The 268893-nt window shown below is 49.3% G+C and overlaps 11 protein-coding genes, 1 long non-coding RNA gene, 1 other non-coding gene and 1 pseudogene across 109 annotated transcripts, besides 47 other annotated features; 8 read left to right on the top strand and 6 right to left on the bottom strand.

Annotated features, from left to right (window-relative positions):
- The first annotated feature begins 4408 nt into the window (after window positions 1-4408).
- On the top strand, window positions 4409-120407 carry DNAH2 (dynein axonemal heavy chain 2). Of its 11 annotated transcripts, XM_047435424.1 has the most exons (89): window positions 4409-4496; window positions 5329-5464; window positions 6386-6565; window positions 10293-10354; window positions 13787-13957; window positions 19752-19980; window positions 20848-20958; window positions 21135-21373; window positions 23732-23923; window positions 24628-24785; window positions 25592-25679; window positions 26398-26603; window positions 27085-27214; window positions 27475-27657; window positions 29593-29807; window positions 43756-43902; window positions 45160-45316; window positions 45550-45789; window positions 46087-46275; window positions 46456-46603; window positions 47405-47597; window positions 50496-50696; window positions 50782-50938; window positions 52056-52230; window positions 52983-53146; window positions 54565-54726; window positions 54829-54932; window positions 56917-57073; window positions 57222-57304; window positions 57418-57598; window positions 57995-58133; window positions 61424-61641; window positions 61906-62007; window positions 62689-62814; window positions 63444-63554; window positions 64111-64299; window positions 64742-64845; window positions 64945-65134; window positions 65908-66088; window positions 66822-66949; window positions 67295-67447; window positions 67707-67832; window positions 72789-73007; window positions 73235-73352; window positions 73562-73698; window positions 74525-74662; window positions 74751-74909; window positions 78582-78734; window positions 78917-79008; window positions 79322-79520; window positions 79646-79870; window positions 80919-81023; window positions 83129-83317; window positions 83841-83926; window positions 84065-84195; window positions 84345-84494; window positions 84822-84989; window positions 85223-85383; window positions 85768-85907; window positions 88243-88375; window positions 88543-88682; window positions 90921-91131; window positions 91623-91739; window positions 91917-92058; window positions 93815-93984; window positions 94135-94251; window positions 103236-103400; window positions 103955-104080; window positions 104226-104374; window positions 104455-104521; window positions 104611-104761; window positions 104977-105125; window positions 105308-105441; window positions 105584-105728; window positions 105874-106073; window positions 107908-108034; window positions 110107-110293; window positions 110499-110647; window positions 110786-110969; window positions 111202-111392; window positions 116965-117156; window positions 117323-117507; window positions 117751-117979; window positions 118055-118206; window positions 118326-118440; window positions 119244-119420; window positions 119519-119593; window positions 119736-119886; window positions 120044-120407. In XM_047435424.1, exons 3-89 carry the CDS (start codon window positions 6400-6402, stop codon window positions 120196-120198), a joined length of 13530 nt encoding a protein of 4509 aa, XP_047291380.1. In that variant the 5' UTR covers window positions 4409-4496; window positions 5329-5464; window positions 6386-6399; the 3' UTR covers window positions 120199-120407. The 11 variants fall into 11 exon arrangements, with proteins under 11 accessions (XP_047291380.1, XP_011521965.1, XP_011521969.1 ...); XM_011523663.2 differs by lacking the exon at window positions 5329-5464; XM_011523667.3 differs by lacking the exons at window positions 24628-24785; window positions 25592-25679.
- RPL29P2 (ribosomal protein L29 pseudogene 2) lies at window positions 40985-41641 on the top strand (annotated as a pseudogene). The gene has a single exon (NR_002778.1). The product of NR_002778.1 is annotated as a ribosomal protein L29 pseudogene 2 (transcript).
- Window positions 109475-109524: a silencer, noted in NCBI's record as "silent region_8137". NCBI's record gives its function as "represses an Ori minimal core promoter by ATAC-STARR-seq in GM12878 lymphoblastoid cells {active_cell/tissue: GM12878}" and the evidence as "EXISTENCE:reporter gene assay evidence [ECO:0000049][PMID:35858748]".
- Window positions 109535-109584: a silencer, noted in NCBI's record as "silent region_8138". NCBI's record gives its function as "represses an Ori minimal core promoter by ATAC-STARR-seq in GM12878 lymphoblastoid cells {active_cell/tissue: GM12878}" and the evidence as "EXISTENCE:reporter gene assay evidence [ECO:0000049][PMID:35858748]".
- Window positions 119974-120585: an enhancer, noted in NCBI's record as "H3K4me1 hESC enhancer chr17:7736627-7737238 (GRCh37/hg19 assembly coordinates)". NCBI's record gives its function as "activates a minimal SCP1, AML or CMV promoter by ChIP-STARR-seq in naive H9 embryonic stem cells {active_cell/tissue: H9 hESC(naive)}" and the evidence as "EXISTENCE:reporter gene assay evidence [ECO:0000049][PMID:30033119]".
- Window positions 120854-121013: a silencer, noted in NCBI's record as "silent region_8139". NCBI's record gives its function as "represses an Ori minimal core promoter by ATAC-STARR-seq in GM12878 lymphoblastoid cells {active_cell/tissue: GM12878}" and the evidence as "EXISTENCE:reporter gene assay evidence [ECO:0000049][PMID:35858748]".
- Window positions 120882-141461, top strand: KDM6B (lysine demethylase 6B). 2 transcript variants are annotated; one of them, NM_001348716.2, is made up of 24 exons: window positions 120882-121015; window positions 126571-126689; window positions 131566-131685; window positions 131979-132121; window positions 132215-132356; window positions 132537-132635; window positions 132743-132962; window positions 133065-133157; window positions 133244-133405; window positions 133484-133681; window positions 133770-134117; window positions 134211-136393; window positions 136486-136612; window positions 136737-136842; window positions 137686-137891; window positions 137995-138059; window positions 138143-138214; window positions 138313-138461; window positions 138616-138730; window positions 138814-139001; window positions 139160-139301; window positions 139665-139791; window positions 139875-140045; window positions 140163-141461. In NM_001348716.2, exons 5-24 carry the CDS (start codon window positions 132220-132222, stop codon window positions 140184-140186), a joined length of 4932 nt encoding a protein of 1643 aa, NP_001335645.1. In that variant the 5' UTR covers window positions 120882-121015; window positions 126571-126689; window positions 131566-131685; window positions 131979-132121; window positions 132215-132219; the 3' UTR covers window positions 140187-141461. The 2 variants fall into 2 exon arrangements, with proteins under 2 accessions (NP_001335645.1, NP_001073893.1); NM_001080424.2 differs by lacking the exon at window positions 120882-121015 and having other exon boundaries at window positions 126582-126689; window positions 139875-141461.
- Window positions 121216-121715: an enhancer, noted in NCBI's record as "H3K4me1 hESC enhancer chr17:7737869-7738368 (GRCh37/hg19 assembly coordinates)". NCBI's record gives its function as "activates a minimal SCP1, AML or CMV promoter by ChIP-STARR-seq in naive H9 embryonic stem cells {active_cell/tissue: H9 hESC(naive)}" and the evidence as "EXISTENCE:reporter gene assay evidence [ECO:0000049][PMID:30033119]".
- LOC124904106 (translation initiation factor IF-2) lies at window positions 122073-132193 on the bottom strand. Its single transcript, XM_047437265.1, has 4 exons — window positions 132119-132193; window positions 131542-131604; window positions 130304-130529; window positions 122073-123309 (listed from the first exon to the last, which is right to left on the bottom strand). Exons 1-4 carry the CDS (start codon window positions 132191-132193, stop codon window positions 122282-122284), a joined length of 1392 nt encoding a protein of 463 aa, XP_047293221.1. The 3' UTR covers window positions 122073-122281.
- Window positions 122264-122683: a silencer, noted in NCBI's record as "silent region_8140". NCBI's record gives its function as "represses an Ori minimal core promoter by ATAC-STARR-seq in GM12878 lymphoblastoid cells {active_cell/tissue: GM12878}" and the evidence as "EXISTENCE:reporter gene assay evidence [ECO:0000049][PMID:35858748]".
- Window positions 122704-122763: a silencer, noted in NCBI's record as "silent region_8141". NCBI's record gives its function as "represses an Ori minimal core promoter by ATAC-STARR-seq in GM12878 lymphoblastoid cells {active_cell/tissue: GM12878}" and the evidence as "EXISTENCE:reporter gene assay evidence [ECO:0000049][PMID:35858748]".
- Window positions 123384-123433: an enhancer, noted in NCBI's record as "active region_11645". NCBI's record gives its function as "activates an Ori minimal core promoter by ATAC-STARR-seq in GM12878 lymphoblastoid cells {active_cell/tissue: GM12878}" and the evidence as "EXISTENCE:reporter gene assay evidence [ECO:0000049][PMID:35858748]".
- Window positions 124304-124453: a silencer, noted in NCBI's record as "silent region_8142". NCBI's record gives its function as "represses an Ori minimal core promoter by ATAC-STARR-seq in GM12878 lymphoblastoid cells {active_cell/tissue: GM12878}" and the evidence as "EXISTENCE:reporter gene assay evidence [ECO:0000049][PMID:35858748]".
- Window positions 126104-126604: an enhancer, noted in NCBI's record as "H3K4me1 hESC enhancer chr17:7742757-7743257 (GRCh37/hg19 assembly coordinates)". NCBI's record gives its function as "activates a minimal SCP1, AML or CMV promoter by ChIP-STARR-seq in primed H9 embryonic stem cells {active_cell/tissue: H9 hESC(primed)}" and the evidence as "EXISTENCE:reporter gene assay evidence [ECO:0000049][PMID:30033119]".
- Window positions 128358-128517: a silencer, noted in NCBI's record as "silent region_8143". NCBI's record gives its function as "represses an Ori minimal core promoter by ATAC-STARR-seq in GM12878 lymphoblastoid cells {active_cell/tissue: GM12878}" and the evidence as "EXISTENCE:reporter gene assay evidence [ECO:0000049][PMID:35858748]".
- Window positions 129048-129357: an enhancer, noted in NCBI's record as "active region_11646". NCBI's record gives its function as "activates an Ori minimal core promoter by ATAC-STARR-seq in GM12878 lymphoblastoid cells {active_cell/tissue: GM12878}" and the evidence as "EXISTENCE:reporter gene assay evidence [ECO:0000049][PMID:35858748]".
- Window positions 130668-130857: a silencer, noted in NCBI's record as "silent region_8144". NCBI's record gives its function as "represses an Ori minimal core promoter by ATAC-STARR-seq in GM12878 lymphoblastoid cells {active_cell/tissue: GM12878}" and the evidence as "EXISTENCE:reporter gene assay evidence [ECO:0000049][PMID:35858748]".
- Window positions 131398-131617: a silencer, noted in NCBI's record as "silent region_8145". NCBI's record gives its function as "represses an Ori minimal core promoter by ATAC-STARR-seq in GM12878 lymphoblastoid cells {active_cell/tissue: GM12878}" and the evidence as "EXISTENCE:reporter gene assay evidence [ECO:0000049][PMID:35858748]".
- Window positions 131768-131887: an enhancer, noted in NCBI's record as "active region_11647". NCBI's record gives its function as "activates an Ori minimal core promoter by ATAC-STARR-seq in GM12878 lymphoblastoid cells {active_cell/tissue: GM12878}" and the evidence as "EXISTENCE:reporter gene assay evidence [ECO:0000049][PMID:35858748]".
- LOC107987244 (uncharacterized) lies at window positions 137123-138461 on the bottom strand. The gene is made up of 2 exons (XR_001752777.2): window positions 138122-138461; window positions 137123-137986 (listed from the first exon to the last, which is right to left on the bottom strand). It is a non-coding gene; the product is annotated as an uncharacterized LOC107987244 (long non-coding RNA).
- Window positions 137524-138488: an enhancer, noted in NCBI's record as "H3K4me1 hESC enhancer chr17:7754177-7755141 (GRCh37/hg19 assembly coordinates)". NCBI's record gives its function as "activates a minimal SCP1, AML or CMV promoter by ChIP-STARR-seq in naive H9 embryonic stem cells {active_cell/tissue: H9 hESC(naive)}" and the evidence as "EXISTENCE:reporter gene assay evidence [ECO:0000049][PMID:30033119]".
- Window positions 137524-139452: a biological region, named in NCBI's record as "H3K4me1 hESC enhancers GRCh37_chr17:7754177-7755141 and GRCh37_chr17:7755142-7756105".
- Window positions 138210-138319: an enhancer, noted in NCBI's record as "active region_11648". NCBI's record gives its function as "activates an Ori minimal core promoter by ATAC-STARR-seq in GM12878 lymphoblastoid cells {active_cell/tissue: GM12878}" and the evidence as "EXISTENCE:reporter gene assay evidence [ECO:0000049][PMID:35858748]".
- Window positions 138376-138670: an enhancer, noted in NCBI's record as "tiled region #3930; HepG2 Activating DNase matched - State 25:Art". NCBI's record gives its function as "activates a minimal TATA promoter and a strong SV40 promoter by Sharpr-MPRA in HepG2 cells {active_cell/tissue: HepG2}" and the evidence as "EXISTENCE:reporter gene assay evidence [ECO:0000049][PMID:27701403]".
- Window positions 138489-139452: an enhancer, noted in NCBI's record as "H3K4me1 hESC enhancer chr17:7755142-7756105 (GRCh37/hg19 assembly coordinates)". NCBI's record gives its function as "activates a minimal SCP1, AML or CMV promoter by ChIP-STARR-seq in naive H9 embryonic stem cells {active_cell/tissue: H9 hESC(naive)}" and the evidence as "EXISTENCE:reporter gene assay evidence [ECO:0000049][PMID:30033119]".
- Window positions 138650-138879: an enhancer, noted in NCBI's record as "active region_11649". NCBI's record gives its function as "activates an Ori minimal core promoter by ATAC-STARR-seq in GM12878 lymphoblastoid cells {active_cell/tissue: GM12878}" and the evidence as "EXISTENCE:reporter gene assay evidence [ECO:0000049][PMID:35858748]".
- Window positions 139453-140417: an enhancer, noted in NCBI's record as "H3K27ac-H3K4me1 hESC enhancer chr17:7756106-7757070 (GRCh37/hg19 assembly coordinates)". NCBI's record gives its function as "activates a minimal SCP1, AML or CMV promoter by ChIP-STARR-seq in primed H9 embryonic stem cells {active_cell/tissue: H9 hESC(primed)}" and the evidence as "EXISTENCE:reporter gene assay evidence [ECO:0000049][PMID:30033119]".
- On the top strand, window positions 141731-142764 carry TMEM88 (transmembrane protein 88). 3 transcript variants are annotated; one of them, XM_005256856.4, is made up of 2 exons: window positions 141731-141949; window positions 142068-142764. In XM_005256856.4, exons 1-2 carry the CDS (start codon window positions 141740-141742, stop codon window positions 142377-142379), a joined length of 522 nt encoding a protein of 173 aa, XP_005256913.1. In that variant the 5' UTR covers window positions 141731-141739; the 3' UTR covers window positions 142380-142764. The 3 variants fall into 3 exon arrangements, with proteins under 3 accessions (XP_005256913.1, NP_981956.1, NP_001306870.1); NM_203411.2 differs by having other exon boundaries at window positions 142110-142764; NM_001319941.1 differs by having other exon boundaries at window positions 142436-142764.
- Window positions 142650-143187: an enhancer, noted in NCBI's record as "H3K4me1 hESC enhancer chr17:7759303-7759840 (GRCh37/hg19 assembly coordinates)". NCBI's record gives its function as "activates a minimal SCP1, AML or CMV promoter by ChIP-STARR-seq in primed H9 embryonic stem cells {active_cell/tissue: H9 hESC(primed)}" and the evidence as "EXISTENCE:reporter gene assay evidence [ECO:0000049][PMID:30033119]".
- Window positions 143309-143388: an enhancer, noted in NCBI's record as "active region_11650". NCBI's record gives its function as "activates an Ori minimal core promoter by ATAC-STARR-seq in GM12878 lymphoblastoid cells {active_cell/tissue: GM12878}" and the evidence as "EXISTENCE:reporter gene assay evidence [ECO:0000049][PMID:35858748]".
- Window positions 143350-172085, bottom strand: NAA38 (N-alpha-acetyltransferase 38, NatC auxiliary subunit). Of its 4 annotated transcripts, NM_001330111.2 has the most exons (5): window positions 171830-172085; window positions 169900-170000; window positions 153156-153223; window positions 143680-143863; window positions 143350-143508 (listed from the first exon to the last, which is right to left on the bottom strand). In NM_001330111.2, the coding sequence occupies exons 3-5, from the start codon at window positions 153156-153158 to the stop codon at window positions 143396-143398; spliced, it is 300 nt and encodes a 99-aa protein (NP_001317040.1). In that variant the 5' UTR covers window positions 153159-153223; window positions 169900-170000; window positions 171830-172085; the 3' UTR covers window positions 143350-143395. The 4 variants fall into 4 exon arrangements, with proteins under 4 accessions (NP_001317040.1, NP_001307854.1, NP_001307853.1 ...); NM_001320925.4 differs by lacking the exons at window positions 153156-153223; window positions 169900-170000; window positions 171830-172085 and adding an exon at window positions 144048-144224; NM_001320924.3 differs by lacking the exons at window positions 153156-153223; window positions 169900-170000; window positions 171830-172085 and adding an exon at window positions 144048-144224 and having other exon boundaries at window positions 143650-143863.
- Window positions 143921-144783: an enhancer, noted in NCBI's record as "H3K27ac hESC enhancer chr17:7760574-7761436 (GRCh37/hg19 assembly coordinates)". NCBI's record gives its function as "activates a minimal SCP1, AML or CMV promoter by ChIP-STARR-seq in naive H9 embryonic stem cells {active_cell/tissue: H9 hESC(naive)}" and the evidence as "EXISTENCE:reporter gene assay evidence [ECO:0000049][PMID:30033119]".
- Window positions 144039-144408: an enhancer, noted in NCBI's record as "active region_11651". NCBI's record gives its function as "activates an Ori minimal core promoter by ATAC-STARR-seq in GM12878 lymphoblastoid cells {active_cell/tissue: GM12878}" and the evidence as "EXISTENCE:reporter gene assay evidence [ECO:0000049][PMID:35858748]".
- Window positions 144136-144430: an enhancer, noted in NCBI's record as "tiled region #4002; HepG2 Activating DNase unmatched - State 1:Tss, and K562 Activating DNase matched - State 1:Tss". NCBI's record gives its function as "activates a minimal TATA promoter and a strong SV40 promoter by Sharpr-MPRA in HepG2 and K562 cells {active_cell/tissue: HepG2 | K562}" and the evidence as "EXISTENCE:reporter gene assay evidence [ECO:0000049][PMID:27701403]".
- Window positions 144668-148947, top strand: CYB5D1 (cytochrome b5 domain containing 1). 2 transcript variants are annotated; one of them, NM_144607.6, is made up of 4 exons: window positions 144668-144959; window positions 145068-145144; window positions 145271-145489; window positions 146047-148947. In NM_144607.6, exons 1-4 carry the CDS (start codon window positions 144800-144802, stop codon window positions 146275-146277), a joined length of 687 nt encoding a protein of 228 aa, NP_653208.2. In that variant the 5' UTR covers window positions 144668-144799; the 3' UTR covers window positions 146278-148947. The 2 variants fall into 2 exon arrangements, with proteins under 2 accessions (NP_653208.2, NP_001317039.1); NM_001330110.2 differs by having other exon boundaries at window positions 146115-148947.
- Window positions 144759-144978: an enhancer, noted in NCBI's record as "active region_11652". NCBI's record gives its function as "activates an Ori minimal core promoter by ATAC-STARR-seq in GM12878 lymphoblastoid cells {active_cell/tissue: GM12878}" and the evidence as "EXISTENCE:reporter gene assay evidence [ECO:0000049][PMID:35858748]".
- Window positions 144759-145645: a biological region, named in NCBI's record as "H3K27ac hESC enhancer GRCh37_chr17:7761437-7762298".
- Window positions 144784-145645: an enhancer, noted in NCBI's record as "H3K27ac hESC enhancer chr17:7761437-7762298 (GRCh37/hg19 assembly coordinates)". NCBI's record gives its function as "activates a minimal SCP1, AML or CMV promoter by ChIP-STARR-seq in naive H9 embryonic stem cells {active_cell/tissue: H9 hESC(naive)}" and the evidence as "EXISTENCE:reporter gene assay evidence [ECO:0000049][PMID:30033119]".
- CHD3 (chromodomain helicase DNA binding protein 3) lies at window positions 171461-199420 on the top strand. 44 transcript variants are annotated; one of them, XM_017024067.3, is made up of 42 exons: window positions 172851-172998; window positions 173601-173746; window positions 175739-175765; window positions 176329-176441; window positions 177236-177406; window positions 177605-177729; window positions 179951-180234; window positions 180470-180600; window positions 180780-180930; window positions 181080-181273; window positions 181582-181815; window positions 182004-182207; window positions 183748-183959; window positions 184636-184767; window positions 185161-185260; window positions 185676-185867; window positions 186008-186208; window positions 186561-186698; window positions 186955-187076; window positions 187223-187396; window positions 187517-187658; window positions 187909-188040; window positions 189275-189392; window positions 189602-189726; window positions 189937-190168; window positions 190490-190656; window positions 191107-191284; window positions 191765-191830; window positions 192286-192371; window positions 192521-192654; window positions 193218-193362; window positions 193534-193696; window positions 193791-193912; window positions 194018-194153; window positions 194266-194367; window positions 194556-194684; window positions 195067-195175; window positions 195362-195494; window positions 195808-196049; window positions 197093-197256; window positions 197512-197638; window positions 198129-199420. In XM_017024067.3, exons 2-42 carry the CDS (start codon window positions 173707-173709, stop codon window positions 198367-198369), a joined length of 6138 nt encoding a protein of 2045 aa, XP_016879556.1. In that variant the 5' UTR covers window positions 172851-172998; window positions 173601-173706; the 3' UTR covers window positions 198370-199420. The 44 variants fall into 44 exon arrangements, with proteins under 44 accessions (XP_005256484.1, XP_005256486.1, NP_001424433.1 ...); XM_047435197.1 differs by having other exon boundaries at window positions 173694-173746; XM_047435210.1 differs by lacking the exons at window positions 172851-172998; window positions 175739-175765 and adding an exon at window positions 172007-172094 and having other exon boundaries at window positions 180792-180930; window positions 195808-196003.
- Window positions 172187-172266: a silencer, noted in NCBI's record as "silent region_8146". NCBI's record gives its function as "represses an Ori minimal core promoter by ATAC-STARR-seq in GM12878 lymphoblastoid cells {active_cell/tissue: GM12878}" and the evidence as "EXISTENCE:reporter gene assay evidence [ECO:0000049][PMID:35858748]".
- Window positions 172517-172566: an enhancer, noted in NCBI's record as "active region_11653". NCBI's record gives its function as "activates an Ori minimal core promoter by ATAC-STARR-seq in GM12878 lymphoblastoid cells {active_cell/tissue: GM12878}" and the evidence as "EXISTENCE:reporter gene assay evidence [ECO:0000049][PMID:35858748]".
- Window positions 174317-174476: a silencer, noted in NCBI's record as "silent region_8147". NCBI's record gives its function as "represses an Ori minimal core promoter by ATAC-STARR-seq in GM12878 lymphoblastoid cells {active_cell/tissue: GM12878}" and the evidence as "EXISTENCE:reporter gene assay evidence [ECO:0000049][PMID:35858748]".
- Window positions 175886-176455: an enhancer, noted in NCBI's record as "H3K4me1 hESC enhancer chr17:7792539-7793108 (GRCh37/hg19 assembly coordinates)". NCBI's record gives its function as "activates a minimal SCP1, AML or CMV promoter by ChIP-STARR-seq in primed H9 embryonic stem cells {active_cell/tissue: H9 hESC(primed)}" and the evidence as "EXISTENCE:reporter gene assay evidence [ECO:0000049][PMID:30033119]".
- Window positions 180413-181612: an enhancer, noted in NCBI's record as "CDK7 strongly-dependent group 2 enhancer chr17:7797066-7798265 (GRCh37/hg19 assembly coordinates)". NCBI's record gives its function as "activates an origin of replication core promoter dependent on BRD2, BRD4, P300/CBP, MED14 and CDK7 cofactors, with strong dependence on CDK7, by STARR-seq in HCT116 cells {active_cell/tissue: HCT116}" and the evidence as "EXISTENCE:reporter gene assay evidence [ECO:0000049][PMID:35650434]".
- Window positions 189356-189963: an enhancer, noted in NCBI's record as "NANOG-H3K4me1 hESC enhancer chr17:7806009-7806616 (GRCh37/hg19 assembly coordinates)". NCBI's record gives its function as "activates a minimal SCP1, AML or CMV promoter by ChIP-STARR-seq in primed H9 embryonic stem cells {active_cell/tissue: H9 hESC(primed)}" and the evidence as "EXISTENCE:reporter gene assay evidence [ECO:0000049][PMID:30033119]".
- Window positions 189964-190570: an enhancer, noted in NCBI's record as "NANOG-H3K4me1 hESC enhancer chr17:7806617-7807223 (GRCh37/hg19 assembly coordinates)". NCBI's record gives its function as "activates a minimal SCP1, AML or CMV promoter by ChIP-STARR-seq in naive and primed H9 embryonic stem cells {active_cell/tissue: H9 hESC(naive and primed)}" and the evidence as "EXISTENCE:reporter gene assay evidence [ECO:0000049][PMID:30033119]".
- Window positions 192788-192925, top strand: SCARNA21 (small Cajal body-specific RNA 21). Its single transcript, NR_003000.1, has one exon.
- A 568-nt stretch (window positions 199421-199988) lies between the features above and the next one.
- RNF227 (ring finger protein 227) lies at window positions 199989-202983 on the bottom strand. 2 transcript variants are annotated; one of them, NR_152444.1, is made up of 2 exons: window positions 202849-202983; window positions 199989-202242 (listed from the first exon to the last, which is right to left on the bottom strand). NR_152444.1 is itself a non-coding variant. In NM_001358699.2 (2 exons), exons 1-2 carry the CDS (start codon window positions 202858-202860, stop codon window positions 202187-202189), a joined length of 573 nt encoding a protein of 190 aa, NP_001345628.1. In that variant the 5' UTR covers window positions 202861-202954; the 3' UTR covers window positions 200004-202186. The 2 variants fall into 2 exon arrangements, 1 of the variants encoding a protein (NP_001345628.1); NM_001358699.2 differs by having other exon boundaries at window positions 200004-202242; window positions 202344-202954.
- Window positions 201672-202605: an enhancer, noted in NCBI's record as "H3K27ac-H3K4me1 hESC enhancer chr17:7818325-7819258 (GRCh37/hg19 assembly coordinates)". NCBI's record gives its function as "activates a minimal SCP1, AML or CMV promoter by ChIP-STARR-seq in primed H9 embryonic stem cells {active_cell/tissue: H9 hESC(primed)}" and the evidence as "EXISTENCE:reporter gene assay evidence [ECO:0000049][PMID:30033119]".
- Window positions 202584-202893: a silencer, noted in NCBI's record as "silent region_8148". NCBI's record gives its function as "represses an Ori minimal core promoter by ATAC-STARR-seq in GM12878 lymphoblastoid cells {active_cell/tissue: GM12878}" and the evidence as "EXISTENCE:reporter gene assay evidence [ECO:0000049][PMID:35858748]".
- KCNAB3 (potassium voltage-gated channel subfamily A regulatory beta subunit 3) lies at window positions 208524-216521 on the bottom strand. Of its 9 annotated transcripts, none has more exons than NM_004732.4 (14): window positions 215859-216521; window positions 214448-214491; window positions 214322-214359; window positions 214009-214088; window positions 212724-212768; window positions 212596-212640; window positions 212348-212391; window positions 211762-211848; window positions 211080-211165; window positions 210810-210930; window positions 210633-210727; window positions 210376-210496; window positions 210121-210209; window positions 208524-209844 (listed from the first exon to the last, which is right to left on the bottom strand). In NM_004732.4, the coding sequence occupies exons 1-14, from the start codon at window positions 216098-216100 to the stop codon at window positions 209767-209769; spliced, it is 1215 nt and encodes a 404-aa protein (NP_004723.2). In that variant the 5' UTR covers window positions 216101-216521; the 3' UTR covers window positions 208524-209766. The 9 variants fall into 9 exon arrangements, 8 of the variants coding, with proteins under 8 accessions (NP_004723.2, XP_047293001.1, XP_047293005.1 ...); XM_047437045.1 differs by having other exon boundaries at window positions 210121-210296; XM_047437049.1 differs by having other exon boundaries at window positions 215762-216521.
- On the bottom strand, window positions 217010-218664 carry TRAPPC1 (trafficking protein particle complex subunit 1). 4 transcript variants are annotated; one of them, NM_001166621.1, is made up of 5 exons: window positions 218605-218664; window positions 218396-218494; window positions 218171-218241; window positions 217676-217814; window positions 217010-217399 (listed from the first exon to the last, which is right to left on the bottom strand). In NM_001166621.1, the coding sequence occupies exons 2-5, from the start codon at window positions 218492-218494 to the stop codon at window positions 217271-217273; spliced, it is 438 nt and encodes a 145-aa protein (NP_001160093.1). In that variant the 5' UTR covers window positions 218605-218664; the 3' UTR covers window positions 217010-217270. The 4 variants fall into 4 exon arrangements, 2 of the variants coding, with proteins under 2 accessions (NP_001160093.1, NP_067033.1); NR_030697.1 differs by lacking the exon at window positions 218171-218241; NM_021210.5 differs by having other exon boundaries at window positions 217014-217399; window positions 218396-218611.
- Window positions 218325-218564: an enhancer, noted in NCBI's record as "active region_11654". NCBI's record gives its function as "activates an Ori minimal core promoter by ATAC-STARR-seq in GM12878 lymphoblastoid cells {active_cell/tissue: GM12878}" and the evidence as "EXISTENCE:reporter gene assay evidence [ECO:0000049][PMID:35858748]".
- On the top strand, window positions 218746-236585 carry CNTROB (centrobin, centriole duplication and spindle assembly protein). 24 transcript variants are annotated; one of them, XM_017024129.2, is made up of 20 exons: window positions 218746-218803; window positions 219593-220014; window positions 220803-220887; window positions 221130-221211; window positions 221654-221810; window positions 223031-223147; window positions 223366-223482; window positions 223829-223927; window positions 226178-226414; window positions 226761-226907; window positions 230056-230189; window positions 230788-230913; window positions 231141-231303; window positions 232393-232651; window positions 234236-234387; window positions 234581-234644; window positions 234822-234992; window positions 235152-235350; window positions 235750-235822; window positions 236050-236585. In XM_017024129.2, the coding sequence occupies exons 2-20, from the start codon at window positions 219745-219747 to the stop codon at window positions 236173-236175; spliced, it is 2778 nt and encodes a 925-aa protein (XP_016879618.1). In that variant the 5' UTR covers window positions 218746-218803; window positions 219593-219744; the 3' UTR covers window positions 236176-236585. The 24 variants fall into 24 exon arrangements, with proteins under 24 accessions (XP_016879618.1, XP_047291260.1, NP_001340138.1 ...); XM_047435304.1 differs by having other exon boundaries at window positions 235152-235284; window positions 235750-235802; NM_001353209.1 differs by having other exon boundaries at window positions 235152-235284; window positions 235747-235822; window positions 236050-236584.
- Window positions 218905-218954: an enhancer, noted in NCBI's record as "active region_11655". NCBI's record gives its function as "activates an Ori minimal core promoter by ATAC-STARR-seq in GM12878 lymphoblastoid cells {active_cell/tissue: GM12878}" and the evidence as "EXISTENCE:reporter gene assay evidence [ECO:0000049][PMID:35858748]".
- Window positions 219175-219234: an enhancer, noted in NCBI's record as "active region_11656". NCBI's record gives its function as "activates an Ori minimal core promoter by ATAC-STARR-seq in GM12878 lymphoblastoid cells {active_cell/tissue: GM12878}" and the evidence as "EXISTENCE:reporter gene assay evidence [ECO:0000049][PMID:35858748]".
- Window positions 219265-219554: an enhancer, noted in NCBI's record as "active region_11657". NCBI's record gives its function as "activates an Ori minimal core promoter by ATAC-STARR-seq in GM12878 lymphoblastoid cells {active_cell/tissue: GM12878}" and the evidence as "EXISTENCE:reporter gene assay evidence [ECO:0000049][PMID:35858748]".
- Window positions 219685-219814: an enhancer, noted in NCBI's record as "active region_11658". NCBI's record gives its function as "activates an Ori minimal core promoter by ATAC-STARR-seq in GM12878 lymphoblastoid cells {active_cell/tissue: GM12878}" and the evidence as "EXISTENCE:reporter gene assay evidence [ECO:0000049][PMID:35858748]".
- Window positions 219685-219919: a biological region, named in NCBI's record as "ReSE screen-validated silencer GRCh37_chr17:7836395-7836572".
- Window positions 219742-219919: a silencer, noted in NCBI's record as "fragment chr17:7836395-7836572 (GRCh37/hg19 assembly coordinates)". NCBI's record gives its function as "represses an EF-1alpha promoter that drives an FKBP-Casp9 reporter gene in an ReSE screen in K562 erythroleukemia cells {active_cell/tissue: K562}" and the evidence as "EXISTENCE:reporter gene assay evidence [ECO:0000049][PMID:32094911]".
- Window positions 254503-254703: a silencer, noted in NCBI's record as "peak2715 fragment used in MPRA reporter construct". NCBI's record gives its function as "represses an SCP1 promoter by STARR-seq MPRAs in K562 erythroleukemia cells {active_cell/tissue: K562}" and the evidence as "EXISTENCE:reporter gene assay evidence [ECO:0000049][PMID:32103011]".

The raw sequence follows: 268893 nt of genomic DNA on the forward strand, positions 1-268893 counted from the left end.
TAGGATTAACAGGTGCCCGCCACCTTGCCCAGCTAAGTTTTGTATTTTTAGTAGGGTCGGGGTTTCAACATGTTGGCCAGGCTGGTCTCGAACTCCTGACCTTAGGTGCTCAGCCCACCTTGGCCTCCCAAAGTGCTGGGATGACAGGCATGAGCCACCGCACCCGGCCTGGAGCTGCTTTAGATGAGGAGGTCAGGAAGGTCCCTTTGAAAGAGATGCCCTTGATCAGGACCTTAAGTCATGAGACAGGAGTAAGCCATGCACACTGGGGACGGGCATGCTAGACAGAGGAACAGCAAGTGCACGGGCACAGAGGTGAGATTGTGGTGTGTTTGGGAACAGTAAGAAGGACATCACCACCACATGCATGTTTCGGATGTGTCCTGTTCTTCCCTAGCCTCGGCCTGGAGGGGAGTAAGTCACTTAGGGTCTTGGATCCACATTAAGGAAGTTGATCTCACTCAGTCTCCCATCCCCTTGCCTTTTGTTTCTTGTGTGTCTGTGACTTGTGTTTTCCTCGTCTAAATTTTAAGCTCTGGGAGGGCAAGGATGATGCTCTGAGCTTTTTTGGGGGCTGTGGCACAGCTGCTGGCAGAGTCCAGAGCAGGAAGGCAGAGCGGAAGTAAAGGAACCGAGAGGGCTGGGACCACAGAAGCTAGAGCTGTCGCCCTGCCATCCCCAAACCGCATAGGATTGAGGCTGTCTTGGGGCTGAGCTGTAGAGTGAAGCTCAGGCTTTGCCCTCCTTCCAAATAACGGCAGCTGAGGGATACTATTCAGCCCGAGGTGCGTGTGTGTGTGCGTGTGTGTGTGTGTGTGTGTGTGTGTGTGTTGGGGGTTTTTAGGGAAAGGGGAATGGGGCAAGGAGTGGCAGTGGGAATTTCTTTTCTTTTTCTTTTCTTTTTTTTTTTTTTTGAGACAGTCTCGCTCTGTGGCCCAGGCTGGAGTGCAGTGGTGCAATTCTCGTGCCTCAGCCTCCCGAGTAGCTGGGACTACAGGCATGTGCCACCACGCCCGGCTAATTTTTTGTATTTTTAGTAGAGATGGGGTTTCACCACATTGGCCAGGCTGGTCTTGAACTCCCGACCTCAGGTGATCCACCCACCTCAGCTTCCCAAAGTGCTGGAATTACAGATGTGAGCCACTGTGCCTGGCCTTGCAGTGGGAATTTCTGATGCGGAATGGTTGACATCATATCTGGAATTTTAATTAGAATGAAAAATGGCCCTTCCTAAGGGGCTATATGGGCCACCGTGGACATGGGGCTTGGGAGAGTTTTGAGACCTGGGAGAAATGTCACACGGTGGTTTGGAGGCAGGAGGCTGTCTGGCATAGGCTCAGAGTTGGGTGGGGGAAGGAAAAGGGACACAGAATGAATGGGAATGACAACTGGGCAGCCAGAGAGCTACTTGAAAGGTAGCAGGGAAAGTGGAGTTCTGAAGGGAGTTCTGAGGGGACCAGGCCCCAGGTACCCCAATTCCCACAGGGAATCGAAGTGTTCAGTTTTCTGGTTCTCCCTCTTCCTCCAGTTGCCATCAGAAACTCAGGCACCGCAACCCCAGTGGCTGGCGGGGTGATGTCGGGGGGAGACTGAGCTGCTTCAGGGGGTAGCAGCTGGTGAGTTGGGAGGAATCTGTGTGCTCAGCAAACAGCAGCCTCAGTGCCCGGTGGCTGCCTCCTCCCTCATCAATCAGCCCCAGCCAAATGTCCTTGCATTCCCACCACCCCAAGGGGACTGGGGCTGGGCCAGGGTCCCCAGGGGAGATGGGGATGGGTGGGGGGAGGTGAAGGGGGGTGCTTGGCTTCCTTTCCCTTGGCCTCTGTTCTCTTCTGTCCTGGAAGCTCTCAGTTCTTCATGTCATGGAATGACTATCCTGGCCCCTACCATCGTGGGGGCATCAGCTACAAATCACCTGTGGGGGGCTGCTGGGGGAGAAGGATGAGTCAGGCTGTAGAGTAATCTACTCTGGTTCTCACGGGACCAGCCCAGGGCACAGCCGGCAGGGAGGCTGCTGGCATAGAGGCCCTGTCTCCCCTGGCCTCTGTCTCTGATGAATGATCCGGACAGCAGGCCGAGACCCTGACCCCTGGAATGGACCTCTCTTTCCACCTTCTCCTAGCCCCCAGTCCTCATCCCCTGCTTCCAGCCAAGATCCAGAGGTCTGGCCCCCAGCTCACCCCAAATCTGCTGTTCCCCACTAGGGACTGGGGTCTCTAGACCTTAGCCTCTGGCTCCCTTTCCCCCTCCTCAGCCTTTGCTCCCCTCCGGGACCCAGGCGTCCTGCCCACTCCCTTCACCATAACAACCATTCTTTTGGAGTTGCTTAAGACTTTAATATCATTTCATTAAGTCAGCAAGTTCAGAGAAGGTTGGGGGCACAAAGAGACTGGGGGTGGGCAAAAGAGGGCCAAAGTAGGGGGGAGGCAAGGAAAGATCCCCCACCCCCCTCTCCGTGGAGATGGCTCTGAGAAATCAAATATTGACAATGAGGGAACAGAACTTATTAAATCTGGGACAGGGATGTGTGTGGGGAGCTGTGGGAATGGCCGGATGCCTGGGTTCGGAGGGTAATGAAGGTTCTGGGAGGAGGAAAAGGGCCGTGGCTGGGAGGTGCAGCAAGGCTGAGGCTCGAGGTCACAACTCTTCTGCCCTTTCCTTTGGGATGTACACGGTCTTGCAACCCTGGCTGTTTCTCTAGCCCCGAAGAGCCCCTGGGGAAAAGACCCCCATCATAGCTAGCTGTGGTTGCCCCGCCTTCGTCCCTTCCCCCTACCTCCACCTCTGTTGATGAGCTTCAGCAGCGTTTAATCGGATTGAGCAGTAATTAGCAAAGCGAGATGTTTGATTACCTATTTAGCATAATGTGGGGGGCTGGGATCCGTAGGCACAGCCACAGTTGGGGAGGGGGGTTTAAGAAAAGAAATGGGGTCTGTGCAAAGTTCCTTTCCCCGAGGGACCCATGAACCTTGCCCCTGAGGCTCCCCACCCCACGCCTCCAGCAAATTTTCACTCCTTTGGGACTTTTCCCTAGGGGTTCTGGCCAACCACATCACCTCTGTCTGCCACCCATGGCCTATCTGGCTAGAGGAACACCTCCACGTTCCATCTTAGCTGTGCTAGCTGTGCAGCTGGTTTTGGGGTGGGCGGTACTCCTCTCCTTCCATTCCTGCTGTCAGCAACAGGAGTCTGGCTGGGCAGGAGGAATTATTGGGGGTCGGGGGGAGGGAAAGGGTTGACACTTCTGGGAATAAAGATACGGTAGGTGGGAGGGTGAGGTCAGCGCTGGGATAGGGTGTGGTTAATCCACTTGCTCTTCAGGAGTACCAGGGACTGCCACTCCTGGTAGTGCCAGGCTGGCATAATGAGATCTGTTAGGTGTGAACGCCAAACAGAAAATGGGGGAACTGAGGTGCCAGCTTCTCTTCTCCTCATCCAGCAAAGAAAATGTCATAAATTTCGCTCCTCATGGAAATGTAATCAGTGGGCTCGCTGCTGGCTTTGTCTTAATTAGGCACTATTGATGGAAACAGGGAGGGCGCCTTCCCATCCCCCCACTCGGCTTCCTCCCTGTATTTCCCAGGTCTCCCCAAAGCTCCTCCCGGCACCAGGTACAGCGGTCTTCCAGGCGCCTTCTAGCAGCCCCGGCCCGCAGCGCCCCCTGGCACCCTCGGAGATGTACCCCGGCCCTCATAGCCCTCCCCTCTCGCCTCCTCTCTCACGACGCAGCCTTTGTTCCTATGGAGAGCGAAGCCCCTCCCAGGCCCGGTCACCTTCCCCAGGGAGTCCCCGCCTCTCATCCCCCCCAAAAACCAGCGATGCCTTCGAAAGCCAATCCTCAGATTCCCAAAACTCCAGTTCCCGTCTTCCCTCCCTTTCCCCGCCCCGCGCCGCCCCCCCGCAATCCTAGACCCCAATCCGAACTAAGAAGGGGGAAGGAGCAGGAGGGCAAGGGTGCTCCAGGCCCGGTTTTTCCCCCGGATCCAGCTGCACCCACGGCTGCCTGGAAATCCTGGAACGCCTTCTACATCGCGAATATCCCTCGCCGGCCTGGCGCCCGGCGCCATCTGCTGGACCCGTTCCGGCTGGGGCGCACAGACCTGGGCGCGGGGTCGGGCGATTGGGTTCTCCCTGCCTTTTCAATGTCCTGCGGGGCGGTGGCTCACTGTCTCTCGCCCCAGCCCTTCCAGCTGGGTCCTGACACCAGGCCCCCCGCACCCTTCGGCTCGCCAGATGTGGCTACTTTCCTTTAGTCCCGGAGCCTTCAAGCCCTGGGTCCCTGAGGGGTAGACCTGGGCGGGGTGGGGCCGCGAAGCAGGGATCCAGGGCGCCTGCGCGGAGGAGGCGGGCTCCGAGGGGCCGCACACCGGCCACTCGCCCCTCCCTGCCCGGGGTTGCCATGGGGACGCGTGCAGACGCCGGCCCGAGAGGGCTGCGAGGGGCAACTTCTTAGAGTGGCCCATCGGTCGGTCTAGGGAGGGGAGGGTCAGCGTGGCAAGGTGTGTGTCGGGGGCAGAGGGAAGGAGGGAAGGAGTGCTGGGGAGAAGGGGCAGTAGTGTCGGGGTAGGAAGGGACAGTTGTTGGGGAGAAGAGGCAGTTGTGGAGGGAGAGGGAGCAAGGAATATTTGTGTGGGGGAGGGGGAGGAGAAGGGGCAGTTGTGACAGCTGGGGGGGAAGAGCCATTCTGAGGGGAAATTTGCCTGCTGGTAACCAGTTTAAGGATACCAGCTGCTGGTATAAATACTGCTGGATAAATACTGCTGGATTTATACTGCAGGATAAATACTGCTGGCCCCTGCGGTATTTCCTAGTACTAGAGTGAGCCCCGACTTAGCAGAGCAGTTCCTCCTGGGGCCTGCGGTGTGGGATCGCGTGGTGAACCCCACGGTGCATGCGCCTCAGGCTCTAGTTTGAGGCAGGAAAGCGCAGCTTGATGCTTCTCTGGAGACTGATGGAGGAAGCCTCCTTGCTGTAGTTGGTTTTATTGATTTGCTGGCCTAACAGAACGTTTTTCCTTGGAGCAAAGTACAAATCCTTCAAGTTTGAAATTCATAACCTGAGATCAATGCCTGTGGCAGCCTGTGGGGATGAGGAAGGAGAGCCACAGGTGCCGTTAGGCTGCAGCCTAATGAAAAGAGAGTGCCCAGCGCCTCAGACTTTGCGCCTGGGATTCTGAGCACCTGTCCGAGATCCCCGCTTCCTGCCATCCTACCTTTCTGAGAGAGGCACCACTGTGACCTTCCTCGTGCCCCAATTGCTTTTTCCTCATGACACAATTTGAAATTTATGATTGGATGACTTTTGTCCTTCTTTCTTCCAATCTGTTCTCAGGGCATTTTGAGTCAAATAAATGATCCTGACTGATCTTAACCATTAGCACAGAGTTCCTCAGCCAACTCTGCTAAGAGACCTCAGTACACACAAAACAGTGTTCCTGCCCCTCAGGACTTCAAAGCGATAGACCCAGGTGGCAAATACTGTTTTTCTCTGTTTACAGATGTTGCAGATTTTAGTGGGATTGGGAGGAGCATATTTCCATTTAACTTGGGAGGAAAAGAGGTACATAGGAAAATCATCTTGGTTTGCTTGAATGATTGAACAGTGACAAAGGATGGGGGATGTGCACCCCTTCCTTGATCCTCTCTCACTCACTCATGGTCCTGGAGGGTAGAGTGGATGAGGGTTTGGGCAACCACACTTCAGCTTGATAGATCTTTTCCTGATTATCTTATGTTCTCATACCCCGGGGCAGAGATAGAGGTTCTAAATCCTCATTAGTGGGGTGTCTGGCCATCTTTTTTTTTTTTTTTTTTGAGATAGAGTCTCACTCTGTCAGCCAGGCTGGAGTATAGTAGCATGATCTTGGCTCACTGCAGCCTCTACCTCTCGGGTTCAAGAGATTCTCCTGCCTCAGCCTCCCGAGTAGCTGGAATTACAGGCACGCACCACCACTCCTGGCTAATTTTTTGTATTTTTAGTAGAGACGGGGTTTTGCCATGTTGGCCAGGCTGGTCTCGAACTCCTGACCTCAGGTGATCCACCCGGCTCGGCCTCCCAAAATGCTGGGATTACAAGCATGAGCCACCGCACCCAGCCTGGCCATCATCTTTAACTCCCATTTGTTCCTAGTGCCTTGAGGGACTGACTTTGATTTTTAGCCCAGTGCCCCGAAGACAGTAGGATATCCTAGGGAAAAACAGCAAGGCCTCCCAGGCCCCTGTGGAGTACAGAGCCCTTGTGGTTAATGGAGCAGGGTGTGGGTACCACCAGAAAAGATGATCATATTGAGTTTCAGTCAATTTATGAATTCAAAAGGGACTGCTTGTATCAGGGGGCTGGTTCAGGGGTGGTATCTGCTTGTAGACTCTCCACTCCTGTATACCTGTAGGTTTTGCCTGCACGATGTCCAGCAAAGCTGAGAAGAAGCAGCGATTGAGTGGCCGAGGAAGCTCCCAGGCAAGCTGGTCAGGGCGGGCCACTCGGGCTGCTGTGGCCACACAGGAGCAGGGGAATGCCCCGGCTGTCAGTGAGCCAGAGCTGCAGGCTGAGCTCCCCAAGGAGGAGCCTGGTGGGTACTTGCTGGGGCAGAGGATGCTTAGCAATGGAGGGTGGGGAAAGTCAGAGGGGCTTGGAGGCATTTTAGGGCTGGGGAGCAGGCGCTGTTGCTTCTGGGCAGGAAACGGGCTAAGTGACGCCCCCAGCCATGGAGGTTCAGCAGCCCTGCCACTGAGTCCTTTTTTTGTATGTCTTCCTCCTGGCCAGCCTCATCCTTGTTCTTTCTGTCTTAAAATTTCCCACAATATACCAGGAGTTCACCAACCAGTCCTTTCTCTAGCCTCTTCCTCCTTATTTCAAGTGTTCCTGGTTGCTCCTACCCCACTGAAGAGGGTTTGATCTCTTCCTTTTTCCCATTTTCACCCTGGGTGGCAAAACAAATAATGTTTTTCTCCCATTAAGCCCATCACCATGGAGACTCAGCCTGTTTTGCCACCCTTTGAATCCAAAGCCCGGCTGATGCTTTCTACCATCTGTTGAGGGCTGTTCTATCTCCGCCCTCATTTTGGCAGGGACTTGGTAGACTGCGGAGGTTCAGGTTCAGGATGACAGGAAAGAAGTCTAGATCTAGGGAGGAAAGAGTTTAACGAGGCAGCCTCTTGTGGCTTTGACCTGAGGGATTCCTTTCCTGTGGGTGAGCCGGAGCCAGTAAGGTTGGAAGGTTTTTGGTAGTTGTTGCTATTGCTGGGATCTCCCTGAGAGCACTGGTCAGTGTAGACAGGACTATGAGCTAAGTGTAGACCTCCTTCTTTACCTGGAGCTCCTTTACACTGATAGTAGCTTGTGAAATAGAATCCCCTTCTAAAATTAAAGGTTGAGAGGTTAAGCGTGGGCATGGGAGAAAAGTCCCTGGGCCATAAGAACTTGCATTAGGTTCCAGGATCTTAGAAATGTGCAGAATGTATCCTTCTGAGTTCTGAAGTGCTCAGGTGAAAGCAGTTAAAATGGGATTGCTCGCTGCTAGGAGGAGTAGGGGAAGATGGGAGGGAAGACAGTGAGGTTCAGTATGGAGAATCCTCTGGGGAGGTAAGGGAAGGAGCTTTAAAATGAATGTGTTGGCCTTCGAACAGCAAGGATTTCTGCCTCTCCCAGCTCCAAGCTTTCTTTTCTTTCTTTCTTTTTTTTTTTTTTTTTTTTTTGAGACAAATTCTCACTCTGTCTCCCAGCCTGGAGTGCATTGGCATAATCTCAGCTCACTGCAACCTCTGCCTCCCGGGCTCAAGTGATTCTTGTGCCTCAGCCTCCCAAGTAGCTGGGATTACAGGCATACACCACCATGCCCAGCTTATTTTTTTTATTTTTTTGAGACAGAGTCTCTCTCAGTTGCCAAGGCTAGAGTGCAGTGGTGCGATCTCAGTTCACTGCAACCTCCACCTCCTGGGTTCAAGCGATTCTCCTGCCTCAGCCTCCTGAGTAGCTGGGATTACAGGCGTGTGCCACCACACCCGGCTAATTTTTGTATTTTTAGTAGAGATGGGGTTTCACCATGTTGCCCAGGCTGGTCTCGAACTCCTGTCCTCGAGTGATCCACCTGCCTCGGCCTCCCAAAGTGCTGGGATTACAGGCGTGAGCCACCGCACCCAGTCTCCCCTGGCCTAGTTCTTGCCTGGAACCTGAATGCCAGCAGTTTTCCCAAGGGAGTTGGATCATCTCACCTACTCACCTACTACTAAGCTCCGGAATCGCCTGTTCCATCTTTTCACGCCTTCCTGCCTCGGCCTCTGTGCCTCATTCCCCTCTTAGTTTTCCTTTCTGGAAGCCAGAGGGAGTTTCCTGTTCCTCATGGTCTTTTGGTTATATCTCATTTGTTCCTTCCTCCTTTCAGCCCCTGGGGAATGGGAAAGCCACCAGTTTTACTCCAATCTCCTGTGTGACTAGTAGATCAGGAGGCAGAGAAACAGAGCCGCTGGGTTTTATGGGAGTCAGAGTGGGTGTGGCAGAACTGAATGCTCAGCAGGCCAGTGGTTTGGAGAAGGGCTGATTCCTATGAGCCCCAACTTCTCCATGTGGGAAGAGGAGTGGGGGAAGATGGAGGGCCAGAAGCTGTATGCCTGGAATAACCTCAGTACTAACCGCCTTCATTCCCTCACCCCTACCCCAGTTAGTGTTTGTTTTATTTTTATTTTTTGGAGACAGAATCTTGCCCTGTCACCCAGGCTGGAGTGCAATGGCGTGATCTCGGCTCACTGCGACCTCTGCCTCCCGGATTCAAGCAATCCTCCTGCCTCAGCCTCCCGAGTAGCTGGAATTACAGGCACCCGCCACCATGCCTGGCTAATTTTTTGTATTTTTATAGAGACGGGGGGGGGGGTTCACCATCTTGGCCAGGCTGGTCTCGAACGCCTGACTTCGGGCGATCCACCAGCCTCAGCCTCCCAAAGTGCTGGGATTACAGGTATGAGCCATCGTGCCCGGCCCCCAGTCAGCTTTTTACATTAAATTGACAGAGAATTCACTGACTCTAAAATTTACCTTTTTAAAGTCTACAGTTCAGTGGTTTTTGGTATATTCACAAAGCTGTGCAACGTTCCCACTATCTAATTTTAGAACATTTTTATCCCGCCAAAAGAAAGCCACTTTAAGCACCTTGAGAAATTGGCACCAGGTGACTCCTATATCTTTACTTGTAAGTTGCATCAGAGCCTCGTCTTTTAGCAGTCACTCCTGATTCCCCCTTCCCCCGCAGATCCCAGGAACCGCTCATCTATTTTCTGTCTTTATGGATTTGCCTATGCTGGACATTTCATCGAGTGGTCTCTCATGACTGGCTTTTTTCACTTGGCACTGTGTTTTCGAGGATCATCCATGTTGTAGCATGAACCACACCGCCATGCCTTCTGATGGCTGAATAATAGCCCACTGCATGTTTATATCACCTTTTGTTTATCCATTCCTCTGTTAGAAGACACTGAGCTGTTGCCACCTTTTGCCTATTGTGAATAATGCTGCTACGAATGCTGTAATGCAAATCTCTCTTTGAGTCCTTGCTTTCAAGGTCTCTACCTAGAAGTGGAATTGCTGGGTCATTGGGTGGCTGTGTTTAGCTTTCTTTCTTTTCTTTCTTTTCTTTTCTTTCCTTTTTTTTTTTTTTTTTTTTTTGAGACAGAGTCTTCGCTCTGTTGCCCAGGCTGGAGTGCAGTGGCGCAATCTCGGCTCACTACAAGCTCCGCCTCCCAGGTTCACGCCATTCTCCTGCCTCAGCCTCCAGAGTAGCTGGGACTACAGGCTCCCACCAGCACATCTGGCTAATTTTTTGTATTTTTTAGTAGAGACGGGGTTTCACCGTATTAGTCAGGATGGTCTTGATCTCCTGACCTCATGATCCGCCCGCCTTGGCCTCCCAAAGTGCTGGGATTACAGGTGTGAGCCACTGTACCCGGCTTTTTTTTTTTTTTTTTTTTTTGAGACAGGGTCTCACTCTGTCACTCAGGCTGGAGGGCAGTGGCACGATTATGGCTCACTGCAACCTCTGCCTCCTGGGTTCAGGTGATTCTCCTGCCTCAGCCTCCCAAGTAGCTGGAATTACAGACACCCGCCACCACACCTGGCTAATTTTGTATTTTTAGTAGAGACGGGGTTTCACTATATTGGCCAGGCTGGTCTCAAACTCCTGACCTCAGGTGATCCTCCCGCCTAGTACTCCCAAAGTGCTAGGACTACAGGTGTGAGCCACCGCGCCCAGCTGACTGTGTTTAACTTTCCAAGAAATGCCTTCCTTTTTGTATGTTTATTCTTCCTAGAGCCACGGTTGGAGGGACCTCAAGCACAGAGTGAAGAATCAGTGGAGCCCGAGGCAGATGTGGTAGGCTTGGGTCTTCCCTGTGGCAGATATTCCTCCCCCAAAACTGGTGAATCAAAGGATCAGTTGTGGATGGCACATGAGGAATTCTCTCTTGTCTGCCACTTCTTCTACTTGCTCTCTGCTGTTAGCCTACTCACCACAAATCCAGTTCACTGAGTAAAAGACAAAGTCATCTGTGCCTTCGCCAGGACAGAGGAGGGCTTTAAGTAAGGCGCAGGTCTCTCTTGTCTCCCCACCTTGGGTCAAACTGTGATGAGCTTATTCATCATGCGGGTGAACACCTGAACAAGTTGAATGAGCTGGGAAGATATTGTCCTAATTGGATACTAATTTCTAAGACATGCTCTTTCCACCTTTCCTTCAGTTCTTTCCTTTGGCTGAAGAATTTACAGAAGCTGCTTCAGTCACTTTGAGAAATGGCACTAAATGACCTCTGCTTCTTTATTTCCAAGTTGCATCAAAGCCTAGTCATGACCATAGTTACCTGGGTGAGAAGAATAGAGTGATGACCTTGACATTTTTCAAAAAGGGAAAGAAAAGTAATAACTATCGAAGAAAAAAATGGCAAGAGACAGAAAAGTAAAATAGAGAAAATAAGACTCATGGTGTTACTGCCCAAACACATTTAATATTAATATTTGATATGTCTGGCCAGACACGGTGGCTCAAGCCTGTAATCCCGCACTTTAGGATGCCGAGGTGGGTGGATCACCTGAGGTCAGGATTTGAGACCAGCCTGGCCAACATAGTGAAACCCCATCTTTACTAAAAATACAAAAATTAGCAGGGTGTGGTGGCGGATGCCTGTAATCCCAGCTACTCGCCAGGCTGAGACAGGAGAATTGCTTGAACCCGAGGGCAGAGGTTGCAGTGAGCCAAGATCGTGCCACTGTACTCCAGTCTGGGCAATAAGAGCAAAACTCTGTCTCAAAACAAACGAACAAACAAAACCCAAAAAAACAAAAAAACAATATTTTGATATATCTTTTACTTTTGTGCACAGGTTTGTAAGTTTGTTTGTTTTTGTATAATCCTAACTTTATCATATGTTACTTTTTTTTTTTTTTTCTGAGATGGAGTCTTGCTTCCGTCGAGCAGGCTGGAGTGCAGTGGCATGATCTTGGCTTACTGCAGTCTCCACCTCTGGGGTTCAAGTGATTCTCCCTCCTTAGCCTCCCAAGTAGCTGGGATTACAGGCATGCACCACCACGCCCAGCTAATTTTTGTATTTTTAGTAGAGGCGGGGTTTTGTCATATCGGCCAGGCTGGCCTCAAACTCCTGACTTCAGCTGATCCACCTGCCTCGGCCTCCCAAAGTGCTAGGATTACAGGTGTCAGCCACCGTGCCTAGCCCATATGTTATGATTTTGTATTAAACCTTTTCACAAAACATTTTATTTGTATTATTATTATTTTTTGAGACAGAGTCTTGGTCTGTTGCCCAGGCTGGAGTGCAGTGGCACGATCTGGGCTCACTGCAATCTCCGCCTCCCAGGCTCAAGTGATTCTCATGTCTCGGCCTCCTGAGTAGCTGGGATTACAGGCACACGCCACCATGCTGGGGTCATTTTTGTATTTTTAGTAGAGACGGGGTTTCATCATGTTGGCCAGGCTGGTCTTGAACTCCTGACCTCTGGTGATCCGCCTACCTCGGCCTCCCAAAGTGCTGGGATTACAGGTGTGAGCCACTGTGCCTGGCCTTCTTTGTTATTTTATTTGTATTTGACTTCAAGTGAATATATATATATATATTTTCTTTTTGAGACAGAGTCTTGCTCTGTTACCCAGGTTGGAGTGCAGTGGCGCGATCTCAGCTCACTGCAACCTCCGCCTCCCGGGCTCAAGCAATTCTCCTGCCTCAGCCTCCCGAGTAGCTGGGATTACAGGTGCATGCCACCATGCCCGGCTGATTTTTGTATTTTTTTTAGTAGAGGCAGGGTTTCACCATGTTGGCCAGGCTGGTCTTGAACTCCTGACCCTGTGATTCGCCCCCACCCCCCACCCCCACTCCGGCCTCCTGAAATGTTGGGATTACAGGCATGAGCCACCACGCCTGGCCAATTTTTTTTTATATTTGCATTTTTAAAAATGACATATCTATGCAGGTCCTTTTGTCTATTTGTTTATTGAGTTTTTAGTGTTTTTCTTATTGGTTCATCCTGTCTATATGTATTATAGGAAAGATTTTAGATCACTATTAATTTTTCTTGACCTGGAAACTTTAAGAGAGATTCCTTCTTCCAGGAGGAAAGATGAAAAGACTTCGCAAGTTCACTGATCTGTATCTTCATATCTTCTGATTTCCTTTATTTATTTGTTTGTTTATTTATTTTTGAGACGGAGTCTTGCTCTGTCGCCCAGGCTGGAGGGCAGTGGTGCAATCTCGGGTCACTGCAACCTCTGCCTCCCGGGTTCAAGAAATTGTCCTACCTCAGCCTCCCAAGTAGCTGGGATTACAGGAACCCACCACCATGCCTGGCTGATTTTTGTATTTTTAGTAGAGATGGGGTTTCACCATGTTGGCCAGGCTGGTCTTGAATGCCTGACCTCAGGTGATCCACCCGCCTTGGCCTCCCAAAGCGCTAGGATTACAGGCATGAGCCACCATACCCAGCTAATTTTTTTTTTTTTTGAGACAGATTCTCACTCTGTTACCCAGGCTGGAGTGCAGGGGTGTGATCTCGGCTCACTGCAATCTCTGACTCCTGGGTTCAAGCGATTCTCCTGCCGCAGCTTCCCGAGTAGCTGGGATTACAGGCATGCACCACCACGCCCGGCTAATTTTGTATTTTTAGTAGAGACAAGGTTTCTCCATGTTGGTCAGGCTGGTCTCGAACTCCCGACCTCAGGTGATCCACTTGCCTCGGCCTCCCAAAGTGCTGGGATTATAGATGTGAGCCACCGCGCCCAGCCCTCTTTGGTGTTTTTGTGTCTTTTTCCCTCCTCACTTTTTCCTTAATGTTGTACCAATTGACTTTTACCTAGTATTTTACACTTCTTTTGGACTCCATCGTGAAGAAATTGCTCCTATACCCTCTCCCTTTTCCAGCTTGTGGTCTCCCTGCTCCTAATTGCTTGATCTAGGCTAATATCCTACACATTCCCTTAATTCACCTTTACCTTTGAGATCGAGGGCTGACATTTTTAAAAACTACAGGCATAAAGATAATCTCTTGCATTGGGTGGATAATATCCCAGTTTTCCTCTGTGATCTGTTTGTTTGTTTGTTTGTTTGTTTTATTACTCTTAGAGGCAAGAAATCTTATTTTTCTGTTTCTTCCAAAGCTGGAAAGCTATCTTTCAGTTTCTCCTAACCATTCTGAACCTGTCTGGCTTCTCTCATCTCCCATGTCCTCACTTGTGATTGTGGATGGGAGGAATGACTCATCCTGGCAGTTGTAGTTACTTTGGCCCTCTGCTCTCCTTCTGTAGAAGCCCCTCTTCCTTTCCCGAGCTGCGCTGACAGGACTGGCGGATGCAGTGTGGACACAGGAGCATGATGCCATTCTGGAACACTTTGCCCAGGACCCTACAGAATCCATCCTCACCATCTTCATTGACCCTTGTTTTGGGCTGAAGCTAGAGCTGGGCATGCCTGTACAGGTGCGTACCCTACATTCCCAGATCAAAGGTGGTCCTACAGAGAGCCGAGGGCTCTCAGTTCCTTCATCATCCTTAAGTCTTGTCATCTCCTGTGCCCACGGCCTATTGAGCCCCACTGTGTCAGGCACCCTACTTGGTGGCAAGGATAGGAAGAAGGATGACGCAAGAACGCTGTCATGGGCTGGGCGCGGTGGCTCACGCCTGTAATCCCATCACTTTGGGAGGCCGAGGCGGGTGGGCGGATCATGAGGTCAGGAGATCGGGAACATCCTGGCCAACATGGTGAAACCCCATCTCTACTAAAAATACAAAAATTAGCCAGACGTGGTGGTGCACACCTGTAATCCCAGCTACTTGGGAGGCTGAGGCAGAAGAATCGCTTGAACCTGGGAGGCGGAGGTTTCAGTGAGCCAAGATCATGCCACTGCACTCCAGCCTGGTGACAGAGAAAGACTCTGTCTCAAAAAAAAAAAAAAAAAAAAAAAAGAATGTTGTCCTGGTCTAGTGGGGAAGACAGACATATAAGCAAATATTTACTATAGTTTGTGATCATGGGCAAAGCTTTATAGGAGCGTTATGGGAGCAACTAATGGAGCCAGTGGAATTCTGGGAAGCCTTGATGGTGGAGGTGCTATTTGAGCTGGGATGAAGGGTAAGTGGGATTCCATCAAGACTAGGTAAGAGCTATTCAGCAAAGACCACTCTACGTACAAAGAAAAGAGAAGTAGTGGGAAGTGATACTGAAAGGGGCTTGGGGTCAGCTTATGAAGGGCCTTGTATATTATACTCGAGAATTTGGCCGCTATCCCAGAGAGTGCTATTGAAGTCTTTTATAGTTTAGATAGATAACTATTTCAACAGTGTGGAGAATACATTAGACAAGGGTAGACCTAGGGTAGGGAGACAGTTAAAAGACAGATGGATAGTAAAATGTTGCTGGTAGAATCTGGGTGGTGGTCATACAGGTCATCACTGTAAAATTCTTTGAACTTTTCTGTATATATCTTTGAAAATTTTGGAAAAAAAATGTTGGAAAACTTAAAAGGCTGTTGCTTTGCTCATATTGGCGGCACATATACAAAAGTGGAAAGGATGAGATTGATTGGCATGGCCCTGTGAAACAATGACGCAATTTGTGAAGCATTCTGCGTTGAACATGGGCAGAAGAACTTTTGCCCTGTGCACTGGCAGTAATCAGCCACAAAACAATGAAAAAAGATTTCATTCGCAAAAGGAACCACAATTTGCAAAATATATTTATATTTGAATATACATTTTAATATAAAAGTATGATTTATATGAAGGAAAACAACTTTGTTGCAGGCCGTGAAAAACGATTTGAAGAAATGAGGAGCCACAGCTTGTTTCGGAGTAGGAATCTTAATATCATAAAGATCATTTTATATAAAAAAGTATCATATTTGGCTCATGCCTGTAATCCTAGCACTTCGGGAGGCCGAGGCAGGCTGATCGCTTGAGCCTAGGAGTTCGAGACCAGCCTGGGTAACATAGTGCAACCCCATCTCTACAAAAAACACAAAAATTAGCCAGGCATGATGGTGCACACCTGTAGTCCCAGCTACTTGGGAGGCTGAGGTGGGAGGATCACTTGAGCCTGGGAGGTGGAGGTTGCAGTGAGGTGTGATCACTTCACTGCACTCCAGCCTGGGTGACAGAGTGAGACCCTGTCTCAAAAAAAAATACAAAAACAAAAAACAAAAGGGCCAGTTGAAACTTCCTTTAAAAATTATTACCCTTGAATACCTGATAAAATGAGCAAAAAGTAAAACTACCGAAAAATTAAAAAAACCAAACCAACCAAAAAAACACAAAAAAACCCTGAGAGTAAGCAAATTTAATCTAATACACTTTAAAAATGGGAGACCAATGAAAAACATATGCACTGAGTCAAAGAATGGTGCTCCCCTGGTTACATGGAGTGAACTTGAGAGGGTGTAATAAAATCTTAGTAAAGAGAAAGACAGGCCTGTGCCTTTAGTCCCAGCTACTGTGGAGGCTGAAGCCAAAGGATTACTTGAGCCCAGGAGTTCGAATCAATCCTGGGCAACATAGCAAGACCGCCATCTCCAAAAAGAAAAAAAAAAAAAGAGAGAGAGAGAGAGGAGGAGCCTAGGTTTGTTTGTTTGTTTGTTTTGAGACGGAGTTTTGCTCTTGTTGCCCAGCCTGGAGTGCAATGGCGCAATCTCGGCTCACTGCAACCTCTGCCTTCTGGGTTCAAGCGATTCTCCTGCCTCAGCCTCCCGAGTATATGGGATTACAGGCATGTACCACCACACCAGGCTAATTTTGTATTTTTAGTAGAGATGGGGTTTCTCCATGTTGGTCAGGCTGGTCTCAAACTCCCAACCTCAGGTGATCCACCTGCCTCGGCCTCCGAAAGTGCTGGGATTACAGGTGTGAGCCACCACACCCGGCTTGAGCCGAGGTGTTTTAACAAAGATTTTTCACTGCCTTAAATGAGCACTAACCACCTGTCCATTTCCCTGAGGCAATTCTCTTAGGCCAAAGAAAAGTGAATAAAACATAAAACACCCAACCCTTTCACTTTAACTTCCAGGGGCAAAAATAAACTGGTCTCTCACAGTGGGAGGTCAAATCACCCACAGTACATTAGAGCAAAAAGAATGAGTTCACATGCTTGCTGCCCAAGCACGAGCAAAATGAAAAGAAATTGCATGGTAACTGCAAGTGCATTACATCAAAGAAAAAAGAGGAACAAAGCATGCAAAAGAGGAAAACATAACTGAATGAACAGGAGGAGATTCCTCACAACAGTACCATGTTCTACCACAACTTAATAAGACCAGGGATTCAATTAAAAAAAAAAAAAAAAGCTGAGCCCTGAAATGATAAAATGTGAGAATAAGATAAAAGGGAGACTGCAGATTTTAGGAAATGAATAAAGCAGCATGTTATAAAACCAGTAGATTGGAAATAGCAAGGAACTGAATAGCTAACCCAGAAAATCCTATCACTGACAGAGGAGAGGCTTGAGGTAATCACCGTGTATGCAGAAGAAAAAGCCAAGGACATTAACACAATTAGAGAAGCTAACAGATACGAAAGACTAACATAGATGATCTTGTATAGAGAGCCAACAAATGAAACAATATAAATGTAAAGATAAAATACAAGTAATTTCCCTGAAATGCAGAAGGAACTGAATCTGGGAATCAAAAAGGACACACTGTATTCCACAAAATTTGTTGCACATCTTGGCTAAGCTACTCAATTGTAGGAAAAATTAATTCCTTAGGAATATCCCCTATGCGGTAATCCTGCTAAGAATATTTAACTTGAATCTGGCAATAAGGAGACAATCCAATAAATCCAAATTAAGAGACATATTGGGAAAAGAAAACTGGCCTGGACTATTAGAAATATCAATGCCATGAGACAATCGCTTGAACCCGGGAGGCGGAGATTGCAGCAAGCCAAGATTGTGCCACTGCACTCCAGCCTGGGTGACAGAGCGAGAGTCTGTCTCAAAAAAAAAAAATTTAAAATTTAAAAAGCATGAGCTGGGCACGGTGGCTCACGCCTGTAATCCTAGCACTTTGGGAGGCCAAGGCGGGTGGATTGCCTGAGCTCAGGAGTTTAAGACCAGCCTGGGCAACATAGTGAAACCCTGTCTCTACTAAAAATACAAAAAAAATTAGCTGGGCGTGGCGGTGTGCACCTGTAATCCCAGCTACTTGGGAGGCTGAGGCAGGAGAATCGCTTGAACCAGGGAGGCAGAGGTTGCAGTGAGCCAAGATCACGCCATTGCACTCAAGCCTGGGCAACAGAGTGAGACTGTGTCTCAGATAAATAAATAAATTAATTAAATTAAATTAAATTAAATTAAAAAGAAAAAGAAAATCAATGCCATGAAAGAAAAAGGTTGGGGAGTGCTTTAAAATTAAAGGATACTAAGAGACATGACCATGTGTGATCTTGGATTAGATTCTGGATTGGGTCTTTCAAAGCAGTGAGCTAATAGAACTCAAAATTGAAAGTTAGTGAGAAAACTCATAATATTTTTCATAATCTTTTTTTCTTACCACCATAGAAAGGGATCCTTTGGGAAGAAACCTCTCTTCTGGATGAAGAAACATTTATTTGAAGCTCAGGAATTCCTTTATAGCTACTTCTATTTCTTTTTATTTGCTTAAATTCAAGTAAAATTAAATTTAATAGTTTTAATTAAAAACAGCTTGCTCCTATTTAAAAATAATGATTTTAATTTAATTTTCTATATGTATATAGCTATAGAAAAATATGTAGAATAATGTTTTCTCTAATATTAACAATATTAATTTTTAGGTGGTGGAATTTTAGATGACATTTTAACTTTTATCTTTGTAGTTTTCTGCATTGTTTCAATTATTTATATTTAACGTATGTCATCTTCACAAAAATAATAGTTGTTAAACTTTTAAAAAAATGGACATGGCCGGGCACAGTGGCTCACGCCTATAATCCTAGCACTTTGGGAGGCCGAGGCAGGCGGATCACCTAAGGTCAGGAGTTTGAGACCAGCCTGACCAACATGGAGAAACCCTGTTTCTACTAAAAATACAAAAATTAGCCGGGCGTGGTGGCACATGCTTGTAATCCTAGCTACTCGGGAGGCTGAGGCAGGAGAATCGCTTGAACCCGGGAGGCGGAAGTTGTGGTGAGCTGAGATCATGCCATCGCGTTCCAGCCTGGGCAACAACAGCGAAACTTCGTCTCAAAAAAAAAAAAAAAAAGGACACAAAATGCCAATATTTATTTTATTTCTGGGTAGTAAGAAGACAGATGATTATTAATTTCTTCCTTGTGCTTTACTTTGTTTTTAAAATTAAATAAATTGTCAGCCGGGTATGGTGGCTCGCGCTTGTAATCCCAGCGCTTTGGGAGGCCGAGGCAGATGGATCATCTGAGGTCAGGAGTTTGAGACCAGCCTGGCCAACCTGGTGAAACCCCGTCTCTACTAAAAATATATAAATTAGCCAGGTGTGGTGGTACGGGCCTGTAATCCCAGATACTCGGGAGGCTGAGGCAGAAGAATCGCTTGAACCCGGGGGGCGGAGATTGCAGTGAGCTGAGATTGCACCATTGCACTCCAGCCTGAGTGACAAAGCAAGACTCCATCTCAAAAAAAAAAAAAAAAAAAAAAAATTGCCAAGACTAGTCAAAAAAGCACTAAAAAACCCAAACGAAACAGGTGAGTCTGATATTAGGGTGGAAATGGCCTTTCTAAATATGTAGCAGTCAGAACTTTAAGGAATTTTATATTTAATTACATGAAAGATATATGCTTTTGTACGTAAACCACAAAAGCCATAAGCAAAATTGAAGCATATGTGTAAAATTTTGGGAGAAATATATGCAACCAAAATGGAAAACCCTAGACAATTGTCTCTTCCTTCCAGTCCTTCTCCTTTCTGCTTTTTCCATTGGCTGAAGTGCTTCCTCCATTCCATCCTTTCTTTCTATCGATCCGTTCATCCATCCAACAAACATTATTGAGCATCTACTCTATGCCAGGCAGTGTACTAGGTTCTGGAGCCTAGTTGGACAAAATGTACAGTCCCTACTCTCAAGGCATACTCTCTGCATTTCCTCCCCACATCTCTGGATATGGAATCATATCCGTGAAAAGAACAGGAAGCACTTCATGGCACTTCCATTTAGAGAAGGATCAGGATACCCTGAGGGACGTGAGAAAGAACTCAGCCGGGCTTTTGTGACTGGGTGTCATGGCTGGGCCTGGAGACTGAACTCTGATCTGCTGTCTTCCATGCAGACCCAGAACCAGCTTGTCTACTTCATTCGCCAAGCACCAGTTCCCATCACCTGGGAGAACTTCGAGGCAACTGTGCAGTTTGGGACGGTGCGGGGCCCCTATATCCCGGCCCTGCTTCGGCTGCTCGGTGGAGTCTTTGCCCCTCAGATCTTTGCAAACACAGGCTGGCCTGAGAGCATTAGAAATCATTTTGCTTCTCATCTGCACAAGTTCTTGGCCTGCCTGACAGGTAAGTGGGAAGACCGGAGTGACTAGTTTCTCCTTAGTGTCCCCCAACTGTACAACTAGTGAAGTGGTGGGTCCTTCGTCTGAGCACCTGTGTGGAGGAGGAAGTATTCAGCATGCTTATCGAATTGGTAGAATAGGGTACAAGATCCGCCTTCTTCTTCTTTTTTTTTTTTTTTTTTTTGAGATGGAGTCTCACCCTGTTGCCCAGGCTGGAGTGCAATGGCGCGATCTTGGCTCACTGCAACCTCTGCCTCCTGGGTTCAAGCAATTCTCCTGCCTCAGACTCTCGAGTAGCTGGGATTACAGGCACATGCCACCACGCCTGGCTAATTTTTTGTATCTTTAGTAGAGATGGGGTTTCACCATGTTGGCCAGGCTGGTCTCGAACTCCTGACCTCATGATCCACCCGCCTTGGCCGCCCAAAGTGCTGGGATTACAGGTGTGAGCCACCACACCCTGCCAAGATCCGCTTTCTAATCCAGACACACTTTTCTGTTGTGGAACTTGTTGGCCAGACCTGCTTCAACTTAGACTTGGAAATTTCTAAAAGCACATGTGGGGGAAAGGGAAATATAGGTGCTGTGGGGACACTGGGAGGACTCACATGTCTCGTGGTAGAGAGTGTTGAAGGCGCGATACAGATCTTTGACCTTATTTTATGGCAATTTCTTGTTATAACTCCATGAGGTTTCCCTCTTGCCTTTGGTCATTTCTTGATATCAAAAAAGCATGAGTCACCATTTCTTCTACCTGCTCTCCTGAAATGCATATGCTTCCTGGTCCCCTACCGATCATCAACCGTGATTCCTACGGGGCCAGCAAGAACTCATCCCCTCTGTCCACTTCCACAAACTTTCCTTTCCTTAGACACTCGGTACAAACTGGAGGGGCACACGGTCCTCTACATCCCTGCAGAGGCCATGAACATGAAGCCTGAGATGGTGATAAAGGACAAAGAGCTGGTGCAACGGCTAGAGAGTGAGTGGCTGGCACTGCTAGCATCACCTGGCGATCACAGGGGAGAGGGAAAGGGGAGGCTCGGATGCTGACAATGGAGTTGGGTTAGGAGGTCTCTGTCGGGGTTGCGGGGAGTGAAGGATGCTGTTGGGAAGCAGTGTGAAGAAACGAAGGAGATTTTGTACTCTCCCCTGCAGCCTCCATGATCCACTGGACCCGGCAGATAAAGGAGATGCTCAGTGCCCAGGAGACTGTGGAGACAGGAGAAAATTTAGGTCCTCTGGAGGAGATTGAGTTCTGGCGCAACCGATGCATGGACCTGTCTGGCATCAGTAAGCAGCTGGTGAAGAAGGGAGTGAAGCACGTTGAATCCATCCTGCACCTTGCCAAGTCGTCCTACTTGGCGCCCTTTATGAAACTGGCACAGCAGATCCAGGTTTGTGAGCGAATCAAAGGATTCAGGCTCAGCAAGAAGTGGGCAATGGTTGGGATGATACAGGGAGCTAAGTAAGGAGAGGGAGCCAAGGCAATCTTCGATAGCACAGACTGACCCACCCAGGGTTCGGCCTTGTACTTGCAGGAGAGTATAAAATAGTAGAATAGAGGGTCCCTAAGGAGAGAGACATCAAGTTAACCAATAAATATACATCAAGTACCTTCTGTGAGCACAACCCCTGCCACCCAGCTGGGAAAATAAGATTACCCAAAACAGGATTACTAGACAGCGTGGGAGCCAAAGATGAGCTCATGTGGTTCAGTCCAGGAATTACAAGATAAATACCTTTTTTCTTTGTTTGAATCTGCCTTCCAAGGAAAATCCAAGGAAAAGGGATAAATACTTTTTTTCTTTTTCTTTTCTTTTTTATTATTATTTTTGAGACAGAGTCTGGCTCTGTTGCCCAGGCTGGAGTGCAGTGGTGCGATCTCAGCTCACTGCAACCTCTGCCTCCCAGGTTCAAGGGATTCTCCTGCCTCAGCCTCCTGAGTAGCTGAGATTACAGGTGCCCGCCACCAAGCCTGGCTAATTTTTGTGTTTTTAGTAGAGACGGGGTTTCACCGTGTTAGTCAGGCTGGTCTCAAATGCCTGACCTCGGTGATCCACCCACCTTGGCCTCCCAAAGTGCTGGGATTATAGGCGTGAGCCACCGCACCTGGCTCTTTTTCTTTTCTTTTCATTTCTTTTTTTTTCCTTTTGAGACAGGGTGCTGGAGGCTGAAGTGCAGTGGCACGATCTCGGCTCACTGCAACCTCTACCTCCTGGGCTCAAGGGATCCTCCCACATCAGCCTCCTGAGTAGCTGGGACTACAGGTGTGCACCAGCATGCCCGGCTAACTGTTGTATTTTTTGTAGAGACAGGATTTTGCTATGTTGCCCAGGCTGGTCTCAAACTCCTGAGCTCAAGTGATCCACCCACTTCAGCCTCCTAAAGTGTTGGGATTACAGGCGTGAGCTACCTCACCCAGCTCAATTGTTAATTTTTTTTATTATTATAATTTTGAGACAGAGTCTTGCTCTGTCGACCAGGCTGGAGTGCAGTAGCGCGATCTCGGCTCACTGCAACCTCTGCCTCCTGGGTTCAAGCGATTCTCCTGCCTCAGCCTCCCGAGTAGCTGAGATTACAGGTGCCCACCACCATGCCTGGCTAGTTTTTGTATTTTTAGTAAAGACGGAGTTTCATCATGTTGGCCAGGCTGGTCTCGAACTCCTGACCTCAGGTGATCCACCCGCCTCGGCCTCACAAAGTGCTGGGATTACAGGTGTCAGCCACCTCGCCCGGCCTAATTTTTAAATTTTTTGTAGAGACAGGATCTCACTATGTTGTCCAGGCTGGTCTCAAACTCCTGGTGATCCTCGGCCTCCCAAAGTGTTGAGATTATAGGTGTGAGCCACCACACCTGGGCAATAAACATTAAAAAAAAATTTGATATGATGTGACAGGCTGATTATGTTAGTGCTAGGTCACACAGGAGGTAAGAGTGGCCTGTAGAATACAGATAGAAGACCTGTCTTCCTAGGTGAAAATTTCAGCTGGGCATTAAGGGAATTGAGCCAGAACTAACTGGAGGAGCCTAAAGCCCTGGCTGAGAACAGGGCAGTGAAAGGGAACTGGGTGACAACTATGGGGACGAATGAGAGTGATATGCGGCCAGTTGATCCGACAGCAACAGAGTATCCACTTAGTGCGGAGTCCTGAATTCAACTGGAGAAAACAGACACAAAATCTAGAAAAATCTAGACTCGAGGGAATTCTTAGTCTGGTAGGGGAGCTAGGGCACACACATGAGAAAAGAAAAGTTGACATGTGCTAACTCTGGTCCGAAGGCTCACAGAGACCTGAAATGATCGCTACTGTGTAGGGCTGATGGGAGGGATTCCTCTTAGAGGCAAGTCAGAATGGGGTTGAAGATGGTTAAAAAGCACTTGTGGGCTGGGCGTGGTGGCTCACGCCTGTAATCCCAGCACTTTGGGAGGCTGAGGCAGGTGGATTACTCAAAGTCAGGAGTTCGAGACCAGTCTGGCCAACATGGTGAAACCCCATCTCTACTAAAAATACAAAAATTAGCTGGGCGTTGTGGTGGGCACCTGTAATCCCAGCTACTTGGGAGGCTGAGGCAGGAGAATTGCTTGAACCTGGCAGGCGGAGGTTGCAGTGAGCTGAGATCGCGCCATTGCACTCCAGCCCGGGTGACAAGAGTAAAACTCCATCTAAAATAAATAAATAAATAAAAGCACTTGTGTTGAATCAGTGCTTTCTAGTGCATAAATCTATTTCTCATCTCTCTTTACTGCCAGGATGGCTCTCGTCAAGCACAGTCAAACCTGACCTTTTTGTCAATCCTGAAGGAACCTTACCAGGAGTTGGCTTTCATGAAGCCCAAGGACATCTCTAGCAAGCTCCCTAAGCTGATCAGTCTCATCCGCATCATCTGGGTCAACTCTCCCCACTACAACACTCGGGAGAGACTGACCTCGCTCTTCCGAAAGGTGTGCATATGCTGAGGGTGGGATGGAGGGGTTTATGAGGGTGGCCGGGTTTTCTGAAGCAGGGGGAATGCATTCGGCAGAGGATCTGTGGTTGAAAAGGTAGTGAAGATTGCCCTTCTGCTCAGAGACTGAGCTCAGAAGGCTTCTACCGGCATGATCTGCTTTAGGGTTGCTCAGCATTGGAGCCTGGGCTGGACTTTCTGTTTCTAGGTGGAGGTGGCTTAGGCAGGAAGAGGGGCTTCAGAAGAGGAGTTGGTGGAAGACGGGGAAGCAGCAGGAAGAACAGACCCCCAAGCTGAGCTGTGTGGAAGGAAAAGCTCTTCTTCCCATTCCTCAAGATGGAGATTGCAGTGGGGGAGAGGGGATTTAGGAAGGAGCACCGGCTCTTGAGGAGCAGGGCCTGGTGCATTCACTGGGGGTGAAAAAGCCAAAGAGTGGGAGAAGGGACACTGAGCTGAGACCTTGCTGGGCAGGGTGGCTGCAGAGCTGGGCTGAGGCAGAGTAAGGGGCCACCTAGGACAAGGAGTGGGCATGGAACCCAGAGGTGTCGGCCTGGCCAGGGGTGGAGAACCAGGGGTGGGATGAGTTTCAGGAGTCAAATTAAGGAGTAGGGGGCTGAGACATGAAGCACGGGCAGGGGGATGCAGAGAAGGAGTTGGGTGTCAAGGAGGTGGGGACAGAGGCTGTGGGGACTCCTTCTGCAGATGAGCAATGAGATCATCCGCTTATGCTGCCACGCCATCTCCCTGGACCGGATCTTTGAGGGATATGTCTCTTCCAGCAAGGAGGACCTGCAAGGCTGCATTCTCTGTTGTCACGCTTGGAAAGATCACTACGTACAGGCTGTGCAGATGCACATCCAGTATGATACGCCTCCCCTAACATCCCATGTCTCAACTCCCTTGTCAGCCCTGTAAGAGGGTAGATTCTGACTTCTTTCCTGTACACTTTGTTTAGCCTCTTGGTTGTATTTTCCGAGACCCAGGAGTTTCTACATCTGGCCAAATTTTCTGTCTGGATACAGATACTGTATCTCATTGCCCTGGCTTCTCCTTTTTTGTTTTTTAATTTTAATTTTAATTTTTTTTTGAGACAGAGTCTTGGTCTGCCACCCAGGCTGGAGTGCAGTGGCGCGATCTCAGCTCACTGCAAGCTCAGCCTCCGAGGTTCATGCCATTCTCCTGCCTCAGCCTCCCCAGTAGCTGGGACTACAGGTGCCCGCCACCATGCCAGGCTAATTTTTTGTATTTTTAGTAGAGACAGGGTTTCACCGTGTTAGCCAGGGTGGTCTCGATCTCCTGACCTTGTGATCTGCTCGCCTTGGCCTCTCAAAGTGCTGGGATTACAGGCGTGAGCCACCACGCCCTGCCTGGCTTCTTATTTTAATAATCTCTCCTCCCTGATCCCAGGAACCCTACCTGGTCTTTTCCTCCTATCTTGACCCCATCGTCTAAAATTCTATTATGTATGAATCTGCTCCTAGAACTTAGATGCTCTGTCTCCTGTCTGGTTCTTCTCACCTTGAGTCTTGTCCTTTGGGATTCAGGAGGGTTGTTTCTCGGGGTCTGATTTTTCTAGGGCTTTCCCTGAATGCAGGGCTCCTGGTCTAGGTTTGCATAGCCAGACTGCTCTTGCCTTCCAATTCAGTCGGCCTTTCTCCTGACACAGGTTCTCCAGTCGGGGCTGGGTCCTAGATCAGACCAGCATCTTTGCTCAGGTTGATGCCTTTGTGCAGCGCTGCAAGGACCTTATTGAGGTGGGAAGACTGAAGAACCAAAAGCTAACAGCAGACCCTCCAGAATCCCTCCCCACCTCCCACCCCAGGAACCAGGGCAAACGGGGCAGAGGCTAAATATTGAACTTATGGCCAGGCGCGGTGGCTCACGCCTGTAATCCCAGCACTTTGGGAGGCTGAGGCGGGCAGATCACCTGCGATCAGCAGTTCGAGACCAGCCTGGCCAACATGGTGAAACCCCGTCTCTACTAAAAATACAAAAATTAGCCGGGCCTGGTGGTGCATACCTGTAATCCTAGCTGCTTGGGAGGCTGAGGCAGGAGAATCTCTTGAACCCGGGAAGCGGAGGTTGCAGTGAGCCGAGATCATGCCACTGCACTCCAGCCTGGGCAACAGAGAGAGACTCTGTCTCAAAAAAATAAAAGAAAAGAAAATTGCACTTACCACATTGGCTTTTCCTGCACAATTGTGTGTCCTACTACCACACCGCTTTTTCTGGCATTTGCCTCTTATCGCTGCCCTACTATTTCATATTTCATTCTGTGGCCAAAGTTCATCCCAGCAGCCCCCTGCAGCTGGTTGGCCCTCCCTGGTTTTTAGATATTTTCTTCTTCTTTTTTTTTTTTTCACTTGCCATCACTCACAGTGATGTTTTTAGACATTTGAAGCTAAACCAAATAGCTTAGGACTTTGGAGTTTGGAAGGAAAGCAGGAACCCTCATGCTGTCTTCTTTTTTAGGTATGTGACTGTCAGTATCACTTCGCCCGCTGGGAAGATGGCAAGCAGGGTCCCCTTCCTTGCTTCTTTGGTGCCCAGGGGCCACAGATAACACGGAACTTGCTGGAGATTGAGGACATCTTTCATAAAAATCTGCACACGCTGCGAGCCGTTCGCGGGGGTATCCTGGATGTCAAGAACACCTGTTGGCATGAAGACTACAATAAGTGAGGGAACCACAGGCTGATGCCAGGCGTGGGCAGGGAAGGCAGATCAGGCAGCCAAGAGTGGGAGGAGTGGCGAGAGTATGCAAAGGAAATGGTGGAAGGACAGATCGGGATCAGGGCGGTGGCCCGGGGGGGGGGACAGGAGAGAGTGCAGGGGAGGGGGGTGGCAGCTTGGGTTGAGGGTTCCAGAGTGAGCCTTTCCGGACTTGGATCTTGGTTCTGCCACATACCAGATATATGACATTGGGCAAATTACTCCACCAGCTGTCTCCACTTCCTCCTCTATGCAATACGGTTAGAGATAGAGCCCATCTCACAGCATTGTTTTGAGGATTAAATGGATTCATGTAGGTAAAGTACTTGGAGTGCCTGGCACACAGGAAGCCCTCTGTCCTCAGCAATGCATGGGATTCTTCCTCAGGGGTTGGAGTTGGGGGCAGGCGAGGGCACTCAGCTGCCACATGCCTCTCCACCGGTGCAGGTTCCGTGCCGGAATCAAGGACCTGGAGGTGATGACCCAGAACCTGATCACCTCAGCCTTCGAGTTGGTGCGGGACGTGCCGCACGGCGTGCTTCTGCTGGACACCTTCCACAGGCTTGCCTCCCGCGAGGTGCGGCTGCCCCGCGGCTTCCTCGGCTTCCCGTCCCGCGTGCTTTCCTGGAGTCCCTCCTTCCGGAGGCCCTCCTGCCTCCACGTGTGCCCTTCTCCATGTCCAGCATTCGGGCGCCTCTTGTCTTTCTTCTGTTCCCTGGCTTCGGCGTCCCCGGGAGTGTGACTCCCGCAGCGGGGTGCAGCTTTCCTCTGGGATGAGTGACCGGAGGGAACCCGCCTTCCCGGGCACGTCGCCAGCCTCTTCCTCTTCTTCCCTAGGCTATCAAGCGGACTTATGACAAGAAGGCGGTGGATCTCTACATGCTGTTCAATAGCGAGCTGGCCCTGGTGAACCGTGAACGGAACAAGAAATGGCCAGACCTGGAGCCCTACGTGGCCCAGTATTCCGGAAAGGCGCGCTGGGTGCACATCCTCCGGCGTCGCATCGACAGAGTCATGACCGTAAGTGCCTGGCCTTCTCCATATTCTGTCGTCAGTGAGACCGCCAGGAGGGATGGGGGATGGCTCCTGAGAGGTTCCCCAAAGAGTCTTCAGGACCAGCACCTATGTCGGTGAGGGGAGTGGCAGGTCCAGTTCAGTGAGGTCAGTCGTGGGTTAAGATCTGCAGAGGTGGTGTGTGAGGCTGGTAGAACATGCGCCATTTTAGGAATTTCTTTTCTTCCTTCCTTTCTTTTTTTTCTCTCTCTCTTTCTTTCTTTCTTTCTTTCTTTCTTTCTTTCTTTCTTTCTTTCTTTCTTTCTTTCTTCCTTCCTTCCCTCCCTCCCTCCCTCCCTCCTTCCTTCCTTCCTTCCTTCCTTCCTTCCTTCCTTTCTTTTTGTTTTTTTGAGACGGAGTCTCACACTGTCGCCCAGGCTGGAGTGCAATGGCTCGATCTCAGCTCACTGCAAGCTCTGCCTCCCGGGTTCACACCATTCTCCTGCCTCAGCCTCCCGAGTAGCTGGGACTACAGGTGCCCGCCACCGCACCCAGCTAATTTTTTTGTATTTTTAGTAGAGATGGGGTTTCACCGTGTTAGCCAGGATGGTCTGAGTCTCCTGACCTCATGATCCACCCACCTGGGCCTCCCAAAGTGCTGGGATTACAGGCGTGAGCCACCGCGCCCGGCTTCTTTTTCTTTTTTCTTTTTTTCTGAGATGGAGTTTTGCTCTTGTTGCCCAGGCTGGAGTGCAGTGGTGTGATCTCGGCTCACCGCAACCTTCGCCTCCCAGGTCCAAGCGATTCTCCTGCCTTAGCCTCTCAGGAGCTGGGATTACAGGCATGCACCACCACGCCCGGCTAATTTTGTATTTTTAGTAGAGAAGAGGTTTCTCCATGTTGGTCAGGCTGGTCTCGAACTCCCGACCTCAGGTGATCCACCCACCTTGGCCTCCCAAATTGCTGGGATTACAGGCATGAGCCACTGCGCCCGGCCTCATTTTAGGAATTTCATATCAGGCTGCAGAGGAGGAATAGGGCCGGTATCTGGGGTGTTGGGTCAGTAGAAGATACAGCCTCATGATCCAGAGACCTGGACAGGTGACACCCTTACAGAGCCTGGTCTCTCTGGAAAGACAGCACAAAGAAACAACAGAAAAACATTGTTTTAAAACTTTCTGGGGCCAGGTGCGGTGGCTCACACCTGTAATCCCAGCACTTTGGGAGGCCAAGGTGGGTGGATCATTTGAAGTTAGGAGTTCATGACCAGTTTGGCCAACATGGTGAGACCCTGTCTCTACTAAAAATACAAAAAGTTAGCCAGGTGTGGTGGCGGGCACCTGTAATCCCAGCTATTTGGGAGGCTAAGGCAGGACAATTGCTTGAACCCTGGAGGCAGAAGTTGCAGTGAGCCGAGATCGCGCCACTGTACTCCAGCCTGGGTGGTGGAGAGAGACTCTGTCACAAACAAACAAAACAAACAAATGAACACACACACCCTTTGGGAATAAAGGTTGAAAGCTGTTGAGGTAGTGACCTGCCATCATGCAGCTGGTGCTGGTAGAGAGTTAGGCAGCCTGCAGATAGCTGGAGGCTGGTTTGGGCCTGGTGGACTACGCCCAGGCTAGGAAGGGCTGATACTGGTTTTCAACCTTGTGCCTCATATCCTGCTCCTTCTGTGACTGACCTTTTTCTCCCAGCTTTTTTTCCTAAACAAATTCTCTGTGCTTCTCTTTCCTCATTTTGACTCCTTTTCTCATTGCGCCTTGGTCTCTTCCTATCACCTTCCTTTTTGACTCTACCTTCCTTCTAAGTTATCAAAACTCAATCCATCTCCATAGCAAGCCTTATGCATATTGTTGGGGTATGTGCGCATGCGCGCATGTGTAGGTCTCAGGGAGATGGTGGCCCCTGGAGGAAGGTGGCAGGCCGACTCCACCCACCTGTTCTTCTTCCCCTCAGTGCCTTGCTGGTGCTCATTTCCTGCCCCGTATTGGGACTGGAAAGGAGAGTGTGCACACCTATCAGCAGATGGTCCAGGCCATTGATGAGCTGGTTCGAAAAACCTTCCAAGAGTGGACATCAAGTCTGGACAAGGATTGCATTCGGCGGTTGGATACCCCATTGCTGCGAATCAGCCAGGAGAAGGCGGGCATGCTGGATGTCAACTTTGACAAGTACAGGAGCCACCTGGCCCCTTTTCCCTATACTCCCCTTCTGCAGCTCTCCCAAGAATTTCACTCCCATCTTTTGACTCCTCTCTTCATTATTCTCTCTCTTTCTCATACAATATGTTTGCTATCGTCATTTTACTTTTTTTTTTCTTCTTTTATTTTTGTCTCTCCCCACCTCCCACCCTGCTATCAACATTTTAATTTTACAACTTATCTTAAAACACAACAAAACAAAACAATGATCGGCCAGGCACGGTGGCTCACACCTGTAATCCCAGCACTTTGGGAGGCTGAGGTGGGCGCATCGCTTGAGCCCAGGAGTTTGAGAACAGCCTGGGCAACATGGCAAAACCCAGTCTCTGCAAAAAATACAAAGATTAGCTGGGCGTGGTGGCACAAGCCTGTAGTCTCAGCTACTTGGGAGGGTGAGGTGGGAGGATCGCCTGAGCCCGGGAGGCAGAGGCTGCAGTGAGCTGAGATCACACCACTACACTCCAGCCTGGGCGACAGAGTGACCCTGCCTCAAAAACAAAAATCAAAAACCACTCCACTATCTGACTAAACCAGTGATGTCGCTGTTCTGCCACTAGATGGCCATAATGGCTCAGCTAAGTCACCCAAACCCTGTCCCTTTCCTGACTGTTGGTGGGGCTGTCAGACCATGCCTTCTTCTACAGCTTCATTGTTATGAAACTGTCATACTATAATTATTTAAAATGTAATTAATCAATTAACTAATTTATTAAAAATATATAGTGAGCACCTTCCATGTGTCAGGAACTGAAATAGGAACAGGCAGGGAATGTACACAACGGCCAAGTCCCTGCCCTCAGGGAGGTTAGGCTGCTGCTTTCTAAGTCAACAGCTCTACTCTTGGAGTGGGGCTTCCTGTCCACATAAGATGCTTTGAGGCTGTGGCTACTAGTGTTGGATTCCACTCATAAAATGTCCATGCTTGAGCCTGGCCAGCATGGCGAAACCCTGTCTCTACTAAAAATACAAAAATTAGCTGGGCATTGTGGCAGGTGCCTATAATCCTAGCTACTTGGGAGGCTGAGGCAGGAAAATCGCTTGAACCCGGGAGGCGGAGGTTGCAGTGAGCCGAGATCACGCCATTGCACTCCAGCCTGGGCGACAGAGTGAGTCTCCGTCTCAAAAAAAAAAAAAAAAAAAAAAAAATGCTTGTGGGGCCAAATGTAGGAGGGGCTTTGCCAGAGAAGTGCTGTGTGGAGACGGAGTCCCAGGGACAGATGAGACTGTGAGTGTTTGTCCTGGGCAGCAAAAGGTGGCCCAACCAGGGGAAGAGGGCACATTCTGGCTGAGAAAGGAAGCAAAAGAACCAGGATGGAGAAGCAGAGCGGAGTGTCAGGTGAGAGGGGTGAGGCAGAGGCATCAGTGAGGAGGACAGGGATGTTGGGAGCTGCAGGGATGAGGAAGCCGTTGAGGAGCAGAGTGTGCACATGGCTAGGTCGAGAGGTTTGAGAAAAGGCTTCGAGTAGTGAGAGTTGTTGGAGATTGGCTTTGCTGAGCTTCCTGGTTTTGTGAGTTATGGCCAAGCACAGCCACGTAAACATTGCCTCATAAATCAACGATAAGATTCTGAAGACTGAGAAACTAGGCCAGAGTTAGCCTAGTTACGCCATTTGCAAGCGCATAATGGGGTTGAACCTGCAAGACACATTCTCCCATCGAGCTGGGTACCCCCAAAGTTATTGTGTCAGGGGAGCCGCACAGATGCCCTTGGTGTTTATGGATATGAGGGCACACAGTTCACCAGCTGTCCTTTTTCTGTGAAATAAGGGATTGTATTCAAATAACAGGATTTCCTTAAACACTAATGATCAATCTTTACATTTCTTTTTTTTTTTTTCTTGAGACAGAGTCTCACTCTGTCGCCCAGGTTGGAGTGCAGTGGCGCAATCTTGGCTCACTGCAACCTCCGCCTCCTGAGTTCAAGCAATTCTCCTGCCTCAGCCTCCCGAGTATCTGGGATTACAGGCGCCCGCCACCACGCCCGGCTAATTTTTGTGTTTTTATTAGAGATGGTGTTTTGCCATGTTGGCCAAGCTGGTCTTAAAATCCTGACCTCAGGTGATCTGGCCACCTCGGCCTCCCAAAGTGCTGGGATTACAGGCATGAGCCACTGTGTCTGGCCAAGTATTTACATTTCAAATATGAGAGAAAACAAAAGTTGAGACAAGAGGTAAAGAAATGCTGTGTGTGTGTAGGAGGTAGGAGAGGATCAGGAAAACTAACTAATAGGTACTAGGCTTAATACCTGGGTGACAAAATCATCTGTACAACACTCTCATGACACAATTTTACCTATATAACAAACCTGCACATGTACCCCTGAACTTGAAATAAAAGTTAAATTTAAAAAAAATGCCATATGTGGCTGGCGCAGTGGCTCATGCCTAGAATCCCAACACTTTGGAAGGCCAAGGCGGGAGGATCGCTTGAGCCCAGGAGTCCAAGATCAGTGGGGGCATAAACAAAAATTAGCCGGGCATAGTGGTGCATGCCTGTAGTCCCAGCTACTCAGGAGGCTGAGGTGGAAGGATTGCTTGAGCCCAGGATATTGAGGCTGCAATGAGCTGTGATCGTGCCACTGCACTCTAGCCTGGGCGACAAAGCCAGACCCTGTCTCAAACAAAAAAAAAAAAAAAAAGAAAAGAAAAAAGAAATGCCATATGTGAGCACTGGTTGGTGGCTACCTCCTTCTACTCGCCAGGGGTCAGCCAGCGAGAGTAGATACAGCATCAACTTCAGTGCTAAACAGTCTCAAGTTCAAACCCTGGAGCATTTTGCCACGTGACCTCAGGCGGGCCATTGAATTTCTCTGAGCCTGAGTTTCCTCATCTACTTAAAAAACCCTTTCCTGGCATTATCGGGCAGCTGATGACTCACGCAAAGGTCCTCACAAAGAATGAACAACCAAGAAGCATTCTTGCCCCCTTCAAAACAATTGCCTCATAAAACTTGATGAAGATAGTATTTTCAAAACAAATGTAGCAGAGTGATGTAACAGTTTTAGTTTTTAAAACATTTTAACCTTTACAAAGGGCTAATATAGGCATACAGTGTAAAATTCAAAAGTCATTCTACAAAAGGATAGAGAATGAAAAGCCTGCTCCTCTGCTGTCCCCTAGGGGACCCAGTTTCACTCTGAAGACAGTCAGTGTTTCAGATTCTTGTATAATATTCCAGGAATAGACATATATGTCTACTTAAGTATCCTTTTTTGCATAAATAGTAGTGTACTATACATATTGTTCTATATATTCCAAGTGCTTTCAAAATGATTAATTTTTCCATTATAAAATTATTGATCATTTTAGAACATTTGCAAAATGCAGAAAAGTAGAATGAAGAAAAAAATACTCCTAAGAATAACCACTTTTAATGATTTGGTATATTTTTATCACTTCCTCCCCACCCTCCATTTCATTTGGTTGTTTTCCTTTAATCTTTTAAATCTTTACTGGGTATTTTAAAATGACAAAAACACTACATGCTCACTGTTAAGAAAAACAAAAGATTAATGCAGAAGTATGTAAAGAAATGGCTGGCATGGTGGCTCATGCCTGTAATCCTAGCACTTTGGGAGGCCAAGGTGGGCAGATCACCTGAGGTCAGGAGTTCAAGACCAGCCTGGCCAACATGGTGAAACCCCGTCTCTACTAAAAATACAAAAATTAGCCAGGCATGGTGGCGTGCGCCTGTAATCCCAGCTACTTGGGAGGCTGAGGCAGGAGAATCACTTGAACTCGGGAGGCGGAGGTTGCAGTGAGCCGAGAATGCGCCATTGCACTCCAGCCTGGGCAACAAGAGTGAAACTTTATCTCAAAATTAAAAAAAAAAAAAAAAAGAAGCTTGTAAGGGAAAAAGTGAAAATTCAGCACATATCCCCAATCCCTAGAGGTAACCATGATTATCATGTAATCAAAAATATATCCTGCATATATGAAATAGAATCACATCATGAATGGCATTTTTGCAACTTGCCTTTTTTTTTGAATGTGGAGACAGGGTCTTGCTATGTTGCCCAGACTGGTCTGGAACTTCTGGCCTCAAGTGATCCTCCCACCTTGGCCTCCCAAAGTGCTGGGAGCCACTGCACCCCGTCACACCTTGCTTTTTTTTTAAGGTTAACAATCTGTGTGGGGGATCTTTCATTCTGTATGTATAGAATTACTTAATTCTTTTTCCTGGCTTGCAGTATGAAATCATAGTATGGCTGTACTGTAATTTAATGAACCAGTCTACTATTGATGGACTTATAAATTGTACAGTTTCTGTAAGGTTCTTGACTATTCCGTGCTGGTGGATTTCAACTGTGATTCCCGCACTTTGTTCCCTTCCCTCTGCAGCACTGTGTTTACTGAAATTTGAACACAGTGTCCCTCTAGTTAGGATAAACCAGGAGACAACTTCTCTGTCTGCTATTATCATCTCTTGTCTGGAATACCTTCTGCATAATCTTGATAGTAGAGCTTATCAAGGCAACTTTGGGCCAAATATTTATGGCTTGGGTTTATCTGAAATCCAAATAATGGCGAAACACGTCTTCCAGATAGAAGAGGTGCCTGTTTCTGTCCTTTGGGGATTGTTTTCCAGAGAGATGTTATAGGATACTTTACATTTTTGTGGTTTTAAGATAAAACTGCCTCAATCCAGTAAATAATGGAAGGGAAAGAACACGATCACAGTGAAGGATTTTGAAAGTCTGGGCTCATCACCAGTAAAGAAATCCAAGTCAGTTACAGCTTCCAAAACTTATTAACACTTCAAGGAAGTGAAGATAACTTTATCAGATTTGCTCTTTGTGTTCAAGCTCCAGTTAAGATCTTGAAATAAGCAGACTGTCCAAATGTTCTGATGTTCCTCGGAATTACCTGGCTCTCTTAGTCCTGGAGCCTTCCAGTCCCTAATAGCACTGATTTAATCCCACAAGGGGTTTTGGTATCCCACCTATATCCCAAATATTTGAACTCTGAAGTCCAAATTGGCTTTTATCACGTTTTACGGACAGAACAGCTTCACAGATTGCACTTAACACAAACATATTCCAGATGTCATCCACACCCTGGCTGAAGGAGCTGTATTATCACCCTGTGTGGAGCAGAGTAGAATTTCCTGAGAGGAGGAGACGAGATACTGAGGTCTGTTTTTTGTTCCCAGAGCTTCTCTCTCTTTTTTCCCCGGTCACAGAGTGCCTTTTCCCCCCGGGTCAGCCCGCTCTGGGCTCTAACCACTCAATTCCTCTGGCTTTCCTTTCTACCTCTACTGCCTGACCACTTGTTTGGAGATAAATTATGAAGTATTTTTAAAAAGTCATCCCCCAGACAGATTTTTATTTATTTATTTTTTTGAGACAAGGTCTCACTGTGTTACCCAGGCTGGAGTGCACTGGTGCAATCTTGGCTCACTGTAGCCTCCGCCTCCCGGGCTCAAGCAACCCTCCCACCTCAGCTTCCTGAGTACTGGGAACACAGGTGCCTGCCACCATGCCCAGCTAATTTTTTCTATTTTTGGTAGAGATGGGTTTTCACCATGTTGCCCAGGCTGGTCTCGAACTCCTGAGTTCAAGCCATCCACCCACCTCAGCCTCCCAAAGCGTTGGGATTACAGGCCTAAGCTACCTTGCCCAGCCTCGCCACACAGATTTTTTTTTTTTTTTAAAGAAAAACTGATATTTGTCAATGAAATAAAATTTGCATTCTGGAAATTTCTTGACAAACTTCAGTTAAAGACTGAACATCATTCAAAGTTTCTCCCAGGATTTTCAGCTCAGCATCAGGAAGGTATTGTCTGAATTCATCCTGTTGACTGACATATTAAACTTGGATAATTTGCCTTAAAGTTATCTTGAAAATCTTGCCTTGGCCGGATGCGGTGGCTCGCATCTGTAATCCCAGCACTTTGGGAGGCCGAGGTGGGTGGATCACCTGAGGTCAGGAGTTCGAGACCAGCCTGACCAACATGGAGATACCCTGTCTCTACTAAAAATACAAAATTAGCCGGGCATGGTGGCAAGCGTCTGTAATCCCAGCTACTCAGGAGGCCGAGGCAAGAGAATTGCTTGAACCTGGGAGGCAGAGGTTGTGGTGAGCCGAGATTGCGCCATTGCACTCCAGCCTGGGCAACAAGAGCTAAACTCCCCCCCAAAAAAAAAAAAAAAAAAAAAAAAAAAAAAAAAAAAAAAAGAAAGAAAAAAGAAAATCTTGCCAAGATGAGAGAATGAAGAATTTGTTTTGGTGCAATGTTGGCCAGCATACATGCCCAAGTAGGCTTGCTCAGATGTTTATCAACAGTGACAAATCCAAGACATCCAGTTTGAAGGACATGATAATACGTTTATGCTACTAGAAATGTTTCTGTATCTATTCACACACTTCCAATCTCCCCATATCATTATAACACAACTTTTTGTTACATTGATGTTTAGGGCTTATCTTATTATGACTCTATTAGGATTGTTCACTGCTGAGTTGAGTAATTTTACATTGTTATAGTTCTTTTGCTTGTACAATGTTTTGCTCAATTTGGAATTTAAAATTGCCTCATTATTAGGCCAGGTGTGGTGGCTCATGCCTCTAATCCCAGCACTTCAGGAGGCTGAGGTGGGTGGATCACGAGGTCAGGAGTTCGAGACCAGCCTGGCCAACATGGTGAAACCCCGTCTATACTAAAAATACAAAAAATAGCTGGGCATGGTGGCGGGTGGCTGTAATCCTAGCTACTCAGGAGGCTGAGGCAGGAGAATCTCGCTTGAACCCGGGAGGCAGAGGTTGCAGTGAGCTGAGATCACGCCATTGCACTGCAGCCTGGGCGACAGAGCGAGACTCTGTCTCAAAAAAAGAAAAATTACCTCATTATTATCGTTATTACTATTATTATTATTTGAGATGGAATTTCGCTCTGTTGCCCAGGATCTCTGCTCTGCTTCCCAGGTTCAAGCGATTCTCCTACCTCAGGTGATCCACACACCTCAGCCTCCCAAAGTGCTGGGATTACAGGTGTGAGCCATTGTGCCTGGCCACCTCATTATTTTTGCTAGCGCAGCATTCACTATCACTAAGTCCTCCAAACCAACCAATAAAATCCCTTTGAGTAGTATTTTTCCTCACAATCTGACATACTGGGTATTGGTTTCAATGTTTTTCTTAGATCTGTTTTTTTCCTGTCCTCCTGCTTCTGTCCAGCTGGTGTTGTTTTCAAGGCCTGTTACAAAGCAGTTACCCCGGGACTTCCCTCAGCCTCTTTCCTTGTTTGATTTCATGTTTCCTTTGTCTTCCTCTTTTTTGGTTTACGCCTTTGTTTTGTTGGTGTGTATCCATTAGTAGCTTCCTAAGAAATGGTGCAGGGGAGGTAAATCTTTTGAGTTTTTGCATGATTGACAACTGTTTTCCTGCCCTCTGCTTGTTGTACATTTGGCTGGGTTTGGAATTCTAGCCGATTTATAGTAATTGTCTTTGGCTTTGGCCTCTCTCTTTTACTTTGGAGGCTTTCCTTAAATGCCTGGTGATTCATTGCTCATTTATACTTTCAAGAGGCTTACTCACTTTGAAGATATTTTAGCAGTTTTAAAAATACCACATACGTTAGTGGAGATCTTCAGGGTTTGAAAAAACAGCATTTCTTCTTCCACAATCTCTTAAAGCCTGTATCACAAATAAGTGAGCACTTGAAAATCATTTCATTCTTGGAGGATTCTTCTCCAATAAAGACGGTAAAAACACAATCCTTTGCAAAGTTTGAAATGTGTTATTATCTCCAATATTGTTAATTCAGTGTAGAAAAGACTAAAAAAATTCTAGAATTTTCACCTCAATATTCTTTCCAAATAACATTTCAGCAGTATTTAGAATGCAAAGTTTCTTGAGCATATCTTCAGGTCGTGGGAATGTTTATCCTTTGTGATTAAAAAGTGCAATTTTATTTTAAAAGCCCTGCAGATTAAAAAAAATCAAGTTATTTATTTATTTATTTATTTATTTATTTATTCATTTTTTTTTTGAGGGGGAGTCTTGCCCTGTTGTCCAGTCTGGAGTACAGTGGCACCATCTTGGCTGACTGCAACCTCTGCGTCCTGGGTTCAAGCGATTTCTGGCTAATTTTTGGATTTTTAGTAGGGATGGGGTTTCACCATGTTGGCCAGGCTGGTCTCAAACTCCTGACCTGAAATGATCCACCCACCTTGGCCTTCTAAAATGCTGAACTTACAGGCATGAGCCACCACACCAGGCCAAGATTTTTTTTTAATTTTATTTTAAAAAATATTCCATATTTTCTTCTGGTATTTTATGATTTTATTCTCTACATTTAGATGTTTGATCCATTTGAAATTTATTTTGGTGTAGAGAAAGAGGTGCAGATTCAAATTGAGTTTTGTATTTCATTGTTTGTTTGTTTTTTCCTGATGGCTAGAGCCATCTCATTTAGAGTTGACCCAATCTCATTTAGTGAACTACTATCTTTATAGTAACACATTCCCGAGTATATTCGTGTCTATTTTGGGATTCTCTATTCTGGTATCTGTCTATTCATGTGCAGGAACCAAACTGTTTTAATTATTGTCCTCATTACTCTTCTTTCTTCAGAGTTTTCCAGGCTATATTTAATATTTATTTCCCATAAGAATTTTAGAATCAATTTGTTTAGTTCCAAAAATAGTCTCATTCCTATTTTTATAGGAATAGAGATTTGGTTAAATTTATAGGTTAACTTTAGAAGAATATCTTTATGATTTTGAGTCTTTCCAAGAATAGTTGTGGGGTGTGTGTGTGTGTGTGTGTGTGTGTGCGTGTTTTGAGACTGAGTCTTGTTCTGTCATGCAGGCTGGAGTGCAGTGACACGATCTCAGCTCACTGCAGCTAGGACCTCCCAGGCTTATTGATCCTCTTCCGCCTCAGCCCCCCAAGTAGCTGAAACTACAGGTGTGAACCACCGGGCCTGGCCAACAGTGTTTTTTCTTTCAATTTATTTAAGTCCTGCCTTTTCCCCTTAAGTCATTTTACACACACACACACACACACACACACACACACACAATTTCTGATTAATTTTTGGTATTTTATTTTTGTTGTTTTAATTGTTATTGTCTCTTTTTCTTGATGATAATATCTACCTAGTCACAATTTTTGTATTGAGAACTTTGATTTTTATAAATTAATTTTGTACCTAGCAACTTTTACAAATATGTTTAAAATCATTTTTTCCTTTAAAAACATTTTTATTATGAAACTTGTCATAGACAGAGATATACGTAAAACTTGTATGTTCAGGCCGCGCGCGGTGGCTCACGCCTGTAATCCCAGCACTTTGGGAGGCCGAGGCGGGCGGATCACGAGGTCAGGAGATCGAGACCATCCTGGCTAACATGGTGAAACCCTGTCTCTACTAAAAATACAAAAAATTAGCGGGGCGTGGTGGCGGGCGCCTGTAGTCCCAGCTACTCAGGAGGCTGAGGCAGGAGAATGGCGTGAACCTGGGAGGCAGAGCTTGCAGTGAGCTGAGATTGCGCCACTGCACTCCAGCCTGGGTGACAGAGCAAGACTCCGTCTCAAAAAAGAAAAAAAATTGTATGTTCAGTTTAACTAACAAATCATTATAAAATAACAAAATAAAACACCCTTGCAAACTACTGCCCAAGTCAAGGATTGCCAGGAGTCCTAGAGCCTCTCCCACATGCCCACTGAATAATTATTTTTCAGGTGAATTGTTGTTAGCACTTAAAATTCAGGAGATTTTACATGAAAAACCAATTTCTGGCCTCTCTTGAAAAATCAGAAAATGCATCCACACTGGGCCCACATTTCCAGATGGCAACAATTGCCTGGAGCGTGGAGCATGGCTTTCTTCGCGGGAGCATGTCCTCTTCAGCTCAACTTTAAGGCCAAGCGTCAGTTGCCATTTATCATCACACTTGAGCCACACTTGCCTTGGAGGTAGGTGTCTGAATTTCTGAACTTTGCTTTAGCATATTAAAAACAGAAGGAGGTTGGATGTCGGAAAGTAAGGCCGAGGAAGGATGCATGGTTCTGGTGTAGGCGGTGGGATAGTACCCTTCCCTGAGGCAGGAGCGCCAAGTTTGCAGAGAAGATGATGTGCTTGTTTCTAGACACATTGAGTTTGAGGTGCTTGTGCACGAGCAAGCAGGGCAGAGCTATCTAGTAGACAGTTGCACAACGAAGCCCAGAGCTCAGGTTAGCTGTGCAGGTTTGGGGATCATCAGCTTTCGGAAGGCAGCCGAAGCCATGGGAGTGGAAGAGATGACCAAGGGGGAGTGGGCTGGATGTGAAGAACCTCGGGGAGTCCGCATTGAAGGGAGCTGCAAGGAAAGCAGATTCTTTACTGTATCCCCAGCGCCTAGCTGAATGATATTTACATGGGACACTGGAGAGAGGAGGATACTCCTACTGAAAGGAAGGGCAGAAAAGAGGACCGTGGTCCAGAAGCTAGGGAAAAGAGTGCGTTTGAAGAAAGTGGGGTGTAGTCTACCATGTTAAAACCTACAGGCTTGCTGGGTGCTGTGGCTCACGCCTGTAACCCCAGCCCTTTGGGAGGCCAAGGTGGGCGGATCACCTGAGGTCAGGAGTTCGAGACCAGCCTGGCCAACATGACGAAACCCTGTCTCTACTAAAAATACAAAAATAAGCTGGGCATGGTGGTGCGCACCTATAGTCCCAGCTACTCGGAAGGCTGAGGCAGGAGAATCACTTAAACCGGGGAGGCAGAGGTTGCAGTGAGCCGAGATCGCACCACTGCACTCCAGCCTGGGCGACGGAGCAAGACTCCATCTCAAAAACAAACAAGCAGAAAAACCTACCGGCAGATCAAGGAGGATAAGGCCTGGGAAGCATCCATGGGGTGGAGTGCTAGGGGATGCTTGGTGAGTGTGATGAGGGCATTTGATGGGTGGAGTGGGAGCCAGGTCTCAGGGATGAGGAGGGAATGGGAAGAAAAGAGTGACGGGGATCTGTGGACGACATTCTTTAAAGCAGGCAGGCCGTGAAGGGGAGGACAGGATATGGCACCTGAAGAAGGACAGGAGTTGAAGGGGCGCTGTTTTTTATCCTTTTAATATTGTAGAAACTTGGCCAAACTTAAATGATGGGAAGGAACTAGTAGATTGAAGGTATAGGAGAGCTGGAAGAGGGCATCTGAAAGGGAAAGGAAGTTATACTAGAATAGGCAGCCCAGGCTTCCGGTTCTAGGTGCTTCAGGAGCCGTGGCTTAAGGTGCAGACATGGCCAAGTCCACACCATACACCACCAGTCCCGAAAATGGCACAGAAATGGTATCAAGAAACCGCGATCACAAAGATACAAATCTCTTAAGGGGGTGGACTCCAAGTTCCTGAGGAACATGCGCTTTGCCAAGAAGCACAAAAGAAGGGCCTAAAGAAGATGCACACCAACAATGCCAAGGCCATGAGTCCACGTGCCGAGGCTCTCAAGGCCCTCGTAAAGCCCAAGGAGGTTAAGCCCAAGATCCCAAAGGGTGTCAGCCATAAACTTGATCGACTTGCCTACATTGCCCACCCCAACCTTGGGAAGCTTGCTCGTGCCCGCATGGCCAAGGGGCTCAGGCTGTGCCGGCCCAAGGCCAAGGCCAAGGATCAAACCAAGGCCCAGGCTGCAGCTCCAGCTTCAGTTTCAGCTCAGGCTCCCAAAGCTGCCCAGTGCCCTACAAAGACTTCAGAGTAGATATCTCTGTCTGCCAACGTGAGGACAGAAGGACAGGTGCCACCCACCCCGGGCTGCCGTCTGCATGGGGCTGGGGTCCTCCTGCGCTATTGGTACAAATAAGCCTGAGGCAGAAAAAAAAAAAAAAAGAATAGGCAGCCCAGGAAGAAGGGTTAGCCTTGGGTGGGAGGAGGGACTGTCCTATCATAAATGGGAGAAATTGTAGCGTGGAAACAGGTAAGTGCATACGTTTTACAGCTGGAAGTGGATGGAATTCTCACCTGATGGCCTTTTATTTCTGTGATATAGGAGGTGAGGCTTTCTGCAGAGAGGGCAACAGGGCAACAGGAAGACCAGGTTTGAGAAGAGTGGAAAGGATTTGCAGGTAGTGACTTGTGAGAACAGGAGGGAGGGCAGGTTAGGGAACAGGGATGCAGCCTGGAGAACCCAGGTGGGACAGGCTGAGTCACGGTGGTGCCAAGCTGTGTGGTCATGTGACCTTCTCCAGCCTTTCCCACAATGACCTTCTCCAGCCTTTCCCACAGGGGCTCGAGGGGAGGACAGTCGGATTTAGCCAGCACTGGCGTTTTGTCAGGAGGTTTAGACTAAAGAATGAGACAAAGTGAGTGAGGATTGGCGAGAGAGTGGCTAAAATAAAGGATACCAAGGTCTGTGGAGGAGGAAGTGAAGTAGGGAGGGGGTTAACAGGAAGAAAAACCAGGGGTCAGTGGTCTGAAAAATAAGCAGGTTGGGAGAACTTGAGGACCAATGCTGGGATGCAGGGGAGGAAGCTGGGCCCCGGGAGCAGGAGGTCTGAGTGGGTTTTCTCAGACGTGGAGCGGTTGTGAACAGCAAGCTTCAGGGCGTGGCATGGGAGTGGCAGCTGGAACAGGAAGGAGGAGGCCACTGGATATGAGGTGGCAAAGGACACTTAAGATGAAGGCTTCATATGCAATTTAAAATTGCCTGGTATCTCTTTTTTTTTTTTTGAGACAGTGTCTCTGTTGCCTAGGCTGGAGTGCAATGGCACAATCTTGGCTAACTGCAACCTCCACCTCCCAGGTTCAAGCGATTCTCCTGCCTCAGCCTCCTGACTGATATCTCATTTAATAAAGAAAAAAAGGCCAGGAGTGGTGGCTCATGCCTGTAATCCCAGCACTTTGGGTGCTGGGTGAGGTGGGTGGATCACCTGAGGTCAGGAGTTTGAGACCAGCCTGGCCAACGTGGCAAAACCCCACCTCTACTAAAGATACAAAAATTAGCTGGGTGTGGTGGTGGGCACCTATAATCCCAGCTACTCGGGAGGCTGAGGTGGGATAATTGCTTGAACCCAGGACGTAGAGGTGGCAGTGAGCTGAGATTGCGCCACTGCACTCCAGCCTGGGTGACAGAGTGGGACTCCATCTAAAAAAAATTTGAAAAAAAGAAACAAGTGAATTAACTAATTAATTTATTTATTTTGAGACAGAATCTAGCTCTGTCACCCAGGCTGGAGGGCAGTGGTGCGATCTTGGCTCACTGCAACCTCCACCTCCCGGGCTCAAGCAATCCTCCCAGCTTAGCCTCCAGAGTAGCTGGGACTATAGGCTCACACTACCATGCCTGGCTAATTTTTGATTTTTTGTAGAGATGGGGGTCTCACTATGTTGCCCAGGCTGGTCTCAAACTCCTGAGCTCAAGCGATCACCTACCTCAGCCTCCCAAAGTGCTAGGATTAGGTGTGAGCCACTGTGCCTGGCCCCAGTGAAATTCATTTTAATACTTGATCCAACATTCCCCAAATATCATTCCAACATCAATCAATATAAAAATTATTAATGGGATATTTTCTATTATTTCTATCTATTTATAATGATTATTGTTTTAGAGACAGGGTCTTGCTCTGTGGAGTGCAGTGGTGCGATCTCAGCTCACTGCAACTTCTGCCTCCCAGGCTTAAGCGATTCTTGTGCCTCATTCTCCTGAGTAGCTGGGATTACAGGCGCACGCCACTGCGCCCGGCTAATTTTTGTATTTTTTGTAGAGATGGGATTCCCCCGTGTTGGCCAGACTGGTCTCAAACTCCTGAGCTCAAGTGATCCGCCTGCCTCGGCCCCACAAAGTGCTGGGATTACAGGCGTGAGCCACCATACCAGGCCTCTGCTTCATTTCTCATCTCGACATTTCCCTGTGCTTCCCAGCCTCTCCACCTGTTCGATTGTTGCTCTAGTTTATCCCCTCGTGCGGTCCCCTCACTGCCTGGCTGCTCTCTCTCAAAGGTCCCTTCTGATTCTCTTTGCGGAAATTGACTACTGGGAGCGGCTGCTGTTTGAGACGCCCCATTACGTGGTGAACGTAGCTGAGCGAGCCGAGGACCTGCGCATTCTGCGTGAAAATCTGCTACTCGTTGCTAGAGACTACAATAGGTAGGGCTTCAGTCCTCACTGCAGCCCTTCAAGATGCTATTTTATTCCTTCTTTTTCTCTTATCTGCCCTGTAATGTTGTTCATTTTCTACAATTTCTGTCCTCTACATCTTTTCCATCTCAAAAAAAAAAAATTGTCTCCCACTCTTACGGCCCTATCATTATTCCTACCCCTTGTAGTTTTATTTTCTAGCTGCAGGGTGGAGAGTAAAGCCAACCAGGTCCCCTCCCACCCCACTGGTCACTTGTACCATATATATTGTAGCTCTGGGCCAGTTCTCTAGGAATGAGACGGGCTGGCATTAGGATTATGTGCACAGAATAACATCAGACTCATTGAACTAAGGCCCTGCTGCCCCCATCCCTGCCTCAGTTTCTGGACTGCCTTGGTATTCTCTCTGGAGTGAGGCTTTGTTCTGGGTTAGGTACTGTCTTAGTCTGTTTGGGCTTCTATAACAAAATGCCATAGACCGGGTGGCTTATAAACAACAAACATTTATTTCTCACAGTTCTGGGGGCTGGTGAGTCCAAGAGCAAGGCACCAGCAGATTTGGTGTCTGGTGAGGGCCTGCGTCCTGGTTCATAGGTGGCTATCTTCTTGCTCTGTCCTCACATAGTGGAAGGAGACAAGGGAGCTCTCTTAGGCCTCTTTTATGAAGCCACTAATTCCATTCATGAGGGCTCCACCTTCATGACCTAATCACCTCCCAGAGGTCCTAACACCATCACTGTGGGAGTGGGGATTTTAACATATAAATTTGGTGGGGACACACACATTCAGACGATAGCAGGAAATTTCTCAGCCCAGTTAAAGTCCAAGGAGGTGCAACCAGCAGTCTTGTTTGGGTGTCTAGAACTGCAGTGTCCAACATGGTGGCCTCCAGCTGCATGTGGCTATTTCCATGTAAATTAAGTAAATAAACTTAAAAATTTGATTACTCATTGGTACAGGCCACATTTCAAATGCTCCATAGCCAAATGTGATGAGTGGGTGCTATATTGGACAGCACACATCGCATTAAGTTGGTGCAAAGTGATTGCAGTTGTTGCCATTACTTAAATGGCAATCACTTTTGCACCAACCTAAGAGAACACTTCCATCATTGCAAAAAGTTCTTTTGGAAGTACTAGTCTAGAATCTAGTCTAGAATCTAGACTAGTGGTCTAGAAATGTTCACATTTCTCCACTGTTTCCTGAAGTGGAGGAAAGATCTTCAGGGCTTGTCCCCTCTGGATACCAGGCCTCTCTTATGCACAGGATTATTGCCATGCTGTCCCCAGATGAGCAGGCCCTATTCAAAGAGCGTATTCGGCTCCTGGATAAGAAGATCCACCCGGGACTCAAGAAACTGCACTGGGCCTTGAAGGGGGCCAGTGCCTTCTTCATCACGGAGTGCCGTATACATGCCAGCAAGGTGGGCCATGGTCCTTAGACCCTAAAGGTCTGCAAGGCTGATGGGTCATTTATACCTGAGTGTTGCATAGAGATTGGGAAACCTGGGGGTAGTGTAAAAAGAATTAAGTTTGCTTGGGGAAGGACTTTTTTGTGTGTCATCCAGTCTAGCTGGAGAACAAGTGGGAGGGTAGAATGAGGTCCAGATGGTCTCTTCCCGAGCTGAAACTCCCCCATGACGGGGCCTGACTCTAGGTGCAGATGATTGTGAATGAGTTCAAGGCATCCACTCTGACCATTGGCTGGCGAGCCCAAGAGATGTCAGAGAAGCTGCTGGTACGCATTAGTGGCAAACGGGTATACAGGGACCTGGAATTTGAAGAGGACCAAAGAGAGCATCGGGCAGCTGTACAGCAGAAATTGATGAACCTGCACCAGGATGTGGTGACCATCATGACCAACTCCTATGAGGTCTTCAAGAATGATGGTCCTGAGGTAGGGTTCCTGTGGCCAGGATGTTGTGGTTGGAAAAACCACAGTCCCCCAGTTCCATCAGGCCATTCTCTTGCTCCCCGACCCTTTTTTCTTTTTTACCAGTGTGTACTTCTCAAACATCGTGCTCTAGTCTTGGACTCAGCCAACCTTCAGTCCTCACACCTCTTCCTCCAGGACTCAGCGTCCTGCGTTTCCATTAAACCAACTTGTTTCCTTCCCTGTTGGCTGGTTCTCACTTCCCAGGATGTGCCCTGTCTTCCCTGAAAAGTTCTCTTTTTCCTCCCTCCATCCCATCAGATTCAGCAGCAGTGGATGCTGTACATGATTCGGCTGGACCGCATGATGGAGGATGCCCTGCGCCTGAATGTGAAGTGGTCACTGCTAGAACTATCCAAGGCTATCAACGGGGATGGAAAGACCAGCCCAAACCCACTCTTCCAAGTCCTTGTCATTTTGAAGAATGATCTGCAAGGAAGTGTGGCACAGGTAAGAACCACTTTGCCCCCAACATCTCAAAACCATTGCATCTTATTTGTCAGTTTCCCTTAATTCCTAAACTTGGTCCTTGGCCTTGACTTTATCCTATGGCCTTCAGACCTGCTGCTGAAGTGTGTGACCTTCCCAGTCCTAAGGCTTTTCTCTCCATCTCCACTGGGTTCCTCACAGGTGGAATTCTCACCCACTCTGCAGACTTTGGCAGGTGTGGTCAATGACATTGGCAACCACCTCTTTTCCACCATCTCTGTCTTCTGCCACCTCCCTGACATTCTCACCAAGCGCAAGTTACATCGTGAACCCATCCAAACAGTTGTGGGTGAGTGGGCAACGGGGAGGGCACAAGGCACAGGGTTTCAGAGGCTGTCGAGTGGGCCAGGCCAGGAGGAGAGACCAGGGCTATTTCCAGGCATACTGGGCCAGTCACCTCCCTGACCTGGGGAAAACTCAGGTCAAGGGGCCAGATCGGCTGGCACAGTGGCTTGTGCCTGTAATCCCAGCACTTTGGGAGGCTGAGGCAGGCAGGTCATTTGAGGTCAGGAGTTCGAGACTAGCCTGGCCAACATGGCAAAACCCCATCTCTACTAAAAATCCAAAAATTAGCCAGGCATGGTGGCGGGTGCCTATAATCCCAACTACTCAGGAGGCTGAGGCAAAGAATCACCCCGGAGGCGGAGGTTGCAGTGAGCGGAGATCATGCCACTGCATTCCAGCCTGGGTGACAGAGTGAGACTCCATCTAAAAAAAAAAACAAAAACAGGGGGGCCAGACTGGGGAAGGGAGCAGGGGCTTGGATGGGGGTTGAGATTAGGTGACTGATGCTCATGGGTTTTGGGATTTGGGATGGGAGATGAGGAAAGACAAGCTTGGGACTGGGACTGGGACTGGCCTGTAAGAGGCCTAGATACCAACAGACAAGACATCACATCCTATGAAGGAGACACTAAGAGTCACATTTTCACTTTCTGCCTACTCCTTTACCTTCTAATGTGCATGTTTGAGCTGTATTTCTCTGGGAAGCTGGTTTTAGAGTGGAAGGTCTGGAGCAGTGGGCAGGGCTCAGGCAGAAGTTGGGTTGGGGTGGAAGTCAGTGAGAAGCATCTTTCTTGGTCCTTTGAAGAGCAAGATGAGGACATCAAGAAGATCCAGACCCAAATCAGCAGCGGCATGACTAACAACGCAAGCCTGCTGCAGAACTACCTCAAGACCTGGGACATGTACCGGGAGATCTGGGAGATCAACAAGGACTCCTTCATTCATCGCTACCAGCGCCTCAACCCTCCTGTCTCTTCTTTTGTTGCCGACATTGCCCGGTGAGTGGTGAGGGTGGATTGAAAGTCTGTCTGTAGGAGGCACAGCACTGCAGGAGGAGCCCAGGCCTAGAGTCTTGGGAAGTGGGTAGGGGAGCTGAGGATGACATGTGTCCTCAATGACAGGAAAAGAACAGGACCTAGGACATTGGACCTTTGCTTCTCAAGGGGTAGAGATCAGGGAAGAGCTGGACAGGATTTAGGTGAAAAGCAGTTGTCTAGGGGAGGATGGCAGGGCCTGGTGAGAAAGAAGAAGTTCCAGAGATCTGGAAGATGAAAGAAGTGAGCCCTTTGATTCTAAGAAGGCAGATGGGAGTTAAATAGAAGATTATTTTGTTTGTTTTATTTTGTTTGAGACAGGATCTTGCTCTGTCATTGCCTAGGCTGGAGTGCAGTGGTGTGGTCATAGCTCACTGCGGCCTGGACCTCCTGGGCTCAAGCGATCCTCCTGGCTAACGCTCCTGAGTAGCTGGGACCACAGGCACATGCCACCATGCTTGAATAATTTTCTTTTTTTTAAAATTTTTTGTAGAGATTCTATGTTGCCCACTCAGGAAGAAAATCTTTTTTTTTTTTTCAAATATTTTTTTTTGAGACAGAGTCTCACTCTGTCATCCACGCTGGAGTGCAGTGCAACCTCTGCCTCCCGGGTTCAAGCAATTCTCCTGCCTCAGCCTCCCGAGTAGCTGGGATTACAGGCATTCACCACCACGCCTGGCTAATTTTTGTATTTTTAGTAGAGACAGGGTTTCACCATGTTGGCCAGGCTGGTCTCAAACTCCTGACCTCAAGTCATCCACCCACCTTAGCCTCCCTCAGTGCTGGGATTATAGGCGTAAGCCATTATGCCTGGCCTAGAAGAAGATCTTAATTTCTGATCTTAACTCACATCTTTTTATGGGCCTCTGGTCATTCATTCATTCATTCTGTAAACATTCATTCCATAAACATTCATTGTATGGGCCATGAGGAGTTAAGAAAAAAAAAAAAAAGAAATGAGCAAGTTCTTTCCTCCTGAGGGCTCTAGAGTAGTAAGGAAGATAAAAGTATCGCTGAAAGAGTGGTGGCCGTGGTGTCACGAGAAGACTTGGAATCGCAGCTGTGCCACTTAGTAGCTGTGTGACTTTAGGCAGGTTTTCTGTATTCTCTGGGCCTCAGTTTTCTATGAAACAGATATTACACTACCTACCTTGGAACCTTGTGAAATGATTAAAGATACATGAAGGCACTTTGTAGGCTGAAGCCCTGTGCTCGTGTACTGTGTTATTACACAGCTGCACTGTGGTAAATACTGTGATGAAGGGATATCACACGCCAGGGCAGTTCAATGGAAGGACAGAGGATTTCCAGCTGGGGATTTTAGGGAAGGCTTCCTGGAGGAAGGGACTTTGCGTAGGATTTCTTTTTTTTTTTTTTTTTTTTTTGAGACGGAGTCTCACTCTGTCGCCCATGCTGGAGTGCAATGGCGCCATCTCTGCTCACCGCAAGCTCCGCCTCCCGGATTCATGCCATTCTCCTGCCTCAGCCTCCCGAGTAGCTGGGACTACGGGTGCCCGCCACCACGCCCAGCTAATTTTTGTATTTTTAGTAGAGATGGGGTTTCATCGTGTTAGCCAGGATGGTCTCAATCTCCTGACCTCATGATCCACCTGCCTTGGCCTCCCAAAGTGCTGGGATTACGGGCCTGAGCCACCAAGCCCGGCCGACTTTGCATAGGATTTCAACAGGCAGAGATGGGCAGTGGGGAAGGCATTCCATGTGGAGGAAATAGCATGAGCAAAGGCATAAAGATGTGAGTCCATGAGCACGTTCACCCCACAGAGTGAGATCTGCAACATAGGCACAGGAAAGGAAGAACACAAAGGGGCGCTGTAGCAGCCAAGTGAATTCTCCCAACCACCTTGTGAGGCAGGCTCTGTTACTGTCACTGTATTACAGATGAGGAAACCGAGACTCAAACAGTTAAAAAAAAAAAAAAAACCTGCCTGAGGTCATAGAACTAGGAAGCAGCACAGGGCAAATTCAACCCAGATCTGTGCCACTCTAAAGCTTTTTTTTTTTATTGAGACAGAGTCTCACCCTGTCACCCAGGCTGGAGTGCAGTGGCGCCATCTTGGCTCACTGCAGCCTCCGCCTCCCGGGTTCAAGTGATTCTTCTGCCTCAGCCTCCCCAGTAGCTGGGATTACAGGTGCCCGCCACCACACCCAGCTAATTTTTGTATATTTATTTATTTATTTATTCTTTTTGAGACAGAGTCTTGCTCTGTCGCCCAGGCTGGAGTGCAGTGGCGCGATCTCGGCTTACTGCAAGCTCCGCCTCCCAGTTTCAAGCCATTCTCCTGCCTCAGCCTCCCAAGTAGCTGGGACTACAGGCGCCTGCCACCGCACTTGGCTAATTTTTTGTATTTTTAGTAGAGATGGGGTTTCACCGTGGTCTCGATCTCCTGACCTCGTGATCTGCCGGCCTCGGCCTCCCAAAGTGCTAGGATTACAGGCGTGAGCCACTGTGCCTGGCCAATTTTTGTATTTTTAGTAGAGATAAGGTTTCACCATGTTGGCTAGGCTGGTCTTGAACTCCTGACCTCGTGATTCACCTGCCTCGGCCTCCCAAAGTGCTGGGATTACAGGCGTGAGCCATCGCACCCTGCCTCACTCTAGAGCTTTGAATGCCAGAATAAGAAGTTTGACTGCTATCTTATAGCCAGTGACTGGGAAAATGACAGTCAGTCACAGCTGCATGGCTGGGGCAGATTGGAATGAGGGATGCCTGGGAGTAGAAGAACACTCTAGAACTGCTGCCCAGGTTTGGGTGGAAGGAAATGAGACCTGCAGCCCGTGTGGGGACAGAGGGTATGTCTGCAAAGAAAACAACATCCTAGCTGGGATCTGGGGCTCTTGCAGCTACACGGAAGTTGCTAATAACGTGCAGAAGGAGGAGACAGTCACCAACATCCAGTTTGTGCTGCTGGACTGTTCGCACCTCAAGTTCTCCCTGGTGCAGCACTGCAATGAATGGCAGAACAAGTTCGCGACTCTGCTCAGGGAGATGGCTGCTGGGCGCCTCCTGGAGCTGCACACCTACCTGAAGGAGAACGCAGAGAAGTGCGGGCTGGGGCGCCCCACAGGAAGGGGGCAGGGGCAGGCACTGGGCCTTCCACTCACTAGCACTCCCTTTGCCCGCCTTCAGAATCAGCCGCCCTCCGCAGACACTGGAGGAACTGGGGGTCAGCTTGCAGCTCGTGGATGCCCTGAAGCACGACTTGGCCAACGTGGAGACTCAGATCCCTCCCATACACGAGCAATTTGCCATTCTTGAAAAGTACGAGGTGCCAGTCGAGGACAGTGTGAGTTCCTTTGGTGTTTGGTTTACCTGGGACCCGTATCAGCAGCAGATTGCGGGGGAGGCCCTTGGCTGTCCTCGGGGAGAGTAGAGAAGTGACAGCAGGAGGAGACTCTAGATTTGAAAGCCAAAGCTAGCTCAAATGATACCTTTACTTAGCTTCTGGATTTCTTTTCTTTTCCTCTTCTTCTTCCTCTTTTTTTTTTTTTTAAACAGAGTCTGGCTCTGTCACCCAGGCTGGAGTGCAGTGGCACGATCTTGGCCTACTGCAACCTCTGCCTCCCAGGCTCAAGTGATTCTCCTACTTCAGCCTCCCAAGTAGCTGGGAACACAGGCACACGCCACCACGCCTTGCTGATTTTTGTATTTTTTGTAGGGATGGGGGTCTCATTTTGTTGCCCAGGCTGGTCTTAAACTCCTGAACTCAAGCAATCTGCTGACCTCGGCCTCCCAAAGTGCTGGGATTACAGGTGTGAGCCACCGCACCCAGCTGGATTTACTTACTGTATTTACTTTTTTTTTTTTTTTTTTTTTTGGTTTTGGCCTCATTCTCAGATATACAGCTTTTGGATTTTTTTTTTTTTTTTTTTTGAGACAGGGCCTCCATCCATTACCCAGGCTGGAGTGCAGTGGTGCAATCATGGCTCACTGCAGCCTCAACTTCCTGGGCTCAAGCGATCCTCCCACCTCAGCCTCCTGAGTAGCTGGGACTACAGGCACCTCAAGTGATCCTCCCACCTTGGCCTCCCAAAGTGCTGGGATCACAGGCGTGAGCCACCACACCCGGCCAGGGTTTCTTTTAGGCCTGGCAAACTCACACCTTGATTTTTTTAGCCCTTGTCACATGTGCAAAACTCGTCCCCAGACTCTGGTCTGGAGGATCAGAAAAGAGTCCTTAAAAACTTTCATGAGAGGGCAGACCTCCTGCTCCTGGTCATCCTCCACGCATGAGAGGGCAGACCTCCTGCTCCTGGTCATCCTCCACTCATGAGAGGGCAGACCTCCTGCTCCTGGTCATCCTCCACTCATGAGAGGGCAGACCTCCTGCTCCTGGTCATCCTCCACGCATGAGAGGGCAGACCTCCTGCTCCTGGTCATCCTCCACTCTCTGACTCCCCCAGGTCCTGGAGATGCTGGACAGTCTCAACGGGGAGTGGGTTGTCTTCCAACAAACTCTGCTGGACAGTAAGCAAATGCTGAAGAAACACAAGGAGAAATTCAAGACAGGCCTGATCCACTCGGCAGATGACTTCAAGAAGAAAGCACATACACTTCTGGAAGATTTCGAATTCAAAGGTACTCCTTGATCCACCTCTCCCGCTTCTTTAGCCTTTGTTTAGAGACCCCGCCTTCCAAGCCCAGGTCCTGGGAAGGCGAGAACTGGGAGGGGAGGAGGAGGGTCGGTGCTGGGGTGGGGGAAGAGCCTCCACTCAGGAGCAAAGGAGGAGGACACTCAGTGGCTCTCGTTTTGGGTAGACAGCGGCGCAGCTCACAGCATTTCTACTTTTCTTTTTTCTTTTTTTTTTTGAGATGGAATCTCGCTCTGTCACCAGGCTGGAGTGCAGTGGCTCGATCTCAGCTCACTGCAACCTCCGCCTCCCAGGTTCAAACGATTCTCCTGCCTCAGCCTCCCCGAGTAGCTGGGACTACAGGCACATGCCACCACACCCGGCTAATTTTTGTATTTTTAGTACAGACAGGGTTTTACCATGTTGGCGAGGATGGTCTTGATCTCTTGACCTTGTGATCTGCCTGCCTCGGCCTCCCAAAGTACTGGAATTACAGGTGTGAGCCACCGCGCCCGGCCCGCATTTCTACTTTTCTTATCCCGACTTCCATATTCCATCTGTTCCTGACTCTCAAGCCACATTTAGGAGTTTTTGCTAAGATTAACCGTTATTCTTTCAACGCGTTCCCTCTTACTCTCCTTCCCTTCCCTCTCTCACGTGAGGAGAGAGGTGAGATTTGCCCACAAAGAGATAGGAGAGCCATGGCTGTCCTTGCCAGACGTGAGCGGGAAGCTGAGCTTCATCCTGAATCCTCCACAGGCCATTTCACCAGCAACGTGGGATACATGTCTGCCTTAGACCAGATTACACAAGTGCGGGCCATGCTGATGGCCATGCGGGAAGAGGAAAATAGTCTCCGAGCCAACCTGGGCATCTTCAAGATCGAGCAGCCACCCTCCAAGGACCTTCAGAACCTGGAGAAGGTGGTGTGCTGAGCAAGGACCCTGTGGTCACTGTCGATAAGGGGCAGGGACAGGAGAATGGGTCCTTAGCGCCCACAAAGGCAGTGGGAAGGGAGAGGAGCTCACAAGGAGCTTTTGTTTGTTTCAGTTGAGGTAAAATTCATACAACAAAATTAATCCTTTTTTTTTTTTTTTTTTTTTTTTTGAGATAGAGTCTTGCTCTCTCACCCAGGCTGGAGTGCAGTGGCACAATCTCGGCTCACTATAACCTCTGCCTCCCGGGTTCAAGCGATTCTCATGCCTCACACTCCCGAGTAGCTGGGATTACAAGCATCCACCACTATGCATGGCTAATTTTTATATTTTTAGTATAGAGATGGGGTTTCACCATATTGTCCAGACTGGTCTCGAACTCCTGACCTCAGGTGATCCACCTGGCTCGACCTCCCAAAGTGCTAGGATTACAGGTGTGAGCCACCACGCCCTGCCAAAATTAACCATTTTGAAGTAAACAATTCGTGACGTTTAGTAATTCATACCACATCTATCTAATTCCCAAACATTTTTATTACCCTAAAGGAAACTCTGCCCATTAGCAGTCACGTGCATCCCCCGTCCCCCGCCCCAGTCCCCCGTCCCCCGCCCCAGTCTGTTATGAGCCTGTTTTCCATGTGTATGATTCCCCTATTCTGGACACTTCATACAAATGGAACCATTTGTATGATAATACGTGGCCTTTTTAATCTGGCTTCTTTCGCTTAGCATAATGTCTTCAAGGTTCATCCATGGTGTGGCATGGATCAGTACTTTTTTAAATGGCTGAATATTCATATTTGAATATCGCATGAGTTTACCACATTTTGTTTACCATTCACCAGTTGATGGACATTTGGGTTGTTTCCACCTTTTAGCTAAAGGGAGTAGTGCTGCCATGAACACGCGTGTACTTGTATTTGTCTGAACACCTGTTCCCTATTCTTGTGAGTGTAAGCCTAGGGGTGGAATTGCTAGATCATATGGAAACTCTATGTTTAACTTTTTGAGGAGCTGCCAAGCCATTTTCCACAGCAGCTGCACCGTTTCACATTCCCACTAGCAGTGTACAAGTCTCCCTATTTCTCCATATCTCCGTGCCAACACTTATTTACCTTTTTTTTTTTTTTTTTGGTTCTAGCCATCCTAGCGGGTGTGAAGTGGCATCCCACTGAGGTTTTGATTTGCATTTCCCTAATGACTCATGACATTGAGGATTTTTTCATGTGCTTGTTCCTTGATAAGCTCTTAAGGCAACAGAGTGGAGAAAAATATGTGGACTGAGGAGGCCGCTGTATTATCTAGAGGGGAAGCTTCACAGAGCGAGAGCAGCGAAGGGCCTGGGCGTCCGTCAGGGAGGAAGAGGGCAGGTGCCACTTCATGCAACGCGCCTTTCTGCCCTGTAGGAGCTCGATGCCCTCCAGCAAATCTGGGAGATCGCACGAGACTGGGAGGAGAACTGGAATGAGTGGAAGACTGGCCGGTTCCTGATCCTGCAGACGGAAACCATGGAGACCACGGCCCACGGGCTGTTTCGTCGCCTCACAAAATTAGCCAAAGAGTATAAGGTGGGGAGAAACGGCGGGGAGGCGGAAGAGAAGCTGGTGGAGGATCTGGGTCTGTTCCCAGGGAGGTCGTCGGGTCTTCTCATGCCCCCAACTTTTGCTCAGGACCGAAACTGGGAAATTATTGAAACCACTCGCTCAAAAATAGAGCAGTTCAAGAGGACCATGCCTCTCATCTCAGACCTGCGGAACCCTGCCCTTAGAGAGAGGTGAGGCTTCTCCTCTGCTCCGGGGTGTCCACTCTGCCCCGCTGGCCTGCGCCACCACTTGGTCCCTCCCATTCTCCTCTCCGCAGTGTTCACAGCCCTCTCTTCCCCTCTGTCCACAAATGTATGTCTTTTTCTCTTTCCTCTTTTTAACATTTAATTTTGATGGACGCATGAAAATTGCATACACTTTGGTGTACAGCATAATGTTTTGAAATATGTACACATTGTAGAATGGCTAAATTGAGCTAATTATCATATGCATTACCTCACATACCTATTTTTTGTAGTGAGAGTACTGAAAAGCTACTCTCAGTGATTTTCAAGTATACAATAGATTGTTATTAACCATTGTTGCCGTGATGTACAGGAGATCATCCCTCTTGTCTAACTGAAATTTTGTGTCCTTTGACCAACACCTCCCGAACTTTCCACCTACCACCCCCAGCCCCTGGTAACCAGCACTCGACTCTGCTTCTGTGAGTTCAACCTGTTCAGACTTTACATATGACATATGAGTGCGATCATGCGGTGTTTGTCTTTCTTCGCCTGGCTTATTTCGCTTAGCATAATGTCCTCCAGGTTCTTCCATGTTGTTGCAAATGACAGGATTTTCTTCTTTCCTGAGGCTGAAGAGTATTTCTTTGTATATATACACCACATTTTCATCCTCCATTCATCGCTTGATGGACACTTAGGGTGATTCCACATCTTAGCTATTGCAAATAGTGCTCAGCGAACATGTGGCGCAGACACCAAGCCTGCCACTGTCCTCTGCTTCTTGCACTGTCTCGGGTCATCCAGCCTTGCTGGCTTCTTGTTCTCTGACCCCTGCCCTGGGGCCTCCCTCTCTCTGAAAGGGAGTTGTCTATCATGACTAAGTCTTATGTCTTTTTTTTTCCTTTTTTTGTGGGGGAGACAAAGTCTCACTCTGTTGCCCTGGCTGGGGTGCAGTGCTGTGATCTCGGCTCACTGTAACCTTCACCTCGCGGGTTCAAGCAATTCTTGTGCCTCAGCCTCCCAAGTAGCTGGGATTACAGGCACCTGCCACCATGCTCTGCTAATTTTTGTATTTTTAGTAGAGATGGGGTTTTGCCATGTTGCCCAAGATGGTCTTGAACTCCTGGCCTCAAGTGATCCGCTCGCCTTGGCCTCCCAAAGTGCTGGGATTACAGGCATGAGCCACCGTGCCCGTCCCGCCTTATGTCTTTTGTTATACAAAAGATTTTATTTTGAGGTAGCCAGAAGTATAACTTTCTTTCTGTATGGTTTTTGCCTTTGTGCCTTGTTTAGGAAGACCTTTCCTATCCCAAAGTTACAAATACATCCTCTTCATTCTTTCCTCTAATGCTTTGTGTTTCTCAGGTTTAACTCTTTTAATTCATCTGGAATTTATTATATGGCAGAGGATGTATCTCAAACCATTGGGGATAGATTTATAAAAATAAAGTAATTTTTATAAATGGTGTTTCAATCATGATCTATCCATTTAAGAGAAAATAATTTTACTTCTTTGTCTTTCTTCCAGTATAACGTTTTTGGCAATGCCAAACCATTAAGTGTTATACGGTTATGTATAACCTAACCACTTTATTTGCTTACATTATTTAACCTCTCTAAGCCTCAGTTTTCTCATCTGTAAATGGAATAATAATAATTCCTAATTTATAGAGTAGCCGTGAGAATGATATGAGATGTTTCATGTAAGGCCTTTACTCAGTACAGTTCTAGAGTAAACCTGCGGTGATTCATTGTGTGTTTTGTGGGCACACCTGCCTTAACTTCCTCTCCAGAGAATCCACTCCTGGAGGGTTTCACCTCAATCTTCGTATTCCCCTGGTGCCTAAGATTGCATCTTCGAGCCTGTTTAGCAAAATGAGTTGAATCATGAATTGGTAACTATGCAGAATCATAGTGTCCCAGTGGGAGACAGCAATGGAGTGATGGTAACTCTCCTGACCTCACACCCTCCTGTTCCTGGCTGCAGGCACTGGGACCAGGTCCGGGATGAGATCCAGCGGGAGTTTGATCAGGAATCTGAAAGCTTCACCTTGGAGCAGATTGTGGAGCTTGGGATGGATCAGCATGTGGAGAAAATTGGGGAGATCTCTGCTTCAGCAACTAAAGAGCTGGCTATAGAAGTGGTACGACAGTCCCCTCCCATGCTCCCACACCTCCTGCGCCTCCTGGAGCACAGGCTCCAGCTGTTCATCATCTGATGGCGCCTCTCAGCTCCTGTTCCCCTTAGTGAAGAGATACCTGACTGCTGTGTCCCCCAATTTCTCTCCACAGGCTTTACAAAACATTGCCAAGACCTGGGATGTGACTCAGCTCGACATAGTACCCTACAAGGATAAGGGCCATCATCGGCTCAGGTCAGGGGAGCTGGGGCTCTAGGAGAATGGAGGGCTGTGTGACCCAGGCTGCAGAGTGGGACCAAGGTTGGGCAGGTGGGGATGAACTATGATTTTGACCCCTTGTGTCTCAGAGGTACAGAAGAAGTATTCCAGGCACTGGAAGATAACCAGGTAGCTCTGTCTACCATGAAGGCATCACGCTTTGTCAAGGCCTTTGAGAAGGATGTGGACCACTGGGAACGCTGCCTCTCCCTCATTTTGGAGGTTATTGAGATGATTCTCACAGTGCAGCGTCAGTGGATGTACTTAGAGGTCAGGACTCAGCGCCTGAGCTCTTCCTGCTTCCTGCTCTTACTCCTTCTTTTTCTTAAGACCTAGATTTTGCCCTGTTATCAGCCTCATTCTCCTACCTTTAAAGTCACTCTTCATCTAGGACCCAGCTGTCTGATTCTTAGTTATTACCTCTCACCTTAGATTCCCTCCGTAACAAGTTTTTGTTCTTCTCAGATTTTTCTTCCATTTTTCTTCTTAGACCCAGGTAGCTGGCCCCCTACCTCCAGCTTTCCTTGTAGAACTTGGGCATCTTGGCCTTTGACTTCTAGCACTCTGTATCTTCTACCCAACTGTCACCCACAATCTGGGAACAGGGAGCAGAGGGTGGAGAGTGTGTAAGAAGTGGCCTCTCACCCCAACTTTTGGCCCCCTCAGAATATCTTCCTAGGAGAAGACATCCGCAAGCAGCTGCCCAATGAATCGACCTTATTTGACCAGGTCAACAGCAACTGGAAAGCCATCATGGACAGGATGAACAAGGACAACAATGCTCTCCGGAGCACCCATCACCCAGGTCAGAGCTCCAGGGCTCCTGCCCTGACACAGCCTCGGCAGGCACTCTGCTTGGTCATGGTTGCGTGCTTCATTTATTAAAAAGACTGATGCCCCCAGCTCTCCTAACATTTCCCATCTCCATCACCTCTTCTAAGCATTAGATCATAATTCTGTAAATTAAACTCAACAAATATTTGAGTGGAGTATAATAATGTAGTGGTTAAGAGCATGGGATATGGAATCAGTCAGATGAGTTTATTTATTTATTAAAAAAAATTTTTTTTTTGAGACAGAGTTTTGCACATTGCCCAGGCTGGAGTGCAGTGGTGCGATCTCGGCTCACTGCAATCTCTGCCTCCCGGGTTCAAATGATTCTCCTGCTTCAGCCTCCCAAGTAGCTGGGAATACAAGCGTGTGCCACTACCTCTGGCTAATTTTTTTATTTTTAGTAGAGATGGCGTTTCACCAAGTTGGCCAGGCTGCCTTGAACTCTTGACCTCAGGTGATTCACCTCCCTCAGCCTCCCAAAGTTCTGGGATTACAGGTGTGGGACACTGAGCCCAGCCTACGTTGACTTTCTTTTAGCAGATTAACTAGCCTTCAGCCATGGGATGGGGTAGGGTATGGGGAAGAAAGGGATGAACACACGGCAAGATGAACACATAGTGAGGCCTGGTCGACTGGGGGAGACTGGGGTAGACAATCAGGGAGTCAGGTTTGACAGCGGGCACCTAGAATGGGCATCCTGTGCAGAAGAATTCTGGTGGGGGTGCAGAGGACCTCTTTATTTTACCTAGGGCTAGTCTTAACAGTGCTTCATTTTCCCAAGAGCCTTCAGTATACACATCAATAAAAATAATTTTAATTATTCTGATAAAAGATAAACATGAAAAGTTATGGTATGCAAAGTTGAATGACAACAACTGATACTATTTGAAATAATTGACAGAATTATATTCCGTAACAATTTATAAGCAAAGCCAAAAAAACAATGATCCCTTTGTTGAATGCACAGAACAAATCCATCTTGTCCACGGCTACTGAGCATGCCTGTGATCTCCAGGGGTCACTCAGGTTTGACTCAAAGGATCCAACAGCCTGTAGACCCTGTGCTTGAAGGCATGAGGGTCACCTCTGAGTTCACACTCACTAGTGTCCCTCCTTTCTTCAGAAAGCTAGGAACTGGGAAGACAAGGGGAAAATCAATCAAGGCCTGAGGTATGGGGCTGTAGGCTGGGAGGAAACTAACATTATTGAGAAGCTACTGATGTGAATACATTTCAATTACTACTCACATTGGTTTTTTGTTTGTTTGTTTGTTTGTTTGTTTGTTTGTTTTTTAAGACGGAGTTTTGCTCTCGTTGCCCAGGCTGGAGTGCAATGGAATGATCTAAGGTCACCACAACCTCCACCTCCCGGTTCAAGCAATTCTCCTGCCTCAGCCTCCCAAGTAGCTGGGACTACAGGCGTGTGCCACCACACCCAGCTAAGTTTGTATTTTTTTAGTAGAGACGGTGTTTCACCATGTTGGTCAGGCTGGTCTCGAACTCCTGACCTCAAGTGATCCACCCACCTCGGCCTCCCAAAGTGCTGGGATTATAGGCATGAGCCACCACACCCAGCCTCACGTTGGTTTTTGAGATGGATTTTATTGCCATTTTGTACACAAAAAGGTCAAAACTCAGTGAGGTGAATTGACATGACAGTAAGTGAAAGAACTACTATCTGATTGGGGGTCTTCTGCCGCCTGCTCTGGGACTCTTTCTGCTATGACATGAAGGACATTGGCAACCCCAGTCCTTGCAGATTTCTTTCACTGTGTGCACATGCCATGTATCTAAATAAAATTATTTAGCTTGCTAGATTGTGTAAGTGGAGGGTAATCTCTACTTTTCAGAAGCTCTTGGGTTGGCCAGTGGATCCCCAAGTTCTTCCTCCAGCCCTTCTTTTCTTTTTTGCCTATGGGAAATCTAGGAAGACGGACCCCCAAGTTCTTAGGTGGGTGTGTTATACAGTGTCCCCCCCACCCACTGGGGATATGTTCCAAGACCCCCCAGTAGATGCCTGACACCTCAGATAGTAGTGAACCCAATTGCCATCAATCAGAACATGTTTCTGTTCGTGTCTCCCTCCCATAAATTCAATGCTCTTTCCATCTTAACTAAGCACTTATTACGCACTGAGGCTGTAACTTTTGCAGTTTGAGGTGTGACAGCAAAACTATCATGAATTTCTTTTTCCTTCGTCGCAGTTTCACAGATAGAAGATTCATATTCTGTTTTTCTTCTTTTTTTTTTTGAGACGGAGTCTCGCTCTGTCGCCCAGGCTGGAGTGCGGTGGCACAATCTCGGCTCACTGCAACTTCTGCCTTCTGGGTTTAAGCAATTCTCCTGCCTCAGCCTCCCGAGTAGCTTGGATTACAGGCACCCGCCACCACGCCTGGCTAATTTTTGTATTTTTAGTAGAGATGGGATTTTACCATGGTGGCCAGGCTGGTCTTGAACTCCTGACCTCAAGTGATCCACCCACCTCAGCCTCCCAAAGTATTGGGATTACAGGCATGAGCCACTGTGCCAGGCCAGAAGATTCATTCTTACTGTAGATCTCAGCAAACTCAGTTGAGAACTTTCACCTTTTCACTTAAAGGAAGGAAGCTGTTTATGGAAGCACTTTACGGCTTCTCTTTGGTGTATCTGAATTGGCAGCATCACTACTCTTGCACTTTTGCTTACATTATTAAGTGACATTAGGGTCACTTGAACACAGGCACTGCTGTGATGTCGCAACAGTCGATCTGATAACCGAGAGGGCTACTAAGTGACTCACGGGCAGGGAACCTCCGCAGCATGGAGACGCTGGACAGAGGGATAATTCACATCCTGGGGGACAGAGCAGGATGGTGAGAGATTGCATCACACTACTCAGAACAGTGTGCAATTAAAACCTAGGGATTATTTCTGGAATTTTCCATTCAGTATTTTCGGACCACAGTTGTCTGCAGGTAGTTGCAACCATGGGACGTGAAACTGTGGATAAGGGGGAATTACTGTATTAATGAAATCATATATGATGTATCAATGCATAAACGGTAACATGTACAATAGTGCATAATGAATACTGTAATGAATTAACAGAGAGAATGGGTTGAGCATGTTAGACAGTCTGGGGATACTTCTCTGCGTCCAGAAACCCTCATGGCAGTCTGTGCCCCACTGTTCAAGAGCTGGCAAAGAACACAGAGTTGGGGCATCCAGATCCGCCCAGGGCAGTGGAAATGAATCAAATGTCATTCATCGCTCTTCTTCCCAGGCCTCCTGGACACATTGATAGAAATGAATACAATCCTGGAAGATATTCAGAAATCTCTGGATATGTATTTAGAGACCAAGCGACATATTTTCCCCCGCTTCTACTTCTTGTCCAATGATGACCTGCTGGAGATTCTGGGCCAGTCCCGAAACCCAGAGGCTGTGCAGCCACACCTCAAAAAATGCTTTGACAACATCAAGTTGCTGAGAATCCAGAAGGTCAGTAGAAGTGGCCACAGTGAGATGCTGGGTGGCGAAGGGAGGGTGTTGGGGTATGAAAAGCTTTGGAGGGGACCCTGCCCTCCCAAAAGGAGGGCCATGTTAATTAATGATTCTCAATTCTCAGGGGGATAGAACTTCTTAGAATTGGTAATATTGAGAGGAGGGGAGAGGAGCAGTAATTATCCTCAAAAGGCCCCAGGACTTCTAGGCGGACACCAAGGGTGGGCAGGCCAGGCTCTGAGTAGCTTCTGCTTTCTGCAGGTTGGAGGGCCCAGCAGCAAATGGGAAGCTGTGGGGATGTTCTCGGGCGACGGCGAGTACATTGACTTCCTCCACTCAGTATTTTTAGAAGGCCCTGTGGAGGTGAGTTGTGGTGAGGGTCTGAGGACCTAGCTGATTCTTCTTCCTACAGAAAGTTCACCTGGGTCGGGCGCAGTGGCTCACACTTGTAATCCCAGCACTTTGGGAGGCTGAGGTGGGCAGATCACCTGAGGTCGGGAGTTTGAGACCAGCCTGACCAACATGGAGAAACCCCGTTTCTGCTAAAAATACAAAATTAGGTGGGCGCGGTGGCGCATGCTGGTAATCCCAGCTACTCGGGAGGCTGAGGCAGGAGAATCACTTGAACCTGGGAGGCGGAGGTTGTGGTGAGCTGAGATTGCGCCATTGTACTCCAGCCTGGGGAACAAGAGTGAAACTCCGTCTCAAAACCAAAAAAAAAAAAAGAAAAAAAAAAAAAAAGAAAGTTCAACTGGCTCCATGAGGAGAGAAGACCTCTTTAAATGGCCGTTAGTCACTCTTTCCCATCTCACCTGCCATTCCTGACAATGACCATCTCTGCTCTGAACCGAAATTTCCTTCTGAAAGTCAGATCATCTGCCTCCTAGCCTCCATTTCTCTCAGGAACGCAAGCCAGCTGTTGGCCATTCCCGCTTTTCTCTGGGTACAAAGCCCTGAAGTGCTGCTCCATAAGTGCCTTCCCTGTGGAGGACCTTGGCCGTGCCCCCTCAGGCTGAGCTGCCCTATTCTCCCACCTCCCCCCAGTCCTGGCTTGGCGATGTGGAACAGACCATGAGGGTGACCCTGCGGGACCTTCTCCGGAACTGCCACCTGGCCCTCAGGAAGTTCCTCAACAAGAGGGACAAATGGGTGAAGGAGTGGGCTGGCCAGGTGAGCTGGGGTCAACAGAAGTGAGGGAACAAGGGGCTGGGCACGGTGGCTCACGCCTGTAATCCCAGCACTTTGGGAGGCCGAGGTGGGCAGATCACTTGAGGTCAGGAGTTCAAGACCAGCCTGGCCAACATGGTGAAACCCCGTCTCTACTAAAAATACAAAAAATTATCTGGTGTGGTGGTGTGCTCCTGTAGTCCCAGTTTCTCAGGAGGCCGAGGCAGAAGAATAGCTTGAACCCAGTAGGTGAAGGTTGTAGTGAGCCGAGATTGTGCCGCTGCACTCCAGCCTGGGTGACAAAGCAAGACTCTGTCTAAAAAAAGAGAAAAAAAGAAAGAAATGAAGAAATGAGGGAACGAGAAGATGGAGTTAAAAGGAGGTGGCCAGTGGAAAGACAGAATCTTGAGTCTCACACAGTGTGGTTTCTTACCCCCCTTTCTGAGCTGTGGCTCTGGTACACTCCAAGCTGGACCCTTAGCTCCTGACCTGAGGCCCATGTCCCATCCTTCAGAGCAGATTGGGTGCAGTTGGGAGAGGCACATGGTTCTTGAATTAGCTGGGACTTGGGAGCTGGGCTGTGCGTGTAGCCAAGGACAGGGCTTTGGGACGTGGCTTCTGCACATCCCCAGGTGGTGATCACTGCCAGTCAGATCCAGTGGACGGCTGATGTCACCAAGTGCCTGCTGACAGCGAAGGAGCGGGCAGACAAGAAAATCCTCAAGGTCATGAAGAAGAACCAGGTGAGAGGCTGGGCGCACTGGCTCATGCTTGTAATCCCAGCACTTTGGGAGGCAGAGGTGGTAGGAGCCCACTCGCTTGAGCCCAGGAGTTCGAGACCAGCCTGGGCAATATGGCGAAACCCCTTCTTTACCAAAAAATACAAAAATTAGCTGGTGGCACACCCAGGAGGTTGAGGCTGCAGTGAGCTAAGATCGTACCACTGCACTCCAGCCTGGGCGACAGAACAAGACTCTGTCTCAAAAAAAAAAAAAAAGAAAGAAAAGAAAAGAAAAGAAAAAAGTAGGTGGGTGCTCTGCAAGTATGGGCTAGGCCTGGAGCTAGAATTGCAGGGAGGGAGCAGTCAGAATTAGAGGTGAGCTGGTGGAAAAGGGCCAGAGCGAGGGTGCTTTATGATGGAAGTCCAGTGGGGGCAGTCCGTGGTAGAGCAGAATTACCAGGAGTTACAGCAGGTGGGGTCAGCACCGGGTTGGAAGCGGTGCTGGGTAGGGGCAAGGGTTGATCAGGCTTTGGCGGCATTGCTCTGTCTGCTCTCTTCCCTGCTGCTTCATGCCACAGGTGTCAATCCTGAATAAGTATTCAGAAGCCATCAGGGGGAACTTGACCAAGATCATGCGGCTTAAAATTGTGGCTCTGGTGACGATAGAAATTCATGCCCGGGATGTGTTGGAGAAGCTTTACAAGAGTGGCCTCATGGATGTCAATTCCTTTGACTGGCTCAGCCAACTTCGGTTCTACTGGGAGAAGGTGCCAGATGGGCCACCTCCCCACTCTCTTACCGTAAAATGGATCCTAATGCTTTTATTGCATCCATGTTCTGTAAATGCAAGGATATCCTAAGCCAACCCTTAGTCCTGTCCCACTACCCTAATCCGGTTCTTCCTTCCATCTCCTCCCCACAATCAGGAGTGGCAAGTAGTTGTCCCAGTCAGGGCTCACTATGAATGTCACTTGAACAGGACTCAGAAACACTCCAGGCAGCTGCTGCATTGGGTCGGGGTGGATGTGCAACATGAAACCCATTTTCCATCTTGCCCATAAACCGCTCCCCTTTTCAACTCTAAAAGGGAACCCCTGATCCCTTCACTGCAGCCTCCCTGACAACTCTGAGCCCCACTCTCAGTCATTGTCCCAGCTCTAACTCTCCTTCCAAGCCCACCTCTCTCTTTTTCTGCGCTGTTTTCCCCAGGATCTTGATGACTGTGTCATCCGCCAGACCAACACGCAATTTCAGTATAATTATGAGTACTTGGGTAACTCGGGCCGGCTCGTCATCACCCCCCTGACGGACAGGTCTGCCATGTGGGATGAATGAGGTGGCTGGGGTGGGGGGCAGCAGAAGCTGAGAGAGGCTTCCAGGAGTCTGACTCTAGTTCTGTCCTCAATTCTCAGGTGTTACATGACACTGACCACGGCATTGCACCTGCACCGAGGGGGCTCCCCCAAAGGCCCTGCAGGCACAGGCAAGACCGAGACCGTCAAGGACCTGGGCAAGGCCCTGGGCATATATGTCATTGTGGTCAACTGCTCTGAGGGCCTGGACTACAAGTCCATGGGCCGAATGTACTCAGGTCTGGCCCAGGTCAGTATCCTGCCACCCTGTGCCAGAAGCCCCTTAAATACCTTTTCGTCCCAGAAAATAAACTGAAACCCAAATCTGGTTCAGTGCTTTGTAGCTTCATGACATTGCATCACATGTAATTCTTATTTATTTATTTATTTATTTTTTGGAGTGCAGTGGCATGATCTCGGTTCACTGCAACCTTTGCCTGCTGGGTTCGGGCAATTCTCCTGCCTCAGCCTCCTGAGTAGCTGGGATTACAGGCGTGTGACACCAAGCCCGGAGAATTTTTGTATTTTTAGTGGAGACGGGGTTTCACCATCTTGGCCAGGCTGGTCTCGAACTCCTGACCTTAGGTGATCCACCTGTCTTGGCCTCCCAAAGTGCTGGGATTACAGGCGTGAGCCACTGCGCCCAGCCACGTATAATTCTTACAACTAGGAAAGTCCCTTCCCCTTCCTGAGCTTCATGTAGCTTATTTGCAAAATCAGAAGATTATAAAGGATTAAAGAAAATAATGTGTGTTAACTGGAGCAGAGTAGACAGTGCACACAAGTTCCCTACCCCAGTCTCTTTCCAACCCACACCTTTTCTAGCATCACCCCAGATTGGCCCCATCTGATGGAAAGTTCTGGCCAGAAGCTACAACAGTGTACTCTGGTGCCCTCCTCCCTGCCCCCTAGTCTGGAGGCCGCCTCGCCTATTGAAACATTTGAAGGAAGGGTGCGTTAATCACGCTTTCTAGCCTCTTGGGGCACCTCTCGCTCCCAGTGACTCTGCCTTGCACCCCGCAGACTGGAGCTTGGGGCTGCTTTGATGAGTTTAACCGCATCAACATCGAGGTGCTGTCAGTGGTGGCCCACCAGATCCTGTGCATCCTGTCTGCCCTGGCTGCCGGCCTCACCCATTTCCATTTTGATGGCTTTGAAATAAATCTGGTGTGGTCCTGTGGGATCTTCATTACCATGAATCCTGGTAGGTGGCAGGGAGTGGATGGGACTCCTGGGGTGGGAAGAACTGGGTGTTCAGGGGAAATAACTGCGCATCCTCCTCTTCCCCCTTCCATGCGAATGTATATAGCTAAGTGAAGTCTGGCTAAAGATAGCAAAGGGGAGAGAAGGATAAACACAACTTTCCGGGAGAAGGGGAAGCAATCTTACTGTTTTCCCCAAAGGGATTAATAACCACTTATGTGTGTATATGTAGCCCTCATCTTTTAAGATACTTAGCTTTCTTCTCCCTTTAGGCTAGCTCCAAGAGTTCTGGTCTCTCTGCCATCTCTTTTGCAGCAGGCTCTAGGGTCTCTCATTACTGTTTCCTAGGAACAACTCTGGGGGAAGGGTCTAGGACAGCACAGGGATAGGAAAGGGTTTAGGAACTGAACAAAGAGGAACAGCTGTGATTTCTATTAGGACTGATGAGAGCTATACACACAGAACCTGGAGAGATGGGAAATTGACAGCTCTGTGATTTGAGTTTGAAACAAGGCCATGCAGAAAGTAAGGAAAGGACCAGAGATAAGAGAGAAGACCAAAGTGGACTGGGAAGGGCTGGGGCTGAGATGAGAAAGGATGTGGTCTTGGAGTTGGAGAGAAAGTTAGGGATGGAGTTAGGGTGGGAGAAAATGAGACTGATTGGAAAGTGGGTTTGGGGAAGCAAATCAAGATGAGGAAATATATGATTCTAAGCAAGTGGCATTGTTTTCCAGGCTATGCTGGCCGCACAGAGCTTCCCGAAAATCTTAAATCCATGTTCCGCCCAATTGCCATGGTGGTGCCTGACTCCACCCTCATTGCAGAAATCATTCTCTTTGGAGAGGGCTTTGGCAACTGCAAGGTACTCCAATAACCCCTTTTCTCCAGTGATTTTAATTTCCTTTCATAATTATTCCCTGGACAGAGGAGCTCCCCAAGGGCCTCACAATCAGCTTATCCTCTAAGGAACTTAGACTATTGTCAGTAGGATGTGTGGGGAGAAAAATTTAGGGGAGGGAGGTGTCTCCTCCGTGATATCACTAACTGACAATGGCGTCATTCACACAATTTCCTCAGGAGAATCCATAGAGTGCCTCCTAGCTGCTTCATGTCCTGGGACCTGGCTTCTTGTCTCTGACTGTCCTGAGATGAAGCAGAGGGATTTGTGGGGAGATGGACTGTTTCCTCCTCTGTTTTGGTTCCCCAGATTCTGGCCAAGAAGGTGTACACACTCTACTCACTGGCTGTGCAGCAGCTGTCCAGACAGGACCACTATGACTTTGGCCTGCGTGCCCTCACCTCCCTTCTGCGCTATGCTGGCAAGAAGCGCCGCCTACAGCCGGATCTGACTGATGAAGAGGTAGAGCAAGGACACAGCCTTTGGACCTGACTTCCACTGTCACTGGACCTATGTCACTTCTCTCAAGTCTTTCAGACCCTTTCTTTCCTCAGATTGGGATTCTCACCTTCCCACCTCGTCCCATCCCCGTGTTGCCCGCTGCTTTGCTAATGGCTAACTGGTGTATCCATTGTTCTTGGCACGTGCCCCGAAGCCCTTTGGAGGTGAAAGGCCTAGGCCCTGCCTCCTCAAGCCTGAGTCTCTGTCTTTTCCCATTCAGGTTCTGCTGCTCTCAATGAGAGATATGAACATCGCCAAGCTCACTTCAGTTGATGCACCCCTGTTCAATGCCATCGTGCAAGATCTGTTTCCCAACATTGAGCTGCCTGTCATTGACTATGGCAAGGTATTTGTTCCTTAATACTCTCCCTGACCGGGTGCTGTGGCTCATGGTTGTAATCCCAGCACTTTGGGAGGCCGAGGTGGGCAGACTGTTTGAGTCCAGGAGTTTGAGACTAGCCTGGGCAACATGGTGAAACCCTGTATCTACAAAAAGTACAAAAATTAGCCAGGCATGGTGGTGCACACGAGTGTAGTCCCAGCTACTCGGGAGGCTGAGGTAGGAGGATTGCTTGAGCCCCAGGAGATTGAGGCTATAATGAGCTGAGATTGTGCCTCTGCACTCCAGCCTGGGTGACAGAGCAAGACCGTGTCTCAAAAAACAAAACAAAAACAAAAAAACCGCACTCTCCCTGACCACATATGTGAATATGCATCTGGGAATAGAAAACTTGGCTTCCAGTCCTTGTTCTGCCATCTACTAGCTATGACTCTGAACAAGTCAATTGACCTCTCTTTGGACTTCCTTATCTATAAAGCAATAGACTATTCAAACATTCTGCTCTCTGACCACAACTCCCTCCTCCGCTGACCTACTCAAGTGTACCTGCTCAAGTGCATCCATGCAGCAACGCTCTGACTTCATTGAAACCTCTAGTCCGTTGCCTTTGCACTTTCTCCGTGCCCATCAGTCCTCCATGCCTCTACTTCTCACCTCATCAGGGAGTTTTGAGGAGGGGCTGCTAGAAGCCATTTGGTATCAGAGAGCAGCAGAATGGAAGAGGGAGTTTTAGAAAGCATAAGAACTTTCTTCTCTGGCAGTGTGGTAGTCTAGATACCCTGAATGATCCTTTCAATTGAAACTACTAAAATGATGGATAAAAATATAATAATAACATCCTTTTTAATGCATTGCTAAGCTGGCAAGAAAGGAAGAATTCCAGGAGTTGAGGAGGGTAGGGAGTAAAAGCAGGAACCCTGGGAGGCAGGTAAGTACCAAAGCTGGCCTTCTCCCTGAAAACTGTTGTTGATCTTAAGGCAGTGAGGATAGGAGATGAAACAACCCAAGTCTGAAGATATAACAGAAGATGCAGTGCTGCATAAACCCCAGTCCCCAAGGGGCAACATCCCCAGTAGATGGAAAAACGAGAAGTCTGAGATTTAGAAGCGTATATACAGGAAAGAAACTTGCTTGTTTTGACCTCTGATGATGGAAGAAAAAGACCAAATTTTCTTTGAGATTTCCTAACCACACACCAGCTCTCACATGGTTTCCAGTCATCATTTATCCTACTGTGTAATCAGAAAAGAAATCTCAAGCTTAGATTTCAATATTAAGTAGTTCTAGGTTGTTAGTGCCCCCAGGTGACTGGAAGAAGCAAAAGCAAATTATTTCTGGAGGAATGAAATTTCAACTCACACTTCAAAGAAGTGCCACAGGTAAAAGTCCAAGAAAATGAGCAACTCATGGTCAAAAATCACAAAACACACAAGGAAACAAGAAACCATGAATGGGAGCCAGAAGAACAACAGACAGTGGAATCAGATCCATGAAAACTTACTTCAGATATTGAAACTGATAGGGGCGAGGTGCGGTGGTTCACGCCTGTCATCTCAACACTTTGGAGGCTGAGGCAACAGGATCACTTTAGGCTAGGAGTTCAAGACCAGCCTGGGTAACATAGCAAGACCTCCATCTCTTAAAAAAAAAAATAGCCACACATGGAGGTGTGCTCCTGTAGTCACAACTACTTTCTCCAAAAGCTACTAGAAAAACGTGCTCTACTTAAACACAGGAACACATCGTGAAAAGGACGATGGGAAACAAAAGATTTGGTGCAAGGGGGAGGCTACAGTAATCCTCGGGGTGTTGGTGAATGGAGGTCACAGGATGATGGTGGTGCACTGGGCAAAGAGAGAAGCCAATCCAGACTGGAGCAAACCTGAAGTCTTCAGGAGGACTGTTTTTTTGTTTTGTTTTGTTTTGTTTTTTTGAGATGGAGTTTCACTCTTGTTGCCCAGGCTGGAGTGCAATGGCACAATCTTGGCTCACCGCAACCTCCGCCTCCCAGGTTCAAGCGATTCTCCTGCCTCAGCCTCCCGAGTAGCTAGGATTACAGGCATGCACCACCACACCCAGCTAATTTTGTATTTTTGGTAGAGACGGGGTTTCTCCATGTTGGTCAGGCTGGTCTCGAACTCCCGACCTCAGGTGATCCGCCTGCCTCAGCCTCCCAAAGTGCTGGAATTACAGGCATGAGCCACTGCGCCGGGCCAGGATGACTTTTTAAAGAAGAAATTGATACCCGATGTGAAAATTGTTTGAAAGATTTAGTCAACTGGTAGAGTTTGGAATTGAGTTAGAGATAAGCACATTAAAAACTAAGCAAACATGGGGGCAAAACAAAAACAAAAACAAAAACAAAACCCTAAGCAAACAGGCTGGACATGATGGCTCACACCTGTAATCCTAGCACTTTGGGAGGCATAAGCAGGTGGATTGCTTGAGGTGAGGAGTTTGAGACCAGCGTGGGCAACATGGTGAAAATGAGCCAGGTGTAATGGCTCATGCTTGTAGTCTCAGCTATTGGGAGGGCTGAGGCAGGAGGATTGTTTGAGCCCAGGAGGTGGAGATTGCAGTGGCTGAGATTGTGAGATTGTGCCACTCCAGCCTGGGTGACAGAGTGAGACCCTGTTTCCAAAAAAAAAAAAACAAAAAACAGAACCTAAGCAAACAAAAATCACAAAAACTATTAGATCCTAGGGAAAACAAAAAAAGTTGCCCAAGAAAGGAAAAGTAACCATACATTGTTATACTGATACTTTATAATGTTTACAAGAGACCCATCTAAAGCTTAATGACAAAGGGCTGAAAGTCAAAGAATAGAAAATGATGTTTTTTCTATTATTTGATAATTATTAGTAAATAATTAGTTTTAGTAAATACGAATCAAAAGAAAGCTAGGGTAGCAATATGGGACAACAGATTTTGAGCTAAAAAGCATTGCTAGAAATAGAGGGCTATTTCATAATAATAAAAGTTTCAACTCATCAGGAAGGTATAACAATTCTAGATTTTTGTGCATCTAATAATATAGTCTCAAAATAAGTAGAGCAAATTTTGCACAATTACAAGGAGAAAGAGACAAATCTAGTATCATAGTGGAGAGCTTAATATTTCTTAATTGATAGAGCAAACAGACTAAAAATCAGGATATAGAAGATTTGAAGAACACAATCAACAATCATGATTTAATGGATATCTATAGAAACTGGACTCAATAATTGGAGAATCGGCCAGGCATGTTGGCTCATGCCTGTAGCCCCAGGACTTTGGGAGGCCAAGGTGGGAGGATTACCTGAGGTCAGGACTTCAAGGCTGCATTGAGCCATGACTGTACCACTGCACTCCAGCCTGGGTGACAGAGTGAGACCTCAACTCAACTCAATAAAATAAAATAAATAATTGAAGCATAACCATATTTTTCAAGCACACATAGAAAATTGTTGGACCATGTAGGAAAAGGAAAATTGATGACTATGTAAAGGCCATAAATTTGCCTCAAAAATGTCAAAGGAAGATATTCAGACCACAGTTTCTGATCACAGTGATAACTCTACTGCTATCAGGCAAAGCAGACTTTATGGCAAGAAGCAATCGTAAAGGTGAAGAGTGACATTTCATAATGATAAAAGGATCAATACACAGAAAGTTATAAGAGTTCTAAATCTGTATGCACTAAATAATATAGCTACAAAATCCATAAAAGAAACTGGACAGAACCATAAGGAGAAACACATAAATCCACAGCCCTGGTGGGAGATCTTGACTTACTTCTTTTAGGAACAGATAATGCAAACAGACCAAAAAATCCATAAAGAGATGCATTTGAATGCTTTTAACAGACAGTGACAAAATAGAAAAAGCCCGAGTGTTTGGAAATTTGGCAATACAATTCTAAATAACTAATGGATCAAAGAAGAAATTAGAGAATTTTTTTTTTTTTTTTTGAGATGGAGTCTCAAAAAAAAGCTCTGTTGCCCAGGCTGGAGTGCAGTGGTGAGATTTCGGCTCACTGCAACCTCCGCCTCCCAGGTTCAAGCGATTCTCGTGCCTCAGCCTCCTGAGTAGCTGGGACTACAGGCACACGCCACCACACCCGGCTAATTTTTTGTATTTTTAGTAGAGACGGGGTTTCGCCATGTTGGCCAGGCTGGTCTCGAACTCCTGACCTCAGGCGATCTGTCCGCCTCAGCCTCCCAAAGAGTTGGGATTACAGACGTGAGCCACCGCGCCTGGCTGAGAATATTTTTTAACTGAATAAGTAGAAAATGTGACATTAAACTTGTTTAGGACACTAAACACATGTGCACACAGAAAACATACTAATAAAACTACTTCTCAGATAGTGGAAGGAAGTGGAATTAGTGAGGCCTGTTAGTGCAAGTAACTATCTTGTATCTATTTGAAAATATTTGGCTACATGAGCTGTGTGTTTAAAAATGGCACACTATTCTGGGGCCCATCTGTTAGGTCATGGTTCTTCAAGCATTACTTTTTAACTTAGGTAATAATGTCTTTACTATTAAACGGGCTCTTCCACCAAACTGTGAGCTCTGCAATAGGACGAAATCTATTTTGTTCCAAGCCGTATCTGTGGCAACCAGCACAGTGCTTGGCATACATTGTACAGGCTTAATAAATATTTGCTGAATAATAACAAAAAGTGTGTAGAGCTACATGTAAGACACTGTGTCAATGAGGAAACTGAGGCGTGGAGAAGTAACTTACCCAGGATCACATAGCTGAGAGCTGGGGAACCAGGCTGGCGGACTCCAGAGCCCAATCTTTCAACTCTGCAATGGGCCAGCTTCCCAATGAGTGAACAGAGCCGGAGTGCAGAGGGCCCTGGTGCCATTTTTAACAGTTTGAACGTATTCTCTCTGGCACCGGGGAGATTTTGAAAGCCCTTTAAAGGCCTCATCCTTTTTCTTCTGCTTGCTGTGTTTTCCCTTCCCTCAGCTGCGGGAGACCGTTGAGCAGGAGATTCGAGACATGGGCCTGCAAAGCACGCCGTTCACCCTCACCAAGGTTTTCCAGTTGTATGAAACCAAGAACTCCCGCCACTCCACCATGATCGTGGGCTGCACGGGCAGCGGCAAGACTGCCTCATGGCGCATTCTACAGGCCTCCCTGTCCTCTCTGTGCCGCGCCGGAGACCCTAACTTCAACATTGTTAGAGTACGGGGCTGGGACAGTGGAGTCAGTGGGCAGAGACTTGAGTAGTAAGAAGACAATGGAGGGTGGGGGCCAGGGAGGACCTTGCAAGGCCGGGAGAGCTGTACCTGGGACCATGGTGGCCTGGAGCGATGAGAGAAGGGACAAATGCACGTACCTAAGAGGGGTCTGGAAATAAAGAGGGGTTTTTGTCCATCAGCAGCTAAAACCCCTTCCGGTGTCATTTTCAGGAGTTCCCTTTGAACCCCAAGGCATTGTCCCTAGGGGAACTGTATGGGGAATATGACCTCAGCACCAATGAATGGACAGATGGCATCTTGTCCAGTGTCATGCGGACGGCATGTGCAGGTATCCAGAGGATCGTGGGGTGTGGAGAGCAGACGCCTGAGTCTCCTAAGGGGGCAGGGAGTCTGGGGATAGGAAGTTCCAAGTTGGGAGAGAAATGCCTGGGGAATGCTGAAGTACAAGGGAGTGTAGGCTTGTGTCTCCGAGGAGCGTGAGCGGAGGGTGCAAGGTGAGCGGCTCCCCGGTTTCCTCATCACCCACCATCTACTCAGATGAGAAACCCGACGAGAAGTGGATCCTGTTCGATGGCCCCGTGGACACACTGTGGATCGAGAACATGAACTCCGTCATGGACGATAACAAGGTGTTGACCCTCATCAACGGCGAGCGCATCGCGATGCCCGAGCAGGTCAGGGACGCGGCTGACTCCTGGAGGCCTGCAGAGGCAGGCACCGGAGGGCGTGGGCCGGGGCTGGGGAGGAGAGCCAGAAATCTCAGAGCAGGGCAGGTTCTGTGGGAGAGAGCTGAAAGGTGGATGCCTGGATTCAGGGAAACCTGCAGCTGAAGAAAAATGCTTTGCTTGCCGCGGCTGTTGAGAACAATGATAAGAAAAACACCCTCTGTTGTAAGCACTGTGTAGGCTTGGGCGGCCCTCCTCGGCTCGTTCTCACGGATGCATGAGGCAGGACCCTCGTTTGTGCACCCAGAGGTATGAATTCACGGACTGGCAAGCACACCCTTTTCCACCCACTCCAACAATGCGAGCAAGAGAGTGATTTTTCAAAAGGACAACCTTGAATAAGCTCTAGTTTCTTTTAAAGCAAACTGGGCCGGGCCGGGTGGCTCACGCCTGTAATCCTAGCACTTTGGGAGGCCAAGGTGGGCAGATCACTTGAGGTCAGGAGTTCAAGACCAGCCTGGCCAACAGGGTAAAACCCCATCTCTACTAAAAAATACAAAAGTTAGCTGGGTGTGGTGTTGTGCACCTGTAGTCCCAGGTACTCTGGAGGCTGAGGTGGGAGGATTGCTTGAACCTGAGAGGCGGAGGTTGCAGTCAGCCAAGATCACGCCACTGCACTCCAGCCTGGGTGACGGAGTGAGACTTTGTCTTAAAAAAAAAAAAAAAAAAAGCAAATCGTTTGTGAACTTGTAGCATCCGAGTTCCGGGTGTTTTATTATTCCTGAAGGTGGGGGATGCAGAGAAAGATGAAGTTCTGACAAACGTATATCCTTAGGTGTCTCTCCTGTTTGAAGTGGAGGACCTGGCAATGGCCTCTCCGGCCACTGTATCCCGCTGCGGGATGGTCTACACTGACTACGCTGACCTGGGCTGGAAGCCCTATGTTCAGTCATGGCTGGAGAAGAGGCCAAAGGTATGAAGGGAACTGAGGAGAGGGAAAGTAACCAGGGTGGCTCCAGGACACAAGGGTGAATGAAGAGCCCCTTCTTATTCAACTCCAGGCTGAGGTGGAGCCCCTTCAACGCATGTTCGAAAAGCTCATCAACAAGATGCTGGCCTTTAAGAAGGACAACTGCAAGGAGCTGGTGCCCCTGCCCGAGTACAGCGGTATCACCTCCCTCTGCAAGCTGTACTCTGCCCTGGCCACGCCAGAGAATGGGGTAAGGGGAGGACACAGACCACGGGCAGGGGCAGGGGGTGCTCACAGCCTCACCAGAACAACTTCTGGGAAACGGCGTGTCTGAGACAGGTTGAACTCCAGGCTTGAGTGGAGCAGAGACTCCAGGGGGAGGCTTCAACGACCATGGAGGCAGTGAGGGGTGTGTGTGTGCATGTCTGTGTGTGTGCACGTGTGCATTGAGCTGAAAGGTCTGACTAGGGGTTCTGAATTGAATATGTACACAATGGGATCTCACTATAATTTCCCACCCATGCTTTGGGAGCTGAAAATAGCTCATTCCGCTCCTCACTTCTCCATCCCTTCAAAATATAAGTTTTGGCGTAGATGAGGCCCTGGGACACCATTTCTCCTAGAAGAAGCTCCCAGGCTATTCTGATGAGAGGACTTTTTAAACATTTCAGATTAATCTATATTTAAGAAAAACTGTGCTCAGTTTAGAAGTAAGGACCAAAATTTGATATCTTCTGTTGAGATTAAATCACTGCCTATAAATGGTTTGTATTGTTTTTAAAGATGTTGCTAGGTAATTAAACTATTAATATGTCATCAACAATTAAGATCTGTAGGAACATATGTCATTCCTGGTACAGTTAATGTAAATTAAAAATATGTAGATGGGGCTGGGCACGGTGGCTCACGCCTGTAATCCCAGCACTTTGGGAGGCCGAGGTGGGTGGATCACCTGAGGTCAGGAGTTCGAGACCAGCCTGGCCAACATGGTGAAACCCTGTCTCTACTAAAAATACAAAATTAGCCAGGTGTGGTGGCACGTGCCTGTAGTCCCAGTTACTTGGGAGGCTGAGACAGGACAATCGCTTGAACCCAGGAGGCAGAGGCTGCAGTAAGCCAAGATTGTGCCACTGCACTCCAGCCTAGGCAAGACAGAGCAAGACTCTGTCTCAAAAAACAAAAACAAAAACAAAAAACCGCAGATGGACTTGCCAGGTACTGTGTGGGCAGAGGGCAGTTACGAGTTATCAATGGCCCACAGATGTCAAGAAGGACGGGCTGGGTAGGGGAGGCTTCCCGGGTGAGCAGAGGGCAAGAGTGGCCTCTGCAGAAGTGCAGACACACAGGAGTCAGGCCTGGCAGGGCGGGCCGAGCTGGTGGTCTGTAGCCGGATGTGGTGGGTGGTGTTTTTGTGTAGATGCGCTTCAGCGTGGCAGAGACCCTGAGGAGAGGGCTGGACCATGAGGATGGTGAGATGGGTTGTGTGCTGAGAAAGGCTGGGAGCACAGACTAAGGATTCTGGACTGAAAATGGCAGACAATTGATTCTTAACATAATTTCCCACCTATAGGATTGAGGAATACTCTTTTTTTTTTTTTTTGAGATGGAGTCTCACTCCTTTGCCCAGGCTGGAGTGCAGTGGCACGATCTCAGCTCACCGCAACCTCCGCCTTGCAGGTTCAAGCGATTCTCCTGCCTCAGCCTCCTGAGTAGCTGGGACTACAGGTGCCTGCCACCACACCCAGCTAATTTTTTGTACTTTTAGTAGAGATGGGGTTTCACCTTGTTGGTCAAGCTGGTCTTGAACTCCTGACCTCAGGTGATCCACCCACCTCGGCCTCCCAAAGTGCTGGGATTACAGGCGTGAGCCACCACTCCTGGCCAGGATTGAGGATTACTCTCTAAACCCAAGATCGGTATTCTGGATTGGACGCACCAAGTGTATCACATTATCTGTGGTCCTAGGTATCTTAATTCACAACCCATCCTCAAGCGCTCTCCACCCACGGGCCTGTGTCTGCTTTGCATAGTAAAGCAGACTATCCCTTTGCCAGGGATGGTTTGAAGGATGCCGAGTTTGCTGTCTGTGGTCTCCAAGAGGCCTGAGAGAGGTGGGATGGCCCCATGTGCTCCATGCGCCCAGTCAGAAGAAAGATATCTGTCACGTGCCCTCTGGGCAGGGGGTTGAGAGCATGGGCTCTAAATATGCTCTTTCCATTATTAAGTTGGTACATTTTACATTTTATCTTTTTGGAGATAGGGTCTCACTCTGTTGCCCAAGCTGAGTGCTGTGGTGTGATCTCGGCTCACTGCAGCCTCAACTTCCTGGGCTCAAACAATTCTCCTGTCTCCTGAGTAGCTGGGACCGCAGGCGTGCGCCATCACACCCAGCTAATTTTTGATTATTTCTAGAGATGGGGTCTCACTGTGTTGCCCAGGCTGGTCTCAAACTCCTGGACTCAAGTGATCCTCCTGCCTCAGCCTCTCAAAGTGCTGGGACTAGAGGCATGAGCCACCACACCAGGCCACATTTTACATTTTAATTTTTAATTACACAGATAATTGTTGAATCAAGTTCCCTTTCTGAAAATAATAATTTTTCATATAAAGCTAAAGTCCTTTTTGTTCCCCTCTCTCCTCCCAGTCCTGATCTGCTCCTCACTCCACACAAGTAACTACTGTAGTATGTTTGTGTATGTCATTCCAGACCTCTTTTTTAATTTTTTTTTTTTTAAGAGACAGGGTCTTGCTCTGTTACCAAGGCTGGAATGGCATGATCAGGGCTCACTGCAGCCTCAACATTCTGGGCTCAAGTGATCCTCCCACCTCAGTCTCCTGAGTAGCTGAGATTACAGATGCACACCACCATGCCTGGCTTTGTTGTTGTTGTTGTTGTTGAGACAGGTTTCACTATGTTATTCAGGCTGGTCTTGAACTCCTGGCCTCAAGCAATACTCCCACCTCAGCTTCCCAAAGTGCTGGGATTACAGTCATGAGCCACCATGTCTGGCCTAGGCCTTTTTAAAGGTACACCTTTACCTATAATACCATGGGTATCCATAGAAAATATGTTTTTTGTTTTTTTTTTTGTTTTTGGAGATGGAGTTTTGCTCTTGTTGCCCAGGCTGGAGCGCAGCGGTGCCATCTCGGCTCACTGCAACCTCCACCTCCTGGGTTCAAGCGATTCTCCTGCCTCAGCCTCCTGAGTAGCTGGGATTAACAGGCACCACCACACCCGGCTAATTTTTGTATTTTTAGTAGAGATGGGGTTTCTCCATGTTGGCCAGGCTGGTCTCGAACTCGTGACCTCAGGTGATCCACGCGGCTCTGCCTCCCTAAGTGCTGGGATTACAGGCATGAGCCACCGTGCCTGACTGAAAATGTGGTATTTTTTTTTAAAACTATATCATGCTATATACTGCAACATGTCCGTTAAATTAACAATATGTTTTTGAGTTCTGTATTACTACACGTAGATTCATTTCATTGCTTTAACTGCTATATACTATTCCATGATAGAACACTACATTTTATTTTTCCACTGCTCTACTGGTGAACATTTCAGTCATCTCCAGTGTTTTGCAATTACAAACAAGTCACTATGAATGTTCCGGGACCTGTCTCCTGAGCACCCTTGGTTGCTTTTCCAGGGCAGGCCTGTTGTGGCCAGATGATGGCTGCATCTTCATGAGTTAGCAGTGAGGAAGCTCAGGGCAACTGCTGAGCTATAAGAAATTTCAGGTTTGTCTGTCTTTCAGCAGGTTGTAGATAAACATCCACATTTGGAAAACTGTGCGATTTTCCAAATAGAGCCAGGGAAGGAGGAAGACCCAGGCTTTCCACACTCTGGTGTCACGAGTCTGCCAGATGGACCCCTGGTCTCTTACAGGTGGGTTATTTCCTCTTCTCGTTCTCCATCCAGGTGAACCCAGCTGACGGCGAGAACTATGTCACCATGGTAGAGATGACATTTGTGTTCAGCATGATCTGGTCTGTGTGTGCCTCTGTGGATGAGGAGGGCCGGAAGAGGATCGACAGCTACCTCCGAGAGATCGAGGGCTCCTTTCCCAATAAGGTTGGGCGCACACCTGGCTGTCCTATTTGCCCTGTTTTTCCAGACCCCCTGGGCATCCCCCATCTCAGGCTCTGCTTGGGTTTCCCTCTCTCTTTCTTCCACCCGGTGGTCTGGGGCCCGTTCTCTGGGCTGGAGAAGGCTCAAGGAAGGCTTTGGTAACCTGACCTACATGCCCTCCTTAGGACACGGTATATGAGTATTTTGTGGACCCCAAAATACGGAGTTGGACATCATTTGAGGACAAGCTCCCTAAGAGTTGGCGCTACCCTCCAAAGTAAGAGCTGGGCCTGGGTGTGAGGAGGGCATGGGGCAGCGGTAGGTGGGGGATGTGGCAAGAGAGATGGGGCCTAGAAGCAAAAATGAGCAATAGGAAGGAGAAGGTGGGTCCCAGAGAAGGGCTGCCTCTTGAGGACAGGAAGCGGGACCTAGAGGGCTTGGGACAGGGTCTCTGAGGGGAGCACATGATCCCCAGGCCCCACAGGAGGGCAGGGTGCTGATGAGACAGTGGTGACGTAGAGGGAAAGGAAGTGGGAGTTGGAAAGGAGTGGGCGGCTGGTCCTTGAGAGCCGGCCCCTGCTCTTCCCTAGCGCCCCCTTCTATAAGATCATGGTGCCCACCGTCGACACTGTTCGCTACAACTACCTGGTGAGCAGCTTGGTGGCCAACCAGAATCCCATTCTGCTGGTGGGTCCCGTGGGGACTGGGAAGACCTCCATCGCCCAGAGCGTTCTGCAGTCCCTGCCCTCCAGCCAGTGGTCGGTGCTCGTTGTCAACATGTCCGCACAGGTGTGTCGGGGATCCAGGGGCCAGGCTGCCGGCTCCCTTGGGATCCAAGTGCCTGCCTGACCCTCCTCTCTAAGCCCGTATTTCTCTCAGGGGACCCACACATTCATTCGGTACCTTTTCACCAGACCACATCCAATAACGTGCAGAGCATCATTGAGAGCAGGGTTGAGAAGCGAACCAAGGGTGTCTACGTGCCATTCGGGGGCAAAAGCATGATCACCTTTATGGATGACCTAAATATGCCCGCTAAGGACATGTTTGGGTCCCAGCCACCCCTGGAGCTGATCCGCCTCTGGATTGACTATGGCTTCTGGTATGACCGTACGAAGCAGACCATCAAGTACATTCGAGTAAGCCTCGCTAGAGTCTGTTCTTCAGGCCTCTGCTCCTTCTGGGATAGGCTCAGTCCCCACTCCACTGGGGCCCCAGGCTATGGTCCTGTCATCTTGGATTCCTTCCCACACAGGAGCGTCCTTCTCCATGACAGCAGTTCTCGGCTCCCCACTCACGAGCCAGGCATCCTCCCTCAGTCCTGGCTCCTTCGTGGGATTCTGAGCATATTGTTTGCCTGCTTGCTTTTTCTTTCTTTCTTTTTCTTTCTTTCTTTCTTTCTTTCTTTCTTTCTTTCTTTCTTTCTTTCTTTCTTTCTTTCTTTCTTTCTTCTCTTTCTCTTTCTTTCTTTTTCTTTCTTCTCTTTCTTTCTCTTTCTTTCTTTCTTTTTTTCTTTCTTTCAGACAGCATCTTGCTATGTTGCCAAGGCTGGGGTGCCGGGTTAATTTTATGATTTTTAGTGGACACAAGGTCCCCATATGTTGGCCAGGCTGGTTTTGAACTCCTGGGCTCAAGAGATCCTCCCATCTTGGCCTCCCAAAGTGTTGGCATTACAGGCCTGAGCCATGCTCCCGGCTGCTTCTCTTTAATCAGCGGCCATCGCGGCCTGGCTCCTGGGGTTGTTTGTGTGTATATCTGGCACTCAGGGCCAAAAACTCGCCTAGTGCTATATTCATGTGTGTTTGAGAGAGAACATACACACACACGTGTATAGATAGGTACAATTTTAAAAGAAGAAAAAGAGAAAAAGAAGAAAGAGAAAGTCTAGAAGACACAAATGTTTTTTTACTTACCTGTATTTTCTCATTTGGGTACATGGATTATAAGGATGAAATACAGACAAATGCATTCCTGGTACTAAAATAAGTTTCCCATGTCCCTTCCTTCTCTTCCCCTCCCCCTGCCCTACCACTCCATGTTCCTCTCAACTCGCTGCATCCCGGTTCCTCTTCCCCTTTGTCCCTCCTCGCACTGTTTTCCTCCCACTCCTTTTCACCTGGCCTGTGTCGGCGCCTCTCTTGCCCTCTCCCCTCCTGCCTGTCTGCCCTCCTTGTCGCTGCTCTCTAGGAAATGTTCCTGATGGCTGCCATGGGCCCCCCTGGGGGTGGACGGACTGTCATCTCCCCAAGGCTACGGAGTCGCTTCAACATTATCAACATGACCTTCCCCACAGTGAGGACCTCATGGGGGCTGCAGGACGAGGGGAGGGTAGGAGGTGAAACGTGTCTGTCTCAGAGAAGCAGGGGCCAGATCCCAGGGGGCTGCGGCACCCCAAGTGGAGCTCCACGCAGGACGCTGGGACGATCCGTAAGGGCATGTGCTGGCTCCTGAGCTAGGAGAGCTACGGGTTGGAAGCGTACCTTCCTGGCTGTGGACAAGGAAGCCTTGTAGTCCCAATGGGCAGAGAACACAGTGAAGCCCAAGTAGACTAAGGAAGGTAGATCCTACAAAGCCCACGGCAGTGTCAGGATTAGAGCCAGGCCAGCAAGTCACTTGTCTCAGTGCAGAATTTAAGGGGGCACCCAAAAGACTCTGTAATCAGGAGAAATAATATGTTAACACTTCCTTTTTTTTTTTTTTTTTTTTGAGACAGGGTCTCACTCTGTTGCCCAGGCTGGAATGCAGTGGCATGATCTCAGCTCACTGCAACCTCCACTTCCCGGGTTCAAGTGATTCTCCTGCCTCAGCCTCCAGAGTAGCTGGGACTACAGGCGCCCGCCACCACGCCCAGCTAATTCTTGTATTTTCAATAGAGACAGAGTTTCGTCATGTTGCCCAGTCTGGTCTCAAACTCCTGGACTCCAGAGATCCACCAACCTCAGCCTCCCACCACACTTGGCCTCACTTTTTTTTTTCCTGTCTATGACATTTTATTGATCCTATGGAGTGGGAAGGAGAACTGGAGAAGTATGTGGGGCCAAGGGATCCCAGGGGAACAGGGAAGGTATTGAGGCTTGGCCACTAGTACTGGCGAGTCTGTAGTAATGCAATATTTTTTAAAATTAAAATTAATGCCAATAATTTATGATGAGCAAAATACCACCATTTTGAATAAATACAAAATCAGTAGAGTACAGTGCTAAGCCATATTGGAGCCTAAGGGGAAAGGAGAAATCAGTAATCCCCATCTGGTCTTTATTTTAAATGTTTGTGTTTGTTCCTCATGAATATTTTGCATTCATTTTTGTTTTTAAATACTGTGTTGGCCAGGCACGGTGGCTCCCAGCTGTAATCCCAGTACCTTAGTAGGCTGAGGCAGGTGGATCACTCGAGCCCAGGAGTTTGATATCAGCCTGAGCAACACGGGGAAACCCTGTCTCTACAAAAAAATACAAAAATTAGCCGGGTGTGGTGGTGCACACCTGTGTTCCCAGCTACTTGAGAGGCTGAGGTGGGAGGATTGCTTGAGCCCAGGAGGTCGAGCCTGCAGTGAACCATGATTGCACCATTGGACACCAGCTTGAATATATATATATATAATATTTATATATATATATTTATTTTATATACATATATATATAGTGTTAAGGCTGGGCGCAGTAGCTCTCGCCTGTAATCCCAGCACTTTGGGAGGCCAAAGCAGGTGGATCACCTGAGATTGGGAGTTTGAGATCAGCCTGACCACCATGGAGAAACCCTGTCTCTACTAAAAATACAAAAAATTAGCTGGGCGTGGTGGTGGACACCTGTAATCCCAGCTACTTGGGAGGATCAGGCAGAGAATTGCTTGAACCCGGGAGGCGGAAGTTGCAGTATAAATAAATAAATAAATAAATATAAATATGTATAAATATATAGTATATATATATATAGTGTTATATAATAGTATTTGTCAGTTGTCTTATTTCTGAGTTTAGGATTTTTTTTTTTTTTTTTTTTTTGAGACAGAGTTTCACTCATTGCCCAAGCTGGAGTGCAGTGGCACGATGTTGGCTCACCGCAACCTCCGCCTCCTGGGGTCAAGTGATTCTCCTGCCTCAGCCTCCCAAGTAGCTGGGATTAGAGGCATGTGCCACCACGCCCGGCTAATTTTATATTTTTTAGTAAAGACGGAGTTTCTCCATGTTGGTCAGGCTGGTCTCGAACTCCCGACCTCAAGTGATCTGCCCGCCTTGGCCTCCCAAAGTACTGGGATTACAGGCATGAGCCACCGTGCCCGGCCCTAGGATTTTTTTTGACACCCCCTTAAATTGTGCCCATGAGCCAAGCTCTTTATTGGCTTCCCCTCTGGCTAGAAGGCCAGCAGCCCTGGAGAGTGAGCCAGGGTCTGTTTCTAGAAGTCCCAGATCATCCGCATATTCGGCACCATGATCAATCAGAAGCTTCAGGACTTTGAGGAAGAGGTGAAGCCCATTGGGAACGTGGTGACAGAGGCCACCCTGGACATGTACAACACCGTGGTACAGCGCTTCCTGCCCACGCCCACCAAGATGCATTACCTCTTCAACCTTCGAGACATCTCCAAGGTGACTCGCGGCCTGACCTTGCCCCTTCTGCTTGGCCCAGCCTCCGCGGAGGCTTTCTCTTCTCAAACTAAGCCTTAACACTCACTAGCATGCGCACCAAAAGTCACCCCCATGCTGAAGTGCCACACTCCCTGGCCTTACCTTTAAAACTTCTGGGCCAAGTGCGGTGGCTCACACCTGTAATTCCAGCACTTTGGGAGGCCAACGCAGGCAGATCACCTGAGGTTAGGAGTTCAAGACCAGCCTGGCCAACATGGTGAAATCCTGTCTCTATTAAAAATACAAAAAAAAAAAAAAAAATTAGCTGGGCATGGTGGCACGCGCCTGTAGTCCCAGCTACATGGGAGGCTGAGGCAGGAGAATTGCTTGAACCTGGGAGGCAGAGGTTGCAGTGAGCTGAGATTGCACCACTGCAGTCCAGCCTTGGAGACAGAGTGAGACTCTGTCCCAAAAAAAAAAAAAAAAAAAACTTCTGGAGGGAATCTTTTTGCTCCCTGGTCCCAACAGTCAGTCCTCTTCCCAGGTGTTCCAGGGCATGCTTAGAGCCAACAAGGACTTCCATGATACCAAGTCCAGCATCACACGGCTCTGGATCCATGAATGTTTCAGGTGACATGCATGTGCCCTGGCCAAACGAAGGCTTCCTCAGCCTTGCTCCCACCCCTACTTTGTTCCCAGCCTGACACTGCCTTCCCCAGGCCATTCTCCTCTTTATTCCCCGATCTCACCCCAGTTCCCTGCCCACAGAGTCTTCTCTGACCGGCTGGTTGATGCGGCAGACACAGAAGCCTTCATGGGCATCATAAGCGACAAGCTCGGCTCCTTCTTTGACCTCACATTTCATCATCTCTGTCCCAGCAAGCGTCCTCCTATCTTTGGTGAGCCAGGAGCTGTGATGACCTTGGGCTTGACACTCTTAGAACATCGGGGCTAGAAGGAGTCAGGGCATGGGGTCTGAAGTGTGGAGCCCTGTGGGGGGAGGCAAACCAGGCATTTGTGACTCTGATCCCCTCTTCCCATGGCTCAGGGGATTTCCTGAAGGAGCCCAAGGTGTATGAAGACCTCACGGATCTGACAGTGCTGAAGACAGTCATGGAGACAGCTCTAAATGAGTATAACCTGTCACCCTCTGTCGTGCCCATGCAGCTAGTGCTCTTCCGAGAGGCTATTGAACACAGTGAGCACCTGCCACGCCTATCCCCTTCCCCATCATCTCAGTGATGGGGTATGTCTAAGGAAATAGGGGTCCCTTCCCAGGTCTCCCAAATCAAGTTCCAGAAGCTGCCTTTCTCCCTGGCCCCAGATGCCCTGTGGCAGTGTGTGTTTAACAGAGAAGGTGGAGGTTAAAAGTTGAATTGCCTCCTGGGCCTTGGGCACCAACTTCTTCTCATACCTCTTGGTTCCTCTGCTTCAGTTTCAGGGGCCCCAATCCCTAGCCTAGGGCCTGGAGGTCCCCTGAGTTTGCTCAGCCAACTCATTACCCTCACACCCACCCCACCCCCAGTCACACGGATCGTGCGGGTCATTGGACAGCCTCGGGGCAACATGCTCCTGGTGGGTATCGGGGGCAGCGGACGCCAGAGTCTGGCCCGCCTGGCTTCATCCATCTGCGACTACACCACCTTCCAGATCGAGGTCACCAAACATTATCGGAAGCAGGAGTTCCGAGATGGTACGGCTGGGTTTCTGAAATGCTAGGAATAAAAGATCAGATGCATACATTCCTGCAGTGACAAGAGAGGAGAGATGGCAGCCAGATGGGCAGACGTGTCTGGCCCGTGTTGGGTGTAGGATGGTGTCGCGTGTATGCTGCGGGGCGGGGAGGGTTCCTAAATCTCAGAAAAGGAATCAAGCCCAGGATGGGGAATCTGCAGTGAGTTTGTCCTCCTTCCCTCCCCCGGCCAGATATCAAGCGTCTGTATCGCCAGGCTGGGGTGGAGCTCAAGACCACGTCCTTCATTTTTGTGGACACCCAAATAGCTGATGAGTCCTTCCTAGAGGACATCAACAACATCCTCAGCTCAGGCGAGGTGCCCAATCTCTACAAGCCTGATGAATTTGAAGAGGTAGGATTCCTTCCACACCCTTGACCAGTCAGTTCTTTGGCCTGCCTAGCTGACCCCAGAAGGACCACAGCTCCCAGAATGTGCCACTGGCACACCCCCACTGCCACACCCCCACTGCCCACCTCAGCCCTGTAAGGTGGAAGGTCCCCTCCAGGGACCCTGGGCAGAGCTGCTTTAAAACCCACGCTTCAGAGCCAGGCACAGTGGCTTGAGCTTGTAGTTCCAGCTACTCGGGGGTGGGGGGTGCTGAAGTGGGAGGATGGTTTGAGGCCAGGAGTTCAAGTCCAGCCTGGGAAACACTTCGTCAGCCCCACCTGACCCGCTGCCCCCGCTGATTCTGCTATGGACACGCCAGCCCTCTGACCCTGGGTGGCTTCTGTCCAGATCCAGTCGCATATCATAGACCAGGCCCGGGTGGAGCAGGTGCCTGAGTCATCGGACAGCCTCTTCGCCTACCTCATTGAACGCGTGCAGAACAACCTGCACATCGTGCTCTGCCTCAGCCCCATGGGGGATCCCTTCAGGTGACTTCTGTGACATCCTTCTCTCAGCCCCTTCTGTGTGCTCCCTCACCCTGCTGTGGCCTCCTGTGCCTTCTGGAAATTAGTGTCAGGAATAACAGCAGGCTCCTCTGCCCGCCTCACCCATCTCCTTTCCTTAGGCTGTGCCTGATTTCAGGAAGTTCCTTTGGTGGACATGGGAGTCGTCCATCCTTTTTTGGCATAACTAGATTTTTGTTTGTTTGTTTTGGTGGGTGGCTTTTTGGTTTTGTTTTGTCATTGTAAATCTAATTGTGGTTAAAAACACACACACACAGGCCGGGCATAGTGGTTCACACCTGTAATCCCAACACTTTGGGAGGCCTAGGTGGGTGGATCACGAGATCAGGAGATCGAGACCATGCCGGCTAACATGGTGAAACCCCGTCTCTACTAAAAATACAAAAAATTAGCCAGGCATGGTGGCGGGGGCGCCTGTAGTCCCAGCTACTCAGGAGGATGAAGCAGGAGAATCGCTTGAACCCGGGAGGCAGAGGTTGCAGTGAGCCGAGATCACACCACTACACTCCAGCTTGGGTGACAGAGCGAGACTCTGTCTCAAAATACACACACACACACACACCCAAAATGTATCATCTTAATCGTTTCTGAGTGCAGTGCTCAGTCGTGTGAAGTACACTCACACTGTTGTGTAACAGCTCCAGAGCTTTCTCATGCTCCCGAGGCCGTACTCCATACCCATGAAACCATTGCTCCCCATTCCCTCCCCAGCTGCTGTCTCTTGAGTCTGACATCAGATGCCTCACATAGGTGGAACCATGCCGCACTTGTCTTTGTTTCTTTTTTTGTTTGAGACGGAGTCTCGCTGTGTTGCCCAGGCTGGAGTGCAGTGCTGTGATCTCGACTCACTGCAGCCTCTACCTCCCAGGTTCAAGTAATCTTCGTGCCTTAGCCTCCCAGTAGCTAGGATTACAGGTGCTCGCCACCATGTCCAGCTAATTTTTGTACTTTTAGTAGAGACAGGGTTTCACCATGTTGGTCTGGCTGATCTCAAACTCCTGACCTCAAGTGATCCACCCGCCTTGGCATCCCAAAGTGCTGGGATTACAGGCGTGAGCCACCGCGCCCAGCTACCATTTGTCTATCTGCGACTTGCTTATTTCACTTAGCGTATTGTCCTCAAGGTTCATCCATGTTGTAGCATGTGTCAGGATTTCCTTCTTTTTTTAAGGCTGAATAATATTATCTTGTATGTCTATACCACATTTTCTTGATATGACTAGATTTTTAAGGGAATTAGAAACTAGGAAGAGGGCGGAGAACTTGTGCAGGGAAGCAATTTGGATTACCTTAAAAATTTTTTTTTGTCTGGGCGCGGTGGCTCATGCCTGTTATCCCAGCACTTTGGGAGGCCGAGGCAGGTGGATCACAAGGTCAGGAGATCGAGACCATCCTGGCTAACACGGTGAAACCCCGTCTCTACTAAAAATACAAAAAAATTAGATGGGCATGGTGGCGGGCACCTGTAGTCCCAGCTACTCGGGAGGCTGAGGCAGGAGAATGGCGTGAACCTGGGAGGTGGAGCTTGCAGTGAGCCTAGATGGCGCTACTGCACTCCAGCCTGGGCGAGAGTGAAAGACTCCGTCTCAAAAAAAAAAAAAAATTTTTTTTTGAGACCGAGTCTTGCTCTGTTGCCCAGGCTGGAGTGCAGTGGTGCCATGTTGGCTCACTGCAACCTCCATCTCCCAGGCTCAAGTGATCCTCCTGCCTCAGCCTCTCCGGTAGCTGGGACTACAAGCGCATGCCACCACGGCCAGCTAATTTTCGTACTTTTTGTAGAGATGGGGTTTCGCCATGTTGCCTAGGATGGTTTCGAACACGTGGGCTCAAGGAAGCCACCTGCCTTGGCCTCCCAAAGTGCTGGGATTACAGGCACAAACTCCAGTGCCCGGCCTACCATTTTGTTTTTAATGTTTGTGATACACGGTGTACTTACCATAGCCAGGCGCTACGCTGAGCTTTTCACGTGTGACACCTCACTGAATCCCCCAACCATCCTAGTCAGCATGTATTATTATTCCCATTTTAGAGACGAGGAAACTGGCATTCAAAGAGCTTAGATACTTGCTGGAGATCCACACCTCGAAAGTGTAGAACCAGGTTTTTCTGATGCCAGAAGCTGTTTCTAAATGCTCTGCTGAACTAGCTCTGCAGGAACAGAATTTGGACAAGGAGATACAGGAGCAAGGGGATGGGGCATTTTAGGTTCTTAGAAAGTGAGTGGATGCGTGTTGGGAAGCCAGTACCTGGAGGCTGTGTCTGTGCACGGAATTTACAGCCTCTCCAAACCCCTTCCCAGGAACTGGATCCGCCAGTACCCAGCCTTGGTGAACTGCACAACCATCAACTGGTTCTCAGAGTGGCCCCAAGAGGCCCTGCTCGAGGTGGCTGAGAAGTGCCTCATAGGAGTAGACCTGGGAACTCAGGAGAATGTGAGCCCCTCCTCCCCACCTCTCATTGCATCCCTGGCCTCCCTCTCCCCCGCCTCTCATCTCTCATCGCACCCCCGGCCTCTCTCCTTCCCGCCTCTCATCGCACTCCCAGCCTCTCTCCCACTTCCGTTTCCATCTGCCTTTTCATCCTGTGTCACTGGCCTCAGATCCACAGGAAGGTGGCCCAGATCTTTGTCACTATGCACTGGTCAGTAGCTCAGTATTCCCAGAAGATGCTGTTGGAACTGCGGAGACACAACTATGTCACACCCACCAAATACCTGGAACTCCTGTCTGGATATAAGAAGTATGAAGGGGGGCAGGGGATGTGCAGGGCCAGGGAGGCTGGTGTCTTCTGAGGGCGATGGGTGAAATGATGCTGATGTGCAAGGGCAGAGACACAAAGGCCACAGTTCTGCCCAGGAAGTTGGGAAGAGGGAGTTGGGGCTTCCCGTGGGAGGGGCTGTCTCCAGAGCCTTCTGGCTATGTCCCCCTCAGCCGCTCTCCACACCCTCTTGGCCCTTATTTTCTGGCATGAAGTTTCTCTGTCTTTTTCTGACCATAATATAACTGGAACATTGCCATAATATACCCAGTCCTTTCCTGTCTGCCTTTAATGTCTTCTAGACTTTCTACCTGTATGAGATAGAAAAAGCAAAGTGTTTTCCCTACTCTCTCACTCAACACAGTACAGTCCCTCAGCATCCGTGGGGGATTGGTTCCAGGACCTCCCACGGATACCAAAATCCACAGATGCTCCAGTCCCTGATATAGAATGGAGTATCTGCATGTAACTTATGCACGTTCCTCCCATATACTTTGAATCCTCTCTAGATGAGTTATAATACCTAATACAATGTAAATGCTATGTAAATAGTTGTTATACTGTATTGTTTAGGGAATAATGACAAGAAGAAAAAGTCTGTACATGTTCAGTGCAGATGCAAATTTTTTTGCAATTTTTTTTTTTTTAGACGGAGTCTCGCTCTGTTGCCCAGGCTGGAGTGCAGTGGCGCAGTCTTGGCTCACTGCAACCTCTGCCTCCCGGGTTCAAGTGACTCTCCTGCCTCAGCCTACCTAGTAGCTGGGATTACAGGCACGCGCCACCATGCCCAGCTATTTTTTTTTTTTTTTGTATTTTTAGTAGAGACAGGGTTTCACCATGTTGGCCAGGCTGTTCTTGAACTCCTGACCTCAGGTGATCCTCCGGCCTTGGCCTCCCAAAGTGCTGGGATTACAGGCATGAGCCACCGTGCCCAGACTTTTTTCAAATATTTTTGATCCTCTGTTGGTTGAATCCACGGATGTGGATACGGAAGGCTGGCTGTACTTCACTTCTGACACCAGATGTGGTGGGGATTTTCCCCACCCAAGCAGTTCTCCAGGGGACACTGGCTGGGTGTCCTATGATATAACTCAAGTCTGAAATGGTCTACCTGGAGTTAGAGTCAGATCGCACAGGTGGAGGGCTCAGTCCCACAATACACCCGCCGCTTCTGATGCTAACCGAAAGCCCAGTGTTTTACCTGTGTTTCTGCCTGGCCGGTTATAAATCAAGGGTTCCCACCACCCCCTTGTCAGGTTCAGTTAATTTGCTAGAGTGGCTCACAGAACTCAGGAAACACTTCACCTACTATTGCTGATTTATTGCAAAGGATATTTTAAAAGATACAAATAAGGCTGGGCACGGTGACTCACGCCTGTAATCCCAGCACTTTGGGAGGCCAAGGTGGGCCGATCACTTGAGGTCAGGAGTTCAAGAACAGCCTGGCCAACATGGTGAAACCCTGTCTCTACAAAAATACAAAAATTAGCCAGGCATGATGGCGGGTGCCTGTAATGCCAGCTACTGGGGAGGCTGAGGCGGGAGAATCATTTGAACCCGGGAGGTGGAGGTTGCAGTGAGCTGAGATTGCATCATTGCACTCCAGCCTGGGTGACAGATCGAGACTCCGTCTCAAAAAAAAAAATCAGAAATTGTGGGGCAGGTGCAGTGGCTCATGCCTGTAATCCCAGCACGTTGGGAGGCTGAGGTGGGAGGATCACTTGAGGTCAGGAGTTTGAGACCAGCCTGGGCAAAATAACAAGACGCCATCTCTACAAAAAAAGAAAGAGAGAGAGAGAGCAATAAATTGTTGCAATACTGGGCCCACATTCATTCCCATAGGGAAAAAAAACCAGGCTGGAGCTGAGGGACGGCTGCCTGCCCTGGGCCAGCCCACCTGCCTGTTCCACAGTGGGAAACAGAGGAAGATTCTCATGTAGGGGAGGTGGTGTGATGGAGACTGTTTAACAAGCTGATTCTGGTAGTGGTGTGTAGAACAAACCAGAGGAATGAGAGCCTGAAATCAAGAAGAGCCCTTGGGAAGCTGTTGGCAATGACCCAGGCAGGAAGTGATAGAATCCCGACCAGGATGGTGGGGGTAGTGTTGGTGGCAACAGAAAGGAAGGCGGACTCGAGACACACGGGGAAGGTGGACCTTACAGGACACCGCGCTTTCCGGAAGCCCCGCCTCTCCACACCCTGTCCTATTCTTTCCCCCAGGTTGCTGGGAGAAAAACGGCAGGAGCTGCTGGCCCAAGCCAATAAACTGCGGACAGGCTTGTTCAAGATCGACGAAACTAGGGAAAAGGTGCAAGTGATGTCGTTGGAGCTGGAGGATGCCAAGAAGAAGGTGGCTGAGTTCCAGAAGCAGTGTGAGGAGTACCTGGTCATCATTGTGCAGCAGAAGCGGGAGGCAGATGAGCAGCAGAAGGTCCAGGGCCCACGCCCACCCCCCGTGCCCCACTCCCACCAGTGCCGGCTACTGCGTCAGGGAACCCATGTTCCCCCCTTCTTAAATTTTCTTTAGTGACTGGGTGCAGTGGCTCACGCCTGTAATCCCAGCACTTTGGGAGGCTGAGGCAGGAGGATCACCTGAGGTCAGGAGTTCGAGACCAACTTGGCCAACATGGTGAAACCCTGTCTCTACTAAAAATACAAAGATTAGCTGGGCGTGGTGGCGGGTGCCTGTAATCCCAGCTACTCGGGAGGCTGAGGCAGGAGAATCGCTTAAACCCTGGGGGCGGAGGTTGCAGTGAACTGAGATTGCACCACTGCACTCCAGCCTGGGCGAAAGAGCTAGACTCCATCTCAAAAAAAAAAAAAAATTCTTTAGCTTTCTCTTTCATCTTTTCCACCAACACCGTCACTCCCACCTTTGCCCAAGGCAAAGACAAAAAACCCTTGTCCTTTTTTCATCCCTAGGCCGTAACAGCCAACAGTGAAAAGATTGCAGTTGAGGAAATCAAGTGTCAGGCACTGGCTGACAATGCCCAGAAAGATCTAGAAGAGGCACTGCCCGCCCTGGAAGAGGCCATGCGGGTACCAGGGGCGGGTGCAAGGATGGGAGCCAGGAACGCGAGGCCCCGGGGAAGGGAATGGGCCAGTCTTCTTTGTCCTCAAAGACTCTGGGGAAGTGGGAAGAAGAGGTGGCACCTCAGCTAGGTTCTGTCTCCAGAAGGTCCTGTCTTACCCTCACTTTATCCCCTTTTCCCCCAGGCCCTGGAGTCTCTGAACAAGAAGGATATAGGAGAGATCAAGTCTTATGGACGGCCCCCAGCCCAAGTGGAGATAGTGATGCAGGCAGTTATGATTCTTCGAGGCAACGAGCCCACATGGGCAGAGGCCAAGAGGCAGCTAGGTAAGCTAGAGACAATGAAATCAATGACTTCCACTCACCCAGTGTTTATTGATCGTCGGCTGTGCAGCAGACACTCAGAAAGATAGGGATGGATGAGGCATTGTTCTTACCCTCAAGAGCACAGGGCCTAGTAGAAAGGAGACCGCATGAATATCAGTTAAGGTTCTTTGGTTGTGGGTCGAGTGTGGTGGTTCATGCCTGTAAACCCAAGCTTTGGGAGGGCAAGGTGGGCAGATCACTTGAGCCCAGGAGTTTGAGACCAGCCTGGGCAACATGACGAAAACCCATCTCTACAAAAAAAAATGCAAAAATTAGCTGGGCATGATGGTGCATGCCTGTAGTCCCAGCTACTTGGGAGGCTGAGGCAGGAGGATCGTTTAAACCTGGAAGGCTGAGGCTGCAGTGAGCCGAGATTGCGCCATTGCACTCCAGCCTGGGAGACAGAGCCAGACCCTGTCTCCAAAGAAAAAAAAAGATTATTTAGTTGTTACTGGTATTTTCTGACTTTTTACAAAGTTACCTATTTCTTTTCACTAAAAAGAGAAAAAGAAAAAACTACATTTCTGATTGCTTTTATAATTATTAAATATGAAATTTTTAAAAAGATTATTTGGTTGTAAGTAACAGAAAACAGCTCATCTTAATACTGACATTCAGCTTACAATGGTTTGACTTAAGATTTTTCGTCTTTACAATGGTACCCATACAATCATTCTGTTTTTCACTTTCAGTACAGTGTTCAATACATTACATGAGATATTCAACACTTTGTTATAAAATAGACTTTGTGTTAGATGATTTTGCCCAACTGTAGGCTTAATGTAAGTGCTCTGAGCACGTCTAAGTTAGGCTGGGATGAATTATGACATTCAGTAGGTTAGATGCATTAAATGCATTTTTGATTTACCATATTTTCAATGTATGATGGGCTTATCGGGAGCATCTGTATATTAACCAAAATTGTCCTAAAGATAGAAGAATGGGCCAGGCACGGTGGCTCACGCCTGTAATCCCAGCACTTTGGGAGGCTGAGGCAGGTGGATCACGAGGTCAGGAGATCGAGACCATCCTGGCTAACACGGTGAAACCCTGTCTCTACTACAAAATACAAAAAAATTAGCCGGGTGTGGTGGCAGGCACCTGTAGTCCCAGCTACTCGGGAGGCTGAGGCAGGAGAATGGTGTGAATCTGGGAGGCGGAGCTTGCAGTGAGCCGAGATTGCACCTCTGCACTCCAGCCTGGGCAACAGAGCGACACTCCATCTCAAAAAAAAAAAAAAAAAAAAAAAAGATAGAAGAATGTATTGCTGCATCCAAGGGCAGGAATGCCCTCAGGCCCCCAGAGGGGAACAAGAATCAGAAAATGGGAACCGGGACTCTGTGTTCCATTCTTGTGGTTTACTCTGCTCTGGGTTCCCATAGTAGAATACAGCCTGCCAGTCTCGGTTTGGTGATCCCTGCCCTAGAAGAAAGTGCAAAGCAGAGAGAAAAAAAGTGAAGTGTAGGGTGGCTTGGCTGAGTGTTCAAGGTAAGTGATGAGAGAGGAGCTGGGAAGATTGTCGAGGACCTTGGGGACTGAGAGGTGCCCAGAGACAGAGTCAAGTCAGAGGGAGGAACTAGGGGCCAGGTCAGATAATTTGGCCTTAGGAACTGAGCCCAGGAAAAATGTGGCTATGCGTGAGTAGTGGAGGTGAAACTGCTGGACAAGGAGGATGGCATTAAGCCTCTGGCTAAGGCCCCTAATTTTCATCCCACAGGGGAACAGAACTTCATCAAGTCACTGATCAACTTTGATAAAGACAATATCTCAGATAAGGTTCTGAAGAAGATTGGGGCCTACTGCGCCCAGCCTGACTTCCAGCCTGATATCATCGGCCGCGTCTCCCTGGCTGCCAAGTCCCTCTGCATGTGGGTGCGGGCCATGGAGGTAAAGGCGTCAGGGCTGGGGCGGGGCGGTAGGGAGGGCAGGCCTGGGGGAGTGCGGATGCACAGACCCAGGTGGAAGGAGGGGATGCCTGGAGGTGAGGGGGTTGGTGGGTTGGTGGGCGACTCCCACAGCCTGACTGTCTCCCCACAGCTGTATGGGCGGCTATATCGGGTGGTGGAGCCCAAGCGAATCCGAATGAACGCTGCCTTGGCTCAGCTTCGGGAGAAGCAAGCCGCGCTCGCTGAGGCCCAGGAGAAGCTGCGGGAGGTGAGCTGATCGCCTGTCCTTTCCACGGAGGTCCCTCTCCCTGAGTTCTGGATTGCTTCATTAAGCATTTGTTTTCCCCCATCTAATTCTAGCCCCCTTCCCCATGTCCTGTGCCATTCCAGTCCTGTCTCCTTCCCACTCTGTGCCCTGTTTAGACTGGGCTGCCTCTGGCTCAGAAAGCTAAGTCAATTGCAGAGGGTTATAAAGGCTCAAAGGCACTGCGACCCAGGAGCCCTTCCAAAGATTGACTTGGGAGCTGGCAATCTCTGTCACACCCTTCGGAGATGGCGCCTGAGATATTAACTGATGACATCTGCGTGGCAAATTGGTCTTTGCCAGAGGGATGGGTCAAGAGTGTCTGTGTCGCTTCTGTGGACCAAGAACAACGTGAGGGTGTCTGTGCATATGTTGTGTGGGGACGGGCTCTCCCAGAGGCCAAGTGGGTTAGTTACCGTGAGGAGTCTGGGCAACCCAGGCGATCTCCTGCAAGATGCATGCATGAGGCTGGGCGCCACGGCTCATGCCTGTAATCCCAGCACTTTGGGAGGCCGAGGTAGGTGGACCACCTGAGGTCATGAGTTCAAGACTAGCCTGGCCAACATGGTGAAACCCTATCTCTACTAAAAATACAAAAATTAGCCGGGCATGGTGGCAGGCACCTGTAATCCCAGCTACTCAGGAGGCTGAGGCATGAGAATCGCTTGAACCCAGGAGGTGGAGGTTGCAGTGAGCCAAGTTCACACCACTGCAATGCAGCCTGGCGACAGAGTGAGACTGTCTCAGAAAAAAAAAAAAAAAAGATGCATGCATAAGTGACTCCTGAACCAGGCAGAATGATGGGCAAGTGCCATTATCAAAAAAATTCAAAATTCTTCCAGTTTATCATTTGATTTTTTAAATGATTGATTTAATAGGTGATACTACTCTGTCCCCAAGGTAATACAGTTACATGGTTTGAAGTGTGAAAGGTACAAAGGAGTATCCAATAAGAAGTTTCCCCTCGCCCACCTTCTGTTCTCTAGTCACCAGCTTTCCTCTCTGAAAGCAGCCGATATTACTGTCACCCAGGCTGGAGTGCAGTGGCGCAATCTCAGCTCACTGCAACCTCCACCTCCTGGGTTCAAGAGATTCTCCTGCCTCAGCCTCCTGAGTAGCTGGGACTACAGGTGCCCGCCACCACGCCCGGCTGATTTTTGTATTTTTAGTAGAGACGGGGTTTTGCCATGTTGGCCAGGCTGGTCTCAAACTCCTGACCTCAGGTGATCTGCCAGCCTCAGCCTCTCAAAGTGCTGGGATTACAGGCATGAGCCACTGCCCCCAGCCTGCACCTTACTATCTTATTTACCTGTGAGTTGAAGATTGTTCCTTATCAGTATGTAAAGAGCCTCTGCTTTCTTTTTACCACTGCATGATATTCCAGTGGGTAGCTACAGGGACACCATCATTTATTTAACTGTTCCCCATTTGAGGGAGACACTGTTTCCAATCTTTGGATCTTTGCTTGCCCTGTAACTTTGTTGGTGCTATCTTCATATAGAAATTTAAAATATTTATATAATTGAAGCTGGCCATACAATTTCAAACTGTTTTACCTAAAACCAACTTTGGAAAACATCCAGGTTCGACCTCCACAGATCAGATGAGGAGCCTGAGGCTAGGGAGATCAAGGGCTCACTGGCTCGTCACCGTCAGAGCTGGGCTAGATCCTGTGTTTCCTGACTTCACGCCTCTCTGCCCACAGCTCATCCCCGTTTTTTTCCTGCTGTAGGCATCTTTACTGTCAAAAGCTAAGCTGCCCACGAGGCCTCTTCTGTGCAGGGAACTCACCCAGGTTGGGTGAACGGGGCTTCTCTCTGCACCTCTGCACCTGCTCCTCCACGGCTCCGTCCCTGCTACCACCGCCACCTCCCAACCTCTCACAAAACTTTGCTCTTTTACTCTGTCTTTTCCCAAGAGCGAAGAATCACAGGTGTGGCAATCTGTTTGGAAAGGGTTTTCACCTAGATGAATCATATCCTGGGCTAAATAATTAGGAGTGGTTCCTCATATGTGAAAAATGGGACCTCTGGGGTGCACTGCCAACAACATCATTCATCAAACAAGCATTTATAGTGCACCCAGTGTTAGGTATTTTGGTGGAGGGTCCACACCCACACTTGAGAACCCCTAAGTGAAAAGAGAAAGCAGACAGGGAACAAACATTTCTCCTTTTTTACGGACAAAGCCTGTGACGTTTATGAGCCAAATGCACCTTAAAAAAAAAAAAAAAGCAGCAGCAGCATTTATGTGTTTATTTTTAGAGATGGGGTCTTGCTGTGTTGCCCAGGCTGGTCTTGGTCTTGAATTCCCATCTCAGTCTTACAAGTTGTTGGGATTACAGGTGTGAGCCACCGTGCCCCGAAATGTACCTTCCTTTCCTTCCTTCCCTCCCTCCCTTCCTTCCTTCCTTCCTTTTCTTCTTTCTTTTCTTTCTTTTTTTTCTTTTTTTTTTTTTTGAGACAGGATCTCACTCTGTCGCCCAGACTGGAATGCAGTGGCGCAATCACGACTCACTGCAGCCTTGACTTCCTGGGCTCTGGTGATCCTCCCACCCAAGCCTCCTGAGTAGCTGGGCCTACAGGCACACTCCACTATTCCTGGCTAATTTTTTATATTTTTTGTAGAGACGGGGTTTCACCATGTTGCCCAGTCTGGTCTTGAACTCGTGGGCTCAAGTGATCCTCCTGCCTTGGCCTCCCAAGTTGCTAGGATTACAAGGGTGAGCCACCCCACCTGGCCCAAATATACCCTTTTTGTTTTGTTTTGTTTCGTTTTGTTTTTGAGAGAGAGTCTCGCTCTATCACCCAGGCTGGAGCACGGTGGTGCGATCCCAGCTCGCTGTAACTTCTGCCTCCCAGATTCAAGTGATTCTCCTGCCTCAGCCTCCCGAGTAGCTGGGATTACAGGCGTCTGCCACCACGCCCGGCTAATTTTTGTATTTTTAGTAGAGATGGGGTTTCACCACGTTGGCCAGGCTGGTCTTGAACTTCTTACCTCAAGTGATCTGCCCGTCTCGGCCTCCCAAAGTGCTGGGATTACAGGTGTGAGCCACCGCGCCTGCCCCCAAATGTACCTTTTAATACAACTTCACAACTAGGCACTGTGCCCTGGGCCCTGCCAGGCCAATTAAGTAAGAATCCCTGGCAGAGCCTAAGAATCAGCATTTTAAAAGCTTTCCTGTCAGAACCTACCAGAGATGGGAAAGCTTATGCATGGTACTGAGGCTCAGGTCTGAAAAGAGGCTCAGAGCCCAACTACATTGCAGATCAGAACAAATTTTGAGTAAATAGCTTTAGCCATTACTCACTTGTCAGCTAGTTCTGATATACAACAAGGGTTACAAACCAGTGGCGTAGATAGGGCCCCAGAAGGCTCTGAAATGGGTCAGAACAGAATCTTAATATACTTTAAGGCGACTGTATCCCCAAGTCTGAACATTCCCATTTTTTCCCATTTTGCATTCCAAATTATGTCTTAATCTACTTTAGGGCAACTATATCCCTAAGGTTGAACATTCAGATTTTTTTCCCATTTTGCATTCCAAATTATGTCTAGTCACATTGTCCAACATAACATATCAGAGGCCATTTAGTTCAATTAAATGACAGCATTAAAACGCTCCAATAATAACAATATACAGAAATTCCACAAATTTGAATATAACCCCTAGGGAGAAATTAAATTTCAAAGATTAAATAAATCCCTTTGCAAACTAAAGTCCAAAGAAATGGAAATTCGACATCAACTAATCTTGCCTTTGTGAGTTAAAAATCTAGACTTCAACCTTCTGAAGTTAAAGTCCCCAAGTCATCCTCCCCAACTTCCTGTTCTGCTCCATCTCAGCTGAGGGGTTATCTCAGTTCATTTGGGCTCCTATAACAAAATACTGGGTAATTTATAAATAACAGAAATTGATATCTTACAGTTCCGAAGGCTGGAAAGTCTAAAATCAAGGTGCAAGTACATTCAATGTCTGGTAGGGTCAGTTCCTCATGGATGACGCTTATGTGTGTCTTCACATAACAGAAGGGACAAACAAGCTTTCTTGGGCTTCTTTTACTAGGGCACTAATCCCATTCCTGAGGGCCCTACCCCCGTGACCTAATCACCTCCCAGATGCCCCACCTCCCAACACCACTCCACTGGAGATTAAGTTTGAAAATGAATTTGAGTGAGACATGACATTTGGACCGTAGCAGGGTGGGGGTTCTCTGGGTAGATCAGTTTTCTTAACCTGGGCTGTTTCTCCCTGGAAAAGGATGTTGTTCCTCAGGACCTCAGAGGCTGTATTAAGTTCAGAATGAAGTCTCTCGTGAGCATTATTTGAGATTAAAATAGAACTCAAGGGTCTTAATAAGGCATACACAACTTGCAGATAAAATTACGTTGCCAAAAAACTGGTTATTACCATTGCCAAAGACCGTAGAAGAAACCCAATAGCATTTGAGGTAATGAGGATACACAGAGAAAATCTTGGTTTTAGCTTTACCAAAATGTCAGTTATCTGGAACCATGACTTGTGCACTTAAATTTAACTAGGAGAAATCTTTAGCAATAGATTAATATAAGAGATACAATCTAACCAATAAGCATTTACTGGATCGGGGGTTATAAATCCACACATATGTATACATTCTTTTCTTAGGGGGTTGATCGTGGTAAAATACATATAAAATATATCATTATAACCATTTTGAAGTGCACCATTCAGGCTGGGCTTGGTGGCTCATGCCTGTGATCCTAGCTCTTTGGGAGGCAGGGGCCGGGGGATTGCTTGAGCCTAGAAGTTGGAGATCAGCCTGGGCAACATAGAGAGACTTTGTGTCCACAAAATATAAAAAAATCAGCCAGACACAGTGGCGCACACCTGTAGTTCCAGCTACTTGGAAGGCTGAGGTGGGAGGATCACTTGAGCCCAGAAGGTTGAGGGTGCAGTGAGCTATGATTATGCCACTGTCCTCCAGCCTGGGCAACAGAGCAAAATCCTGCCTCAAAAAATAAAGATAAAAATAAAGCCAGGTGCGGTGGCTCACGCCTGGAATCCCAGCACTCTGGGAGGCCGAGGTGTGCGGATCACCCAAGGTCAGGAGTTTGAGACCAGCCTGGCCAACATGGTGAAACCCTGTCTCTACTAAAAATACCAAAAAAAAAAAAAAAAAAAAAAAAAAAAAGCTGGGCGTGGTGGTGGGCACCTGTAATCCTAGCTACTAGGGAGGCTGAGGCAGGAGAATCACTTGAACCCGGGAGGCGGGGTTTGCAGTGAGCTGAGAAGCTGAGACTGAATGATTGCACTCCAGCCTGAGTGACAAGAGTGAGACTCTGTGTCAAAAAAAAAAAAAGCCTAAAATGGATACACCAGGCAACAGCAGTAAGACTACTTGTATATGTATAGAATACCTCTGGAAGGAGAGTCAAGGAACAGGTAACACTGGCTGCCTCTAAAGAAGGAACCTGGCTGAGTGGGGAACAGGGTTAGGAGGAAGATCTTTCATATCCTCATGCCCTTAGGCCTTTTGAATTTTTGATAGCTATTAAAAAATTCACAAAGTAAAATTTAAAGGAACGAGAAATAGCAGTGTGAAGACGTGCTTATGCCTGTATACGAATTTCTCTTTTTTTCTTTTGTAGGTTTTTTTTTTTGGTGGGGGGCATAGAGACAGGGTCTTGCTGTGCTGCTACGGTCTCAAACTTCTGGCCTCAAGCAATCCTCCCGCCTCTGCCTCCCAGAGTGCTGGGATTACAGGTGTGAGCCACCATGCCTGGCCTTGTACAAGGATATTTATTACAGCGTTGTTAATAGCAGAATGTTGGAAAAACACAAATGTGTATCCGTAGGAGACTTGTTACATAAATCATAGTTCAGTCTCACATAAGAGTATTTTGCAGCTACTAAAAAGAATGAGGCAGCTCACAAGAACTGATTTGGAAACAAGTAAAAAAAATAGTGAAGTACAAACAGTATTATAGCATATAACCACTGATTAAAAATTCATTTATTCTGGCCAGGCCCAGTGGCTCATGCCTGTAATTCCAGCACTTTGGGAGGTTGACGCGGGTGGATGACTGGAGGTCAGGAGTTCGAGACCAGCCTGGCCAACATGTTGAAACACTGTCTCTACTAGAAATACAAAAATTAGCCAGGCATGGTGGTGCACACCTGTAATCCCAGCTACTCGGAAGGCTGAGGCAGGAGAATCGCTTGAACCCAGGAGGTGGAGGTTGCAGTGAGCCAAGATGGCGCCACTGCACTCCAGCCTGGGCGACAGTGTGAGACTCTGTCTCAAAAAAAAAAAAAAAAATTATTTATTCAAAAAAATATGTGAGTGCTGGGCATTATTTTAGGTCTAAGGATTCAGTGGTGAACAAGTCTCTGACTTCACTGTGCTTATATTTTCTTTATATATAAATGATTCTGTGCATGGACTATTCTAGAAAGCTACACGGGAAACTAGGGCAGGGCCTGGGACCAGGCTCAGGAATGGCAGGAAGACTTCCCCTTAACCGGGTGCACTTTCGTTCCTTTTGGATTTTGATTTATGTAAATATATTCACTATTCTCCAAAAAAAAAAAAAAAAAAACAGATAGTAAAAATTATTTTCTAAGATATGACAAAGATTTTATTAGGTGTAATAATAGTGTTGTGGTTATGCAGAAAAATGTCATTATTATTACTTTTAAAGATATGTTATAAAGTATTTAGGCTTGAGGATTTCATGAGTTTTTAATTTACTTAAAGATATTTTGGCAAAAAACAAGTAGATGAAATATATATAGCAAAATGTTAACTGTGAAATCTAGCTGATGGGTGTTTCTAGGTTTAAGTTTTCATAATAATTTTTAAAAATTTAAAGCTCCAACGAGATTAGCATACTTTAAAAATAGAGGCATACGCATAATTTTTCAGAGATACAGAAGTAACAACCAGCATAAATAAAAAGAAAAGTGGTTAAAAAGTAGTTTGCCATGGTTGGGCGTGGTGGCTCACGCCTGTAATCCCAGCGCTTTGGGAGGCTGAGGCTGGAGGATCACCTGAGGTCAGGAGTTTGAGATCAGCCTCTACTAAAAACACAAAAATTGGCCGGGTGTGGTGGTGCATGCCTGTAATTCCAGCTACTCGGGAGGCTGAGGCAGGAGAATCGCTTGAACCCAGGAGGCAGAGGTTGCGGTGAGGTGAGATGTGCCATTGCACTCCAGCCTGGGAGACAAGAGCGAGACTCCGTCTCAAAACAAACAAACAAACAAAGTAGTTTGCCTCAGAGGAAGAAGTCTGGCTGTGGGAAAGGTGGTCTAGATGCTACTTTTCCTGTAACCTCTTTTATATCATTTAGGTTTTAACCTCGTGCATGTATGTCTTTCTTTCTTTTTGAGACAAAAAAAAAGAAAAAGAAAAAAGATTGGCCATGCTGGTCTGGAACTCCTGACCTGGTGATCTGCCTGCCTTGGCTTCCCAAAGTGCTGGGATTACAGGGTGAGCCACCGCACCTGGCCCTCCATGTTGTTTTAAAGAATATCTTCTGGAGAGTGATCTCTCCCATTTCCAAGTGCTTGGGTCAGGTAGTGCTTGCTTGCTGTGTGCCTTGCACCGTGCCATAGCCCACATCACCCTTACCTGCAGCCACCTTGGCGAGGCTCCGAAAGGATGAAACTTACCAGAATTACTCAGTTAAGGCAGAGCTACTTCTACTTTCTAGTAGTGGAACTATTTCCACGATGTGGGCTGCCTTTCCCAGTGAGGTGGCAGCGGGAAAGGGAACATGTATCGTGTAAATGCTATGTGTAATCCCCCACCCCATATTCCTCATGATGAAAAGGACGGTGATACAGTCTGTAACCAGGCACAACTGCTGTTGGGTGGTCAGATATACATACAGGATCACACACACATATACAGGATCACACACACATATACAGGATCACACACATATACAGGATCATACACACATATACAGGATCACACACACATATACAGGATCACATACACATACAGGATCACACACACATATACGGGATCACACACACGTATACGGGATCACACACATATACGGGATCACACACACATATATGGGATCACACACATGTATACGGGATCACACACACGTATACGGGATCACACACACATATACAGGATCACACACACATATACAGGATCTTGGGACAAGGCTCTATCAGTTCTCTCCTTCAGATTTCAGTGAATATATATATATTCATTCCAACCTCCACAGAGTCCACAGGTGGCAATGACTTGAGAGGGGTTTCTCTAGTATACACAGCTCTGCCCAGGCCTCCATCTCTAGTGTGGGACCTTGCACTTGGTCCTTTGTCTTTTTATTTTTATTCTTATTTTCTACTTTTTGAATAGAGGCGGGGTCTCACCATGTCGCCAGGCTGGTCTCAAGCTCCTGGCCTCAAGTGATCCTTCTGCCTTGGCTTGCCAAAGTATTGGGATTACAGGCATGAGCCACCACGCCCAGCCAGCTCTTTGTCTCGAATGGACTCTCCCTCTAACAGCTCTTGGGTTCATTTCTTTCTTTTTCTTCCTCTTTCAAGGTTCCACCTTAGGTATGGCCTCTGGCATGGAGTGGCAGTCATTTATGTGCTGTCTGGCCTTCACTTGCCACCATCTTGTGTGGCTTATTATGCTTCAAGAGGTCTCCGTCCCCTACCCAGCTACCCTGAAACTACCAAGTAGTTTCTGGGCTCTAGGAAAGGGTGGTGGAAGGAAGGGGAAGAAAATTCACCTCATCTCACGTATTTTATCTCATTTACTCTTCACGATAACCCTATAGGGTAGGTATTCTTTTACAACATGAGGAAACTAGGCTCAAAGAGATTAATTTAACAAAGCTACAAAATGGCAGCTACAAAATGGCAGAGTCATGATGTGAACAAGAACAATCTGGCTGCGAGCCCTGTGTTTGATGCGCTATACTCGAATCTCTCCCAGGTAGCTGAGAAACTGGAGATGCTAAAGAAACAGTATGATGAGAAGCTGGCACAGAAGGAGGAGCTTCGCAAGAAGTCTGAAGAGATGGAGCTGAAGCTGGAGCGAGCTGGGATGCTCGTGTCGGGGTTGGCTGGCGAGAAGGCCAGATGGGAGGAGACAGTCCAGGTGAGATCAGCTGTACTACCTGGTGTCCTTTCACTCTGCTCGCCACTTCCGAGAGACCCATCCCTTTTAGCTTGAGGAGCAGTCAGGGAAAACGGGGACACCTGGGTATAGGGAACTCTAAGAACTGAGGCGTGGGAGCTCTTCCCCTCCCCCTGCACACCTTTGGTGAGAGCAATGGAAGGAAAGGCTTTTTGCATTATTAGGGATCTGCTTCAGTGTTTGGGCAGGGCTGGGAAGCACACACAAGGACTCTTGATGTAGCCCAACAACCAGACAGAAAACAGACACAGCACATCTTGCTTCTGCCCCTCAGTGAGCTCCTGGCTTCACAGAAAGGTTAGGCCTTATCACCAGAATGTAAACATTGCCATTAGAGATAGAGAACTCAAAAGTAATTAGAACCAGGCTAGAGTTGTCAGGACACACAGGTTTAGGGGAGGGAAAGATCCTCTTTGAACCTGACAGTGTCCAGAAGAGGGTGCCTTCAAAAGCATTCCAAGTGTCTCCCAGAGTGCTGGGGCCCAGGCAGGCTTACCCTCCCTCCTGTCCGCCAGGGCCTGGAGGAGGACCTGGGCTACCTGGTGGGGGACTGTCTCCTGGCAGCTGCCTTCCTGTCCTACATGGGACCCTTCCTGACCAACTACCGGGATGAGATTGTCAACCAAATCTGGATCGGGAAGGTGAGATGGGACTCAGGCATGACAAGTAGGCTCCGAGACCAGGGCTGGGGGCAGGACCTTTGGGAATATTAAGAGATACCGTGAAGGCGCGGGGGCTGCTGGGCTCAGCTCTTCAAGTTAAAGCATGGGGCTTTTCTCTCCCCAGATCTGGGAGCTTCAGGTTCCTTGCTCCCCTTCTTTCGCCATCGATAACTTCCTGTGCAATCCTACCAAAGTCCGGGACTGGAACATCCAAGGGTTGCCCTCAGACGCCTTCTCCACTGAGAATGGCATCATCGTCACCCGAGGCAACAGGTGAGGGTGCTGCTGGGCGTGGGGGCGGTACGGGAGCATGGGAGAGAGGGCCTCACCTCTGACCTGTACTCCCCTTCCAGGTGGGCACTGATGATCGACCCTCAGGCCCAGGCCCTGAAATGGATTAAGAACATGGAAGGAGGCCAGGTGTGAGGCTGGGGGGTCAGGTTAGCCCCCCCCTTCCTGAGGCCCCACCTCTCCCGTAGTGTTCCTTCACCTTCCCCCTTGCTCTCTAGGGCCTGAAGATCATCGACCTGCAGATGAGCGATTACCTGCGAATCCTAGAACACGCCATTCACTTTGGATACCCGGTGCTACTTCAGAACGTGCAGGAATATCTGGACCCCACACTGAACCCCATGCTCAACAAATCTGTAGCCCGAATCGGTCAGGACAAGTCCCCAAGACCAGCCAAGTGGGATGCTAGGGAGGGAAGGGCTGGCTCTCTGACTGTGTCCTCTTCTTACCTGTCCCTCCATTCAGACAGCCCTGGCCTGGGGCCTTAGGACAGGCTGAGTCGCTGCCCCTGGATGCCGGTGGGGGATGGGTTAGCTGGTACCCATCACATGGAGTCCTTGCCCCTGACCCTTCCGTGGATGCAGGTGGTCGGCTGTTGATGCGCATTGGCGATAAGGAGGTGGAATATAATACCAATTTCCGTTTCTACATCACCACCAAGCTCTCCAACCCCCACTACAGCCCAGAGACCTCAGCCAAGACCACCATCGTCAACTTTGCTGTTAAAGAACAGGTGGGTACAGGCTGAGGTCCAGACTGAGCTAGGGTGAAGCAGGAAGAGTTTGGAAGGATTGAGAAAAGGGATAAGCTTGTGTTGGGCAGCTGAGGATGAGGGGTCTTTCAAGGTGGAAAGAGATGAGGAAGGTGAAGGTCGAAGGAGTGACAGCCCCTCACTGTGAGTCCTGATGCCCCCAGGGCCTGGAGGCCCAGCTGCTGGGCATTGTGGTGCGGAAGGAGCGGCCTGAGCTGGAGGAGCAGAAGGACTCACTGGTCATCAACATCGCGGCTGGTAAAAGGAAGCTCAAGGAGCTGGAGGATGAGATCCTGCGGTGAGGCCCTGCCTTCCCCTCCCACTGCCCCACGGGTCTACTCCCAGCCAGCCTCCACCCAGTCTACCCCAGGCACAACAGCATCCCAGGGAGCCTGGTCCCGCTAACCCCTTGCTCCATGTGCCTCTGGGCCTCCCCCTAGGCTGCTGAATGAGGCCACCGGCTCCCTGCTGGATGATGTGCAGCTGGTGAACACGCTGCATACCTCCAAGATCACAGCCACAGAGGTGACTGAGCAGCTGGAGACCAGTGAGACCACAGAGATCAACACTGACTTGGCGCGGGAGGTAAGCTCCCGGCCCTCCAGTCCTGCCTCCCACCAGCCATCCAAGATGCAACTCCATCATGACGGCTCGAGACCCCTCCTTCCCTGAGCCCCTGCTCCCTGCCACGTCCCTCAGTGGCCCTGACTCCACCCATCCCCACCGGCAGGCTTACCGCCCATGCGCCCAGCGGGCATCAATCCTGTTCTTCGTGCTCAATGATATGGGCTGCATCGACCCCATGTACCAGTTCTCACTGGATGCCTACATCAGCCTCTTTATTCTCAGCATTGACAAAAGCCACCGCAGCAATAAGCTGGAGGACCGCATTGACTACCTGAATGACTACCACACCTACGCTGTCTACAGGTCTGAGGGTGCCCCCAACATGCCCCAGCCCGGAGGCCGAGTGGCTGTGGTTCTTCTGGCCACTGCACCTTCGTGCTTTCCCGCACCGCGGCTCTCAGCCTGCCGCTGTCCTTGGCATATGTCCTCCTGGTAGCTCCTCACTCTCATGGCTTAACCATCACCTGTGGGCTGATGATTCCCTGTCTTGTGTCTGTAGCCCTCCCTTGAGCACTGGACTTGTCTACACAACTGTTGGAGATACCAGCACTGCCCAGATGTTAACGGGCAGGAAGTGCACTGGCAATCTTGTGAAAGTACCGGTTGGGATTCTGCAGGTCTGGGGTGGGGCCTGGGTTCTGCAACTCCAACAAGCTCCCAGGGGTGCCACTGCTCCTGGTCTGTGGATCACATTTGAGCAGCAAGGAACTGGACTTCTCTACCCTGACATCCCACAGACCCTTCAAGCTCAACTCACTTCAGATCAAACTCATTCTCTTCCCTCTTCCTTCAGGGTCCTCATCCTTGGATGGCACCAACACCCACAACCCAGTCACCCAAGCCAGAAATTGGGAGTTATCCTTTATTTTTTATAATTTTTATTTGTACAGAAAGGGTCTCCCTATGTTGCCCTGGCTCGTCTCAAACTCCTGAGCTCAAGGGATCCTCCTGCCATGGTCTCCCACAGTGTTGGGATTACAGGCATGAGCCACCACGCCTGGCAAAAACTGGGAGTTATCCTTGACTCTTCCCTTTCAAAGCAGTCACCAGGTTTTGTTCATGAATATTTCTGCAACTGTTCCCTCCCCATCTTCCCACTGCTTGGCTGTACTTTAGTTCTGGCCCTGGTGATCCTTTTTTCTGAGTTGCACAATGGTCTCCTAGAGGTCCTTCTGCCTCTACCCACTGTCCCTCTCAACCCACCCTCCTGTATTGCCCACCTGAACAAATCTGCCCATGCCGCTTCCCGGGTCTGACTGCCAGTGGTTGGTTGCTTGGCCCCTGTGGCCCACGAAAGCCCTCAGGACCTGGCCTTCTCCTGCCTCAGCCTCACCTTTCCCACCTTGCACTGGGGGCCTGAGCGTCCCTGACTGCCCTGCATGCTGTGCCCTTCTCATGCTTTTGCTCATGCTGTGATCTCTCTGCCTCTCCCATGTCACCTGAAAACTCTACTGCAGCTTGGGGCAGCTCCTCGGAAACTTTCCAAGTCCAGCAGGCAGGGACATCATAACTGATGGCCTCTCTGTCCTCTCCGAGACTGTGGCTTATTCATCTTTGTGTCTTCAGGACCTAGCAGAGTGCCTGGCAAGACAGTAGGGGAATAATGAATGTTTTGTTTTTTAATGGAACTGAATGACTAATTATGAGTGAATGGCTGGGCACGTTGGCTCACACCTGTAATCCCAGCACTTTGGAAAGCTGAGACGGGTGGATCACCTGAAGTCAGGAGTTCAAGACCAGACTGCCAACATGGTGAAACCCCATCTCTACTAAAAATACAAAAATTAGCCAGGCGTGGTGATGGGCTCCTGTAATCCCAGCTGCTTGGGAGCCTGACGCAGGAGAATCGCTTGAACCTGGGAGGTGGAGGTTGCAGTGTGTCGAGATCGTACCATGGTACTCCAGCCTAGGTGACAAGAGCGAAACTCTGTCTCAAAAAGTAATAATAATAATAAGTGGACTCTGGGAAATTCTTGTGTCTAGGCCCCTGAGTCCTCAGCTGTTTCCAGGAGGTTAGGATTAGAGGCTGGTGAGGTCCTCTGTGTGAAGCTGTGTGATAGTAGCATCATAGCATTCGCATGGAGCATCAGCCCCCATTCCATGCTGCCCCTCCCTCTTCCCTGTCCCTTTCTCCCAGGTACACCTGCCGTACCCTTTTCGAACGCCACAAACTACTATTCAGTTTTCATATGTGTGCCAAAATCTTGGAGACTTCTGGCAAGCTCAACATGGATGAATACAACTTCTTTCTACGTGGGGGTGTGGTGAGTTGGGCAGAGAGCACATCCCAGGATGGGATGGTCAAGGTTGGGGATGAGGGCAAGTGTGACAAGGACTCCAGACCCAGAGGGTCAGGCCCACAGCATCAGTGAGTGAGCTGAGAAAATCCAGGCCAGCATCAGGTGCATGGTGAGCTCCCTGGGGCTGCGGAGGTGACTTGCCATGCACCCCCTTGCACTCAGCGCAGGCTGGGCTTTGTGGCATGTCTCACCTGTGACCCACAAACTGGCCTGATCTTGCCGCTTTTTTACTGCCTTTCAAGGCACTCCTTCCCCAGCCTGAGTTCCATGGTCGCCCTCACAATCTCTCCCTCACAGGCTCCTCAACCCCAGCTTTTCTCCTCTCTCTGTCGCATCTACCGCTCTGGCTAGATCCAGCTCCTCTTCCCCTCTGTCCCTGCGCGGCCAGTGCACTGAGCATGGCCGGAGAAGAACACATCCACACCGACTGGACGCGCTTTAAGTCCATGATCGTGAACCTCAAGGAGGCCCCTAAGGCTTCCAGACAACCATGCTGCACTCTCCCGCCCTCCTAGACATTTTCTTGACTTTTCCCACCTTCACTTCCTGCCTCCCACCCCAAACTCTCAACACAGCAACCAGAGAGGTCCCACTCTGTCACTCACTGTGGCTGGACCGCAGTGGCAGTGATCTTGGCTTACTGCAGCCTCGACCTCCCAGGCTCAAGCCATCCTCGCATCTTAGCCTCTGGAGTAGCTGGGACTACAGGCCTGCGCCACCACGCCCGGCTAATTTTTGTATTTTTTGTAGAGGCGGGGTCCCACCATGTTGCCCAGGCTGGTCTCGAACTCCTGGGCTCAAGTGATCCTCCCACCTCAGCCTCCCAAAGTGCTGGGATTATAGGTGTGAGCCACTGTGCCCGGCCTGAGAGGTCCTTTTAAAGTGGATGCCATTGTGACGGGCTCCCCATGGCTGGCGCCACCTCCCACCACACAGCCCCCACTCCACTCCAGCCACGCAGGCCTCATTGCCCTCCCCAAACCCCCTGGCACGTCTCGCCTCAGGGCCTTTGCGTGGCCATGCCTTCTGCTGGAAGCCTACTCCCCGGCGTGTGCACCTGGCCATCTCTCACCTCCTTCAGACCTCACCTCAATGCGACCTTGATCTTCTTATTTAATACTTCAAACTACCCCTCAACACTCTCAGTCTCCCTTACCCTCCTCAGAGTATCCTATTTTTCCTTGGCACTGCCGTCTTTGCTATACTAGATAATTTACTTATTTGTTATGTTTTTGGTTCATAATCTGCCCATGAATTCACAATCCCATGTTAGAAAATAAAATCCCCAAGGGCAGATATATTTGTCCATTTTGCTCAGTAATGCATCCCAATGATTAAAATGCATAGTTGGCGAACAATAAATATTTGTTAAGAAGAATGAATAAGCAAGTGAGTGAATGAATGAGTAAATAGTTTGTGCTTCTGTGAAGGTGAGGCTACCAACCAGTCATTAGGTTGGAGACATTATTACCAGGCAACCAGCAGAGGGCGCCAGCTTCCTAAATTTGAACTGTGAGGGCTAAGGGCAGGGTCTGAGTCCTAGCCCCCACGTTTATTCCCCAGGATCCCTGTATTCATCTCTTCACTCTCATACAAAAGCCATTTTGGGCTGGGCGCGGTGGCTGACACCTGTAATCCCAGTACTTTGGGAGGCCGAGGAGGATGATCACCTGAGATCAGGAGTTCGAGACCAGCCTGGCCAACATGGTGAAACCCCGTGTCTACTAAAAATACAATAATTAGCCAGGTGTGGTGGCGAGCACCTGTAATCTCAGCTACTCAGGAGGCTGAGGCAGGAGAATCGCTTGAACCTGGGGGTCAGAGGTTGCAGTGAGCCGAGATTGTGCCATTGCACTCTGGCCTAGGTGACAAGAATAAGACTCCATCTCAAAAAAAAAAAAAAAATTCCATTTGGTTTTCCCACCGAGAGAGAGAAAAATACAGAGAGAGAGAGAGAGAGAGAGAGGAGAAAAAGATCACTCTTCTTTTGAAGTATTCCCAAGTCAATCCCTTTCTTCCTCCCCTTCTCCCACCAGGTCTTGGATCGGGAGGGCCAAATGGACAATCCATGTAGTAGCTGGCTTGCAGATGCCTACTGGGATAACATCACAGAGCTAGACAAACTGACCAACTTCCACGGACTCATGAACTCCTTTGAGCAGTACCCTCGTGACTGGCACCTGTGGTATACCAATGCTGCCCCGGAGAAGGCGATGCTGCCAGGTACCAGGCGTCTGTGTCCCACTCTCACTTTTCTCCTTCCCTCCATTCAGCCACATGCCGGCCCTTCCCATTGTCCTCCATCCCCTCTCCCAGCTGGTGCCTGCCTCCTGGCCCGGAGCACATTCCCGGCAGGTGCCCCTTTGTCTGGATTCCCCGCTCTTCCAGACTCACTCCCTCTCCCTGCAATGACTCACCTCATCCCCAGGTGAGTGGGAAAATGCCTGCAATGAAATGCAACGGATGCTGATCGTTCGCTCCCTGCGCCAGGACCGCGTGGCCTTCTGCGTGACCTCCTTCATCATCACCAACCTTGGCTCCCGCTTCATCGAGCCGCCTGTGCTGAATATGAAGTCGGTCGGTGGCTCGGCTTCCTTGTCCCCACGGCCCATGGGTCTTTCCTGCCTCCCTCGCTCTGTTTCAGTCTCCTTCATCTCTCTCTCCCACTTTGGTCATGTGGCCTTCTGCCTGATGCTATACCTGTGCTTCTGGCAGGTGCTGGAGGATTCAACCCCACGATCCCCACTCGTGTTCATCCTGTCCCCTGGTGTGGACCCCACCAGTGCCCTGCTGCAGCTGGCAGAGCACATGGGCATGGCCCAGCGCTTCCACGCCCTGTCCCTGGGCCAGGGCCAGGCCCCCATCGCTGCTCGGCTCCTCCGAGAGGGTGTGACTCAGGGTTGGTGTCCATCCTTTCTTCCACCCCCATCTTCAGCCCAGTCCTTGTCCCTAGAACCTCCAACCTCAATTACACTACTGTCCCTGTACCTCCCACTTCTACAGAGGGCCCCAGAAGTGGCAGATCTTAGTGTTAGGCCCCCCCAGCACCCCCACCCCAACACCAGGTGGAAAGCATGAGGACAGGCAGGGCTTAGGAAATGATTCCCACTGACCCTGGCATCTCCTTGCAGGACACTGGGTGTTCCTGGCAAACTGCCACCTGTCACTGTCTTGGATGCCTAATCTGGACAAGCTGGTGGAGCAGCTGCAGGTGGAGGATCCTCATCCATCCTTCCGCCTCTGGCTCAGCTCCATCCCCCACCCAGACTTCCCTATCTCAATCTTGCAGGTCAGCATCAAGATGACCACAGAGCCACCAAAGGTATGTGGCCATAGAGAACCAGCATCATCAGGGCCATCTGGTCCACCTTACCTCCTGCTAGCACCAGAGAGAGGGCTTAACCAACAACAACATGATTTGATTGTCCTCAAAAAATTCCACCTCATTCCTCTCCTGTTTGTGCCAAACTCCTAGAACACAATAATAAGAGCTAACATTTCTTGAGTGATTATCATGTGCCACGCACTGTTCTAAGTTCTTTACATTTATTAACTCGTTTAATATGGGTGTGTGCACACACACACCCTATAAGGTGAATACTGTTACCCCCATTTTAAAGATAGGAAATGAGATACAGAAAGAGTAAATAAGTATTCCAGAGCCAGAGTTTGGGTAGTTGGGTCCCCAAATTCATTCTTTTATACCTCAGAACCTTCCTGCCTCCCATCATTTCCTTACATCCTCTTCCGAATGTCACACTTCCTGCCTCTTTGCCTTTCCTTTCCTCCGACTCTACTGAAATTTTTATCTCCAATATCACAAGCTCATCACCAAATGCAATCATCACCACCCTCTAAAATCTGCCGTGTCACTGCGCTTCACCCACTCACCCCTGCTTAAACTATTTTAGTAGCTTTTCATTGCGCTTAGTTGAGATCAAAATCCTTTTTGCTCACCCTGTGAAAAGCACATGGACCAGTATGTATCATCCTCAACAGATAAGAGCTGTTTGAATCACGCATGGGTGCCTTTCATCATTATTAATCCTCCTTGGCCACTTGGGGCAGCTGTCACAGTCGACTGTCCCTTTCCCTGGCTCCCTGACACATCACTCCTGCTTTCCCCGCTGTCTTTTGACATATCATTTATTACTTCGGTGTTTCTTTTTCCTCTGCCTGTGACCAGATTGCAATACTTACTCCTTAACCTAAGGACTAAGAGGGGAGGGCCAAAGAGGGGAGGGACCCTTGGTCCTGGCCCAGCGTTTCTCATTCTACTTTCTCCTTTCACAAGTTGTTGGAGAAATTGTCCTTTTCATGATTTCAACTCTAATCCCATCTCTGGCATCAGCCCCAAAGTCAGTGCCAGCTCTGAATTGCCATCAGATTACAAAGCACTTCTTGGCACACCAGCACCATAATAGCAACTCGTTTCACACTTTTTTGTCCCAACCCCCAAGACTCAGAATGTGATTACGTTTAGAGGCAGGATATTTTTTTAGAAAGCGTCTTGGCCAGGCATGGTGGCTCAGGCCGGGTGTGATGGCTCACACCTGTAATCCTAGCATTTGGGGAGGCTGAAGCAGGTGGATCACCTGAGCTCAGGAAGGTTAGATATGGAGTTCAGGTATGATAACCCTGGCTAGAGGTGGAGGTTGCAGGGAGCTGAGATTGCGCTGTTACACTGCAGCCTGGGCTCCGCCTCCCAGGTTCAAGCAGTTCTCCTACCTCAGCCACCTGAGTAGCTGGGACTACAGGTGTGCGCCACTACGCCCTACTAATTTTTGCATTTTTAGTAGAGACAGGGTTTCACCATGGTGGCCAGGCTGGTCTCGAACTCCTGACCTCAGGTGATCCACCCACCTTGGCTTCCCAAAGTGCTGGGATTACAGGGATTACAGGTGTGAGCCACCGTGCCCAGCCTGAGTTTTACTTCAAATAAGAAAGTCCCTGTATTCACAGCCCCCAGTTGCCAGTTTGGGATATAGTCCTGGAGTATATTCCTGGGTCACTTCCTGCTATCCAGTCTTTTAAAAAAGCTAGATATTAAGTAGGTACAAAAGAAGATTTATAAAATATATGCAAGTTATAAAGGATCATGATTCCTTGAATATCTGTGTGCCCATCATCTTTTTTTTTTTTTTTTTTTTTTGAGATGGAGCCTCACTCTGTCGCCCAGGCTGGAGCGCAGTGGCGCCATCTCGGCTCACTGAAACATCCGCCTCCCAGATTCAAGCGATTCTCCTGCCTCAGCCTCCGAGTAGCTGGGATTACAGGTGCCCGCCACCACACCTGGCTAATTTTTGTATTTTTAGTAGAGATGGAGTTTCACCATGTTGGCCAGGCTGGTCTTGAACTCCTGACCTCAGGCAATCTGCCTACTCTCGGCCTCCCAAAGTGCTGGGATTACAGGCATGAGTCACCGCACCCGGCCCATCATCCTTTTAAGAAAGAAAAATCCCAGCATTTTCTTTGAAGTCCCAGTGTGCCTCTTCCCAATCTCATCACTTTCCCTCCCCACTCAGAGGAAACCACTCTTCTGAATCTTGTATTTGTCATTTTCTTTATAATGTTTTTCTTTTCCTCTGGAGTTAGGGATTCTTTTTCATTGTAATGCAAAAGTTTGTATTGCTAATGCAACCATTGCTATATATGTTTCTCTGCAACTTGCTTTTTTCATTCAACATTATGTGCTTGACATTCATTCATGATGTTCTTCGCGTTTTGTAGTTCTTCATATATTCCAGATCCTAATCCTTTGTCAGTTATGTGTTTTGTGGTTTGTCTCTTCTCTTTTATGCTGTTTTTTGGTGAAGAGAAATTCTTAATTTTTATGAGGTTGAATTTAGCTATCTTTCCTTTTTTAAATGGTTTGTGCTCCTTTGTCTTGTTCAAGAAATCCTTGCTTAAAGATTGTAAAAGTACTCTCCTATACTTGCCTTCCAAAAAATTTATAATTTGACTTTCACATTTAAGTTTTTAATCACTTGGAATTCATTTTTGTGACTGTGGTATGAGGTAGAGGTCCAATTTTCTTTGGTTTTGTTTTGCTTTTTTTGAGACAGAGTCTTGCTCTGTCACCCAGGCTAGAGTGCAGTGGCGTGATCTCGGCTCACTGCAACCTCTGCCTCCCAGGTTCAAGCGATTCTCCTGCCTCAGTCTCCTGAGTAGCTGAGATTACAGGCACCTGCCACCCTACCCAGCTAATTTTGTTATTTTTTGTAGAGACGGGGTTTCACCATGTTGACCAGGCTGGTCTCGAACTTCTGACCTCAGGTGATCCACCCGCCTCAGCCTTCCAAACTGTTGGGATTACACGCATCAGCCACTGCGCCCAGCCAATTTTTTTTTTCTACATGGATAACCAATTCTCCCAGTACCACTTCTCAAATACTGCGAAAGTACTTTTCTGATCTGTAGTGCCTGCTCAGCCTTCAATCATGTTTCCATATATGTATGGGTTTCAGGGTCCTTTATTCTGTTCATTGGTCAAATTGTTTTATCCTGGAATCAATACTTTAGTCTTTGTTTGTTTGTTTGTTTGTTTGGGATGGAGTCTCACTCTGTGGCCCAGACTGGAGTGCACTGGCACCATCTTGGCTCACTGCAACCTCTGCCTCCCAGGCTCTAGCAATCTTTCCACCTGCACCTCACAGGTGTGTGCCACCACTCTGGCTAATTTTTGTGTTTTTTTGTAGAGACTGGATTTCACCATGTTGGCCAGGCTGGTCTTGGACTCCTGGACTTAAGCTGTCCTCCCACTTCAGCCTCCCAAACTGCTGGGATTACAGGTGTAACCCACAGTGCCATGCTGATATACTTTAGTCTTAATTACCATATAGCTTTATAATAATTCTTGATGGCTGGTAAGGCACATCTTCTTACCTTATTCTTCTTCAGGCTATTCTTGACCTTTTATTCTTCAATATAAATTTTAGAATTTGTTTGTTCTATTAAAAAAATTCTATTCATCAGTTTGGGGAAAATTCACATCCTTAGAACAATGAAACTCCTAATCTTTAAGTATATTTCTCCATTTATTCATTTTTTCCTCTTTTTTTAGACAGAGAGGGTCTTGCTCTATAGCCCAGGTGGAGTGCAGTGGTACAATCATAGCACAATGGGATTGCGGGTGGCATGAGCCACTGTTCCCAGCCTCCATTTATTATTTATTTTAATAAAATTCTGTAATGTTCTTTTTTTATTTTTTATTTTTTAAATAGAGACAGAGTCTTGTTACGTTGCCTGGGTTGGTCTCAAACTCCTAGGCTCAAGTGATCCTCCCATCTTGGCCTCCCAAAGTGCTGAGATTACAGGTGTGAGCCACTATGCCTGGCCTAAAATTCTGTAATTTTCTCCGTAAATAATCATACATTTTAATTGGATTTATTTCTTGGTACTTGACATATCTTGATGTCATAAGTGGCATTTTTTAAAAAGTCATGTTATTTTTGTTACTGCTATCCAGTATTCCTCAAGTTTCTCACTATTCCATTCTGTCAGTCATAGATAAGTCTTTTTAAAACGCTGTTTGAACAGATTGCTGTCCTACTCAAGATAGAGACTGGCTCCATGATGCCCGGTGAATCAAGTCCAAATGGCTCAAACATCCATTATTATTATTATTTTTTTTTTTTTGAGACAGAGTCTTGCTCTGTCACCCAGGCTAGAGTGCAGTGGCGCTCTGCAACCTCCTCCTCCTGGGTTCAAGCGATTCTTCTGCCTCAGCCTCCCGAGTAGCTGGGACTACAGGTGCGTGTCACCACGCCTGGCTAATTTTTGTATTTTTAGTAGAGAGGGGTTTCACCATATTGGCCAGGCTGGTCTCAAACTCCTGACCTCCTGATCTGCCCACCTCGGCCTCCCAAAGTGCTGGGATTACAGGCGTGAGCCAGCGCGCCTGGCCACACATCCATTACTCTTATTGCATCTCCATCTATCCACGGCCCTCCTCTTCCCACCTGAGCACTTGCACTTGACTTCAGCCAGGCTCACCCTGTCACTTTATTCTGTCCTCGGTGCCTTTATTCAATTCCTTGCATCTCCAGGAAAGTAAGACTCTCCTCTCAAGCCTAGTCATATCCTTCCCATTTGGAAGGCTTAGTTCAAATCCCAGCTTGCTCATGGAGACTAATAATGCCAATCACATAGACTGTTCTTCCTTGATGATATATTATGGACTTTTTAATCTACACTAACCTTTGCACGCAATTCCGTACATTTTTGTTAGTTGAACGTATATGTACTTATCTTTGTTCATTTTTCTGGCACCCCAAATTGTGCTGGCCTACCTACCACTGAGAACATCAGGGCCGAGAGGATCAAAAGTGGTGGGATGGCTGGGTGCGGTGGCTCACACCTGTAATCCCAGCACTTTGGGAGGCCGAGGCGGGTGGATTGCTTGAGGTCACGAGTTTGAGACCAGCCTGGCCAACATAGTGAAACCCTGTCTCTACTAAAAATACAAAAAATTAGCTGGGCATGGTGGTGGGCGCCTGTAATCACAGCTACTTGGGAGGCTGGGGCAGGAGAATCGCTTGAATCCAGGAGGCAGAGGTTGCAGTGAGCTGAGATCACACCATTGCACTCCAGCCTGGGCAACAACAGCGAAACTCCGTCTCAAAAAAAAAAAAAAAAAAAAAAAGTGGTGGGACAAGAAGGCAGGGCTGCCGCAAGCCCATACAATGCCTATCTGTGAATTAGAGAAAGGCACTCAGCCTTGTGGAAGAATGTAGATCTTGGCATGTAGATCAACGGCTACATTTCAGCCTCCACTCACCCTTTCAGCCAGTGCCTTTGTGCAATGAAGAACCTCCACAACTGTACATGGCAGTGCTAGTGGCAGGTCTGAGTGTGATGCATGTCACCCCATCTTTATATTTCATTGTCCCCAGGGCCTAAAGGCCAACATGACACGTCTTTACCAACTGATGTCAGAACCACAGTTTTCCCGCTGCTCCAAACCTGCCAAATATAAGAAGCTGCTGTTTTCACTCTGTTTCTTCCACTCTGTGTTACTTGAACGCAAAAAGTTCCTGCAGCTTGGCTGGAACATCATCTATGGCTTCAATGACTCCGACTTTGAGGTTTGCATTAGCCAGGGGTCCTCATCCCAGCCCTCTCTCCTTACACGTCCTACCCCATGGCTCCCCTGTGGGAATATCCGTGGACACAAAGCCTGTGTTGAAGCCCCATTGGCAGATTTCCTGCCATAACTCTGGGAATGGGGGCTTGGGCTGGGATCATGCCTAGGTGTCAGAAAACTTGCTGAGCCTCTATCTCGATGAGTACGAGGAGACACCTTGGGACGCACTTAAGTACCTCATTGCCGGCATCAACTATGGTGGACATGTCACAGATGACTGGGACCGGCGCCTGCTGACCACCTACATCAATGATTATTTCTGTGACCAGTCTCTATCAACTCCCTTCCACCGGTGAGGGGGAGGTGGCCCTGGACAGGGAGCCAGAGGTCACAAGTCAGCCAGGTGGTGGGATCAGGGGTGGGGGTAATGTTTGAGGAGAGGACGTGAGATTGGAAGAAGACAGAGTTTGTGGGATTGAGATGGGGAGCAGGGCAGGGAGCTGGACAAATTGGACATGCATAGGTTTGGGGTCTTGGCCTGGCATTGAGGGCTGAGTCCCCACAATGTGGCAGTAATTATGCTATGACTCCCTAGGTTGTCAGCACTGGAGACTTATTTCATCCCCAAGGATGGCAGCCTCGCTTCTTACAAGGAATACATCAGCTTATTGCCTGGCATGGACCCCCCTGAGGCCTTTGGCCAGCACCCCAATGCTGATGTGGCCTCTCAGATCACTGAGGCACAAACCCTCTTTGATACTTTGCTTTCCTTGCAACCTCAGATTACACCCACCAGGGCTGGAGGCCAGACCCGGGAAGAGAAGGTAAAAAGAGCCGGGCCTGGGGGAGGGAAAGTGATGAGAAGAGGGGGCTACACTCAAGAGCTCCTGCCTGCTCAGGTCCTTGAGTTGGCCGCTGATGTGAAGCAGAAGATCCCTGAAATGATCGACTATGAGGGGACTCAAAAACTGCTAGCTCTCGACCCCTCCCCCCTCAATGTGGTCCTTCTGCAGGAGATCCAGAGATACAACACACTGATGCAGACCATCCTGTAAGACAGAGGGGGACTCTGCGGAACAGGGGAGGGTGTGAGGAGAAGCCTTTGCCTTCTGGCTAGAATGACGTTCCCAGGCCCACCTCATCTCTAACACTCCACCTCATCCTGCTCAGGTTCTCACTGACAGACCTAGAGAAAGGCATCCAGGGTCTCATCGTCATGTCTACAAGCCTGGAAGAGATTTTCAATTGCATCTTTGATGCCCATGTTCCTCCGCTCTGGGGAAAGGCAAGATTATACCATTGTTGATCCTTCTCCAACAATGAGCTCCCCTCTCAATCCTGGGCCCCCCAATCTCCTGGTTCTAGGTGGGCATAAAGCAAACTGCAGAGAGCCGAAACTTTGAAGTTAGATAGGTTCAAGGTTAAAACCTGGCTCTGCCATTCATTGACTGACTTCATACAACTTATTAACTTACAGACTCACTCAGGGAAAATTACTAACCTCTCCAAGGATGTTTCAGAGATTCCCAGTATTGTGCCTACCACTCAGTAGGTGCTTCATCAATGCTACCTGGTTAATATTACTGCGGTCATTGTTATGAATGAATAGCTGTCGTTGTATGCCTCTTTCCTAGAAGTTGGCTTTGGAGAGCTTTGTTCACCTGTAGTTGGGGAACAGGGGCTGCCACCACATAGTCTTCTCATATCTGCTTCAGGTGCTCAAAATAAGGATTTGGGCTGGACGCGGTGGCTCATGCCTGCAATCTCAGCACTTTGGGAGGCTGAGGCGGGCAGATCACCTGAGTTTAGGAGTTTGAGACCAGCCTGGTCAACATGGTGAAACCCCGTCTCTACTAAAAAAATACAAAAATTAGCCGGGCGTGATGGTGGGCGCCTGTAATCCCAGCTACTTGGGAGGCTGAGGCAGGAGAATAGCTTAACTTGGGAGGTGGAGGTTGCAGTGAGCCAAGATCGTACCACTGCACTCCAGCCTGGGGGACAAGAGCAAAACTCTGTCTCTAAATAAATAAATAATACGGATTTGAATGCACGGCTAAATGAGTGAATACACACGCACTCCTTCCCCAGGCATACCCCTCACAAAAGCCATTGGCTGCCTGGACCCGGGACTTGGCCATGCGTGTGGAGCAGTTTGAGCTGTGGGCCAGCCGGGCCCGGCCTCCTGTGATCTTCTGGTTGTCTGGTTTCACCTTTCCCACTGGCTTCCTCACTGCTGTGCTGCAGTCTTCAGCTCGCCAAAACAACGTGAGCAATGTGCAAAGTGTGAGGGGGGGATGTATGCTGGGGCCATGTATGTGTTCTCCTCTTCAGGGTCCTCTCTTATTCTCACCTTCAACCCCCAGGTTTCAGTGGACAGCCTCTCCTGGGAGTTTATCGTTTCCACTGTGGATGACAGCAACCTAGTGTATCCCCCCAAGGTGGGAGCCAGTTGTGCTTGGGGCTCTGAGCAAAAGAGGGTACTGGAAATAATTGGACGAAAAGGGAGGAGAGAGGGAGCAGGTCAGGGGCGCTGGCAATTGAAGTCTAGCTTCTCCCAGACCTGCTCCCATTTCTCCCCAGGATGGTGTCTGGGTCCGGGGCCTGTACCTGGAAGGTGCTGGCTGGGACCGGAAGAACTCCTGCTTGGTGGAGGCAGAGCCCATGCAGCTTGTCTGCCTCATGCCCACGATCCACTTCCGGCCTGCAGAGAGCCGCAAGAAGAGCGCCAAGGGTGGGACAGCTCCCCAGGCAGGACCTGCCTGCCCCGTCCCTAGTTTGGAACTTAACCCATTCTCTGCTCCAGCCCATCCCACACCCGCTCCTGCCCTGCTCCTGCCCTGCTCTCCCGGAGGCTCCAGGGGTCTGACTTCTCCTCTCCTTTCCCCCAGGCATGTACTCCTGCCCCTGCTATTACTATCCCAACCGGGCAGGCAGCTCAGACCGAGCCTCCTTTGTCATCGGCATTGACCTGCGGTCTGGGGCCATGACACCTGATCATTGGATCAAGAGGGGCACTGCTCTACTCATGAGCCTGGACAGCTGAGACCTCCTCCTCTTCTCCGCTTGAGAGAGAGGGTCAGGGACTCCAGGAGCTAAGACAGATGTTGCACCTAGGACTGAGGCCGGACCTCACTCAGACTTTGACCTTGGCCGAATTTGTGTGATGTGGCCCTGGAGATACCTAGTTGTGTTAGCCATAAAAGTGAAAGAGTTGTATTGGAGCTCAGTGCTGTAAAACACCCGCGACAACAAGCCTTAAGTCTCTCAATGCAATGGTGAGGGTCTGGGGAGGGAGGAAGCCCAGGCCTCACGGAGGACAGAGCTACTGCGGAGCTGCTACTGGACGGGGAAAGAAGCGAGGGAGGTGGGGCGGCCTGGAGCGGAACGGAGGCGTGGCCCTGAACGAATGGGCAGGGCGGAGCCGCCTGAAGAGGCTGTGGCTTAAGTCTCCGGGCAGGACTTCAGTGGGTGGGGCGGGGCTTACCTTAGAAGGGCGCGTGATCCAAATGAGTAGGGATTTGTCAGGCAGGGATCAGGGCTGAACCCCGTACACTGCACCCTGAGGCCCGCACCCTGAAGCCCGCACCCCGCACCCGGCATCCTAGCCGGCACCCGCCCTGAGGCGAGCGGGACCGGCAGAAGACGGGGCGGAGCCGGAGAGGGGGACTAGAGCGCGAGGAGGGGCGGGACCACAAGGGGGCGGGGCTGGGGAGCGGGGGTGCGGGTGTTTGTGTTGGAAAATCCAACTGCGCCACTGGGCGGAGCGGCCCCCCCAGCCCCGGCCTGGGAGAAGGGGGGGCCGCTCGACCCCCTGGGATACCTTGGGGAGCCTGAACACCTGGGACCCCCCCCAGAACCAGGTAACGGGGAGCCGCGAGGACGTCTGTAAAGAGGGAAACCCTCTCCTTGCAGCAGGGCAGGACGCCTGAGTCTCTGGAGGGGTAGAGCTGGGGATGGACGTTTGGGTCTTGGGAAGGGCACTGGGAAGAAGACTGGGGCGGAGGTCATGGGTCCCCTAGAAGAGAGAACGGCGGGGAAGGAGGAAGAACTGGGAGGCAGATGTCTCAGGTTCCAAATGTCCAGAGGGGCCTGAAAGGACTCCCCGTTCCCCTTGGGCTGGGATTCCCCTTCCCGACTCCAGGGCGGGGCGGGGCGGGGCGCGGCGGTCCTTACTGAAGGGCAGGACTAAAGGGCAGAGTTTGCAGACAGGTCAATGCCATGGCCCAGTAAGGTCAGATGTGGTCAGACTTGGGTGTGTCCCGGTCCCAGGACTACTTTAAGTCTCCCTCCAGTTCTCTGCACGGGTGAGGTGTAGAAGCCTCAGCCTGACCTTCCCACCAGCGGCCCCGAGAGCTTCCCAGCGGTAGCCTTCGCCTTCTTCCCACCACCCCCCTGCGCCTCCCTTTCACTCCGTCTCGCCCCGCTAGCCTCCTCATCCCTAGTCCTTCTCCCACTCCGCCGTTCCCGAACCCTAGCGCGCCCCGCACGGCTTCTCGGTGCGGAGCCTTCCCAACGTAGCCACAAGATGGCGAGGGCGAGACGCACCCAGGGCAGGTGGGGGATGTGACCGTGAAAGTAGCTGAAGCCCCCCGCCCCGGTCCGAGGGAAAGGTAGGCTGAGGCCCCCACTTGACTTCCTGTGATCTGGGCCCCCTCACAGGAAATTGTGGGCAGGAGGTCGCAGCGCAGAAGACGGGGAGGGGGCTGGGGACTCAATCTCCGCCTCTCCCGGCTGGGGTAAATAGTGGGGAGGGGGGCACGCGGGGTGGTTGCTAAGCGACGTAGATTCGCTTCCTGTTTGCTGCAGCTTATGTTGTGACACTGGTGGGGGTTAGAGACAGCGGAGGGCCTGAAGACTGTGGGGAAGGCCGAGGGCAGGACGCCTGGTTCCCGGGACAGGAAGAGCCCTGGGAGGAAGGCGGGGAGGTAGCGAGCTGCGCCGCGACCGAAGGGGACTCGGTGGTTGTCCGGAGGGGGTTAGGGACCGAGGCGCAGCGTTGACCTCGGCTCCCCTTCCCTCCCCTGGGTTGCTTGTCCTGTTGCCAGAGTAACTGGAGGGCGAGACTTGGGAGCCGGATTCCCGAACTCTCCCGTCCGCCCAATCCGCTCCAGCGGTCGGCCCTGACGTCAGGGCCCTGGCAGCCAATGGGGAAGGGGGATGATAGCGACAGGAAAGGGAGAGGGGAGGGGCAGCGGCGGAGGCTGGGAGGCAGCAGCTGCCTGGGACCCGCACGTGCACTCCCACACGCTCGCGCCCACCCCCCGCCCTGCGCCGCACGCGCCCGAGCACCCCCTTGCGCCTGCGCGGCGAGCCGGGCGCCCCCCTCCCCTCGTGGAGTCTGTGTAAAGCCGCCTGAGGCTGCGCTCTTCAGCCCCTGGGGACCCACACGTCTCGGTCGGTCTGCACCGTTTCGCCGGTCGCGACCATAATGCCCAGCCTGGCTCGGGAGGGCCGACTACCTGTTCCCCACCTCCCCCCAGCTGGCGCCCCACACTCCCAGGTGGGCTGGGCGGAGCTGTGGTTTCCGGCCCCATCTGCTCGGCCGCTGCCTTCCCGGGCTCTGGCTTAAGTTGCTTTCCCAAGAGAAAGCGAGCGGGTACCAGCGCCCCTTCCCAAGGCTTCTCCCGCCCGGGCCCAGCTGCTGTTGGTGGCGGAGGAGGGCACTGCGGGGAAGCCCCGGACGGCCCAGGTGATTCTTCTGGGCCATCACGCCCCTTCTTCGCGTGAATTCCTGCTCTTTGATGTGCACCAAAACCCTTCCCATTCCTAACGTTTCCTCCTCGTTCGCCCCGGCGTTCTTTGCACCTCCCTCGGCTCCTTTCGGGCTGTCTGTCCCTGTCTCCACTCGTCCTTCTTCGCTTCTCCCGGTTATATAACTCTTCCTCTCGCCGTGTCCTGGTTTCAACTCCACAGACTCCGCCCTGGAACAGCGCGGGGAGGGGCGGGAGAGTTGGGGACCCAGACAGATTCCGGCTGGCGGCCGGCTGGGGCACGGGGGATCCTGCAGATGGAAGACGGAGCCCCGCGGGACCCGGTGCCCCCGTCCCCGCCTGCCGGCCCCCACCGAGATCTCGCCCAGGAGAGAGAAGGCACAGTATCTCCGAGGGGCGTGTCGGGCCGACTCCCGTCAGAAATGTGGGTTGGGAGGTCAGGGCTGCAGGCGGAGAGGAGGAGACAGGCAAGAGGCCTGAGTCCCTGGGATTGGAGTCGTATTAGGGGTAAAAGAGATAAGGACGCCTGGGTTTCTTCTTATGTCTCCTTTTTGGGTTCCCAGAATTCCTAAGGGTGTTTCCAGTGTTTCCAGGAAGCTTAGCCAGCACACCCACTCCGCCCCGTAGGGGTCAAAGGTCTGTGTTAGAGGTGGCCTGGGATGATGTCACTAGTGCACGTGCCCCGGGATGGTTGCCAGGCAATGAGGCTTCCTCCCCCTTCTATTCCCTCCCACCTCTGCCCCGAGTCCAGTTCCAGTCCCGTGCCATCTCTTTCCCCTCTCCCTTCCCGTGGTCTTAGCATCCTGCAGGTGGGAAACCCCGGCCTGGAGTTTTGTGAGGGGGAGGGGCACGGGTGTGGTGTGGCTGAAAGACTTTGCCCCTTTGCTGGGCTGAGGGAGCCTTGGGTCACTTTTCCCTAGATTGGCACAGAAGAGCTTCCCCTCCAAGGCTCCGCCCCCATAGAAAAAGCTACCTAGCCGTCATTTTACTTTCCCACCTGCTGCATGGCCAAGTGTCCTATTGCCCCCTTCCCCAGATTGATTTGAAGTGGGAGTGGTTGAAAGACGGAAGAGTTGTGTGTAGTATGGGGGGGGGTTCACTACACACCAGCTTATCCCTGAAATCCCCATAATGGCACACCCCCATCTGCAAACAATGAAAGGAAAAGGGTCAAGAAACAGTATTAGGCTGAAAAGTCAGGGTCTTTATTGTGTGTATGCGGGTGAATCGGTTTGTAGCCTCTCACTTGGTGGAGGGGGACTCAGTTGATTGCTATGGTTGTTCTTCTCTATTAAGTCCCAGGGTTGGTGATGGTATTGGAATGAATCGGTTTGTGCTTTTATGTACCTTAGAGCTTGGGCTGTCAGATCAGACCTGGATTCTAATTCTAGCTCTGTCACTTAGTGGCTACTAGGACTTGGAGAGGTCAGAACCTCTCTGAGCCTCGTATGTTAATCTTGAACATTTAAATATCAACACCTACCTTGAAGGCCGCTGGGAGGAAAAAAATGAGATAATTTATGCAAATCACTTAGCACAGTGCCTGGCACAGAATGAACACAGAATGAGTGCTTGTTGTTATGAAATACTTTTATTATTAAATGGTGTTAGTTACTAGTTTATTATTATTGCTGTGGGTCTGCTCCAAACCAGCGGTAACCGTAGGAGTTTGTTAAGGGGTAGTGGATAGTTTGTGTTAATTTGGAGATTGGGGTTAGGGGGCTGGGGATTAGCTTCAACTGCTTTGTGCATTTTATTTGATGAAGGCTTTAGGCAGATTTGTATTGCTTTCTTTAGGATTATTTTTTTTTCTCTTGGACAAGAAATAGCTAAGACTATTCCGTGGGCCTTGAAAATAAAATAATTGTATTATGGTTCTTGATTTTGAAGCAAGACCCCAGCCCCCTCCCGTGTTGATCTCTGGAGCCTTTCGTTTTGCAGAGGGACTCCACAGTTTCTCTAGTGGGGACAGGGCTAGGCTGAGGGGTGTGTAAAAGGTTGGGGTGGGTGGGTGGAGAGAGACTAGTGCTGGGGGCTGGGGGGGCGGGTAGTTAAAGGAAGAGACCGGAAGGGAGGAGGAGGGAGCCTGCTGGTGGGGAGGGAGGGAGGGGAGGAGGAGGTGGAGGAGGAGGAGGAGGAGGAGGGAGGGGGTTGGGGAGAGCCTGCTACAGTTCTTTGTTTGACTCCGGGACTCAGGGACGGGGAGGAGGAGGGAGGGAATAGAAGGGGGAGGAAGCCCCCCCCCCCACACACACACAAACACACACACCCCAGCTGTTGGACAGATGAATTACAGCCTCCGGCTTGGGGCCAGGGCTGGTGAGGGATTAAAGCTCTGGGGCTGGCCCTTTAAATGGCTGTTAGCCCCTCCCCCACTCTGTTGTCCAGACACCCCTCACACACCCTCTGACCCCCTAGGCTTCCCCCTCACTCCTCCTCTTGGTCTGTCCTAAAGTCTGCCCACTCTGCTCTCGACTAGCCCTTTCCTAGTCCCTCCCCCCAGCACAACCGCAGAACACAGATGCCACAGACTATAGATACACACTCTCTGCTCCCAGGTTATGAGCCTCCCTGTCCTGGAGAGTTCTAGCCTGAAGCTCCCTTCCCGAGCAGAAGGGCCTTGCCTGCCTGACCTCTACCACCTACAGCTGACCACTACCCTGGCTTAGGAAGGAGGCCTTGGTGGGTCACAAATAGCACCTCCCTGGGGGCAGTGTCATCAGCAGCCACAGAAGCTTGCGGAACATTGCATCATGGAGACTGGGGGCTAGAGGCCTGAGTCTCTGAGGCAAGGGGAAGGATGGGGGCCGGAAGGCTAGGGAATATAGAGATTAGATTGGGACCCCAAGTGTTTGGGTCCATAAGGGCAGAGAACTATGATTAAGGGAGCAGAAAACATAGGTCCCTGAGGAGCGAGTCTGAGGTGAGGGCCAACTTAGCTCTGACCCCTGATGGACACCTGATTCTTGGCCTTGGACTTATGCTAAAAGACCTAGCTTCTTGTCTATGAGGGTTGGGAAGGGAGTGGGCCTGTATCACCTTCTTAGGCCACATAAGAGGAAGGAGGTGATGGGGAAACAGGATATTGCCTTGGGGTTGGCAGGGAGGGGAGGCTTGCAGTGGAGGCTACTTCCAGGCTTAGGCCCAGAGTCAGAGTTCTTGCAGGGGAGGATGGCCCCTCCCTGTTGGGCCCGTTCATCTAGTCTGGCTACCTGTGCTGCTAGCCAAGACCTGCCTGCACCCGCCTGGGGGAAGAAGAGGGGGCAGAGTCCAGAGGGTGGGGTTGACTGTCTGGTGTCTTGATAAGGTTGGAGAGGACACAGAGCTGAAGGAAGAGGGTCTGCATGCCCTGGTGCTAGGACTCAGGCTGGCTTGTGTACAGATGTCAGGGCAGCTGGGGCGACTCAGGCCAGGGAGTCTCAGCAGGAGCGTCCTGTCAGAAGAGGGATCACGGGTTTGGGGTCTACTGTAGACTTACTCAGATGCCATATCATGGCCCCTTACCAACTGATCGAGCCTGCTTCCCAAAGGGGAAGGTTGGATGACCACTTTGGGGATGGCTTTTTCTGGTTGCCATGGAAACAAGATTCTCCCATCATATCTGACCACCAGAGCCAGGTTTCTCCTTAATGAGGGGGGCAGGGAGCCCAGGAAAATTCTCCATCCTGGAAGACCCCCACCTCTAACTGACTTTTTTCTTTTAGGTTCCCCCCAGGGCAACATGCCAGCCCCGTAGCACTGCCCACCCCACCCACTGTGGTCTGTTGTACCCCACTGCTGGGGTGGTGGTTCCAATGAGACAGGGCACACCAAACTCCATCTGGTAAGTCCTGTCTGAGTGACCCTCTCTCCTCAGCAGTCTAACTCTGCACCACATGGTTGGAGATGCTCGGTATGATCTGGATCATGCCCACTCTTCAGAATGGTCCAGTCCAATTCTAAGCACCCCACCATGTGGTGCTTGAGTGGTTCAGCCCTCCTGGTTTATGGACCTCCCTTCTATCTCCTATAAATGGTTCAGCCCTGTACTTCACCAGCCTCTCCACTACTACCAAAAAATCTTTTCCCCACTATCTCCCTAGTGCTACAACTCAGTTGCTTATTGAAATGAAGAGGGAGTTTGCAAGCTGAAAAGTGGATATGAGCTACCCTGGAGGAATTTTTTCTTGGTAGGGAAACAGCTTTGTCCCTATAGGAGTTGTTGAACACCCTGGCTTTTGGAGGGTGTTCAGAATTTATTTGGGGAGATAGTGGAGATCACTGCCAGCCACAGCAGTCTTGGCATTTCACCTTTCCTTCCAGATCTCTTTCAGTCCCATTCTCTCCCCACTGCACTATAGCATTTGCCCCCATACCTAAGTCTTACTCTTCTGCTTCCCTCTCTCCTTCTGTCAGTTCTCTGCCTGAGGCCCTGCTTTATTTCCCATTCCTTTGTAGGAGAAAAGGGAAGATAATCCCTAAGCCAGGGGCTTAAGTTCTCTCTGTGTTGTTCTTCCTCATTACATATGGGGTTTCTCGAGTGGGACTGTTTTCTTCTATGTGTCTCTCACTATTTTGCTTGATGTTTTGCACATTGGGGTGCATGGTGGATTTGTGTTGAATAATGTTAACTGAATGAGCTTCATTATGAAGAACCTATGACTTCTGAGATTTGCTGCACAGCCTCCTACTTTATCCTCTAGAGGACGTGAGACATTGGGGATGGTAACATGGGTAGAGCTGAAAGGAAGGTTGACCCAGGAGATGGCCTGTGAGGATAAAACCAAGGGAGGGAGAGTAGGACAGAGGCAGTACATAAGAGTGGTAAGAATGTGGCTCTGGAAAGAAGCCTAGCTCTTTCATTCTTCACTTGCAGAATGACTTTGGCCAAGTCACCTAGCCTCTCTGGGCCTCAATTTCCTCATCTGTAAAATGGGGGTAATCAGAGTACCTCCTATGTCAGGTTTTGGGGAGGAGTAAAAGAAATGCTTGTAAAATACTTAATACAGTGCCTGGCATGTAACAAATATTCACAAAATGCTAGCAGTTATCACCACAGTGGGAGCCACAGGGAGCTCTGAGGATAAGCAGGGATGTCGAGGGATGGGACAGAACTTGATTGAAGGCAGACAGACCTCCAAATTCTTGACTCAGACAGAATGATCACTGATCCAGCGAGACGTCAGGATCGAGAGGAGTGTAGCAAGGAGTCAGGAGGGTGGGCCTGCGCCAGTGTCGCCCCGACTCTGTTCAGTAACATGAAGGCAAACACAGAAGGGCATGTGCGGAGACACACGTGATCACGCTAGTGATGCAGAGGCAGACCCAGACAAAAGACCGAGACAGGAGCTAGGCAGACACACAGACAGAGACAGCCCCGCGGAGTCATGTAGACAGGGATAATGACAGGAACGCGTCAGACACAGGCACAGAGGGAGACAAGATGAGCAGATATGCAGGTGCACGCGGAGACAGACACCGGGACCCACGCACAGCCGACCGTGTCAGACAGACTGGTGAACACAGCGCCCAGTCAGAGGCAGACACAAGGCCTGCAGTGACACATAGCGGGCCGGGGCCGGCACCGTCACTCCTCGGTGGGGGGCGGGGAGGGGCCGGCAGCCGGGGGAAGGCTGGGGAAGGGAATCCCGGGCGGGCGGCCTGCCCGGGTGGCTGAGTCACAGCGGAGCCTCAGCCGGCGGCCCTCCCCTCCGCCTCCCCCTCCCCCAGGTAAGAAGCGAGCGTGTAACCCCTCGCTTCCACCAGGCGTGATGAGGACGGGCAGGGAGCGGGTTGCGACGAGGGTCCTGGACCGCCCCACCTCGGCGCGCGCGCAGCATGCCCGCTGATTGCCGGCTAGGTAAAACCCTATCTGCGGGCTCTTGTCTCTGGCCGTCACGTGAGTTTGCGTGCGCACTTCAGGCCTCTTACCACGCGTCCCGCGCGGCTGCGGCGCTGCGCGGAGGGGCTCCTCGGCTCAAGCCCAGAGAGAGTTAAGTGGGTGTGATTGATGGAGTGTTCTCTCTTGGGGCTCCAGCGGGGGCGGGGGGTAGGGGGTCGGTTAAAGTCCCGAGTCCAGGGCCCGGATGGAGGGGGCGGAGCTGGGCTTCGCCGGGAGTGCCCGGATGGAGAGGGTGTGGCCTCGGCGGGAGCGGAATTAACCCTTTCAGAGCCGCTGGCTCCCGAGGTTGTGGGTCGGGTCGGGAGAGGCTGGAATGTCTGCCTCAGAAGTATATCGATCTCCCAGCCTGGCTCTGGCCGCGTGCGTCTACCTCTCGCCTGTCTTCGAGGAGTCTGTGGGTGTCAGTCTTTGTGCCTGTCCGTGGTTCCCTTCCCTTGGTTAGTATAGACACCGGGAGTCAGGGAGGGCTATTCTTGCCCCAGAGCGAGAGTGGAGGTGAGAGTGGAGCGCGAGCTGGCGGCGACTGGGGAACAGGTGCAAGCGCCGCGTCGGGGCTGCCCGGCACGGGGAGGGGCCATCGTGGGGGAAGACGAGAGGGGAAATTCCGCGGGACCGGTGGTGAGCCGGTGTGTGGGCTGAGGAGTTGTGTCTGCCTCTGACTGTGTGTCTGTGTGTGTTCAGGGAGGCGGGGGCTGAGTCAGTGGGAAGAGGGGAAGGTTTTCTGGGTGACTCACGCTCCCCCACCCCAAGCCTGAATCAGACCCCGAGGGAGGGCTTTGTACGGGGGGCGGGGGGGCGAGTGAGGAGTCCAGCGCCTGGGTCCCGGGTGCGGACAAGGATCCGAGGTGGCTGGCGAGAATGAGTGTGTGTTTAGTGTACAGGAAGTTTTGTCTTCAAGTGAGGGCTTTGTATTCTTGGGTGCTGGCGTGGGGCTTTGTGGATAAAGGTGGAAGAGCAGGGAGCTGGAGGGACGGCACTCACTGACTTAGGGAAAGCTGAGTCAGTTCCCCGTGGGAAAGGGGAAGTGGCAGAGGGGAAGTGTCATCATCGCCGAAGGGGAAGCTGCCTTTCCTGGTAACTGGCGGCGCTCTCGGGACCACTTCCCAAGCAGGCATCTGCCCCTCTGTTGTCTGGTTCCCCGGCTCCCCCTCCACGTCTGGTTCTTGGGTCTCCTCCCCGCCCCTGCCTCGGTACTCGGGTGGGGGCAGTCACGGAGGGCCATACTTGACCACAGTTCAGCGCCGTACCTGGCTTGGTTACTGATGGAAAGGATGCTGCCTCTAGTGAGGAGAGAGTTCTGACAGTAATACCACGTGAACCGCGGAGAGGGTCCGCGGGGCCCAAGCGACCACAAGGGCTTGGCGGAGAGTGGCACGCAGGGACCTGTAGGGTCCAAGCGCTTCCATGCAAACAAACGACCTTGCCCCTTCGGGAAGGAAGGCTCTTTTCACCAGAAACCCGTCTGCCCTTGTGGGCTGGGTGGAAATTTCCCCACAGCGCAGACTTCTCTCAACGAACGCGAACTTTCCAGCCACCCCCAGCCCCTCGTCGCGCACTCTCCCCCGGCTTCCTGCCCGGCGCTCGCTCCAGCTGGAGCGCTGGCCCCGCCCCCGCGGCTTTGTACTCGACACTCGCCTCTCGCTGCTCTTTGTACTCTAGACTCTCAATGGACCGATCCCGGGAGCCGAGTCGGCTCCCTACCTGCGGGGACGCCGGGTAGGCAAGGAGGAGGCGCGGGGACGCAGCTCCTGGGCTCAGAGAGGCGAGAAGGAAGAGCTGGGGCTAAAGGGAAGGTGCCCAAGAGAGGGGAGCGCTGTGCCAGTCGGGGGTCCAGTCGGCACCAAAGCGAAAGGGTGGGGGGGGCGTGAAGGAGGAAGTGAAACGAGTTCTGGGTTCTTTAAGGGAGTGGGTGGTGAGAGTGGGACAAGGGTGATGTCACTGCCTGTCGGGCCCCGCCCTCCTCCCTCCCTCAGGACCCCCCCCCCCGCAGTACATTTACACACACCGCTTCCGCTGCGCAAGTAGCCACGTCACGGGCAACCCCCGAAATCCCCCCTCCCTTGGGGGGCGGGGGCCACGTGGGCCGTGGGGAACCGCGTGGCCCCGGCGGGGAAGGGCAGAGAGGATACGCGAGCCACGAGAGAGGGGCCACTCGGGACCGCGGTGCGCGACTTCTCGGAAGTTGGGGGACTAAAAGGGGTCTGATTTTGGGGGTCGGTCGGTATTGAAGACCCAGAAAGCCAGGGGAAGTAGAGGACCTGGAGGAACTGGGTATGAGACTGGGGGCTTGACCAAGGTTTGGGTCGGGGTCAGGCGTTGGGGGTGGAGCGCCGATAGCGGCGCGGACGGGTTTGGGTGCCGTGGAAGTCGCTGTGGCTGGCCAGCCCTAAGCAGTTAATAGGGGCGCTCGGGGTAGGGAGGTCTGTCACTGGGCGAGGTGAAGTGAGGAAGGGGAGGGACGTCTTTTTTGCGTTCTGCATCCGTCTGTCGTCCGTCGGTCTTACGGTGGCCGGGCGTGGGGCTACTCGAGCAGCCTGGCCGTGGCCACCGGCGGCTCTGGGTGCTTGAGGCTTGCGGGTAGCGCCGGCCCCCACGCCGGCCGGAGCATGCGACTAACCGGCCTCATCCGCATGCGTCTTGTCCTGGCTGCCTTCTGGCCCTGACGGCCGGAGTGTCGGATCCTAGATGGGGACCCTAGGTGGGAGCCGCGGGGTCACATCGGGGTCACCCCGGGCTGAGCTCGTCTGACCGGCTCCCGCGCCCCTCCTCCCCCGGCCACCGCTGCCGGGCTCACCTCGCTCCCATTGGTTCCGGCCAGGCTGTTACTGAGGCGGAGACACGGGTGATGATTGGCTTTCTGGGGAGAGAGGAAGTCCTGTGATTGGCCAGATCTCTGGAGCTTGCCGACGCGGTGTGAGGACGCTCCCACGGAGGCCGGGTAAGCGGCCGCTGCGTTTTGGGTCGGCCCAGTGGCTCCGGACTGGAAGCCTGGCAGCGCAGCCACCCCGTCCCTCTGACCGGCCTTTTGGTTCCCTGCCACACACGTCCTGACTCCCAGCCACACTCCTGGGCCTCTAGGGAGTGGTTGGGCCGGGCCTCCCTTTGGGGAAAGCTAAGGCCGGGCCCTTTGCACAAATGACAAATTGGTGGATGCCACAGTCCGCCCATCCCAGCCCCTGGGCCTTGACTGTGTGCTGGCCAGCTCGTCTCACTCCTTTTCCTTCTCTCTAGAATTGGCTGTGAAAGGACTGAGGCAGCCATCTGGGGGTAGCGGGCACTCTTATCAGAGCGGCTGGAGCCGGACCATCGTCCCAGAGAGCTGGGGCAGGGGGCCGTGCCCAATCTCCAGGGCTCCTGGGGCCACTGCTGACCTGGTAAGGGAAACTCTGGGGCCGAGCTGGCTGGATGTACACTGGCAGCTCTGGTTTTGCCTCCAGTAAGAGCATAATTTCTTATCCCCAACTCAGGCTGGATGCATCGGGCAGTGGACCCTCCAGGGGCCCGCGCTGCACGGGAAGCCTTTGCCCTTGGGGGCCTGAGCTGTGCTGGGGCCTGGAGCTCCTGCCCGCCTCATCCCCCTCCTCGTAGCGCATGGCTGCCTGGAGGCAGGTGAGAAGTTGGGGCCCTCTGTCTCCAGGCACACCTCTTTCCATCTCTGTATCCCTCAATCTGTGTCATTCTCCATGGGTTCCTGTCATTCTGTGGGCTTCCGTGCATCAGCCCCCTCCTGCCTAGGTAGGACAAGACTGCTCCTTTTTGCCGTATATAACAGACTCCTTCTCTCTCCAGATGCTCAGCCAGCATTGGGCAGCCCCCGCTTCCTGCTCCCCTACCCCCTTCACATGGCAGTAGTTCTGGGCACCCCAGCAAACCATATTATGCTCCAGGGTGAGTGGATATTTGAAGGTTCTGGGAGTGGGAGGTAAGGCTGGGGCCTTGAAAGAGTCCCCTCAAGCCCAACCCCCACCCACACCCCCACCCCTTCTGCTCTGTAGGGCGCCCACTCCAAGACCCCTCCATGGGAAGCTGGAATCCCTGCATGGCTGTGTGCAGGCATTGCTCCGGGAGCCAGCCCAGCCAGGGCTTTGGGAACAGCTTGGGCAACTGTACGAGTCAGAGCACGATAGTGAGGAGGCCACACGCTGCTACCACAGCGCCCTTCGATACGGAGGAAGCTTCGCTGAGCTGGGGCCCCGCATTGGCCGACTGCAGCAGGTAGGAGAAGGCAGGGCGTGGGGGACGGGATTGTACGATTGTGCCTTCTGGCTCAGTGCCCCACCTGACATCTGCCCCTGCCCCGTGTCCCCCCACCCCCAGGCCCAGCTCTGGAACTTTCATACTGGCTCCTGCCAGCACCGAGCCAAGGTCCTGCCCCCACTGGAGCAAGTGTGGAACTTGCTACACCTTGAGGTGAGGCTGGCACTGGGTGGGTTAGGGAGGAGAGCCAGGCTGTGCCTGCACCCGTGCCATTTTCTCTTCTCTCTTTTTGTTCTCAGCACAAACGGAACTATGGAGCCAAGCGGGGAGGTCCCCCGGTGAAGCGAGCTGCTGAACCCCCAGTGGTGCAGCCTGTGCCTCCTGCAGCACTCTCAGGCCCCTCAGGGGAGGAGGGCCTCAGCCCTGGAGGCAAGCGAAGGAGAGGCTGCAACTCTGAACAGGTGTGGGTATAGGGGGGCCAGCAGGCAGTAAGTAGGCAGGACTTGGGAATGGGATTCTCACACTCTCTTCTCTCCTAGACTGGCCTTCCCCCAGGGCTGCCACTGCCTCCACCACCATTACCACCACCACCACCACCACCACCACCACCACCACCACCCCTGCCTGGCCTGGCTACCAGCCCCCCATTTCAGCTAACCAAGCCAGGGCTGTGGAGTACCCTGCATGGAGATGCCTGGGGCCCAGAGCGCAAGGGTTCAGCACCCCCAGAGCGCCAGGTGAGCCCCTGCCTGTTGCCTTTCACCTCTCACCTACAAGTCCCACGCTCTCTATTCCTCATCCTGCATCCCTGTTTATCTCCTATAGGAGCAGCGGCACTCGCTGCCTCACCCATATCCATACCCAGCTCCAGCGTACACCGCGCACCCCCCTGGCCACCGGCTGGTCCCGGCTGCTCCCCCAGGCCCAGGCCCCCGCCCCCCAGGAGCAGAGAGCCATGGCTGCCTGCCTGCCACCCGTCCCCCCGGAAGTGACCTTAGAGAGAGCAGAGTTCAGAGGTCGCGGATGGACTCCAGCGTTTCACCAGCAGCAACCACCGCCTGCGTGCCTTACGCCCCTTCCCGGCCCCCTGGCCTCCCCGGCACCACCACCAGCAGCAGCAGTAGCAGCAGCAGCAACACTGGTCTCCGGGGCGTGGAGCCGAACCCAGGCATTGTGAGTGACAACTGAGGGTGGAGGGGGGGATGGGTGGAGCTTGTCTTGAGGCAGCCCGAGCAATGCTCCTACCACCTGCTTCTACACTTGCAGCCCGGCGCTGACCATTACCAAACTCCCGCGCTGGAGGTCTCTCACCATGGCCGCCTGGGGCCCTCGGCACACAGCAGTCGGAAACCGTTCTTGGGGGCTCCCGCTGCCACTCCCCACCTATCCCTGCCACCTGGACCTTCCTCACCCCCTCCACCCCCCTGTCCCCGCCTCTTACGCCCCCCACCACCCCCTGCCTGGTTGAAGGGTCCGGCCTGCCGGGCAGCCCGAGAGGATGGAGAGATCTTAGAAGAGCTCTTCTTTGGGACTGAGGGACCCCCCCGCCCTGCCCCACCACCCCTCCCCCATCGCGAGGGCTTCTTGGGGCCTCCGGCCTCCCGCTTTTCTGTGGGCACTCAGGATTCTCACACCCCTCCCACTCCCCCAACCCCAACCACCAGCAGTAGCAACAGCAACAGTGGCAGCCACAGCAGCAGCCCTGCTGGGCCTGTGTCCTTTCCCCCACCACCCTATCTGGCCAGAAGTATAGACCCCCTTCCCCGGCCTCCCAGCCCAGCACAGAACCCCCAGGACCCACCTCTTGTACCCCTGACTCTTGCCCTGCCTCCAGCCCCTCCTTCCTCCTGCCACCAAAATACCTCAGGAAGCTTCAGGCGCCCGGAGAGCCCCCGGCCCAGGGTCTCCTTCCCAAAGACCCCCGAGGTGGGGCCGGGGCCACCCCCAGGCCCCCTGAGTAAAGCCCCCCAGCCTGTGCCGCCCGGGGTTGGGGAGCTGCCTGCCCGAGGCCCTCGACTCTTTGATTTTCCCCCCACTCCGCTGGAGGACCAGTTTGAGGAGCCAGCCGAATTCAAGATCCTACCTGATGGGCTGGCCAACATCATGAAGATGCTGGACGAATCCATTCGCAAGGAAGAGGAACAGCAACAACACGAAGCAGGCGTGGCCCCCCAACCCCCGCTGAAGGAGCCCTTTGCATCTCTGCAGTCTCCTTTCCCCACCGACACAGCCCCCACCACTACTGCTCCTGCTGTCGCCGTCACCACCACCACCACCACCACCACCACCACCACGGCCACCCAGGAAGAGGAGAAGAAGCCACCACCAGCCCTACCACCACCACCGCCTCTAGCCAAGTTCCCTCCACCCTCTCAGCCACAGCCACCACCACCCCCACCCCCCAGCCCGGCCAGCCTGCTCAAATCCTTGGCCTCCGTGCTGGAGGGACAAAAGTACTGTTATCGGGGGACTGGAGCAGCTGTTTCCACCCGGCCTGGGCCCTTGCCCACCACTCAGTATTCCCCTGGCCCCCCATCAGGTGCTACCGCCCTGCCGCCCACCTCAGCGGCCCCTAGCGCCCAGGGCTCCCCACAGCCCTCTGCTTCCTCGTCATCTCAGTTCTCTACCTCAGGCGGGCCCTGGGCCCGGGAGCGCAGGGCGGGCGAAGAGCCAGTCCCGGGCCCCATGACCCCCACCCAACCGCCCCCACCCCTATCTCTGCCCCCTGCTCGCTCTGAGTCTGAGGTGCTAGAAGAGATCAGCCGGGCTTGCGAGACCCTTGTGGAGCGGGTGGGCCGGAGTGCCACTGACCCAGCCGACCCAGTGGACACAGCAGAGCCAGCGGACAGTGGGACTGAGCGACTGCTGCCCCCCGCACAGGCCAAGGAGGAGGCTGGCGGGGTGGCGGCAGTGTCAGGCAGCTGTAAGCGGCGACAGAAGGAGCATCAGAAGGAGCATCGGCGGCACAGGCGGGCCTGTAAGGACAGTGTGGGTCGTCGGCCCCGTGAGGGCAGGGCAAAGGCCAAGGCCAAGGTCCCCAAAGAAAAGAGCCGCCGGGTGCTGGGGAACCTGGACCTGCAGAGCGAGGAGATCCAGGGTCGTGAGAAGTCCCGGCCCGATCTTGGCGGGGCCTCCAAGGCCAAGCCACCCACAGCTCCAGCCCCTCCATCAGCTCCTGCACCTTCTGCCCAGCCCACACCCCCGTCAGCCTCTGTCCCTGGAAAGAAGGCTCGGGAGGAAGCCCCAGGGCCACCGGGTGTCAGCCGGGCCGACATGCTGAAGCTGCGCTCACTTAGTGAGGGGCCCCCCAAGGAGCTGAAGATCCGGCTCATCAAGGTAGAGAGTGGTGACAAGGAGACCTTTATCGCCTCTGAGGTGGAAGAGCGGCGGCTGCGCATGGCAGACCTCACCATCAGCCACTGTGCTGCTGACGTCGTGCGCGCCAGCAGGTGAGTCGGCTGCCTGCTTGCTTGTCCCGGAGACAGGCTCCCTTCCCCCATCACCCTGATGTTTCTGTCTTCATTCCACTGTCCTCCCGCAGGAATGCCAAGGTGAAAGGGAAGTTTCGAGAGTCCTACCTTTCCCCTGCCCAGTCTGTGAAACCGAAGATCAACACTGAGGAGAAGCTGCCCCGGGAAAAACTCAACCCCCCTACACCCAGCATCTATGTATGTGTGCCACTTGGCCTCAGAACCACCCCTGCCAGAGGGTTCTAAGACAGTGTTGGGGACTGCTGGGGTGCTCTGAGCCTGGGCCAGGGCTCTGACCCCAGCTCTCCTGGTCATGTCTCAGCTGGAGAGCAAACGGGATGCCTTCTCACCTGTCCTGCTGCAGTTCTGTACAGACCCTCGAAATCCCATCACAGTGATCCGGGGCCTGGCGGGCTCCCTGCGGCTCAGTGAGTATGGGGGGCAGAAAGTGTTAGGGAGGGCTACAAGGGTCTGGGGCATGTAGGACCCTCTGAGAAATCCCACACTTGAAGACTCATGACAGTGGCCGTGAGGAGTCCACTGAGTGATGGGTCTGCTGGCCTTGGGCTCTTCTCCCATCTGTCTGTCTCCAGCATTTGGCAAGGGAGAAGGGGCCATAGTCAGGGCCTGATTAGTCATTTCTGAATTTTTTGGTGATTAAGGAAGAGAATAATACAGATTTTAGAAAACCCCTGAAAATCTGTGATGTTGGGGCTCTCTCTCAGTCTTTTATTGCGCAGAATTTCAAACACATACAAAATTAGAGAAAGCTGTATAGAAATACAAAGGTCAATCTTGTCTCCTTTATACCTGTATGTTCTCCCTTCCCCACACTGAGTTATTTGAAGCACATTTCAGGCTTTCACTTGACTGAATCTTTAATCTTTAATTGGATCCAATGGTAACTCAAAGAAGCTGCTGTTTTGACTAGACTCCAAATGGGGAAAAAAGAAGCTGCCATTCATTGAGCACCTACTATGTGTCTGTCAGGTGCGGTGCACATGGCCACGCACACATCTGGGAACACTGGTCTAGGGGCTGAGTCCTTGAGCAGCTGCAGGAGAAAGAGGGCTGGTGAGGATGCAGATAGAGGCCAGCACTCCCAGCTTCCTGTGGGGCTAGGGCTCCTGCCTATTTCTTCTGGGCTGAGCTCTGCTAAACCTATGACCACCCTGTCAGAGCCAGAGGAGTAGGAAGGGAAAGGGTCGATTGGGTCCTCGGTCCCTATCCTCTGCCTCTGCCCCGACACCCTGCTCGGCCCTCCCTTCCAGACTTGGGCCTCTTCTCCACCAAGACCCTGGTGGAAGCGAGTGGCGAACACACCGTGGAAGTTCGCACCCAGGTGCAGCAGCCCTCAGATGAGAACTGGGATCTGACAGGCACTCGGCAGATCTGGCCTTGTGAGAGCTCCCGTTCCCACACCACCATTGCCAAGTACGCACAGTACCAGGCCTCATCCTTCCAGGAGTCTCTGCAGGTGAGATGAGAACGTGGCCAGAGGCAGGTCCTGGGACGGGGCTGCGGTGGGAGGGCTCTCGAAAGGTCTCTGACCCAGGCCTGCCTACCCTCTGGCTGAACAGGAGGAGAAGGAGAGTGAGGATGAGGAGTCAGAGGAGCCAGACAGCACCACTGGAACCCCTCCTAGGTACTGTGCAGGTGTGCCCCTTCTGTTCCTGCTTCCTTCCCCTCCCTCTGCTCTCCACCAACCTGTGCTCTTCGCCCCAGCAGCAGCGCACCAGACCCGAAGAACCATCACATCATCAAGTTTGGCACCAACATCGACTTGTCTGATGCTAAGCGGTCAGTGGGGCTGAGGCCAGGGAAGTTGGGGCAGGAGTGCTGCTAGGACCTCGTGGCGGGGGCGGGGTGTAGCCTCTCGTCGCACTTCCGCACCGCAGGTGGAAGCCCCAGCTGCAGGAGCTGCTGAAGCTGCCCGCCTTCATGCGGGTAACATCCACGGGCAACATGCTGAGCCACGTGGGCCACACCATCCTGGGCATGAACACGGTGCAGCTGTACATGAAGGTGCCCGGCAGCCGAACGCCAGGTGCGCTCCACGCCTGTGCGCGCTGATGCTGGAAGCGCGAGAGGAGGGGCTGGCGGCGGCGCTCAGCCGTCAGCCAATGAGGGCAGAGGGCGGGGCTATCGGGGATCGCAGTTCCGACCTGGCCAGCCATGCCGTTCTCTGTCGACCCCTGCAGGCCACCAGGAGAATAACAACTTCTGCTCCGTCAACATCAACATTGGCCCAGGCGACTGCGAGTGGTTCGCGGTGCACGAGCACTACTGGGAGACCATCAGCGCTTTCTGTGATCGGTGCGTGCCGTCCTGCGCAAGTCAGACTGCCGCGTCCCCGCCCTCGGTCCCCAGTTCCCACCTGACCTGTGGCCACCCCGCAGGCACGGCGTGGACTACTTGACGGGTTCCTGGTGGCCAATCCTGGATGATCTCTATGCATCCAATATTCCTGTGTACCGCTTCGTGCAGCGACCCGGAGACCTCGTGTGGATTAATGCGGGGACTGTGCACTGGGTGCAGGCCACCGGCTGGTGCAACAACATTGCCTGGAACGTGGGGCCCCTCACCGGTGAGAGGGTGGGGCAGGTGTTGGCGTGGTGTGGCGCCTCAGCGGCAAGGGCCTGGGAGGCTGGGGCTTGGAGAGCCGCCAGCAGTGAGGGAAGGGGCTTGGGCCTAGGTGTCTGGGGGCTGTTTGAGAGTCCTGTTGTGATCGCCTTTGGCCCGCAGCCTATCAGTACCAGCTGGCCCTGGAACGATACGAGTGGAATGAGGTGAAGAACGTCAAATCCATCGTGCCCATGATTCACGTGTCATGGAACGTGGCTCGCACGGTCAAAATCAGCGACCCCGACTTGTTCAAGATGATCAAGTGAGGACCCTATTTGGGTGGGAGCCCACCTCCACTGACTGGTCCCTTTTCTTGTTCTTCCTGTCTGACTCCACCCCATTTTTACCTCTCTCCATCCTTGTCTGCCTGTGCCCCGAGTGTTACTGTGTTGGGGAGGCTAACTAGGTCCTTGCTGTCATGACCTTTTCTAGTGGTCCAAATAGACAAAAGCCACAGGAAACTTCGCCTATAACAGATGCCCAGGACAGAGGATGTGACCTAGACATGAAGCGGGGAGGCCCCTAGGGGAGGGCCCTGGGGCTGCCCACCCCTCTGCCCTTGCTCCAGCCCTGCCTCAGGCCTCCTCCTTGCCGGTGGTCTCAACACAACCCCACTGCTCCCCAGGTTCTGCCTGCTGCAGTCCATGAAGCACTGCCAGGTGCAACGCGAGAGCCTGGTGCGGGCAGGGAAGAAAATCGCTTACCAGGGCCGTGTCAAGGACGAGCCAGCCTACTACTGCAACGAGTGCGATGTGAGTGGGCCGGCTCTGCTGCTCTCCCTGAGTGTCCACAGTGGCCCTCCCTCCCCCTGACTGCACTGTCCTCCCTGCCCCAGGTGGAGGTGTTTAACATCCTGTTCGTGACAAGTGAGAATGGCAGCCGCAACACGTACCTGGTACACTGCGAGGGCTGTGCCCGGCGCCGCAGCGCAGGCCTGCAGGGCGTGGTGGTGCTGGAGCAGTACCGCACTGAGGAGCTGGCTCAGGCCTACGACGCCTTCACGCTGGTGAGGGCCCGGCGGGCGCGCGGGCAGCGGAGGAGGGCACTGGGGCAGGCTGCAGGGACGGGCTTCGGGAGCCCGGCCGCGCCTTTCCCTGAGCCCCCGCCGGCTTTCTCCCCCCAGGCCCCAGCCAGCACGTCGCGATGAGGCCGGACGCCCCGCCCGCCTGCCTGCCCGCGCAAGGCGCCGCGGGGCCACCAGCACATGCCTGGGCTGGACCTAGGTCCCGCCTGTGGCCGAGAAGGGGGTCGGGCCCAGCCCTTCCACCCCATTGGCAGCTCCCCTCACTTAATTTATTAAGAAAAACTTTTTTTTTTTTTTTAGCAAATATGAGGAAAAAAGGAAAAAAAATGGGAGACGGGGGAGGGGGCTGGCAGCCCCTCGCCCACCAGCGCCTCCCCTCACCGACTTTGGCCTTTTTAGCAACAGACACAAGGACCAGGCTCCGGCGGCGGCGGGGGTCACATACGGGTTCCCTCACCCTGCCAGCCGCCCGCCCGCCCGGCGCAGATGCACGCGGCTCGTGTATGTACATAGACGTTACGGCAGCCGAGGTTTTTAATGAGATTCTTTCTATGGGCTTTACCCCTCCCCCGGAACCTCCTTTTTTACTTCCAATGCTAGCTGTGACCCCTGTACATGTCTCTTTATTCACTTGGTTATGATTTGTATTTTTTGTTCTTTTCTTGTTTTTTTGTTTTTAATTTATAACAGTCCCACTCACCTCTATTTATTCATTTTTGGGAAAACCCGACCTCCCACACCCCCAAGCCATCCTGCCCGCCCCTCCAGGGACCGCCCGTCGCCGGGCTCTCCCCGCGCCCCAGTGTGTGTCCGGGCCCGGCCCGACCGTCTCCACCCGTCCGCCCGCGGCTCCAGCCGGGTTCTCATGGTGCTCAAACCCGCTCCCCTCCCCTACGTCCTGCACTTTCTCGGACCAGTCCCCCCACTCCCGACCCGACCCCAGCCCCACCTGAGGGTGAGCAACTCCTGTACTGTAGGGGAAGAAGTGGGAACTGAAATGGTATTTTGTAAAAAAAATAAATAAAATAAAAAAATTAAAGGTTTTAAAGAAAGAACTATGAGGAAAAGGAACCCCGTCCTTCCCAGCCCCGGCCAACTTTAAAAAACACAGACCTTCACCCCCACCCCCTTTTCTTTTTAAGTGTGAAACAACCCAGGGCCAGGGCCTCACTGGGGCAGGGACACCCCGGGGTGAGTTTCTCTGGGGCTTTATTTTCGTTTTGTTGGTTGTTTTTTCTCCACGCTGGGGCTGCGGAGGGGTGGGGGGTTTACAGTCCCGCACCCTCGCACTGCACTGTCTCTCTGCCCCAGGGGCAGAGGGGTCTTCCCAACCCTACCCCTATTTTCGGTGATTTTTGTGTGAGAATATTAATATTAAAAATAAACGGAGAAAAAAAATCCTGTTTCGCTAACGGCTGGTGGTAGCAGGTTGAGTACCGGGAGGGCTGCAAGACCGTGATTGATGGGGAGGACTGCGCAGACCCTGGCGAGGGTGAGCCCCTCCCCGGAGGCGCCTGTGGAATGTCCAGGGCTCTGGTCCGCTCCTCGGGATGGGGGGTGCCTAATCCTAGAGCCGCATTCCAGGATAAGGGGGGTGGGGAGAGGCTGGGCCGGGGGAGGGGCAGGAAAGAGGGCTATAAGGGCAGCGGCCCAGGCGGGCGGGATCCAGGCGGGCCATGGCGGATGTCCCCGGGGCACAGCGAGCGGTTCCTGGTGACGGCCCAGAGCCCCGGGACCCCCTGGACTGTTGGGCCTGCGCTGTTCTTGTAACAGCCCAGAATCTGCTGGTGGCTGCCTTCAATCTTCTCCTGCTGGTGCTGGTGCTAGGGACCATCTTGCTACCCGCTGTCACCATGCTGGGCTTCGGCTTCCTCTGCCACTCTCAGGTGAGCGTGCGCCCCGGGGTGTGCGTGTGAGTGTGAGTGTTGGTGTGTGGTGATGCTGGCGGTGGGGTCTATGGGCCACAACTTCAACCCGCCTGGGCTGTTTCCACCCCGTGCACAGTATCGCCTGGTCGGCTTGGGCCTGACGCCTCTTCTCCCACAGTTCCTGCGCTCCCAGGCACCCCCTTGCACCGCGCACCTGCGGGACCCCGGTTTCACGGCCCTACTGGTCACCGGATTCCTGCTCCTCGTGCCGCTGCTCGTGCTTGCTCTGGCCAGCTACCGCCGCCTCTGCCTGCGCCTCCGCCTAGCCGATTGCCTCGTGCCCTACAGCCGAGCCCTTTATCGGCGTCGGCGCGCCCCGCAGCCGCGGCAAATCCGGGCCTCACCAGGGTCCCAGGCCGTTCCCACATCAGGAAAGGTCTGGGTCTAATGACCCTCGAGTCAAGAACAACCCTGACGGCTGCCCTCCCTCTTATTCGGCCCAAGGACTTGAAGCCCGGCATCTTCCGACCTGCCCTGCCCCCACCCCTGCCTGAGCGGAGTCCTAGCATCCCCTTGGGAGCAGCAGCGTCAGTGGACCCAGTGCTGAGAAAAGCCCCCACATCCCGGAAAACCCACTTTCCTTTCACGACCCACATCTCAATCCTGAACATCTAGGCTGGAACCTGCACACCTCCCCCTCAGCTCCGTCGTGAATGGGACAACAATCTCGTGCCCTCGTTTTATGGTGCAGCTTCTCTAGTATTTCTGGGGCTGGGGGGCGGGGCTGGAGGGGAAGGAGTGTCCACGCATCAATAAAGATTTAACGAACTGAACGCGCTCTGCGAACAGAGGCGTGGCACAAGTACTATCACCCCTGCCCTGTGCCGAGGAACAGGAAACATGTGCCAGGGCTACAAATGAGCAGAGAGGAGCATCCTTGAGCCCCCTGGCCTTATCGCTTTTGTCCGTTCTTCCTGGCCAGACCTCAGAGATCTGTTCCTGACCCCAGGCACCTCCCCCTCAATAGAGTGGAGGGGCCCAGCCTCGGCCGCCTGCCGCTGCTCCCCTTGGGGACCTGAGCCCGTTCTCTGACCCCAGCTTAGAGGAACTCGGTGTTGCCAGGCCGGGGTGGGAAACAATGGGCCTTCCGGAGCAGGATGACACCCCCTCCCGCCACAATTCTGGAGCAGCAGCCGTGGGAGGGAAGATGCAGGGGCCCACCCTGGGGCCTGTTGGTCCGTCATTCAGCCCTGCCCCCCATCTCTACCCCTGAACTTGAGAGAACCTTTGGCACCCCTGGACATCTTGGTTGGGAGAGGAGGGTTGAGGGTGCTCCCGACTTCAGATGAGCCCTTTCCTCTAGGGATGGGGTGTGCTATCCTGCACCGGCATCCCAGCTACACACAGACACAGGCCCATTCGGTCATAAGTTTAATGAAGTCTGAAAGGTAAGCGCCATCGTGGTCAGAGATACGGAGGCCCGGTCAGACTCTCCCTCTGCACCTCAATGGAAACGATGTGGTGTCCGGGTACCATGGCCAGGCCCAGCACACGGGGCTCCCCGGCAGAGAAGGAATCTGGAAAGAAGGATCAGAGCATCAGGAAAGTAGGCCAGAATCAGTCCCGCCCCTCTGAGCCACGAAAACGAGCCCCAGAAAACAAGGGTTGCAGCCAGGCCCTTAAGGGGAAATGCCTTGCGTAAGGTTCCGCCACATTACCAGGCGGGTGTGCATTCCCCGGGCACTGACCCGACGGCTTGAGGAACTCCTGCGCCGAGCCCAGGATGACATTGCAGTCACGGTCAGTGCAGAGGAAGCAGCCGACCAGTGTCCGTCCATCTGTCATGCGAATGCGCATAGTCTTGTTGAGCAGCGCCTCTAGCTGCTGTCGGGCGCGCTCAGCCGCCGAGTCCTCGCGCTCTCCGTCCGAATCCTGCGCGGGGTGTAACAAGCGCTCAGACCGCGCAGCCCAGGCTGCCCGCCCGCGGAACCACAGCTCCCGGCAGCCCGCGGGGCACTCACACAAAGCCCAGAGGCTGCCGGGAGCTGCAGTTCCCCACCCCCTCCATCTTGCTGCTTGACTGCCCCTCAGTCCCAGAACCAGAGCCCGTGCTAACCCCAGCACTGGAGCTGCTCTGACGCCGACTGCAACAGCCATTCTCTTCTCGTAGCAGCATGGTCGGTCCAGCTCCGGCCATTTGCCCGGAGGCCTCCTCTGGGCCTTTCAACTTCCTAAGCACCTTTCAGGTTGGGTGGTCCGAGATCTCGCGAGCGCTCCCGACCTCTTTCCTTTCGCGAGATCCCCTCTCCTCCCCCTCCTAGTCTCCTCGGCAACGGCACAGATCTCGCGAGCTTCTCCTACTTCTCTAGCGCTGTGGCTCACTGAAGCGTACTACGCCGGATGTCTTAAGATATCGCGAGACCTTTACCTCTGGTTTCTTACACATCCTTTAGAAACTGGAATTTAGCGAGAATACATTCTTTCATACTGCCTCCTCCCTTGTTTTTCTGTCTCAGAGAGATAGTCTGTCCTAAATATCCCATGTAGCCCAGGCCACTGAATTAAAACGGAGCGTATTCGTTCTCTGCCCCACCCCGCAACTCCTGAAAGCGGCGCAACTCAATTACTTGATCCTTATATGCCCCACGCGGGACTCATACTACGTTTCCCGTGAACACGTGCAGTCCAAACCCCGCCCCTGATATTTATCTCAGTGGACGGTGGCCGGAAAAGGACAATGGTTTCCATGTCAGCGGATAAACGCTCTCCCCTCGGCTCCCGGACGCGACGGAGGTCGTAGTAGTAGTGAGTACGTGCTGAGGAGCAAAGGAGTAACCAAGAGATCCAGTGACCGACAGAGCAAGAGCCATGCCGCGCCGGGGCCTGGTGGCTGGGCCAGACTTGGAGTATTTTCAGCGTCGCTATTTCACGCCGGCGGAGGTGGCCCAACATAACAGGCCCGAAGACCTCTGGGTATCTTACCTGGGACGCGTGTACGACCTAACGTCATTGGCACAGGAATACAAGGGTAAGGGCCACACGTTGGGCCGGGGCCGGAGTGTGTGTGTGTGCACGCGCGCGTTTGCCTGGTTCTCGAAGGGCTGGCATTGACAGTGGCTGTGCTGCTCTTTTCAAGGGAACCTGCTGCTGAAACCCATCGTGGAAGTTGCAGGCCAGGATATCAGCCACTGGTTTGATCCAAAGACCAGAGACGTGAGTTATGCTGGAACCTGGGATTGTGGGTAGAGGAAATGGAGAGCGGGGATGGGAAGGAAAGGCGGAGGCTAGCCAGAGCCTAATGGCTGCTCTGACACCCTCGCCCCAAACCCTCCTTTAAAGATCCGCAAGCACATAGATCCGCTGACCGGCTGCCTGAGGTACTGCACCCCGCGGGGCCGCTTTGTGCACGTTCCGCCTCAGCTGCCCTGTTCGGACTGGGCCAACGATTTTGGGAAGCCCTGGTGGCAGGGGTCGTATTATGAGGTGGGGCGGCTGTCTGCCAAGACCCGGAGCATCCGCATCATTAACACGCTCACGTCGCAGGAGCACACACTGGAGGTGAGAACTGGTGACAAGGAGCAGGTTAGAAGGAATGGGGAATCCCAGCAAATCTCCAGGCCGATCTTCAGGGCAACATTTTTTCCATAACCGGTGGGAGTGTATTTTCTGTCCTTTACATTGAGGCAACTGAGGAAAGCACAGCACCTAGGTCCCCAGGGTTGGGAATTCTAGGAGTGTCTGGGTCACAGGGGGACAAGAGACTCCTTTATAAGCCTGGGAACAGCAGTTCATGTATCTTAGTGATGGTGGTCCTTCGAAGCTCTTACACGCCGTTTTGGACAGCAATTGGACTTTCTTTTTAATCTACTCTGTTGCATGGATATAGTGAGGGGACAGTTGACCCTTTATGGCCATCCGGTAGTTAGAAGTGGCTGCCATTAAGATCTGTAGGACTTTAGGGTCTGCTCATTGCATGCTGGAGTTTCAGCTTTTTTTTCCCGGGGCCGTAGAGTACCTGAAGCTGCTATCTGCCAAGGGAGGCACTTTGATCCCAGCGTGTGTATATGTATACTCCATCCAGAATTCTGGGGGTGGGGTGCTTCTGTGTTCTCCAGGTGGGGGTTCTGGAGTCCATATGGGAAATCCTACACCGCTATCTCCCCTATAACTCACATGCTGCCAGCTACACGTGGAAATATGAAGGGAAGAACCTGAACATGGATTTTACCCTGGAAGAGAATGGGATCCGGGATGAGGAGGAAGAATTTGACTATCTCAGTATGGACGGTACACTTCACACACCTGCAATACTTCTGTACTTCAATGATGATCTCACGGAGTTGTAGGCAAGGAGATGTACACTCGTGTAGACTCAAGACGTATTTCGAGTTTGGCTTTTTCTGTGCCTTGAGGAAAAGTGGTGGGGCCGAGGGGTGCCTGGACCCAGATCTCCACTCCTCTCCAGGAGCTAGCCTGTGCCCTTCTGAAGTGTAAAGGCCCTATTCCCTGCCTTCATTACAGTTTGCTCTGAGAAAATTAGTGAATTAATCTTTGGGAATGATACAAGAAGATCAAGTACCTTGGTTTAGGGAGATGTAGAAGAGGATAGTCAGAGTTCAGGCAGAACTGTTTGATAGTTAAGAGAGAGTAGTTCTACAGGGGTGAGGGATGGAAGGACTTTTTTGGCAATGATGGAAATGAGATGTCTGCAGGAAGATGGGATTTACAAAGAAATAGGAAATGTTTATCATTGACCATACAAAGCTGGCTTATCTTACTTGTAGAAGAGTGTTTGGCAGCTGAAACCCAAGGGAAAGAAAGGAAGTGCGTCATTATAGGCAATTCAGGCTAGATATTATACTAGGTACTTCATATACCCTCTTTTTTTTTTTTGCCCCCAACAAAGAGAAGGGGTCTTGCTCTGTCACCCAGTCTGGAGTGCAGTGGCAAAATCATGGCTCACTGCAGCCTGGAGCTCCTGGGCACAAGTGATCCTCCCATCTCTGCCTTGAGTAGCTGGGACTTCAGGTGCACGCCACAATGCCTAATTTTTTAATTTTTTGTAGACACAGGGTCTCGCTGTGTTGCCCAGGCTGGTTTCAACCTCCTGGCCTCAAGTGATCCTCTTGCCTCAGCCTCCCAAATAGCCTCTTCAAGACAACTACCCCATAAGGTGGATTACCATTACTATGTTACAGATAAGTCCTTCGAAACTTTGGAAAGTTTAATAGCTCAAAGCCACACTAGGTAGTAACCACTAGAGCCAGAATGCAAATTCAAGTCTGCCCAACTCCAAAGTCCATGTTCTCTCAATATAAAGGGACCATCTCAATGTCTAATCTCATGTTAACATTTGTAGCCACTGCTCTCAGCAAGTATTTGGGATGTGGCTTTGTCCTAGGATCCCTGCACAATAGGAAATTGTGGTCCTATTGTATAGTTTGCAGTTATTGTCTCTGGAAGGGAGTTTGCAGAGTTCTCCTGTGGCGAAGAGGAGGCAAGGAAGGCTAAGTGTCAGTTAAGCAATAGCTATTGGGGCTACTTCTTTGTTAATCCCATACCCCAGATTTCTCTCCTGACCTTTTGGGGCAAAGAGGTGGGTATTTACTAACTTGAAGGAAAACTAGAGTGGGGAAAAGGCCGGCAAATTAGTGACACTTTGGCGAGGGAGAAAAAGGAGGCAGTTTGCCACTTGGAGAAGATGAGGAAGACAGGGTTGCAAGACGGTGACTCCAAAAGAGGGAGCTCGACAGGGGTAATGTAAACAGAGATGCTAACTAAGTCAGAAAACTCTCCTGGTGACCAAAAGAGAACCACTATTGGGGGTAATGGCTAGATTTGGTCTCCTTTAACTTAAGGAGGGGAGATTTGAGAATGACAGACAGTTGAACTTCCTGGCAGCAGCAAGCAAAAAACAAATCAGGAAGAGTTTAGTGTGTCTTCTGGCAGGGGACACCAGGGCCCAGCACAGGAGAAGGTGGCCCCTGTGAGATACTGGTGGGCTATATAGGCATTTTCTGAGGGGCTTTGGGAGGCATGAACAAAGGTGGAAACATTGCTGTTGGCTTCGGCAGTATCTGAATTTACTGTGAGATGGAGGGTTTAAATCTAACCCCATGGAATGCAGGAGTCCATGAATTATCTAAATCGATCATTTTGATCTTTAATCAACTCTGCAATTATGTGTACCTTGTTTGCTCAATTAAACCCTGAACTATTTGAGAATGAAAGCTATGCTGTTCCTCTAGTGCAAGCCTCAGGGCCTGTCCTGTGCCTACAGGATGTCCCCATTCTGCCAAAACCTGTCCCTCTTCCAGAGACTCCTACTTCAATGTCTCTTGCTAGAAACACATCCCTTTCCTCACACATCCAGTCACTCATCAAGTGTAATCTGTCTCCTAAATATCTCTGGAACCTATCTTCTTTTCTCCAAGTTACCATCACCTCTTGTCTAAACTGCTACGGAAACTTCCTAACCTGTTCTCCCATTTCCACTTCTGACTTCCATGCTGCAATGAGAGTCAGCTATGAAAAACAAACCTAAACATCGAACTTTCCTTAGCTTCTTCAGTGGCTTCCAACTGCTTTTGGAATAAAGTCCTAAATTCAAAGATCTTGTATAAATCAGGCTCATCTCGCAACACCCCTCTTTGTTCTCTATGGCCTAGACACACTGGCTTTCAGTTCATTACATGTCTTGCCTCAGACCCTCACACACTGTCCTCTCTGCCTGCAACACTCTTCCTTTCACTTTCCACCTAGCTGATCCTAAATGTTCCTTCCTCAGGGAGGTCTTTTCTGATTTCTTGGTGGGTCAAGACTTTCTGATAAATCAGTTAGCACCATGCATTTTCCAGAGTTTTTATTACAATTGTAAAATTATGGCTGTAATAGGCTGGCTGCGCTGCTAGATTGTAAGCTCACGAGGGCAGAGATCTTGTTCACATCTTGCTCACTGCTATATTCTCATTGCTGAGCACACAGTTGCAGCTCAATAAATTTTGAATGAACTCCAATGTTAAGTGAACTCATCCGTCTATACCTAGTGGGGGGGATGTTGTGTCCTAGTAGGCAAGGAAGGACCAAGAAATAGGATGTCTGGTTCCTGTGCTATAGTCTCTATCCATAGGATTCACTTTCCTTGCTTCCCCAATATCCAAAACCAAAAGTTATTCCATAGAGGGTCTCTGGCCAGGTGCAGTGACTCACGCCTGTAATCCCAGAACTTTGGGAGGCCGAGGCATGGGGATCACCTGAGGTCAGGAGTTCAAGACCAGCCTGGCCAACCTGGCAAAAGCCTGTTTCTACTAAAAATCCAAAAAATTAGCCGGGCGTGGTGGCACACACCTATAATCCCAGCTACTTGGGAGGCTGAGGCAGGAGAATCGCTTGAACCCGGGAGATGGAGGTTGCATTGAGCTGAGATAGTGCCATTGCACTCCAGCCTGGGCAACAAGAACGAAACTCCATCTAAAAAAAAAAAAAAAAAAGTTAAAAAAAAAAAAGAGGGTCTCACCAGATTTTTGGGGGCCAATCCATCTGTCATTTCCCCATATGGCCACCAGGTGGCTGTAATTACCTATAGAGTCAGGGAGACAAGCCTGGAGGGAAAACCCTTCCAAAGTTAGGATGGGAAGGTGGCCTTTGGAGATTTATAAGGGGGAGGGAAGGACAAGAAAACAAGGAAAAACCACATGGCCACCGTTCTATTAGCATTAGGTTTATGCCTGCTTTTTTTTCTCTCACAAGCACATGGCAGGAAAGGAGTGCAGTTAGGAATTCATGGGCTAGAACAAAAAGGAGGTCCTGATTACAGGTATGGGAGTGTATGGGGCAAAGTATGGAGCTGACAAAGGGATAAAGACATCACAAATTTTTAAAATAATAGAATGCATTCACTTATTAATACTTAAAAAAAATCTTTCCAGTAGGCACTGCTTTGTTCTCTAAATAGCCAAGTGGATATTTGCATGAGGAGTATGTAAATAATGCTTTAGCCTAAAACCCAGAAAGCAAACAGAACATGAGTGTAGGGTCCAAGTCCTCTTGTGGTAATCTCTTTTGTGTTAGAGGGTGGTGGGTGAAGGATGGAATGCTGAAGGGAAGGCTGCCGTCCTCAGTGAATCACAGCAGCTTCAAAGGACTCAACTGGCAAGATTTCCCACAGGTGAGGTCCCTACATGCCCACATTACTGGGGGTCATAAAGAGGCATATGTTCCTTGTAGGAAGCTTGCCTGCTCACTGGGATAAAGCATGCACACATGAAAAGATAAATGAACATAGTACATGATAAAGGCTTAAGTTATGGTATAGAAAAGTTTCTACCCTTACAGCAAGTCACAGGTGGATTACTAACCTGGCCATCCTGAAACTGTTTCTAAATACTCTGTGTGTGTGTGTCTGTGGATGTGTATTATTTTTGGAAAATGGTGCTATAATTTCCATCAGATTCTCCAAATAGCCCAACCCCCTACTCCTACTCCTGAAATAGCACGCACACACACACATACACAACAATACTTTAAACAGCCTCAAAAGTAAAATATCAAAAGTTATAATACAATGTGGTCCCAATATTCTGGCATCTGTCTCAATGGTCTGCCTCAGCCTGTGGCAGAACCATGGCAACCCATGGCAGAAATTCCTAAAGCTCTAACCTTTGGGGCTAAATTTATGACGAGTCTCAAGTGTTTTACTACTGTACCAAATGTTAATCTGGCTGTACCTTGGAGCTGAGTAAAGGGATCCATCATTTGGTCTTGATACTATAACATCCAATCATACATCACGATAAGGTTAATGCATCCAGCACCACAGCTAAGTTTAGGGAGGCCACATGGATGGGCTGCTGTTGGGAGAACAGCCACTTGATCATGGGTCAGTAGAGTACACGGTTTGGCTGTAAGAATGCACACAGAATTAGAAACCTGACTGATCTTTATCCTGGAAGCCAAAGATTAAGGATTCAAAAATACAAATGGATATGCACCCCAAGTACTAGGTATTCTAGGCACACCGGAAGCACTAAAAAGAAAAACCCAAAAAGCTGGTGAATGAATAAGTGAAGTGAATCCATCAAAGTGGGAATGGGAGTAAAGGCTTAAGTGCAGTGGTGTGATCATAGCTCACTGTAACCTCAAACTCCCGAGCTCAGACAATGCTCCTGCCTCAGAGTAGCACCACCATACCTGGCTAATTCTTTATTTTTTTGTAGAGACAGGGTCTTCCTATGTTGCCCAAGCCGGTCTCAAACTCCTCGCCTCAAGCAATCCTCCTGCCTAGGCCTCCCAAAGTGTTGGGATTATAAGTATGAGTCACCGTGCCTGGCCAATATTTTAAATAATTGTGTGCCTGGACTGGGTGTGGCAGCTCACGCCTGTAATCCCAGCACTTTGGGAGGCAGAAGGATCACTTGAGGCCAGGAGTTCAAGATAAGCCTGGCCAACACAGTGAAACCCTGTCTTTACTAAAAATACAAAAATTAGCCAGGTGTGGTGGCAAGTGCCTATAATCTCAGCTACTCGGGAGGCTGAGGCAAAATGGCTTCAAACCAGGAGGCGGAGGCTGCAGTGAGCCAAGATCACGCCACTGCACTCCAGCCTGGGCAACAGAGTGAGACTCCATCTCAAAAAAAAAAAAAAAAATTATGTGCATGAAGCAAAGTTTGTGTTAGGTACTTGTGTGTAGAATTTTCTACTTGTGGTATCATGTAGGCATGTAAAAGTTTCCGATTTAGGAGCATTTTGGGTGTTTGATTAGGGATGCTCAACCTGTACATACACATACCTATATATAAACATATTATGAATAGAGTGAAAGTACTATAAAGACACACAGAATCACGAGAGCGATGGCTGAATGATCAGAGGCATGTCTGAGGAGATGCTCACATGACTCATCTGTATTACCTGTAGAGCTGCATTTACCAACATTAATCCTCCCAACAAACTTAAGGCATAGGTACGATTTTTATTTATACTGAAAAACAACACTGAAGCAGAGAGAGATTAAGTAACTTGCCAAAAGTCATACAACTAATGAGTACCAAGGTAGTCATAGCCCATCCAACTAACATACCGCCTCCCTGCATGTCAAACATAGGATGCTATTCTAGTTACCTACCACTGCTGTATTTTGCCAATGAATCTGCAATATGGGTAGGGCTCAGCAGGGACAGCTCACTTCTACTCCCAAAGGGGTGGACTGTGGGGAGCTGGAGGATCCACTTTCAAGATGGCTGTCTCACATAGCTCTCAATGCTATCAGTTTTTCTCCACATGGGCCTCTACACAGGGCAGTTTGGGCTTCCTCACAGCATCCCAAGAGAACCAAGAGGAAGCTGAATCATATGACCTAGCCTCAATTCCAAGGGAAGGGAACTAGCTCCCACCTCTCACCGGGAAGAGTCTCGGAATTACACTGTAAGAAGAACATGTGGGATGTGAGACATAATTGTGGGCATATTTAGAAAATACAATCCACCAGAGATGCACTGGAGGTAAAAGGGGGGTATCCAGCCCAGTCTAGGGTGGAGTGGAGGGGTGGTCTTTGAAGGGTTGTGTGTAGGGGAGACAGGGCATTGATACTTGAGCCTTTCTTGAAAGCCTAGGTTGGAATCTTGGCCCTATCATTTATTCAATTCATTAAAATGATACTGAGCATCTGTCAGGCACAGTCCTGGAAACTGTGAATACAAAAATTAATGACACAGTTCCTGCCCTCTAGGAGCTTACAGTTTAATGGGAGACTCACGGAAGTTTGTGATTCTCTTAATTTGTCATCCTGCTTCCTTATTTACACAGTAGCCATGGGGAACTTTTTTTTTTTTTTTTTTTTTGAGACGGAGTCTCGCTCTGTTGCCCAGGCTGGAGTGCAGCGGCACGATCTCGGCTCACTGCAAGCTCCGCCTCCCGGGTTCACGCCATTCTCCTGCCTCAGCCTCCCGAGTAGCTGGGACTACAGATGCCCGCCACCAAGCCCGGCTAATTTTTTTTTTTTTTTTTTTTTTTTTTTGGTATTTTTAGTAGAGACGGGGTTTTACCGTGTTAGCCAGGATGGTCTTGATCTCCTGACCTCGTGATCCGCCCGCCTCGGCCTCCCAGAGTGCTGGAATTACAGGTGTGAGCCATTGCGCCCGGCCGCCACGGGGAACTTTTAAAGTTCCCATGTTAAAAGTCTTCAAAGGCAACCTACTTCTCTTAAGATGAACTTAGAAACCCTTACCATGGTCCAGAAGGTAAGATTTGGCTCTTTCAGGCTCTTCTTTGTCTCCCACGTTGGCCTTTCAGTTTCTGAAATGCCCCCCAAGCTTTGCATCAGAGCCTTCCTACATGCTGTTCCTCTGTGTGGAACAATCCACCCACCACTCTTCAGTTGGCCACCTGGCTCCTTAAAGTTGCTTAAATGACACTTTATCTGATACCTCCAGTTATGTCAAGTCCCTTAACACGCCCTCCCCAGGGTGTTCTGAAATGCCATAATTATAATTAAAATATTTAGTGTAATTCACTGTTTAATGTCCATTTTCTTCCCTTCTTAGACTGTAAGTACCATGGGGGCAGGGGCCACAGCTCTCATTTATGAAATACTCAGCCCTAGCCCAGTGCCCAGCCCAGAGCAGTCACTCAATAAATACAGAATGAACAAATATTTGGTGAATGCTACAAAAGAGCTAAGTATGAAACACACATCAGGAGAACCTAACCCAGTTCGGGGGGACCAAGCCTTCTGGGGAAGTATCATCTCAAGCTAAGATTTGAAGGACAAGGAGGAGTCAGTCAAGTGGGGAGGACAAGGGATAGGTGGAGGAGAGAATGGTTCCTGCACAGGATAAGTAGCAAATGCAAACGTAGATTGGAGAGTTTGGAGAGCTCGGAGGCAGAAGGAACTGTAGCATGGTAAAGCTAAGAGGAAAGCGGGAGGCGGGGGAGGGAAGCCAATGAGAGACGCTGAGCCAGACCAAATCATAGAAGGCTTTGTAAACCAGGTTAAGTTTTATTTTTTTTTAATTGAGACATAATTCACATACCATAATATTCACCCTTTTATAGTGTACAGAGTTAAGTGTTTTATGTTTTGTTTTGTTTTTGAGATGGAGTCTTGCTCTTGTTGCCCAGGCTGGAGTGCAATGGCATGATCTCGGCTCACTGCAACCTTCGCCTCCCAGGTTTAAGCAATTCTCCTGCCTCAGCCTCCCGAGTAGCTGGGATTACAGGCGTGCACCACCACACCCGGCTAATTTTTGTATTTTTAGTAGAGACGGGGTTTCACCATGTTGGCCAGGCTGGTCTTGAACTCCTGACAATCCACCCGTGTGGGCCTCCCACAGTGCTGGGATTACAGGTGTGAGCCACTGTACCTGGCCCAGAGTTAAGGGTTTTATAGAGAGAATCACATGATCAGATTTGCATTTTCAAAAGGTGACTTGACTACAATGTCAAGAGAGAAGGAAATGAGGGAGAGAAAGTGGAGACAGAGAGACCTGCCCTAATGCAGTAGTCCAGGTGAGATCCAAAGGCAGCCAGAACTAGGTTAGTGGCAGTGGAGATCGGAGATGAAATGAAGAGAGAATTGCAGGACTTGATAATTTGGGTAGGGGTCTAAGGCAAAGGGAGGAGTCAAGGATGACACCCGTGTCTGGCCTGGATGACTAGGAGGATGGTGAGTCCACTGGCAGAAAAAGGAACTGCTGGAAGAGGACTTTGGGAAGGAAAGTGATGAATTTTTAGTTAGCTGTATGAGGTAACTCGGGCAGGCAGGCACATGTCCAGATCTTGTTGGATATATAGGACTGGATCCTGAAAGACAGCTCTGGGCTAGAGTTATAGGTGTGGGAATTATTGGCAGATAGCAGCTGTAGCCAGTCAAGGATCAGATCCCCTTAAGGACGAAGTGCAATCTACAGAGGTTTGGGGAGGAGAAAAGGACACCACAAAGGAAGAGCTAGAGGGTGAAAGAGGCCAAGCAGGAAATGTTGCCACAGAAGCCAAAGAGAGAGCACAGAAGAGAGGGGAGCGGCCAACAGTATAAAGTGCTGCACAGAGGTCACGTAAGATGAAGACCTGAGCGACCATGGATTCAGCAAACAGCAGGTCATGGTGGCTTTGTTAGAGAAGCCAGGCTGCAGTTGGACAAGGTATGCATGGGATATTCTTAGAAGAAATCTAACTGCAGAAAGGAGGAGTGTTCTGGCTTTATAACCATGCACAGAATATTTAAATACCTTCCTTTGGATTCCATTTCTTCAACCATAAAATACAGATAATAGAAAGTAAGATGACAGTAGGGCAACAGGCAAGACCCAGGACATGGTACCCTAAAAAGATGCTACCTTATAGTGTTGTTGAGAAGATTAAATAAGGAATGGGAACCTGCCCAGCACTATAAAGAGTCCTTGGAAAAGACACTCAGAAAACCTTAGTTTTCTTTCCCATTCCTTGTGCTAGCCATTCTTTATTTAGTAATGAATCCTCCCCTCAGGATTTTGAGATTTGGCATTTTTCAGCATCCAGGTAACATCTCTCATGATTAGAAAATTACAGACCGTATCTGTGACTAACATTCAGTTTCCAACCTAACAATAGTGTTTATTCCTCCATTAGGAGAAGTTTTTGAGTCAAGTAAAATATGGTTTGTTTCATATCATGCCAGAATTGAGCTTCTTTATACAGTGATGGAAAGCAAGGGAATGGGGCCAACTACTGGGAGAAGAGTAACTAAAGTCAGTCCTTTGCTCCTAAAGGATTTTAAGGTGCTTAAGCTCGTAACTCAGGTTGTGAATCTTCTCACCTTGCAGTCATCTTAAGTGAACCTCTGAAGAGAGAAGTGGCTAACAGTAAACTTGATGGTTTAGAATGCAGCTACCAATTATCGAGTACCTTATTACAGCCAGTGCTTTATGTAAGTTAGCTCACTTAAACCTCACCACAACCCTTTGAGATAGGCATTAATACACCATTTTACAGATGGAGGAGCTGAGACTTGAGGGATAAATAGCTTGCCCAGGGTCATAGTTATTAAGTGGCAGAGCTTGGATTCCAGGTGCTACCTTTCTGACACCAAAGCTCAAACTCTTCCTCTAATGAAGTGAGTGGATAACTTTATTATTGACTCTGGGATACATTTTAGGAGTTCTACAGTTTTGGAATATAGAATAAGTTGATTTTTAATGTATTAATTATATCTCATTCAGTCTGAAATAAAAATGATGCTCAGTCGAGTGCGGTGGCTCATGCCTATAATCCCAGCACTTTCGGAGGCCGAGGCGGGTGGATCACTTCAGGTCAGGAGTTCAAGACCAGCCTGGCCAACATGGTGAAACCCTGTCTCTACTAAAAATATAAAAAATTAGCTGGGTGTGGTGGTGGATGCCTGTAATCCCAGCTACTTGGAAGGCTAAGGCAGGAGAATCGCTTCAACCCGGGAGGCAGAGGTTGCAGTGAGCCGAGATCACACCACTGCATTCCAGCCCGGGTGACAGAGCAAGACTCCGTCTCCAAAAAAAAGAAAAGAAAAAAAAATATTTTCCTTTACAGACTGGAGTGCTAGATGGTGAAAGGGCCCAAGAGCAAGTGAAGGGGTAAGAGGAAGCCAGTGTGGGTTAGCATTTCCCATGACAAATTTATAACCTAAAGGATAGTTAATCAGCTGGGAAAAGTGTGCAATTCTGCTGGAACAACTGGGGCTTGAAAACAGATGAAAAGCAAGATACTTCTAGCTGGCCAGCCAACAGAAAACTATTAAGAAATTGTTAAAAAGCAATGTCAAATGGGAAAAAGTTTGGTTTTTGCCATTTTGTATAGGATTATTCAGTTTCCATCACAGTGGTCAATCGAAGAAGATCTACAGCTGGGCATGGTGGCCCCTGTGCTTGTAACCCCAGCTACTCCAGAAGCTGAGGTGGGAGGATTGCTTGAGCCTGGGAGGCAGTTACTGCAGTGAGCTGAGATCATGCCACTGCACTCCAGCCTGGGTGACAGAGGAAGACTCTGTCTTAAAAATAAAATAAAATAAAATAAATTTTTAAAAGCAGATCTAAAAAACTTGCAGAAGGCAAAGACAACAATTACAACAATTTTAGGCTTACATCTTCCTCCTTCTGATTAAGATGATATTCCTTACTCAGTGAGAGCAAGGAAATGGATTTAGCTAAAAGGCAGCAATAGAAGGATGAGCAGACCAGATAAAATCTTTTAATCAATTAAAAAACAAAAAATCTTTTAATCGAAAAGATATATTGCAGTATTTGGGTTCTTTATTAGGTACTGGAGGTACAGAGAACTATTCCATAGCTCAGAAGTTGAGTTACTTCTATTTTAAAATTTATTTATTTTGGCCAGGCACGGTGGCTCACGCCTGTAATCCCAGCACTCTGGGTGGCCGAGGTGGGCAGATCACCTGAGGTCAGGAGTTCAAGACCAGCCTGGCCAACATGGTGAAACCCGGTCTCTACTAAAAAAAATACACAAAAATTAGCCCAGTGCAGTGGTGCACGCCTGTAATCCCAGCTACTCGGGAGGCTGAGGCAGGAGAATTGCTTGAACCTGGGAGGTGGAGGTTTCGGTGAGCCGAGATCGTGTCACTACACTCCAGCTTGGGGGCGACAGAGCAAGACTCCACCTCAAAAAAAAAAAAAAAAATTGTAGAAACGGGGTCTCACTATGTTGCCCAGGCTGATCTTGAACTCCTGGGCTCAAGTGATCCACCCACCCCAGCTTCCCAAAGTGTGGAGATTACAGGTGTGAACCACCACACCCAACCAGAAATTATTTTTCTAAAAAGATGCCACACCATCATATCGAGCTAAGCACATCTAGAAACAAATTCATTATGGCCTCTTAAAGCCAGCTTCTTTCTCAATTGCTATTAACAATGTCCAATTCTTGAGCCATCACATCATCTAATTTTCTTTTTTCAGGTCTACTGTGGTCCATGAGTTTAGGCATAAATGCCCACCTCTCAATAGCTCTGACCTTGAGCAAGATATTTAACCTCCCTTTGTCTGTTTTCTCATCTGTAAAATGAGTATTAGGATACTTTCTACTTTATAAGGTTATTGAAAGGAGTGAGTGAGTTAGTACATATTAAGTACTTAGTTCCTGGATGCAGAGTAAAACTCAATAAAAGTCAGCAATCATCATCCTATTGTTCATCTTTTGTACATATACTTTACTACTTTTGTATTTTTTTTCTATTGGTCTTTTTCTTATTGTTGATTTCTATGACATCTTTATTTCATCAAGAATACAAACACTAGCTCGCTATCTTCCTTTATACCCCCTTACTCCTGCTGTAATACAATACTGGAGTAATCCTGGAGCCAGTACCCGACCCCAGCAGCTTCTTGATCACTGAAGAAATAGGAAGTAGATCTCTGGTGGGCCAGGTCTAAAACGTTCTTCTTTCTTTGAGGTGGAGTCACTCTGTCGCCCAGGCTGGAGTGCAGTGGTGCAATCTTGGCTCATTGCAACCTCCGCCTCCCGAGTTCAAGCAATTCTCCTGCCTCAGCTTTCCGAGTAGCTGGGAATACAAGCACGCACCATGATGCCTGGCTATTTTTTGTATTTTTAGTAGTGATGGGGTTTCACCACGTTGGCCAGGCTGGTCTCGAACTCCTGACCTCAAGTGACCCACCCACCTCGGCTTCCCAAAGTGCTGGGATGGCAGGCGTGAGCCACCAAGCCTGTCCTTACAATCTTCTTGTCACTCTGGAAACCCTGTCTGTAGTTCTTCTTTGGCCCTTCCAATAATTTTGTAAGCCCTGGTTTCCTGGATAAAGTATCTTTCTGAGCTAGAGTAGTTTCTGTTATCTCTGAGCTCTATTAGAGCACACAGTATTTACTGAATAAAATGGTCTGTCATTAATGGCACAAATATTTTCCTAGCTAGTCTTTTAACTTTATGTTTTCTTACACAGTAAAATTTAGTTTCATTGAGTTAAATCTATCCACGTTTTCCTTTAAAGCATCCACGTTGATGCTTGTTGTACGCTTAAGGCCTTTTTCACCCCCAAGATCAGGAAAATATTCACCCACACTTTTTATATCTCATTCTAGTTCTCTAAAAAATTTTTTGGTCTTGCTGAATTGAGCAGAATTACATTTTTTGTTTTGTTTTGTTTTTTGAGACGGAGTCGCTCTGTTGCCCAGGCTGGAGTGCAGTGGCACAATCTTGGCTCACTGCAACCTCCGCGTTCAGGTGATTCTCCTGCCTTAGCCTCCTGAGTAGCTGGGATTGCAGGCATGCGCCACCACGCCCGGCTAATTTTTGTATTTTTAATAGAGACGGGGTTTCACCATGTCGGTCAGGCTGGTCTTGAACTCCTGACCTTGTGATCCGCCCACCTCGGCCTCGCAAAGTGCTGGGATTATAGGCCTGAGCCGCTGTGCCCGGGCAATTTTTGTTTTTAATGTCACTATTTAATCCATCTGAAAACTACTTTAGTAAATGGTAAGGATCTACCTTTTATATTTTCACAAATAGTTTTCCATTTATCAATTATGCATCATTATTTATCAATAATCCTTTGCCCCACTGATTTAAAGTATCACCTTTGCCATATATTAAACACTTGAAGCAGTCAACAGGTATTTCCAGGGTGCCTAATGTGTGCCTGGCCGTGTGCTAGACTGATACGACAGTGGAGAAGGGTGACAGGGCCCCTCCTCTCTGGAGCCTAATGAGAAAGATAAAGGATAATATGGTAGCACATAGGAGGAGCACCTATTATAAGCTTGGAGAGTCAGGGGAGTTTAGTGCATGCCTGCTTACTGTGTGTCAAACACAGTACTAACGACCTTAAAAGGGTAATTCCATTGACTTGGTAATATTAGGGCTTCACAAAAAGACTTATATGTTGCCATTTTAGTTGAAGAAACTGAAACTCTGAGAAGTGGAAGCCGCATATGAACCCAGACCTGTCTCCCAAGCCCAGGTTCTTAAGTACCATGGCTGACCACTAATCCAGACAGCACTGCCTCTTTGAACAGGGACTGACAAGGAGGAGCCAGAGAGGCAAGGGAAAAACCAGGAATGCGAAACTACAGACGTCAAGCAAATTCTTTTTTTCAAAAAGGGGGTGGTCAAGTGAAGAACTAAGAACATCCTCTGATTTTCAGCAACCAGGAGGTTGTTGGTAATTTGGTGAAAGCAGCTGTGGTGGGGGCAGAGGGCTGGAAAATGAGTAGGGAAGTAGACACTGAGGGCAGTTAATGCTTTCAAGAGGCTTGGCTGTGAATGGACACAGTGCGGTAAGGTGGCAGCTAAAGGGGTCCAGAGTATTTCTTTCAAAGATAAGGAGATTTGAGCACATTTTAATGTGACTGGGAAAGAGCAAGTGGAATCGGAAATAAAGGACTGAGTTAGAGGATCGCTGCTAACCATTAGTCCCTGAGAAGGTGGCAGGGGTGAGACTAAGAGCCCAAGTATAGGCATTAGCTTCAGACAGGACAGGAGGACAGGATAAAAGGACAAATATGGATAGAGTTAAACATGTAGTTGAGTATTGGAATTTCAAGGGAGTTCTCATATGATAATCTATCTCCTGGAAGTAGATAAGATTTTCTATCCATTATGATATTAAAATGAACATAGGTATCCTTTTCTTTAAAATGAACTAGTGTAAGGAGAAGGTTTTGAGGAAGTCACTGTGGAGAACTAAAAGAAAGCTGACTAGGAAAAAGGATTCCTGAACAGAAACACTGGTCTGAATGGTCATGGTGTTTTCTTCAGCAGCCCTTTGCATCCTGGGTGTAAACAAGCAACCAAAGTGATACAAGGCCAGGGGTTTGCAGGAAGGAAAATAAGAAGAGGGCACCAAGACAGTGGCAGGAGCATGGTTAAAATGATAGACCATGGAACTTAAGCTGGATAGGAAAAGAGGTGAAGATGGTATAGCTGATTAGGAGAAAATGAGGAGCTAAGGGACTACATTGTCTCATGGTGGGTCCAAGAACAGAGTAGAAGTAAATGAGGGGGCTAGAAGGATAGAAAGTTGTGGCCCAAGTTGGGGGTTTGAATTTAATACTTCAAAAGGAAGTCCAGAGATGGGGCCAGAAGTGGGATGGCTAGAAAGGTCTCTGGAAATAAGGGGATCAAGGGACCAAAAAGTCTGGGTGATGAATAGATCATTCATGTGGATCCTAAGGTCACCCAAGATGATGGCAGGACTAAGCCAGATGTCAGTCTTCAATGAATGAAGGAAATGTCAGGAGATAAGTAGAAAACACTGAGGAAGAGAAGGTAAGGAGCACACAGCAAGACTGCTGCAGCCTTAAAGAAATAGGGGCTTCTTACACAAGATGAGGGAATCTGGAGGCAACAGTAGAGATAAAGAATTAGCCAGGTGCAGTGGCTCACACCTGTAATCCCAGCACTTTGGGAGGCCAAGGTGGGTGGATCACTTGAGGTCAGGAGTTTGAGACCAGCCTGGCCAACATGGTGAAACCCCATCTCTACTAAAAATACAAAAATTAGCTGGGTGTGGTGGCGGGCGCCTGTAATCCTAGCTACCTAGGAGGCTGAGGCAGGAGAATCGCTTGAACCAGGAGGTGGAGGTTGCAGTGAACCAAGATTGTGCCACTGCACTCCAGCCTCGGCAATAAGAGCAAAACTCCATCTCAAAAAAAAAAAAAAAAAAAAAAAATTAGGTCGGGTGTGGTGGCTCACACCTGTAATCCCAACACTTCAGAAGGCCACTGGTGGGAGGATCGCTTGAGGCCAAGAGTTTAAGACCAATTTGAACGACACAGCGAGATCCCATCTCTACAAAAAATTTTAAAACTATCCGGTTGTGGTGGTGTGTGCCTGTAGTCCAGCTACTTGGGAGGATGAGGGAGGAGGAAAGCTTGAGCCTAGGAGTTCGAGGCTGCAGTGAGCTGTGATCACGCCACTGCACTCCAGCCTGGGTGACAAAGCAAGACCCTGTCTCTAAAACAAAACAAAACAAAACAAAAAACCCTCCATAAGTAATATTTTAATGGTTTCTCACAATCTTTAATTGATATTTAACTTCCTCACTAAAACTGGCTTTAAAGGTGACCAAATGACAAGTACAATACTTTTCTTGGTTTGTACTGTTTTTTTTTTAGAGACAGAGTCTCACTGTGTTGCCCAGGCTGCAGTGCAGTGGTGTAATCATAGCTCACTGCAGGCTCCAGCTCCTGGGCTGAGCTCTCCTCCTGCTTCAGTTTCCTGAGTAGGTAGGACTACAGGCATGAGCCACCATGCCTGGCTAATTTTTAAACTTTTTTTGTAGAGATAGTCTTGCTATGTTGCTCAGGCTGGTCTTAAACTCCTGGCCTCAAGCGATCCTCCTCTCTTGGCCTCCCAAAGTGCACTGGGATTACAGGTGTGAGTCACTGTATTGGCTGGTTTGTATTAAAAAGAAATTCAGATAGAATTAATATACCTTATTCACCATTTTAAAGTGAATTCAGGGGTTTTTAGTATATTCACAAGGCTGTGCAACTATCACCATTATCCAGAATTCCAGACATTTCCATCACCCCCAAAAGAAACCCCATATCCATTAGCAGTCCCTCCCATTCTTCCCTTCCCTGAAACCTGCACAACCACAGATCTACTAGTTGCCTATTCTGGACATTTCATATAAATGGCATCAAATAATATGTGGCCTTTTATGTCTAACTTCTCTTACTTAGCATAATGTTTTCAAAGTTCATCCATCTTATAGCATGTATCAGTATTCCATTCCTTTTTACGGCTGAATAATATTCCATTGTATGGATATACTATATTTATCCATTCATCAGTTGATGGATATTTTTGTTTACACTTTTTGGCTATTATGAATAATGCTTCTATGAATATTCATGCACAACTTTATGTGTGGACATATGATTCAATTATCTTGGGTGTACACTTAGTATTGAAATTGCAAGGTCATATGGTAGCTCTATATTTAACTTTTTGAGGAACTGTCAGTTTGTACTCTTCTTGATTCCCACGAAGCATCTAGTATCAATGATCATGCCTTCCTTCTGAAGCTGTCTGCCTACTCTACCATAACAACACTACCTGGTACACTTAACACTTGAACAACTTGTTTTTCTTTGGCTACTCCATCCTTCAAAGTTCCCCCAAGGTTCTGACCTCTACTCTTCACTTGATATACTAAAATTCTTACCCTTTAAAGAGGTACTAACTCCTACTATAACCTATCATGAACTTACCACTCCAGCCATATGAGGTCTACATACTACCTACTAAATTCTTTCTTATCCCACCTAAACTGCCCTTTTACTTCCTCTTTGCTATACAAATCTCAGTTATTTGGGAGCTAACCTCAAATGCAACTACATATGAAAGTTATTTACTTGCTTCCCCCCTCCCAACCAAGAAAGAGCTTTCTTCTCTGAATGCTGATTTTACAGCCCATAACCATCATCACAATCATATACTGCTACTTAGGTTTTTATATCTGTTTTAAGTCTTTATCTCAAAAAATGTCCCTCCTCCCTTCACCTAGTCAATCTCTTGATCACTAAAAAATTTTCAAATTGCTTTATAAGATGTACAATTAAAAAATAATTTCCCCTTCCCAGTGGCAACTACTGTGGTTTCCTGTATATTCTTCCAGGAATATTCTATGGATATTCACATATTTTTTTCTTTCATAAATGTTACCATGTTATATATGCTCTTCTGTACTTTCCCTTTTTCCCTCTCATATTTTAATTATTCTTTAAAGTGGAACCTCACTAATGTTTTAAAAACCCTAACTACATTACATCTACTGATTGTACTTTGCTTACACATTTTTCACTTCAAAGAACCAGAGATTCATGAGGAATTATTTCTTTAGAGAAGTCATACTACTTTTTATCCCATTTGGCTCCAGTTGCTAACGTAATCAATGAAGCTACTTAATTTTGTTTACATAAATAATAAATACTTTCTCATTGTAAAAATTCAGAATTATCAATGAAGCAAACAATCCCCCTTGACTATTTTTTCCTGAAAGTAACCAATGTTACCAGTTTGGTATGTACACTTCCAGCATTTTTAAAAGCATTTAAATCCAAATAAATGTATCAGTAAAAATATTATTGTTTTAATTTCTTTAAACATAAACTAAATGATGTCATTTTTTTTTTTTTTACAAGTTGCTTGTTTCCATTCAACAATATATTAACCATGTCTCTACATACAGAAGTAACTCATTTTTCTTTTTTCTTTTTCTTTTTAATGGCCTGCGACACAGCCCCAGGAAATCCTGAGAACATGTGCCCCAGTAACTCCTTTTTCTTAACTGCTGTGTAGTTTGTTTAGCTATTCCTTACTGTTGGAGATTTAGGGTGTTTCCAGTTTTTTGCTGTTACAAACAGTGTTGTAATGAATAGCTCTGTAATGTCACCCTATGCATAAGTATGGTGACTGTTTCTCTATAATAAATGGTGAGAAGTGGAACTCTGTGTCAAAAAACACTAAGTTTATAAGTATAACACATACTATTAAATTGGCCTTGCTAGTTTTGTGGCATAGTTGTTATAGTTAATAACAGTAATATATGTGACCATCAGTTTCACATATTAGTGTCCTTTAAAACTCTAGGACATCTCATTGACTTAAAACTCATGTAGTATATAGTAGAAGAACACTAGATTGGAAACCGAAAGATAAAAGTTCAAGTCCTGGTTCTGTCTCTAACTACTAACTTGATCTTAGGTAATCCTTTCAATATCTAGGCCCCAGTTTCTATACCTATAAAATTAGATTAAAGTGATATTTTCTAAAATATGTACCTATATTATTAGTAGCATGCAAGATGCTTTTACTTTTATTGATTTTTATTTTAACAATATTGCATTTTAAATTAGAAAGAAAAACATAATTACAGTATCAAATTAAAGACTTATGAATATTATTTCTAGCAATATAAAATTTACCTTTTAAAGAACATTCATTTAAGTTAAAGAAAGGTGAGTGATTTAAAGAAAAATAGTATGCATATAATGGTATAGCTGATATATAGATATGGCAAATCATGAATATGATATATGAAGGACTGAAGTTTCCTCCTTGATAAAATCAAGAACAGGTTAGATTAAAGCAGTAAATCCTAGACTTTTAGATTTTAATGATCAATAAAATGTAAAAAAAAAAAAAGTTAGTGATCAACATGGGGTTGCTGACTTTTCATTGTGCTGAGTAAGGACATTAAGAACAACAAAATTCATAATCTCAGCACTGTGGGAGGCCGAGGCAGGTGGATCACCTGAGGTCAGGAGCTCGAGACCAGCCTGGCCAACATGGTAAAACCCCGCCTCTGCTAGAAATCCAAAAAATTAGCCGGGTGTGGTGGTGGCACGCGCCTGTAATCCCAGCTACTCGGGAGGCTGAGGCAGGAGAATGGCTGAAACCCGGGAGGCAGAGGTTGCAGTGAGCTGAGATCGCGCCATTGCACTACAGTCTGGGCAACAAGGATGAAACTACGTCTCATAAAAAGATATTTAAAATTATTTAAAATGTTGTATAATTATAAAAGAAGTACATGTTGAAAATTTTCAGATTGTACAGTAAGTATAAAAAGTCATTTTCTTATTCTTTTCCTCCCCCTTCCCCACTAAAATCTACTCACATTCTGCCATACAGATCTATCTCAGCTTTAGAAAGGAAGTTTTTAACATTATAAATATGTATATGTGTATATATGTTTAATAATATGTAACATAATTTATAACATAAAATATAAGCATATATACATATATTTATCCTATATAAATATACTGTATACTATATTTATTCTATGTAAAAATATATATCAGAAATATATCCTCTCAGAATAAAGGACAGACTTTTCCAGTAAAGGACATGTGGCAACCTTTCTTAGCCATTTGAGAACCACTGATTTATAAGACCTTCCATCTCTAAAATACTATGATTAGGTCTAGACTATCCTGAGTATTTACATGCCTTTCATTATTATCACTGACCTACATATTTCAAAAGACAATTAGGAATCTCTTTAACATATCCTTGGGTAGAAAATCATAGATTGCAAGTGTTTTTTCAGTCTTTTACTCTGCTTGTTGTATGAGTACATGTCTGTGCTCTATCACTGATTATCACTGGTTCCCTACATCAGAGTTTTAACCTGGGGTCCAAGACTTCAGGGTATTCGTAACACCGTGAAAACATATGTGACATTTTGTGTGTATTTTTTTTTTCTGGAGAAAGTTTCTAACTTTCTACGATCCTAAAAGGTTAGAAATTATTGCTTTAGATATGTTTCTTGCTTTTGCGTTAAATAATCTTATTCTTGGCTTGAGAGTCCCTTAAAAATTTTTCTTCATTTGCATTTCACAGCTGAATATTTGAGTTCTTTGTTCTCACCTTAATAGTCTTCTCATTAAAACAAAAAAAATATTCTCCTGTACCCATTAATCATAAGGAATTTAAATTTTTTATTTAATTTTTATTTTTTGAAGTACTGAAAGACAGAAGAAGGCAGAGACTGATGCCCCACAATGAAAGTGACAGGCAGGGAGACAAGCAGCTAGACAGTGAGACACACAGGCATAGATAAAAGGCCTAACGACAGAGAGACTACACAGGCAAAAGAAATATAGAGAAACCTGGAAACACAGAAGGAGAGATGCAAGAACTGAGCAGACAGAGAAGAGGGATGGCAGAAAAATAGGCTGGCAGGGAGGGAATGGAGATTGACTGACAGAGAAGGCAGGCAAAATCACCAAAAGGGATGCAGACAGGCAAACAGAGAGAGAGAGAAAGAGAGAAGAAGGGAAGACAGATAAAGGAAGAAAAAATAAGGTAAGAAGGAAGACAAAGTGATAATGGTGTTTTATACAACATAGTGCTTTATAATTTATAAAGTGCTATCACATACATTACTGCAGGCAGACAGGGAGAATCCAGCAGACAGATGGGGTGATGGAAGGATACAGGCCAATCAGACAGAAGAGAGGGGAGAGGGCCAATCAGAAAAAGAGGCTAGAATAGAGATCAAGACAGACAGATAAGAAGAAAGAACCAAGAAAAGAGAAGTAAGAGAGGGAAAGAGGGAAAGAGTGGAGAGACACAAAGATAGAGGCTGAAACAGTTAAACTCAGGAAAACAGGCAGTAAAAAAGCAGAAATGAAAGAACAGTGCATTGTGTGTAGAAGTTTTATTATCATCTTTTTCAAAGAGACCTGGTTAGAGGTTGTGTCTTTGTCTCCTTCAAAGAGTTATAAAATGTCTCTAAGGTGGCATGTGAGTGGAGCCAGAAGGCTTTAATCAGGAGAAAGCTTTTTAGACTAGGAGGAAGACAAACTTCTTAGGCCTAGGTCGACAACCTAAAGGATCTGGATTCACATGACCTTACAGAATTCATATAGACTAAGTGAGAAAGCAGGGCAGTCCTCTACCTACTCTGTGTGCATGTAAGCTCAGCTTACTGTTACTTATTAACAGTGCCTATATTTATAGGGTACTTTTTAGTACTACCGGTGCTTTCATGCCTTCTCCAATACACATTTCAGTGATGAAGCGACCAACAAAGATGTCTTGCTGGCATCAGACCACTTACCATGCAGAGTAGACTACATTTGGAGAGAGTAAAGCCTTCCTGAGCACTCCTCAAGTACTGGTAGTGAACGCATGCAACCAGTAACTAGTCAATCCAAAAGACACGTGCTTTGGGTAACACTTGGTAGAATCAAAAAGACCAGAGATGGCAAGCCCAGCCAAGTTAGTTAGGAGTACTGACAGACTGACAGAGGAAGGAGCATCCAGAAAAACTGGAAGAAAAGTAGGGAGGAGTACAGCAAAACACAAGCAAAAGCAAGCAAGCAAAAAGACTTGTATATGTGTAGACTTTTCTCTGGAGCAGTATCCAGGAAATGTGAAACAGTGGCTGCTTCTGAGGAGAGGAACTCCGGGACTAGGGGAGAAGGATGGGAGACAGGTTTACTTTTCACAGTACACTTTCTGTACTTTTAAAATGTTGTACCATAAGTATGTACTACCTATTTAGAAGTTAACTGGAAAAAGAAACAAAAGAAGAGAGAAAAGCAAGAAGAGACGTGGACAGCAAGAGCCTGCCAAGCAGACAGCAAAAAGGCAGGAAGGCAGCGAGAGACTGGGAAAATGGCAAAAAGACTGAGACAGGCAGACTGTCTGAGGAACCAGAAAGACAGAAAAAGAGATAACTGAAATAAAGGCAAACGTGAGAGAAGGCAGGGTAGGGGATGTGGCAAGAAGTTAGATAAGACTTTGAGGCAAAGGGGTTACTGAGAGGTTTAGGGGAGAGAGACTATCCTCATTGATGGAAGTTGGCAGAGAAGAAGCAAAGGAAGAAAAAGCTGGTAAGTATGAAGACTAAAGAGAGAAAAGCCTGAAACGGTGGGATAGCAGCAAACAGGGTAGACAGGCAAGAGAGATCTAAAGGGAGGCAAGGGAAAAGGAGGAACTTAACAGGCACAAATAAGAGAAGGAACAAGCAGAAGGGCAAGAGAAGAGGCAAACCAAGATGGGGAGCCGTGGCAGGGCCTGGAAGGTAGACAAACCGAGAGATGCAGGCTAAAAAAGTGATAGAGACAGGCAGGCGGGGAGACAGATGGCTAGAGAGAGAGTGGTGGGCAAACAGCCAGAGAAGCAGACAGACAACCAGAGAGGAAAAAGAGGCTGCCAGCCAGTCAGGGAGGAGCAGACAGGCAGGCAGGCAGACACCATAACAGGAGCAAGCAGGTAAAGAGGCAGAAATAAGGAGAGAAGAAGAAAAATCAAGAGGTCAGGAGAGAGAGAGAGAGAACAGAAAGAGATGCAGACAGGCAAAAGGGAGGATGGATGAGAGGGAGAATAAGGCAAATTAGCAAATCCACATGCAAAGCACACTCAAGAGAGAGAATGATGAGTGTTTGTATAGGGATGCACACGGCCACCTTTAGCCACCCGCACCTGCAGATCATGGCACATGTGGCAAGCAGAGGCTCTCAGTATAGGGAGAGGGCACAGAGGCAGAGAGGCTGCGGCGCACATGATGCGCAGTGTGGCCCACATACACGTGGAGACACTTCCCATACACAGTATGATCCACAGACACACACAGAAGGGGCCAGAAAGAGGGGGAGTCAGGCACACATGAGGAAGAGCCACACACAGTCAGAGACTGGAAGACAGAAGTAAGCAGAAAGAAGACAGAGATGGAAAGTCACGTAGAGGTGACAGAGCCTGAGGGTCCAAGGGATGAGAAGGATAGTCTCAGTTAAAAACAAAGACATAAATAGAGAGAAGCCCACAATATAGAAAGGGGGGGATAACCAGATGAACTAGTAAAGAGGGACAGAGAAAGAAGACAAGAGAGCAAAATCGACAGGAAAACTGGAAAAGGAGGAGGAGTTAGACTTAGTACAGAAATGATGTGGGAACCAAAGCAAGAGAATTCCAAAGGCCAGGTTAAAAAAAAAAGAGATGGAAACCAACACCCAATAAAGTGCATTAGTGTGGGGAGTGGAACATTAATAAAGAACATTTTAGCTTCATAAACAAAAATGTGCGTCATCTTCCCAGTCACTAATACTTTCTGGTTGCTGCCCACCTACCCCTCCCTCTCAGGGTGCTCCTGAGCACCGCCGAAGATGGGTGGCCAGCAGTTACACTGGAGAGGTAGAGGAATAACCCAGAGAGAAATGATTCCACAGGCATGGAATGGGAAGCAAGGGAAGGGGCAAAGGGAGATCAAAGGAATGGGAGGAAGCTAGAGTAAGAAAGGGTCAACAAGAATGAAAGAGGGTAGAACTGAGCTATTTGCCCTCCTTCCTTTGCTCCATTTGGCAAGGATCATTTTCTGTCTAGACCTCTCTGGGCAAATCTCTGTATGAGAAAGCTACTTTGGGACTCCTTTCCAACTGTCCAATTCCTGGTACCACTTTACCATAAACACTGGGGTACAGTTGGAAATCACAGGTCAGAAAGTTAGATGAAAACGCCTGGGTATAACCCCTACCTCTGCTTTTTCTCAGTTCCAGCTCCTTTCTCTTTCACGGTACCTCAGTTGCTTCTACTTTATCGGATAGTGTTGGAGATCATGGAGGGAAGGCAAATATACTGAAACGGAAGAAAAGAGAACATAATTTCACGATCTTCAGATTTGACTCTTTCCTCTTTATCCTAAAAATTTGTTGTTTACCCCCCAAATTAATTTCTCAAGTCAGTTGAATTTTACATTCTAACAATTGGAGGAGGGGAAAGCGAGGGAAAGGGGAAAAGAGTAAAGATAAAATTTATAACAATTATAAATCACTGAAAAGGCTGGGTAAAGGGGAGAATCAAACATGGACTCCTTTGAAAAAAACTCAATCATCGTATCTATTCATATCTCTCCCCCAAAAGTCACTAGGATTTCTATCACTTTTTTTAAAGAAAGCAGAAAAAAATCCAGTCCCGCTTCTCATTTAAAAGATATGTACACAATTAAATGCGTTGTGACTTCAATGAGGTATGTAGAAACAGAGTTATATATAAACATATATTTCATCTTTTTCCTTTTCAATGCCTGAAGGGGAAAAAAACCTTCACATCAAACCACTCCCTTCTGAAGTATTCAAAAAAAAAAAAGCTTTTCTTTAGAGAAGGGAGGTGGGGAGGAAGAGACTAGTAAAGAAAATAAAAAAAATTAAATCTAGTTGGACTAGTATCTAACTAGTTAACCTTTAACAATTTATGCTGATGTCAGACTGAGCATGAGTACTGATTAATGCCCCCCCTCAAATATTTTTTATAAGGGGGGAGTTAGTCACAGCAGCCATTTTTGTTTTATGCAGAAATCCTTCATGCCCCCCCAACACACACACACACACACACACACTTCAGTACACAAGGAAAATATCTCTATTAATCTGTGCACTAATCAGTTATGAAAAAGGAGAAATTTGTGGGTTTCTGGGTAAAGGCTTGGAGATGGGGGTGTAACAGGGAGGAGAATGGGGGGGTGAAAAATGAAATATTAAGCCAGCCATTTTGTTTGAAAAGGGGATTTTCCCCCCTCTCCCTTTCTTTATGGAGGGGGTGGCGGTGCTGGAGGGGGGGTTGTTTTAAAAATAATTTCAAGGCGGCCATCTTAGTGCCTCAGCTCTGAGAAATATTTCTGAGCGCCCCCCTCAGAATTTAAATATATTTAAAGCAACGGAGAGGGGGGCAGAGAGAAGTCGAAAACTTTTATATATATACATATATATATATATATATATGTATATATATATATATTTTAAATCCCCCTTTCTTGTTCTCTTGGGAGGAAAGAGAGAAGGAAAAAAAGTCTTTCCTCAATTTTTTCCAAGACAATTTTTGGGGGTGGTTTGGCCCCCCTCCTCAGACGGCGGCCCCGAGGGTGGGGGTTTCGGAGGGGGGTGGCCCGGGGGTTTGGGGGGCTGGGGGAGGCGGTGAGGAGGAGGAGGACGCCGCCGCCGAGGAGGAGGAGGAGGAGGAGGAGGAGGAGGAGGAGGAGGTGGTGGTGGTAGCGGTGGGGGAGGCGGGCGGGCGGTGGGTGGGGGGGTGGTGGGGGGGCCAGAGCCACAGGATGGCTTCCCCTCTGAGGGACGAGGAGGAGGAGGAGGAGGAGATGGTGGTGTCGGAGGAGGAAGAAGAGGAGGAAGAAGAGGGCGACGAGGAGGAGGAGGAGGAGGTGGAGGCGGCCGACGAGGACGATGAGGAGGACGACGACGAGGGAGTACTCGGGCGCGGGCCGGGCCACGACCGGGGCCGCGACCGCCACAGCCCCCCCGGCTGCCACCTCTTCCCGCCGCCGCCGCCGCCGCCGCCACCGCTGCCCCCGCCGCCGCCGCCCCCGCCGCCAGGTAAGCGCCCGCCCCGACTCCCCCCCCAAGCCCGAGTGGGAGCCGCGGGCGCGCGAAGCCGGGCGGGGGCGAGGCACCCACCGCGCGGCCGAGCCGAGGCGAATCCGGAGCGCGAATCCGGGGCTCGGGCCCGTGGCCCCGCGGCGGTCCGGGAGGTCGGGGCGGGCGGTGGCGGCTGCGACCGCGGGGCCAGGCCTCCTCCCCTCCCCCGCCGCACCCCTCCCCCGCCGCCGCCGCCGCCGCCGCCGCCGCCGCCGCCGCCACCCCGGCTGGAGAGCGCTGGGCGCGAGCTGCGCGCGCGGACCGGGCCACTCGGTCGCGGCTTTCGGGGGAGGAGGAGGAGGAGGTTTTTTTTTTACCCTCGGCGGGGAGGGGGTAGGCAGGAAACGGCCAAGGCGAAGCCAGGGCCCCCTCCCTGGCCGAGCGAGGGACCGCCGAGACCCTGGCGGCCGGACGGCGGCGTGGGGGAGGGGCACGTGGGGGAGGGGCGGCCGCGCGAGCGCCCCTCGGGCTCTGGCCCCGGTGGGGTTGGACCGAGGGAGAGTGGGGTTTCCCCGCACGGAGCAGCCGACGGGCCTGCCCCCTCCGCTCAGGACTTGGACAGGCAGAGTGGGGACGGTGTCCATCGGACCCCCCTCCACCCGCGGAGACTTAGGTGCCCGCCAACTGAGGGGCATGCGGTGGCACGCGAGGGAGGGGTCTTGTGAATGTTTGTGGGCTGCTGATGAGTAGGGGCAGGTGGTGGCCACAGTCCACGCAGACCACTTCCTGGAATAAGGCAGGAGCTCGTCCCCTCGCTCCCCCAGCCTGTGCAGGGACAGCAGTCCATTCGGATTGGGGAGCGGAGAGAAGAGTGTCTGGGGAACCAGATACCCCCGGCTCCACCCCCTTCATCTCGCCGGGGCTCTGGGCTCTTTTGTGTCAAGTGCGGTGGGGGGGGTCCCCCTCTTGACCCCGTCAGTCTGGGGTGGCCAAGCTGCCCAGCTGTGACTCTCACGTGGCTGCCATTCACTGTCACTCACTCTCTCGCTGAAACCACCCACTCCCTGAGCACGTTGGGGGGCGTGAACTGCCCACCCAGCTGTTCTGCAGCTTGACCATCACTCAGCACCCGTCCCCCGAGGTGACAAGTCACCCGGCGGCACTCTCTGGGCGGCGCTCTCCAGACCGCTGCGCCGCGTCAGGCGCCCAGCGGTGTCCCCCTCAGACCACCCTCCTAGTGGAGTGATTTCTAGTCTTCTTTGGGATAGGTGAGCATCTGGGTGTCCACACCCCCTGCTTGGGGAACAGCAGGGGGACCTCCGCACCCCCGGGCCTCTGGCTGCCATGCGGCACAAATGCACCAAACTTCAAAACGGCCAACTCCGGGCTCTTTGTAAAACTGTCATATTGATCCGTGTGGCTTCTGTGGCAAACGTTCCTGTCTAGCCGAGACGACCTTTGGGGGAGCGGGGGGTGCTTTCTTGTGGGTCGGGGAGGGATGTGTGTCTCCTGGAAACTGGATAAAGTCTCCCCGCCCCCCAAGCTTGTCTGAAAAAGGGTAAAGTTTTGAAAAAGTTCTCCCAGAGAGCCCCCTGCCTTGGCAGGAGGAGGAGGAATGAGGAGTTGTGGGGAGAGGGTGCCTTTGGGGTTGCCTCCGGCAGAGGCGCTGAAAAGAGGGAAAGAAAGGCCGTCAGGTCCTGCCAGGGGCTTGGCAGCGCTCACCTATTTGTATTGGGACTTGGAGTCTGGGGTGGGGTGGTGTGGGTCCCGGATCTGGGTACGTTGGGGAGAGAAGCGTGAAAGGATCCGAGGTTGAGATGGGTCTTTGTGTCAACCCGGCCTCCCCTTTCCCTCTTGGCTTTCTGAATAGACCAGAAGAGACGTCAGAGGCTGCTTACATTTTACAACTGAAATGAAAACCCACCTCCCCTCTCCCCCTGGGCAATTTTTATCTCCCTTTCAGCCCTCCAAGTCGAATGAGTGACCCAGATACACCCCCTCAGATGACTTTCGGAGGTAAAACTTCGGGAAATTATTTTTAGCACACTCATTATTTCTGTCTACCTAAGTGTGGGGAAAAGAACCCTCCTCTAAGGAAATTTGTTCAGGCTGCCCTCGCTCTTCCTTGTCTAGAGTATGCATTTGTGCACAGGAGAGATTTCCATTGTTTTCCATTCCGACTGCTTTGATTCTCACCATTTTGTTTTACATTCTTACTCAAGACCAATTTTATCCCTTCCCCCTCTCTCCAGTCTCCTTACATTGTTAAACGTTTAAAATAATAGCAGTCGTGTTGGTGGGGGAAGGGAGCAGGAAGCCAAAAACTCATTTCTTCTCCCTCCCCCTTCTGGCAAGTCGAGAGAAATAATATAACATAATATATAGATGTGATTCCTTGGGGGTGGGGGTGGGGAATGATTGTGGGTGGTGCGGAAAATTCTGGTAGTTTCTTTGCAAAAGGTCTGAAAATACAAACCCACCCCCTGCCTGCAGTACGCATGTGCAGCAGACCTATTATGGTGGTGCGTTGTGGGGGAGGGAGGGGAATTTGAGAAAAAATAAATATATGTGTGAGAGATTGATGGTGAGATTAGAAGAAGAGAGGGGCGGGCGGGAGGCGAGGCTTCGGCCGAGACTCCTCCCGCTTGCTCGGGCGGCCAGGCTCCGCCCTGCGCCCTCCGGCCCCCGCCTCTCTCCTCCCTGCCTCCCTGAGATCCGAGCCGGGGATGTGGGAGAGTCTGGGCTCCAGGCCAGCATTGAGTGGCTGCTGAGACCGAGGTTGGGACTTAGATTTGCTTTATTACCCTTCCTTGCTTTTCCTTGCCGTTCTCGCTTTGCCTCTCCCGCCACCGACGCCTGCCCAAGTTCGGGAACCTCCCGCTGGGGTGGGGAGTAGAGTGAACCGGCTTGTGCACCACCCCTGGCTGGTGGTGGCCGAGGCCGTGTCCCTGAACCTTAGCCAGTTGGCCTGCCCTTGCCACTGCCTCGGCAGCCTGCGTTTCCATGTTCAAGTCAACCGAAGTCCCTGGGGCCAGGGGGAGCCGGCTGCTGGGGCATGGCGCCTTCCTTGCTGACTTCCTATTACAGTCCCCATTCCGTTTCACACCCGGGCTCTGGCAGCCACCCCCCTGCACACACGCACACAGTCCTAGAGTGTCTTCCTGCACAAGGGGACACAGGATGCTGGAGTTAGCAGGAAAGGTGGCACTGAAGGAAGGCGAGGCAGCGACTCTGAGGCAGTGGAAACGGAGGCCTCTGGTGTTAATTGTGGCTAATTTTCCGTTGGCTGTTGAGGGAAGGAGAAAGGATTGTGTGTCCTAGAGCTAGGGGCTGGGCCAAGCCCAGGCTTTCCCATCTTGCATCGGCTGCCTCTCTCTGTACTAGACAGGTCTGGCTGGTTAGTCTAGTGCTTGGTAGGGGAGGGACGTGAACCAGAGCCCCAGGGCCCCAGGTCTGTGGGGCATCCTGTCTTCCTTTATGTGGGGTAACTCTCCGTTCCGTTCCCCAAGCCTTCACAGAGTGACACCTTCACAGATAATGGGGTGGGGGGCCTGGGGTCCTCTGGCAGAGACATCTGGGGAGAAAGCCAGGGACCTATCCCTGCTGAAGCAGGTACAGGCCATCCTCTGGATTTGTGGGCCTGAGAGTGTGTGTGGGTGTGGGTGCGCGCGTGCGCGCGCGTGCTTTTGAGAAGGCATATGCTGGGTGTGTCTGTCTGTGCCTATATCTTTGTTTGGGTCTCCCATACTGCGTATAGATGAATGGGTCAGGATATCTGGAACAAAATATGGAGGTGAAGGGTGAGATCGGGAAACAAAGGGTATGGCCCCCTAGTTCCCAAAGGGAGCAGGGAGATGGGAATAGAATTGAAGGTAGGTTTTAGGCTACTTGGGAGGAGGAATATTTAGGTAATTGTGGAGACTTTCTCCTGTGTGATGAAGGCGGCAGACACTGTGATCCTGTGGGCAAGAAGTAAAAATGACCAGCTGAGGATTTCTTTTCCTCCAGGACTGTGTTGGGGTGACAGGATGCCTGGTAATTATCCGAGGAAATGTAAATAGAGGCCTCCCTCTTGGCAAAAGGATGTCAGGGCCCCAGGGTGTTAGTGTGAGAACCCAGGTGTCCACCTTTGGCTCTCCCTCCCCAGCATCTGGCTTAGGGAGCTGCCAGCTTGTGTCTCCCCACTCCAAGTGCTGGGGTCAGGCCAGGCCAGCAGCTGGGCATGGCTTCCCCAGTTCCTGGGCAGGATGCCAGCTGGCGAAGTGAGGGGGAAGGCAGGAGGAGCCCTGGCGGTGACTGAAAGGACCTGCCACAGTCAGAGCCCATGGCCTGGAGCCTGGTCTCTTGTTAGTAGGAGGGGAGGGAGGGGAGTGGTTTGGCTGCTCTTCTCTTCTGACCCCTGACCTCCCATTCAGAACCAGAGCATCCCAGAGTACTCGAAACACTTTCTGTTTGCATCCAGTGAAGGGAGGCAGGGCTTGGAGGAGTTAATGCTTCCTAGAGAGTGGGAACTGCCGAGGTGGGGAAGGGGCAAGTTGAGGGGCCTCAGAGGCTGGAAACCTAGAGGCTTAGGTTTTCTGATGCTTTTTGCTTCAAAGATAAGGATGACATTCGGCTGCTGCCGTCAGCATTGGGTGTGAAGAAGAGAAAACGAGGACCCAAGAAGCAGAAGGAGAACAAGCCAGGAAAACCCCGAAAACGCAAGAAGCGTGTAAGTGTCAAGAATTCCTAACTCTGTGGCAAGGCTCAAGAGACCCATTCTCAGAGACCTACATTTTCTCTGGTCCTGATTACTGGTGTGGGGGTGGGGTTCTGAAGCCAGGGAGGCTTGATCCCCCGGGCCCCCCACTTCCCTGCCACTGTTGGCCTGTATCTCAGGGATCTGGGACCCTAACTTCATTCACTGCAACCTAGTGAAGAGCCTCGTTGTCAGTGTGTCCTCAGCAGCAAAGAGAAGCAGTTGAAAGCACAAGCTCTGGAAGACTGTATGAATTCAAGAGTCCAGCATTCCTCTGTCTAGGATACCAGGCCGTTTATTTGGCTCTCTGTGCCTTAGTTTCCTCATCTGTAAAAAGTAGATAAAGGCCGGTTGCAGTGGCTCACGCCTGTAATCCCAGCACTTTGGGAGGCTGAGCCGGGTAGATCATTTGAGGTCAGGAGTTCGCGACAAGCCTGGCCAATGTGGTGAAACTCCGTCTCTACTAAAAATACAAAAATCAGCCGGGCGCGGTGGTACGTCTGTAATCCCAGCTACACAGGAGGCTGAGGCAGGAGAATCGCTTGAACCCGGGAGGTGGAGGTTGCAGTGAGCCGAGATCACGTCAGTGCACTCCAGCATGGGTGACAGAGCAAGACTCCATCTCCAAAAAAAAAAAGGAGATAAAAAATTAGTTACTATCACAGGATTGTTGTGAAGATTAAAAGAGGTAAGATATGGTATGTGCTGAGAACAGTTTCTGGCAATGGTAGGGATGAATAAATGTTATTTTTATTTCTTTCTCTTAGGACAGTGAGGAGGAATTTGGTTCTGAGCGAGATGAGTACCGGGAGAAGTCAGAGAGTGGGGGCAGTGAATATGGAACCGGACCGGGTCGGAAACGAAGAAGGAAGCACCGAGAAAAAAAGGAGAAGAAGACAAAGCGGCGGAAAAAGGGGGAGGGAGATGGGGGGCAAAAGGTGAGTAGAATTAGGGAATGAGAGTGAGAAATCTGCATTAAAGACGGGCATGAGGAGGGGAGGAATGGAGACTGGACTGGAGAATGGGGCAAGAAGCAAGAAAGCCCAGGGAAGCTAGTGGGTAGGTAGACAGGCCTGTGTGCGGCCTGGAATAGGGGCTGGAGGAGCACCTACTTCACCAAAGCCCCTCTCCCGCAGCAAGTGGAACAGAAGTCATCAGCAACTCTGCTTCTGACCTGGGGCCTGGAGGATGTGGAGCATGTGTTCTCTGAGGAGGATTACCACACGCTCACCAACTACAAAGCCTTCAGCCAGTTCATGAGGTGCGGTAAGACTGGGGAATCCTCGCTAATTGACACTTTTAATTTGAGGGAGGTCCTGGACCCCTTGGAATCTGATGAAAGCTATGAAACTGCTCTCCAGAGAATTCACGGTGTATACACACCAAATTCTACACGTCATTTCAGGGAACTCCTAGACTCATAAGGATCCAAGAACCCCAGTTGAGAACTCTTCACTGAGGGGCGAGGGGTGGAGGGGCCATCATGATTCCAGTGCTGGGTTAGAGAACTCTTTAGCAACAGAATAAAGTGAGGACAGAATATAGTGAGCCCTCCCCTGCCCCAACAGCTCCATCTTCTGCTCTGTGACTTCTCTCTAGACTGGACCTGAGAGATACCATCAGTGTTCCTGAACTTCCTTAGCTCACTTAGCAGGTCCTGTGCCCCTTCCTTAGGCCCTGGTAATAATGGAGGGTCCACTGCTGGCAGTGGGACCTGAGCTTCAGTGGCTCCTGAAGAAAAGTAGAGAATAGTAGAGTAGAAAATAGCAGAGATGGGCCAGGTGCAGTGGCTCATGCCTGTAATCCAAGCACTTTGGGAGGCCAAGGCAGGTGGATCGCCTGAGGTCAGGAGTTCAGGACCAGCCCATCCAACATGGTGAAACCCCGTCTCTACTAAATACAAAAAAATTAGCTGGGCGTGGTGGCACATGCCTGTAATCCCAGCTACTCGGGAGGCTAAGGCAGGAGAATCGCTTGAACCCGGGAGGCAAAGGTTGTAGTGAGCCGAGATCACACCACTGCTATGCTCTAGCCTGGGCAACAAGCGAAACTCCGTCTCAAAAAAAAAAAAAGAAAAAATAGTGCCGATGTATTTTGTTTTGGGGAGAAGGCACTTTAACATATCAGTTCAGTGCTCTGGAGGCAGCTGCTGAGGTTCACATCTGGTTACATTTTGGGCAAGTGACTGAACTTCTTCAATCCTCAATTTCCTCTTCTATAAACGGGGAATAATAATATATACCTCATAGGAATCTGTGTGGGTTTGGTGGGATAATGAATGGAAAGCACAGTACCGTCAGTGCCTGGCTCCTAGGGAGCATTCAGTAACTGGTGACTGTCATTAGTAACGTTGTCTCACCTACCTTACTGCTGAACTTGGGGCTTTTCTCAGCACCATGGATCACCCGTGTCCGCACAAGAGTTGAGCACCCCACCCCAGAGCAGAACCAGCATGGTCTGACTCTTTCACACTCCGTCCTACGGAAGCCCATCTTCAGGGCCCATGGAACTTACTAGTAAAATGCAGAGAATCATAGCAACTCAAGAGTATTATTGTGAGGACAAGATAAGGTGGAATGTATGTGAAAGGGTTTTATGAACTGTAAAGTAGTATACAAAAGTAAAGCATTTTTGTTGATTTTATTTTAACCTTTTATGCTTTTAAGTTTTATTTCGCTGTTTTTTATTTCCCCTTTTTTTTTTTTTTTTTTTGAGATGGAATCTCACTCTGTCGCCAGGCTGGAGTGTAGTGGCGCAATCTTGGCTCACTGCAACCTCTGCCTCCCAGGTTCAAGCAATTTTTCTGCCTCAGCCTCCCGAGTAGCTGAGACTACAGGTGCGCACCACTACACCCAGCTAATTTTTGTATTTTTAGTAGAGACGGGGTTTCGCCATGTTGGCCAGGATGGTCTCCATCTCTTGACCTCGTGATCCTCCCACCTTGGCCTCCCAAAGTACTGGGATTACAGGCGTGAGCCACTGCGCCCAGCCTATTTCCCTTTTTTTAAAGACAGGGTCTCATTCTGTCACCCAGGCTGCACTGCAGTGGTGTGATCATAGCTCACTATATCCTCCAACTCCTGGGCTCAAGCCACCCTCCTGCCTCAGCCTCAGGTGCTGCCACACCCAGCTAATTATTTTTTTTTATTTTAATTTTTTGTAGAGACAGGATCTCACTTTGTTGCCCAGGCTTATCTCATAGCCCTGGGCTCAAGCAATCCTCCTGCTTCAGCCTGGAATTACAGGCATGAGCCACCGTGCCTGGCCTGTATTTCTTTTTTAATGCTTTTTTAAACCTGTTCTTTCCCCGCTTTTTTTAAACTTCTTTTTATTTATTTTTTTAAATGGCTGTTTTTCCTAATAGGACATATTCTCACCACCCAGGAATCCTAGCATGTACATAGATTTAATTGATGAGGGGAGATGGCAGTGTTCCCAGACCATCTGTGAAGGGTCCGAGTTTTCTGCTTCTATATTTACAGGCCCCTAATTGCTAAGAAGAATCCTAAGATCCCAATGTCTAAGATGATGACCATCCTTGGGGCCAAATGGAGAGAGTTCAGTGCCAACAACCCCTTCAAGGGGTCAGCAGCTGCTGTGGCGGCGGCAGCGGCAGCAGCAGCAGCAGCTGTAGCTGAGCAGGTGTCAGCTGCTGTCTCGTCGGCCACCCCCATAGCACCCTCCGGACCCCCCGCCCTTCCACCACCCCCTGCTGCTGATATCCAGCCCCCACCCATCCGAAGAGCCAAAACCAAAGAGGGCAAAGGTAGGGAACTCTCTTCCAACAACTGTCATCTCACCTTCCAAACTGCATGTCTTCACATTAGAGTCTGGAACTCTCGCCTTCCCAGCCCTGATTGCTGGAGGAGAGATGCTTTCCAGGAAGTGGGGCTTAGTGAAACCACAGCCCACAGAGGAATCCAGAGGCCCCTGTGACCTCCATAATTCCAGGATGTCATGACCTCTCCTTTTTCCTCTTCTCACCCCGACTCCTCATTCAGGTCCAGGCCATAAGAGGCGGAGTAAGAGCCCCCGAGTGCCTGATGGACGCAAGAAGCTTCGGGGAAAGAAAATGGCACCACTCAAAATAAAACTAGGGCTTCTGGGTGGCAAGAGGAAGAAAGGAGGCTCGGTGAGTGACCCGTCCCTGTCTACTAAACACCTGGGGGCCAAGGATCCAGAGACAGGGATCCGTGAGGGCCAAGGATCCAGAGACAGGGATCCGTGAGGGATGGCGGAACAGGAAGCCAAAGGCCTGGGGAGGGCGTAGAATGAAGTCTGCCTCACTGACGGCCACGGGGCTATGGGCAGTATGTTTTTCAGAGCGACGAAGGTCCTGAACCAGAGGCTGAGGAATCAGACCTGGACAGTGGCAGTGTCCACAGTGCCTCAGGCCGGCCTGATGGCCCTGTCCGCACCAAGAAACTAAAGAGAGGCCGGCCAGGAAGGAAGAAGAAGAAGGGTAAGGAGTGTTGACTGTGTGTGATCCTGTCAGTGGGCCGTCCTCTCATTCTTATTTTCAATTTTGACTTCTCTCTTCAACCCTTCTCCCTCTCTCTCTCCATCTCCCCCTGCCCTGCTTCCTTATCCCTCCACCGGGGTATATGACAGTCCTGGGCTGTCCTGCAGTGGCCGGGGAGGAGGAGGTTGATGGCTACGAGACGGATCACCAGGATTACTGTGAGGTGTGCCAGCAGGGTGGGGAAATTATTCTGTGTGACACCTGCCCTCGTGCCTACCACCTCGTCTGCCTTGATCCTGAGCTTGACCGGGCTCCAGAGGGCAAATGGAGCTGCCCTCACTGTGTGAGTACCTAATGCCAGCATCTGATGGCCCTGAGGAACCCACCCATCTCTTTCCCCCTTGGTTTCACTTACCCTCTTCCTGCCCCCAGATGGCTGGACTTCTTAGTAACAGATGTCCGAGTGTCTAGGATCCTAATGTATTCCTTTCTCCCACAATCAACATTTCTGAAACTGGAGTGTCCTTTTCCTTAGTTCCCACCAGTCTTCTCTGCACTTCTAGGATTCAGGTGTCCTGTCTTTGCCTGTATCTTCCAGTTTCATTCCTTAATTTCTTCCATCTGTCTGTGTGTCTATCCTTGGCCCCCTAGGAGAAGGAGGGGGTCCAGTGGGAGGCCAAGGAGGAAGAAGAAGAATACGAAGAGGAGGGAGAGGAAGAAGGGGAGAAGGAGGAGGAGGATGATCACATGGAGTACTGCCGCGTATGCAAGGACGGCGGGGAGCTCCTGTGCTGTGACGCGTGCATCTCCTCCTACCACATTCATTGTCTAAACCCTCCCCTGCCTGACATTCCCAATGGTGAATGGCTGTGTCCCCGATGCACAGTGAGTGGAAACATCTCCCCTCTGTATTTACTGTCAGGCCTGATCCCTTCCCCCATCCCTGGGGCCCACATGTCCAGCTTTTCATTTCTCTGCACTCCCCCACCCTTGTGGGACCCCTATCTTCTCATCTAACAATGGGTTCTTTCTGCCTCTTTCTTTCCTCCTCCTTGTACGTGTCCATCCCAAAGTGCCCCGTGCTGAAGGGTCGAGTGCAGAAGATCCTACATTGGCGGTGGGGGGAGCCACCTGTAGCAGTGCCAGCCCCTCAACAGGCAGATGGAAATCCAGATGTCCCACCCCCCCGTCCTCTTCAAGGCAGATCAGAGCGAGAGTTCTTTGTCAAGTGGGTAGGACTATCCTACTGGCACTGCTCCTGGGCCAAGGAGCTTCAGGTACTAGGACCTTTTCTTTCCCTCTCCCCCATGACCTCATTTCCTGCCATCCTCTCCCTCTCTTACTCCTCTGTTTGTTGGGTTCCCATACTCTTTGTTTTCTCTCATTTCAGGCCTGTGGCCTTCATACCCTACTTGCTTAGTTTCCATATGTGGTTCTTTTGGTCTACAGTCCTCTTTCTCTCAGTCTCCGTTAGCTTCCTTCCCTCAGATATAGCATAGCCTTTCCTAACTTCATGTCCTTCCTTATCTGTCTTTTTCCATGTTTTATAATATTCCTGGCTGGGCATGGTGGCTCACACCTATAATCCTAGCACTTTGGGAGGCCAAGGCAGGAGGATTGCTTGAGACCAGCCTGGGCAACATAGTGAAACCCCATCTCTGTTTAAAAAAAAATTCTCGGCTGGGTGTGGTGGCTCACGCCTGTAATCCCAGTACTTTGGGAGGCCGAGGTGGGCGGATCACCTGAGGTCAGGAGATCGAGACTATCCTGGCTAACATGGTGAAACCCCATCTCTACTAAAAATACAAAAAAATTAGCTGGGCGTGGTGGCAGGCACCTGTAGTCCCAGCTACTCAGGAGGCTGAGACAGGAGAATGGCGTGAACCCGGGAGGCGGAGCTTGCAGTGAGCCAAGATCGTGTCCCTGCACTTCAGCCTGGGCGACAGAGCGACACTCTATCTCAAAAAAAAAAAAAAAAAAAAAAAAATTCTCAATGTTTCTAATCCCATTCCCTATCTCTTGCTTGTAAGAGCCCCACCCAGGCCTTGTCTTCTGAAACTGTTGCATCTGTTTCATTTTATTTATTCTCCGTCTTGGCTTTGACTCATTTATCTCTAATCCATCCTTTTTCTTTTTTTTTCTATTTTTTTTTTTTTTTAGATGGAGTTTCGCTCTTGTTGCCTAGGCTGGAGTGCAGTGGCACGATCTTGGCTTACTGCAACCTCTGCCTCCTGGGTTCAAGCGATTCTCCTGCCTCAGCCACTCAAGTAGCTGGGATTACAGGCATGCGCCACCACGCTTGGCTAATTTTGTATTTTTAGTAGAGACGGGGTTTCTCCATGTTGATCAGGCTGGTCTCGAACTCCCAACCTCAGGTGATCCACCTGCCTCTGCCTCCCAAAGTGCTGGGACGCGCCTGTTATTCTCTTATTGCCCCGGCTGGAGTGCAGTGGTGTGATCTTGGCTCGCTGCAACCTCCGCCTCATGCATTCAAGCGATTCTCCTGCCTCAGCCTCCTGAGTATCTGGGATTACAGGCGTGCGCCACCACACCTGGCTAATTTCTGTATTTTTAGTAGAGACGGGGTTTCGCCATGTTGGCCAGGCTGGTCTTGAACTCCTGACCTCAGGTGATCCACCCGCCTGAGCCTCCTAAAGCACTGGGATTACAGGCATGAGCCACCGTGCCTGGGCCAATCCATCCTTTTTCATAGCTCCCTTTCCCTGTCCCATTCCTCCTGCCGGCCTCTTCCCGGTTCCTTGTTGTCCTCTGTGAGTGTCAGGACTATCTCTTTCCCTTTTTTCTGTGCCCTGCTAGCTGGAAATCTTCCATTTGGTTATGTATCGAAACTACCAGCGGAAGAATGACATGGATGAGCCCCCACCCCTGGACTATGGCTCCGGCGAGGATGATGGGAAGAGCGACAAGCGTAAAGTGAAAGACCCGCACTATGCTGAGATGGAGGAGAAGTACTATCGTTTTGGCATCAAGCCAGAGTGGATGACCGTCCACCGCATCATCAACCACAGGTGAATCCTCGGTCCCTGGGAAGTCAGACCTGGTATATGACATTATTCTTACCATGGTGATGGCCCCATGTTAGTATTTGCTGATTAACCAGGTAATTGATCTAACCTTGATAACCTCTGCTGTAGCTCCAGCCTTTCTGGCCTTGTTTCCTCCAGGGGAACGGGAGAAAACAGGAGGAAAATCCGGCCAGGCAGTGCCTCTTTTGTCCTTTGCCTCCTGTCATCTCCAGTGGCATAAGACATAGCACATGAGTCTGGGGATGAGGGCATGAAAGCAAAACATGAGAGACATAATTCATCCAGACCAGTGTTTTGAATGTTTCTTCTTCATAGTACTTATTACTGCCTAAACTTAATGGTATGTATTTAGTTATTTCAATGCTGCCTTCCCCACGAGACTCTGAGTTCCATGAGGAAAATACTTAGTGATTAGGTGAACAAATGATAAGGAGGGATCTCCAGGAATGTTTTGTGATAGCTGATTTTTAGGATACCATCCTGAGAAGGTTAGGCTGCTAGGTCAACTATTCCAATCTCCCTTCCAGCAGCTCACTGTTGACGGTTGGGTGACAAATTTTGTGTGTTTGCTGATAATTGCGTTTCTCAGGCCTTCTTTCTGTTTGTGATCTGTGCAATATTTTCCTCCTGCTCCTCCCCATGGCCTCCTGCCCCACAGTGTGGATAAAAAGGGGAATTACCACTATCTAGTAAAATGGAGGGACTTACCATATGACCAGTCCACGTGGGAGGAAGATGAAATGAATATCCCTGAATACGAAGAACATAAGCAAAGCTACTGGAGACACCGGTGAGGGAATGAGCTTGTGGATTCAAGGGATTCTGACGATGAGGGCATGAAAGCCAAAACTCCAGCATAAAATGAGGGTACAGTAGGGCCTGATTCAACCTGGAGTTCAGGGCAATGGCCACCTGAGCTGGGTTGTTTGAGATAGGCTTGCTAAAGAGGTAGTGTAAGGAACAGAAACAAGATCTGGCTGAGTAGTGGAGAAGAGGATGTTCAAGAGTGGGGAGGGCTGGCTCTTGAGGTGAAATCCAAAGGGCAAGGGTAAAGAGCCTGGGAAAAAGGAAATATGGGAAAATCTAGGTCATGGACAGTGGGAAGTAGGTCTGGAATGGGTTCAGAAAAGAAAGCGTAGGACTCCCAAGGATGAGGCCTCATTCAGACCCACTCTTTTTCCAGAGAACTAATTATGGGGGAAGACCCTGCCCAGCCCCGCAAGTATAAGAAGAAGAAGAAGGAGCTACAGGGTGATGGGCCTCCCAGTTCTCCCACTAATGATGTGAGTCCTCTCAGTTGTCATTTCTTGTTTCTGGAGTGATGGTGATCGAAGATTTTCCAAGGGCTACTGATGGAACTTCCCAGAGATTCAGTAACCTCTGTGAACAGTAGCTCTTCCTTCAGCATCCAGTCTTGCCCCAAGAGTGGCTAAGAATTTTGGCCTGAAAGGGCAGGAGCCACTAGAGATAGCCCACTGGTGGCTCTGTCACCAGCTGGCCCTTCCCCATGGTGCTGCTGGATATTGTCTTAAGGAATGAGGGGGAGGGGCTGAAGACTAGATGTGAGAACTTTTGTAAACTCAGGCCATAGTAGAGGGAATTGTAATCCAACTTGGTATCCATGCCAGGGAGGAAGAGACTAAGACTGGAGGAGCCGCCGACTATTTCCTTGAGCTTTCTGACTTCTTGTCTCTATAGCCTACCGTGAAATATGAGACTCAGCCACGGTTTATCACAGCCACTGGAGGCACCCTGCACATGTATCAGTTGGAAGGGCTGAACTGGCTACGCTTCTCCTGGGCCCAGGGCACTGACACCATTCTAGCTGATGAGATGGGGCTAGGCAAGACCATACAAACCATCGTCTTCCTCTACTCACTCTACAAGGAGGTGCTGGATTCTAGGACCTTGAAGGGGACCGCCTGGACTGGGGAAGTGGGGAGGGGGAAGATAAAGGGGTGTAGCTGGCAGAGGACTAGGGTATACGGCCTCTAGCCTAGACTTATGCTGCCCCCATTCTTGACTCCCAGGGCCACACAAAAGGTCCCTTCCTGGTGAGTGCCCCACTCTCTACCATCATTAACTGGGAGCGGGAGTTCCAGATGTGGGCACCCAAATTCTATGTGGTGACATACACGGGTGACAAGGACAGCCGGGCCATCATTCGTGAGAATGAATTCTCCTTTGAGGACAATGCCATCAAAGGGGGCAAGAAAGCTTTTAAGATGAAGGTAAGACCCTCTACCTCATATCCTCTGAGACCCTCAAAGCTGTCACTTCTTTTTCTCAGCCAGGAATTCAGTTTCTCTATTCCCCTCCTCACCTTTCTCCTCTTCCTCCACCTGTCCTCCTGTCTCTGCACTACCATCCTAGAGATATGGCAGGTACTCCCAGGGGCATACATGGATCTGTCGGTACTGGAAATGTGGGCAGAGGTTTAGGAGCCATGGTCTGTAATCCCTGCTTGGAGAACAGAGTAATGGCTCCTGTTGGGAGCCACAGTCAGGACAAGGTGTCTGGTTCTGGAGGTGTAGGTGCATGGTTGTCAGGTGGCAGCTGAATGGGCAATAATTATGTTGGCAGAGGGAGGCACAGGTGAAGTTCCATGTTCTCCTGACATCGTATGAGCTGATCACCATTGATCAGGCAGCACTTGGTTCCATCCGCTGGGCCTGTCTTGTGGTAGATGAGGCCCATCGACTCAAGAACAACCAGTCCAAGGTGAGTGAGGTTTCCAGACCTAAAAAACTTGAAGTTGTGGACTTCCCACTTGCCTTGGTCCTAAAAAACAACAAAAATTCTGGGGATTTTCTGTAGTCTGGGAGGACGTCCAGGTTGGAAGAGGGAGAGGGCCAGAGATTTGGGGCCTCTGATCCTGAGTGAAATGGGAGCTGGGGCAGGGAAAGGCTGATGCTGTGGGTCGGTCACTTGTCACTAATAAGCCCATTTTCCTGCCTTGCCTTGCCCCATCTTTTAGTTTTTCAGGGTTCTCAATGGTTACAAGATAGATCATAAGTTGCTGCTGACAGGAACCCCATTGCAGAATAATCTGGAGGAGCTCTTCCATCTCCTGAACTTCCTCACCCCAGAGAGATTTAAGTAAGTGGTTCCCTAAGGGTAGTTGGCAGAGATGAGAGGTGGAGCAGATAAAATGAGCTGGTAGAGGATTAATCTGAGGTGGTAAGTCTGAGATCAGGGGCAAGGAACTTGCCGACCTGTTAATTTTCTTCTCTTCTGGCTCTTAGCAACTTGGAGGGCTTCCTGGAGGAGTTTGCTGACATATCCAAAGAGGACCAGATCAAGAAACTGCATGATTTGCTGGGGCCACACATGCTGCGGAGACTCAAGGCAGATGTCTTTAAGAACATGCCAGCCAAGACAGAGCTCATCGTTCGGGTGGAGCTAAGCCCCATGCAGAAGTAAGATGCAAGACGAGCTGCCTGGAGTAGGGCTTGGGGATTGATGGGAGCGTTCCAAGTGCAATATCATAATTGCTTCCTTTATTTATGTTTCTTTTACACCCCTTTCCTGGCCTTTAGGAAATACTACAAATACATCCTGACTCGAAATTTTGAGGCCTTGAATTCACGAGGTGGTGGGAACCAGGTGTCGCTGCTTAATATCATGATGGATCTTAAGAAGTGCTGCAACCATCCATACCTTTTTCCCGTGGCTGCTATGGTAGATACACAGAGCAGGGAGCTGATCGAACGCCCATTCTCAGAAAACATGGGTGGGGAGTAGTGGGGAGGTGGGTATTGAGCCACAGGGGTGGAGCTGGGCTGGAAGGCCACGGACTGGGTGTCTGAGAACAGGAGGAATTGGGAACATGTGGAAGCTGGATCCGGGCATCTGGCCTTCTAGGTGTGGCAAGAATATGGGGGCATGTTTCCAACTGACCCCCTCCTCCTCCTCTCTCCTCCCTTTTCAGGAGTCCCCCAAACTCCCCAGTGGGGCTTATGAGGGTGGGGCACTTATTAAGTCGTCTGGGAAGCTCATGCTGCTCCAGAAGATGCTGCGAAAGCTGAAGGAGCAAGGACACCGAGTGCTCATCTTCTCGCAGGTGACCTGTGCCCTTAGCTGTCTTTACATCTGCTTCCTCTTCCCTCTCCTCATCCTCCAGACTTTAATTTCTTACGGTCTTCCTGTGGCTGCTCTGGTGTGACAAATGAGGAGATTCCTCCTGTAAGAGTTTTTTTTTTTTTTTTTTTTTTTGAGACAGAGTTTCGCTCTTATTGCCCAGGCTGGAGTGCAGTGGCACGATCTCGGCTCACTGCAACCTCTGCTTCCTGGGTTCAAGTGATTCTCCTGCCTCAGCCTCCCAAGTAGCTGGGATTACAGGCGTGCACCACCATGCCTAGCTAATTTTTGTATTTTTAGTAGAGACGGGATTTCACCATGTTGGTCAGGATGGTCTCCATCACCTGACCTCAGGTGATCTGCCCGCCTCGGTCTCCCAAAGTGCTGGGATTACTGTATAGCAAGTTCATTCTTGGCCTCTGATGCCTGTTCTTAAGGTTGCTGGAAGTTGAGGTCCAGCTCTAGTTCCTTTTCAGCTGCATGAGGGAAGGGGGAGGGTGAGCCATCTGCCTCCTTAGGGACTGGTATTATTTCTTCATCTTATTGGCAGGTGAGGGTGAAGGGCACAGACCCTTTGGAAATGTGATGAAAGCTCTGGGTCTACTCACCAGAAAACTGCACATACAATGACACAATTTTGTACGGATTTTCAGGGGGTTCCTGGATTTCCCTGAAACCTTTTCATGGGTCTCAGAGAACCTCTGCCTTAGGAGAAACAATCTTAAATCAAGAGAGTGTGACAAGAGGGCCAGACGTGGTGGCTCACACCTGTAATCCCAGCACTTTGGGAGGCCGAGGCAGGAAGATCACTTGAGGTCAGGAGTTTCAAGACCAGCCTGGCCAACATGGTGAAACCCTGTCTCTACTTAAAATACAAAAATTAGCTGGGCGTGGTGGCGCACACCTGTAGTCCCAGCTACTAGGGAGGCTGAGGCGGTAGGATCACTTGAACCCAGGAGTGGAGGTTGCAGTGAGCAGAGATGGCACCACTGCACTCCAGCTAGGGCAACAGAATGAGACTCCATCTCAAAAAAAAATAAAAATAAATAAAAATAAGAAAAGAGAGTGTGACAAGAAGGTGGAATAATGAGGAGCTTAAGACAGGGCAGGGGTTCAGGTGTAAAGATTAGGGTTGAGTTTGTGTAAAGGAGTAGTTAGAATAAGCAAGCATCCCACCACCTCATTATTGCAGACTCCATCCTTTTCTCTTGCTCTAGATGACCAAAATGTTAGACTTGCTTGAGGACTTCTTAGACTATGAAGGCTACAAGTATGAGCGCATCGATGGTGGTATCACGGGTGCCCTGAGGCAGGAGGCCATCGATCGGTTTAATGGTGAGGGAGATACACTGGTCCCTGGTGGGTGTGGGAGGCCTGAGAAACCTGTGATAGGTCCCTGGGATGGGAGGGGGACTGGCTTGGGGGACATTGGAAACTTAGGCTTTGAGTTGGGGGCATGGTTGTTTGTCATCAGAGAACATCTAGGAGCAGGTGGACAGAACTACCGGGTACAAGAAAAACCTGATCCAACTCTCACCTCCTAGCTCCTGGGGCCCAACAATTCTGCTTCCTCCTGTCCACCCGAGCTGGGGGCCTGGGCATCAATCTGGCCACTGCTGACACTGTCATCATCTTTGATTCTGACTGGAACCCCCATAATGACATCCAGGTGGGAACTCGCATCCTAGAACCCCTGCACCATTTAGCAAGGAGATGTGGGTTCATGGAGGAGGGTGTCATGTTCCGGGGTCAGAAATAAATCTCTTCTGGGAGGAGAGAAGGCCCTTCTTCAGCAGCCTTCTTTCCTGAGGCAGCTCTATGGGCAGCTTCTCCCCGGCCACTCCCCTGACCCACCCGCCACTTTCTCTTGCCCCTGCAGGCCTTTAGCCGGGCTCATCGGATTGGCCAGGCCAACAAAGTGATGATTTACCGGTTTGTGACTCGCGCGTCAGTGGAAGAGCGAATCACACAAGTGGCCAAGAGAAAGATGATGCTGACACACCTGGTTGTGCGGCCTGGGCTGGGCTCCAAGGCAGGCTCCATGTCCAAGCAGGAGCTTGACGACATTCTCAAATTTGGCACTGAAGAGCTATTCAAGGATGAAAACGAGGGTGAGAACCTTTTCTGCAGCTCTGTGAAAGCAGGCCCCTGCTCTCTCAGGAGTACTTATCAGCCCCCTGGGGAGAGAAAAACAACTCTTCTCTGCAGCCTTTGAAGGAAGGAGAGCCTTCTTTTAGTAGCCCTTGGAGGAAGGTTGGCCTCTTTCTTTGCCTGTAGGGTTAAAACAAACAAAACAAAAACCTTTCAACATTGGCTCCCGGGGAAAAAGCCTTCTCTAGGGCTCCTGTGAAAAGGACGCAGAGTAGAAGCTTTCCCATCAGCCTTTCTAAACTTTGGAACCCAAAGTTCCCGTTTGTTTTCCCTCTCACCAGGGGAGAACAAGGAGGAGGACAGCAGTGTGATTCATTATGACAATGAGGCCATCGCTCGGCTGTTGGACCGGAACCAGGATGCAACTGAGGACACTGACGTGCAGAACATGAATGAGTATCTCAGCTCCTTCAAGGTGGCACAGTACGTCGTGCGGGAAGAAGACAAGGTGAGAGGCTTTGGGGGCCAGACATTATCTATCCCAGGCCATCTCCAAAAGGCAGTATCCTTTACTCAGCCTTGAAGTAGGAGGGTCTGTCCCCCTTAAAACAGTAGTGGACCTCAAACAACTTCTTCGTCTAATAGGTGAGACTGGACTTCAGAGAGAAACGTAGGCACAGACAGTACTGGTAAACACAGAAGGGTACCTTCTGAGACAGTGCAGGAGAAACACTGTCAGAGGGATTAGAGGAGAGATTTAGAAAACATGAGGAGAGCACATTGCAGGTAAGAGATGGCATGGAACATGCGCAATGTCCAGAAAATGTATGCAGAGCCACGAAGCTGCAGGAGTGGGGAGACCGGATTGGGCTGACGCAGCAGAGTAGGGATTTCCTTGCAGTGGAAGGATTAGCAAAGAAGGAGACCCCCAGTGTTCATTCATTCTGTTGCCCTTCAGATTGAGGAAATTGAGCGAGAGATCATCAAGCAGGAGGAGAATGTGGACCCTGACTACTGGGAGAAGCTGCTGAGGCATCACTATGAGCAACAGCAGGAAGACCTAGCCCGGAATCTAGGCAAGGGCAAGCGGGTTCGCAAGCAAGTTAACTACAATGATGCTGCTCAGGAAGACCAAGGTGAGGACTGCCCCAGATGCAGGCAGTAAAGGGGGGAAGTGATGATGAGTAGGGACTTGAAGGCTGGAGCTATTTAGAGGGAAAGAGAGAAGCCTAGAAGTCAGAGCCTTCCTCTGCTAAAAGGGAAAGACATAAGGTAGAGTCATTAGGAACTACCCAGAGGCCAGGTGGGTTTGCAGGAGATTTAAACTCTTCGGTGGTTGCACAGGCATCCTGTGGACACCCAGGGCCATTGCTTAGAGTAGGTTTTGCAGGAGAAGCAGAGGGGCCCAGAGACTGAAGGTGGGCGGTGAATGGAGATGGTGTAGGATATGCGGCTCCCAAGTCAGACTTTGGGCAGTGATCTGGTGTTCCCAGAAGGACCAAGGCCAGAATAAAGGTAGACAAGTCTCGGCAGGGAGGAATCCAGCCAGAAAGGGCCTCAGCATGGGCATATCCCGAGAGCCCTCCCTGACCACTGGGCCCTTTCCACCCCCACAGACAACCAGTCAGAGTACTCGGTGGGTTCAGAGGAGGAGGATGAAGACTTCGATGAACGTCCTGAAGGTGGCATCTGTGTTCCTGACTCTACCTCACCTCTTCCCGTTTTATTTTCCAGTTTGCTTTAAGCCCACTGTTTTTATACAAGTAAAAAAGTCTTCGTGTGTGTGTGGAAAAACTCGATTGCAGATGAGCAGAAAGGAAGAAATATTCATAGTCTCTCTGCTAGTAAACTTCGGTGTGTGTGACCACATAGGCTAGATCCAGAAAGGCCATATCATTTTCCATTCCCACTGGTAATCTGGGCCTTTGTCAGATATCAGCTGTTAATTTTAAAATATGACTGGTTCTTTTAGACTTAGTGGGTTAGTAGTTCTGAAGTGCTTGGGAGAGAATTGGGAGCACCTCAAACGTGACAGGAATGTTCCTGTGTTGTGTATCTTGTGGGAATGGGGTGCTAAGGAGGACTGAGGCTTAGAGGAGGTGGTGGCTCAGCTAACTGATGTCATCCCCACCCTCAGGGCGTAGACAGTCAAAGAGGCAGCTCCGGAATGAGAAAGATAAGCCACTGCCTCCACTGCTGGCCCGAGTCGGGGGCAACATTGAGGTGAGAGCTGGGCCCAGTGTTCCTGAGTTCTCCAAGAGGGCATGAGGGCAGGAGGTTGGAAGTTGGTGCCTGGATCACTGAAGGTAGAAAGGACAAGACCTAAGAACCCTAGACATTTGTCGCCATTGCCTCCTTGCTCCCACCCTCAGGTGCTGGGCTTCAACACCCGTCAGCGGAAGGCTTTCCTCAATGCTGTGATGCGCTGGGGGATGCCACCACAGGATGCCTTCACCACACAGTGGCTGGTGCGGGACCTGAGGGGCAAGACTGAGAAGGAGTTTAAGTGAGTGTGGGTGATACAGGGCTGAGTTGGACGCAAGGGGAAGAGCTTTGGGTGTTCCTTTCTTCCTTGGGGCCGCCATATGATGTGACCTTACTCAACTGATTATCACCCTCCCTGTCATACAATACTTCCTGGCTCGATTTCCTGGGGGGTGGTCTCAGCCCACTCCACCTCCCCTCAGCCGAGCCTAGAGTAGAGGGGCCAGGCATCCTCCCCAGGGGAGGGGCGTTGAAGCAAGGAGCCTCTCCTGGGCTGTCCTAGCCTCACATTTACTTGACCACAATAACCTGGCAGGAGGAGCTGGTGGAAAGGATGAAGAGCTGACTGATGGGGCCCAGGAATTAAGTACCAAGGCCAAAGGGAAAGACCCAGGGGTGGGGCGCAGGGGGACAGTTAGGACTTGGAGGGCTGGTAATGGTGAGAGTGAGAGGCCCAGGGGAGGAGCCCTGGAGCACCTGGGGATTTGGGGGTTTGGGGGTCCTCAGTCATCCTCGCGCCTCCCTCACTGCCCTATACCCCTTCTGTGGCTCCCCTAACCCTCCTCCCACTCCCATGCTCCTTAGGGCCTATGTGTCTTTGTTCATGCGCCATCTGTGTGAGCCTGGGGCAGACGGCTCTGAAACCTTTGCCGATGGGGTCCCTCGGGAGGGACTGAGTCGCCAGCAGGTGTTGACCCGCATTGGAGTCATGTCTCTCGTCAAAAAGAAGGTATCAGTCTTCCTGTCACCCAAAGAATCAAGCTGGCTGCCTAGTCTCTGTCCTTCCTCTGCCTCTGTCCCTGAGTTGTAAGCTTGCGCTGGTGTGAGACGGAGGAGACTGGAGCTTCCTGTCTGTAAGCGCCTGGAGCTGACACCTAACCCTCCCACCCTGCCACCCCAGGTGCAGGAGTTTGAGCACATCAATGGGCGTTGGTCAATGCCGGAACTGATGCCTGACCCCAGCGCCGATTCTAAGCGCTCCTCCAGAGCCTCCTCTCCTACCAAAACGTCTCCCACCACTCCTGAGGCTTCTGCTACCAACAGTCCCTGCACCTCTAAACCTGGTAATCAGAAGTCAGGATGGTGGGAGAGACAGAAAGGGAGCCAGGAGTCAGGGCGGGAGAATCTCTGTCTTTATCACTGTGCCTTCCCCTGCAGCTACTCCAGCTCCAAGTGAGAAAGGAGAAGGCATAAGGACACCTCTTGAGAAGGAGGAAGCTGAAAACCAGGAGGAAAAGCCAGAGAAGAACAGCAGAATTGGGGAGAAGATGGAGACAGAGGTGTGTGGCTCCCTGGATTCCCCTGTGGAGCGGGAGGGGAGGGGGCTTGGAGGCCAGGTACCTGGGAGCCCTCTGGCTCATCCTGACCCCATTGTCCTCTTCCAGGCTGATGCCCCCAGCCCAGCCCCATCACTTGGGGAGCGGCTGGAGCCAAGGAAGATTCCTCTAGAGGATGAGGTGCCAGGGGTGCCTGGAGAGATGGAGCCTGAACCTGGGTACCGTGGGGACAGAGAGAAGTCAGGTGGGTGCATGGCCTTAGGAGTGATGGGGGATTAGAATTTGGGATTTCCCTCTTCTGGGGTCAGGGGATGAGGGTAACATCCTCCCTTCCTATCCCCTACCCCCTCCCACAGCCACAGAGTCGACGCCAGGAGAAAGGGGGGAGGAGAAGCCGTTGGATGGACAGGAACACAGGGAGAGGCCGGAGGGGGAAACAGGGGATTTGGGCAAGAGAGGTAATGGGTGGAAGGGACCGGACACCTGGGTCCCAGAGGGCATCAGGGGAGGTGGAGTCTGGGGAACCGAATGCTTGGGTCCTGGGCGGGTAGCTGTTTGAAAGGCCAGTACAGTACAGTACAGATAGTAGTCTTGGGACCTGGGAGGAGGGTGTCCTGAGGTGTGAGCTTTGACCTGTCTGTCCTAGCAGAAGATGTAAAAGGTGACCGGGAGCTTCGACCAGGGCCTCGAGATGAGCCACGGTCCAATGGGCGACGAGAGGAAAAGACAGAGAAGCCCCGGTTCATGTTCAATATCGCCGATGGTGGCTTCACAGGTTGGGGAGACTCTCGCTGCTTTCTGCTCCTCAAGGGGATCTGCTCATCCTCATGGGGTTTCTCGTTTTGCCTGAGGCTTCCTGCTACCTTTAATTCCAAGTAACTTCCAATGAAGTATGTTGCATGCTGACTCCGATCCTTGCTCTAAATCTTTCTTAAGTATCCCTCTTAACTCCAAAGCTGGCCCTAATCCCACCTTTATTCTTAATTCTAACGAACCTGGTTAGAACTGAGTTTGTTCCAAACCTAACCTTTACCCATTCCTCTTCAGGAGCCCTTAGTTCCCTTTCATTATTCAGTTTCTCCATCTCTACCTGTCTGTTGGACTGAGTGCAGTCTGCAAAACCCTGTTACCTCTTCTGTCTGCTGCCTTCTTTGCAGAGCTTCACACACTGTGGCAGAATGAGGAACGGGCAGCTATTTCCTCGGGGAAACTCAATGAGATCTGGCACAGAAGACATGACTATTGGCTTCTGGCTGGGATTGTCCTGTATCCTTTGATACACATGCAAGAAGGAAAAGGTTCTCTCAAGCTGGCAAAAAAAAAAAAGATGATTTCACACCCAGGGACAGGGCTAGTGCCACACTTTGGGGAGTCAAGCCAAAAGGAAGAAGTGTTCAAAGCCAAGCCCATTCCTGTTAAATTCCTTGATGGTTCCTTTTCCTTCATTGGTAGCCATGGCTATGCACGGTGGCAGGACATCCAGAATGATGCTCAATTTGCCATTATCAACGAGCCATTTAAAACTGAAGCCAATAAGGGGAACTTTCTGGAGATGAAAAATAAGTTCCTGGCCCGGAGGTTCAAGGTGGGAATGAGGGAGGAAAGGAGCGGGTTATAGACGGGCTTGGGTCAGAAGTGAGACCAGATCTAGTTGGAACCTAGGGAAGGTTAACACCTTCAGGGCTGAGGTGATACCTGGGGCCAAGACCAAAGTGTAACCTTGTGCTTGGGAGTGTGATCTGGGTCAGGGTTGCTGCTAGGTTCGCAGTCGGTTTGGAGCTGGGAGTGCCCTGGGCCAGCAGTGAGGGCAGGGTGGGTCTCTTGCTATGTCCGCCCCCCCAGCCCCTCACCCACTGCTGGCAGAGCCCTACCTTCACCTCCCAACTCTGTGCCCTCAGCTCCTGGAGCAGGCGCTGGTGATTGAGGAGCAGCTGCGGCGGGCGGCCTACCTGAACCTGTCGCAGGAGCCGGCGCACCCCGCCATGGCCCTCCACGCCCGCTTCGCCGAGGCCGAGTGCCTGGCCGAGAGCCACCAGCACCTCTCCAAGGAGTCGCTGGCGGGGAACAAGCCGGCCAACGCCGTCCTGCACAAGGGTAAGGGCCGCGGCGGCCCCGCGCGGGGGAGGGCCCACAACGCTGCGTAAGTCTTCACCCCGCACCCCTCAAAATCTTCCCACCCCCTGACCCCTCTACCTGCTGAACCATCCCCCTCTGACCTCTAACCCCACTCCTACCGACCTGGCACCCCCTTGGATTTTAGCCTCTAGGACTTGTGCAAGCCAACCCTCATCCATGTCTGATAGCATTCACATCCGTGCCCAATAGAGGGACCTGCCCCAGCCTCTGTGTCCCCTCCACACAGTGGGGCCTCTTCACTGGCAGTGGAACTGCATGCCTGCCATACTGCTTAACATCATCCAGTTAGGGGCCTTGGACTGTGAATGCACCATACAGATCCCTGGCTGTGATCAAACAAATCACATTCCCTCACATGTGTTTCACCCCATAAGGCAGAAACTACCACCCATCCAACCCTCTGGCCTTACCCCATGAAACTTCCCTTTGACCTTCGACCTTTCCTCCTACCCCCTCTCACCTTGCCATTGATAGAGATTATATCCCAAAGCCCTCTAACCATCTAATCCTGCCTGGTGTAGTCACTGACTCCTGGCCCCTTTGATCCCTGTTCTAATTCCTTGAATCTGTAATACTGACCTTCTAACCTCCCTCTCCCCTTACATATTAAAACCGTGATTCCTTAAAGCTTTGACACTTACCACCTCCCATGCCTCCTGACTATTTCCTCCCCATCATCCCCAACCCCAAACCTTGCTCTTCCAGTATGAGATGTTCTGACAACTCCCCGCCCCCATGTCTTCCAATGTCCCCCCATCTTCCTTTCCTCCATGCTCCCTTTTTCTTTCTTCTTTCTCTCCATCTGTCTTCTGTGGTAATCTGGTCTCTCTGTCTCTTTTCCTGACACTTTTTCTTTTCCCCTGAGTTGCTTCTGTTTTCCATCTACTTCTTTTACTTTCTTGATCTCTGGTTCTTTGACATCTGTGTTCTCCTCTCTCGCTCTTTTTCTGCCTGTATCTGTCCATCTGATGCCTCTCTTTTCCTGGCTCCATCTCTGTATTTCCCTGTCTTTCTCTTGCCCTTCTTTCTCTGTGGCCCGGGCCCCAGTTCTGAACCAGCTGGAGGAGTTGCTGAGCGACATGAAGGCGGACGTGACCCGCCTGCCAGCCACGCTGTCCCGAATACCCCCCATCGCAGCCCGCCTTCAGATGTCCGAGCGCAGCATCCTCAGCCGGCTGGCCAGCAAGGGCACGGAGCCTCACCCCACACCGGTAACCCTCTTTCCCCCTAGCTCCAGTTTTCCCTGTTTGTGTTCCTCCTGCACACATACAAACACTTCCATCAGAATCCTATACAATATGGAAAAACAACTTGCTAGAACACAGTCATCACCCTTGAGTGAGTCTCCCTGCCTGTGTATCCTACCCTTAGCAGTTGTGGAGTGTGGCTCATAATGTCTCTCCTACAGCTTCTTTCCTCTCACAGACTATGAACTAACTCCAACTTCTGCTTCCTCTCTGTTCCAGGCCTACCCGCCGGGTCCCTACGCTACACCTCCGGGGTACGGGGCGGCCTTCAGCGCCGCACCCGTAGGGGCCCTGGCCGCCGCAGGCGCCAATTACAGCCAGATGCCTGCAGGGTCCTTCATCACAGGTCAGCTGGTGTTTTCCTACCCCCTGCTACTCACACTCCTCCTTTGCCAAACTTTATTTCTGCTCAGCTGCCCTTTAACTGCTCTAGTCCATCTCATTTCCTTGGTGGTATCCGGTGTTTTATGGGATAGAGTTGTTCTAGGCTGTCCCCCCACCCATCCCTTTCTTAACCCCTCTTCAGTCCCCTTTATTAAAAACCAGAGTTTTAGTAGATCTGTGGCTTGGTGTCTTCTACCCGAGCCACCTCCCTCCGGGTTCCTTCAAGGGAAAGTGAATATGAAACCCGAGGGGTTAGAGAGTGGGAACATGTGTTCAATCATGTAGCACAAAGTGGAATCTCAGGGAAAGGGGTTTGCCCGGGTCTTCCCTCCCTCACGTGGGACAACGGGAAGTGGCAGGAGGTGACCTAGAAGTGAGAATTCACCATTGTCATGAAGTGACGTTTGAGAGTGATCTGGAGATTGATCTTTCCTTACCCCTTTCCCAAACAGCCGCCACCAACGGCCCTCCAGTGCTTGTGAAGAAGGAGAAGGAAATGGTGGGGGCATTGGTGTCAGACGGGCTGGATCGGAAGGAGCCCCGAGCCGGGGAGGTGATCTGTATAGACGACTGACTGGATCCCAGGCCTGCCCTTCACCCAGGCCCCGTCCCCGAGGCCGACCCCCAGCTCAAGCGCTGGGGCCTGCTGCCAGCCCTCCACCTTCCCCACCCCTTGGGCCATCACTGGGCTAGGAACCCCTTTGCCCCTCTCTGCAGCTCCTCTCTTCAAGAAGGGCCCTTTGTCTTTCTCCACTCCCACACACCTTTCCCACCAAGCCTTGAAGACTGTGCTGGTGAGAAGAAGTCTGGGTGGGAGATGGCTGGCAGGGTCTTCCAAGTACCTTCCTCCCACACTGCCAAGTATACACAACTTCCCAGTAAATGGTTGTGGGGAGGAAAGAGGTGGAGCCTCCCCAGCCGTTTCCCTGCAGAATCAGCTCTGTCTCATGTGGAAGTGGAGAATCAGCCTTGCCTGGCCTTTAGGAACTTTTGTGGGGAAGAGAGCTTTGAAGAGAGGAGGGGGACTTTAGAGAGGGATGAAAATGAGCCCTGGGAGGGAGGAAGGGACGAGGAGGGGTGGCTGCATGTTACCGTCCCCTACCTCTCCCCACGTGGAGGGTGGAGCAGTTATGAGGGAGGAAGTCAACTGCTGTTCAGCCTCAGAATAAAGGTGCCGTTCACTGGCTCAGTTACCTCCTGTGTACCGGCATCTTGTGTTGGGAATGTTCCCCCCTCCCTAGGGACCAAGGACCACCCCTACAAAAAGAGTAATGGTTGGGTGATACTCCCTCAAGCCAAAGAGGAGCTCCCCAACCTGTTCTAGGGACCCAGGTAACCTAGAAGGGTGGGAGAGAATACAATGGGCCAGATGTGGTGGAAGCCCAGCTCTGGGGCTCAGGTTCCTGGAAGACTTCTACTACCCTCCCTCCTCAAGGCCTGGATACAGACTAAATTTGTATAAGTCAGGCAGGGGACCTAGTCAGGGTCTTGGGAGCTACCTTGTCGTTGGGACCAGAGCAAAATAGTGGAGGGCAGGCTAGGGAAATGTGGGCACATCCCCCCTCCCAGGAGGGGCCGGGGAGAGTGGCAGTTTGCATGGCGAACCCCCCACTTCCTCTTTGCTGCCCCTTCACTTTCTTGCTGCCCCTTTCCCAGTCTCTCTTCACACCCACTCCTGGTCTGTCCTGATCCCCTCTTCTGTATCAGGTTTATTGGTTGTACATATAAATTATACTTTCCTTTCTGTGTGCTCTGTTATTTTTTATGGGGGGGGGGAGTTTTTGGGGGGAGGGATAAGAAAGGTTGTTGCTTTCTGCCTTTTCTTTTTAAAAAAATCCTACAACTTTTTCCTTTTCCTCATTTTTATCTCTTAGATTATTCACTAAAACTGAGGTTCTTCCAGCCCCAGCTATGTCATGGCCTCTGTAGAGAAGGAGGGTGAGCAGCAGATACCTACGTAGCCTCAGGTTGACTTCAGAGAGAGTGGGACTTACTGGACAGAAATGTAGTGGGAGGAGCGCCTATCAAGATTCAAAACTGCCTTCCAGCCATCCTTTTGATCATCCTTTCCACCTTCAAGTTGCTTAGTTCCCCTAAGAGTCAGTAGAGGTCACTACAGCTCCACAGGTTCAGCTCCAGTATGAAGCAAAGGCACACTTTTTTTTTTTTTTTTTTTAAGGCGTTGAGGGTCAGATCTGTCTAGCTTACCAAAGATTTGAACTGCTAGGCACTTCCTTGATGTTTATTGTTCACTAAACAGAGCCTCTGAGAGATTGAGAGAGGCCAGACACTTAGTTCACAAGGCTATTATATTAAAAAATAAGAGATAAAGCCAACAAATATTTATTGAGTACATACTATACAGTAACACTGCTGTTGGCCCTGGAGATAAAACAGTCACAGGTCAGCCCTTGCTCCCATAGGGCTTACACTCCAGTGGGGACACCCACAAAGCATGAAAATAAAAGCAGTAAAAATAAAACAGGGCATTATGTTACAGAGGGGTGGGGGAAAAGGCTCTACTATGTTGAAGGCAGAAAAAGGCCTCCCAAAAGAGGGAGCATTTAAGCTGAGATGTAAGGACAGGAAAATGCCAAAATAGGGTTACAAAAATTGAGGTTTATACCCCCATAAGTGTATAATTATGATTTGTCAATCAAAAATATTTATATTTTAAAAAGATTGGAGGCCTCTAAAAAATTGAGGTTAATAATAAGTTCACATTTTTAACTAAGAGAAAAATGTTACATAGTAGGTTAGGATTTCTTTAGCAATAGAATGTTACTTTAGAACTTTGGGGCCGGGCGTGGTGGCTCACGCCTGTAATCCTAGCACTTTGGGAGGCCGAGGCAGGCGGATCATGAGGTCAGGAGATCGAGACCATCCTGGCTAACACGGTGAAACCCCATCTCTACTAAAAATACAAAAAAATTAGCCAGGCGTGGTGGTGGGTGCCTGTAGCCCCAGCTACTTGGGAGGCTGAGGCAGGAGAATGGCGTGAACCCAGGAGGCAGAGCTTGCAGTGAGCCGAGATCACGCCACTGCACTCCAGTCTGGGCAACAGAGCAAGACTCCATCTCAAAAAAAAAAAAAAAGAACTTTGGATAAAATAATCTATCAGTCATACCTATTATGCTTTAAATATTCTACCTACAGATGGTGATATCCTAAAGAGTGTAGGATCTAGACCAATGGTACTTAAATTTTCACATGCACACACATCACCTGGGATTGTTAAAATGCCAGAGTCTGGCCCGGCGCGGTGGCTCACTCCTATAATCCCAGCACTTTGGGAGGCCAAGGTGGGCGCCATCACCTGAGGTCAGGAGTTTTGAGACCAGCCTGACAAACATGGCGAAACCCCATCTCTACTAAAAATACAAAAATTAGCCAGGTGTGGTGGCAGGCGCCTGTAATCCCAGCTACTCCGGAGGATGAGGCAGGAGAATCGCTTGAACCTGGGAGGCGGAGGCTGCAGTGAGCCGAGATCACGCCACTGCACTCCAGCCTGGGCGACACAGTGAGACTCTGGCTCAAAACAAAAACAAAAAAACAAAAAACCCTGCCAGAGTCTGATTCAGGAAGTCTGGAGTGGGATCCTAGAGTGAGACTGTGCACTTCCGTTGACAGTACACCAACACTGCTGGTCCTTGACTATGACTTTATGGTCATAAGATACAGGATTCTAAAATAGAATACATGGCATATATACAACAGGTGATGTCCCATTATGGGACACAAATTTTAAAGACACTTAAAATTGTATAAGTATCTTTTCAGTAGCGCTAGTGTGTTCCCGTGACTGTAAAGATAACACAGATAATAGCAAAAGTTTGAAATATGATGCCTTTCAAATGGCTCTCCCTTCCTACTTTGATAGGCTCTAATTAGGTGCCTCACATAAATGCCCTTTGGAATTTCTGATACCTGCCCTAGCAGGTTGAAGGGAGATTCTGAAATGAAGCAAGGCTCCTAATCATAGTCACAGGCAGGGAGCCATCTCAATTTCTGGAACACAGAACTGGGAGTGGGGAGACAGCAGGCATACCAGCACCCTTACATGCCAGAGAAGTGAGATTAACATGACGCGAAAATTAGCCTCTTCTCTCCCGTTCCATCTTAAAAAAAAAAAAAATTCAAACCATTGACAAAGAATTGCTAAAATGGGACCTGTTGCTCCCACACACCAGAGCCACCCTGGACAAAAGCCAACGTCCCAGCTAAGAAAACAGTCTGTCTTCTTCCCACGGTAACGTAGGCTTTGTTTATATCATCCCTTGGCCACTCCATCCTGAAAATGTAAGACTGGCACAGTCAGTAGATGGGGGCGAGTTCGTCTAGGAGCCTCCCCAACTCAGCATCAACACCTCCCAGGGCGTTCCCTCCTGCCTTCGGCTCATCTCTCTCATCACATGCCAATCCTGGGATCTGAGAGAGAGTAGTCTTGACATCAGCCCCCGCGAGGCTGCAGCTCCCACCTTCCTTCGGCTGTAGCTTCCGAGTTCCTCGGTTACAACGTGCAACGGGTCAGGTGGCCAATGTCCTTGATCTCCGCACAGTAGAGCACTGGGGGAAAGAAGAAGGGTTAGTGGCAGCAGGAGCATGCCAACGAACCTCGGTATTCCTCGGCGCTCTCTCCCCTGCATCCTCCCCGGGCAGCCCCTCACCGTTGCTAGGCAGCGGACGCCGCCAGCGCCGCGCAGGCCCCAGGACCCTGTCCCAGAGCCGCCGGAGCGCGCGCCACCCAGCACTCCTAGGCCCCGCCCCCTTCTCGCTCTCCCCTTCTTCCTCCGCCTCTCCGTCAGCGTCGCTGCTTTCCTTGGCCGGGTTCCCAGCCTCATCTCGTTCGCACTTGGCCCGCGCTTTTTCCTCCAATCGCGACCACAAGTCCGAGTCAAGAGCCATCTCCGTGAGGCCGCCGCGAGGGAGCTGCGAGGGCGCGCGGCAGAAGGGGCACGTGACCACGCGGCGCAGGCGCACCACGCGCGCGGCCGCCCCGCCGCCGTCCCCGCGCGCCGCCAGCTCGCGGAGGCAGGCGGTGCAGATCGTGTGGCCGCAGCGGGCGCGCGCCGTTCCGGGCAGGCGGCGGGGCGCGCGGCACCCGAGGTTGAAAGGACGGTAGCAGATGTTGCAGTCCAGCTCGCCCCGCTCCGGAAGAGAGGGTACCCTCACCAAGAGCTGCATCGTGCCCGCCGCGGACTCGAGGACGTCGCTAACGCGGCCAGCTCCGTGAACAGAACGAGCACACTCTCCTGGGGCCGGGTCGGGTCCTGGGGCCGGCGCCGCGGCCTCTTTCCCCTTTAAATAGGGGAATAAGTGAGGCCCCACCCTTCGGAGCGTCACGCCTTGATCGGGCCGCTCCCTGTGGCGGCACGTGTGGGGGCGGTGGAGGCTTGAGGCCGGGAATGACAGCAATGATGGAGTCGGGGAGGCGGCCCAGGCCATGCCAGGACCGGAGCCCTGGGGGCCAAAGCACCCATTCCTCCCTACTCCCGGGGGAGCGGGGTGGGGCTTTCCTTCTTCCCCCAACGCAACGCCAGCGCTCCTTAATTCTACCATGTACAAAGCCCCGGGTCTCTCTCTGCGCCTGAGCCCTCAGTCACTGGCACAAGTCTCTAAAGCCCCCTCCGCCTATTCAGTTGCTCGCAGTTAGTTTCACAATCCCACCCAGTTTCCAAACACGGCCCGTTCTGCCCAACCTTTAGTGGTCCCTGGGCCTTTGAATCGATTTTGCCCTCAATTCTCATTATAGATGACCTCTCTGTGTTGTTTGTAAGGCTGGCTTCCTAAACTTCATTCTCCCCAAACTGCTTAACTCTCAGCTGGTATCTCAGCCTAAGGAGGGACCTAGATGCCAGGACCATGGCTTTAGGAATGCTGGGAATCCTTTCCTTCCGGAGGCCTGGACACCCACACATCGTGATGGCCCCAGCAAAGCTCCCCAGCATAAGTTCTGACTCAGGGGTCTGACTTCTCCCACTGGTAAACAGGACATGGTACTCACAACCCACATTCCCCTCATGGTGCCACACCCACACACAGCTGCCTCCTCACCCTCCTCTCCTGGACCTGCAGCCCAGGTTCTGTTATGGAGGGTGATAACACAGTCTAGAGCCAGCTGGCTTGAGTTCAGATCCTAGCTTCCACCTCTTACTAGTTGTGACACTTTGAGCAAGTTACTTAATTTCTCTGGGCCTTGGTTTCCTAGTTTTAAAAATGTGGATAATAATAATGAGGACTGAATGAACTTATATGTGTAAGGTGCTTCAAATGGTGTCCAGTACACAGTAAAACACCAGGTAAGTACTATATTAGCTACTATTGTTATCCTGTGCCCCCAGCCTATACTGAATTCACATTAACTTCTGAGTACCCAACATTTTCTTTTTTTTCTTTTTTTTTTTTTTTTGAGACGGAGTCTTGCTGGGTTGCCCAGGCTGGAGTGCAGTGGCACCATCTCGGCTCACTGCAAGCTCCGCCTCCCGGGTTCATGCCATTCTCCTGCCTCAGCCTCCCGAGTAGCTGGGACTACAGGCGCCCACCACCACGCCCAGCTAATTTTTTGTATTTTTAGTAGAGACGGGGTTTCAATGTGTTAGCCAGGATGGTCTCGATCTCCTGACCTGGTGATCCGCCCGCCTCGGCCTCTCAAAGTGCTGGGATTACAGGCGTGAGCCACCGCGCCCGGCCAGTACCCAACATTTTCAACACCCATCCATCTTGACCAATATGTGCATGATGAGCTTCTCCACACCCATGGCATTTACCAGCTATCACAGGCAATGCAAAGCTGGTTTTTAAACCTAAATTGTTAAAACCTAGAGGGTAATCTCTTTTGAGGAGGTATACCATCATTTTTAAGCAAACATTTCAGAACTTTTGAATGGTATTGTCTGTGATCATGGGAGAAGCTGTCTACTTATTACAGTGATGCTGTCACAATTCAAAACTTTTTGGTCTTAAAAAAGGACTGGTAGGGCCAGGCATGGTGGCTCTTGCCTGTAATCCCAGCATTTTGGGAGGCCGAGGTGGGTGGATCACTTGAGGTCAGGAGTTCAAGACCAGCCTGGCCAAATGGTGAAACCCCATCTCTACTAAAAATACAAAAATTAGCCGGGGGTGGTGGCTCACACCTGTAGTCCCAGCTATTTGGGAGGCTGAGGCACGAGAATTGCTTGAACCTGGGAGGTGGAGGTTGCAGTGAGCCGAGATCACGCCACTGCACTCCAGACTGAGCAACAGAATGAGACTCGGTCTCAAAAAAAAAAAAAAAAGGGGGAACTGGTAGGTATCTATTGTTAATAAATACATGATGGGCCGAGTGTGGTGGCTTACGCCTGTAATCCCAGCACTTTGGGAGGCAGAGACGGGCAGATTGCCTAAGCTTAGGAGTTCACGACCAGCCTGGGCAACACAGGGAAACCCTGTCTCTACTAAAATACAAAAAATTAGCTGGGCGTGGCGGCGTGCACCTGTAGTCCCAGCTACTCAGGAGGCTGAGGTGGGAGAATTGCTTGAACCCAGGAGACAGAGATTGCAGTGAGCTGAGATCGTGCCAGTGTACTGCAGCCTGGGCGACAGGGTGAGACTCTATCTCAAAAAAAAAAAAAAAAGCTTTTAATGTGGTGGTAGATTAATGGTGGCCCCAAATTCCTTTGCAATGTGACTTTGCTGCATCTCACATCAAGAATTGGGGTCTCTTTCTCTATCCCTTGAATCTGGGCTGGTCTTGTAACTAGTTTTGACCAATAGATGTGGCAGAAGTGATGTGTGAGTTCTGGAACCTAGTCCTTCAGAGGCCTTGTAGCTTCTGCTTTTGTCCCCTTGGAACACTCCCTGAGACCACCATGTGAGGATGAGGCCACACGGAGGAGCGCCAGCCAACAACCAGACATGCTGGTGAGGCCATTTTGCATTTTCCTGCTTGGCTCACCTGCCATTTGAGTGCAGCCACGTGAGTGAGCCTAGGTGAAAACAGCAAAGGAACTCCCAGCAAGCCCATAGAATCGTGAAAAAGAACAGTTTTTAAAAGTTATTTCTACTGAGTGTGGTGGCTCACACCTGTAATCCTAGCACTATGGGAGGCCAAGATGGAAGGATAACTTGAGCTCGGGAATTTGAGATCAGCCTGGGAATCGTGGTGAGACCCCATCATTACAAAAAAAAAGAAAAAAGCCAGGCTCAGTGGTGCACATCGTCCCAGCTACTCAGTAGGCTGAGGTGGGAGGATCACTTGAGCCTCAGGACTTCGAAGCTGCACTGAGCCGTGATCATGTCAGTGCACTCCAGCCTGGGTGACAGAGCGAGACCCCCGCCTCTTAAAAATAAATAAAAAGTGGCTGGGCGCGGTGGCTCACGCCTGTAATCCCAGCACTTTGGGAGGCTGAGGCAGGCAGATCACAAGATCAGGAGATCAAGACCCTCCTGGACAACAAGGTGAAATCCCGTCTCTACTAAAAAAACAAAAATTAGCTGGGCGTGGTGGCACGTATCTGTAATCCCAGCTACTGGGGAGGCTGAGGCAGGAGAATCGCTTGAACTAGGGAGTCGGAGGTTGCAGTGAGCCAAGATCGCCACTGCACTCCAGTCTGGCGACAGAGCGAGACTCCATCTCTAAATAAATAAATAAATAAATAAATAAATAAATAGTGGCTGGGTGTGGTGGCTCACGCCTGTAATCCCAGCACTTTGGGAGGCCGAGGCAGGTGGATCACCAGGAGTTCAAGACCAGCCTGGCCAAGATGGTGAAACCCTGTCTCTACTAAAAATACAAAAAATTAGTTGAGCATGGTGGCACTCGCCTGTAGTCCCAGCTACTCAGGAGGGTGAGGCAGGAGAATCGCTTGAACCCGGGAGAGGGAGGTTGCAATGAGCTGAGATCATGCAACTGTACTCCAGCCTGAGTGACAGAGCGAGACTCCATCTCAAATAAAATAAAATAAAAATAAATAAAAAGTTATCTCAGGCCATTAACTTTGGTGGTGATTTGTTGTGTATCAATAGATAACGGATATAGAGGGTTTCCTACTGTTTTTTTTTCCCTGTATGATAAATATATTTTTTGAGACAGGAGCTTGCTCTGAGCATCAGGCTGGAGTGTAGTGGCATAATCTTGGCTCACTACAGCCTTGATCTCCCAGACTCAAGCCACCTACCTACCTCAGGCTCCGAGTAGCTGGGACTACACAGGTATGAGCTACCATGCTCAGCTAATTCTTGTATTTTTGTAGAGATGGGGTCTCCCCATGTTGTCCAGGCTGGTCTTGAACCCCTGGGCTCAAGTGATCCCACCTGCCTTGGCCTCCCAAAGTGCTTGGATTACAGGTGTGAGCCACTGCGCCCAGCCTAGATAAATATAACATTGTAATGTGCCCTGTAAGTCCCTGTGTGTTCTGAACTTACCCCTTCCTTCCTTCCTTCCTTCCAGACAGAGTCTTGCTCCGTCGCCCAGGCTGGAATGCAGTGGTGCAATCTCAGCTCATTGCAACCTCTGCCTCCTGGGCTCAAGTGATTCTCCTGCCTCAGCCTTCTGAGTAGCTGGGACTACAGGTGGGTGTCACCATGCCTGGCTAATTTTTATTTTTATTTTTATTTTTTATTTTTAGTAGAGATAGGTTTTCGCCATGTTGGCCAGGCTGGTCTCAAACTCCTGACCTCAAGTGATCCACCAGCCTCAGCCTCCCAAAGTACTGGGATTACAGGCGTGAGCCACCGCACCCAGCCATTACCCATGTCTCACTTTCTGTTCTGTTCCTCTCTAGACACTCTGGCTTTGGGTACTTTTGGCTTGTATGTTCTTTTCTGCCACAGGCCTTAGCATATGCTCTTAACCCTCTTGCTTAACCCTTATTAACACCTATTCATGCTTCAGCTCTCAGCGTAACCTCACCATGTCAAATAACCACTACAGACTCAGTAATACCATGTGCTTTCCTCTGGACTTTGGACAAGAAGTTTGTATTTATTTGGTGGTTCTGTGATTGTCTCTCTCCTCAGCAAGATATATGAAGGTTCTGAGTCTGGTTTTGTTCACCCTTGTATCCCTGTGCTATACCATAATAGGACTCAATAGACAAATACTTGCTAAATTAATGAATGAGGTGGGTGATAAATATGGCAAATGTCCATATACAAAGGAGGCGTGACAATAAAGGAAGGCTTTTTTTTTTGTTTTTTTTTTTTTAAATCAAGGCGTTTCCAAACTCTCTCTGAAGGTAATTCTAGGAGGAATGGTGTTTGTTTGTTTTTAATATTTTGAGCAATGGGACAGGTTCATTAAAATAAGTGTATAACCCTCTAAGATAACTATTTAAGGAGAATCCTATTTGGGATTGATAAATTCTCGTATGTTACAGAATAACTAATCATAGTTTAGTAATATATTTTACTTCTTTGTTTCCTCCACAGTCTTGCAAAATGAGTGGGAGATGATGGGGTGGATTTAAGTATTAATTAGTTGATGCAGTTGGCTGCTAATCCAGTAAATGGCATGCTGCTGACTTTTCTCTTTTGGAAATTGGTTTTACTTTGCTTGCCCAGCTTTTGGATCAAGGCGGGATGAGGACGGGTAGAAGGGAGATGGGCAGGTTGTATTTAAGGAAGGCAGAGCTCATCCTCCTCTACCTTGTGATCTTTAAGGTTGTAACTTTCCACCCAATTCTGTTCCAGTGAAATGATAACATCTTTCCTTCTCTCTGTATTCCCTCAACCTCAGACCATTCTTCACTTTACCTCTCCACCAAATCACAAAGCCTCAACCTCAGAACAGCATCTCCCCCTCAGCCACAGGTTCCTTGGCATATGTGTGGGTGTCCAGCGAGAGAGAAATGAGAAGTACAAGGAACAAGTATGGCTAATATTACTTTAAATACAAACAAATAAAGGCAGATAGCTAAGTCTTTCATAGAAAGAGGAGGAACAAAATTATGAAGCCAGATTTCTGGGTTCTAAGGAATGTGGTAGCTGAAGGAAGAAAACTGGGGCCTGGGGTATCTGGTGTCTTGGTCCTTGATGAGAACAGTGACTAGGAGCCCGATGCCTGGGTCACCAAGGTGAATGAGCAATGGAGAGAAAGCTAATGCTAGCAGATTTCTAATGTTAGGGGGCGAGAGGGCCAGACAAGTGAGACTGTGACCCTAACCTCCCAAGCCCCTGCAACTTTAGACACTGTGAGGATCAAGCTGAGGTTTATTTACAGTTACCTGGGAAGTCTTACAGAGAAGGGGCCATCATTATTGCTTTAGGTTTATTGCCAGGAGGAAGACTGCAGTTCCCCACTGCCAGGTAGGAGGCCCTGCTCAAGGCTCAAAAGTCTATACCCAGACGTTTTATTTATTTATTTTTTTTAAATCAAGGCGTCCCTGCCCGTGACGGAAAGGCTGTCACTAATTCCTGCCAAGAACAGCCCAACTGTTTTCCAAGGACCACCCCGGCCACTTTCACCAGACTGCAGCGTAGATGTGCTATTACATTTCCCTCTACCTTTGTCAGTGCTGTGCCACTGTAGACCCCACCCTGACCGCCCTCCTCCACCTCTGGGCTGGGAGGCAGGGTCCTGGTTTCCCAAAGATTATCATTTACTTCCTGCCAGGACCAGCCTGGCTTCCTTCGTACCGAATACGCTAAGAGCCCCATTTCCTATGTTCCAGATGACATCACAACTCACTCACTAGGTTATTACCCTTTGATGACATTTCAAGGGCCCCTTTTGAGGTACACTGTATGTTTCTTGTATGTGCTGGGTTTTTGTTTTTGTTTTCTTTTCTGGGCCTCGGGAATAAGGGGAGGAGAGTAGGGAGCGAGACGAAGTGGCAGAGAGCCGACGGCGAGTAGCTCATGCCCGGGATTTGCAAGAAGGGCCTAGAAAGACGCAGCAGGGGGCGGGCGTGCTACTTTCTCTCTCGACCCCACTGCAAAAGGATATGGCTTTGTTCATGCGTATCACTACTCGAAGCCGGGACTCGTTGGTGGGCGGGGCTAGTCTGGCTCCGGCCGCTGCGTGGAGGGATCCGGAGCGGGAGAGGCGGCTGCGAGGAGCGGGGCTCGGGCGGGTGCAGCGACACCGGGTTGGGTCCCTGCGCCCGCGACAGACTACTTCTTGGAATGCGGCTTGTTTCCCAGGAGCCCGTCTATTTCCATCACTGTCTGCGGGGTCAGCTGGCTCAGCACCTGGAGGAGAGTGGGACGGTGGCGACGGCAGCCCATGCTGGGTCACTGAGAAAGGGCATGGGGTTCCAGTAGCCGGGGAAGCACCACAGTGGGGTCAAGTGGCAAGGCAAGAGCCGCAGCTGTGCCGGTGCCTCGCTTTCCGGCCCTGGGACCTCTCACCTGCAAAGTGAGGACTTTGTAGTGGGTGACCTGATAGAGCCATCCTGGGTTGGATAGCGTGGCTTTGACTCCTGGGGAGGGGGACAGATAGGCTCTGCCTCTGAGTCCCCGGCTCACCTGTAGCGCGCCCAGGTGTTCTATCAACTGCTCCGCACTCGACACCCCCAGCAAGACAGAGCTGACACCCTCACTGCGGAGACACCACGCTGGGGCCAGAGGAGGAAAAAAAGAGGACTGATGGGGAACAGTGACCACATAGATTTCAGAAGTGTCTCTGAAGACAAGCGTCCTCCCTAGGGACAAACCAGTTTTAGGATGGGCTTGGGAGCATGTCAGGAGGAGACAGGGCCCCTGCAGGGTGCAATGTCTCACCAATAGCAAGCTGGGCCACGGTGCAGCCCAGCTGGTGAGCGACAGGAAGAAGGTCCATGACTTTGGCTTGTTGCTTCTTGCCATCTTCACTCTGCACTTTGTCCTTGAGCCACTGGTAGCCCTGGAGGCCAAGAAGAATCAACAGAAGACCCCGCCATCACCACCACCACCACCACACTCACAAAGCAGCCCCCCGTAACTCCCCCCAAAGCAGCCCATATAGCCCAGTCCTGCCATCGAGAGCCCCCAGATCTCACCTTGATGGAGGCCCTGCAAGTATCTGGGACTCGCCCATCATACTTGCTAGTAATGAGACCACAGGCTAGAGGGTACCAAGTGACTGATCCAACTCCTAAGGGAAGAACACTGGGTGTCAGGAAAAGGACCTAGCCATGGATGAGGCTAAGGTAAAGGCAGGGATGAGGGCTGCAAACCAATCTTGTGGTAGAGCTCTGGCAGCTGCATCTCCACCTTCTCCCTCTGAAACAGATGGTGCTCCGCTTGTTCACACACTGGAGGAATCAGATTGAACTGTCTGGCCATGGAGTAGGCCTCCTGGGTTGGGGTTGGGGAAAAGAAAGTGGTCAGAGCACTACTTCCGTTTTCTTCTCTGCCTTCTCCCCCAGTGCAGTGGGCTTTGGAGTAACCACGTGAAAAGTGGGAACCAGTTGTGGGACAGGGGCAAGGTGGGGTCACACACTCACCATGATTTCTGCAGCCCCCCATCGGGATGTCCCCCAGTATAGGGCCAGGCCCTGGTTGATGACATAGGTCATGGCTCGCACAATCTCTAGGTACACAGGAGAGGGAAAGCCTTACTGTCAGAGCCCTGGAATCTAAGACTCCAGATTTGCAGACCTCCACCTGCCCCACCAAGGCCCCAGGCAACTCTATGGAGTCATGAAAGTTAATATCTACTCTTTGCCTCTCTTCCTGTCCACATCCTGGAGTCTCAGCCTCCACTGTGGAGTTTTGGAGGCCTTCTGAGCAGGGGCTGGCTTCCTGCTGAGGGTTTGAGGAAGTGCTCAATTTTTGTATTTTAGATTTTTTGAGACAGGGTCTCACTCTGTCACTCAGGATGTAGTTCAGTGGTGCAATCATAGCTCACTGTGGCCTCAAACTCCTGGGCTTGAATGATCCTCCTGCCTCAGCCTCCTGAACAGCTGGGAGTACAAGGCACACACCACCACAGCCAGCTAATTTTAAAACATTTTTTGTAGAGACAGGGTCTTGCTATGTTGCCCAGACTGTTCTCGAACTCCAGGCCCCAAGTGATCCTCCTGCCTTGGCCTCCCAACGTCCTGGGATTACAGGAATGAGCCACCGCACCCAGCAAGGAAGTGCTCAGTTTTGAAGGACTGTAAGGTTTGGGGGTGCTGCTTTTACCCTCCATAGGACAGTTGGGGTCTGAGCGATTGGCAAAGACAATGTCCACGTATCCCAGCTGGAGGCGTTCCAGGGATCCTCGCAAGCCTGGAGGTGGGGTAGGGAGAAGAAAATAAGCACCTCAGCTTCAGTGTACTAAGAATGCAGGCCACCAGGCGTGGTGGCTCATGCCTGTAATCCCAGCACTTTGGGAGGCCGAGGTGGGCGGATCACCTGAGGTCAGGAGTTTGAGACCAGCCTGGCTAACGTGGTGAAACCCCATTTCTACTAAAAATACAAAAAATTAGCCAGGCGTGGTGGCGTGTGCCTGTAATCCCAGTTACTCGAGACGCTGAGGTAGGAGAATCCCTTGAACCCGGGAGGAGGAGGTTGCAGTGAGCCGAGATCGTGCCATTACACTCCAGCCTGGACAACAAGAGTGAAACTCCGTCTCAAAAAAAAAAAAAAAAAAAAAAGAATTCAGACCTTGCCCCCTTGCCATGGCCACCTAAATCCCTATTCAAAGCCTCCAGAAGTTCAGAGAATGTTCCCTACTCCTCTGGCTTCCATATCCCCTCACTTTGGGTTTCCAGCCCCTAACTCTCACCCTCAATGATGTGCTTTCGGCTTAAACCTCGCTCGGTTTCTGCCCTGTAGGAAAAGGTAAGTCAAAGATGAGATGTGACAAAGATAGGGGACCGGGGCTGGCTTGGAGCCATAAGGAAATGGGATTGCACGAGTCTTCACAGGCATGGTGCGGACCTGGTGCAGGATAGCTGTCCCCACCCCCACCCCATACACCTTCACACATTCTTTGTAGGCCTTCTCCACAATCGCAGTGGGGCAGCCACTTACTGTCCTCCCCAAAAAATCTTGGTAGTGATGACATAGCTTGATCTCCTGGAAGAATAGAAATGGGAGAACCAGTAAGAAAAGGATTTTTGGGTGATCACATCCCCAGCAACCCCCCAAAACAGTCTCACCTCCAACCTTTGCTCTTGAGGATGTTCCCTAGGGTTCTTTCAGCCCTAAAAGAAACATAAGGCAGAGCCACTGATCCCTTCTAGGCCAATCAATTCCTTCCTCTCCTCCCCACCTTTTCCTCTCTTGCAAAGTAGGATATAAACCAGGAGTCCATTTCAGCTCACAGCCCCATCCTGGACAAAATAAGAGGTCTGTTGGAAGGAACTAGGGGTGTAGTTGTATAGTTTTCATCACATATTCAACAAATATCTGTTGTGCATTAGCTGTGTACCAAGCCCTGCTGTGGGTGCCAAAAAGATAGAATAGGATGAGGGGAGAGGGGCCAACTATGGTGGAGCCAGGAAGGACACTGCCTTGTCTGGCTTCAACTATCTGGGTTGCCCTCCTCCTTCTTTGAGCCTCTGCAAAATCCCACCCGTCCTCCAAAGCTCAGCTCAAATTCTGCCTCATCCATAATGTGTTCTCTGAGTGCCACAATCTATGGTCCAGCCTTCTGGTCAGCTTCCACAGAATTGGCTACATAATTTAGCATAAAATTATGAGCTCACTTATGACAAGTCTTAAGTTGTCATGGTGGACTGTTACTGAAATGTTTTACCGTTGTTTAATCTTTCCTATTGCCCTTTTTTTTTCCTTTAACCACTTAGACTGTGTGCACTTTCGCAGACATGTTGATTCTTCCCAGAAGCAGCACCTGCTCTGTGCCAGGCTCTGTGTGGGTACTTGGGGAAGAGCAAGACAAGTTCCATGGAAGGAGGCCTCTGACTTGAGCAGCTAATATAGCTGCATAAACCACGAATTGCGTGTCAGAAGGCAGTCCACAGTGCTTTAGGAGCTCATGGTGGGGGAGGGGGTGACCAACTCTGGGGAGTTGGGCAAAGTTCTTGAAGGAGCGGACACTCGGGTCAAGTCTTGAAGATGAGCAGAAGTGTTTGCTAGATGGGGAAGAGGCAGGGTAGGTCATCCTAGGTTTTCCCTGCTCCTAGTGTGAAACGGCATGATGTGTTTGAAAATTCATCTTTGTAGTTGCACATAACTAATGCCTCAGATATATTTGTTGCCTTTATTTAATGTAGCTGCACAGTACGCCCATTGACTTCTAAGCCAGAGAGGGACTAATGTTGGGACTGTAGCTCCTACAGTGCTTTCGGGTCCCTCCGCCAAAAGGTTGGAACTTCACGTTCTCAGAAGTCCCAGGGTTCTTTAGAGGGAAAACGAGAAGATAATCCCTGGGGTCCTCTCAGCCTTCCAAATGGAGCTTAGCTCTTTCACCCCAGTCCTTACTTTCCTGCTGCGTACACTTCGGCGGTGTCAAACAGGTTTACACCATGCTCATAGGCTACAGTCAGCACATCCTCTGCTGTCTAGGGAGGTGAAAGAGGTAAAGATCAACTACTGCTCCTCAGTTACCTCCCTCACTGTACTCTAACCCATCACATCTCAGCCCTGGGTTCTCTAGTCTCTCCCCTCTCCCCATCCTCCAGCCTCAGATCCCTCATTCCCTGTGCTTGTTGTCCAAACCCCTATCCAGGTTCACTTCCCTTTTTTCAAGTTCCCTCACCCCCACCACCCTGATTCTAGGTCCGATAACTTATACCTCATCTGAGATCTGAGAACCAAATGTGACCCAGGTACCTGCAAGAGAGAAGCCAGGCACATGAGAACTGCAGGGGGCAGACCATGAAAGAATGCCCTCCTTTCCTTAATCCCTATTCTGACTCACCTAGGCCAAGACAGGATACCCGAAGACCAGACTTCCCTAGGTTCCTGCAAGATACAGAAGCAGCGGGAAGGGGTGGAGCCTCCATTATGGACTTAGATTATCAGCCCCCAGCTCCTCTCCTTCCAGACTGAGAAGCCCTCAGGTGTCTCAGTCCAAAGAAATTAGACCCAGTGGGCCTATAAGATTGGGCAAGTGCTATCTCCAGAGCAGAGGTCCTAGGAATTTTCTCAAAAGGACAAGTGAACCATATGTGACTGTTCCTCTGGAGCCACTGTCCAGAGTCTCCATTCCCTCTTATCACATTGAAGACGTGCAGTCTGGTTTGTCCTTCTTCTGGGGTCTTGTCTGTGTTTGAGTCATCTGTGGGTTGTGTGCAGTGAGGGGCTGGGAGGAATTTTGTTTGATTGTGGTGAGTTTGTGAGACCAGGCCCTCAGGCAGAGTGCTGTGCCAAATGGTAGATGGCAGGTTGGAAGAGGTAAACCAAGTCAAGTTCAGGCATTCAGACAGACAGGGGTCCCTGGCTAGGCTAGGCAGATGGGCCTGGAGGAAAGGCAGATTGAGGACCTGGGGGGAGGGGGGAGAGTAAGACAGAAAAGCCTAGTTCTCCCTCTCCACTCCCTCTGTTCCTATTGACTTGTGAAGACTGTCTCTGAACCAGTGAGCCCCCTCATCCTCCCAAAGCCCCCAACCCAGGTGTCAGCTCAGCTTTCCAATCAGGGCCACCATATAGAGGGGATCAGATTCCTCAGGTGACAAAGCAGGTCAGATCAGTGACCTCAGCTCACTCCCAAGCAGGAGCCCCTCCTCTACCCCCTACTTCAGGTTCTGAGCTTCTGGTCTGGCAGTCCTCTGAGATAAAGTCAGTTACATTTCAGTCTACCCAGACCCTGTCCCTCAGCATGGAGATGAAAAATGTGGTCCATCCTTCCCACCGGCCCCACTCCCCTTGCACCCAAGAAAGGTCGCAGAAGACCTAGCCTTTGGGGCAGGCAGGGGCAGTATCTGGGTCAGGCACCCCGAGCAGGCCAGAGTGAGAAGCTGATTCCCTCCCTCCACTCCCCAGGACACGGACCCAAGGACACTCCACTGGAGGAGGCATAGCCTGGAGATCCGTGTAGCGTGGAGATCCATGCATCCCTGACCTTCCCAGGGGTAAGGAGGGAAGCTCAGGGGCATCCCCTGGGTCTGACAGGACCCAGTCAACCTTGGTAAACTTGATTCTCGTAGTCAGGGGTATCGACAGAAACCAAGAGAGGGACAAAGTGAGGGAGTGCCAGAGACAGAAAGAAGAGATGGAAAGAAGGGAGACCTACTTAGTGAAGTTTGAAGGGGTCTTGGCGGCCATCTCAAGCAGTCTCAGGGGTCCCGAAAGGAAAGCGGAAGGGGTGGGCTGCCCGGCCACCCCCATACCTGTATTTCATGCCAGTGCCTCGGCCGGTGCTCTCTCGGAGGGCCCCAGCGGGCGCTGGGGGTCGGGGAACCAGTGCAGCTCGGGCCTTGGGGCCAGACCCTCCACCCCCCGGAGGATTCCCGTGCCCCCCGCCGGCCGGCCCACCATTACCGCCCCCGGGGCCCGGCCGGGGTCCACACAGACGGTCCTCACTGCTCCGGCTGCGAAGGTTCTGCTCGGTACACGCGATAGACACCTGCATGCTGGCTGGCCGAGGCGGGGGAGGGGGCTCCGAGGGGACGGGAGGGGGGAGCAGGGAAGCCCGAGGGCTGACGACCGGGGGCGTAGTGGGGCGAACCCCGGCAGAGCGGGAAGGCTGAGGAGGCTGCGGCGGGAGCCGCCAGGCAGGATCGGGCCCGCGGGGGCGGGCTGCTGGAGGTCGCGAGGTTTGCGGCGGGAGGGAAGAAACGTGGGGGGCGCCAGGAGTGGAGATATTCAGTTACGGGGGACACAGGAGCAAGGATTAGGAGGGGGAAATGGATGAGGGTAAAGGTCGAGGATGAGGTAAAGGTCTCGGAGGATAAGGACCCAGGGGGAAGCGGGGCGGGAGAGAGATGCCACTTCAGCGCGAACCGCTGCGGGACCCGCTGGGCTCCCAGCCGCGTCGGCAGCGGGCCCAGCTCATCAGCATGCAGGCACCGCCTCCTCATCTGCATAGAGCCGCCCTCCTCTCAGCCAAACCTGCCGCTCATCTGCATAAGCCCCGCCTGCTGAAGGCTCTGCAGCTTGAATATTTTCTGAGCGGAATTGGGGAGGATGGCTCCTGCACCCTCTGGGACCCAAGGGCTGTCAGGCTTCCCCCGGCCCAGTGATTCTCAATCGGGAGGGAATGTATCTCCCAGCGTACTTTCGGCAAGGTTTGGAGATATTTTTGATTTCATGCCTGTGCTATCAGCATCTAGTGGGTGGTGGCCAGGGATGCTAAAATCCTACAAAGCACAGGACGGTCCCCACAATAAAGAATTATCCAGCTCAAAGCATCAATATTCCCACGGTTGAGAAACCCATCCGCAAAGCCACTTCGTGGCCCTCCAGGGGGTGTGGCTGCCCTACTTTCCACCTTCATGCGTGGGGCAGGACTGAGAGGGCCCTCAAACCAACACGCTCAGGCCGCAGAGAGTGACAAAAAGTTTATTCTGTGCTTCTCGCAGCATTAGGCAGGGGATAAAACTGGAGAGAGGGCCTGGTGTGGAGGTGGAGGGACTCTGTGGGCTTCACTCTGGTAGGAGGAGAGCATCAGGGCAGGCCTTTAGGCTGTTGCTCTGGGCAGGGGGTGGGGGTGCGGGGGCTTACAGTGGGGGCCCTTAGTTGGCACAGGTTCGGAAGGGCCCCAGGCAGACATGAATTCTCCTGAGACTTGAGGTAGGTTGCTTCAGCCAGCCCGGGCGGAGAAGAAGGGCAGAGAGCGAACATAGGAGTCCAGTCGGGAGCGAAAGAGCTCACTTTGCACAGTTTGGCCCAGCGGGCACAGGGGATTCTTCACCACCAGCTCCACATACAGCTATGGAAAGGGAAGATGTTAGAGCCAGGCTTTGGATACTTCTGGTTTTTAGCCCCAAACCTTGTATAACCTCAGGGGTGTGTGAATGCACAAGGAATAAGGGCTGGAAGGCAAGCCCTCTCTGAGGAGAAAGTGGTGGTGGGAGTTAAGAACCTAAGGGCCCCTGAGAAAACTCTTGAGTTGAGCAAACATATAGTAGGATTGGGGCAGGGGAGATGAGGGAGTCTTGGGGTTCTGAAGAGCTCTGGGGGATGGGTCCCTGGGGCTGGCACTGACCGCACTGTAGATGTGGTGCAGCACATCTCGGATGGGTCCCACGCCCAAGTCAGTATTCATGACAACTTTGATCCCAGTGGGCGTCTCGTAGTAATGGAGTTTGTAACGGCTAGTTTGGAAGGCCAGGAAGCCATCCTTCCTGCAGAGATGAGGAGGGTGTTAAAGAATGGGAGCAGAATCTCTCCCAAAGAGACACTTCTGATCCCCGCAAACATCGACTCCCTCTTTATCTAAACATATCCTTTGTAGAAGCCTGGTTGAGTAAAGACATCGCCCATCGTCACCCCTCAATTTAGCCCCCACCAACTTCTCTACTTTCAGACCCTCCCCACCCCCACTCCTGCCAGCTCCAGCACTCTCGCTCCGGACTCAGCCTCTCTTAAGTACCCTTTCCCCCCTCTGGAGGCCAATGCTCCTTCCACTTCAGAAAGTTTCCCCCATCCCCAAATTCCCAAGGCTAGCCCTCCTCCCAACATCTTCTCTGACTCCGCGTACATGTCTAGCGGGGACATCTTGCTGACAAACGAGCGGATAGAGAAGAGCATCCCGTACATCAGCTTATACTCCTGGAGGGAGAGGGGCAGAGTTAGCTCTCGGTTGATGCGGGAGATGGGGTGGGGGGTGGGAACGAGCTGGGGTTTGGAGAGGAGGGGCTGGGTTGGGACTATAGGTGTTTGGAGATGAGAGGTCGCCCGGGCTGCACCGGGGCCCTCTCGTCACCTCCTCCTTGGGAATCCCTGCTTGCTTCTTGCGGTGCCATTCGCTGTAGTGCAGACACACTCCATTCCGGTCAAACAGGTACAGGTTGTGGACAGTCATCTGCAGGGCAGGGAGTGTGAGCCTCGCTCCGGGGCCGCCCCCACTCCTTGGGCTCGGGTTCCCGGACCCACAGCCTTCCAACCAGGTGGGGACCCCACCCACGGACTCACCGGAACTGCTCCGAGTGCCCGTCAAGAGTTACTTCCGGTTTCCACGGAGCTCCGCCCCTTAGGGGGGTTCTCGCTCGGCCGCGGCTGGGCATTAACTCCGCTCCAGTGCTGCTTGTCAGACTCCGCCTCCCTCCCTCAGCCAATCTGTGGCCACCGGAGCCGCGCACGCGCGGCCAGGCGCTCGGGATACAGAAGTGATGTGAGTGTCTGCGAGCGTGGTCTCGCGGGCGGGTGACGTCATCGAGGCGAGAGAGGCGGAGCCGTGGACAGTGGGCGGGAGGCTGCCAACGGTTTTGAGCGTAGGGGGAGGCGTGAGAGGGGGATCTCAGGGGAGGAGGTCAATCGCTTGCCCCCCACTTTGGCAAATTGGGGACTGAGGACTGGAAGGGTGGAGAGTAGGCGGAACCAGGTGGTCGTCGGGGCAGAGGATCTCGGGCTAGGCTTGAGGGCGGCGTGCTTCTTAGGGACGACTTAGGGCGTGACTGAGGGTTCACAAGGTTTCTTTTGGGGTGGTCGGGAGGGAGAGATTCTAGGGAACAAGGAAGCTCGCTATGGCTTTCTTGCCAGGAGGGGTCGAAGGGAAAGTACAAGGGAGCTGGAGCTGACCCTGGGTAGAACGGGTGAAGGGATGGGGGAGCGTGAGGTTCCGCCCTCTCTTGAGACTGGAACCAATTGAGGGACTAGTAGGGCAGGGGGACAGAAATTGGGCTCCTAGTGGATTTGGGTCCGTTTCCGTTGGGACGTTTTGGGTGTGAGAACTTAAGAGCTCAGTTGACCGGGGATAGCCTGTGCCGGAGTTGATCTGCAGCTTCCAGCACTCGTAGTCGGGAAGAGGAGCTTCAGCAGCGCTGTTGTCCCACAGTAGGTCTTCTGTCCGCACCCGCTCTGCGCTGCACCCTCTTAACGCTGTTCCCAGGAGCTGGGGAAAGGGATGCTTTTGCCCACTCCCATGGCCCCTGGAACTGGTGGAAACCTTTCCTCTAACCAGAAAGCCTCGATATCCTTAATTCACCAAGGATCCTTGGCGTGGAGTCTTCCTCCCTTCTCCCAAGTCTTTCTCCGTGAACTTTTCCTCCTGGACTTTGCTAAAGCAGAACCTCCCAGCTCTTTGCTGTCTCCGGTTGTCTCTTCCCTGTATTCATGGCAACATCAGCTGACAGCCCCAGTTCACCCCTCGGGGCGGAGGATCTCCTGAGTGATTCATCAGAACCCCCTGGGCTCAACCAAGTGTCGTCTGAAGTGACCTCCCAGCTCTATGCTTCTTTGCGCCTCAGCCGGCAGGCGGAGGCCACGGCCCGAGCCCAGCTGTATTTACCCTCCACCTCCCCGCCTCATGAAGGGTTAGACGGCTTCGCCCAAGAATTGAGTCGAAGCTTGTCAGTCGGATTGGAAAAGAACTTGAAGAAAAAGGTGAGGGAAGTGTGTCTTGGAGACCACTGTGGCACTAGACACCAGAGAGTCTTGGGATTGGGGTTGGTAAAAATAAAAAGCTTTGATGAGATTTGAACTCTTCCTGTTGGATTTCATATTCCTTTTAACTGCATAGGCAGCCATGCTTATAAGGGAGGGAGTGACCTGGGACACCATAATTTGAAAATTATGAAACTTCCCAGTGTTTTTTTGTGAGAGACATCTCTGCTCCGAGTAGATAGAGCAAACCTATGGGGTAGGTTGGTGAGCTATTTCCCGTGCACTGGGAATGGGTAAGGTTTCTTGATCCCAAGAGGGAGCTAGGGACTTAGGATAGCAGCTCCGATCCTTCCAGCTCAACACTATGTTGATAGTATGGTTCCAACTTTGGCATGTACATCATTAAGACATAGCTTAGTCAACTACAACATGTTACAGAGAAGATAGTTATTAGTATTGTATAGAAAAGGTGTCAGAGTCAATTTGCAGACTGGTTAGGTCTTCCAGAGTTTGAAAATGATAGCCATAAGCCATACAGTCCTTACATTTGTTCTTGAATCGGCAAGAATCTCCGCAACTCTTGTCTTATACCTCCTCGATTATTTTATTTACACTCTCTTTCTGGCTTCTGTAGTATTTGAATTTCTGATTCAAGTTTAGGACATCCCTTATTGGATCCGTTTGGTTTTTCTTGTTTTCCAAAGTGCTGGAGTGAAAATTCTACCCTGGCAATAGGTAGGAGATAGATAACACAGACTGCATCTGATTTCCATGTGGCTTTTTTCCAGGATGGTTCTAAGCATATCTTTGAGATGGAAAGTGTTCGGGGTCAGCTCCAGACCATGCTCCAAACCTCACGTGATACAGCCTATCGTGAGTAAGCCCCTTCCCTAGAACTATGAAGGAGAACCTAGATGTAAGGGGTGGGAGAAAGTGGACAGAGGAAGCAGGCAGGAAAACCTCTGAGCAAGAGATTTCAGGAGAAAAGTCTCCCGTTCTTTGGGAGAGGGGGTGAAGGAGTGAGGGAACTGGAAAGGAAGGCCTTTTCTCTTCAGGTGGCCCCTGTTTTTGTCATTACCTGACTCTGGCTTTGGGGTCCCTCTGGCTGCCTGCAGGGGATCCTCTCATTCCTGGCGCTGGCTCAGAGAGACGGGAAGAGGACTCCTTTGACAGTGATAGCACAGCCACCTTGCTCAAGTGAGTTCTCCTTGTGGTTCTCCTAGCTTGTTTGCTTTCTTGGAAATCCAGGTGTTTTGTTCCTTATTTCTCCCTTTATTGCTTTTGTACCTCTTAAGAACCCAAGAGGCTTATCACTTGCCTTTCAGTTTTCATCTTTTTCTACTGTCTCCTGCCCCCTTTACTCCTTCAGGAACACAGGTATCTGTTGCCTAGTACCTGGCTTTCTCTTAACCTGCAGTCATTCTTCCCCTCTAAAGAGTTAGCTTGTTTCTGCTGAAACCTTTAAGTGAATCACAGACCTGTGTGTTATTTATAGCACTATGGTTATATAGCTTTACGACTTTGGACAAGTCTCTTGCCCTCTCTGGGTCTCAGTTTCCTCATTTGTAGAATATCACAGTTGGACAAGTGGATTCCAAAAGCTTTCCCAGCCCTAACATTCTCTACCTGATTTGCTCAGCACCCGGCCCCTGCAAGACTTGTCTCCATCTAGCTCAGCCCAAGCCCTGGAGGAGCTGTTTCCCCGCTACACCAGCCTTCGGCCAGGGCCTCCACTCAATCCCCCAGATTTTCAGGGGCTGAGAGATGCATTGGATTCAGAGCATACCCGCCGCAAGGTAAGATGCAAACGCTTCCTTTCGAAAGCAGCAAAGATTAGAAAGAGGGGACCCAAGTGTTGAAAAGGGCTGAGGGGGCCTGGCGTGGTGGCTCACGCCTGTAATCACAGCACTTTGGGAGGCTGAGGCAGGCGGATCACGAGGTCAGGAGATCGAGACCATCCTGGCTAACACGGTGAAACCCGTCTCTACTAAAAATAGAAAAAATTAGCCGGGCATGGTGGTGGGTGCCTGTAGTCCCAGCTACTCGGGAGGCTGAGGCAGGAGAATGGCGTGAACCTGGGAGGCGGAGCTTGCAGTGAGCCGAGATCATGCCGCTGCACTCCAGCCTGGGCGACAGAGCGAGACTCCGTCTCAAAAAAAAAAAACTAAAAAAGAAAAGGGCTGAGGGTTAAGAGCCTGAAAGCTGGGACTTAAATGTTTTTCTGAGGAGGGCTTTTTTGACCATTCCATCTAATATGGCACCACCTCCTTTCCAAGTAGTCAGATCGCCTTCTTATTTCTTTCATGTAGCTTATCGTTCTGATATATCTTGTTTTTTTCTCCTCTCTAAAATTTGAGGGTCCGTATCTTGTTTGTCTTAGTACTGGCTGCCTAAGGTCTAGAATATACATAACACAGAAACACTCTGTGTTTGTCGAATGGACACAAACTCTGCTAGCTTGTGCACAGGATTTACAGCTACTGGTGATATACTGAGCTTTATCTCTGTGAGCCTCTGCCTTAGTGTCTGAAGGGGACAGAGAAATAGACAAAGGAGAGGAAAAGTCAAAATCACTGGTTGCCATTTTTGGAAGCCTCTCTTTCTCCATGTTAAACCCCTTGGCATGAATGAAAGGCTTTCCCCTTTATCCTTGCTGTGTTTATTCATTGTGTCCAATGAGCTTCTGAAGGTAGGAGTAACTTTGCACATTTTGCTGTGTGGGCTGCTGCATCTCTGCCAAAAGGTTTATGGGATTTTTACTCAGGAGATCCAGGAAAAGGAGGAGCCTGGAATCTAAGCACTTATCTCCTGAAAAGGTACAGAAACATGTTGGAGATCTTGAGCCTCAAGGTGCTTGCTTCAGAATTTTCCTGATTCTCCCTCTCCAGACCTATTCTGTTCTTGGGACCCAAGCTTCTTGGCTCCAGCCCACTCCCCCACTAGAGGAGCTGGAAAGTTTGGTGCTGTGGTCATACCAAAGATGGGCAACACCCAGACTCCTCACCCTTTTCCCCAGCATTGTGAGCGCCATATTCAGAGCCTGCAGACCCGAGTGTTAGAGCTACAGCAACAATTAGCCGTGGCTGTGGCTGCCGACCGCAAGAAAGATACCATGATTGAACAACTGGACAAGGTACCAGGGTAGCAAAATGTGGGTGGGTCTCTCCATGAAGAGCATTAAGGAATAATAAATAAGTGGGTGGCCAACCAATGTTTCTTGGTACATGCTGAGAGCTGGGCAAGGGGTTGGTTTGCTGACTGTTGGGAGAAGATGGCTGTTGACCCTGCCCCTGTGGGTAGAAAGAGGCAAAAAAGTTATTTTGAAATTTCATCTTACTTGCCCTACCTAAGACCCTGGCCCGTGTGGTGGAGGGCTGGAACCGGCATGAGGCTGAGCGGACAGAGGTTCTCAGGGGACTTCAAGAGGAACACCAGGCAGCAGAGCTCACCAGAAGCAAGCAGCAGGAGGTGAGCGCCCTGGAGCATATGGCATTAGAACCTGAGTCACAGATCTCAAGATGGAAAGGGGCAGAAATAGCTCTGGAATTAGGGTTTCCAACAGATTGACCTCAGTCTTGTAGTGGCTGTCCTGACATTTCTTCTCATCCCTCCTTTCTTCTCCTTTAACCGTTTCTGCTGTCCAACTTGAATCATCAATGTCTTAATTTTTCCCACACCATGTAGTCTTCTATCTGGCCCCTTAGTCATTTAGTTAACTGTGAAGTTTCAAGTTTACATTGTCAATGCTTTATAAAATATAGCACACACAGATTTCCCACAGTTCCTCTGCCCTGTATTCCTCTCTTCCTGAAAGACAGTAACCCGCCTGGAACAAAGCCTTTCTGAGGCCATGGAGGCCCTGAATCGTGAGCAGGAAAGTGCCAGACTGCAGCAACGGGAAAGAGAGACACTGGTGAGAAGATTGGACTGGGTTAATTCCACTGGAAGCTGTTAATTACTTCTAGAGAGCTGTGGGCTATTGGTGGATTGTGGGAGATTATAATTTGAGTTGCACCAGAGCACTGTTTCCCAAAGTGTGTTCCTTAGAACACTAATTCAGCTAGATATTCTATTAAAAAAAAAGGCTCTGCTACCAAGTCGGTTTGAGAAACTCTGCAAATTGTATCATCATTAGAATATTAGTGTCATCTGAAGAATTATTTTAAAATATAGGCTAGGCACGGTGGCTCACCCCTGTAATCCCAGCACTTTGGGAGGCCAAGGCAGGCAGATCATGAGGTCAGGAGTTTGAGACCAGCCTGGCCAGCATGGTGAAACCCCGTCTCTACTAAAAATACAAAAAACTAGCTGGACATGGTGGTGCATGCCTGTAGTCCCAGCGACTTGGGAGGCTGAGGCAGGAGAATTGCTTGAACCCAGCAGGCAGAGGTTGCAGTGAGCTGAGATCAAGCCACTGCACTCCAGCCTGGGTGACAGAGTGAGACTCCATCTCAAAAAATAAAAATAAAAAATAAAATAAAATAAAGATTTCTGGGACTCACCTGCAGAGGTTTTGATTCAGTAGATATATGGTGGAACTCAAATCTTTTCAGAAATTTCCTGGGTGATTTTTTTCAATCTGGTTTGGGACCTCTGGTGTAGGGCATGGCCAAAAAAGGTATGAAATTGACTAACTCAAGTTTCTTTTCGTGTTTTTTTTTTTTTTTTTTTGAGACAGGGTCGCGCTCTGTTGTCCAGGCTGGAGTGCAGTGGCACAATCTCAGCTCACTGCAGCCTCTGCCCCCTGGATTCTAGCGATTCTCCCACCTTAGCCTCCCAAGTAGCTGGGACTACAGGCGTATACCACCACGCCTAGCTAATTTTTGTATTTTTTTGGTAGAGACGGGGTTTCGCCATGTTGGCCAGGCTGGTCTCAAACTCCTGACCTCAAGTGATCTGCCCGCCTTGGCCTCCCAAAGTGCTGGGATTACAGGCATAAGCCACCATACCCAGCCACTTCACTCAAGTCTCTTAGAGCTGAAATGATAAGGTGATTAGCCATATGAATTAGTAGCTGGGATTGGAACTTGTTGCATGCATAATGCATGCTTGCTACATGCATGCTGGTACTTGTAGTCTTAACAGGCTATATCTGACAGTCCTGATGATGATGGGTGATGGTTCACGATTATAGGCTGGATATTCTAGTCTTAGTGGAATTTCTTTTGACGATGATGGTGGTAACTATTGTGTATTGAGTACTTACTATGTGCCTGATGCCGTGCTAAATGCCTTACATATGCTTTTTACTTTAATGCTCAGAAGGCAGACCCTGTTATGATCTCCAGTTTACAGATAAGAATGTATGCCTAAGAACACATAGTAAATTCCAGAACCAGGATTCGAACCTGAGATTTGAACCCAGGTCTACCTGGCTCTGGAACAGGAACTCTTATCTACTATATTATAATCCTATGAGCTTGTCAACTATTGTGTTTGTTTGTTTTGAGATGGAGTCTCGCTCTGTTGCCCAGGCTAGGGTTCAGTGGCACAATCTTGGCTCACTGCAACCTCCGCCTCCCAGGTTCAAGCAATTCTCCTGCCTCAGCCTCCTGAGTAGCTGGGAATACAGGTGTGCACCACCATGCCCAGCTAATTTTTATATTTTTAGTAGAGACATGGTTTCACCATGTTGGCCAGGCTGGTCCCAAACTCCTGACCTCAGATGATCTGCCTGCCTCAGCCTCCCAAAGTGCTGGGATTACAGGCATGAGCCACTGCGCCTGTCAACTATTGTGGGGTTTCTTTTGGTTTTATTTGAGATGGAGTCTTGCTCGATGTCGCCTAGGCTGGAGTGCAGTTGTGTGATCCCAGCTCACTGCAACCTCCACCTCCCAGGTTAGAGCGATTCTCCTGCCTTTGCCTCCCAAGTAGCTGGAATTACAGGCACCCACCACCACGCCTGGCTAATTTTTGTATTTTTAGTAGAGATGGGGTTTCACCATGTTGGACCAGGCTGGTCTCAAACTCCTGACCTCAGGTAATCTGCCTGCCTTGGCCTCCCAAAATGCTGGGATTACAGGTGTGAGCCACCGCACCCGGCCTAATTATTGTGTTTTTAATGAGCATAATTCTCAGCAGGCACCTTGTATGAGGGTCAGAGGGCAGATCGCTGGTCTCTGAAGAGCCTACTAAGGAGCTTGGTTTTCTTCTGCGGCTGTAGGAGGAGGAAAGGCAAGCTCTGACTCTGAGGTTGGAGGCAGAACAGCAGCGGTGCTGTGTCCTGCAGGAAGAGCGGGATGCAGCTCGGGCTGGGCAACTGAGTGAGCATCGAGAGTTGGAGACTCTTCGGGCTGCCCTAGAAGAAGAACGGCAGACCTGGGCCCAGCAAGAGCACCAGCTTAAGGAACACTACCAGGCGCTGCAGGAGGAGAGCCAGGCTCAGCTGGAAAGGGAGAAGGTAAAAGTGGCAGTTGGAAGAGCTGAGGAACTAGGGAGTAGATGAAGGGCAAAATAATTGAATGGGATGGAATGTTAGAATATGGGGGATACATATAGGCAGGAATGGAGAGTAGAGAGCCATGTGTGGGAGACAAGGTTGAGAGTATAGGGCCAGCAGGAAGGGCTGGGGGTAATGAATACGTGAAAGGCCAAAGACTGAAATTCAACAGGGATGGGGAAATAAAACAAATGGGAGGAGCTGGGGGAAGCTTGGATTTTAGGGTTTGGGAGGATGAACTGGGGAGTGTAGGTAACCAGGAGATAAGAAATGAGGTATGTATATACATTTGATTTGTCTTTCATAGGAGAAGAGCCAGAGGGAAGCCCAGGCCGCCTGGGAGACCCAGCACCAGTTGGCATTGGTGCAGTCTGAGGTGCGGCGGCTGGAAGGAGAGCTGGATACAGCTCGGAGAGAGAGAGATGCCCTGCAGCTGGAAATGAGCTTGGTGCAGGTCAGAAGGCAGAGGTTTCTTGAGGTTTTGTTCTGACAGAAGTAGATCTGAGGCAGAGGGACCTCTCAGGAGTTGTGGCAGACACTCCCAGTTCAGGTGTTTGGGGTTTAATTCCATTAACAGTTTCTATGTAGTATGGGTAGTTTTCTGTCCTAAACTCAGAGCTATTTCTTACTGAGTGACCATTTCCCACAATATGTCAGACTGACCTAGTGTTACTTTTAGGATTAAATAGATTTAAATCTATTAAAGATACCTTATGTTATTTTAAGAGATGACACCACACTTAGTGGGTTGACAGAGCAGGTGAAAGCTTTTGTCAGAGACTTGATTCCAATTGTAACAGTGTGCTTTGTAATTCTCATTACTTGAATAACTTGTATTAATTTCTCTGAGTAGGTCAGGGACCCAGGAGGGCAATGATTTTTTAATTTACTTATGAAACTTCCATAACAGCACATGGCCTGGCACAGAATTGTACTCAAAAATTGTTTGTCAGATATAATTACACTTTGAAAAACTCTTTCCATCTAGCTAACACACTGAATTTTAAATTCAAACTAGTCGGACTCTTGCCATGGAATAGAGCAGGAGTTGGCGAACTTTTTCTGTAAAGGGCCAGACAGTAAATATTTTTAGCTTTGTGGGTTGTATGGTCTCAGTTGCAACTACCCAACTCTGCTGTTATACCACAGAAGTAGCTATAAACTGTACGTAAACAAATGGGCACAGCTGTGTTCTAGTACAACTTATCTAAACAGGCAATGGAGGGCTGAATTGGGCTGTAGTTCGCCGATCTCCAGAATAGAGGAAAGGATTGGAGAGAGCTGTGTTCCAGCCCATGGGGGAGACACAGCGTTGAAGAGGAAAGAGTATTGCATTAGGACTTAGGGCACTTACGTCTACTTCTAGCTAGAATTTTGACCTTTATGGGCCTCTGTTTTTATGTATAAAATGTGTAAGGACAAATTGATGAATTTTCCAGGTGCAAGCCAGTCTGAGAGGCTATGTTCCTTATAAATGGTTAACTTAAGGAGGTACCAGTGAGGCCAGCATTTGAGAACCACAATCCTTTGGCCCGGTATGGTGGCTCATGCCTGTAATCCCAGCACTGTGGGAGGCCAAGGCGGGTGGATCACTTGAGCCCAGGAGTTTGAGACCAGCCCGGCCAACATGGTGAAACCCTGTCTCTACTAAAAATACAAAAATTATCCAGGTGTATGGTGCACACCTGTAGTCCCGGCTACTAAGAAGGCCGAGGCAGGAGAATCGCTTGAACCCGGGAGGTGGAGGTTGCAGTGAGCCCAGATTGAACCAGTGTACTCCAGCCTGGGCAACAGAGTGAGACTCCATCTCAAAAAAAAAAAAAAAAAAAGAATTGACCTAGGGCTTCAGGTGTTACAATGAGATCACATGCGATAAAGACTAAGAAAGCATCCGGGTGTGGTGGCTCGCACCTGGAATCCCAGCACTTTGGGAGGCCGAAACGGGCAGATTGCTTGAGCCCAGGAGTTCAAGACCAACCTGGGCGCAATATGGCAGTACCTAAACTCTGCTAAAAATACAAAAACTTAGCCGGGTATAGTGGCATGCACCTGTAGTCCCAGCTACTCGGGAGGCTGAGGTGGGAGGATCAACTGAACCCTGGAAGTAGAGGCTGCAGTGACCCGTGATCACACCACTGCACTCCAGCCTGGGTGACAGGAGCGAGACCGAGTCTCAAAAAAAAAAAAGACAGAAAGGGCCAGGTGTGGTGGCTCACGCCTGTAATCCCAGCACTTTGGGAGGCTGAAGTGGGAGGATTGCTTGAGTCCAAGAGTTTGAGACCAGTCTGGGCAACATAATGAGACCCCATCTCTACAAAAAATAAAAATATTAGCTGGGTGTTGTGGCACCAGCTTGTAGTCCCAGCTACTCTGGAGGCTGAGGTGGGAGGATCTCTTGAGTCTGGGAGGTCAAGACTGCAGTGAGCCATGATCACACCACTGCACTTTAGGCTAAGCAACAGAACAAGACTCTGTCTCAGAAGTAGGGGCTGAGAAATAACCACTATTTGGATTTAGAAATTGAGTTCTTTGGGCCATGCGCGGTGGCTCACACCTGTAATCTCTTTGGGAGACTGAGGCGGGTGGATCACGAGGTCAGGAGATTGAGACCATCCTGGCTAACACGGTGAAACCCCGTCTCTACTAAAAATACAAAAAATTAGCTGGGCGTGGTGGCACGCACCTGTAGTTGCAGCTACTTGGGAGGCTGATGCAGGAGAATTGCTTGAACCCGGGAGGCAGAGGTTGCAGTGAGCCGAGATCGCGCCACTGCACTCCAGCCTGGGTGACAGAGAGGGACTCCATCTCAAAAAAAAAAAAAAAAAAAAAAAAGAGGTTGAGTTCTTTATAGTAAAATACTATACGTGGAAATCAGATTTTAGTGAGTTGAAGGACTGTGGCTGAGAAAATGGAGACACTTATAGGTTGACTGCTTAAGGAGGAAGAGGCACTGCCATTTATTGAATGTCTACTGGCTTTCAGGTACTCTACTCAGGGTATTTTTTTTTTTTTTTTTTTTTTTTTTTTTTTTGAGACGGAGTCTCGCTGTGTCTCCCAGGTTGGAGTGCAGTGGCGCGATCTCGGCTCACTGCAAGCTCCGCCTCCCAGGTTCATGCCATTCTCCTGCCTCAGCCTCCCAAGTAGCTGGGACTACAGGCGCCCGCCAACACGCCCGGCTAATTTTTTGTATTTTTAGTAGAAACGGGGTTTCACCGTGTTAGCCAAGATGGTCTCGATCTCCTGACCTCGTGATCCGCCCGTCTCGGCCTCCCAAAGTGCTAGGATTACAGGCGTGAGCCACCGCGCCCAGCCTCAGGGTATGTTATATCAGACACGTAGAATGGATTTGATTGCTCTGTCGAACATTTATTTTAGCTAAGAAATTTATGTCTTTCACCCATAGTCATTTTCACTTTGATGTATGTTTAAAGTGCGAATATCTTAATAAGGAAAGGGAACCTCTTTCACTCCTTGAGGCAAAATTCTTGTTCTTCATCTCATATGAGGGGAAAGTTGGTACTGGATTTTGTCTACATTATATCCTCCATCCTCTTCTAAGCCCAAACAGATTTGGGCCGTTATCCCACCTTCCTTCACTCCAGGCCCGGTATGAAAGCCAGCGGATCCAGCTGGAGTCGGAGCTGGCTGTGCAGCTGGAGCAGCGGGTGACAGAGCGGCTGGCGCAGGCTCAGGAGAGCAGCCTACGGCAAGCAGCCTCCCTCAGGGAACATCACAGGTACGTGGGACTCACTGGGTGTCACTTCTCTCAGCCACAGCACGTATCGTTAGTGCCAGGCCTGTGTTCCCTTCAATCCCTTTGCCATGGTCCAGCACTGTGACTCCCAGGGTGCGCTAACTCCCATCAGCTGGGACCTGAGTCTCTCTCGGGAGGGCTGCCTTCACGCGTTCATGGAGAGCCAGAAGTGCCTGGGAATTTTCATCCCATAGGGAGTAGCCCTTAACCAAGAACTGATGGGTGCAGAATGATAGATGGTCCAGCTCCCTCACTGGGACAGTGCTGAGGTATGACCTGTGCTGTCTCCAGAGCTGCTCTGTCGGACTGAGCCTCCTCGCAGCCTGGCCTCACTTCTCCTCACACCCATTCTGCTGCCGAGATTTTCTGGAACTGCTTCCGAAATAAATTTATTTAAGTCTCTGCTTCTGAGGAACCCATCCTAAGACCCCAGCTTTGTCCTTGCCGCTTCCTGTGCCATGGCCAGGCTAGCTGACTGGCTATCTGGGTCACTGTCATGTGCACACATGATGTCTTTTTCTCAGTTGGTCACTTCTTCTGTCTCCAGTCTCAGGCCTCTTCTCCTACCTGTGCCCTGTAGGAAGCAGCTGCAGGACCTGAGTGGACAGCACCAGCAGGAGCTGGCCAGTCAGCTAGCTCAGTTCAAGGTGGAAATGGCAGAACGAGAGGAACGGCAACAGCAGGTGGCTGAGGACTACGAGCTCAGGTCCTGGTCCCCAGAGTGCCCCTTTCAGGCCCCAGCCCCTTTCCCATGGGTAGAGCCCAAACTGGGAACGGTGAAGAGCTGCTCCCTTGATTGATCTGTCCTCCTCTACATGGGCCCCAGCTCCTTTCAGAATATCAGATGTCCAACATTTCCCTTCTGGCTCTTTTTAGCTCCCAAGTATCTGCTTCCTTAAAGGCCCTGAGTCACTTCTTCTCTCTTTGCTTCAGACTGGCCCGGGAGCAAGCGCGAGTGTGCGAACTGCAGAGTGGGAACCAGCAGCTGGAGGAGCAGCGGGTGGAGCTGGTGGAAAGACTGCAGGCCATGCTGCAGGCCCACTGGGATGAGGCCAACCAGCTGCTCAGCACCACTCTCCCGCCGCCCAACCCTCCAGTACGCCTTACCCCTTGAGCTAAGCTTCTCCGTTATGTTCTATTTTTATTTTTATTTTTGAGACAGGGTCTCACTCTTGCCCAGGCTGGAGTGTACTGGTGAGATCATAGCTCATTGCAGCCTCGAACTCCTGGGCTCAAGTGATCCTCCCACCTCTAACTCCCAAAGTGCTGGGATTCCAGGCATAAGCTACCATGCCCAGCAAGAACTGTGTTCTAGATTCCTTCTTTGGAAATCTAGCTCCCTCCCAAGGGAAGTACTAAGTTCAGCTCCTAAGGCCTACATCAGGGGAGAAAAATCGGTGGACTTTACAAATAATAACTGCCTCAGCAAAATAAATCCTTTTTTCCATGGCCATAGCTCACTCAGACTGGCCCCATTCCATTGGGCATAACTCTAGTCTCCCAGTCCCAAGAGGGGACAAATGATACGTGGTACTAGTTTTGTGGAGGGACAGCTGAATTAATTATGAGGGAAAGGGCCAAAAATTGTTGCCAAGTCCTGCCCCAGAGTAGAGTAGGGAGTCTCACTTCCTAGCCCTTCATACGTTGATACTTCCCACTTCCTTCTTTTAATTATGAAATTCTAGCAGGTGTGGTGGTGCGCCTGTAATCTCAGCTATATGGGAGGCTAAAGCAGAAGGATCACTTGAGCTCAGGAGTTCAAGACTAGCCTAGGCAACATAGTGAGACCTCATCTCAAAAAAAGAAAAAGAAGAAAAAATTAGGATATTTTAATTTTAATTTTATTTATTTATATACTTATCATTTATTTATTTGAGACAAGGTCTCACTCTGTTGCCCAGAGCGCTCAAGCAATCTTCCTTCCTCAGCTTCCTGAGTAGCTGGGACTACACACACGTGCCATTGCCCCCAGCTAATTTTTAAATTTTTTGTAGAGATGGCATCTCTCTATGTTGCCAAGCCTGGTTCAAACTGCCAGCCTCAAACGGTCCTCCCAAAGTGTTGGGATTACAGGTGTGAGCCACTGCATCCGGAAATTTATAATCTTATTAAAGTGTTTGTACCATGTCTTATCTCTTTAAACCTACTGTGCTTTGACCCTTCTTTCTGCCTCTCTCCTGGTCAGGCTCCTCCTGCTGGACCCTCCAGCCCCGGGCCTCAGGAGCCCGAGAAGGAGGAGAGGAGGGTCTGGACTATGCCTCCCATGGCCGTGGCCCTGAAGCCTGTATTGCAGCAGAGCCGGGAAGCAAGGGACGAGCTACCTGGAGCGCCTCCTGTTCTTTGCAGTTCCTCCTCAGATCTTAGCCTCCTGTTGGGCCCCTCTTTTCAGAGCCAGCATTCTTTCCAGCCCCTGGAGCCCAAACCAGACCTCACTTCATCCACAGGTAACTGGGGGCAGAAGTCACTGGGGTTCCCCTTCTGTGCATGAATTGGCTCCCTCTTTCGTACCCTGCTTTCTGTCTGATACTTGAGCATTTAGTTTCCCAGATGCCTTTAGTGATCGCAAGTTGCAAGGAGCAGAAATCTGCTCACATTGGTCCAAATAAAGGGATTGAGATCTCATGGAAATATGACATCGCTGGACTTAATGAGAACTGGAGTTGGGAACGGGGTACTATCAGGAACTGAGGCAGCTAGCTGGCCCTTTTCTGTGGGCCTGCATAGCCTCCTGGGTCCACCTCTCCTGCACATCTGCTCTTTTTTCTTGCTAGACCAGCATTCAAGGTTCTCACCCTTCATAACTTCAGTTTACACATGGGTTTGACCAGCTGTGATACTGACTCTAGCTGAGCCTCTAGACATTTATAGAGACATCGGTGTCTCAGTTTTTTTAGGTCCAGTTTAAAGAGGCCATCTGATTGGATTGGCTGACCTTGGGTGTGGTGTCCACCCCTAGTTTAATGTCACCTGTGATTTGAGTGGATGGGGGCATTCTGTGTGGTACAAACATGACAACCTAGGTCGAATTAAAAATGAGGGATGGGGCCGGGTGCAGTGGCTCACGCCTGTAATGCTAGCGCGTTGGGAGGCTGAGGTGGGAGGATGGCTTGGTGCCAGGAGTTCCAGACCAGTCTGACCCATATAGTGAGACCTCATCTCTACACAAAATAAAAAGTTAGCAGGATGTGGTGGCACACACCCAAATTTCCAGCTACCCAGGGAGGCTGAGACAGAAGGATTGCTTGAGCCAAGGAGTTTGGGGCTACAGTGAGCTAAGAAGTTGCCATTGTACTCTAGCCTGGGCAACACAGCAAGACTCTGTCTCTTAAAAAAAAAAAAAAGAGATTACAGCTCACGCCTGTAATCCCAGTACTTTGGGAGGCCGAGGCGGGCAGATCACAAGGTCAGGATATCGAGACCATCCTGGCTAACACAGTGAAACCCCGTCTCTACTAAAAATACAAAAAAGTTAGCCGGGCGTGGTGGCAGGCATCTGTAGTCCCAGCTACTCGGGAGGCTGAGGCAGGAGAATGGTGTGAACCCGGGAGGCGGAGCTTGCAGTGAGCCGAGATCGCGCCGCTGCACTTCAGCCTGGGCGACAGAGCGAGACTCCATCTCAAAAAAAAAAAAAAAAAGAGAGATTAGTTGTAGCACAATTAAAAATTTTTTAATTATGTGAGAATAATAAAAGAATGAGGCATATTCGGGGGAAGAGGTCAGAACATGTGTGTTACTCATTTCCATTCTTCAGGGAGTTTGTGAGGGTATTTATTTGTTTAGAGTTTGAGTACCACAGCTTTCTTCTGTCTATATTTCTGTCTTAGAATTCAGCTGTGCCATCTCTCAGTCACCTCCAACCCTTCCCTCTCCAGCTACTTTAAACCTCCATCTTCATCTTCTCTTAGCTGTGATGTTCCTCTTCCATTTAATAGGCCCCTTTCTTCTGAGTATTAGGTGAGTTGATTTGTGGAGAAGCCCCTTCCCCCCTGAACACACTTGCACCCACCCATACCTGTTTCACTTTATAGCTGGGGCCTTCTCTGCACTTGGGGCCTTCCATCCCGATCATAGGGCAGAAAGGCCATTCCCTGAGGAAGATCCTGGACCTGACGGGGAGGGCCTCCTAAAGCAAGGGCTGCCGCCTGCTCAGCTGGAGGGCCTCAAGAATTTTTTGCACCAGGTAAGAGAGATTCCACCCAGACTAGCTCACTTTCTTCTTCCCTTTCTCCTTTCCTCTTTCTGCTCTGGGAATCCAGGACTCTGGCCTCATTCCCTGTTTATGACTAACTCTTTGTCCCAGCTTCTTCTCTCAGATCCCTGGGCGTTTTTCTCTATCAGTCCCTAGGGAACTTGACAATCTTATTCACCCACAGTTGCTGGAGACAGTGCCCCAGAACAATGAGAACCCTTCTGTCGACCTGTTGCCCCCTAAGTCTGGTGAGTTCCAACTCTGAAGAAGGTTGGGGCTGGGGCCTAGGAAAGATCGGAGTTGGTTATCTAGGATGAATTTTTAGGAGCTGGCAAAAGTAATAAAGCCTTATAAATGCTGGGTGGTGGGACTTCCTTGGTTCTATGCCCCATTTCCTGATTCTTGGCATTCTTTCCTTTTGCTAGGTCCTCTGACTGTCCCATCTTGGGAGGAAGCCCCTCAAGTGCCACGTATTCCACCGCCTGTCCACAAAACCAAAGTTCCCTTAGCCATGGCATCCAGTCTTTTCCGGGTCCCTGAGCCTCCCTCCTCCCATTCACAAGGCAGTGGTCCCAGCAGTGGTTCCCCAGAGAGAGGTGAGCATGTTCTGGTTTATTAGGGAAAAAAGGAGGGACAGTCCTGAGTGTGGATCCAGTACAGGCACTTACAGTCCTTCTGAATTCCTGGGGAAATGGGCTGAGGGCTGGGGAGACAGGCCCTAGGATGACGCCTGTGATTATTGCGATGTCTGTCAGGTGGAGATGGGCTTACATTCCCAAGGCAGCTGATGGAGGTGTCTCAACTGTTGCGACTCTACCAGGCTCGGGGCTGGGGGGCTCTGCCTGCTGAGGATCTCCTGCTCTACCTGAAGAGGCTGGAACACAGCGGGTACAAGCCTGGGAGGAAGGAGGAAGGATTCTCCGGGTGGAAGCTGGATTATGGGGAGTGGAGTGGGTGTGTTTTACACTGAATTGAATCGTTGTCCTTTTCTGGGGAGGAAAGTGAAGGATGAGAGGTGGATCCACAGATCTTCTCTAACTGCCCCACACTTTTCTTTTATCTCCTCCTTTCTATTGCTTTTTTCTTCTAAACAAAAAAATCTTTTCCCCGGGTCTCTCTACCTTCGTTTTTTTCCTCTTTACCCCTCAGCTCAAAACTCAGAATCCTAGACTTTTGACTAGCTAGTGTAACTCGTTATTTACTTCCACTAATGTCTCCTCCCAGTTGATGCCCAGGTCTATCGAGTTTGATCTTATTCTTAAGAGATAGAATTGGGGAGTAGTTCTTCCATCCAGTATTGGGTAACCGGGGGGACGGAGATCCCCATCCTCATACCTTTGATTTGTGTAGCAGGACTGATGGCCGAGGGGATAATGTCCCCAGAAGGAACACAGACTCCCGCTTGGGTGAGATCCCCCGGAAAGAGGTGAGGGAAAGTCAGGCAGGGACCAGGGGAGAAAAGGGCTCTCACTGACCAGCTCCTTCACCTCTGCACACTCCTGGCTGGCCCCTCCATTCCACCCCTGCATTCTGTAGCATGGCCTTTCCTCCCTGCAGACTCATCTGGCCCTCTCCACGTGCATTTCCTCAGTGGGGTGGGGAATTGAGAGGATCTGACGCTGATTTCTTCCTCTCTCTTCCCTCAACTCTCAGATTCCCTCCCAGGCTGTCCCTCGCCGCCTTGCTACAGCCCCCAAGACTGAAAAACCTCCCGCACGGAAGAAAAGTGGGCACCCTGCCCCGAGTAGCATGAGGAGCCGGGGGGGAGTCTGGAGATGAGCCCCCCTACCCTCTCTCCTCTTTGTTCTCTCATTGTTGTTATTTTAATAAATGCTCATTAGTCTGTATCAGAGTCTCTGGCTCATAGGAATTTGGAAAATAGAGGTTTTGTAGGGAATCACTTCGTAAAGAAACCACATTTGGTTGAGTACTTTTTTTATATGTTACATGTTTATATGTCATTTCCTGTGGGAAAAGACATGAATGCTTTGGAAGACGGTCTATGACAAGATTTGGAAAGTTGGGGCGGCTAAGATTCAGTGGACAAAGCTAAAACCTGCAGAGCAATGAACTCTGGGTGGTAGTGGAATTATGGGTGATTCTTAGTTTTTTAATACGTTTCTGTATTTTCCAAATTTTCTAAAACAAGTATATGTTACTTTAATAATCAGAACAGACCCAAACTTTAATAAGAGTAAGTTATTGTATAAAGAGTTTGAGTTAAAATTTGGTTGTTGGGGAGAAAGTTTTCTAAGGGAAAATAATTCTTTCAGGTTGCATTTGTAGGATTCAGATTGGCAGATTCTACTCCAGCCAGCAGACATATTGTTGCTATAGTCTTCACGCTTACAGCTTTAAAACGTGTAAAAGACTAGAGTGCTGGGTCCTAATTAAACAAAAGAGTTTCTGCACAGCAAAAGAGACTGTCGACAGAGTAAACAGACAGCCTACAGAATGGGAGAAAATATTCTCAAACTATGCATTTGACAAAGGTCTAACATCCAGAATCTATTAGGAACTTAAATCAACAAACAAAAAACAAATACCTCCATTAAAAAATGGGCAGAGGACCTGAACAGACACTTCGCAAAAGAAGACATGCAAGCAGCCAACAAACATTTGAAAAAATGCTCGTTAATAATCATCAGAGAAATGCAAATCAATTTAATGCAAAACCCCACAATGAGATACCATCTCATACCTATCAGAATGACTATTATTAAAAAGTCAAAAAACAACATGCTGGCGAGGCTGCAGAGAAAAGGGAATGCTTATATAGCTGTCAGTGGGAATGTAAGTTCCGCCACTATGGAAAGCAGTTTAGAGATTTCTCATAAAACTTAAGAGTTACCATTTCACCCAGCGATCACATCACTGGATATATACCCAAAGGAAAATAGGTCATTATTCCAACAAGATACATGCATTTATATGTTCATTACCACACTGTTCTTAATAGCAAAGACATAGAATCAACCTAGATGCCCATCAGGGGTGGATTGGATAAAGAAAATGTACATATACACCATGGAATACCACACAGCCATGAAAAAGAATGAAATAATGTCCTTTGTAGCAACATGGATGGAGCTGAAGGCTATAATCTTAATTAAGCGCGTTAGTGCAGGAACAGAAAACCTCATACTACATGTTCTCCTAAGTGGGAGTAAACATTGAGCACATGTGAACATAGACTTGGGAACAACAGATACTGCAGACTCCCAGAGCAGGGAGGGAGGGAGGGAGGGGGACGCGGGTTGAAACACTACCTAATGGTACTATGCTCACTACCTAGGTGCAATATACCCACGTAACAAACCTGCACATGTATGCCCTGCATCTAAAATAAAAGTTGAAATTGAGGCTGGGTGTGGTGGCTCACACTGTAATCCCAGCACTTTGGAAGGCCGAGGCAGACAGATCACTTGAGGCCAAGAGTTCGAGACCAGCCCGGCCAACATGGTGAAACACTGTCTCTATTAAAAAATACAAAACATTAGCCGGGCATGGTAGTGGGCACCTGTAATCCCAGCTACTTGGGAGGCTGAGGAAGGAGAATCACTTGAACTTGAGAGGCAGAGGTTGCAGTAAGCCAAGATTGTGCCACTGCACTCCAGACTGGGTGACAGAGCAAGGCTCTGTCTGAAAAAAAAAAAAAAAGAGAGTTGAAATTGAAAAAAAATAGACTGCTGGCAAGAAAACTAAACCATGTTTATAAAACTTCCATTTAAATGCTCACTAAAATGGACAAAGAAAAACAATACTAGGGAAGAAAATAACGTAGACATGAAATTTAAAAAGGCCCCAAATTCATGGTACAAACACTGAAAAGCACTCAGTCAAACTGAAACTGGAAGAGGATATCCTACCTTGAGACTCACACGCAGCTCTCAGCTCTGGCACATGGTGCAGGGTAGTGGTGATGGCAGGTACAATTCTGAAAGTGGTGTTGGCAGGTAAGAGGTGGGTGTTTGAGGGACAGAGTTTACCAGATTCTGAGAAGAAGGCAGGGCCCTTCTATCTGACCCTGAGTTATACACATGATAGGATGTGGATTCATAGAGTGTTTTGTACTAATGTTTGCATTTTACTTCCACCTAAGTAACTTTCTAGCCCCCAGGGGACGGGCAAAGGAAGAAAAGGTGAAGATGAATGACCAGACATGTGGGTTGCCCTGCTCAGCTGTGTCAGAACGGCTTGATCCTCAGCCCCGCACAGGACCACTCTCTGGCATGCACCAGCGGAGAAACTGGAGGCACACTGGCGCAGGAGCAGCCCCAGGCTTGAGGGCTTTTCCAGCCCTGTCTGTTTACCCACGTATGGAAATGTTTACTTTTCTATTTTTTACCTTAAATATGTAACACTGGTTTGACCAAACTCTCAGATTCATGGCACACTATCATCATTGGTAGGTGATGGTTTGCTACGGTTTTTAATAGCTGGTAAAGTGAACACCCAGTTCATTCTCCTCATTATCTCCTGGATTCCCGCCTACCGCCATCAGTCAGTATGCCCTACATTTTTCTTGACGTGAAGCACAGCCTGGAGAATATTCCCTGAAACAGCTCTTTAAACGCAATCCAAAAAAGGCATCATGCTGACTTAACCATGTTATGAGGTGAGTAAAACAACGTTGATTTTTAAAACTGTATATATTGGCTGGGTTCGGTGGCTCATGCCTGTAATCCCAGCACTTTGGGAGGCCGAGGTGGGTGGATCACCTGAGATCAGGAGTTTGAGACCAGCCTGGCCAACTTGGCAAAACCCCATCTCTACTAAAAATACAAAAAATTAGCCAGGTGTGGTGGCACATGCCTGTAATCTAAGCTACTCGGGAGGCTGAGGCAGGAGAATCCCTTGAACCTGGGAGGTGGAGGTTGCAGTGAGCCGAGATCGCGCCACTGCACTCCAGCCTGGGCGACAGAGTGAGACTCCATCTCAAAAAATAAATAAATACAAAATAAAACTGTATATATTATATCCACATTAAAATCTGAAGACCACCAAGGAGACTGGGGAGGAAGAGAAAACCCACAGTCAAGCAGTCCCCACTTTTTCCTCCCAGGATCGTCGTGGGAATATGCTGGGGGCGGGGGAATGAAAGATTTTAAGAGTTCATAAAAACTCACTTGCAGAGAAAGTAGGTGCAGCCTTCTTGAAGCTCAGGTTTCACAGGGTGTAGATGGGGGGTTGACCTGGGACTTTGTCTCCTAAGAACTCTCAGAGCTGTTGTGGTTGGGAGTGGGGAAGGTCCTGGAAGTGGAGTTTGTTAGGGTGAAGGCTAATAACAAACCCAGTGATACACTGACTTTTAGACAAAGTTCATTTCCCTGGTTATGGTCCAGAGCAGTGGAGTCAGTCCTGCTTTATGTGGTCACTTAGAGTCTCAGATTCCTTCCATCTCATTGCTCTGCTGTCCCCTAGAGCAGTGGTCCCCAACCTTTTTGGCAGCAGGGACGGGCTTTGTGGAAGACAGTTTTTCCACAGACAGGGGTGCGGATGGTTTGGGGATGATTCAAGCACATTACATTTATTGTGCACTTTGTTTCTATCATTATTATTATTACATTGTAATTAAACAATTATACAACTCATCATAATGTAGAATCAGTGGGAGCCCTGAGCTTGTTTTCCTGCAACTAGACGGTCCCATCAGGGGATAATGGGAGACAGTGACAGATCATCAGGCATTAGATTCTCATAAGGAGCATGCAACCCAGATCCCTCGCATGCGCAGTTCACAGTAGGGTTCACGCTCCCATGAAAATCTAAGGCCGCCGCTGATCTGACAGGAGGCGGAGCTCAGGTGGTAATGCATGTGAGCAATGGGGAGTGGCTGTAAATACAGATGAAGATTTGCTCGCTTGACCGCCGCTCACCTCGTGCTTTGCAGTCCGATTCCAAACAGTCCACAGACCGCTACTGATTGGTGGCCAGGGGTTGGGGACCCCTGCCCTAGAGCACTGTTGTTATTTGTGTGGCTGAAGCAAGATCATTGTCACTTAGGACTCCCAGCTGGCAAGCAGGGGAAAGAGCTATGTCCAATGTCTTAAGACCCATACCTGGAAATGCCACATATCAGTTTTGCTCATATTTCATTGGCAAGGCTTTGATCATATGGTCGCACCTGGCTGCAAGAGACTTAGAAACGTAGCCTAGCTGGGCCGCCACGTATGCGGCTATGACTATTATTATGCAGGAACTCAAGAGGAAGGAGAGAATGGATTTCGATAGACAACTAGCAGTCTGCCCTACACAGGATAGGACCTCCCTTAGAGGAATTGAAAACTAATAATTGCCGAGACAACCCATGCCAATAATTAGTAGTGAATGTGCAGATAATGAAAAGACGCATTGGACATGTAAGTTAGTCCAAGCTACACAATTGAACTAATTAGCTCCTACAAAACAGTTAATGCGGGAAAAAGGAAAGAACTTCAATTCCAGTCAGCATTATTATTGGAAAATGAAAGATGGTGTGAAAAAGATGCAGCCATAGAACAAGAATTTGGAGTTAAAAAACAACAAAAAGCAGAATTGACTCTACTAGAAATCATGCATATTAACTAGAAGAAAAATTGGAGGAAATCTCCAAGTTTACAAAAGGGAGAAAATATGTAAATTATGAAAGAAACAATAGAAAAAAAATGGATCCAGAACAAATATCTAGGAGAAAATACAGTAATCATTTAAAAAATAATAGAAAATTCTGATTCTGAAAGTATGGTTGAATAGATAACTCGACTCCTGCTGAATCATAACTAGATCCCGGTGGTATGACAGTAATTTTTAAAATAACTTTTAAAATTTTGTTTTATTTGCTGCCTGCCTTGTTTGGCAAACACTTTTTAATGCATTATTGGGTTGCTAAAAGTAAAGGAAGTTGAACTTGTATTTCTAGTATGAAGTGGACCTAGATAACCTGGCTGACCTTCCTACTGAAATACCTAAAAAATGTTAGATAAAATGTATTTTTAAAAAATCTTAAATGCATTGATGAGCTGGCAAGAAAGAAATATGGCAAAAATAAAGGCGGGAACATAAAGTTTAAGTGGCACATTTAAATTGCTTTTTATCAGCCGGAGGTGTCATCTTCCAGTAATTCACCAAAATGACAAACACAAAAGGATAGATAGAGGAGGGCCACCCACTCTATGTTCTCCGGGCCTTTTAGAAAACATGGAGCTGTTCCTTTGGCCACCTAGATGTGAATCTATAAGAAAGGCAGTATTGTAGGCCAGGCGCAGTGGCTCAGCCTATAATCCCAGCACTTTGGGAGGCTGAGGTGGGCGGATTGCTTGAGTCCAGGAGTTCGAGACCAGCCTGGGCAACGTGGCGAAACCCTGTCTCTACCCACCCCATCTCTACCAAAAATAAAAAAATTAACCTGGTGTGCTGGTGCGCACCTGTGGCCTCACCTACTCGGGAGGCTGAGGTGGGAAGTTCCCTTGAGCTTGGGAGGTGGAAGTTGCAGTGAGCAGAGATCGCACCACAGCACTCCAGCCTAGGTGACACAGAGAGACCCTGTCTCAAGAAAAAAAAAAAAAGAAAAAAAAAGACAATATTGTAGACATCAAGGGAATGGGTACTGTTCAAAAAGGAATGCCCCACAAGTGTCACCATGGCTAAACTGGAAGAGTCTACAGTGTGCCCCAGCATGCTGTTGGCATTGTTGTAAACAAGTTAAGGGCAAGATTCTTGCCAAGAGAATTAATGTGCGTATTGGGCACGTTAAGCACCTCTAAGAGCCAAGACTACTTCCTGAAAAGCATGAAAGAAAATGGTCGGAAAAAGAAGGAAGCCAAAGAGAAAGGTACCTGAGTTCAATGGAAATGCCAGACTGCTCCACCCAGAGGGGTAAACACTGGTAAAGACGCTCAGCCTCATTAGGAAGGAGGGCAGTGCACACTGAAATCAAGGTGATCTATCGCTTCACACCATCAGCGAGGCAACATTTGTAAGGTCCGAGTGTATCAAGTGTCGCTGAGGATGTGGAGCAATAGAAACTAAACTTAGACTCTGCTGGTGAGAGAACCGCAAAGGATAAGTAGGCCATTTCGGGAAACATTTTATCATTACTTAGTAAATGTGATGATGCACACATCCCTATGACACGCTAAATCCACCCCAGGGATGTGCCCTAGAAAAACTCTTGCCCACGTGTTCACCAGGAGACAAGAATGTCATAGCAAAAACCTGCAAGCAATCAAATGTCTGTTGCCAATGGTAGTTTCATATAATAAAATATCACACACCAGTACAAATGGATGTACTACAGTTACATGCAACCCATATGCATGAATTTCACAAGTCATGTTGAATGGGAAAAGCAGATTGCAGAAGAAAATGTACATATACTGTTTACGTAAAGCTGAAAAATCAGCACAGAGCTGGGCCCAGTGGCTCATGCCTGTAATCCCAACACTTTGGGAGGCTGAGGCAGGAGGATAGCTTGAGGCCATGAGTTCAACACAAGCCTGGGCAACACAGCAAAACCTCATCTCCCCCCCACCTCCCCCACCAAAAAAAGAAAAAAGAAAATCCCTCAGAAAAACAAAACATCCAAATGCATGTAATGCATATGTCAAATTGTATTAAGTTGCTGACAAGGGAAAATAGTAAGAAAACAAAGGAGTATTCCAGCTCTGTGGAAAGCTGCTGCTGTGTACCTACAGGAAATTCTCTGAGAGCTGGGGCTGGGCAAGAGCCAAGAGAGCTGCTGACAGCAAAGTGAGAGAAGGCAGGCCTCAGAAAGGAGAAGAGAAAGATGCCTGGCAAGCGAGAAGCAACTGGAATGCTCTGTAACTCACATTCTCTATAAATCTCCAAATTCTCTCACTAGCAGCATCTTAAAGTGTGTGTGTATTTTTTTTAACTTTTATTTTAGGTTCGGGAGTACATGTGAAGGTTTGTTACATAGGTAAATTCATGTCTTGAGGGTTTGTTGTACCGCTTATTTCAATACCCAGGTACTAAGCCCAGTGCCCAAGAATTATCTTTTCTGCCCCGCTCCCTCCTCCCACCCTCCAGCCTCAAGTAGGCAGCACTGTTTGTTGTTCCTCTCTTGGTATTCGTAAGTATTTAGCTCCCACTTATAAGTGAGAATATGCGGAATTTGGTTTTCTGTTCCTGCGTTAGTTTACTGAGGGTAATGGCCTCCCGCTCCATCCATGTTCCCACAGAAGACATGATCTCGTTCTTTTTTTTGCGGAGTCTCCCTCTGTCGCCCAGGCTGGAGTGCAGTGGTGTGATCACGGCTCACTGCAAGCTCCGCCTCCCGGGTTCACGCCATTCTCCTGCCTCAGCCTCCCGAGTAGCCGGGACTACAGGCGCCCGCCACCGCGCCCGGCTAATTTTTTTGTATTTTTAGTAGAGACGGGTTTTCACCATGCTAGCCAGGATGGTCTCGATCTCCTGACCTCAGGATCTGTCTGCCTCGGCCTCCCAAAATGCTGGGATTACAGGCGTGAGCCACCGCGTCCGGCCTTAACTGGAATTTTAAACCTTTATTTTCTCCTATAAAGCTTGTTCATTACAGAAGATTAGAAAGCAAAATTATAAATAAGAAAATAGAAATCAACTGAAATTCTGTCACCCAGAGAATCATTTTCTTTTTTAATACACTCACACACATACATAAACGGAATTACATTGTACATATAGTTCTCATCAAATTTTTTTCTCTTAATCTCATTACATATTATTTTAAAACAATTTTCAACTGCTGTTTAATTTTATGTCCTCAAGGTATACCATAATTTATATGACCATAATTTATATGACTGTTGTTATATAAATTTATATATATTTATATAATTTTATATAAAATATATATATAATATAAATTTATTTAGTCCCCACTTATTGGACTAAATAAATATTTACCATTCTTTGCTGTTATAAATAATGATGAATGAATATTCTCATATGTACACCTTGGTGTCTCTGTTTTCTAGAAGTGGAATTACTGGTTCGAACAGTCTGAACATTTTTAAGATCCTTAAAACATAATGCCAAATTGTTTTTCAAAAAGATCGCACCAGTTTACACTTCCACCAGATGTGTAGTAAAAGTACAAATAATACTCACTGAGGACACCCTGGCGTGTCATTTCCCATGCTAGAATGCCTTGCCCTTATTTGCTTGAAATGAACTTACAGAGTAACCTCTGTGTGCATGTGACCTGGACAGGTTGCCTTCAGGGCATAGATTTGTCAGTGTCCCACAAGGCATTTTTTGGATGATGTATCCATTAGGATGATTTTGGTGGCACGTAATTGAAACCCTGACTCACGTTGTCTTTAGCAAGAAGGACACAGAAACAGGGTGGGCTCCGAGTGTGGTAAGGTTAATGGCACAATGAAGTCAGGAACTCAGGTTCTTTTTTTTGAGATGGAGTTTCCCTCGTCGCCCAGGTTGGAGTGTACTGGCACAATCTTGGCTCACCTCCCATGTTCAAGTGATTCTCCTGCCTCAGCCTCCCAAGTAGCTGGGATTACAGGCACTCGCCACCATGCCTGGTTAATTTTTGTATTTTTAGTAGGGACGGGGTTTCACCATCTTGGTCAGGCTGGTCTGGAACTCCTGACCTCGTGAGCCACCCGCCTCGGCCTCCCAAAGTGCTGGGATTACAAGCTGAACCGCCACACCCTGCCAGGAACTCAGGTTCTTTTCGTGTCTATCCTTCCCTCCTCAACACCGGCTTCCTCCTCAGACTGGCTGCAGGTGTTTCAGGGCTCTATCCAGATGTAACAAAGCCCATGGCCACATAGGCTGTGCACCACCACGCCCGGCTAATTTTTTGTATTTTTAGGAGAGAAGGGGTTTCAGTGTGTTAGCCAGGATGGTCTCGATCTCCTGACCTCATGATCCGCCCGCCTGGTCCTCCCAAAGTGCTGGGATTACAGGCATGAGCCACCGTGGCTGGCTATGGTAATTATTTTTGAAATGTACATGGCCAGGCATGGTGCTCAAGCCTGTAATCCCAGCACTTTGGGAGGCCAAGTCAGGAGGATCGCCTAAGTCCAGTAGTTCAAGACCCACCTGGGCAGCAAAGTGAGACCCTCGCCTCTACAAAAAATTTAAAATTAGTCAGGAGTGGTGGCACGTGCCTGTAGTCCCCATTACTCGGGAGGCTTGATCTCAGGAGGTTGAGGCTGCAGTGAGCTGTGTTCATGTCACTGCAGTCCAGCCTGAGTGACAGAGCAAGACTCTGTCTCAAAAAAAGTCCAAAAACCCAAAAAGAAAAACCCAAAATAAATAAAAACATACAAATTTTCAATAAATATACATCAAAATATGCAAATTAAGGAAGTGTAGAATCTTTTAATTTTAAATTGTCATGTTTTAGAAGTGATTTTTCTTCTAGTATTTTAAAAATCTTTATCTTCTGAAAATATTTTCAACTATTAAGATAAAAAATGCAGCCGGGTGTCGTGGCTTATGACTGTAATCCCAGCGCTTTGGGAGGCCAAGGTGGGCGGATCACTTGAGGTCAGGAGTTCAAGCCCCGCCTGGCCAACATGGTGAAACCCCTTCTCTACTAAAAAAAAATAGAAAAATTAGCCGGTGTGGTGGCATGTGCCTGTAGTCCCAGCCACTTGGGAGGCTGAGACAGTAGAATGGCTTGAACCTGGGAGGCAGAGGTTGCAGTGGGCTGAGATCACGGCACTGCACTCCAGCCTGGGCAACAGAGCAAGACTCCATCTCGAAAAAAAAAGAAAGATGAAAAATGCAAGTTATAACTAATAAATATTAAACATTTAAGCAAAATCATTCTAATAAAGCTGAAATACTTAAATTTTTGAAAATTTATTAAATCATCTTCACAAAAGTATTTGTGGTTCTAGCATTCAATATCAACAGTTGCCAGTATGAAAAACCAGCATCCTACTTCATCTCTGCTATATCTAGACATACATGCACACCAACTTAAGAGCAATATGGAGTGTTTGCTATTACGGAATGTTCCTGGGCAGTCTTGTGCAATGGTTGTGGGCACTGTTAGTTTATGAGAACTACCTACTTGATAGCTAACAGTTAGATTGTCCCATAGACAAAGATCAGTGTGTTCCAAACTGAACTCACTGGATTCCTTTCCTAAACCTGCTATTTTTCTGCTTTCTCTATCTCAGCAAAGACCTTTTCTCTGTCTCTGTCACCACTCACATCCAGTTTGTCACCATGACCTGCTGATTCTTCCTGTGTGAAATTTCTCCTCACTTCTCCCATCCTGCTCTTATTCTCTCCTGGGTTATTGGGACCACTTCACTCTTGGTCTCCCTCTGTCCTTTCATGGCTCTCTCCAAGCGTTCCCACTTGGTGTGCTCTTTCTAAAATGAAAATCGGCCAGGCGCAGTGACTCACACCTGTAATCCCGGCACTTTAGGAGGTCGAGGTGGGCAGATCACCTGAGGTCAGGAGTTCGAGACCAGCCTGACCAACATGGTGAAACCCCATGTCTACTAAAAATACAAAAATTAGCTAGGCATGGTGGCGCACGCCTGTAATCCCAGCTACTTGGGAGGCTGAGGCAGGAGAATCACTTGAACCCTGGAGGCAGAGATTGCAGTGAGCTGAGATCACACCATTGCACTCCAGCCTGGGCATCAAGAGCGAAACTCCGTCGCAAAAATAAATAAATAAATAAATAAATAGCAAATCTACTTGTCAAAATAGCATGTCTTTAATAAAAGATAAATAAAAATAAAAAACAAAATAAAACACACATCTATACTCACCTTCATGGAACCCTCCCAAATCTGAGCACAGTCCGCAGGGCCCCTGCCTCTCCCCAACATCATGCTGTGGTTGCATGTGCTTCATCCCATCCGGAGCTCCAGGCTATTGCTGCTGTTTTTCCTGTGTTCTCATCCCAGGGGCCTCTCCGGGGCAGGTGATCCTCCTTGAAATCCCCATGTCCTTCTCTGGGGCCCAGAAATTCCATCTGCTGCTCCTGTGGTCCTCTGGGCTCAGGGAAACCCCGTGGGACTCCCAAGACCCTTGTTGCTCTGTCCAGGCTGGGCCAGGCAGACCCCGGGAGGCCTCTGCCCCGTTACCACTCTGCCGTTTCTGCTTTGGGGTATTTTTCCATCTTGGGGTCCACCCCAAGGATCCTCAAACTTAGCGGTGTCTGATTCTGTGCCCCGACCTTGAGGTTCAGCTGATGCTGGGGGTGGGGTTGAGAGCATTCCACACAAATTCAACCCCTTTCTCTCAGTCTTCTGTCTTGGGAGCCAAGAGCCCAGCCCTTACATCCTATTTGCCAGGTTCCTTCCTGTGTCCCACCAGACCTAGACCTTGGAAGTTTAAAAGCCAGCAGAAGACTTAATTTTTCCTGTGGCTCGCGCCTGTAATCTCAGCATTTTGGGAAGTCAAGACAGGCGTTCGAGACCAGCTTGGGCAACATAGTGAACCCCCCACCCCAATTTTAAAAACAAAATACAAAAATTAGCCAGGTGTGGTGGTGCACACCTCTGGGAGGTAGGGGTGGGAGGATCGTTTGAGCCTGGAAGGTAGAGACTGTAGTGAGCCGTGATTGCGCCACTGCACTCCAGCCTGAGTGACAGAATGAGACCCTGTCTCTAAAAAAAAAAAAAAGAGAAAGAGAGAGGGAATTATTCTTATACACCTAGATGTACCACATTTTCCCTGAGGCAGTGAATTCAGAATACTTGGAAAGGTAAATGAGGAAGGGTTAAGCTTTAACAGGAAAAATGGGGAAAAAAGTGAGTAATATTTCAAAATATTACCTTTCTATACAAGGGAAAGGATCCAAATTATACCACTGTGTCGTAAAAATTATTATGACCTGAAGACATTTGAGAATCAACAGATGCAGAAAGAGGCTTTGTCTGAATACTCCCTTATCTGACTAAAAGCAGAAACTTCTGGGAGTGAGACTGCCACTAGCCCCCTCTCTGGAGGAGTTTCACGGCTGTGAAGAAGATGAAGAAGACCACAAACAAACATGATGAAGAACCATCTTGTCTCCTGGTTTGTTCTCCTAAAAATACATTTGTCTTTCCTAAATAAACCCATTTGTTCTTCCAGTAGAAGCCTTTTCCTCCCTGCTCCTTTACCCTTATTAAGGTAGGCTTGTAAATCCCTGTCTTTAGTTATGGATAAAGTCATTTTCTTTGTGGGTTCCTAGTATGTGAATAAACTTTATCTTTTCTTTTGTTAATCTGTCTTTTGTCAGTTTAATTCACAGCCCCCCAAGAACAGCATCTAAGAGGGTGGAGAAGACATTTTTCCTCCCTGACGCAAGCAATCACTTCAGAGTCTTCTTGATATTTTAGGTAGAATTTAGGTACTCTAGTTCCCGCAGGGGGATTCCAGTCTCAGACAACCCACCGCAGTAGGACCGCTTCAATCATACTTCATAATGATTTTCTCAGTATGAGCTTGTTGGCTTAGAGCTGCGGAAGAGAAGTCACAAAGAAAGCCTAAGGTTTCAGAGAGCACTGAGGTAAGCTCAACCCAGGTCTCAATTCAATTTCTAGAAGAGGAGGACACTAGTGGAAATCATTTCCATGTATATCCTGTATTTCCAGGGCCGAAACCAATACAGTAGTATGTCTGCTTCTTACAGTTTTTTTTCCCTATGCTTATACACTTTTATTTTCTACATTTTTGGACTCACACTTACGTATACTATTTTGCACCTTTAGCTTATACTATTTATTAAATATATATTTATATTGTGAAGATGAACATTTTTCAGGACATTAAGCATTTTCTTTTCTTTTCTTTTCTTTCTGAGACAGTCTCACTCTGTCGCCCAGGCTGGAGTGCAATGGCATGATCTTGGCTCACTGCAACCTCCGTCTCCCAGGCTCAAGCAATTCTCCTGCCTCAGCCTCCCGAGTAGCTGGGACTACAGGCATGTGCCACCATGCATGGCTAATTTTTGTGTATTTTTAGTAGAGACAGGGTTTCACCATGTTGGCCAGGCTGGTCTTGAACTCCTGACCTCAGGTAATCCACCTACCTCAGTCTCCCAAGAGCTGGGATTATGGGTGTGAGCCACTACGCAGGGACTGCCTGCCTGCCTTCCTTCCTTCCAAGGCAGGAGGATCACCTGAGGTCAGGAGTTTGAGATCAACCTGGCCAACATGGTGAAACTCTGTCTCTACTAAAAATGCAAAAATTAGCTGGGTGTGGCAGTGGGCGCCTATAATCCCAACTACTCGGGAGGCTGAGGCAGGAGAGTCGCTTGAACCCAGGAGGTGAAGGTTGCAGTGAGTCAAGATCGCGCCACTGCACTCCAGCCTGGGCCACAAGAGTGAAACTCCATCTCAAAAAAACAAAATAGACATTTGAGTTCTAAAAAACAGGCATTCTAGTTTGAAGATACTCCAACTAAAACTTCAATGAACATTCTTGTGCAGTTTTTTTTGTTTGTTTTCTTTAATATAGGGTCTCGTTGTGTCACCCAGGCCGGAGTGCAGTGGTGTGATCATGGCTCACTGTTGCTTCAACCTCCCCGGCTCAAGCGCTCCTTTCCTCAGCCCCATAAGTAGCTGGGACTACAGGTGCACACCACCATGCCCAGCTAGTTTTTGTATTTTTTTGTAGAGATGGGGTTTCGCCATGTTGCCTAGGCTAGCCTTACACTCCTGAGCTCAGGAGATCCTTCTGCCTCAGCCTCCCGAAGTGCTGGGATTACAGGCGTGAGCCACTGTGTCTGGCCTTCTTGTATAGGTTTTTTGATGGACATGTGCTCTTGTTTCTGTTGAGTATTTATCTAGGAGTGAAATTGCTGGTGGCTCTAGATTTAGCTTTGGTTTTCTAAAGTGGTTGAACCAATTTATACACCTCCCAGTAATGCATGAGGGTTCCAGTTACTCCCCGTTCCCACCAACATTCAGTATGGTTGTTGCTTCCCATCTTAGCCATTCTGGTGGCTGTGCAGTGATATCGCACTGAGGTTTCAATTTGAATATGCATATTTTATTATGAAAGTAATATATTTTTATATATGTAGAAAATTTAGGCCGGGAGTGGTAGCTCACGCCTGTAATCCCAGCACTTTGGGAGGCCAAGGTGGGTGGATCACCTGAGGTCAGGAGTTCGAGACCAGCCTGACCAACATGGAGAAACCCCGTCTCTACTAAAAATACAAAATTAGCCAGGCGTGGTGGCAGGTGCCTGTAATCCCAGCTACTCAGGAGGCTGAGGCAGGAGAATTGCTTGAACCTGGGAGGTGGAGGTTGCGGTGAGCCAAGATCGTGCCATTGCACTCTAGCCTGGACAACAAGAGTGAAACTCTGCCTCAAAAAAAAAAAAAAAGAAATGAAAAAGAAAAGAAAACTTAAAAAGTGCAGGAAAGAATAAACTAAATATCATTTGTACCCTATCATCCTCTCCCCTCCACCAAGCTCCATTGGATTGAAGTATTTATGTACAATGTTAAGGTTGTACTGATTTATACTTCCAGCATCCATGTATCCCTTTTTTATCCTGAACTGGGATTATTTTAAAAGTTGTCAATTTTGGTATCTCCTTATGGTTTTATTTATTATTTCTTTTATTTCTATTGAAATTGGACTTTAAAAAATTTTCAGGTGGTAGTGTGCACCTGAAGTCCTAGCTACTGGGGAGGCTGAGGCAGGAGAATTGCTTGAGCCCAGGAGTTCAAGGCTGCAGTGAGCTATGATTGCACCACAGCACTCTAGCCTGGGTGACAGAGCAATGTATATCAAATGTATTACATATTTTTTATTTATTATATTATATACATATACATTTTTATTGTTGTTGTTGTTTTCTTGAGACAGAGTTTCACTCTTGTTACCCAAGCTGGAGTGCAATGGTGAGATCTGTGCTCACTGCAACCTCTGCCTCCTGGGTTCAAGTGATTCTCCTGTCTCGGCCTCCCGAGTAGCTGGGATTACAGGCACGTGCCACCACGCCTGGATAATTTTTTGTATTTTTTTAGTAGAGTTGGGGTTTCACCATGTTGGCCAGGCTGGTCTTGAACTCCTGACCTCGTGATTTGCCTTGCCCTCCCAAAGTGCTGGGATTACAGGTGTGAGTCACCGTGCCCAGCATTATATATATATATATTTTAAAAGGCTGGGCGTGGTAGCTCACACCTGTAATCACAGCATTTTGGGAGGCTGAGGCAGGCTTGCTTGAGGCCAGGAGTTTGAGACCAGCCTGGGCAATGTAGTGAGTTTAAAAAAAATTTTTTTTAATTTTATTGCTCTTTATATTGTAGTGTATTTTATTTTATTTTATTTATTTTGAGATGGAGTCTCGCTCTGTCACCCAGGCTGGAGTGCAATGGCGTGATCTTGGCTCACTGCAACCACTGCCTCCCACGTTCAAGTAATTCTCCTGTCTCAGCCTTCTGAGTAGCTGGGATTACAGGCACGCACCACCATGCCGGGTTAATTTTTGTATTTTTAGTAGAGACGGGATTTCACTACGTTGGTCAGGCTGGTCTCGAACTCCTGACCTCATGATCTGCCCGCCTCGGCCTCCCAAAGTGCTGGGATTACAGGCGTGAGCCACCACACCTGGCCTATATTACCTTTTAAATAAATTGTCTCATTTCCTTTGATGAAACAGATTTTTATCATCACACCTAATGAAACAGCATAAAAAATAGTTTACATGGTAATCTCATAAATTAGTAGATATGCAAACATTCTAAATAAAATTTTAGCAATCAGAATATAGTATAAATTTTAATAAAGTATAATTTTTAAAGGAATTTTAAAGGTGTGGTAGCTCACACCTGTAATCCCAAAAGTGTGAGAGGCTGAGGCGCAAGAATCGATTGAGCTCTGGAGTTCCATACCTGGGCAACATAGCAGACCTCATCTGTACTAAAAATAGTCCCAGCTACTCTGGAAACTGAGGCGGGAGGATTGCTTGAGCTCGGGAGATTGAGATCAGTGCTATCATCATGCCACTGCAGTCCACCCTGGGTGACAGAGTAAGACCCTGTCTCAAAAAAGAAGAAAAAAAGAACATGTACTTTTTAACCAATTCTGTTTTTGAACTTATTTCAAATGGTCTTTCATTTTTGTTTTTCTGTCACTTATAAACATCCCCCACTAAAGCTCAATTTTCCACATAACCAATAATATTATTGGAAAAAATTCATATAATTATTTCCACAAATGCCAGAGGGAATTCTTCATGGAAACTCTCCCTAAAAGCAATAAAAGGTTGCCTCTTTAACATGACAAAAAGGCTCTATTGAAAACCAAAAGTCAAAATTACACTTAATGGAGAACATGAATTATTCCTCTTTAAAATAGGAACAAGACAAGGATATCTTATTACTACTATTCAACGTAGCTCTAAAAATTCTGACAAAGCTATTTGAGAAGAGAAAGAAAGATATACATAAAGAAAAGGAAGAAATAAAATGATCATGTTATGCAAATGAAATGAAAAGCACCTCAAAATTACTAGAGATAATAAATGAAGGCATCAAAGAAACAAGATATAATACAAATTAATTTAGGACAATTTTCCTCTTGATAATAGTGCATTTCTCATTTTTGTTCTTTCTTTCCATGCATCCCTTTCTGTTTTTATTCTTAAAGCTTCATGATTTTACAATTTATAAGTCCTGAACATTTTGTGTTAATCTTTTCTCAGATATTTTAAAGATTTTTTAATCGCTTTTATAAATGGAATTTTTTTTGACATTACATGTACTTTATTTTTCTTAAGTGTTTAAAATAAGGCATTTCGGCCAGGCACGGTCGCTCACGCCTGTAATCCTAGCACTTTGGGAGGCTGAGGCCTCCTCAGGTGGATCACCTGACGTCAGGAGTTCGAGATGAGCCTGGCCAACATGGTGAAGCCCTGTCTCCACTAAAAATACAAAAATTAGCTGGGCATGGTGGCATACACCTGTAATCCCAGCTACTTGGGAGGCTGAGGCAGGAAAATCGCTTGAACCCAGGAGGCGGAGGTAGCAATGATCCGAGATCGTGCCACGGAACTCCAGCTTGAGCAACAGAGACAGACTCTGCCTCAAAAAGAAAAAAAAAAAGGCATTTCTTTTGTAATCTAATTATAACATTTGCAGTTATTTGGAATTGTCTTTCATTTCTGTTTTTCTGTCACTTATAAACATCAGTCATTCACAATGACTAATGATAGAGGTACATCACGTAAGTATAGATGTAAAGTATTGTTTAAGAAAGCTTAGGTATTTATTTTTCGGGCTTTCATGTTGTTATGCTGTTCCTACTCTTCTTCTTCTTCTGTTTTTGTTTTGTTTTGTTTTGTTTTTTTGAGAAAGAGTCTTGCTCTGTTGTCCAGACTGGAGTGCAGTGGTGCAATCTTGGCTCACTGCAACCTCCGCCTCCCATGTTCAAGCGATTCTCCTGCCTCAGCCTCCTGAGTAGCTGGGATTACAGGCATGCGCCACCATGCCAGGCTAATTTTTGTATTCTTAGTAGAGACAGGGTTTTGCCATATTGGCCAGGGTGGTCTTGAACTCTGACCTCAGGTGATCCACCTGCCTCGGGCTCCTAAAGTGCTGGGACTACAGGTGTGAGCCACTGGGCCCAGCCTGTTCCCATTTTTCCATTGTTCTTCTCCTCCCCTCATTTTCTTTTTCTTTTTTTTTTCTTCTTTGAGACGGAGTCTCAGTCTGTCGCCCAGGCTGGAGTGCAGTGGCACGACTTGGCTCACTGCAACCTCCGCCTCCCGGGTTCACACCATTCTCCTGCCTCAGCCTCCCGAGTAGCTGCGACTATAAGCGCCTGCCACCACGCCCGGCTAAATTTTTTTTGTATTTTTAATAGAGACGGGGTTTCACTATGTTGGTCAGGCTGGTCTCGAACCCCTGACCTCTTGATCCACTCGCCTCGGCCTCCCAAAGTGCTGGGATTACAGGCGTGAGCCACCGCACCCGGACCCTCCTCTCATTTTCTTTTCTGGTGTCTTGAACCAGGTAACTGGGAGGCATATTAAGGGGTTTTAAATTTAGGTAATAAAACAAATCACTAGTTCCTGGTATACAGCACTAGATTTGGTTACAGAAGTTTTTGCTAACCATTACCTCTGGTTTCAGGCAGTTGTCAGGTGACTGGCCTCAGGATAACATATTGCTCTATGTATTGCTATGTGACAAACCACCCCAAAACTTCGTGGCTTCAGCAAAAATATGTGATTGTTGCTCATGGTTCTGTGGGTTGCTGGACTTAACCTGATAACTCTCACTCAGGATTTGCAGTGTCAGCCAATCTGAAGCCTCAACTCCGCTGGACAGTCTGGGATCTGATGCTATCTTCAAGTGGATAGTGTCAGAATTGAATTGAATTATTGACACCCAGCTAGTATCTGCTGCAGAACTGCTTGATGTGTGGGGACCTCTCACTCCAACACACACACACACACACACATATTTTGGTGTCAGAAACATCATAAGTGTTGATATTTCCTATCTCAAATAGTAGCCACCTTTGGAGACTATCTACTGCACTTACATGAGTTGCAAAACTACTTGAGACAGAACCAGGCCAACGAGGGATAGTTGTTTTTTTGTTTGTTTGTTTGCTTTGTTTTTTGTTTTGTTCTGAGATGGAGTTTCCCTCTTGTTGCCCAGGCTGGAGTGCAATGATGTGATCTCGCCTCACCACAACCTCCACCTCCTGTGTTCAAGCGATTCTCCTGCCTCAGATTCCTGAGTAGCTGGGATTACAGGCATGCGCCACCACGCAAGGCTAATTTTTGTATTATTGATGGAGATGGGGTTTCTCCATGTTGGTCAGTGGTCTCGAACTCCCGACCTCAGGTGATCTGCTTGCCTCCGCCTCCCAAAGTGCTGGGATTACAGGCGTGAGCCACCGCACCTGGCCCAATAGTTTTTATTTATTTACTTGTTTATTATTTTTTCTTTTCTTTTCTTTTTTTCTTGAAACAGAGTCTCATTCTGTTGCCCAGGCTGGAGTGCAGTTCACGGATCACTCCAGCCTCAACCTCCCGGCTCAAGCTATCCTTCTGTCTCAGCTCCCCCCAAATTCCCCCACAGCCGGGACAACAGGCGTGCATCACCATGCCCGGCTAATTTTTACAATTTTTGTATAGTTAGGGGTCTCAGTATATTGCCCAGGCTGGTCTCGAAGTCCTGGACTCAAGCAATCTTCTCCCCTTGGCCTCCCAAAGTGCTGGGATTACAGGCTTTTTTTTTTTTGGAGACAGAGTCTCGCTCTGACGCCCAGGCTGGAGTGCAGTGGCAAGATCTCAGCTCACTGCAACCTCCGCCTCCTGGGTTCAAACGATTCTCCTGCTTCAGCCTCCCGAGTAGCTGGAATTACAGGTGTCCACCACCATGCCCTGCTAATTTTTGTATTTTTAGTAGGGATGGGGTTTCACCATGTTGGCCATGCTGGTCTCGAACTCCTGACCTCAGGTGATCCACCTGCCTTGACCTCCCGAAGTGCTGGGATTATAGGCGTGAGCCACTGCGCCCAGCCTGGATAGTTTTTTATTTGCAGTGTACAATGTTTTCTAGTCCAGTGCTTCACAGGCCTCTGTGAATACAAATTGCCTGCGGATCTTGTTCAAATGCAGATTCTGATTCAGTGGATCTGGGAAACCATCCTCAGTCGGTTCTTGACTATTTAAACAAAAACTGGGAAACCCCTGAGATTCTTCATTTCTGAGCTCCCAGATGATGCCCATACTGCTATTCACCTTTTTTCCCCCACTTTGTAAGGCTTTGCATAGAGAAGTTCCCCTCCTGGCACTAACCATTCTTCTAACAGTCTGATCGAGATATAAGTCACACACTATACAAATAAAAGTGTACAATTCAATGATTTTTAATATATTCATAGAGTTGCACCATCATCACCACAATCAACTGTAGAACATTTTCATCATCCCAAGAAGAAATCTTGCACTGTTTCGCCATCAACCCGCCACCTCCCCATCCTTCCCTGCCTTGAGCAACCACAACAATCTACTTTCTTTTTCTACAGATTTGCCTATTCTGGACACTTCATCTAAATTGAATCATACAATACGCAGTCTTTTGTGACTGGCTTCTTTCACTTAACATAATGCTTTCAAGGTTCATCTGTGCCGGGCTGGGTGCAGTGGCTCACGCCTGTAATCCCAGCACTTTGAGAGGCCAAGGCAGGTGGATCACTTGAGGTCAGGAGTTCGAGACCAGCCTGACCAACATGGTGAAACCCTATCTCTACTAAAAATACAAAAACTAGCCAGGTGTGGTGGCACACGCTTGTAATCCCAGCTACTTGGGAGGCTGAGGCAGGAGAATTGCTTGAACCCGGGAGGCGGAGGTTGCAGTGAGTGGAGATCATGCTGTTACACTCCAGCCAGGGTGACAAGAGCAAAACTCCGTCTCAAAAAAAAAAAAAAAAAAAAAGGTGTAGCATGGATTAGTACTTCATTACCTTTTATGGCTGAGTAATATTCCATTGTATGGATAGACCACATTTTGTTTATCTGTTCATCAGTTGATGGACATTTGGGTTGTTTCTACTTTTTGGCTATTATGAATAATGCTGCCATGAATATTTGTATGTAAGTTTTTGTGTGGACATGTGTTTTCATTTCTCTTGTGTATAAATCTGGGGTAGAATTGCTGGGTCACATGGTAACTCTATGTTTAACCTTTTGAGGAACTGCCAGATTGTTTGTAAAGTGGCTGCACCATTTTGCATTCCCACCAGGAGCATGTGAGTGTTCCAGCTTCTCACAACCTCACTAACACCTGCTATTATCTATCTTTATTATTATGGCCATCTTAGTGGGTGTTATGTGATATCTCATTGTGGTTTTAATTTGCATTTCCCTGATGGCTAATAATGTTGAACATCTTTTCATATGCTTATTGGCTTTTTTTTAATTATTATTTTTTATTTTTTTTCTGAGACGGAGTCTTACTCTGTCGCCCAGGCTGGAGTGCAGTGGCATGATCTCAGCTCACTGCAAGTTCTACCTCCCAGGTTCACGCCATTCTCCTGCCTCAGCCTTCCAAGTAGCTGGGACTACAGGTGGCGCCACCACGCCCGGCGAATTTTTTGTATTTTTAGTAGAGACAGGGTTTCACCGTGTTAGCCAGTATGGTCTTGATCTCCTGACTTCGTGATCCACCCGCCTCGGCCTCCCAAAGTGCTGGGATTACAGGCGTGAGCCACTGCACCGGCTGTTTTTATACCTTCTTTAGAAAAATTTCTATTCAGATCCTTTGTTCATTTTAAAATTGGGTTGCCTTTTTATTATTGAGTCATATCAACAAACTTTTTTAAATGGCTGGTTGCAGTGGCTCATGCTTGTAATCCCAGCACCTTGGGAGAACGAGACGGGCAGATCACTTGAGGTCAGGAGTTTGAGATCAGCCTGGCCAACACAGTGAAACCCCGTCTCTACTAAAAATACAAAAAAAATTAGTCGGGTATGGTGGCATATGCCTGTAATCCCAGCTACTCAGGAAGCCGAGGCACCCTAATTGTTTGAACCCGGGAGGTTGAGGTTGCAGTGAGCTGAAATCACGCCACTGCACTCCAGTCTGGGCAACAGAGTGAGACCTTGTCTCAAAATAAATTTAAAAAAAAATTTTTAAGAACCACCCAAAAGCTGACTTTTCATTCATTTCCAAACCTGCTTTTGAGGCTGGACTTTTTAATTTCTTCCTTTTTAAAATTTTTACCTTAGAGACAGGGTCTCACTGTGGCACCCAGGCTGGGGTGTAATGGGACCATCACAGCTCACTGCAACCTCAAACTCCTGGGCTCAAAAAAGTAATCCTCCCGGATTAGGCTCCCAAAGTGCTGGGATTACAGGTGCATACCACTATACCTGGCCTTTTGTATTTCTTAGAATTGCATTTTAACATTCATATGAGGAGAACACACACAAGTTTAAAAACAGGCGTTTCCTCTGACCTCAGCTGGCTTAGACAGAAGGTGAAGAAAGGTTATGTTCTGCAGGATCTTTTAAATAAATGGTTTTTAAGAGGTGTCAGTTGCCAAAATGCAAATAGGTGGGAAAAAATAAAAAAGGCGTCAGCCGGCTTTTAACTCTTTAAACAAAAACTGTGAAAGTCTCATAGCCTCAGCCCAGGCATCCCCAGGCAGAAACAAGGACTAGATAAAAGCAGGGAGAGTTGATCATTGACTCAATTAGGCTGAATCAATCTTGTCATTGAGTTCCCAAGGAAATTCAATTACAGGTCAAGTGTAGGAAGCCCTGTGATTGTGGCTTAAGCAGTAGAAATGCCAGGTAGTCGATAGCAGCCTGGGGATGGATTTGACTTCAAAGCCCCTGAATCTGTAGTGGGAAGAAAAGGCAGGAGAGTTGTCGAGAGGAAGAGGCTCCTGGAGTTGAAGAACCAACCATCAAGAGGTTTGCCCCAGGCCAAGGGGGCACTGGACAGACAGGGCACCAGAAATGGCACTGCCACCCCCACCAGCCCAGGTACCCGACCTGACGGTAGTGACTCACCAGCCAGAAGGGCTCATGTGTAGAACCTTCAAGACTCAGTAGGAGACTCCAGCACCAGCATCTCCAGCTAAGTTGAATTGTCTGTGTGGCCAGAAACTGCACTACCAAGGCCAAGGCCAGAGGGTGGGGCAGTAGGCTCTGTAGGGAGAGCAAAAGTCATGGTGGAGGCCAAGAGGCAACTCTCCAGGAATTCCTTTTCCCTGAGGAACTAAGTCTAAGAGAGTCATGGAAGTAACTGATCCCTCTAGCAGTGACACAAATATTGCAAGAGAGTCTTAGAGTCAAAACCCAGAAGCCATAAAAAGACTGATATATTCCACTATGTTAAAAACAGCAAGAAAAAGCTTTTGTATGGCAAAAAAAATTATAACTATATTGTACTGCAGTTTTGTAATATGTTACCACTGGGGGCACTGGACTAAGGATATATGAGATGGCTCCATATTTTTTTTTAACCACTGTATTTGAATCTATATTTATCTCAAAATAAAATGTTTCATTAAACTTTTATATAAAGGCTGGGCGCGGTGGCTCATACCTGTAATCCCAGCAATTCGGGAGGCCGAGGCGGGCGGATCACTTGAGGTCAGGAGTTTGAGACCAGCCTGGCCAACATGGAGAAACCCTGTCTTTACTAAAAATACAAAAAAAAAAAAAAAATTTTAGCTGGATGTGGTAGTGTTCCCTGTAATCCCAGCTACTGGGGAGGCTGAGGCAGGAGAATCGCTGGAACTTGAGAGGCAGAGGTTGCAGTGAGCTGAAATCACGCCATTGCACTCCAGCGTGAGCGACAGAGCGAGACATCATCTCAAAATAGATAGATAGATAGATAAATAAATAAATAAAGTTATAAATAAAAGGCAAAATACATAAAAAGAGCTGGAATAAGTACTTGCAACTCATATCAAAGACCAAGGGCTGGCTGGGTATGGTGGCTCTCACCTGTAATCCCAGCACTTTGGGAGGCCGAGCCAGGCAGATCACCTGAGGTCAGTTCGAGACCAGCCTGGCCAACATGGTGAAACCCCGTCTCTACTAAAAATGCAAAAATTAGCTGAGTATGGTGGCAGATGCCTGTAATCTCAGCTGCTCAGGGGAGGCTGAGGCATGAGAATCACTTGAACCCAGGAGGCGAAGGTTGCAGTGAGCCGAGATTGCGCCACTGCACTCCAGCCTGGGGGATAGAGTGAGACTGTGTCTCAAAAACAAACAAACAAACAAGCAAAAGACCAAGGGCTAATGCTGTAATTTACAAAGAGCTTCTAGAAATTGAGAAGAAAAAGACCACCAATGCAGTTTAAAAAAAACACACACACCACTGCTGGGCACGGTGGCTCACGTCTGTAATCCCAGCACTTTGGGAGGCCGAGGTGGGAGGATCACCTGAGGTCAGGAGTTCGAGAACAGCCTAGCCAACATGGAGAAACCCCATCTCTACTAAAAATACAAAATTAGCCAGGCGTGGTGGCACATGCCTGTAATCCCAGCTACTCAGGAGGCTGAGGCAGGAGAATTGCTTGAACCCAGGAAGCAGAGGTTGTGGTGAGCCAAGATTGCACCATTCCACTCCAGCCTGGGCAACCAGAGCAAAACTCCATCTAAAAAAAAAAAAAAAAAAACTACACACACCACCAATCCAAAACAGAAAGAGCAAAGGACATAAAGAGATAGTTTACACACCAAAAATATAAAAAGTCTTTAAATTCATGAAAAGAAGTTCAACCTTTCTCATAAAACAAATGCAAATTAAAACTATAGTGAGACACCATTTTTTTCTACCAAACAGATTGGTAAAAATCCCCAAATCCTAAAGTTGGACAATGTACTCTGTTGGTGAAGCTTTTTTTGTTTTGTTTTTGAGACGGAGTATCGCTCTGTTGCCCAGGCTGGGGTGCAGTGGTGCGACCTGGGCTCACTGCAAGCTCTGCCTCCCAGATTCAGGCCATTCTCCTGCCTCAGCCTCCCGAGTAGCTGGGACTATAGGTGCCCGCCACCATGCCCGGCTAATTTTTTGTGTTTTTAGTAGAGACAGGGTTTCACCATGTTAGCCAGGATGGTCTCGATCTCCTGACCTCATGATCCACTTGCCTCGGCCTCCCAAAGTGCTGGGATTACAGGCGTGAGCCACCACGCCTGGCCTGGTGAAGCTTTAAGGGAACAGAGACTCTTTGCATTTATGCTTTAACCCAGCATATGGGGCACATATATAAGATATGTTCATGAAATACCAATCCATGCATAAAAATGAAATGACATAGCACAAGGGTATTAATTGAGACACTGTGATAGCAAAAGAGTGGAAACAATTCAAGTGTCTAGTAATGGGGACTTACTGAATAATTTATGGTCCAGCCACATAATGGATTAAATATAATATTGGCTATAAGAAAGAAAGAGGAAGATGTCTATGAACTTATGTAGAAAAGGTTCCTGATTTATTATTGCTAAGTGAAAAAAGCACTTTTCAGAACAGTAAAGCATATGCTGCCACTTAGGGAAGAAAAAATGGTCAGAATACATCTCTGTAAAAATGTTACCTCAGGTGGAAGGAGAGAGGGGAAAAGTGAAGGAGGCAAGGGTGGAAATGAGGTTTCTCTGTAATGCTGTTGCTGAAATGTCAGGGGATCAGTTTACTGCACAGAAAGCCAATCACTGAGACAACAAGTATTGCCAGAGAAGAAGGCTATAATCAGGCACTGCCACCAAGGAGATGGGAGATCAGTCTCAAATCTATCTCCCTGGCTGGCTAAAATTATGGATTTATATAATAGGGAAGAAATGTAACCATGTGTGGGAAAACAGGAATTAGGGAGGGGTTAGGAAGGGAAGTTGGTCAACAAGAAGCAGGTGGTCTGTTAGGCAACCATGATGGGTGAGGAGTCTGGCATCTCATTGTCCAGATGTCATGATCTGGTAACTTTCAGCTCCTTGATACTATCTGGGAGGCCTGATGGTTGGCTTCCTAAGAAAGGAACTCAGATAAGATAAATGTAACTTTCTCAAGTTTTATGACTGGGAGGATCATTTTTATGTTTATTCAATGAAACCATAAACATCAGTTCCAAGGGACAGCTGGGCCAGTTTCAATGCCTTTTTGTATAGTTATGACTCTTAATCCTATAAGTTTATTTCCCACCTTGAAAGAATTCCCAAGACTTAGAGATGCTCCACAGAGAAGGGTAGAATGGAGCTTGTCACCTGTCCTTTGGGAAGGTAGACATGTGCAGGAACTCAGGGATCCATGCTTGGGATAGTAGAACCTGGCCATATTAGGGAAGGAAGTGACCCTAAAAATTATCCAGTTTTGGCCAAGTGTGGTGGCTCACGCCAGTAATCCCAGCACTTTGGGATCCACCCAGCTAAGGTGGATGGATCACTTAAGGTCAGGAGTTCCAGACCAGCTTGGTTAACATGGTGAAACCACATCTCTATTTAAAAAAAAAATACAAAAATTAGCCAAGCGTGGTGGCGCACGCCTATAATCCTAGCTACTCTGGAGGCTAAGGCATGAGAATTGCTTGAACCTGGGAAGCAGAGGTTGCAGTGAGCCAAGATTGCACCAATGCACTCCAGCCTGGGTGACAGAGCAAGACTGTATCTCAAAAAAAAAAAAAAAAAATCCAGTTCTGTATTTTCATTTGTTTACATAGTTGAGGGAAACTAAGATGGGAGTGGAGAATTAATTCCCTTGCCTAAGGACTTATAGTGAATAGTGTGAAAATAATCTCTGGAGCCCAGATTTCTTCAATTTCTAAGAAAAGTAGCTCTTCCGAAGTACGTCTTTATTGCTGAAGAGGCAGCACCATTTGGGTGAGGGAAGTGGTTGCTTTTTGTGATTATAGCCATCCAGAAGCCTCGTACCCTCCGGACAACTGATCACCCTGTAGCCGTGTGGGTTACAGGTTCTGCATGAGATTTAGCTCCAGCACCTTGGTCATTTAGGACTCGCGGGGCCAGTGAGGGCCCATAACACCGAGGTGATCCTTCCAGTCCCAGAAAGGCTGGGGAGGCCTATGAAGCCAGAGAAGACAGTTCATCCCCTGAGGGAAAAGGGGGAAGAGAGCACTCCTCAGGGAAGTAGGGGAAGAAGCAAGACTGGCAAGGTAACCAAGGGCTACGCATTTTAAATAATTTAAACCTCTTTTTTTTTTTTTTGAGACAGAGTCTTGCTCTGTTGCCAGGCTGAAGTGCAGTGGCGCGATCTCAGTTCACTGCGATCTCTGCCTCCCGGGTTCAAACAATTCCCCTGCCTCAGCCTCCTGAGAAGCTGGAACTACAGGTGTGCACCACCACGCCCCAGCTAATTTTTTGCATTTTGGTACAGATGGGGTTTCACCACGTTGGCTTGGATGGTCTGGATCTCCTGATCTTGTGATCCGCCTGCCTTGGCCTCCCAAAGTGCTAGGATTACAGGCATGAGCCACTGTGCCCGGCCATTAAACCACTCTTAATGGAAATATTTCTAAAAGCCTTCCTTCCAAAGCAGAGCCCACTGAACGTAATTTAACTTTCCCAGTGACTCAGTGCCATCATTATAAAAGTTTCCAGGACTGTGGCACAGGCGACAGTCCCCAGGGACTCCTGCAGGAGGAAGGTAAGGCCTTTGCCCCTCACACTAATAGATTGCTCTTCTTTCTGAGGTCTTGCATTTGCTTTGAGAGCCTGTCTGTCCTCTCTTTCAGCTGCCATCCCTGTGGGCTGGCAACGCCTGAGTATCACTGAGGATTTCAAGAGTGAGAAAGCCCCTCCTCTGTGTAAAACCTACTGTTCTTTGAGGGTCTTTCTGAGTCTCAAACTCCACGGTTGTCTCCATTTCCCTTGATTAGGATTCATTGCTGACCTCACGGCGGGCTCAGAGCAGATGCAAGCCCCATTCATTCAAGACTTCTGTCTCCTACTCTCCTCCTACTACTTGCCCCCAAGCTCCCCACCATTACACCTGTCTCTTCCCAACTTTTATGCTGTGGCCTCTGGAATCCTGCCCAAGGCAAACAAAGTTCTCCACATATAGTAAAACATTAATTCTATATTTAGCCAAGTGAAGCATTCACATAGTTAGAATCATCAAATGTACTTAAAGGTTCAAGGTGAAACCAGCCGCTCTACCACACCACACCCCTCCAGCGCCAGCCCACCTTGCACAGGGAAGTCTCTTTTAGTTGCTACTTCTGGTATTTTCTTTTTCTTTTCTTGTTTGTTTGTTTGTTCGTGTTTTGTTTTTGAGACAGAGTCTTGCCCTGTCGCCAGGATGGAGTGCAGTGGCACAATCTTGGTTCACTGCAACCTCCGCCTCCTGGCTTCAAGCGACTCTCCTGCCTCAGCCTCCCAAGTAGTTGGGATTACAGGCACGCACCAGCACTCCCAGCTAATTTTTGTGTTTTTATAGAGACAGGGTTTAGTCATGTTGGTCAGGCTGGTCTTGAACTCCTGACCTCAGGAGATACGCCTGCTTCAGCCTCCCAAAGTGATGGGATTACAAGTGTGAGCCATCAGGCCCCGACTGTTTTTTGAATTTTAAATAATAAGCAAGAGCTGCTATTTTTTATTTGTCCATTTTAAAAATGATCTGTAGACTTCCTAACATGACACGGGCAATTTCTTGTACACATACATGCAAGCAAGCACACGTGTACACAACACAGATTTCCCTCTCCTTTTTCTTCCAGTTTAGTTTTAATTTTCAGGTAAGTCAATATTACATGTTTACACGATTTCTACTATCGCGTTTATATATTCAGTAGTTACGTGTTCTGTGGTTGTGTTTCTTTTGTTTTTCATCATTTTTAGTTTCTAGGAGTTAGTAATTGCTTAGTAATTACTAGGCAATTTGCTCAGTTTGCTTGGTTGTCTATGTACCTATCATTAGTTCTTTCCCACATCCTCCTACAACCTCTCATTATAATTTTCCACATGGTAAAACACATCAAATAATAAATTGTATTCTGGCTGGGCAAAGTGGCACATTCTTGTAGTCCCAGCTACCTGGGAAGATCTCTTGAGTCCAGAAGTTCCAGGCCAGCCTGGGCAATATAGCAAGACCCTGTCTCTACAAAAAATTTTTAAAATTAGCCAAGCATGGGGCCGGGCGCAGTGGCTCAGGCCTGTAATCCCAGCACTTTGGGAGGCCGAGGTGGGCAGATCACAATGTCAGGAAATCAGACCATCCTGGCTAACACGGTGAAACCCCGTGTCTACTAAAAATACAAAAAAAAATTGGTCGGGCATGGTGGTGGGCACCTGTAGTTCCAGCTATTCGGGAGGTTGAGGCAGGAGAATGGCGTGAACCTGGGAGGCGGAGCTTGCAGTGAGCCAAGATCGTGCCACTGCACTCCAGCCGGGGCAACAGAGTGAGACTCTGTCTCAAAAAAAAAAAAAAAAAATTAGCCAAGCTTGGTGGTGCACACCTGTAGTCCCAGCTACTTGGGAGGCTGAGGTGGGAGGTTAGCTTAAGCCCAGCAGTTTGAGGCTGCAATGAGCTATGATTGTGCCACTGCACTCCAGCCTGGGCACCACTGTAGTCTAGCCTGAGCGACAAAGCAAGACCTCGTCTCTTTAAAAAAAAAAAAAACCTGCTTTCTGGAGTTCTCTGTCATCTCCAATCTGAAAGTTTCTGTTGTCTAGGTCTTTTGTACACATATTATTTTAGGATTTCTTTTCGTCATCGTTGCAGAAATTCCTTTAGCTTCTGGATTGGATCGCCTGTTTCTTAAATTCGTATCTTCTTCTTTCTTGGTTTAATCTCTGGTTTTGGTAGGGCACATTCTCCACTAGCTACCTGGGAAACAATATTTGTAGGTAATTATTAAAAATCATTTTATTGGCCAGATGTGGTGACTCATGCCTGTAATCCCAGCACTTTGGGAAGCCAAGGCAGGCAGATTGCTTGAGTGCAGGGGTTCAAGACCAGCCTGGGCAACATGGCAAAACCCCATCACTATTTAAAAAAATCATTTTATTGAAGTGTAATTTACCCACTGTAAGATGCACCCGTTTTAAGTGTACATTTTGACGGGTTTTGATGATTTTTTTTTTTTTTTGAGATGGAGTCTCACACTGTCGCCTAGGCTGGAGTGCAGTGGCGCGATCTCGGCTCACTGCAAGCTCCGCCTCCCGGGTTCATGCCATTCTCCTGCCTGAGCCTCCCAAGTAGCTGGGACTACAGGTGCCCGGCACCACACCCTGCTAATTGTTTGTATTTTTAGTAGAGACGGGGTTTCACTGTGTTAGCCAGGATGGTCTCGATCTCCTGACCTTGTGATCCGCCTGCCTCGGCCTCCCAAAGTGCTGGGACTACAGGGGTGAGCCACCGTGCCTGGCTGGGTTTTGATAAATTTTATGCCCCTGAGTAACAACCACCACAATGAAGATATGGGACTTTTCCATTGCTCCAAAAAAATCAGGGCGCTACCCCAATCAATCTTCACCTCTACTCCATCCCCAGCTCCAGACAAACTTTCTGTTTTTTGTTACTAGAGATTAGATAAGATTAGTCTTTTCTAGGGTTTTATCTAAATGAAATCACACAGCTGTCTTTTGAGTCTGGCTTCTTTCACTCAGCATGACGTTTCTGAGATTAATCCATATTGTTGTATGTATCAATAATTCATTCATTTTTAACAACATCTTTGTTGAGATATAATTGACATACAATAAACTGCACATAATCAAAGTGTACCATCTGATAAATTTTGACATATATACATGCCCATGAACCTATCACCATTACTCAGTATAATTATTCTGAGATTCGTTAATGTTGTTACATGTATCAATAGTTCATTCTTTTTTGTTGCCAAGTAGCACTCCAGTCCAGTATATATAGATACACCACAGTTTATTTATCCATTCATGTATTTAAACATTGGATTGTTTCCAGTTTCATCTATTACAAGTAAAACTGCTATGAACATTCTTTGTGCAGAGAAAGCTACTATGTCCTTTGATGTCTTTGTATGGACATATATTTTCTTTTCTCTTGGATAAATACCTAAGAGTAAAACTGTTGAATTAATGGTAGCTGTATGTCTAATATGTTAAACTTTTTTTGTTGTTGTTTTTTTGAGACAGGGTCTCGCTCTGTGGCTCAGGCTGGGGTACAGTGGTGCAATCACAGCTAATTGCAGCCTCGACCACTCCGGCTCAAGTGATCCTCCCACCTCAGCCTCTCTAGTAGCTGGGACTACAGGCACAAGCCACCACACCAGCTAATTTTTGTATTCTTTGCAGAGATGGGGTTTCACCATGTTGCCCATGGCTGGTCTCAACCTCCCAGGCTCAAGTGATCCACCCTCCTCGGCCTCCCAAAGGGCTGGATTACAGGTGTGAGCCACCGCATCCAACCTGTTTAACTTTTTTTTTTTTTGAGATGGAGTCTTGCCTTGTTGCCCAGGCTGGAGTGCAGTGGCACAATCTCGGCTCACTGCAACCCCCGCCTCCCGGGTTCAAGTGATTCTCCTACCTCAGCCTCCTAAGTAGCTGGGATTACAGGAGTGTGCCACCATGCCCAGCCAATTTTTGTATTTTTAGTAGAGGCGGGGTTTCACCATGTTGGCCAGGCTGGTCTCTAACTCCTGACCTCCAGTGATTCTCCCACCTCGGCCTCCCAAAGTGCTGAGATTATAGGTGTGAGCTACTGCGCCCAGCCATAGCCTGTTTAACTTTTAAAGAAGCTGTCAAACTGTTTGCCAAACTGGTTGGGCCATTTTATTTTCCTACAAGCAATGAATGAGAATTCCAGTTGCTCCATATCCTCTCTAACACTTGGTTTTGTCAGACTTTTAAATTTTAGCTATTGTGATAGGTATAGTGTTATTATCTGTGTGTGGTTTGATTTTGCATTTCCCTGTTGACTAATGATGTTGAACATTTTTTCATGTGGTTACTGACCATTCATATCTTCTTTTGTGAGGAAAGAGTCTATTCAAATGTTTTGCCAATTGTTTATTTGGGCTGTTTGCCTTCTTATTATTGAGTTGTAAGAGTTATTTATATATTCTGGATACAAGCCTTTGTTAAATATACATATAAAAATATTTTCTGGTGGGGCACAGTGGCTCACGCCTATAATCCCAGCACTTTGGGAGGCTTCAGGCAGGCAGATTGCTTGAGCTGAGGAGTTCGAGACCAGCCTAGGAAATATGGTAAAACCTCGTCTCCACTAAAAATCCCAGAAAAATTACCCAGACATGGCAGCGCGTGCCTGTAGTCCCAGCTACTCCAGAGGCTGAGTTGGGAGGATAACTTGAGACCAGGAGTTCAAGGCTGCAGTGAGCTGTGATCACACCACTGCACTCCAGCCTGGGTGACAAAGTGAGACCTCGTCTCAAAGAATAAAAAAATTAGTAATATTTTATATTTTCTCCCTGTTCCTGGCTTGTCGTTTCATTTTCTTTTTCTTTTTTTTTTTTGTGACAGGTTCTTACTCTGTCACCCAGGCGGGGGTGCAGTGGCACAATCATGGCTCACTACAGCCTCAGTCTTCCGAGGTTTAGGTGATTCTCTCACCTCAGACTACAGGTTCCTGCTACCACACCAGCTAATTTTTGTATTTTTGGTAGAAACAGGGGTTTTGCCATGTTGGCCAGGCTAGTCTCAAACTCCTGGGCTCAAGTGATCCTCCTCAGCCTCTCAAAATGCTAGGATTACAGCTGCTAGCCACCACGCTTGCATTTTCTTAATGGTGTCTTTTGAAGAGCAGAAGTTTTTCATTTTGATAAAGTACATTTTACCAGATTTTTTTAAATGGCTCATGCTTTTCTTTGTTGTTCTGTTTATGAATATTTTGCCTACCTCCATAATGAAGAAGCAGTCTCACAATGTAATTTAGGATGGGGGCTTGTGGTGGAGGTGGTGGTATTAGTTCTGCCACTGGAGGAACTGGAGACTCCAGGTATCAGCCTGATCTCCAGAAGAGCTGGACACTGAAGGTCAGCCGTGTTGTAACTGCCCAGTGGGTTCACCTTGCCCGCTGCCTAGACACAGACAATTTATCAAGACTGGGAATTGTAATAGAGAAAGAGTAATTCACTCAGAGCCGGCTGTGCA

This window comes from Homo sapiens, chromosome 17 (assembly GCF_000001405.40).
Source record: "Homo sapiens chromosome 17, GRCh38.p14 Primary Assembly".
Taxonomy (NCBI): domain Eukaryota; kingdom Metazoa; phylum Chordata; class Mammalia; order Primates; family Hominidae; genus Homo; species Homo sapiens.

What these genes read in the sequence shown, in the direction of transcription:
- CYB5D1 (NM_144607.6), top strand. Translation starts at nt 144,800, where the DNA reads ATGCCGCGCCGGGGCCTGGTGGCTGGGCCAGACTTGGAGTATTTTCAG. An exon ending in ATTGGCACAGGAATACAAGG is followed by an intron (nt 144,960 to 145,067) that starts GTAAGGGCCACA and finishes GCTCTTTTCAAG; the next exon opens with GGAACCTGCTGCTGAAACCC. An exon ending in CGCAGGAGCACACACTGGAG is followed by an intron (nt 145,490 to 146,046) that starts GTGAGAACTGGT and finishes TGTGTTCTCCAG; the next exon opens with GTGGGGGTTCTGGAGTCCAT.
- TRAPPC1 (NM_001166621.1), bottom strand. Translation starts at nt 218,494, where the DNA reads ATGACTGTCCACAACCTGTACCTGTTTGACCGGAATGGAGTGTGTCTG. An exon ending in AAGATGTCCCCGCTAGACAT is followed by an intron (nt 217,815 to 218,170) that starts GTACGCGGAGTC and finishes TCATCTCTGCAG; the next exon opens with GAAGGATGGCTTCCTGGCCT. An exon ending in TGCACCACATCTACAGTGCG is followed by an intron (nt 217,400 to 217,675) that starts GTCAGTGCCAGC and finishes CCCTTTCCATAG; the next exon opens with CTGTATGTGGAGCTGGTGGT.
- KCNAB3 (XM_047437044.1), bottom strand. Translation starts at nt 216,100, where the DNA reads ATGCAGGTGTCTATCGCGTGTACCGAGCAGAACCTTCGCAGCCGGAGC. An exon ending in AAGATTTTTTGGGGAGGACA is followed by an intron (nt 212,392 to 212,595) that starts GTAAGTGGCTGC and finishes CTTTTCCTACAG; the next exon opens with GGCAGAAACCGAGCGAGGTT. An exon ending in CGTGGCCCAGCTTGCTATTG is followed by an intron (nt 209,845 to 210,375) that starts GTGAGACATTGC and finishes ACTCTCCTCCAG; the next exon opens with GTGCTGAGCCAGCTGACCCC.
- NAA38 (NM_032356.6), bottom strand. Translation starts at nt 144,088, where the DNA reads ATGGCTGTTGCAGTCGGCGTCAGAGCAGCTCCAGTGCTGGGGTTAGCA. An exon ending in GGAGTTCCTCAAGCCGTCGG is followed by an intron (nt 143,509 to 143,679) that starts GTCAGTGCCCGG and finishes CCTTCTTTCCAG; the next exon opens with ATTCCTTCTCTGCCGGGGAG.
- DNAH2 (XM_047435424.1), top strand. Translation starts at nt 6,400, where the DNA reads ATGTCCAGCAAAGCTGAGAAGAAGCAGCGATTGAGTGGCCGAGGAAGC. An exon ending in GCTGGTGCAACGGCTAGAGA is followed by an intron (nt 20,959 to 21,134) that starts GTGAGTGGCTGG and finishes TCTCCCCTGCAG; the next exon opens with CCTCCATGATCCACTGGACC. An exon ending in GCATCGACAGAGTCATGACC is followed by an intron (nt 27,658 to 29,592) that starts GTAAGTGCCTGG and finishes TCTTCCCCTCAG; the next exon opens with TGCCTTGCTGGTGCTCATTT.
- KDM6B (NM_001080424.2), top strand. Translation starts at nt 132,220, where the DNA reads ATGCATCGGGCAGTGGACCCTCCAGGGGCCCGCGCTGCACGGGAAGCC. An exon ending in AAACCATATTATGCTCCAGG is followed by an intron (nt 132,636 to 132,742) that starts GTGAGTGGATAT and finishes TCTGCTCTGTAG; the next exon opens with GGCGCCCACTCCAAGACCCC. An exon ending in ACCACTGGAACCCCTCCTAG is followed by an intron (nt 138,060 to 138,142) that starts GTACTGTGCAGG and finishes TCGCCCCAGCAG; the next exon opens with CAGCGCACCAGACCCGAAGA.
- LOC124904106 (XM_047437265.1), bottom strand. Translation starts at nt 132,193, where the DNA reads ATGCTCTTACTGGAGGCAAAACCAGAGCTGCCAGTGTACATCCAGCCA. An exon ending in CCCAGAGTTTCCCTTACCAG is followed by an intron (nt 131,605 to 132,118) that starts GTCAGCAGTGGC and finishes CTCTCTCCCCAG; the next exon opens with AAAGCCAATCATCACCCGTG. An exon ending in GGGCAGGAAGCCGGGGGAGA is followed by an intron (nt 123,310 to 130,303) that starts GTGCGCGACGAG and finishes CTCCGCCTGCAG; the next exon opens with CCCTGACCTCCCAACCCACA.
- CHD3 (XM_005256427.5), top strand. Translation starts at nt 171,472, where the DNA reads ATGGCTTCCCCTCTGAGGGACGAGGAGGAGGAGGAGGAGGAGATGGTG. An exon ending in TCGTGCGGGAAGAAGACAAG is followed by an intron (nt 190,657 to 191,106) that starts GTGAGAGGCTTT and finishes GTTGCCCTTCAG; the next exon opens with ATTGAGGAAATTGAGCGAGA. An exon ending in TGCTGCTCAGGAAGACCAAG is followed by an intron (nt 191,285 to 191,764) that starts GTGAGGACTGCC and finishes CCACCCCCACAG; the next exon opens with ACAACCAGTCAGAGTACTCG.
- CNTROB (XM_017024129.2), top strand. Translation starts at nt 219,745, where the DNA reads ATGGCAACATCAGCTGACAGCCCCAGTTCACCCCTCGGGGCGGAGGAT. An exon ending in CAGTGGTTCCCCAGAGAGAG is followed by an intron (nt 234,993 to 235,151) that starts GTGAGCATGTTC and finishes GATGTCTGTCAG; the next exon opens with GTGGAGATGGGCTTACATTC. An exon ending in GATTATGGGGAGTGGAGTGG is followed by an intron (nt 235,351 to 235,749) that starts GTGTGTTTTACA and finishes TTTGTGTAGCAG; the next exon opens with GACTGATGGCCGAGGGGATA.
- RNF227 (NM_001358699.2), bottom strand. Translation starts at nt 202,860, where the DNA reads ATGCAGCTCTTGGTGAGGGTACCCTCTCTTCCGGAGCGGGGCGAGCTG. An exon ending in GCGTCCGCTGCCTAGCAACG is followed by an intron (nt 202,243 to 202,343) that starts GTGAGGGGCTGC and finishes TCTTTCCCCCAG; the next exon opens with TGCTCTACTGTGCGGAGATC.
- TMEM88 (XM_005256856.4), top strand. Translation starts at nt 141,740, where the DNA reads ATGGCGGATGTCCCCGGGGCACAGCGAGCGGTTCCTGGTGACGGCCCA. An exon ending in GCTTCCTCTGCCACTCTCAG is followed by an intron (nt 141,950 to 142,067) that starts GTGAGCGTGCGC and finishes CCCCGTGCACAG; the next exon opens with TATCGCCTGGTCGGCTTGGG.